Source organism: Phaethon aethereus (assembly GCF_964289735.1).
Source record: "Phaethon aethereus genome assembly, chromosome: 11".
NCBI classification, from domain to species: domain Eukaryota; kingdom Metazoa; phylum Chordata; class Aves; order Phaethontiformes; family Phaethontidae; genus Phaethon; species Phaethon aethereus.
Window position 1 is genome coordinate 14,505,487 of NC_138587.1, and position 258,891 is coordinate 14,764,377.

Sequence of the window (258,891 nt, forward strand, 5' to 3'; positions counted from 1 at the left end):
TCCCACCTCCCTTCCATAAACAACACTGACCAAAATTCTGACCAGTGCAACATGGAAGCAAGGCAAGGTTTAGGGAAGGGCGATGAGGGATAATGATTAGCGTCCTCTCTCAAAGCGCACAGATCAGGAGCTGGAAGGTAAATTCGAAGCCCTTGCTCCACAACAGGGATCTAGTCGCTTCACATGGCAATCTGCATTTCACCATCTTCATATACTAAACCAAAGCAGAATAGGTGGTCCTCGATTTAGGATGGGGTATGAGAGCTACGCTGTTTTCCTCCCCTACACCAGATAAAGCCGAACCGGTCTACAGTTTCGGGCAGCCACTCGGATAAGGAACTTGATAAGGCATGGCGAGGGCTTCAAACTCTCCTCTCGGGGACAAACTACCGCGTGGGAAGGGTCCTTCAGGGACGGCCTAGGAGGTGCACTGACAGGTTGCTCCCAGGCGGTGCCCGCGATGGCTCTGGCTGGCAGCAGCGGGCAAGCGTCCCTCCCCGGCGGGTCTGCTGGCGGCGGGCGGGCGGGGGCGCGGGGCCGGCGGAGGAGGGAGGCGAGCAGGGGGCTGCTCCAGGAAGTCTCCGCCAGAAGCCCCCGGCGCGGGGAGCGGCGGGCCGGGAGAGGCGGCGTCCGCTCCGCTCCGCTCAGCCCCTCCGCAGGTGGCTGCGCATGAGGAGGGCCCGCTCCTCAGCCCCCCGCGCTCTCCGCCCGCCGAGCGCGGCTCCGCTGGCCCGACAGCGGCCGGCCCTGCGGCGGCGGGAGAGGCCTGGCGGCCGGGCCCGGACGCCTCCCGCTCAGTAGCTCTGCCTCTCAGGCAGCCGCCGACCACGAAAACTTTCCTCCGACCTGCAGAGCCGAAAACAAACCGGGTCAGACGCGTCCCCCGCCCGGCGCGAGCCCGCTCCACCCCCCCGGCCTAGCGCTGCCCGGCCCCGAGGAAGGCACGGGGCGCACCAGGGCTCCGCTCCCTCCCTTACCTTCAGCGCAGCGGCCGCCATAGTGACTGGAAACCTACCCGGTGTAGCAGCCGCGGCGCTGCCGGGGAGGGGCGGGGGTCGGAGGGGGGAGGGCAGGCGGTGGCGGGGGGAGGAGCCGTCCTCAGCGGGGCCTGACCAAAGGGAAGACGCGGCGGCCACCTCCAGCCTCCGCGCGGGCGGCTGCGCAGGCGCGGGATGGGGCTCTGCGCCGGCGCGTTGCGCCCAGTGAAGCTGCGGCAGCGGTCGAGGCCGCGCCCCGTTGCTGCTACCGCCCGCTTCCGGGTGCGCGGTGGAGGGGGGAGGCGGTGCTGGGGGAATGCGTGCTTGTGAGGGGAGGTGGGCGGCGGGCTGGGCCGTGAGGGGCGGGTGGTCGGGTGGCGTCCTGTGAAGCGGGAAAAGGGGTGGAGGGTTGCTGCTGCGAAAGGGCACAGCTAGGACGTTTTAGCAGGTGGGAGCGGGGCAGGTCTCTGAGGTGAGTAAGCGCCCGGGGCCGGGTGCCGTCTCTCCCTCCCCGCTCCCCTCAGCTCTGCGCTGGGGGGGTAAGGAGCGATCGGGGCTCGTCTGCGTTATCAATAGAGCTCTCACGAGAGAGCGCAGGAGTCTCCCCGACATCCTTCTGCTCTCCCCGTGCTCTTCTTGTCGTTTTATGATGCTAGGTTGAAAATGTTGGAAGCCGCAGCGTCATTTGACATGTCTTAGGGAGGGAGAAATGCTGGCCGTGTTTTCCGTCTCTCGTTACAGGTTGGCAGCTGGAGCGGGGGAACCCTTGAAGTGGTAACTGCAGGCAGAAGGCAGAGTGACAGGGAAGGGTCAGGGCAGGACAGAGGTGGGGTCACTGGCGCGGCCTTTCCCCTCGGTAGGTCTTGGAGCATCATCCAAGGTCATATTTATCCCCGTTTGCTAGAATCCAAGAAAAGTGGTTCCTTTTTCAAGGTCATACGGTAGCCTAGTGCCCAACAGGTCTCTCAGGTCCGAATTAATTTTTAAGTCTGTCATTCCCTATAAAGCAAACAAGCGGAGATTGTTTGATACAAGATAGATGTTGGAGTCGTACCAGCACTATAATTACCCTGTGACAAGGTGTTAGGATTAGGGATATGGGAGGGTTCTCTGATGCCAGAAAGGCCAGGCAGCCGCAGAGGAGAGAGGTGGAGCTAGGCCCGGCAGTTTAGCCAGCAACATATGAGGGAAATAAGCAACAATTGCAGTAAGGCAGTGCAGTGTATGAGAGAAAGTATGATTGCAGTGCCGTTACTTAGAGCACAGTAAAATCTCAGGGTTGTCTTCATGTTTTTTCCTTTCTTTTTGACTGCACTGTAATTTTGGGGTGGGGTGGGGTACGATTCATTGCAGCCTAGTTTTCTTCTGTTTTCTTTCAATGATCCAATGAGAAAAAGACGGCAAAACCAGGCTGTAACATCTGTGTTTGAGGCAAAGAAATTAAATTCAAGATGAGAGACAAGTCTGACTTTTGAACACAAGAAAAGAAAGACTAATAGGTGGAAGCTTTAGGACTGGATGTCCGTAGTTTTTGTTTCTCCTGACAGGAGAAAACCAAAAAATGTCTGGCATACCATTTCATGGCTTGAATTAGCTTGTTTATGAGATTATACTATTGTGATAAATATAATTGTAATTTACTCATTTTTTAAATAAATGGAAATTCAGTACGGCTATGGCTTTGGCACCCTGTGTGCTATTAAGTAATCAAAAGCGGGGAGGAAAGGAGTGTAAAAAGAAGATGGGCAAAATGGGCAACAAATTTAAGTCCATGAGGAGTTAGATTGGAGGGAAAGAGTTGTGAAAGTAGAAATAATTGAGAACATTTTGGAATTGCAAAGGCATAAAAAGTGATACTACAAGTGTTGGAATGAAAAGAATGTTTATGAGAGCATTTCTTATATTTTTGTATGCATGTTTCATGGAGAAAGGAGTCTGAAGGTAAAATAAAAGATGAATAACCACCATTACCATCTATAGAGCTTAAGAGAGTCAAGTAAAAAAGATGAGTAGTGGATATCTTTTTCTGATGTTCTCTGTAAGTATTTATAATTTTTAGATATTGTTACTGAGATTCAGACAAATTTCATACTATATGGTTTGTACAGTATCTTTCTCAAGTCTTCCTGCGACCCTCAGAACGAACTAATACCCTAAGTATCTGTGTCCTTTAAACTATAAGCCACTGCCATGTTACAGTATCCTGAACTCTTCTCTGTCCCCTGGAGGAATCCCATTTTGACAGTCCCATGGGGGAAGCCATGGTATGTGCCAGCTGCCTTTCTAATACTTTTCGGCGCTGCCAGGTGGCTAATGTAATAACAGAGTTCTTTTCAGCAAGGACATTAAGTTGAGCCTTCCTTTTCTTCATGAGTGCCAGCTTTCAGAGAAGTTGCATGGGTTTAGTTAGTGCTCAGACTTTTTTACTCCTATTTCAAATTGCTAATGACTTAAAAACTTATCCAGGGCAGACTCATAAACTCAGTTAAAAATACAGGAAGTGGTTGCATTTTGAAATGAGGATACAATTATTGTATGGGTATTTTATGAGGTATTTGATGCTTACCAGAAAGGGTCCATCTTAGAACTGTGGAAAGCAACAGGTAGATGAAAAGAGTTCAGGATAAAATGCTCAGCTGCAGTACTATGCTTAGCAGGAGTAAGGAAGACATGTAAGCTTATGCTTCATTTCTGCAAACCACTGTTTGCCACACAACCAAAAGAGGCAGTGAGCTTTGTCAGCCATCTTGGGTAAGGGCAGTGAGATGCCACTTAGGTGGCCATCCTTTTTCTGGGCAGGAAGTCCATGCAAATTTTATGATAGCCATCATAGCTGAGGGCAGAAACAGCCCGCTGTATAGCCATCTTGGATAAGGGAAAAGGAAGGGAGGTGACTGTCACATTTGTGCCCTAAAGAGCTGGGGTCTGTTTCAGGATGAAGAAATACAGCAGAGGTAGAGTTTATTGGATTTTGGCTTGAGTGTGTCAAAGTGCAGGAGAGAGATTCTGTGGTCTTAATGACTTCATGAAAAATAAGATCTTTTGCTGAAGGAAGCGTGTCTAAGTTAACTGTAACTGGAGAAGAAAAACATTGAGCATCATTATAGGCAACTCAGTGCCAGATTTCTGAGTATTGGGCAATGATGATCTAAAAGACTACCAAAACATTAATATACATCAGATTAAGATTGTTGGGGGGGGGGGGGCGTATTGTGAACCAGTTGCTTAGTAGGAGATCCTGACTCAAGAGAGATTGTTACATTTGGAACAAATGAGGCATACTGTCATTTTCTAGTTTCAAAATTAAGATGCAAACTGATTATGAAAACAATAAAGAGGTAAGGAGAAAGTTGGAGATGCACTTTTCTACTGAGTTCTCATCCCTCAAACCCCATTCAGTTTTCTACTGAATTCTGAAATTCATTCATCAGCAATTTACTAAATCAATTTATCATTGACTTTCAGTCAATGATAGACAATAGACAACAAATTCTATGTATAATTGCACTCCTTTAAGTGATACCAAATTTTAAAGTATGACAGTCTTTAAAGGCATTTACTGCTACATAGAGCAGTGTGGAAATGTATAGCAAAGTTTGAACTGTTATTTACATCCTAATGTTGTATCTTTTGGAAAACAAACTTGCCTCAGAAGTAGTTTCCAAGACATTCAGAATCAAGCTGAACTGCCAAAAAGTAAGGAATTGTTTCAGAGCAGTACGTTCATTTTCCTGGAGCTATAGGTGTGTCCATTTGAATGTTAACACTACAGAAATGTAGTTCACAGCAATCGCTTCATGTCCACTAGAGGACTGGGGGGAGGACTAGCTGCATCGCATGTCAGACTAACTAGCTCAGACCAATATTTGCTGATTGATAGTTGCTTGAGATGCAGTGACTGAAAATGTAATCACTTTTTTCTTAAATAGGAAAAGTGGTCTCCCCAAGTAAGTTAAACAAGGAGTGGCAAGATTATTGTGACATTGTGGTGGTTCTACAACTTGTTAAAATACTCAGGTTGCAATTCTTGATAAAATTCCCAATATTCTCTGCATGCATGATAGTGCATATCGTTGGACAGTCACAGGCGTAAATGGTGTAGTTGCAGTGCATGTCAAGACAGCAAGAAGCCAATTTGAACTTTTGGATACCTTTGTGTTTTAGGAGCTGCTGAATACTTATACATTCTACAACTGTGTCCTCTAGCCATGTGTTTCTGTCCATGCATATATATCATGAGAAGTAAATGGATCATGTCCTCAGAATGATGTTCATTACTGAAAAAGAACAACAAGTATTTGCTAATAGGTTATTTGCTGGTTTCATGGTTGCATTGAAAAAGAGCCACATTATCCTAGATTAACAAAGATCATAGATAACACGAAGCCTGTAATACATCTAAGAGCTGATTGACAACTTGGTTTTAACTATGAACTTTGCTGCACAGTGTTTCAACCGCTGTATGTAAACCACTTTGTAAAAGATTCTGTGCAGATACAGATATTGGTATGTATGTGTCTGACCACTGAGTCCCTCTGCTTCCAGTGGCAGTGAACACACAAAATCTTTTTTTTATAAGTTCACCACGCTCCTCAAAACTTAGAAGGACTTTACTTCCCATGACTCTTGTTGGAAAACTTCATTCAAAACCTTATTTCTCCAGTGATTAGAAAATTTACCCGAATTATCAGTCTGGATTTATTCAAAGGTGGTTACACTTTTTTTTATCGCAGCACTATCATTATTACTTAGTTTCAGACTTATTTTCTGTTCTTGATCTTTTAAGTCTCTGTCTGAATATATAAAGAACAGTTGCATTATCTTTCAGTGTTAATTTTGAAAGAATAAGCAACTCAGCTGGTTTAATCCCCTCTTGTCAGGTAGATTCTCCATTTATCTGATTTCCGTTCAGACCCTTCCCCACTCCTATTTCTAGTGTGCATTAAGCTTATTAAAAGATACTCGTACCCAGTATACAAATTAGTATCTTGTTAATGTGACAGCCAATTATATTAATTTAATATACATAGTAAGCATACATAGACTATTTAATTTCTATTATATATTAATATGTTATATCTATGTAGTTACATAAAATATATTATTTATAAATACACTCTATTTATCCTATATATTTATATATACAAAATACATTGTATAGTGTGTTGATAATATATGTATATGGTATATATAAATAAGAATAAAAAGAATAAAACATGCATACTATTAATATGGTATTATGCAAATATATAACTAATTTTACATACAATAGTTCTTAATTTCTAATTAAATTAGGTAAGTTGGTATATCTGACATTTTCACTGCTTTATCATTTAAGTAGAACAGTCATGTAAGCAGCTCTTAGTTGCTTTTCTGTTAATGAGGTTGACATTTGAAATGTTTGATGTTTTCTGTGTCTGTCTGAAAAATAAGAAAACGTGTTTTAAAAATAACTGTGACATTTCTGTTCTTTGGTTGGTTTAAATAAATGTATTTATTAGACCAGCTCTTAATTTCAGGTACAAATAAAGTATTGCTTTAAATTGGAATCTCAAGGCAGGGGGTGAAAGGGGGAAAGTGAGATGAGCAGAAGATGTTGATCCAGTTCTTTGGTGCTATTCAGTGGGTATGAACAGTCTGCACAGTCATGCCCTACCAAAGCTGATGGAAGTTGGCCAGCCAGCAGCCAGCACAACATTTGCTGCTACCTGATAGAAAGCATCCAGCTGAGAGAGGCGGGATAGAACGGTAGAGATAGCAGCTGTAGGAGACAGATAGAGGGTGGAAGAAAGCAAGATAGGCTCAAATGTGGAACAGTTTTGGCTCTTCAGAATCCAGCTGTCCCACATAGGCCTATGCTCATTTTCATTCCAGCAACTGATGTCACAGGGGATGCTTTTTCTAGAAGATACTCTTGGCCAAACTCTGCCGAATATTTACATGAACAGATCGCTGCCTTCCTGCAAAATAAGGCAGAGTTCATGGAGCTTTTTAAGGGTTTGAAAAGCCCTAGTGTTCCATGAGGCTGTATTGCAATTTGTAGCAATGCATCCTCAGTTAATAGGTTCCCAACTCTGAAGTCCGTATTTTGTCCTGCACTGATATGCTTCTTGAAGGAGAATGCAGTCTCAGTTGTTCTAAATGTACCAATAGTTAAAATACATGCAGAAATATTTTTATTCTTTTTCTTAAACAACTGACATCCTTTCCGCACCAAGGAAGATCATCATATTTTACCAAAACTAAAAATGTGTTTGAAATGGCTAGGTGACAATCTTCCTGAACTAATGTTTCCCTAGTAATTAGGAATATCTCCAGTAGGTGAGAATCCTCTCTTTTTCAGTGACTTCTTTCTCAAAGACTCGGTCTCTATTCGCTAAACTTTCTCCTGCCAAAAGATTATTTCTGTTAAGCATCAAGTGGAATTAAGTTATTGGTTATTGCTTGTTTAACAAAATGAGCGGAGAATATTAGTCTTACTAAGTACTTCATTATTCTTATTTTATTTGTATGTATTTGTACTTTTTATTCGCGTGAAAACTTACAAATGGAGGCCAGCAAAAACTAGAAGGGAGTGCAAGATAATAATAGTTAAAATTTGTTCTGCCCATGATAGCAAGAATGTAAACAAGGGGAAGTATAAAAACATAAACAAGGGAGGGCTTGTAAGAAGCGGTGAGATTATACCTTTTCTTAAACCAAGTGATAAAAGCTTTTGACCAGGCCCTGTTTCAGCTTTTACATGGAAGCAGCAAATGAAGCACCACTTCAGAATCATTGCTCTGAGTTTAACCTGATGAAGCTAAGTCGTAGTTATATCTTATTTTGGATAGTAATCTTTTACAGCACTCAGGAGTTAACTGTTGGAAAAGTTTGTGAGTCTTTCATGGCATCATGTTAAAACACCTGAAGCAAGTAGAGACGGCAGGAGCCCTCCTGTACAGCCACTCCCGTGGCATGCTACGTAACTCCCTTCGTATCTTAGTTTGTATCTACAATTCACTTTGCCACTAATGGTTTATGATAACTGAAGGCTGCTATATCTTAAATTATTACAATGATAATTTTGTGTATTATAATTTTGTCTGAGTTACATGTTTGTTCCTCCTTTGTCTAGTAAATTGCTATAATGATCAAAGCATACTTTAATTTCTAGCAGGTTGGTTTTGATAGATAAACAAATGTTATTAATGGGTCTTAAGGAAACAGTGCACCTGAAGAGTTGTAAATTTTCTATGAAGTGTGTATAGATGTGGTATCTTGGTTTCAATATTTGCAACTTCTGCTGGGCAAAGCTGGCATGTAGTAGTTCAGGCAACCAGCCGGTCTGCATCTGCTGTGGTCGAAGCTGTTCTGGTAGCAGTCTACTGAAAGTCTGGTGTGAGTAACTAAGTAGTAAGAGTTACAGATTTGGGGGGGGTGGGGTGTGTGATTTTTTTTTTTTTTCTTGTTTAATAATGTGACTGTTTAGCACTTTCAACTCCACAAAATGTTTCCTACTGAAATGTAAATGGGGCATGTGCTAAAAGAATATTTGAAAGCTCTTATATTGTTAAATAAAGGACTTGGCTTTGGGCTAAGGCACTAAAATAGGTTTTGGGAGATTAGGATGCTTTCACTTACATTATTCCACTTTCCCGTGCAGGTGAAGTCGTCCAGCCACCAGCCTGTGGATATTTCCATCGGGCTCTGGGTTGTGTAGGACATGATGTAGGACACCTGTTAATTGCTTAGCGAGAACCTTGGCCAGATGCTGTTCGCTGACGTGCCAAGCAGGTGGCGAGAATTGTGATTATTTGCCTACGGTCAGTTGCCCGCGGCAGCTCCCCGGGCGGGCGGCCCGCTGGAGCAGCGGAAGGCGGGCGATGCGCCCGCCGGGCCGAGGCGGCGCCGCCTCCAGCCGCCGCTGAAGGGCCGTACCGCTCTTCCTGCAGGCGAGCCGCACGAGCCAGCCCCTTGCTGGTTTGCAGCTCGAAGCGATGCGTTGCGGGCTGTGCTTGCGCAGAGCGCGCAGTGCGTGGGCGAGGCAGAAGGAATGAAAGGCGGTTTTCCGCGAGTGGGCGTTCCACGGCCGGCGGGTCCGCCCGTCCTTTCCCCTGCGGGCCGCGGGGGGGAGCTCCGCGCCCACCTCTCCCCCGCGGGAACGGTTGGGGCTCTCCCACTTCAGGCGGCTCCAGTCGCCGCGGGAGCGGGAGGAGGCGGTGCGCCGGCGGTCACGTGGCTCGCCGGGGCCGGGGCCGGGGCCGGCGCGGGGCCGGCAGCGCCATGTCGTTGGGGGAGCGGAGTCCGGGCGGCGCCGTCGAGGCCGGGGAGGACGCGGCGGCGGCGCTGGCGGAGCCAGAGGGCCCGGAACGGTGCCTGTCGCTGCTGCCCTGGGACCGTTTCTCGGCCTGGCTGCATTGCGTGTGTGTGGTGGGCTTCGACCTGGAGCTGGGCCAGGCCGTGGAGGTACGTGAGGCGGCGGGAGCGCGGTGGCCACCTGGCTTCGGCGGTGTGCCGGTGGGCTCGCGGGCGCCGTGCCCCCCGGGGCGGGCGGCTCTGCGGCAGGGCCCCGCCGGAATCGGGAACTTCCTCTGGTGCCGGTGTTGCACAGCAGCGGGGGAAGCCCGGCGGTGTTCTGAGAGAAACGTGATTGTGCAAAATCCCGAAAGGCGACGGAGGGGAGGGAGCGTGCTTCGGCGAGGTCTGACACAGCGTGCGGAGGAGCGGGGGGGAGTGCTTTGTGGGGAAGCCTTTGCCGGCGACAGCTGCCACGGAGCGTGAGGTGAGTTTAATTATTTTCAAGCAACTGTTTTCGTTATGCTGGTTGTCACGTCGGCGTGCTGTCGCGGATGGTTTTCATCTCGGGCCAAGATTTCTACTAAATACATCATCAGCTTGCTTTGTATACGGGTAGCACTGATTTCCATGGCATCTAGATGTTAAAGATTAAAAAATCTGTGAGTATAATAGAGTATTAAAGCAGTATAATAATAGCGTGAATGCAAGTCGTCTTCATAAGCAACAGTTTTCGCCAGATCGCTAAGGTATGCAAATAAATTATCTAAATGTTTGAAGCATTTTTCTTGCACCGGTAAATTAATGTCAAACTGTGACGATGCGTTTAGTGACGCTGCCGCGAACTGCAGGGGTTTTTTAATTCCCTGCTGCTCTTTGCCGTGGTGTGCGACAGGCAGACATCTGTGGAATTGCATTTGGAACTGCAGTAGGGAACTGACTGGGCTGAAAAATAAATTAGAATACTTCTCATTTCGATCAGCTGCACATCCTGTTTCACCATACTCACCATACGACTGTGTAACAGGCACAGTTGGTGTGCAGGGAAAAATGTCTTTTTCTTTTTTTTAAAGTGGTGCTAGCATAAATGTATGGCAGACTGCCCTAAGAGTCAACCAAGCTAGCTATTATAATATTAAAAATGCATAATTGATATGCATTGTTGGCTGCAGGAGAAGTGTAAATAAGAAACCAGCGTACTGTGCTAGTTTTCTAAGCTATATTCACTTCATGTTTTAAGGTCTTGATAGCAACAAAGACAAGCATTTCTTTATAACCTGTGACTTAAGTAGATAATGTGCTCGGTGGCTGAGAGGAGCACAGAGTAGCCTCTGTCCTGTCTGCAAACAGTCCCACTAATTTTAGTTGAATGGGTGAATAAAATGAAACTGAAAATGTCTACATAACTGAGGCCTGAGTTTTTTCAGTTATGTTGCTGCAGGAAGAATAATTAGCTTTTAGTTTCAATTGGAATCCTTAACAATTAGGTTACTTATCAGTACAGAATAGTAAAAGACAGGGAAATGCAAACCGAGCATTTCTGTTGTTGCACACCCACACACACGATGGTTTATCCTCAGAAAGAAGCAGCTCCTTGCCCAAATCTGCAATTCTAGAAGTAAATTCCTATGACTGTATTTGAGGGGAGTAGTTCCCAAGGTGGTATTTCCTCTAATAATCAGACTTCTCAAGTTACTTTTCTGTCACTTACAAATTTAAGCATGTGTTCTCATAAGAAAATAGGTATTTGTGACACACGGTTTGTTGTAACACTGGAATCCATTTTTCAGAATGAGGTTTGTCCTCTTTGCTGTATGTTCTTTTCTCTTTCTTGCATAATCACTGATTTTGTACATCCAGATTTTTTTAAATGACGCTTCCATATCTTACAGTTTGTTGCACCATTTTTTTTATTTCTGCGTTGTAAAAACATATTAAATTTATTTTCTGTGAGTACAAAAGTCTTGGCTTTTTGAGTGTATTCCTTGAGCTTTCACAGTTCCCAACTCTCATTTGGGGCCAGTGTTCACCCTCCAAGAGTTAGTATTAATATAGAGGGTGTTTTGTGATTGAACTTTGATTATTCCCACCTAACTATCCATTGCAACAGTTTTCAGACAGTAACGTGGTTTTGGCTTTCTATGGAATCATCTGCATTTTGTATGTACAAGTTAAAGGGTGTAATCCTGCTCTCCTTTGAGGCCTGTTGTACCAAAACCCTCAAGTTACTCTTGATATTTTAATGTATCTGTGTGTTCTCCAACTGGCATCCAAAATACCTTGTAAAGAAGGCTGATCAGGTTGGCTTAAAAACATATGAAAAATAAGACCAGAGACATAATATTAATAGCTTACCATTGAAAATAGCCTGTGGCTAGGCAAATATTTGAGTTGTATCATAAAAATATTTAATAGAAGCTTACTGCTTATACCCACTTTATTTTCAAATAAAATAATACTTTTTTCCTGTAGGTAATATATCCTCCACATTCAAGACTCACAGATAAAGAGGTAAGTCATGGTTGCTGTATAACTATATCATTTGTTTTTAGTTTAGTAATTTCAGGAAATATAACTGCTTTCATTTTTCTTTTCCCCACCCTTTAGAAAACCAATATTTGCTATTTGTCTTTTCCAGATTCAAATTCAGGTAAGTGGTTCCTTCACTCTGCAGTCACCTGTTGTTGGACTAAGCTATGTTAAAAAAAGGTAGAGTTTGACAGTATAAATTAATGGTTTTAGACTAAATACTTATATGAATATTGTATTTGAAACTTTTCTGTGTTTTAATATTAAGATTAAGTATAAAACTGTAGTTGTCTGTATTGCAATGAGGTCAGAGAACTCTTTTCAAAATTACTATTTTATGTAAATGAAATATCAGGAATGTGACTGTATAAGACCTTCCAGATGACATACATGCAGATGTTTCGGAATACTTTGCAAGTAAAGAATTAACACCTTAATCTTGCTTTTAAAAAAAAATAATAATATTGTCATTGTGGAGAGAAGTGTAGGCACAGAATTTGAATGGTTCAGTAGAGCAAATCGACGGGAAATGGAACCATCCTGACATAAAGGAGTAAATGTATATTTCCTAAATTCATAACAGTGAAACTGACTTAAAAGCATTTAGAAAGAAGAGTCGTGAAGGAAAAACCTAGGCTTATAGGTTGATGCTTCTGTTGCTGTGTGTGGTCCTGCTTGCTAAATTCTTCTTTCATCTAAACTTCTACTGTTCTGCTGCCAAAGAGAAATTGGAGGCATGTGGCTGATGACTTGGACCACCTGCAAAAAGATATGGCAGAAGTACAGACGCTTCTTTTATGAAAATCAAAACCTGTAGTAACAGACTTGTCCCTATAACTGCTCTTACTCTGTGCTTTTCGTTGCTCTGCAGCGTAACAACTTTGATACGGGGTGAGGTGTGCTTTTAATATGTGTGTGAGCTCTCTCTTACACAATTTTACAAAATATCTTGGCAAATCTTCCCCCTTTGTCTTAATGTCATTAAATTAAGATATTTTCTCTGTTCTTGATATCCTGTATGTAAATGAAGGAAGAGCTTCTTTCTATTACTGATAGAGAAGATGAGTTAATTGTATCTTCTTATTATTTTTGTTAATATTTATAAATCTGTCCAACAATCAAAGGGCATATTGAAGATAAAAAATAATGTGTTAGTTACAAAAACTGATTTTTTAAAAAAAAATCTTTTTTTTTTTCCCAGTAAGACTGGTATTTTAGGCAGAATTTTAGTTATTTTAGGCAGAATAAGTATTAAGAGGGTTTATCTTCAGCAGGAAAAAACACCCCACCTTTTTGCTTTTTATAATGTCCTTGTTAAGAACCTGTAGGTTCTTGATCGTTCCTGGTAGGCTGAAGTTTCCAATGATGTAGAGGAATTACCTACATAAAACCTGCATTCTAGAAACTAGCTGTTGAGTGTATGCTGGCTGTTATGATTTATTTTTATATTGTAGGCCGTAATATAAAAAGAAAAACTTTGTGTAACACATCAGTGAAGAAACTTATTAGCTTGCCACTACATTTGAGGTCAGTCTTTCCTAGGTTTTCATTTTAATTCAACTTTTTTTCTTTTTTCTTTTTTCTTTTTTTTTTTTTTTTTACAACTACAAATAGATACCATTCTAGGACTTGTAGTGGCTATGAATTTGGGGGGGGGGATGGATTTAATCAGGTACTAGGTCATGACACTTTTTGTGTTTTTAAGCTAAGTTTCCTAGTACAGTTACCTGTAAAATAATGCTTTTGCCTTTTCTGCATGAACAGTTGAAGAAAGACTAGACATTTACCAATCTTTTCAAATTCTACGTACTGGAATAGCTTCTTACGTAAGAAGCTATCATATTCTGAATGATATTTTGACATAATAATGATTAAGGGTAATTTACTTTCAGGTCTTCTGTGTATAGCTTTTTATAATAGCTTTTTTGGGGTTGTTTTTTTTGCTTTGGATGAAGGGAATTAGCTATGAAAACTTGGAGCAACTATTTAGTGCTTTATTATTGGCATGTGCTGTGTTTTTCTTGTTATGATTGGATCCATATTGCTAAGTTGCTTTAGTTACCTGTTTGAATGGGATGGTTATCCCATCATACAATGTTTTGCTACTTTTGGTTTTGTCTTGGTGCATTGTGGGTTTCCTGCTGCATCTTCAAGGGCTTCTAAGACTTGGACCTGAATGCTCTGAACATGCCAGTATTGATCTACACAGCCAGTCACCCAGCCAGTGAATTTGACTGTTTGGGCTGTCTGTGGTTGCTGCAGCAGTAGGTATGTGGCTGAAAGAGAAGATGAAATTGAGCTTTTTAAGTCTGAAGAATAGTTACCTGTAGAATGGAGCTCTGCCTTACTCTTTAGTTAACTAGCACTGTCTTGTCCTGTGAGACAGGACAGCTGTGAAGAATTCAGACGAACAGTAGTTCATGATTTTTTTTCTTCATGATTTCTTTTTCTTGGAGATCTTTGGAAGTTACATCCAAAAGCTATAAAAGCAAAGCACTAATGGAGAAGCGAGCTGGAAACCTACTACTATAACAGTAGCTATAAATTTAATAGTAGATTGGTTTTTACAGTCACGTACATGAACGTTTACATTGTTACAGTGAGGACAGTCTTGTTCAAGTTGGCAATGCTCAGGAGGTTGTCTTTCAATTGATTGTGTTCATGTTAATAGCACTGCATTCCAAAGGGACTATTTTAAAGGTTTGCTAGAATGAGTAATGTACCTGCATGTTCTTAAGATTCCAGCAGTCCCCCTTATCACTGTTCCCATGAACAGCACGTTCTGTTCAGCACATATAGCTTCTGCTTGAACTAACGGTTTTTTGGAACTGCTTCTCTTTTAACAGCAGACAAAATTTGTAATGACGAGAACAGCCATGAGAGTATGAGTAACACAAGTTCTGAGACTTTAGTTCTCATGTTCCACCTGGAGAAAGTTTCTTTGGTATCTGATACAAAATTAGCCCAAATTTATTTTCAGACTGCAAGAAGTCAATATACTTACTTACATTTTTCTTTCGGAAATTAATTTTGATGGAAATGAAGGGAAACTTCACTCCTTGGGAGTATTACTGGGAAGTAATACTGAGTTTCACTCAGTTTTCTGCAGTTAGTTTTGCAACTTTCAAAAATACTGAGTCCTAAGCCTGCACATGGAGTTCTAAGAGATCAGCATAATACACTGGTATGGTGGGACTTAGGTAGGAACTGTCTTGTGTCAAAAAAAGGCTAAGTGCAGTCATTCAATGGAGAAGTGACACCTGGTTAAGATAATCAGAGCTATACAGGCAGACCAATAAAATGTGTAATAACAGTAGGAGGACAGCCATTAGTAGAGCTGTTTAAGGACATGACAGTTTAATAAACGCACTGTGAGGAAGAGTGACTTTTTTTTTTTTTCCTTGTTGAAGGTAGGCTATTTATTGTTGCCAAAGATGCTTTTTTATAAAAATATAAATGGTTGCAATAGCAGGGCACAATAGCAGTGCAAGATAAATGAACCAAAACCATTTTACCTCTGGCTGTAGACAAGTCCTCATGTTAAACAAGATTCAAACTCAGAACACTGTCTATTTGTCGTTTATCTCTTCCCCCTATGTAGGTTGTCTTGGGGACACACAGTTTTGTTTTAGATTTCGGCGGTCATCTGGAAGGAAAGTCTCATTGTGTTGTTTTCTGGACCAATTGGATAGAGATCTACCGGTTTACTTAAAGGTTGGAAATAAGAAAAAATGAAGTTAATTTCTGCTGGGTAATGTTAATTTATGGGTCTTCATGCTTAAATTTAATGCTTGAAAAACAGAATCTCTGAACTGGATGTCCTGAAAGACAAAGCTCAGTAAATGTTTTTTTGTAGCATGTAATTATCATAATAATTAACTAATAATTAGTTCCATTAACTATTCTTTAAGTTTTCTTGCTATGGGTTTTGGACTGTAAGGAAGTAAATCCATGAGCAGACCTATTTTGTTACTGACTAGAAACCTGTAGATCAAATTGTGAAACCTGTTACCTTACGGGAAATCTGAAGTGCTTTATAACTCTAAAAAAAAAAAAAAGTTGATGTCTGTCTCTCTTTCCACCCTTCATTTTTTGAAGATGGAACAGTTATCTAAAAGAGAGAGTGGCCAAAAAGTTGTTCTCAGAATGTCCTTATGGAATATTGAGGTCTTTAACTATGCTAGTGGGAGTCTGATTCTTAAACTCAATTTAGATTTGTTTATGTGGCAAATACCTGAGTTCCTGTTTGTAGGAAGGATGAAGCTGATGTTTTATCTTTGAAATGTGAGAGCATGTTTCCTTAATAGTCCAAGCATCTTCTATAAAACTAATACATTGAAAAACTAGTTTTTAGCTTTTCAAGTCAGGGCTTTAAGGTTTCTAACTGCTAAAATCTTTTTAGTGCTACTTTGGAAAATTGTGACTGTTGATTTATTCCTCAGGGAATTAATTCTGTTTTTGCTTTCATGGTGTGTCAGGAGAATGTACATACAAAAATAGTGAAGCTAGAAAGCACAGCTGTTTCCACACACTGGTGGTTTCTCTTTGAACTACTTAGTAAAAAAAATAATGCCAATAAACAGAGTAGTCCTTAAAGTTTATTTTAATCAACTTTGGAGCTTGCAGGGAAATAAGCTTTTAAAATGCATATTGAATGCTTCGGAAAGAAGGGCATTTATCAGATTTTTGTCTTGAATTCTTTCCTTTCTTTTGCAGAAAGATCCAGCATATTACTATGGCTATGTATATTTCAGACAAGTTCGAGACAAATCATTAAAAAGAGGCTACTTCCAGAAGGTGATTTCAGTTCTTTTAGGAAAATATTAATTGGGAAATTAATTATTTTTCAGTGACCTCAGAGGAGCAGGAAGAGTATCTTGCTCTCTTAACTGAATTCATTGTTGATCTATAGTAAGTTGGTCTAATTTTACATCATCTATGGTATGTTACAGCTGCACGGTCAGAACAAAATTTTTTTTTGTGTTAAAAATGAAAAGATGGGAACTTCTGGGAGTTGTTTGTTTGCAGTTGCCTGTAGTCAAATGTGTGATTGGCTTGCATGTGTGAGAAGAATCACACTTGACATACTCTGATGATAACCAGTAGAACTGCAGTAGAACTGAGGGAAAGGGTTAACTTTAAAGTATATTTTTGTTTTGTTACTCTTTATTCCAGTCACTGGTCCTCATCAGCAAACTACCATATGTCCATCTCTTCCGCACCATGCTTAAGCAAATAGCACCAGAATACTTTGAAAAAAGTGAAGCTTTCCTGGAAGCAGGTAGTGGTACTATTATGTTGTTCTGGAAGAGCACCTATATTATGACTTATTTCTTTTGGAGAAATAACAAACAGCACTGTCACATTCTAGTTTGCATTTCTGTCTTTTTGCAGGGTGGAGGATTGAACTTGAGCGAACTGGCTTGAGTTCTAAATCACTGAACAGAACTAATCTACGGTTGGACTCGATGATCTTAAAGGTCTTCTCCAACCTAAATGATTCTATGATTCTAATTTTGCATCCTCCCTGGGAGAGTTGTAGCTCTCCCCTAAAACATCTAGGATTTTGTTGTATGTTACAGGACCAGTTGTTCTGCACAGGTAGCTGATGGCAATTCTTAATTCGCACTCTTCACAAATCAAGTCCTTTTGGACATTCTGACAACTTCTGTTAAGCAACTGTACAAATGTCATCTTGAGTGCGGGGTATTTTGTGTGGGGTTTTTTTTACCAAAGAGAAAAGGCAACAGAGCAGCACTGATGACAGATGCTTCAGCCTTACTGTAGAACTTTTAAGAGCCAGAAGGTCAAATGGGAAAATTATTTGCTCTTTGCCTGGAAGTGCTGTGTTCTTTTGTACTGTCTCTGCCCTGTACAGCATCCGTGTCTTTGTACTTACGCTGGGCAGCAATTTGTGGAAACCATTCTTGATGAAAGAATTGTATTTTTTAATCACTTGTAGATAAACTTTTGTTTTTTAACAGGCTGTATTATGAACAAAGTAAGGTCTGCAGAAACCACTAGGATTAGTAGTCATATAATTGTTTACAACAAAATGCTGAAAATCTTTGCTGTGCTCTTTTCAAAGTTTCTTGATACATGCTTTCATGGTTTCTCACATAATGATTCACCAACTAATGCGAGCCTAAATTGATACAAGAAATGGAAGACAAGAGGGTGCTGTTTTCTTGAAATGAAAACCCTTATAGTTCTAACAAAGTAATACATCAAGAATGTCAAAAAGGCTGTAAAACTTTAGAGTATAGAGTGATCATGAGATAAGTAACACTGTTGTGGGCTATCAGCACTAACTTAAAATTGCAATGTGTACAAAGGTGACTACAATATCATGGGTTATAGCATATATACACTAGTTCTAAATTAATACTTTTTTTTTTCTTCTTTAAGTTTGTAGTGATGTTGATCGTTGGCCACCACCAATTCCAGGGAAAATACTGCATTTGCCTATTATGGGTATTATAATGAAGGTAAATACTCCTGCACTTACTTTGCTCTGAGGGTTTTTTTCCCTCTGCTTACTGTATAGATACTCACTTTATTATGCCTTGTTTTCAGTGTCTCGTACTTCAGGACAGGAATAGATGTATGCTCCACTCAGAGTGAAGGTCTAGGAGATCTTGATTAGGTTACTTGATTGGGGGAAGGAGGGAAGGATTTTTTATGGGGCATAGGTTAATATGTAATTTTTTTAGATATTAAAAAGAAGTGTTTCAGTACAACTACTAATTGCAATGTCTGTGTTATCATTCTGGAATATGCATTCTAGGAGACTTTAATGCTAATTGTATTTGTCAAATCAAACATTAAGTAACACTTCAAAATACTAAGAGATAAGTTCCAGTCAAGCAAATTAAATATAGTGATGAAAATCATTCTTGTTCCTCAAGTTTGGTAAGTAAAAATCTTTTTTGGCCCACAGACCAGAGATTAATTTCTTGATCTGTTGATAATTTTCAAAGAAAGTGAAATACGTTTGAAGAAAGCTATTAGAGAAGTTACATTTAGTGCATGGGGAGGAACTGTAGAGGTTAAATGGTGGCTAAGAACTGGACCTCTGGGAGCCATAACATCTTCATATGAAATTCAATTAAATGGATTTGATGGATCCAGATATTACAGTTGGAAGTATATTCGTAGCAGATACTCTCAAATTTATGGCTAGGTGCATGTGCTTCACCAGGGAGAGGAAGGAGAAGTTTCTGAAGGTGTTCTGAAAGCACAAATTTAATAAAGCAGTGTTTTGGATGCTGGATGGTGATGACAAGTGTCAGATAGATCTTGTTTGGGTATTGTCTGCATTTATCTCATGGGTAATTCTTAGCCATGAGAGTTGAAATTGCGTTCCTAAGCTGAATGCAGCCATAACTACCATCTTCAGTGGTATTGTCCCTGTTCTTTTCCACTGTTTGGGCAGTCAGTTTTAATTGTTGTGTATATATTACATCCATTTGTGCACACCAGCTTCCAATATGGTTAACTTTGTAGTACTGAAGACTTACAGATGCAGACTGTGAGGTCAGAAAAAGATATTTATGTTGTGCAGTATATTTGGATTGTGCCTCATACCCACAGGATGTTTTAGGAGAGTATTTTTCCTAAAAGTAAGGTTATGGGTTTTTAAGGTGGTGCAGAATTATTTCAGATCATTCTCTCCAACATATAAACATGTTTTAATTGAAATTATTGTAATAGTTGTGGGTAATGTTATCAATAGTCTTTAACTGGAGTATAGTTTTCATACTCTTAACATTCAGTTTGCAATGCAGTACTACATAGTATTGCATATTGATTCTTGTAGCAATCACCTGTAGTCTTCAGCTATGTATTCACTGTTATGTGGATGTTATGTAGAGTAAGTTAAGCATCATACTGTAGTATATCCTCTTTAAATGTTACATCTTGTCTGTAAGTCAGCATTGGAAGTCTCTGTTGAATTCGATACAAGGTGAAAAAATTTGTCTCTTTCTTCCAAAGTTGCGGATTCCAACATATCGTGACAAGGCTGGAACAACACCAATAGTACAGAATATGCACCAGGTAGAGATTAGATACTTCTCTTGTATATAACCCCAAGATAAAGCTAAGTACCTGCCTTCATTCTTTTACTTTAAGCTTGTTCATGAAAGATTCGTAGCAAATCCTCGTACACTTCAATAATCATGAAATCCCCAGTCTTTGAAACTTGGAATGGAGGAGTCTAGCATTGGATTCTTCACAGAAAAGGTATTCTAACCTAGTTACCCCAGGTACTTTAGGAGCGGATTGTCCAGCTCCTGGAAGAGGGTAGTTGGCTGACAGAATTACTGGACTTGAACCTTTAATGGGTGAAACTATACTAAACTAGTTTTTTATGAGGATGAAAACCAAATTAAAAACCTTTAGCCACAGAAGATGGATATAAAGCAAATCTCTCTGTGCCTTCATGTGCTGCGTGGCCATTGTTTAAAACAGCTTCAGTATTTTGTTTCTTTTCTGAACTGAAAGTCGCATGCCTCTAAGTGGTGTGTGTGTGTGTGTGTGTTGGGGGAAATCTTGCGTTTAGCATGCAAAAATAGTTACTTGTGGAGATAATGTGGTACATACTGCAGTAGTATAATAGTGGTAAATAATTAGGATATATTCCATCTACTGTCTGTAAGCATTTAAGGGAAACTATTTCATTTAATGCCTACGTATTCTGATGACTAAAAAACAAGCATTGCGATGTCTTTTAGGCAGATGCCCAGATCTCCATGGCTTTACCGACTGTTCATGAAGTAGATCTTTTCAGGTAGGACTTTGGACTGATTGATACCTTGTTGTGAATTCCCAAAAGTCAAAAGGTTTAGGACAGTTCTATAACACATACCTCATAGCTTGCAAGCTAACATTTATCAGTATTGTTTTTAATATTCTTTTTCTGTAAAGCTGCCTAAAAAACAATTCAGACAATATGCAGGCTGAAACTGCAATAAGCAAGCAAGTTTATTAAATGCTCCACTTTACAAGATTTTTATATTATGTATTTTATATTTTTCAAACTACGGTTAAGTACTACCACAAAACTCCTTTTTATCCAGTTCTTAATCAAATATGTATTTTTTTCTGGTTATGTTAAGTGTATTAAAATATCTCAATCTGTTTTTAGGTGTTTCTGTCCAGTCTTCTTTCACATCCAGATGCTTTGGGAACTAGTACTGCTAGGAGAACCACTTGTCGTGATGGCACCATCCCCATCAGAATCTTCAGAAACAGTGTTGGCACTTGTTAGGTAAATGTAGTGGAACTTCCTAACTAATGACCAAGTGAGTCATTGTAGATTGCAGCTGAGTGCAACTTAATCCTTTTTTGCGTTCAGATAGAATTACAAATTCTAGATTTGCTTGTTTCTTCAATGAAATTTTGCTCTGTATACATACAACAAGCTTATCCTCTTTCTACCTTGTAGTTGTATTTCACCGTTAAAGTACTGCAGTGATTTCAGGCCATACTTTACCATCCACGACAGTGAATTCAAAGAATATACAACTCGCACACAAGCCCCGTGAGTAAATCAAACTTTGTTGTTGAAGATCTTGCTCACAGCCACTCGTAACCATAGATCTGATTTAAGACACTGCTTAACTACTCTGAATTTCTATCATTGGAGAATATATTTAGGCTCCTTATTTAGAAGATTTGAAGTTTTTCACTCCAGTTTGATAGGATAAAGAAGTTACAAAACAATGTCATAATAAAACTACATTTGAGCTTCATAGGATACTTGCGTACAAAGTAAAACTGCAAATATGAAAGTGGGAGAAAGTTTTGCTTTTCAGTAAGGGTTTGTCTGTGCAATACCAGTTCCATAGTAGCTCCTTGGAAAGTTGTTCTGTAATTGTTTTTATTTTTAAACAATTACTAAACAAAGTGACTTCTAGAATTCAACATCCATACAGCTGTTTTGTAAAGTTAATCCAGTCAGTGTCCTAGCTGAGACAATAATTGAAAATATCTCTTCGCTAAATCTGTTAGAAAAATGTTGTAAATAAATGTTGTAAAGAAATTAAGATTCATTTTTTAAGAGCGTGAGTCTACAAAAACAATTCTGTGTGAAACTGCTTTAAGGACACACTTTTCACCTTCCTTTTTTTTTAATCCTACTCTTATTTTGAGACCATACACCTCCACTGTTTTTTATTATATGTTATTTAAATGCAGCTTGATTTGGGAGGGGAGTGCATGTGTTAGGTTCACTGATCTTTTTATAAACAATTTTTTTATAATGTCTGAACAGGCGGTGGTGGTTGTGGTGAGGTTTTTTGGGGGGTTTTTTTGTTGTTTTTTTTACTCAGCGGAAGTATTGCCAGAGATACAGCAGTGGAAAAACATACAAACGCAGGCATTATGTTTCAGATTGTATTCCATGGGAATAGTCATGCAGTATGTAATTTAGTTTCTAAAAATGATTCCATGAAGAATTTGGTTAAACTTTAGTAACCCATGTTTAAAAATTGCATCTGCTCCTCTGTAGCAAAATAGAAAGGTTGTTCAGTACATCCTTGACTCTGTGTAAGCAGTACTCCACAGTGACAATAACAAAAACAACCCCGTATTATCAACACTGTTTTCAGCACAAATCCAAAACATAGCCCCATAGTAGCTTCCATAAAGAAAATTAACTCTATCCCAACCAAAACCAACACAGTATTTGAAAAGGAGGTAGAATTGCTCTGGCTTTCTTAGAGAAAACAAAAAAATTGGAAAGAATGGAAGTAGGCTTTTAAAGAAGTGGCTCTAAGAAGGGGAAGAATCCAGATTATGCAGATTCTGTGTATTTTATTACCTTTAGCAAGAGGGGAGAAAGGAGTATTTCTTACCTTGATGTTTTGATTTATCATGCCTTTTCATAAAATACTTCAGTGTCTTAAAATCGACTTTGGTTCTGGTAAGTATGATAGATCACAGCTCCTAAAAGTGACCAAGTAGCTTACCAAGTCTTGCTGTTATATCACCAGTAGCAATGAAACAAGTTTCCTCATGATTTGCTACCGGTTTACCTTGACCTGGAGAATTTTTTTTTTGGGGGGTGGGGGGGGGGGTGGGTGTGTAAATGAAAGCCTTACTTGACTTTAACCCTTGGTCTTTAACCCTTCAGTTGGTGAAAGAATGTCAATTTGTGTATACTGGTCCAAACCAATTGCATATGAAACTTGCCTTTTGCTTTACACAAAATAGTCATGGTAAGATTTAATAGTTGTGTTAAGTTAGGCTGGGCTTGAGCCGTTCCTAGGGAGAAGGAGAGAGCCTATTGTTTGGGTTCTTTTGAGCTCAGTTTGTTTCTTATGTTGATTATTCCGACATGACCATGAAAAGAATGTAAGATAAAACATCATAAATTGATTTTTCAGAGTACAACAAAGGAATCTGTTGAGACTTTTTTACGGACACTGGCCTTTATAATTATTTTGGAAGAGAGACTGTAAATCATATATGGTAATGCTGAAAAATACACAACATCTGCAAATCCCAATGAATGTGAATCAGTAATGCAAATGATTTTAACAGGATTATAGAAACAGCAAAAAATGATGTAACTGAATTCAAATGAGTGGTAATATCTGGAATAAAATGTTTTCAGGTAAAAACAAGGTAAAAAAAAAAGTTTTCCTACTTGAACAGCAGTAGGACTCGGAAGGAGTGATTTTTCTGGTGAAGGTTGAGTCAGTGACAAGAAAGAAAAGACTTCTGAGAAACTGATACAATTTTGTGCTGTTCATTCTAAGATGGAATGGAGAGCTGAAAATTGCTATTTCCATAGCCCAGGCATTATACTAAGCTACGGAACTGCGATCAGATTTTTGTCCTACCTGTAAATACCTAATGGGTTTATTTTTAGATGTGTGTGTGTGTGTGTGTATATAGTTATAATTAGCAAGGGGAGAGAGGAATGAAAGTCAGAAATGTTTGTAGGTTAACATAGAAATTGATGCCATGATATAGCTGGAAGAATTGAATAAAAATTTGAAGAAAGTATGTAGTATTTTTCTCCCCATCTTGCCTTGAGAAGCAGGAAACATGAGGATAGTGTACAGAAACTGTTAAAATTTGGGATTTTTAAAACCAATCTGAAGAAATGATGATGACGTATTCTTAATATGGTAGTTCCAATGAGGCTTGCAGTTATACTCTCTTCTTAGCTAATGTTTGCCTGTAAAGTGGATGGCAGCCAGTATTCTGAAACATGTTGATATTTCATCATATTAGTGCTGTAACTCCCAAATTCTGCAGCCTGTGCTGTAGCAGCAGCTTTTGCTCTTACTGCCTCTTGTGCTCTGCGTACCCCTGTGCATCCTCTTAGCCAGATGCTAAGCACAGAGTAGACAAAAACCTGACAGGTTGTGAGCTTGGGCACAATGCTATTAATGTGCTTGTACTTCATCAGTTGATAACTGTTTTTAACAAAGTGTTGGAAAGGAAATAGGATATTAAGTGTCTCTCTTAATCATGTCACCTGAGCAGTAGCTCTACTGAAAAGTCTCGTAAAAACGGCAGTCGTGTTGACATGCACATTGAAATACTGAGAGTTTGTTATAGTCAAACCTTGAAAAGTAGCAATTTGTCTTTCAAATATGAGTTAGATTCTTGCTCATTTAAAAAAAAAAATCAGGTAATACCCTGTTCTCATCATTGTAAAGGGACAGAATTTAGCCAAGAGCCTAAGCAGATGTCACTTTTATTCTCCACTACCATTTGGACTTCAAGATGCATCTGTCTTGCTATTTTCTAAAACTTAAAAACTTTGATAAATATACTGTGCTCTTACGTGGAACTTAAAATGTAATTCGTAAATACAAAAGGAATATAATTTCAAGTTAAGAATTAAAGTTGACCTTTTCTATTCATTAGGACAGAAGCTCTTACTGTCGTATTTTAAACATTGTCATTATTTTTCTAGACCATCTGTCATCCTAGGGGTGACGAATCCTTTTTTTGCGAAAACACTTCAGCACTGGCCTCACATTATCCGAATTGGAGATATTAAACTTCCAGGTAAAGTACAAATATCTTCTACAATTCTGTGCAACAAGATCTAACTGTGCGTTTGTTTATTTACAAACGTATGGAACTTAGTTCTGTTAATTTAGTTTAATACTAACCAAATCCTTACGGATGTAAATCTGTCAAGTGAAATTAGGCTCTTGAGTACTGTATGTCTTGTATTGCCAAATGTAGTATAGTAAATGCAAAATGTGGCAATACTCATTAGTAATAATGTTTAACTTTTGCGCAGTCCCATTTTTGTATCTCTACCAGTAAGGTATTAAAATGAGAAGCATCATGTATTACTGATGTTAATTTTAGGATGAGTAGAATGTACTAAATCAGTCACAGCAAGTGCACAGAAAGTAAAACCCATGTGAAAGCTAAGCTTGAGTGTTACAATAATATAAAAAGTTGTTTGTTGACAGTACTTCGATAATGTATTTCTAACCTGGCAATATTCCAGTGATTATTAATTGTTCAAGTTGGATGATTTCCTTACATGATTGAGTAGAATTTTAATGTAATCTTTGGATAACATGCCAATTGCTAGCCTGTAATTAAATACTGCAGAACTCTATTATGTGACATTCCTGAATGCAGCTGTTTGCTGTGACAGGTTCACTGTTCTGTTCTGAAAGTGGGAATGCATAAATATCCATTTAGGATATTACACCATGAAATTCATTTTTGTAGAAAAAGTTACATTCAATTTCTGAATACACCAAATTTAATTAAGGATTATGCACAGTGTTCAGTATAATTAGGCAAGGTTTTGCTTTACTTTAAATTAGCACGGCTGTCCGTGCTTCAGATTACGTGTGGGCGTTTGAGGTTGTGTGAGGAGGAGTTAGCTAGCTGCTGTGTAGTTAAGATTTGGAAAATAGAATCTTAAACTATTAAACCTCTGCAAAGGCGTATAGACAGATTGCCTTCAAATTTGATACACAGTTTCAAGTATGAAATTCTAAAGTTTTGGTGCAGCTATGTGAAATGCTTAGTCAGGAAGTTCTAGAGATATATCTGTCTGACCTGCCTTTAAAGATTTAAATGTTAGTTTTTTAGGGACAAAGAGAGATCTTGTGATTTTGTTGTTGTTTGTTTGTTGTCTTCTTTTTATTTTCCTTTTCTCCCCACTCTGCAGTTTCAGTAGCAATTTATACTATTATCTTTTCTGAAGTCAAACAGTCAACTAGATCTAAGAGGAAGGTTATGCTGAGGCTGCAAGATTGTTAACAGGGTTTAGGGTCTTCTGGCTGGAGGAGTATATATTTGCAAAAAAAAAAAAACCTCACGACTTAGTTTGGCCTACGGAAGAGAAGTCATTTTCTTACAATACTTAATCCATGGGTACTTTTTTAATTTCTTATATACAGTTTTTATTTTGGCCAAGGTACTTAAAGATTTCTTCCTGAAAGTATTTACCCTAAAGGGAATAAAGGAAGATGGAATAAAATTTGAAAGTAATGAAACAGTACTTCACTGCTCTGTAGTCAGTATTTTTCTTTGGCTGCTTTGATTCAGAAGGTTGTCCTTTTGGTTTTTTGGTTTGTTTTGTCCCCCCTTCCTCTTTTCTCTTTTCAACAGGGAACCCTAATACAAAGTGAAAAGCCTGTAGGCTGTTATTTATATGTTTACTGGATGTTTCTGGGTGCTTAGATGCTTGTTGGTGTTTCTAATGCTTCTTACAGTATTAGATAGTCTTGTAAATGGAAGTATCCATTTCTAAAATTCAGTGCAATGTATAGCACATTAATTGTAGTATCTAGTAATAGGGATGGAGATTTCAAGTAAGGTGGCTTTAAATGTTTTGGCAGGTGAAGTTCCAAAGCAGGTGAAAGTGAAAAAGCTGAAGAACCTAAAAACTCTGGACTCCAAACCTGGTAATAAGTTGCTTCAGAGTTAAATTACCAGTATTTTAATTTTAAAAAGCATACCCCATTTTTCCTTTGTGCTGCTTTTTTCCTTTAGGTGTTTATACCTCTTACAAGCCATACTTGAACAAAGATGAAGAAATCATTAAACAGTTACAAAAGGTAATATTGCAAGTCTCTTAGGGGAAATTGTTTTGTGTACTGTTGTATGGTGTTTTCATTTAAGGCCGAGCTCTGTCTAACTGAAATGAAACTGGATTCTGATTCCTTTGCTCCAGTTCAGAACTGAATAGATAGGTAAACACCTTCATTGTAGAAGAAGGGCTGCTGCCTTGTTAGCAGTTTCTATAACAACGTGACTGGTAGAACTCAAGAAGTTAGCTTAACAATTTAGAGAGTTGTAGTGATTGATCAGTTCATCTGGTTTGGATTTTCCACCCTGTGTCATGCCCCTCTAGTCTCTTTGGTCTAGAAATCTTACACATGAGGTGTTTAAGAATCGGAGCTTCCAAACTTTAACTGATTTGCACAAGTTTGTTTATAGAAATTTTTCTTTCCTTGAATTTCTTTACATGAAAATAAAAAAAAATCAGCAATTGAAGGGATGAATATCTGTGCAAAAGGACTTGATGCTATTGCTTTCCTTTCATGGTTCAGGTTAGGGGGTGCTAAGTGTGAGCTTAGGGCAAATGAATACAGAAACACTGGAATAAATAATCTTAAAAAAACCCACAACTACTGACATATTTTGGGATAACAGACTTATTGTGATATTTATATCTTTTTTTTTTTTAAGGGTGTACAACAGAAACGTCCTACAGAAGCACAGAGTGTGATTCTTCGGCGGTATTTTTTGGAATTGACAGAAAGTTTCATTATTCCATTAGTGAGTTCCTAGATGAATGGGTTTTTTACATATGTAATATAGAGTAGCTTTTCTGGTGTTAGCTTGACTAAGTCTAGTAACTATCCAGTATCTAGCAGTGTGCCCCTGGGGTGAACACTGGGTCTAATCCTGTTCAACATCTCTGTTAGTGAACTGGATGATGGGGCAGTGTGTACCCTCAGCAAGTTTGCTGAGGGTCCAAAAACTGGGAGGGGTGGCTGGTTGGAGGGACCTTTAACAGGCTGGAGAAATGGGCTGACGGGAACCTCATGCAGTTCAGCGAAGAGAAGTGCGAAGTCCTGCACCTGAGGAGGAATAAACCTATGCAGTGGTACGTACTGAGGGCTCCCAGGCTGGAAGGCAGCTTTGCAGGAAAGGATCTGGGGGTCCTAATGGACATGAAGCTGAACATCAGCCAGCAATATGCCCTCGAAGCAAAGAAGGCGAGTTGCTTCCTGGGCTGCATTAGGAGGGCTGTTGCCAGCAGGTTGAGGGAGGTGATCCCCTAAGGTGAGGCCATACCTAGAGTATTGTGTCCTGTTCTGTGCTCCCCAGTACCAGAGAGGGATGGAGCTACTGGACAGAGTCCAGTGAGGGCCACTAAATTTAATGATTGAGGGGCTGGGGTGTCTTTCATATGAGGAAAGGCTGAGAGAGTTGGGACTGTTTAGCCTAGGGAAGAGAAGGTTCTGGGGGGGATCTCATCAATGTATATAAATATCTGAAAGGAGGATGTAAAGAAGATGCATCCAGGTTCCTTTCAGTGGTGCTCAGTGACAGGATAAGAGGCAATGGGCACAAACTGAAACACAGGAAGGCCTGTCAGCCATCAGGAAACACTTTTTTACTGTGAGGGTGACTGAGCACTGGAACAGGTTAGGTTGTCCAGAGAGGTTGTAGAGTCACTGTCCTTGGAGATACTAAAAAAAAAACCTCTGGGCATAGTCCTGGGCAGCCTCCAGGTGTGCTTGAGCGGTGTGTGGGGGGGAAGACCCAGGTGACCACCAGATGTCCCTTCCAACCTGAACCATTTTGTGATTCTGTGAATAATATTTGAGCTACAGAAATTTACCATTAAGCTATGTCTTGACTTTTTAAAATACTGTAGTCTTACATTTCTTTAACTACCATACTTAGCATAAAAATGAAGGCCATAGTTTGATGTCAAAAATGAAACATTTATTTACCTAGACAAAAGGTTCAGATCTCAAAAAGGAATGCTTCTTTGTACATGTTGCTAGATAGCATTTTCAGATGTTTGCTGCATGTGTATTTTAACATGGAGTAAGAAGTAAATTTCTTTAACCCTTCCTCAACACTTGGAACCTCTGTCCACTGTTAATTTTTTTTTTTTTTAAGTGTAAGGGTGTTTCCCCTGACCTTGAGAAATGTCAATATTGGAAAGGCAGAGTTGGAAAGTACGGTGTAATGAGAAGAGCTCTGTAAGTGTAATCTCATGTAGTAATTTGCTATGATAGCTGAGGGGATACTACAAAGTAATCTTTCTACCAATATGTGAAAGATCAACCAATTCAATTGGTAAATTAGAGTGGCTTACATTTTTTGCCTTAAGTATTTATTCTGTCTTCTAGTGGTAGTGCTCTTGCATGCAGATCATTAAAGTTCAGAGAATTTTTTCTGTTTCCAGTCACATTTGCGCACTCACTGCTGTTATGCTTGGCATGAGAAACTGTATCTAGCACATCTCAGTTCCTGTCATCTGCCTTGTCCAAACAGAGTATTTTATTACTTGTCCTCCAGGCAATTAATTTACTTCTCTTAATTCTTTGCAGCCTTACTTATCTTTGCAACTCCATTTTTACCTATGTTCTATCTGACTTTCAAAGAACAACGTCTGTCTCTGAAGGTAGAGAGATTTTTTGTTTTGTCTTGTTTTCTTTTTTTGTCCATTGATTTTTGGAGTGTTTTTGCCATTGGATTACCTGCAGTAGGTAATTTCAGCAGTCAGACCTCCTTGGGCGGTTGTTTTATGGCCTCAAGGCAGCCACTTGTTCAGATTACCGCAGTATTAGCAGGATTTTCAAATCTTGCACCTACGTCAAGCATAAACAAAAGCTGCAAGAGACTTTTGAGAAAAAGGCAATGTTTCCACTTAGATTCAGAGCACCTAGAACTGGCAAAAGGATTATTATGAAACTCAGCTTTATCTCCATCTCATGTCCTGTCAGGATATCTTAATGGCCAACACAATGTAGCAGGGGCTGCAGAATTTGCTTTCTCTTACCTGGTCTCCTGATTTCCTCACGATTACTGCTGTTTCAGAAAAAAAAAAAAAAAAAAGGTAAATGAAACTTAGCATGGATGGCTATTTCAAACACTTAAATACCATTGGGGAAAAATTGCATATACAGAGCTCTTCACTAGATCATGAAATCAAAGATAAGTGTAGGTTAACTGGGACACCTGATCAAACCCCACTGCTCAGAACAAGGCCAATTTGAATATATAGATAAATATCAAACCTTGCATTAAAAGTATAGGCATAAAATTTTGGACAAATTCAGCACACTTATGTCCCCTGGTTCTGGCGAAGGCTTTGATCATTATCCTCATGCTTTGTCTTCCACAGAGGCAGTAAATACTTCTACATCACTGGTGACTGCAATGATCACGCACAGTACTGGTCTTTCCCCAAGCCTTGAATTTTAGAGTAGAAGACATTTTTCATGATGATCTGCCATTTCTCAGTCGTGCTTTACTTGGCCATAAACCTGATACAGTTTTACATCCGGGGGGAAAACAACATCAAAAGCTTTTAGAGTTTTCTGTTTTCCATTTTCTTTCTCTCTCTCTTTTTTTTTTTTTTTTTATTTTTTGAGTCAACCTCAGCTGAGAGCCTCCAGTTTTTGTTCTAAACTGTAGTAGAGGTGAGTCCAGCAATCTGAAGGTTCATAATGAGACTAATGGAATCTAGTTCCTTCAACCATAACTTCTGTTCAGGAATTTTCCTTCTGATGTGATAAGCTGGTTTGGTTTTCCTCAGAGTTCCATAAGAATGGTTTCTAGACAGTAAACCTCCCAACAGTTTCTATGTGCTGTTCTTGTAAAATAATGATTCTTGCAAGAGATTGCTTTATCGGGTGATCCTTTCTTCTGGTTTTGGGTGTGATAAAACAGATTCTGAGGAAACGCTGCAAATTCAGGTGACTCGGAAAATGTTATTACAATTATAGAAAGGAGAGACTATCACTGAATGTTGAGATATATCTACTTTATATCAAGGCATCACCCAGAGAATAGTTTTTCAGTGGATCAGAATATTTTATTGTACAGCATCGCTGTATTCTGGAAATAGCAGATATCTGGTGTTTTGCTCTCTAAACATGGTACTTCACCTGTTCAAATCTCTAATACAAAGTTGGGGGGAACTTTTGTCTCATTACTAACCAGTCAGCAGAGTTTGGAGTGCTTAATGTTCACAGATTTATGTTTGGATTTTTTTTCTTCTGGACAGAGATCTCAATTTGCTGAGACAAACTTTAAACCAGGAATTTGTATCTAATGTCATAGTAAAAAAATTACCTGTCCTCTAAATTGAAATCCTGCTGTAGTGGTTGCAGACTCCTGATATACCTTTATGCTGACAAATGAATATTGTATTTAGGTTGCAGAACCCATGCAGATTTGTAGGCTTTGAATTGCACTGAAATGGAAATTTGTCATCTGTTTTCCAATTTGTGCATTATAGCAATGATGAATATGTTTTAGTATGCTCTTACCTAGCATTTGGAGGTATGAAGTCCGAGTAATGATGGACTTTACCAACCCAAAAAGTTCTCTGTGAAGTTAAGTCAGTTCTCTGGGCAAGTGGTTAAAATTGGGAAGTGACATCTCAGGCATTGTGTGTTTATGTATCAGCTGCCCCATCCTGAGCTCCCTGAACACTTTGTGGATGACCTGAACTTTTCATCATTTTAGAGCATGCATGATCAAGTCCAGTTTCTGTCTGCAAGAATTGGGACATCCCTATACACTTGTTTGTTCTTGGGTGTTAGTGATTAGAGGAGTTTTTCCTTAAAATTTGTCTTTCTCTCCTGTTCTTTTGAGACAGAGTGGACATGTAGGGTGAATCTAAAACCTTTCGCTGGCATCCCCCCCATCTTGCTCAGACTTCCACTTCAAGCGAGAAAATATGTTTTCTGTCATAAATCTTAATTTATGGGGTGAGATCACCCTTTACATTCTCTCACACAAGAAAAGTGTATGAGGGCATCCTTTCTTTTTTCAAATGATAGAATTCGACTTTTCATAACGTTATTAAAGCTGATTATGTTCACAGATCAAAATGTATGGCCATTTGCATACAAACACTTTCAAAATGTGTAGCAGCTTATACTAATCCGCATGTGTGAGCTGGCAAGGCGGAGCTGCCTTCTGTCATCAGACCTTAAGCTTCAGCAGTGGCCTTGCTGAGAATTGTCTCCACTACTCATACATTAAATAGCTAGTTGGGGCTCTAGCCTTGCCTTTGCCAAGCACTGCTACTGCAGAGATGCCCACAACTGGTACAGCGTTTTGTAGGTTAGCTTTATTTTTAATGTTTGTGTGAGAGACTCTAAAAATCGCTTCTAAATACTTGATACAAAGTGGGATTACTGTTTGGAATCACCCATGATATGAAGGTACATGTGAACTGTCACCAAAGAAAAGAGAGATTGTTTACTAGTGGCTGGAGTTCAGGATACATACGTTCCATGTGTATGTTTGCTTCCTGTCCTCCTTTCTCTCATGTCGTTCTTGAATCTTGCTGATGTACAGTTCAGTTGGGAAATACAAATGGTATTAGATAAGCTCCTTGTGCTCTCATGTGGTAAATATGCATGACCCCACCCTGTACCAGTACTTAGCAGAGAAAATGCCATGGTCACAAGTGATAAGTAAACATACACGTGGACTGTTTGTCTTTTAATACTAGTTATGCAAACAACCTTTCCTTTCCCTAGGAACGTTATGTGGCAAGCCTAATGCCTTTGCAAAAATGCATATCACCATGGAAGGTAAGGAAATATAATTTGAATGAGCTGGTAATTAGAGAAAACAGTTATGGTATGCTAATGATTTCTTTTTTCTTTTCATAGAGTCCACCACAGCTGAGGCAGTTTAGCCAAGATGACTTCATGAAGACACTGGAAAAAGCAGGACCACAGCTCACATCAGGTTTAAAAGGAGACTGGATAGGACTTTACAGGTCACTTCTTTCATCATCATAAAAAAATAAACTATATCAGTGAAGACAAATGAATAAAATGTGTGCTATTTTTCTGAGCAAACTTATTATCAGTATTAATTTGAGTAATACTTGCTTTTAGAATATATGCTTTAATAGGACTTGATAGTGCCTAGTATACTTTACTCACTTAAATCTGTTTCTCTGTAACCTGTTAATGGTTTTCATGAGATGCTGCTAACACTACAGGTCTCTGTATACTGGTATTATTTGTGGTTTTATTTCTGGTTCTAACTTGATTCCTCCTTACAATCAAACACAAAGATAAAAATGAGGCTATTTCAAACTGAGCCTCTGATCCTGATCTTTATTGTCTTTCATACCCCTTTACGTTGTTTTCTCAATCCTTGTCTTGATTAGTAGAAGCACCTGTTATATTCTGCTTCAGAATATTACATTTTTTGGAAGTAAACAGAGGAAGGGTTCTCAACCTCAAACATAATTACTTTACAGTTGATGACGTAGAAGACAGTGTGTTATCAAAATTGTAATTAAAATATAAAATGTATTTTGCTTTGGTGTTTTACCAGGCATTTTTTGAAATCGCCCAACTTCGATGGTTGGTTTAGGAGCCGGCAGAAAGAAATGACACACAAGTTGGAGGCCCTTCATTTAGAAGCACTCTGTAATGAGGTTAGAAAAACGCGTGCTTGCGATTATATTTATTATCTTGTAATAAAAAAAAAATATTCTCCCTCAAATCAGTTTTACTCCTGCTATTTTCATTGGTTGAACATAAAAATATTGACAATTTTGTCAAGTGTGATCTAGCAAAACATGAATTTGGTAACCAAGTACAAGCTAGAATTAACGTAGGAAAAGAGAACAATATGAAATACAGATCACTCTTTTTATAACAACTGTCATCATTTGTAAAATGTATCTGTAGTGCTTTTTTGTTTCATTGTGTGTTTTGAAATTGAATCCCCACCCCCAAGTTTTTTCCTCTTACTTGACAATGTTAGTTCATTCAGCTTCCTTCCTTGGTGTTCCAACACATTTTTACTTGTGATATAGTCTATAGCTTTGAAAGTATAAACTCAGTGAGTACCATAGAAAATTGACAACTAATCAGATATAGATAGTAATTAAGCCTACAACTGTTCCATAGTAATTGAAAGCTCAGAACCGAAATCTGTTTATTGATATATAACAAAATGTCACATAAATGGTCTTATGTTGTCAGATCCATTCTTAAGAAGCTGATGTGGGTATCAGTACAATTTGAGTAGGAACAACAGATAAAGAAAGGTGTCATAAGAGGAAAAGAGACTGTACAGCTAAAAAGGGAATAGGCAGAACAAAATAATAAGTCAACCCCACAGCTTTGAAACAAACAAAAAAATTGTGCTGGTTATTTTAAAAGCGCCATTGATTTTTATCCCTTGCCTTGTCAATTCCCAAACAGTACATTGTAGCAACCCAAATAGGTTGTTCAAATAGAGCAGCCCAGATAATTTGCAGGGCAACAGCTAAGTCAATTATATCACCTAGAATCTATCCAGCTATATTGGACATAAACTTATTGCAGAGAAAAGGGAATGTGTCACAAATTAATTGCTGACTCTGCTCCTTATTGGCTTTTTCTTTTGATCCAAGCATTAACATCTTTCTGTATGTGAGGAAATACCTTTAACAGGTGAATAATAAAGGGGTAGGGGAAGAGAAACTTCCATGAGAAGATTCACTTAATGAATATATTTTACTAGTTATTGACTAGGTGATCTCCTTTAATGCTCTAGAAACAAGAACTGCTGCCTGGCACTATTTTAATATTTCATTGTGCTGGCAGATCTGATGTGGTAAACATTCATTGCCATTTTGCATTATAGATGCTATTTTTGAAACTAAGCCTGTTTGGCATGGTTATTTTTTTTATTTGTTTGTATTGTGTTTGTGTCCTAGTCTCCTGTTTTGCTAAGTCCTGGGCAAACAAGCAAATAAAGCAGATTTTGCAATTCACAGTAGAGACAGTACATGAGTAAAATGAGTTTAGTAAATGGCATGAGAATAAAGAAAAGGAGAAGACCCATTCTGAACAGTAGGTGTAAATTAATGCTACTTTTGAAAAATTATATATGCTGCCATAAATATTTCAATGCTTAATTTTTATTCTTTTAGAACTTGGTTTTCTGGACTCAGAAGCATACTGAAGTAGAAACGGTGGATCTTGTCTTAAAGTTAAAGAATAAACTGGTAAGTAACTGAATTGAACATGGCTCAAATTTACCTGACTTAACTAGATAAAAGTATTACATAGCTGTGTTTACAAGTACTTAAATGAAAATATTCTTTAAGGTTTAGGTAGCTCAAGGAATCAGTCATTCAGGTTTTTTTTTAAAAAAAAAAAACAGTTCATTTCAGCCATGACTGAAGTCAGCTAGCTTCAAACATTGTCCAGCTATGTTGGAAGCATTCCGCTGATCTTGTTTTTTTTAAAACTAGTTGGAACTCTGTGACTGATCTGAGTGGGAGCAAGGCTGAATCCTCAGGGAAGTGGAAAACCAAACTTTCTTGTGATACTGAAAGCCCAAATCAGTGTTAGCTCATGCTGTTGTGTGGTCGTTGAGGAAACCTGCTACTCTCCAAATTCCTACTCAGTTGGCAAATGAGGAACTAATTTTACAGATTCGCTGATATGTCACTTTGGTGTGTCTTGAGGGAAACTTGCACTTTTAGTAGAAACTGTGTTTTATTGTACCTTTGCAGTTGCAGGCTGACAGAGAACAGCTTCCTGTGAAAACTGACACATTGAAAAAGCTGCAGACACACATCAATGATATTATACTAGCACTTCCAGATGACTTACAGGACATCTTGCTCAAAACTGGCACAACATAATTTCTACTGGGCTTTTTTTGTGCAGAAAACAAAAGGCAAATGTAATTTCACAGAAGACAGTGGCTTACCAACTTCAGAACACAGCTCTAAATAGCCTATTAACACTACAAATGGACCGTACTAATAGTGTAACCCACTATACTATTTTTACAGTTTTTTCCACTTAATACCAATGCAACGAAAGGAATTCCTGTGTCTAATAACGTTTGAAATAAGTGCTCTTAAAGAAAAATCTGTGGGCTTATGAAACTATACCACAGTATAGGACCACAGTGCAGTGCTGGCATTGCAGAATGTTTTCTAATTGGTGCTGCTGTACCCAGTCCTGTTCACTCAGGGGTAAGCAATATTAATCCTGTACTGCCCTGTTGGGGTAGTATCTGATTGCCTCTCGCTCTCTCTCTGAGTTTTCATCTAGTGATAAGCCTAACTGGCATATTATGTGACTTGGTCAGAATACGTTATAGTTGACGTATTTTACTGGTAAATCATGGCTTTCAAAACTGTTTCAGGGACAGCTGAAATAATCATATCGGTTCTTAACTTTCTTCCTTTCTCCTTCTTACCATCTTTCCAAAACCACATTAATTTAGCATCTTTAAAGAAGAGAGGGCAGCTGACAAAAATTTCCTGAAGAGAAGACTCCTCCATTCAATGTCAGTTGATTAGGGTGCTCTTACTCACATGCCTTAAATACAAAGTAATTGTATACTAATGGGTGGTTTTAAACTGCTGACATTCAAGATTTAAAGTGGATCACTAGTGTAAATGTAAGTATGCAGTGTTCATCACGGGAAATAAACACAGTGGTGTTCTAACATGGGTTTTAAAATCAGTGATTTCAGTAGAGTTAGCTGATATACAGCCTGTTTCAGTTGGAGATCATAGCAGTCAGCTCCTGTTACAAATTTTTTATTTTTTTATTTTATTTTTTTTACTTAAACTAGTAGGGTGTTTCAGGAGGTAGTGGGGCTGGAGGGAGAAGATGCTGGCTTCAGCTGAAAAAAACCTATGGAAAAGTCAAACTGTGGCAAGAAAAGATTGTAGCATGAAATTATTCTCAGTATATGCATATAGCAGACATGCATAAAGAGTAGTTTCCTCTTGCATATTAAGCAACAGGAATGTGATGTTTATCTTCTTGAACAAGTTTCAGTGGTATATAAGAACACAGCTGCTCCACATGCAGCGTTGTATTTTTGACCAGCACACCAGTTTCAAGTAGAATAAACTTAATGCCATAGTGTACACAGAGCGTACACTTTTATGTCAAGTGGATCACAGTTCAAAAAAAAAAAAAACAACCCAAAAAACAAAACTGCTTTTAAGTGCTTTGATAGAATTTTTAAAAACTTGCAACATAATTCTGCTATAACAATATTCTTTTGTATGATAAATATTTCATGCCATCTTTCTAAAAATGTCTTATTTAGATATAAGGTGTCACAATGGTATTTTTATGAAAATACGTATTTTAATACTGTTATGGTTTGTATACAGTTACTCACGACCAAAAGTGTAATGTATCTATTACGTTACTTAAACTACACCACTTCAGCATTAATTTCTAACTTGCAGGTTTTTTGCACACCCTGATGAATAGCATTTCTAATCCAGAAATTAATAAGTGGCCATTCTTATACTAAATTTATCTTAAATATTTAACCTGGTGCACTGTGTAGTTTCTTGGAACCATGTAAACTCGTAACAACTATGATAACTATCACATGACTGCAAATATGTATTTTTGTAAAAGAAAATAAAGGGGTTGATTTTTATTTATTTCTTTGGAAGTTACATCATTTAGATGGTGGGTGTGATTTGTTTTTTGTTTTTCCCCTCTCCTGTGTAAGCAAAGCTGTTCAGCAGCTTGTAGAGACTGCTGCTTAGTCTGACTTTATGAAGCTGTACCCCTTAGGTGACCAGAAATACCTGATGAGGTGGTATAGTGTGATCATGCATCATGACTGTAATGTGACAGAGCTGCAGGATCTTCAAGAAATCAAATGGCAGGGACTGGCTTCCCAAGAAATTTTATCCAATCTTCAGTCTATTTGCTGTACACATCTGAGAGGCCCTTGAGAAACATGATAGTGGGAAGTAGACTGCAAGCAAAGCGCAATTCAGGTTTCTTTAATGGAGTTGGTATTAGTTTAAATCCTGAAAAACTAGATGCTTAAACAGAATTCGGATCTTGTTCAAAAGAAAGGCAAAAAGAAAAGTTATACTAGGTGGTTTGCTGTCTTTGTCAGTGACTTGTAATGCTTTTTAGAAATGGTGGTTCAAAAGGACCTTAACCCTTAGCTACACGTCTAGGCAAAATGTAGTCACTGAAACAGGAATGGTCTTTCCTCATTGCAGGTTCCTGATCTTGTCATGTCTCCCTGCAGTCCTTTTACACTGAGCATGCATATTTTGACTAGGGATGCTTCAGCCGTTCATCGTGTTACAGCAGAGGAATTGCATCAGCTGCATAAAGTAGTTGCCAGCTTGGTGAGCTGGAATTTTCCCACCCCTCGTTTTTGTTTTGTGTTTTTTTTAAACTTAATGTGCTTAAAATATAGGCAAGGAGCTTGTACTAACCCTCATTCATCTGAGGCTTGATGGCTAGAGGACAGTGCAGAAAACCTACTAGTTTCAGTAACTTTGCTTCAGTCTTCATCTGCCTTTAAAAAAAAATATATGTATGTATGTATACACACACAGGCATATTGTTTGGACCAGAATGTGAAGAAGTCCCGAAGTGAAGGAGAGAATACCTGGATAATTAGAAAGGGTCCTAGAAAAGAGGTGGTAGCAGCTGTTTAGTAAAGAAATGCTAATGATAAAGGGCCCCAAATAGGTAATCAGAAGAAGTTAAGACAGCCTCAGTTAGTGTAACAGGAGAGTAAACTGGACATGCGTAAGTGCTGGGAATTCTCAAGTTTCTTTTAAACAATTTAAAAATAATGCCCAGAACAAAAACACGAGCTGAAGTGTAGTCAAATACGGTAAAGGTGCAGCTAATAGTGTTAACATCCATGATTTGAATACAGGAGAATTAAGTCAAAAGTATAATAGTTATGTATGATTATACAGAGCAACCACTTAGTTAATGTTGAAAGCAAATGTTTGTTAGATTGTACTCAAACAACTGAAATAATGAAAGGCATCTATTAATGACCTAGCTATAATAAGAATATGCTGGCTTGGAAGTCTAGAAAGTAACTTATTTCAAAAAAAGAGTCCTTCAAATATCTTCTCCTCAGCTAAGTCCAGGGAAGCTTAACTTTCCTGGCCAAAAAAAGGCGTAAATACCAAGAGCTCTGAAGAGAAAATGGGTAAGTATTGCAAGCCTAGAACTAGACTCCTCAAAACTATCAGGAAATTGAAATGTAATAGTTGATCAGCATCATATTAACATCTTGGGCACTAACTGGATTAAGTTAAGGTATGACTTATTTTAAAGTTAAATTTTATAAAAAATATAACTTCCAACCTTAATTTAAAACCAGACTTTTGGTTCAAAAGAAAGTAATTAAAACTTGAGTAGGATCTCAACATGACACATAACAAAAGAACAGCCTAAGTTGAGTCCTGCTCACAGTAGCCTACTGTTAGGATCTGATTCAGGACTGTCTCTTGATCAAGACCATTAAATGGTCAAAAGAGAATAAGTAAATAGCTGCTGTTTGAAAAATGCTAGCTATTGTGTACTGATATAGTTTCTAATTAGCACAGGTAGGCTATAACTGCCTTTTTAGGGCTTTTGATTGAACGAATGCTTCCTTGGGCTAGAGAGCTCAGTCACTTCACTATTAAATGCAGCTCATCTTACGTTGCCTGAAATTTAATTATTACCATACTACAGCATTTTTACAGTAGCTGTGAAAGAAGCTGTTACAGCTGGTTGTGAAATCAAACACCCCTCTCAGAAAAATGGCATACTTCTGATAAACCATGGCTGTTTCAGTTTTATTCCCATATTACTTCCCTCTCTCTCTCTCGCTGCTGCTGCTTCCTGGCCAAGACACCGTATGCTGTTCTGGTGCCAAGATCGTGCTGCTTCGTCTTGACTGCAGCCTCTGGGACTCTGCAGAGGGTCCAGGCCATAGAAACAAGGGGGGGAGGGGGGGGGGGGCGCGGAAATCCTGCGGTCGTCAGTGTTCCTGTGATAGAGTTTGGGTTGTTTTTAATTATCTGGCTCTGCTGCTACTAGGGTGCATTTGTGGGCTCCCTGAAGCCCCTACTCTCTCTTGCTCTCAGCTGTCCTTTGGCCCTTCAGGAGAAGAGCCTGCCGGCTGTCCCGCCTCAGCTTAAGCACAGCGAGCGCATGAGCTGCAGTGAGGTGGAGCACGGGGCGTTGGGCGTGAGCCAGGGGCGCGCGGGGAGGGGCCCTCCGGCCCCGGCCGGCCGGTGTTGCAGGTGTGGGCCTTGGCCTCCGCCTCGTGAGCCGCTCGGCGCGCGGCGGACTACATTTCCCGGCATGCCGCGCTCTGCCTTGCCCGGGGCGGCCGGAAGCTGCGGCGAGGTGGGATGGAAACCTGCAACTCCATCCCCCGTCATGCGTTAGCAGCAGTGGTTAGAGCGCGCGGGGCGCGGGGCGGGCGCAGCGCTTTCTGGGAGTAGTAGTCCCCGCTGCCATTGGACGCTCGGGCCGTGTGGCGGAGGGTGGTGCCGTGGTCGGGGGATGTGGCGAGTGTGACGTGATTTTGTCCGCGTTGGAACCGGGGCGGCCGTGGCGAGCGTGACGTGGCAGAGAACGAGTGAGCGAGCGAGGTTCCCCAGTTACAGAGCAGCAGCTGCCGCTGTCGTTGCTGCCGCCTGCGCCTTATAAGTCGGCGCTGCCGGGCGACCACCCCCCCCCCCCCTCCCGGCACCTGGGCATCCTGCCTCCTCGCCCGCGGAGGGATCCGTGAGCGCAGACCGGCGCTGGGCCGCGCTCCCCCTCCCGCCCTCCTCGCCGCGCGCCTCCCGCTGCCTGCGCCGCCGCCCAGCCCCGCGCCGGAGCCGCCATGGGCCTCACCATCTCCTCACTCTTCTCACGCCTCTTCGGCAAGAAGCAGATGCGCATCCTCATGGGTAAGGGACGACAGCGGCACAGCCTTGCCGCCGCAGCCGTTGCGCCCTACGCGGCCGCCGCCGGGCCCAGCCGCCCGCCCGCTCCTTCACGGACGCGTCCCGCTGGCGGTGGGGGAGGGGAGGCTGGCGAGAGGGGACCGCGGGCGCGGGGGAGGGAGGGGTGAGGGACGGGCCGTGGGGGGTCAAGACAGGTCTCTGTCCCCTTTCCTCAGGGCTTGCGGGGTCGTTGGGAAGTGAATGCGCGGAGGGGAAAGAAGGGGCGGTGGGGGAAGGGGGTGGGGATCGGGATATGTCTGCCCTTCCTTTTCCTCCGCCGTGTTCTCGTTTTCTTCTCTTCTGTGCTTTCCCCCGCCCCAGTCCCGCAGTCCGGGGTGGCGGCAGCGCTGGACGGCGAGGTGCCGCGCCCCGCTTTCTCCGGGGCTTGCGGCGGGCGAGGCTTCGGCCCCGGCTCCTTGCACCTGCCTTCCCACTTGCGCTGAGCCGGAGCAAAACGTAGAACAAAGATCAAATTGCAGTAGGTGACGCCGGCGCCCGCCTGCTGGGGAAGACGCGGAGGGCCGGGAGGGTGTCCCTTCTCCGCGGCGGCGAGCGAGGTCTGCGCCTTGCTTTCCCCCGCGCTGCCGGCGCGGCTCTCGGCCCGGGGACGCCGCTGCCGCCCGGGCCGTGGGGCTTTTCGAACAGGATGTGGCACAGCCCGATGCGTTTAACACCCAGAGCTTAAGAAATTGCCCTATAATGGCCGATTTTCGCTAACTAAGGCATCTGTATCTCTGACGCTTGTGAAAGGAGATTTTGGTATAGCATCTGTGCACTTGAATTCTCCTGAACCCCGTGCACAAAATCATAAAACCCCGTAGGTTGCTTTTTCAGTGCGTGCTTACTTTTACTGTCAGCCCATAATTATTTATTTGGAATTAGGCTGCGTTTCGCTTGAAACAGACTGTGTAAGAGTTGAAGCCACCAGCTCTTGAAGATTCTCACGTTAAGATTATGGTTCAAAAGGTCAAAGCAAGCACATACTGCGTTTGGTATTTCCTCCTCTGCTTCAGCTCTTCCCTGCCTTCTTCCACCCCCGTTACACACCCCCACAAGATTTATGTACAAACAAATCTTAACTGCCAAATATTTCTCAAAGGCTATTACTAAAGTGAATGGAACTAGATTCATGGCCACAGACTGAAGGAGCTTGTCCTAAGGAGTTACATGAAGTGCTTGTTTCAATATAGCCAGCAATGGGACCAGGTCCTAACTGTGAAACTTCTTGGCACACCACTCATCATACCTAGTGCCTGGGTATGCACAGCAGATGCAAAATGCAGCTTTTTTTTTTTTTAATTATAATTTTCCATGTTCTCCATACATTTTGTGATGACAGAGTTGTTTATTACATCACAGTAATTTTTATTGTATCTTTGTTGCTTGAAATTAGAGACTCTCATCCATTTCAAAATAACCCAAGTAATTTTTGTCTTTGAGACAACTTAATATATCTGTTGGTTTCAAGGAAGTGATTTGACTGTCTTCCTAGCAGCCAGACTCTTCATATGACACTAAATGAACGAAGTGAAATCTTCAGATGAGCTTGCTGTAGGATGAGATAGTATCTGTGGTCTTTGTAGTTCTGTTGCATTCTGCAAAATAATGAAAACAGGAAAGCAATGTTATACAGATCAAAATACCTTGCAAGGCTTTAGTTTCTTCATTGGTAGGTAGCTAGTTGAAGTTTAGGTTAGGAATGAGTTAGGGAGCTGCACTTTCAAGCAATTCAACTGCTTTTTTTTTTTTAATTTTATTTTAAGGCATGGATTAGATTCAACTACAGGATGGGATCAGAGCATGAGACTGCACCGTATTTGTCATGTTAGTATAAGAGGGTAAAACTTTTGCTATGTTGTCATGAGAGTGTATCATAGAACCTAAATTGGATGTTTAAAAGCAGAATATGTTAAATTGGAGATCACATAATTAGTTTATACCTGTAACATGGAAAAGAAGCTCATCATAGCATTCTACGTTGTGTATTGGCACTTGAGGAGAGATGTCTGAATGAATACTGGGACTGAATTAAACTTTTCCTTAGGGTGGTGACTTAAAAATGGGCTGGACAAGGCTAAGCATTTAAGTAGTATAACAGTGAAGTTATTTTATGGGGTAAGGTGTTTATAGAGAAATACTTAGGGGAAAATATTATATGGGTGACTTGATCATGAACAGATGATTAATTTATAATTCAAACTTCCCTTTGACAGCTTTCTTCTGTTTCTGTAGAATTCAAGATGAAGTAGAACTAATTTAGCTCTTAAGGGAGACTTTGTGTTATTGAATTCTGCAGAATTTGAATATTTCTCATCAGGTAGCATTACCGACAGCAAACATGACATGCTATCTTTTATATTCTCAAACTACATTTATGGTAAAAGGTGGATATTTCATGGCATGCTGTTACTGAACTTTATTTTTTTTAAACTGCACTTGTACAATTATTTTTCAGAAATACTAAGTTAACGTGATTCTGAGGAAGTCAATGTAAAATAATTCCTGCATTGCCTTATAGAGGCAAGTAACGCAAGGGAAAAGAAATAACTGTAGGATAGGATTGAATGACTTTAAAGTTAGACTAGGCAACCAGGGCATTAGAGTGGAAAAACTGAGTCCTAACCCTACATGTACCTGTCTCTAAAGCTCTTCGCTCATAGTTTCTTGTGCTTAAAAAAGAGAAGTTATTGATTCATTGTGTACCTTTCAGTATCATAATTTAGTGTTCTGTGTCTTGGTGTAGTTGTGCAAGTGTTAACTGAGATAATAGCTACTCAGGACCTTCGACTACAAAGGTAATTATTAAATACATTGGGGAAAAAAATATCAGATTCTTTGGGAATTGTATCACCATACAGCGCAAAACCATTTAGTTGTTTTTTGTTTGGGGTTTTTTTGACCACTGTTGGTTTCCATGCTGTTGGGGTTTTTTGTGTGTTTGTTTTCTTGAGAAGCTGTGTTGAGAATGACCACTTCATATCCCCCAAAGACTTACCTGAAACTAAACCTGAAAGAGGAATAGTATGTAAAGGATAAATAGGACAAGTTTTGAGAGAACTGGTATAATGGTAAAAGAAAAGGGAAGGTATAAAAACCCTTAGTAAATTGGTTTTGTTAATTTAAGTTTATTAAGCTGGCTTTTGTTTGTAACGTGAATGTCATGAATCAGTTAAATACAGCAGAAGCTTTTTTTTCTTTCTCTGATTATGGGGAATGTTCATGTTGGAAGCAGCAACATGCTGTATCCTGTAGTAAACTATGGAAACCTCAATCTGACAACCAATATCTATTGGTCTTAATGGGGATTCCATTTAAAAAGTCAATTCTCAGTTTTTCTGCGTCTGTAGTTTATATGAAGTTCTGTGCTGTGCTAGCTGAGGCAACTTGATATTCAGCCACCAATGATCAAAGTAGAAAGTTGGTAAATGAGGAATGTAATGTGGTCACAGGGGTTCTGTTCCTAGGAGGCAAGCTTGAGATTTAGAAACACAACTGACAGACTGTGAATAAAACACTCTTAAGAGGAGTAAAGAGGTTAGAACCACAGTGGTTTTAACAGCAACAGAAAGCATTGTAGATAATTTTTCTCCAGCTAGAGGAGGCAGGTGTTTGACTTGGTTTAAAGATAAATGGTTGCAAGTGCAAGTTTGTGCGTCCCATTTGTACTTTATTGTAATCTTAGTGCTTTGTGGTACAACTGCTGACCATCATACCCTACATCGAGATTCTTATACCTTGGTCTTGTCAGTGGTCAGTCACACAGTGGAATCAGAATGAAAATGTAGAACTGGACATCTACTTGACATTATTTGGGGATTTAAGACTTAGGTTTTAATTTTGATAGTTAAACCAACTTAAACTTTGACAAAATAGCTGATAGATTTACATTTAGTGTCCAGTGCAAATGTAAACATGTGTTTATTCTTGGACTACTAAAAGCAGTATTTACACTTTGTCCTGGATTTGGCTGGGATAGAATTATTTTCTTCAGAGCAGCTAGTATGGGGCTGTGTTTTGGATTTGTGCTGAAAACAACGGTGATAACACAGGAATGTTTTTGTACTGCTGAGCAGTGCTTATACACAGTCAAGGCCTTTTCTGCTTCTCGCCCCACCTCACCGGTGAGTAGGCTGGGGGTGCACAAAATGTTGGGAGGAGACACAGCTGGATCAAATGACCCCAACTGACCAAAGGGACATTCCATACCATATGACGTCATGTTCAGCATATAAAGCTGAGGGAAGGAGGAGGAAGGGGTGGACATTTGGAGTGATGGTATTTGTCTTCCCAAGTAACCGTTATGTGTGATGCAGCCCTGCTTCCCTGGAGATGAACACCTGCCTGCTGATGGGAAGTGGTGAATGAATTCCTTCTTTTGCTTTGCTTGCGTGCATGGCTTTTGCTTTCCCTATTAAACAGTCTTTATCTCAATGCACGAGTTCTCTCACTTTACTCTTCTGATTCTCTTTCTCATCCCACTGTGGGGGGAGTGAGTGAGTGGCTGCGTGGTGCTTAGTTGCCATCTGGGGCTAAACCATGACACATTTCCTGGCTGCTCAAAAGACTAAATGTGATTTGGTGCTCTGAAGTTTCTTCTTCTAAAAAAGGTGGTAAACGGCAAATTGGAGTAAGAAGTATGAATGGAGGCTGTGCTCTTGATGAGTTTTGCTTGTTTAGACTTGATAATGTTCAGAATTTGGCTAAAAGAGGCAGTTTTTGCAAACAGGGTCATGGTGATTTGCAGAAGTTGCCTTCCCTCAGTTAAAAGCTGCTGTCTCAAGTGTGGAGTCAGAAGAAGAAAATACATATCCATAATTCAGCCTGCCTCAGTGCAAAGTCCAACAGCTTAATTAGAATTGTGGATAAGAGTGGATTTAAGCAAAGTCTCTGGGATTTGCACTTATATAGCTGATGTAGCCTTCTGCCAATGCCATTGAGGTGGTGGTGGGTCTTGGCAGAAAAGCAGAGTGGATAACTGGGACAATAATTTCTTAAATTTAGGAAATAGTTTATAATTCTTGACTAGTTTCTAACTTCTTAACTCTGAGTCGTATTTTCAAATGGTTCTCAATACCCTGTGTATGTTCTTTGAAATGAGGTTAGCTTTTTTCTTTGTCTTTATCTGTATCTTTAGTACAACCCCTAAACACACTAAAACCACTTGTGTAGATAATGCCATTTTCCTTTTGTTGCTGATTTTTAACAAATCTTTTCAGTATTTGTTCTACTGATAACTGGGTTTTTTTGGGGGAGGTGGGAGAAGAGCTTGTGAGTATGTGTAGCTTTAATTAGTGGTTCACTAAACAATCTTAATCTTAATGGAAAACTATCACATATGTGTCACGTACGTACATTATGCTTTCTTATAAAGACCTAGGCATCCTACAAATGCTCACTTGAAGCTGAGCTGTGTGAGAATAGTGTTGGGCTTCAAGCACTGTGCTATTAAAAATCTTGGGTTTCGGCATCGATGGAGTATTTGAGGGTTTCAGAGTTCGCTTAAAGGGTTTTCTAAGGCTACCTGACGCTTTATTGGTGTAGAGAAAATGCTAACATTTACAAGTTTCATGACTTGCAAGCTCTTGTGAGACTTCTGCTGCACCATGTCTTTTTTTTTGTTGTTCATGCTTGTGTATGGTTCTAAAAAAGACCAACACTTACACAATAGCAAACTTAAAACTGTTAAATTTTAACTTGAGCCTTTTGGGAGTTTATTACTCCTCAAGGAGCTTTGGTTTTGATGGTATGGTTTCCTCCCCTCCCACCCCCCCAACCCCCCTTTGTTTCATGATACTAATAATGAGAACAGCTTTTTTTTAACATGCAATGACAATGCCAAAGAAACTGCACTGGCATGTATAAACCTGTTCACAGTATCAGAATATAGGACAATTATGGATAGGTTTTTTAATTAGTTTGCTGTAACAGCAGTTTGTGTCTTGAGAAGGAGGAGGCTTTTCAAGAGCCTGGTTTCATTCTGAATAAGTAGGTAATGTCAAATGCCATTTTACTGCAATGCTAAGGAAACAGTTGTATTATTAATAGTCAAGTCATCAAACCACTTAAAGCTTAGTCTATCACAGTCACTAAGTAGAAAATTAACTCAGAACACTTAAGAATGTTATCAAACAAGGATAACATTTGGTTTCTTGTGCAAGTATTATTTAATTAATTCTTTGATGGGGGTTTTATTTTTGTTGGGACAAAATTTTATTGACTATTTTAAGTTTCACAAATAGACATTCAAACTGTTGCTGTGGTAAGTATTTAGTACCTACTGTTTATTTAAGTGCTTATGTGCTAGGCATTGGATTCTAACCTAAAGAATTGTATTTTGAGTTGCTCCTATGTCTTCTGAAATGCCTAACAATGAGCAGTTGCACAGAAAACTATAGAGTATGCCTGCGGTGTTGGTGATGCTTGTCAAAAAATGTCTTTGAGGCTTCAGTTTGGGGTTTATTGTTATTATTTGTTTTTGTAGGTTTTTTTTAAGGATCACACATTTACCATATAAGCTTGCTGTTTTTCAGTGTAAGCTAAGTTTTATTCTAGAAACAGAAGAGCAAATTTCAGTACAGAGGGCCTTCTATAAAGATCAAAAGTTGAGACTCCTACAGAAAGCATCTTAGTGGATCTCAGTGAATAGAAGTGATAACCTGAAGAAGAGTTACAGCCCTTAGGGGTAACCTAAGGGGGGACCTAGGACCTCCTAGGGACGTGGGAGGTGGTGGTGGGACGTGGGAGAAACATACTGTAGTATATCAGCAATTACTTAAGAGTGTTTAAAAAGTTTTTTCTTCTCAGGAAAAAAAAACCCCTAATACTCTGCATGTAAAATGGCACATTTTTAAATTAGCAGGTTGTGGTTCATATTGTGAACTAAATAAAATTTTCTGTTTATTCTAGTTGGTTTGGATGCTGCTGGTAAGACAACTATTCTTTATAAACTGAAACTAGGAGAAATTGTCACCACAATTCCCACTATTGGTAAGACAGCCAGTTCTCATGTCTTCATTCTTGTTACTCTAAAGTTGTGTTGTACAGGCGGGCTTCTGAAGGGTGTAGGGATTTGCTATCTTTTGCTGTTAGTATGAGAATCAAGACAAACATGTCTTTCAGGTACTGCTGTAACAGAACTGTGTCAGACCAAAGATACATCTAGACCAGAATCCTGTGTCTGACAGTGGCCAGTAGCAGATGCTCAGGCGTATAGCAAGCAATTAAGTAGTGGTACTTCCCCCAAACACCATGAACCTCTAGCAGTTTGTGGCTGAAAGACTTGCTGAACCAAAGGCAGTGTACTTGGATTTTATTGATTGATTCCCCCCCCGCTTCACATAATTTTCTGCTTGCTCTAGCAATTCAATTCTGATAAGCCATTTTATATACATTTGGGAGAAATATAACTTAGGAAGTAAATAACTTGAACATGATTAGAATTACATTTTAACAGTAGCATTAACTATTTCTAACTGTTTGACTCTTATTTTAGGTTTTAATGTGGAAACAGTAGAATATAAAAACATTTGTTTCACAGTTTGGGATGTTGGTGGTCAAGATAAAATTAGACCTCTTTGGAGGCATTATTTCCAAAACACACAGGTAAGAGTTCTGAGATGGCAATTGTTAAAGATCTGTTTTGTAAAGTCTCATTATACATGGAAAGTTGTCTTCTGTCCATTCCTTTCAGAAAGGCTCCTCACTACTTCCTGCAAATTCTAAGGGATACCCAGAGTTTATTCTAGTTGAAGCTCGTTTCTTACCCTGAAGGCTTCAAGTCTAGTCATGAGGGCCTGGCAAGGATGAAGTCCTTTAGGATCTACCAGTGTTCTGTAATGTGCCAGAGCAGCTGGTTTGTTTTTGAGGAACTCTTCAGCTTTGCTGTATCTGTGCTTTGATCTGTTTGAACTGGTGTTGGCTTATGTTGTCTAAACACCCTTCTATGTATGCTTTTTTCCAGTCAGACTTAAAATAATATGGTTTTTACTGTACTATATCAGTGTATTTAGTATGCTGAATATCTAAAAATACCGTAAAAGATCTTGTTACCAGTTGATTAGAAATTGTCTGCTTCATGTTGATGTGTCATTTCTGGTGACATAAATGTGATTCTTTTGGTTCACAGGTAGTAAGGTAAGTTGCTTATTAGTATTAGGGAACTTTAGGAGTGTTTTGGTTTTTTATTGGGGTTTTTTTTTCCCCTGTTTTGAATATAGATTTTTTTCCAAGAAACTTCTGTGCAGCATAATGCATGTGATTGGTCAAAAAAATGGAGAAGTCTGGATTGACGAAAAGGAGCTAGCAAAGCACTGTTGTGAATAGAGTAATATTTAATTTCAGTTCCTTATTCAACCCTGTTACTAAATACCTTTAAAAGATGCTTCTGTTTTCTTAGAGAGTGATAAAAACATGATGTTTTCGGACTGAAATTTTAAGAGTAAATAGTGTGTGTAAGGAGGACACTTGAATAACAGAGATACTGTTGGAAATACTGTTTGGTAAAAACTTTTTTTTAAACAAATTCAGACCTTTCAGGGCGTGGGGTGTTTAGTGAAACATGAAATGGTGAAGCACTTGTGACTCTCTTGCTGCAATGAGAAAAGGAATGGGGGGAAGAGTTAGCTTTGAAAACTTCGCTGGTGTCTTCCCCCTCCAAACTAATGAATCCCACACTAATCTATAAACTGACATTTACGGTGTTTAACTTGTTTTATTTAGAAGGCCTAGCTTTATTTTGCAGTTGAAACTTACTACGTACTTGTTCAGACAGACATGTTGAGTTTTTTTAAACAGTTTTCTGTCATATTTGCTTACCTAAGAGAGGGGACAGTCACAATATTCAATATGGGGGTTTTGTGTTTTTAAAATAGTACTGCATATTTACACTGGCTTTTCAAAAGTACTTAATTTCTTACAGGGCCTCATTTTCGTGGTAGACAGCAATGACAGAGAGAGAATCCAGGAAGCAGCAGAAGAGCTGCAGAAAATGGTAAATATTGATGACCTTCTGAAATATGGTTGTTATAGTTTGTCGTATTTTTAGATGTGTGTCAGCTTCCCTAAGAGATTTAGGATTTTAAAATTTTAGGGAGTTTGTACAGTGCATATTGTATTCATCTGGTAATTCTGGGTCACATAGTGTACTGAGTTGTAACTACAATACTAAAAAGTAGGAACCTTTCTTTCCTTCGTAAAACCTCAGTAGAAATGCAGTAAATGAAGAAAGAATTTTGGCAAAACAGATTGGTGCTAAGAATTTTAGCAGCAAGTTGCTGGTAAATTTAAACTGCCTAGTGAAAGAATATTTCCGTACTGTTGGGTACTACTTAAATTTCACTTGGTACCTGCTAGTGACTTCAGGAGCAAGAATGAAAATGTTTATAATCCTTAAATCAGTATTTAGGTTTCTTTAGTGCTAGTTGAAGTAATTTAAGTACTTAACTGAGCTAATTTAATAACATGACCATTTTTTCTGCTAGCTTCAGGAGGATGAGCTGCGAGATGCAGTGCTGCTTCTGTTTGCGAACAAACAAGATCTGCCAAATGCCATGGCAATCAGTGAAATGACAGATAAACTAGGTCTTCAGTCTCTGCGTAACAGAACTGTAAGTGCTAAACTTCTTGGTTGCTGATCTCCTGTCTGCCTTTATTATGTATCATAAACATAATCTCCATTTAAAGGAAGAGGAAGTTTTCACCTCTTTCTGTAGAAAGATGCACATACCTGCTATTAAGCTCTGTAGTGCATAGTTTAAGGTCCTTGTTCAAAATCAGTGATTTAGAAGTGTAATCCCAGAAGTGTACAGCTGTTGCAGGTGTTTCATCTCTCACCTTTTCCTAGAAAAATAGAAACATTCCAGTCTGTCCGTGGAATATAGTTGTCAAACATGTTTGGCAACGTATGTGGTGGGCTTTCCTGTTTTCCCAATACTTGCTATTCTAGGGGAGAAAATGCATTCTGCATTCTCACCACTACAAAAATGTGAGGCAATTAAGTATCTCCTGAATGGTTAGATTCCATCTGCACAAGCCTTTGAGACATAGGGTTGCCTTATATAAACCATCTATCCTTCTGTAATACTCGCTTAATGTCTGTATGTTGATACACTAAGATAGTATCCATAGAAGATGTTTTAGAGTTCTGTTAATTTAGATAATTCCATGTCCATTTCCTGAAGAATGGTCTTTCAAAAACAAGAAGGTAGTTTTCAGCATATAAACCAAATGCGAGTTCTGTATTTGTTTCTTGATGCACTAAATGGTGTTCTAGTATTTGGTAGTCCAAATACTGAATTTTTGGATAACATCTGAATCCCATCCACTTTAGATAAGCTTTTCAAAACTTAGAAAAATACCATCTCTTCAATATTATGAACATAACTTTCTACTTATGGCACAAAACAGTGTTTAAAGAACACTATTTGAGTGTGTATCTGAGTGTCACATGTTGTGGTAACTTAACTAGCATTTTGTCAGTGTTTAAATTTAATCTTTGTGTTCTGCATTAACAGTGGTATGTCCAGGCTACCTGTGCTACGCAAGGAACTGGTCTGTATGAGGGACTTGACTGGCTGTCAAATGAACTGTCAAAACGCTAACTCAAACTGGATGACTCTTTCACCAGGGACATGTTTGATATAAGTGGTCTAGGCTTGTTACAACAAAATTAGTTTGCATCTTGGTTATTACAGTATCTGGAACTGATATTTGGGCAGGATATTACAGCGTTTCAACTTACTTTGTTGCCAATTACTGTTTACCGAGCTACATGTTGCAAAGGTAGCAATATGCTTGGGTAAAAATTTCCTTAACTTGGAAAAAGTGTATCTTCTGATTTTACTCCCCTTGTTAGCCTAAATGCCTGAATATAGTTATTGTGACATCTTTAAGATCTGTTTTGAATACTCTTTTGAGCCCAAATAAATTAATGTTTTTTTAAATTTTTTTTCCTCCCTGCTACTTTTAGTTTACTGATGCCCTGTTTCATTCCTCAGACAGTCTGCTGATTTAAAAATGTAGCATTCCGTATGTATTTATTTCTCTCCCTTGCCAAAAAGAATTCCTAATACTGCTTGTTCCAGCCGAGGAAATGCTCTAAAACACTATACAAATCTACTGCACTGAGGAACATTTTATTAATCCTTGGGTTCTGTCAGCCCAACTTGCCTTTGTGTGAATTGGATTTGATGGGTAGAATAGTTCTGTGCTGGTTGCGAAGAGCTCATGTTGAGGTTGTTTTTAATATTCAGCAGATTGTCTTCCTTTATATTGTATCTTTTTGGGTTTTTATGTTGCATGTTGCTTTTTGGTATCAGCCTGACTATTTTTGCCCAGTGTATAATAGTTCTGCTGAAGTTTTACTGTTTGTTGGTGAACATATCTTCATAAAGAAATTTTGGAAAATTCATCAAACTCAATGGATTAGTTTCTTCATAACCCACTTGGAATTATTCCTAATAAAATGATAAAATGTATAGTTCTGTGTATGCTCTTCTTGATTTCTGAAATAGTTGAACTGCAAGTTACCGTTTACTGTTTTTTCCATATACTGAGCTTTCCTGCAACTTGAATGTGAACGTCAGTCTTGGTTTTCAATTCGTTTGAAGCTATGTAGAGCGGGACACAGAAGGTGGGCAACAAAGTTGATTACAGTGCAGTAGATGTAGCTGTCATCAAGACTTATATAATTCTGTGTCTTTTGAAGTTGTAAATCTAAAATTCCTTTTAAGATGTCCAGATATGAAAATACTAACAGTTACAAAAATTGTAATAAAACAAATACTAACTGCCTGAAAAGCATGCATGTCTGTTTCATAGTTGTATCTACCTCTAAAAACCAACATGGGTTCTAGCAGGTGAATCACAAATTCTGTTGCGATGTTACGTTAATGGTGATAGTCACCCCAAAAAATCAGCTCTGTGCAACGGCCACTGTCTGCTTTCATATTTCTGCCCCCTTATACCTCTGTAGTTCAAAAGGCTTAAATTAATATGCTTTTTGAGGCTGCTGCTAATGGGTATTTTAAAATTTATTTTTCTGTTGCCTGTCTGCTGTATGGATGGAAATACGGCTCAATCCTCCAACTGAAATATTCTGTTTTATTAATTGTATGTCTGTAGGAACCCAAAGCATGATTTCATTGCAGTTTTAGGCTAAGCTCCTCTCTTATTTTTAGCCCAGGTCTTGTTACCCTTGCTACAAGAAACCCCAGTGACAAGATCTGGTAAACTCAAGCTAGTTTAGGTTAAGAGCAACTTCCAAGGCGGTTTCTGTTGTAACTGGGGTTTAAGTTTCTAGGAAGTAGCATTACTGTCAGCACAACTAACCAGAGTAAATTCCAGAGCTTTTGAGTACAGTCATTAACTGTTTTCAATATGTAACAGAAACCCAGGAGACAGTGTGAGTAGGGTTTTGCTTGCACCTTTTGATGAATTGCTGATTACGTATTAACCAAAGTTGATATACCCATGCATTGGATCAGTAGCTGTTAATATGCATATTTCTAGCAGTGCCATTCCTTGAAATAATCCTTAAAAGGGGCACCTTGTTCTGAAGAGGTGGCTGGTCTGTAATGTGGATTGTATTGGTAGTCCCGATAGGTTAAAATGAAACACTGCTTGTGACAAATTAAATGCCATCTCCTCTTCTAAGGAGGAAGTTACAGTTGGACTTTAAATAAAAAAGCAGGTACTTAAAAACAAATTAGGCCTATTACCTTCAAGGAAAGGTTCTGTTTGGTAGAGGTGAAGATTTCATTGGTTAAACTCTTTCAGATGTTTTTAAATAATTAAATACTCAGGCTTAGGTGAGCTCTGCTTAGCCACTACATTTTTGAGTTACAGCATGTGTATGTGTCATATTTCAAATTCTGCCATAAAATGAGTAGTATCAGTGAAGTCAGAAAGTAGTAAAGATCTTGAGCCCCATTTAAGAGCAATGGGATCTGAATGAGAGGTTAAGGTTGCAGCTTACTCTGAAGTGTAGTAAGACAAAGTCAATAAAATTCTTGGGTGTAATTGAGCAGTCATTGTAGTGTTAATCAGAGCATAGAGAGGAACTGAAGCAAGTCCTTCAATCTTCCTGTAAATAGGTTAAGATCACACTTGATGTCTGTTACTAAAATGATACTTGCCTCTGAGTACTCTTAAGGTTGTAATCTTAGAAGCAAGTTCTCTGTTACGCAGTTTATTCATTGTAATACTGAGCTGTGGAAGGGACAAGATACTTGATGGGCTGTGGAAGAATGTCACAATTGACAGAAGTAAATAAACTTTCCCTCAGGTTGTTATATTCTCACCAACTGTTCTCAATTCTCTAAATATTTTCAAGGTATGCTCTAGATTTTGTGTTCTTAATTCTAAGCAGCAGTCCCTGGGGTTGGTGCATGTGCTTAGAAAGCTGCCTTGTCTTCAGATAACACAATATGAAGTAGGTTGTTATGCATATTCTTACTGGCTATTGCTATGAGCTGAAATCCAGGTGGCTTGCTTTTTGCTTTGGAGTTAATGCTATGTTTGTAGCTACTGCTTGCCATTAGTGCCAGAGGAAACTTAGTCCTGATGAGGTGTTTTTTTTACTATGTTGCTAAAGATAAGATATCTCTTAGTACCAGCATGACATAGTATTGAAATCTGTATCATATTCCATTAATATGGCTATGTGTCAGTAAATTCGTTAGCTGTGGTGGTGACCCTTTCTTAGACTAAAAGGAGATGAAACACTTCACCACTGGCTCTTCTCCCTTTTTGGATTACAGAAAATCAGAGGATAAATTCTACATCCTCTTCATTAGTTAGTGATAATTTGTATGCTAGTCTTAAACACAGTACAACTCTTTGATAAAGTCACTGACTGTCACTTAAGACACTGTGGGTAGGTAAAAATACTTCTGTTGCTTTTTGGCATTCTTTAAAATAGTTATTTTCTGGCTAAAGCAATTATAATAGCGACCTATGTATGTTGTATATTAGTAACAATGTATAACAGAGCCCTGCTCTCCAGAGAGAGATTAAATTCCCATGAAGATACAATTTTGTCATGTCTGTTAAGAGTTTAGATATACTAACTTTGTGATTTCCCTGTCAGAAGTCAAAGACCTGAACTGAGCTCTTGTTCCAGAAGTTCAAAATCTTGGACAGGCACAAGACTCCTAAAAATTTGTTCCTCATTCTACTGTAATGACAGGAAATCCTGAGTACCAGTAGCTGAAATTTTTCATTGTGTAGCATCAACTTCTATATTCAAATAATGGGTAAGTTCTACTGCACTGGGGAGTCAGTCTAGTAATATTTGTATACAAGAGTTTTTATTTCAGTGTATCAGATGGCCAGCTTAACTACAGAGAGCAAAACACTGAAGAATGAGTGGTTTTTTTCTTTTATTTGCTTATGCTGACACAATTTGTTCCTTGTATTTTTCAGTACATGCATGACTGGCTTTTGTTTTTTTTCTAATGCTAGGAGTATAGTTCTGTGTGAATATTCAGATTACATACAGACTTGAGCAAAAGGCTTGTTTTGTTTCTCAACTGTAACTAACCTGATCACTCAATCCTACAGTGTAGATAGTAGTGAACATTTGTTGTTTGTGTTTGGTTTTGTTTGGTTTGTTTTTTTTTTTAAAGGCTTCATGAACAACATAATCTAGAAGTTGTTCTGCAGCTATTCTGTAAATAATCTGTAGACTTTGGTTCATCTGTTTGCAAGCAGAACAAAAATTGGTTCTAAATGCATCAGGAATTAGCAACAAATGCTGTTAAGGGTTGTACTTGCTTGGTTTATTCTCAGTGTTTTCAACATACACCAGTAAAACTATGTACTGGAGGCAATGGAATGCTACAAGGGCAATGGCCTGGCTTGTGTAAAAGGTGGGTTAGGGTTTTGCCAGTAATAACAATTCAGAGTCCATTGCTCATCTGAGTAATCTTTACATTAAAGTCTGGGCAAAGACAATCTGAGTCCAATATAATGAAACTTTGCACATCACCTTGTCCCAATCTATCTTTCCCACCCTTGTCAAGAGTGGTATTTTCAGGGGGCTTGAGTAAGAAATTACATTCGATATGCTGCTCTTGGACCCATGAATAAAGCTTGGCTACCGAATGTGGTGTGCATTGGGCAGAAAAATTTTTTAAAGCATCAGGTTCTATTAAGGGGTCTGATGCAAATTCTAGGAAAACTGAAATGTTTCAGGCCCTTCCTCTTACTGAGTGGGAGTTGAAAGTCTTGGAACTTTTTTTTTGGATGCTAGGAATATGAGAAATGAGGCAACTACACAATTAATTTGAGGTGTTGAAACATCTGACTCTTTAGCATGTTGGATATTTTTCCCCTTCTTTTGCACCAGTTTTTCCTTCCTTTTCTTCCTCCTCTCAATCATACTTTTCATTATTGTTTGCTTTATCATGGTACATAAATGCATTTTACTGAAGGCTTGAATTAGTCCCTTCAAAATAGCAGTGATACAAGAAATACTGATGTCTAACAAAGTACTAACTGTCACAGATGGCTAAGGCCCCTTTGTCTGGTATGGACAAGGTCAGGGAAAAAAAAAATACAGATTCCAAGTTGTCAAACCAGTCTGAAGGGTCTGGCAGAACCTGATTGTTTTTTGTACATATCAAATACGCAGGTAAACTGCATCTCACAATAACCAGAACAACCCAAAAACTAGCCAAGTGTCATTACCTCCAGAAGGCCAGTCTTTCAGTGCTCTTAGTTCTAATATTGTTCTTGTGAGTGGTAATTTTGTCCACAGCAGGAGCCAGTGTGGAAGAAGAAACTCTTCCCTCCTGAGACAAGAGCTAGTCAGAGCAGCTGCTGGAGCAATGCTGTCTCTCCAGTGTGCTGTGTCAGACATGGCAAAGTTGATTAGAAAGCAAAGTGAGATGTTGCTTTTACCCTTTTTTTCCTTAATGGCTGGTTGGGGAAAGGAAGGTAGCAAAAAAAACCCAAACACGCCCCAACCCCAAAAAACCCAACCCCCAAACACATTTGAAAAGATGCGAAGATAATCTTGCCCAGTTTTTTGATGTGAAGGATATGGAGCATTCCAGTTGCTGGCAGAGGAACACAGGTGAGTTTAAGTTTATGAAATAAAATGGAGATAACAGGGCTTCTACAAATCTGGGTTCTAGAGTTGATTTAGACAGGAAGAATTAATTGCTGGGCAAGGTGCACATGTGTAGGGGGAGCTAAAATGGGAGCTAAATCACCTTATGAGGAGTAGGAAGCGCCATGTATTACCTCACACAGTTGTATGTGTAGCTTGGGAGCATGGGGATATGGGCCAAAAGCATACCTGAGGGTTGCTTTCACCAAAAAAAAAAATCACAATTCTTTTGAATTGTGACTTTTTCCTAACCTACACCCTAGTGCTGCACTCTGGCTCCCGACGGGGCTGCCTGGTTCCTGCCACGTTGCTGCCATTGGCAGGCGCCTGTACTGCTGCCTTTTACTAATTAAACCAGGGATACGTGGACTGGAGAAACTCCAGCACTGGCTGATGGGGCTGAATTTCCTCCCGAGGAATCGCAAAGGATTGTCGGCCGTGTGCAAGGGCCGTCTGATGTTACTGGGCCGGTTCCAGGGCCGTGCGTTTCCCTTGCCGTTGCTCCCTGCAGGTGCCAGCTCTCCCGTGCCTGCCGCGCCGGGGCCTGCGAGGAGGCGGAGGCGGCAGCCCGAGTACCGGCCCCGGGAGCGGGGGCACCTGCCGTTGCTCAGAAGGGAGAGGGAATGACAGGCAAGTCTGTGCTCTGAGCAGCTCCATCTTCTGGTACTGTGGAGAAGTTACACATTTTTAATGTTTTGGGTTTTGAAAATAAGATGAAGTAACCCAGCTGTAATGGATAGGTACTAAAAAGGAGAAAAAGAATGTTTTTTAAAGTTATAAGGGGAGCTCAGCGAGCCTATGTAAGTAATGTGATTTCACTTCCAAACTTAACAACTGCAATCTTAGTACTCTTAAGTGGTGCAGCCTGAGACATTTCTCTTGCCAGCCTACAAGCTTGCATTACTCAGTGGAGTTTGGTTTTTTGGAGTGGTTTTCCCTCAGATTTTTCGGGGCTGGCAAATTGCAGAAGGCCTCTGACTTGGCTGTAATATAGTCATTTTCAGTGGTTTTCCAAAGCATCAGATTTTCTTCTTGAACAGACCTTCCAATTAATTTTTCTGCCCTTTAAGATGCCATATACTTGCAAATATTAAATCTTCAGGTGCAACTTTTCCCTCACTTACTAAATTAGTAAATATTCTTTGTCCAGATACGAGGTTTACAGCTTCCATTCTGTTTGCAAGATTTTCTCATCTTGAGAAAATATTCTTGAGGAGATATACTTGAAGTTTAGCTATGAATCACTGATACTTTTACTATCAACTTTGTGAGAGTACAGATATCACCTTCAATTCATACAAGATTGAATTACACTTTTTAATTAGACTTGTCAGAGAACAGTAACTAGTCAAGCACTCACTCAAAGTATTTAGGGTCCAATTTTACAGGGTGAGTGCTGTCCATCACTGTTGCAACGTTCTAACACCCTTCATTGCCCCATTCCCTGTTTTGCTAGCATTTTTTTATCTGAAGGCCCTCAGCTACCCTTTGGCTTAGCTAAAATGCTAACTTAGCAAAGATTGAAAACTAAAGGTTTACATACAAGCCTGCCGAAGCCCATTACAATAAATCAGCGCTCTTTCCATGAGGATATGTGTTATATTTTATGGCAGATACGCTTAAGCAGGGAAATGCCTTGTTCCAGGCCTTGATCACACCTCCAAGCCTGTATCTTGCTCTTTGGGCATAGGAGGCTTTATAGTGAAGCAGCTCAGGATATTAATGGCCCACTAAAATGATAATACAGTCAAGAAAAGGCCCTGTATTTTTAGCTGGATCCCTTCCCTATTTTAGCTTTGTGTGGCATAGGCAGGAACATGTAGCCAGAATTCAGAGGTAATAGAGCAGGGTAAGAGGAAGATGGAAGGATAACTGCTCATGTTGCTGAAAAAAGCAACTTGCAAAGGACATTTGCATGAGATCTTTAGTAATATAGGTGTCTACAACCCTGCGTCTTAGTGCAATAGTTCTTTTGTCAATTCCCCTTTACTTGTGTTTTTATATGCAACATTGGTGACAAAATTCTGGACAGTTCATGAGATTTGTCTTCTCACATCATGTTCAGCCATGTTTTGAGGTTTAGGGGCCTGCATCTTTTTAGGCTTGTATGACCTCCAAGGCTAAACCTGCCGCTTGGCTTTACTAGTGCAGTTGTTTACCAGCATCAACTTGTTAGATGCTTAGACACTACAGTAACAAAAACCAGTAGTAATTTTATTGGAAACAGCATCGAAAAGGATGAAGAATTGAGGTTTACAAGCTTCTGCAAAGCACCACCTTCACAGTTTAGCAGGCACTACAGCCAGACATGACCCAAGATCCTCAGCAATATGCTACTTGAAAGTGACTGCCTATTTTTAGTAGTATATAAACAGTTCAGTGAATCCCAGCTATAACCTACAGTCCACCAGCATGCAGTGGAGGTGAGTAGTTGTGCAAGCATAGGGTACACAGATTGTATCAACTTGGGCAGACTTGTTTTGCCACAAAAGACACCAGTAACTAGAGGAAAAAAAAACCACTGACAACAGTGACAGACAATTGAAAAGGTAACTTTACTAGGTGAAAGAGGGAGATCTAGTGAAGTGGTTTTGAAATGCTGTTTGTTTCATATGGACTAATGATGCAGGGAAAGAAGTTTGTTAAATGATTCAAACCCCTCCAACACATTCAGTGAAGGTACAGACAAAATAAGTTTCCCCACATCCAAATTATCTCCTACAAAATGGGGAAGACTAAACTATTGCTAGAAGGAAAAAATGCAGGTAAAAACACTATTAAAAATTTGGGTCTCCTCTGTATGCAGTAGAGGAACAAAACAGAACAATTGTGATAGAAGTTTGCAAGTCACTTGTGTTTCTTTTTAGAGATTTAGGCACAGATACCTAATACACCACACTAACTATTCTTTATCTCCCCCTACGTGAAAACAGATTATATTGTTTAAAAGCTCCCTCCCATCCAGAGTTGGCTGTCCTAAACTTTGGTACTTCTTTTATTGCCAACAACTATAAACAAAAGGAACAGATGTTCAAAGTAGGTGCTACCTATATATGTTGTCCAATTTTACCAGGTGCTAAAGTTACCCTCATTACCCTTATTAAGTGGGCAAGCAAAACGCTTCCAAATCAATGATAACCTTGAATTTAACATGGTTGATTGTTGACAGAAAGTCTATTCACTGATAATTTGCAGAAGGTAGTAGGTACAAGTACTTTGTTCACTCCACTTACCAAAAAATTGTGACACAGTAATGGTAAATGAACAAGACAATTTCTGAACTTAGTTTTAAAAAATTATCTTGTCATGACAGTAATTACAATGAGGTTAAATCAACTAAATCCATTTGTTTTCAGGTTCTGTGTTTGGTCCTGAATTAAGCAGGGTTCAGTCTGTACACTGCCTTACAAATCAGATTAAATTCGTATTTTTTTAACAAAATAGTTCTTAATCCTTTAAAAAGACCAATAAAAAGGTATGTGATAATCCAATTTTCAAAATGCCCTGTCTTAAATATGTTTTTCGTATTGGGAAATAAAAAGGGAAGGGAAAAGTTGTCCTGCATATATTCTGAACAGTGTGATAATATTCAGTAGAACTATTAAACACATGAACTTTTCAGTAATTGTTCTGACTTTCCTTCTAGTAGCATACAAGCCAGGATGTAACCTCAGTAACCAGCAGTAAATTAAATTTCTTGTTTGAAAACCCCCAAAAACACCACGCAAGAGCTGATCTATTTCCACTTTACGTCACATATTAGTGCTATATGATCAGAAGGATGTGAAACACTTGGCAAAGCCTGGTGGGTTGTTATTTCTTCATGACTTGGCAATGGAATGACCTGTTCAACCTCCAGAGCATTTTTGTCAATGAAAATGTAGTCCAGACATCCATGAAACCCACCAACATAGTTTGTATAAGCAGGTTCTCCGCAAGCACTTAGCAGTTTGAAAGGGTGGTTTAGAGGCATGTTGCACCTTTCTTCTTCACCATTTGAGACCCAGTCTTCATGATCTTCAGCAATGCCACCACTGCTAATAAAACTGTAAGTTCCAGACGATGGTGTACTATTAAAATCCCCACAGAATATGATTGGTATGCTAGGATACAAATCACACGCTATGTGCTTGATGTGAGACAAGGCTACAGCGATTTGGATGAGACGGATGTTCCCACCTAAGAATATAAAAAACACATTACTTCAAATACTTCACCATAGCACAGGAAGAATTTTCCAAGTTGCTCACGCAAGCGTATAGCTCTGAAACAGTAGTCTCACTTTGTTTTCTGTGCACTACATTTTTCATAAGTTTTCATAAATAAAGAAGACTTTAAAGTTTGTAACTATGAAAGTTTTACAGAGGCAAGAGGCAGACAATGTTTAAATTAAAACTTGCACATAGAAGAACTCTGAACCTTAAACACCCATATTACAGCAGCTTTCCATTTCATGGCAAGCATCCTAATAATGTTCCTGAAAGGTACAGAAGAATCTCTTTTAAAAGCTTCTGTAGCCCAATTTGTTTGCCCTTCTGCCAATACCCCAATAGAACTCCTTCAGGTACAATAGGAGTGGGAAGCCATAAGCACAAAGCTATCTGTATTTTATGGTCTACTCTTGTGGATGAATTGTGTGTAACATCACTTGCCTTGCTTTCAGCTGTATTCTGCTGACTCCCAGGCAGACTAGAACAATCTTACTCTAAGGAAAATAAACAAACAGACCGACCTAGAAGCCTGGCTCGATTCATCTGGATAAGCAGCAAGGCAGGAAACCCTCAGTTACAGAAGAAAAGGCTATAGTTGGCAAAGAATGGGGGGAAAATCTATTCTCCCTAGGAAGGACAAAACCTTAACAGAACCAGTTATCTTACATACAGGAACACGACAAAATTACCTTTTGGGTGCCAGTATAGGTGGGTATTAGCTACACAAATCTTCCTGGAAGGATCAGCTGTAGACTGAAGAACTGCAACCTTCAAGAGGAAAAGCACTCTTTGGTAAGTCTTGATTAGAGAGGTTATGTATTTTTAAAAATGCAATAGTTAGCTTATGCCTTTATGGTCCAGTTCAAAGAATGTGATGCTTATAACTAATGAACAGTCCAGCTCCTAACTTCAGACTGCCCATCTTCTATGTAAGGTCTGGGTATCAGCCAATATATTACCACTACATCCAGGTATTTGACAAACGTTCTTTTGTCTGTGTCTGGTCTGGACATATTTTTTCCTTCAATCCATTCCATATTTTTTCATAAGATGTTGCTAATGCTGTACCATTCTTAACTACTTGTATTTTCTGTTCTCCCACCTCAGCAACAGAATTGGAGATCTATCTCTGGTTTTAGCAAGCAAACTGTAGCATTGCATAGCTGTTAAACTGAACATAAATTTAGAGGCGATTTCAGTTTTATCAAGGAACATTTGTTAGTCCCACTCAGTCCATGAGTAGGAAACTTTTACCAATGAGTGTTTCTGAAATTCCTCACACAGACCTAGGTCTTACACGTTTGTACTTACATGATAGCTCTGCTGGCAGACCCACTGGCATCAACAAGCCCACAAACCTGTCCAACCTTACTTCTCTCCCTAATGTCACTTCGTAAAGTGGCATTATTAAAGGGAGACAAATTAACTTAATCACATACTTACAAGATTTCAGATACATATTCTGGCATATGAGAGTAATAGTGAAAAACTTGGCAGACAATACCACCATCAATACCTTGCCCAGAATCTCAACAGCTGTCTTCATCTTAAAACAACAATAATTTTGCCTTTTTTACCAAATTTTGGTAATTCCATAGATCAGTTCAGTAAAGTCAGAATATGTTGTTCTTGTTCCTAAGTTGCTCTTCTGCTCTATTCATTACCCAGGCTAACGAAGAATATACCACTGTTCTGTTTCAGACTGTTAACCCCTCACCTCCCTCTCCTGTGGTTTGATGCTCAACACACCTAGCTTGGCTGCACCTGCCTGGAGACAGTGGGAGGAGGAGAGGGGAAAGAGGAAGAATGCATGTAAAAGCTGGTACCTGCAGCACAGATGACCTCTGCAGCACCTTCTCCTGCACCACGGGGTATTGGGCCAGTTTGTCGCACAACTCCTTGTGCAGTGGGTCTGAGAGCAGGGCCTCGCTGAAAGCTATGTCGTGCTGGCTGAGAAGGCTGAACTTGTCCCTGCGGTAGAAAGTGGCCAGGCCTTCGTGCTGCTTCTCCTTGATCTTGAAGAGCCCTTCAAGTCCAAAAGCATCTAGGGCTGGAGCCAAGCTGTCCACGAAGACTGACTTATCCACTTCTTGCAAGCAGATGAGGTCGGCACTGTAGCCCGCCAGCTCCTTCTTGAGCAGGTTCTGCCGGTAGTCGAGCTCCAGGGCATACGGGGCGCAGTAGGGGTAGAGCACGGTGCGGGAGAACTCCGTCTGGGCGTAGGTGTCGGCCAAGATGTTGTAAGAGACGGCGCGAACGGCGCCCTGGCCGCAGACCTTCTTGGTGTAGAGGTGCCGAGCGTCGAACGTGCAGGCGCCGGGGCCGGCCTCGACGGGGCCGCTGCTCTCCACCTCGCGGGGCGGCCCGAAGCGCTGCGCCCCGTCGCCAGGCGTGCACCGCAGCTTCAGCCGCAGCCCCACCAGCGCGTTGGAGGGCGTGAAGACGCGCTCAGTGGCCGCCGCCTCCACCCAGGCCGGGCCGCCGTCGCCGGCCGCCGCCGCGGGCCGCTGCTCGCGGTACCAGCGGAAGAGGCAGTGCTGCGGGGCGGCGAACTCGGCGCTCACCTTGGGGCACACGGGGAAGCCGGCCAGCAGCGAGCGCGGCAGCCGGAGCTCGGTGAGCGCCGGCGGATTGCGCTCCACGCGGTACTGCGCCTCGCCGATCTGCAGCACGGCGCCGTCCTGCCAGGCCGCGGCGTTGGGCACCTCCTCGGCCACTGCCTCCCCGTCGCGGGAGAAAAGCCGCACCGCCGGCGCCGCCGCCACTTCCTCCGCCGGGCCGTCCTCCGCCCGCGCCTTCTTGCTCTTCTTCGCCGCCTTAGCGTGGCCCTTGGCGGCGTTGGTGGCGATGCGGGCCAGCGCCCGGCCCAGCGGCTCCGCCTGGTCCCGCTGCATGTGCTTGGCGCTGCCGTCGGGGAGCACGAACCGCAGGCTCAGCTTGGGCTCGGATGGCACGCACCGCACCACGGCCCGCTCCATGGCGCCGCGGCCGGCGGGCAGGCGGTCGCCGCCGGCGAGGAAGGCGGCGGGCGAGGCGCGGAGCCTCCCGAGGGCGGAGCGCAGCTTGCGCCACATGGAGCCGGCGCCGCCGCTCACCCGCTTCCGAGAGGCGCGCCCGGAAACGGCAAGCCGCGCGCGGGCTCGTCAGCGGGGCTGGGCGGAGCGGCGCTCCCAACCGTCGCTGCTCGCGCCCGGGGGAGGGGAGGGGCGCGCGCTGCGTCGCCGTGGGCGGTGCGCGGGAGCGTTAGCGCCTCAGCTCCTCAGCGTGAGTAGAGCGCCCTGCCCGCGGCCCCTTCCTCAGCCGTTAACCCGCCCGTGCGGCGTAAGTGGGGCTGCCTGGAGCGCAGAGGGGTTTGCTCCCTCTACAGCGACATCACGTCTCCTCAGGAAACCTTTCGCGTCCACTTGGAAAACGGCTGGCTGAAGAGAAGGCTGGTTTCTCGCATAATGTGCAGACGGGTGCTAAACCGCTTATGGATAAATCTCTTGATATCAAGGGTTTGGGTTTGTTTTCTCTTTGTGAGAAACAATTTCATGTCTGGATTGAAGCTTCGAACTGAATTGTCTTGGGCTGTGAAAACGTATCAGGAAGGTCCCCGTGACTTTCAAAAACGGATCTAAAATTCTCCCCAGCTGCTCTTGCAGTCTCTGCTCATGGAGCTGTGCCCGCATAGATACTAAAAAATTAGGATTTTAAAACCTCTGTTAAATGCGGGCAAGTGCGTATTAAATCTCTGGAATTTCTTAAAATTTCCATTTATAGTTTCAAGAAATGTAGAAGCTTAGCAACAGCTATCTGATGCGTGGGGGTATTACAATTTTTTAAGCATTCTTGCTGTGATTTGGAACAAGAAGTTTTTCATCATCTTTGTGCTGGAGCAAAGAGACTTACTGGCCTGCTTAGGCTGTATTCAGCCCTGCTTTTTTTGTTAAATCACAAGAGTATATTAGTAGTCTAGTATTGTACAAAGTGCAACAAACACCCTTTCTGTGGATGAAGAGGCGTTGAATGAGCATTCTGTTTTGGGCAGGTGAACCTTGTGAACAGTGCGGATCTAGGCAGGCACTGCTCCCTCTCCCCTCGGGGCAGGCACAGCGTGCCCCGATTTGCGGAGGGACGCGGTTAAAGGTCTGGCCGTGAAGTTAAGGGGGCTGTAGGCAAGCCACCCGGGAGCTGGGCAGGGCTGTGGTCGCACCCAGGGGCGCGAGGGGCCCTCTTTCACTCTGCGCGTGGCTGAGGCGGCCTTGAAACCGCAGCGTATCTCTGGCGTTTGAAATGGCGCCGGGGAAGGAGGACGGCGGTGGGGCTGTGGGTGGGCAAGCGCGTCCCGCCGCAGCCACCGAGAAGACGCGCAGGGCGCCGGGCCGCGCTGGCCGCGCCTCGCCCCTTCCGCCGCCCGCCCTCGGCTCCGTGGCAACCGCCCTGTTGCCCTGAGCCGCCCCCGCGCCGCCGCTCTGACCGGCGCCCCCTGGGAGCGCGGCACCGGGAGAGGTGAGGGCAGCGTGGGCGGCGGGTGGCCCTCCGTGGGGCGAGGGCGGTCGCGCGGGTTCGTGCCGCTCTTCCCTCCATGCCGACGGGGCAGTGTCCCCGGGTACTGCTGGGCTGAGGGAGAGCCAGGAAAGCGTAATACCGTCTCGGCTCTCTTTAGCTGAGCTTGCTTTCTTTTGATGTCTCTACCCATTTTAATTAATTTCTAGGACATGCCACTAATTTAGGAGGTGGCTTTGGCTTTCTGCTCCCCAGTGAGAGGCTGTTGAAATGCAGTTGTGGTTTTGTGCGTCGTGTTTCCCGGGGAACCCTGCCGTCAGTCTTTTGGGATAGCCATACTCAGCCACAAGCAAGACTTAAGCCGCTGTAGAAGTCTTTTAGTGAACCTGAGCCCAGTCACAGAACAGATTTTTTTCTTTATTTTCCTTTTTTTTTTTCTATCTTTCTGTCTTTATATGAGGTGATTATCAAACTTTGGTTGCCAAGTATCTTTAACCATGGTTACCCAACTATCTGCTCCACATCTTCATCCCACCCCCAGACTGGGATTCTTATTTCAAACCCATACCTGTCTCCACTTTCCTGTTGCACAGCCCACCTATCCACAACTGCGGTCATAACCAAAACTCCCATCTGCTTAGCTTGAATCCCATATCCACCCCAGCAAATTACAAGCCTTCTTTTCATTATGGCTCTGTATCCACAAGCCAGATTTTTAGCTAGGTACCCTCCAGCCTCATTAACACCTTGCTTGCCTCTTTCATTTTAGTAACTTCAGTTTAGTCTTTGCTTAATGTAGCCTTGCTTCTGAAGATGGCATACTGTAAGTGAATATTATCTACAGAGCCCAGAGATGCTGCAGCTTAAAAGAGTAAAGTACTGTCAAGCACCTGCTTCGTATTTACAGAGGCACTTGTTCTGGTAGCTCAGGTAAACGTTTCCAGACAGGCAGTTGAAATGAAATTGTGCCCTGCTGTGCCTTGGGTAAATACATAAAACACTGTCACTGGGGTCTATTGGTGGAATATATGTTTATATACAAGATAGAGTTCTCAAGCAGCCTGCTAAGTTCACTGCAAGACTGAGCATCACAAAATTATTTCTGAATAGTCTCCAGTATTACACTGTTTTTTACAAGATGGTCATGCAGTTTCTTAACCTTTCCATGTATGGAATAGAACTTTTAATGATTACTGTGCAGATAGAAAATAAGCTGAATTCTCTTTTTCCTTGAGAAACGTGAAGAATAGGGAGCTGTTTTTATATCAATGCTGTCTTGATAATTTCCTGTACTTTGTCTCCCTTTCCCACTGACATAATGTCTAAAGAATAACTTTCTGATAATGTTGCTCCCATTTGTTTGACAGTGTGGTGAAGCTAAGTCTATGTTGATGTCATTATGATTTTGTTTCTTTTCCTTTAAAGACTGCCACTCACTTTAGTAGAGTTCTATGATCTCATATTTGAAAATTTGCTGCAGCTTTAACTTTGCAGTAATACCAAACTTCAAGGATGTTTTTGAGCGTTTTTTTTCCTCAGAACTTTAGAAGCTACCCTTGTCTGAATTTGTTCCACATTATCTAGCGTGGGTGGGCTTCATGAGGCAGTAACTTTTTTTCAGTGACCAGACGAGGAGGGAGTAGGTAGTCACCTGCTGAAGCCACAGGAATAGCAAGGGTGTCCCAGGCCCCAGCGCAACAGGAAGCGTGCCTATGTCAGGCCAGCCTGGTGCAGTCTGCCAGGGGTTTAATGTGCTGCTTTTCTGCTGGCTTATGTGCTGTGTACAGCTGGTAGATTAGCACTTAGAGATTTGTAATAGAACTTTCCTTTTATGCAATCTGCTAATCTTGTGTTAATAGAACTGTACCATTGGTTTTTACAATTGCAGACGTTGTATGTATGCACTTTGCACGGAACTTTGCCATTTTACCATATCCAATATTTTCCTGTTTTCTGAAAGCTAAACTTTCATACCTAAATTGTGGAAATCTCTGAGGCTACCTCATTGTACGTCTTACGTACATTCAACTTAATACATGCACCTATTAAACAGTTCTCTGGACGGGATTAATTGTATTCTAGAATCTTGTTTTTGTTATGGTTTTAGATGCCACACTCAGATGGAGCACCTTCCAAAAAAAGGACTTTGAGAACTTTGTTTCTTCCCACTGTTTTACCTTCATCAGTCACATCTGATATGTCACCATTACAGAATAAACTACTGACGTACCGAAGATGCAACGAACAGCAAAAGATGCTTAATCAGTTACTGTGAGTTTCATGTAATTTAAGGAATGTTGAAATTCAAATAAAAGAAACATAGCACATTTGACATCTGAGAAATAATAATGGTGTTTTTTAATTTTAGAGGTTTTTGATGTCACTATTGCAGTGCTGAACGCTTTCCATCTAAAATCGTAATAGAAGAACATTTGATAGAATCTCTGATGTTTTTTCTTTCACAGCAGCCAAAATCTGCTTGAGATGTGTTTGCTGGGGTGAGTTGTGAGGAGAACATGGCCTTCACGTTTTGAATGTTGTTTATGGTAGATTGAAAAAAAATCCTTTCTCTCTGAAAAACTTTTTCAAAAGGAATCAAAGTCTGGATTACTTGCTTTTGTATGAATGATCCAGACATGGGTCTACTTCTAACAGGCTGCTTTGTCACTATCTTAATGCATTTGCTGCTGAGCTTAGTGATCTGTGTCGCTGCCAGAGGAGCACAGCTACCAGGATGTCTTTCAAGATTTTAATTTGCAAAGGAAGAAAGACAATAGGAAACGGCTGCTTTCATGTAGTTGTTGTAGGTCTAATAGAAAATTATGGGTTTTTTTTTATTTTATTATTTTGTTAGGAATTTATTCCTGAAATAGCTACATTATTTGCAGGAACTTACTGAAGAACCCCTAGGCATGCCAACATTAAGCATGATTATATTGGCATAAATATGGGAGCATTATGTGGGCTGAGGTTGCATTATTTATAGTAGTATTATGAAATATATAGCAATTTGCATTTTCATGTAGAAGATTAAAAAGGTAATGAAATCTAATGGTATTTGATAGAAAAAAAAAAAAAAGGTTTTGCCTTCAGAGGAAGAAATGGAAATCAAAGACCTACATACAGTCTTAATTTAACCTGTTTTAAATGTTGTCACTGATATCAATAATTCTATTTTTGTTGGCATGGGTTTTTAGTGATTCCATTTGCTGTGAATAGATTTGGTGATGGTAACCACTTACCTGACTAATTCCTATGCAACTGATGTTCCACTTCAGTGGCTAAATTTTTAAGTGGCCAAGTGTTACAGGTTGATTTTTCTCAAAAGATACCGAAGTGTTGTCTTCATTGGAGCTAGGTAGTGGTATAAAACTAAGTTGCATGATCGAAGTCTCAGAAGAATTAATCAGAGATGGGAACCTGATTTGTGCCAAAGATAAGTGGGGGAGGGCTGCTTTTTTTTTTTTTCTTTAAATACTGGTAGCAACAATCAGTTGTAGAAGGCAGTTAATCTGTAGAGGAAGATGTTTCCTTTCTTTTAATACTTTAAAGGCTGTTATAATACAAATCTAACATGTAAGAAGTCTTTTAATTTTAGCTCTTGGAAAGTAAATCCTGACCTTTCAATGATACCTGCAGTAGCAGAGTGCAGTTTTTAGAATGCAGGTGTTCAGTATGCTGAAAATGTCAACTATGCTGTAGGGATAACTTACTGTGCAGTAAGATGCCTGCTGTCCAGCCACCTGACAGACAGTGAATATTCTGCTGGAACATTGGTTCAGTTACATTTTTGTACAAAGTGAACTGTCTTTTAAATAAGGTCCCATAACATAATGATTTGAATAGATACTTAAATTGGCAGTCTAACTTCCGCTTGGGAGTTTTTAGCTGAGGTACATTGAGATAAGGCTGAAATACTCTTTGCAAGATATGTACAGAGTGTATCCCAGAAGCATGGACTGAAATGTTTTAATGTGTAAGGTCAGCAGGACATGCCAACATTAACCATTTAACGTTTTCTGATAGTTATTCAGCAATTTATAACCCCAGGCAGTAAAAAAGAGCTGGTCTTAAACAGCTTTAGGAGTTTCGTTCCGCACTTTTTTTTTTTTTTCCTTCCCACCCTACCTCGTAATACAGTTGGACAAGATCTGTTGAGAAGTAAGATATAATCCTAATAGGAGCACCTGGCAATGGGATGATGTGAATCAAGGCATGTATATGTTGTGATTGTGGTCAAGATAAATGTGGCTCGTTATTTAAGAGAAGACAGAGCATGCAAAGGCAGCCTTACCTTTTAATGATCAAAGAATTGGTAAACATGAAAAAACAGGTTGCATCAATTAAAATGATAGCATTATTTTTAACATATTATTTGTAGTTTTTCTGCACTTCTGACTCTATGTTTTACTTTAGAATTGATCGAGCTTTAAAAGTCTACAACATATCCATGGAAGAAGAATGCCACAGAGATCCTGTGCCTCCTATCCCAGAACTGCCTTCCTCTGTGAGAAAGTATTTCTTTACTATTTTAACTGTTTACTGTTTTGTTCTTTGTTATTGGGGCATTTATGCCTCTTACTTCTTAGTATTTACTTAAAGATACTTCTCTCAATCCTTAGTAATTCATAAATGTGTTTATATGCTCAAGTAGTCCCACTGAAATTGATACCTGTATGTCTACAGAATAAAGTATTTATTTAGGAATAATATTTATTAAATTTTATATTTCTGATTTTTTGTTTGTTTATATTTTTTATACATTATGATTTTCTGTTCCTTTTTATACAGATGAACAGTGAGCAAAGACGACGAAGAGTGAGTTAAATTCTTCCTTCTGCTTTTTTAGGGTGGAAGAGTGAATGGTCTCTATTCAGAGGGGTTGAGTATGTTGCATGGAGTTAATGGTGGTTAGACAGGAAAAGCTTTTCCGGTAGTCTTGTTAGGGAAAAATGGAATAGGAAGCAAAATAAGAATCTTTTATTGTGGTCTAATAGAAGGAAAGTATTTTTCTCATACAGAAAGCATGTCCATCAGTAACTTAAGTTTTGATCTAAACCTTAAAGATCATTACTTAGAAAAAATTCTGACAGGCTTCAGGATTTCTTCAGTTGAGGTCATCAGTCGTACTTCAGCCTGTACAAAAAATAGTCTGACACCGTTAACCTGATTTGAAGAATGTGTTCAAATCCTGGAATTTGTGTATAGCTTTTAAAATAAGACTTTATCTCTAAGAGCTACTTAAAACTCAAATTAGCATTGCAATATTTATGTTAAGTAGCTTAAAGGAACATCTGTTTTTCCCAGACAGTGTTAGGTAAACTGATTCTAAAGACTATAGAGATTCACATCCTTTTTTGTTTTATAACAAAGCTATCACTCAAAAGCATAAATACCTATTTCTTTGGCCAACATCCCCTGCCATTTCTGCATACTTTTTGCCAATAAATGTTTGTCCAAAGAACAATACAGGAACCTTGAGCTGTTTTACTGTCAGTCGTAAACTTCATCAGAGAACCAAGGAAAATGCCATACTAAAACCCACAATATTTTGTATTTAAGCATTGAGACAGGGAGACCGTTTTACCAATCGTAGAGTAGCTTTTAGTTTACTAGTCATTGAATCCTGAAAAGATTAGATTATGTCACCTGCCCTTAAGTATAAGAAATGGTGAATAAAAAGAGACTTCATTGTCAAGCCTAATGCAAAAATATTTACACAGCAAATTATTAGACCTCTGACAATATTGTCCTTTCAGGCAAATTATCTTTTTATGAAGAAGTGTGTGCAAAGTAATCCGGTGGTTCCTATTCAGCAACAGTGGCTAATGTCCATGCTCACATTGGTGCCCCAGTCACTTATGGAAGGCAAAGATAGAGAGCTGCTAACTGAAAAGCTTTTAGGGGAGATAATAAGGGATTATGAAATGAGCATGAGAAGATGTGCGGGTAAGTACCAGAAACTACACAGTCCTAATATGACAATATTAATGTGTATATGTATAATAAACTGTTCCATGTTCTCCCACTGAAAATAATTTTTCTAGATTGTTTTTTCAGCCATGCTGATCTTTGTAATTATCCACTGATTTCTCTTTTTCTGCCTCATCAAATATGTATTGGACATAATGTTTAAGGCAAAACTTGCTGATTTTATTTGGACTAGTAAAAAGTTAACCACCAAAAGATATAGTTCAAGCAAAGGCAGCTGTGGACTCCATGAGAAAAAGATTGCTTGCTGATGACCTTATTTCATTAAGTTTTTAACCTTAGTTAATTTGATGCAAGAATGTATTGCTGTTTTCTGCTGAAGAAGGTAGAAACTTTTTATGGACTAGTCATTCTTTTTTTTTGCCTCATCAGGAACAGCAGTGCTTTTTAAACTGTGCATCCAGAAGCACATCCATAAGTTTTCTGATGCTGCATGAGGAAGCTTGCAATAAAAATATGCAAAGATAATTAGCTATTTTCAGATATCACTTATACAACTCGCTTCGATTTTTAAACTTTTTAAAAAGAGTTATGAACTGGAATTTTGAAATTGTATTCCCTTGAAATCATGTATTAATGTCTTTTTTATTTACATTTATAGTATCTGAAGTCTGAAATTAAGCCAAGTTTTATCAGTATTTTGGTGGATGCCTGATCTATTTAAAAATGCAGATTAAAAAATACAGAATTTAACATGGAATGAAGTTCTTCGTAAGGTCATCAATGGGATAATTATCACTAATAATATCCCACTATAATTATATTAAACAAAATTGCCATAAATACTTAGAATCATATAATATCTCAAGTTGGAAGGGACCCATAAGGATCATCGAGTCCAACTCCCTGCTCCTCACAGGGCTACCTAGAAATAAGCCATATGACTAAGAGCATTGTCTAGATGCTCCTTGAACTCTGACGAAGTTGGTGCTGTGACCACTTCCCTGGGGACCCTGTTCCAGTGACTGACCATCCTCTCAATGAAGAAATTACTTAGCAAAGTACCTAATTATTTAAACACTAGGCTATCTGAAAACCTTCATGTATAGGGGACAGAACTGGAATTAAGCCACCTGAATCTGTATAGATATTTAGCAGGGCTGCGATTTTGAGGTACCTTTGTGAGAATGTGTTTTGAAAACTTGGATGATAGAGTTACCTTTCCATCCTACTATGTGCTTGGTTCAACTCGGAGAAAGACTGCAGAAGTACAGTGCCTATTGAATATGGCTTAATTTTCTTCTAATGTTTGGTGGGGTTTTTTTGCTTAGTGCGAAATGTTCTTATTAAACCAGACGTAAAAGGACTTGAAGATGAAGAGGAGGCGCCTTTACCTTTATCACCTCTGTGAGTTGATTAAGTTAGCAAATAACCCGCTGGCAAAACACATGCAATTGTATGAGTGAAATTGTTGTTGAGCTGCTTGAACAGAGTCAGGGCACAATATTAATTTTGGAGTCCCTTAATGAGACATTTATTTCTGTCTGTAGAGGATCTTGCATTTGAATATCTTATATCTGAATGCTTTACAAAATTTTAGCACTGAGTGTTTTATTACTGTTGTTAATAGTTGCATAGAGTAGCACTAATGGCTGCAAATGAGAATTCTGTCTCTGAGTGCCCAGACACTAAAGTTGTATTGCAGCCACCTCTGGAATGAAGTAAGTGTGTGTGTATGGGCAGTTTACTAGCAGACAGCAGCATTGTACAGTACTTTAACGTGGTAAAACAGCACCTAATGCCAAGGTTTCGTATGAATTTGGTGTTATGAGGTGAAACCTTGAGACCAAAGGAAAGGCTCTTATGCTCTGACAAAATAGAAGAGGAATTCAGGTAGACAGAATTTAATTATCTGAATTGCACAATTTACTGAAGCATCAGAATGTGTGCCATCTAAATATTGATGATAAATACTTCCTGTTAGCAGTGGGTGAAGTTAGAAGTTTACATTGAAAGAGCTTCAGGAAGAGCAGGTGATCTGAAAACACTCTGGAGTGTAAAACATGGTTGATCAGGCACAGTATCTTTATGGCTTCCACTGCGTCAGATTGAGGATATGTGTATGGCACTTAAATAACTATTTATGTTAGGGAATAAGCTTTTTAATACTACTTTTTATATTTAAGAATGTTTTATTCAAGTATTGCTTGAGTTCTTAAATTTTGTTTGTTTGTTTTGGTTGGTTTGGTTTTGTTTTCAGAGGCCTGAATTTTTCTAGACCATGGCATAACAGTTTTATCCAAGCGAAAAATCAAATCCTTTCCCACTTGCACATTCTCCACCCCACAATGAAAACTCTATTGGATTTGGGTTACACAGCATTCTCTAACTTTCTTATAGTGGATTTCTCAAGTTTCAGGTAAAGTTTGTTTTGGTGAATTATTAACCTGTATAGTTTTTTGAAGCTGGTAAAGAAGAGTTTGTTCAATTCTATTATATATCGTAGGGGTTTTTAATGTAATAAATTTCTCCAATGTGTCATTTAATGTTCTTTGAGTAGGTTAATTTATGTTATGACACTTAATTTTTCTTCTCTCTGTTATGTATAAATATTTTATTGGTGCTTAAATTGATGATAGTATCAGCCCTTTTGATTATGTTTTGCTTTTAATTCTGTAAAGCTATCCTCATTATTTATTTAATCTTAATGCCGTGATCTCCATAGAAATCTGGTTGAAGTAGCATTTGAAAAATTGACCTCTAGTAGTATTAGTATCTGTAGGGAGTGCTACTCTAACCCTGAAGAACATACTTCTTGCTGGTTTTCATCCATTGAATTTTATTTTTCGTCTTGGAACTTTTAATTTCATAATTTTCAAAAAGATAATTTTCAATATCTTTTTACTCATTATGTTGTCTGGTAACTATTCTTTATTTCTTGGGATTTGGGGTGTTTTTTTCCTCATTTAAGTCTACAGAAGTGATGCTTAGATTCCCGCTGTGCTTTCTGCTAAAAAAGAATGGGTTTGTAATACAGTACAGATTACTATTACTTTACTCCACGGGTTATAAAATTCTGCTTGTAAAGTTGATTGTAACTTTTTTTTCTAGATTGAAAGGGCCAGTTGACTGTGAATCTTTAAAGACTGATGTCTCTCTAAGCTGTTCTAAAGCAGAAGAGAAGATATTGAATACATGGTATCAAAGAGTTATCGGTCTTTTTACTAAGAAGGAGGCATTGAATGGTGTAAAGTTGGGTCAGATTGACTCTTTTTATAACTGTGTGACTATGCTTATGTCTAATCAGGTAAAAAACTTTTCTCTCCATGATAAACTTAATGGGAAATTTAGGTAATTTTAATAAGTCAGCACATTATATGATATGGGGCCTGTTTAATTAATTATTATTAGCCATCTGTTGCATATAATCTGGTAAAGTATTCAAAGTGTTAAATGTTTTTAACTTCCCTCATTTAAAATAAATACATGGTCTTGTCTACTTCATCTAGTTTTTTAGATGCAGAAAATTTATTCATTCTGCCAGCAAGAATGTAATTAGCTTAAAGAAGGGAATATCTCAGTGTTCCCAGGACCCCTCCTATCATGGGTCTTGGCACTTCAATTACATGTCATATATTAGCAAAATGAACAAAACCTGTTCTCACTTCCTTGAAAGCAAACATCCTTACACACACAGACTGAAAGTCCAGCTCTGCCAACGTGTATGCAAGTGGCTACAGTTCTGCAAAATTTCCAAACACAACTTTTTTCTGTGGAAAATGATACCACAGTGCTTTGTGAGTTCATTTTTTTCCCCCCCTCATTATTTGTATCAGGATGGAAGCTATATGAAGTGTTTCTCAGTTAATTTTTTTTTTTTTAAGGAATTTCCAATTGGTTTATTTCCTAATAATAATACAACAACATTCAAATGACATCACTGATTTCAGACTGAGGCAATTGTTTTTCAAAATTCTTAGTTGACTGAAAGTTAAAAATCCTTTAACTTCCAATTATCTTAAAGCATCTGTTGTTTACATTATTTCATTTAAGAATATAATAATCAGTGGGAATATATATATTCAGCAGTTCAAGAAGGCAGTAATTTTTAGGATTAAATCTTTATTTACTTTGTAGAAAAATAATGGAACAATAGTCTAATCAATCATCTATTTAAAAAAAAAATTCAGAGGAAAATTTATTCCAGATATTTCATTTACACTTAAAGCATGTATTGGAAATAAACTTACTTTTGTAGCAAAAAATAAATGCATGGGCTTTACTGAAATGTTCATTAGTTTACATCCTTTAAGAGTTGGGACTAATAGCCACTGAAGTCTTTAGAAAAATTCACACTACTTCAGTTATCCATGAATCAGGCCAAAAGTACTAAAATGAATGGAAATCCTGTCTTACTGAATGAAGGGAAGGTGGTATGGGGCTTTCTGGTTTTTCGACTAATAGGAGATGTATGTTATTACCTAGGTGAAAGAATTATTGAGAAGAACGGTTGAAGCTTTTGTGAAACTTTTTGATCCTGAAGACAGAAATTGTCTACCTTTATTTAAGATGGAATTGACTCTTGATGAAAAGAAAATGGAGTTTTATCCAAGCTTCCAAGACCTAGAGGAAGCAATTCTGTTTATAGTAAATCGTATAGGACAGACTCTCCAGGTGTGCTTTTATCTTTATTTAAATATCTAACTGCTAAGTTGCTCAGTATGTGAAAATATTTGTAACTTAGGACTCTGACTACCTTGGCAATAGGACACAGAATGCAACTGGAGGTATTTATTTTCCATGAGCATTCCTCAGGTCACATCATGAATCTTGATGCCCAGCAGAACTCCAAGCTCTAAACGCATTTTGTTATTCCATGTTCATAAAAAAATTGGTACACTTGGTACAATTGGTACTGCTTGTTTTAGTCATCTGTTTTAATCTGCAGATCTGTGTCTATGTCTACAAATTACTTGTCTGCTTGTTCATTAAATAGAAGTCAGGCTGAAAACTTACCCAGGAAAGAAAACTAGCTAGAAGATAACATTTTTGTTTTCTTCTTTGGTATGTTTAGAAAACCTGAGAGTGCTTTAAGTATAACTAACTACATATTCTAATTTATTTATATATTTATTTTTAACATTGAAAATCAAGTAGTTTTACAGTGTATACTTCCTGTGAACTAACATTTTGCATGGAAATATAATTAGGATCTTAGTTATATGCATGGTGATTTACGATAAACTTGCACTAATTAAGATTATGATTAAGATCGCCAGAGAAAGACAAGGAAAATTAGAGCTGATATTCCTTTTCTTTCTTTCGAAGAAGAAAAAACTCAATCTCTAATATATACAATATCTAAAGGTTTTTGTTGTGGGAACCAATCTGTGACTCCAGGGAAGACAACCTTTCTGGGGACTTTGGATGTATCCCTGTGGACTGAATATTGGCCTTTAATCATAGATGATGGTACTTTCAGAGAAGTGTTTTGTGTTTAGGTGTGTTTGCACATAGGATAGAATTTAATTTTATGTAATATTGGATAATTATTTTTTGTCTGTTTTACATGTTTCCTGTTAAACTTTTTGAACCAGGAAGAGTCGTTCTAGGTGTGTGTGAAGCATCTGGCAATTAGGATCTCATACTTTTCTAATACAGCATCTTCTGCAGATTACAACTTACTTAAAAATATAGGTATCCTTGTATTGCTTTTTAAAATTTAAATAATCAGAACTTGCACTTCTATTAGAACATCCAAACGGTACATTCTTGGCTAATGGGAGGCACTACAACCCTGGACACTGCGATTCCTAATCACATCATAGCATGGGCCACATCTACGCTGAAAAAATCTATCAGAGAGAACTTAGAAGGTCCAAAGGAATATTTTGAAAACTACGGTGAGTTATAGAAGAGTATTTAAATAACTGTGTTACTTCTTTGTAATAAGTAGCTTACCGTACAGCATATGCATTATAATAATATTAATACAATATATTTGAATTATAGTTGAAAGATATGGCTGGCTTGTAGATGGAACTGCACTGGCACGGATAGAAAGTTTTGAAGCAGAAGAACACACTTTCGATGAATATACTGCTGTAAGTTTTAATTCTATATCTTATATAGAATTTTTACTATGCATATAGCAGTAATAAAAAGGGAACAGAGGATAACGGGTGCTTAGCCTTTAGCTAAAAATTATGTTGACTCCTTACAAATCTACGATGTAAGTATTTTTTCCCCTAAAAGTCTGTGGTAAATACAAAAAAATATTGTTTCTTTTCTTCAATATGTGGTACTTATTCATGTAGCCAAGTATTTAAATAACAGTTCTGAAGTGTAAAATCTAATGTTTTTCTGAAGTTCATAGATGAATTCTTCACCCACAAGAAGGAAATCTTGAGTTTACCAGAGGTGGCTCATTTTCCTATGATCTGTTTGAATTGTGAGGATTTAAAGCAAGGTTTGGCTAGTAATGCAAACACCTTTGCAAAAATGCTGATGGACAGAATAGTTGCAAATCACAGAGAGGAAAATGAAAAGTAAGTAGAATTTTCTGCTTGTGAATGCTATATATGTTAAATGCATAGTAGAAACATGTAGAAGAAATGTAAATATACCATACTCAGTTTAATGAGAACTCTTGGCTAACTAGTGATCTCATGCAAGTTGCACCAGGTGATGTATTTTTTCCTCTGTTTTAGACTCAGAAACTAGTAGGGGAACTTACTAATGGACTTGGATAGCCCCTTGGAGGGGCTAAAAGATCAAAGGGCTTCATTACCGTTCCTTCTTATTAAGTGTGAAATACAGTACCACTGCACTGTCAAAGGAAAGACTAGCTAGATTCTCTTATTACATGATAGATACCTAGGTTTTCATAGATAATGGCAGATAATAGCACCGATCAATTAGAATAGAATAGAATAGTTCTGTTGGAAGGGACCTACAGCAATTGTCTAGTCCAACTGCCTGACCACCAATTCAGGGCTGACCAATAGTTAAAGCATGTTATTAAGACCATTGTCCAAATGCCTCTTAAACACTGACAGGCATGGGGCACTGACCACCTCTCTAGGAAGCCTGTTCAAGGGTTTGACCCGCCTCTTGGTAAAGAAATGCTTCCTAATGTCTAGTCTAAACCTCCCCTGGCAGCTTTGAACCATTCCCATGCATCCTATCACTGGATGCCAGGGAGAAGAGATCAGCACCTCCCTCCCCGCTTTGCCCCCTCAGGAAGCTGTAGAGAGCAATGAGGTGGCCCCTCAGCCTCCCTGTCACCAAACTAGACAGGCCTAAAGCCCTTAGCTGCTGCTCACAGGACACTCCTTCCAGGCCTTCCACCAGCTTTGTTGCCCTCCTCTGGATGTGTTTGAGTACCTGAACATCCTTCTTAAATGGTGGGGCCCAGAACTGCACACAGGACTCAAGGTGAGGCCGCAGCAACGCTGAATACAGCGGGATAATCACCTCTGTTGACAAGCTGGTTATGCTGTGTTTGATGCGCCCCAGGATGTGGTTTGCCCTCTTGGCTGCCAGGGCACACTCCTGACTCGTATTGAGCCTGCTGCCGACCAGCACCCCCAGATCCCTTCCTGCGGGGCTGCTCTGCAGCCACTCCTCTCCCAATCTATACTTGTGCCCAGCATTACTCCATCCTAGGTGCAGAATCTGGCATTTCAACTTGTTAAATTTCATCCCGTTAGTCATAGCCCAATGCTACAATCTGTTTAGATCCGTCTGCAACGCATCGCATCCCTCAAGGGAGTCAACAGCAGCTCCCAATTTGGTATTGTCTGCAGACTTGCTAATGGTGCATTTAACTCCTGCATCCACATTGTTGATAAATATATTGAATAGAACTGGCCCTAGAATTGAGCCTTGAGGAACACCGCTGGTGACCAATCTCCAACCAGATGTGACCCCATTCACTGCAATCCTTTGAGCTCTGCACTTCAGCCAGTTCTTCACTCAGCTCACCCCATAGTTGGACATCTTGTCCAGAAGGATGCTGTGAGTGGCAGTATCGAAAGCCTTACTAAAATCCAGAAAAACTACATCCACCATCTTCCCTTCATCCACTGGGCAGGTGACCTTATCATAGAAGGATATCAAATTAGTCAAACAGGAGTTTAATTTGCAGGTATGGATTAAATGATCAGTGAAGTCATACTACATTTTTTAATTAAAATTAACAATTACAGTCAAGTTTTACAGTGATTCAACATTACCAAAATGACAAAATATTTACTAGGGAAGTGTTTGTGTGTATGCTAATGATACTGTACTTAAATTTATGTACTTACCAAAAGTAACTGAAACATTTATTGCAAAAGAATACCCCAAAATCCAAACAAATAAATTATTGCAAGTTAATAAACAGTATTTTTCTAGATTGATTTGGTCATATTCCCTATTTAGTTTCATAAACTAATGGAGTTTGTGCAGGGGTAATGCTTAAAGAAGTAATTTGAACTTTTAATTCCACTAAGGTTAAGCTTAGCTCGAAGCCAGTCAAACTAAGATCTTAAAATTTTGATATTTTATGTAAAATAAATTTATAGGATATGCAAGGAATTTGAAGTTATTAAGGAACGTGCATTAAAAGTTCCTGAGACAACAGAAGAAATGGTGGAAACTAGAACTTACATAAAGAAGGTCAAAACCAAAGGTATTCAGGACCTGCTGTTAAGGATCAAGGTAAAAGACTATCCTTTAATTCTTTATCTTTTAGAAAACATGCTGGCCTCTACAAATACGGAATTCATTCTAGAGTGCAGAGACTTTTTTCTGATCATGCTGCATGTATGAATAAACTGCACCCTCAGTGTTACTTCAGGCAGAAGTGGGAAGTCCAGTTCATGTTCTGTCATGTACCTTTCCTTATTCCCCATTCCCATGTGTTCTGCATGACATTGAGGAAATGCAGCTTCTAATAAAAAGATTTAAGACACTCAGTTTATTGTTTTACCTGGAGACTTACTTCAGAGCTGCTTAAAAAGCTATTTGTGAAAAGTAACACACAAGTGTGAAGAGAATTTTATATGTAAAAACAGTCATGACTTTGAACACTCTTGACTCTTTGAGCAGAATATAGATGATGTTACATTAGCAGTAGTATTTTGTGTGTGCTCAGAGAACAAAACTGAAAAATTGTGTAAGGAGTGGGTCAGCCAAAAACATTACTGGGTAAGAAGCTCTTTGCTGTATGTTATGATGATATGTATCAGATTTTCTGTCATATGGTAATAGGTCTGTAACTACAACACATGTTTATTCTGCAGAATTTATTTTGCATGTAGATTTACAGGCCACAGGAATCATATTTAGAGAAATAAACTCACGAATGGGGCAGGGATTGGAATAACTTTTTATATGTGTTTTGAATATTCAGTTGGCTGAAGTAGCTCTGAACTCCTAAAAGTCCGTGAAACATAGACTTCTATTTTATCTTTGTAGATAATATTGTCCTAGTCTATATGTTACACAGACTTATGATACCTAAAGTTTTGTGAAATCTCTTCATAGGAGTGCTGTCGGCAAATTAATTACTTCTTAGATGTTTTTTTATTTCCTCCTGAAGACATTGCACTGAATGCAACACTTCTATTATGGCCAAAGAAGATTAACCCAATTTTTGATGAGCATGATGATGTAAGAGCATTTTCTTAGTTTATGGTATATTTTGGCTTGTTAGACTTTTCACTTTACTTGAGCCATTTATTTCCTCAAGCAGGCTAAATGTATCTATACATATAATGTGAACCATACTAATTTAGACATGCATAAATAACATGTTTCCAGATTTTTATATCAACAGAGGGGTTTCTGTGGACTAATTTAAAAAATTTCATTGTAACTCAAAACCTTCAGCAAGCCTTATTATCTTAATTTTTTTGTGGTCAGTACTAGCTAATTCATAGGAAGGTGAAAATTCACTACACTGCAGTTTACTAGTACTGAAAGTGTAACTGCCAGGCCCTTAATGAGAGTTAGTGCTCTGGACAGGAAGTCATTTAGTTAAAATGATATTTTGTTCTGTCAATAAAAGAACAGTGGGAATTGTGGGGTTTAGGTAGCAGTCATTAATAGAAAGTATACAACATCTCATTTTCTCTCTGTGGCTTTCTTTTCTTCCACTTGTCTGTATTCATCTTACTAGCATTCTTTCTCTCTGGCTATGATACAGTAAGTAAACACTTTTGTATCTTTTGTCTGGTTGCTGAAGGAGGCCTTTAAGGCAATCCTAACTTCTATGACTATGGAGATAAGGGTTCCATGCTAACATATAGAGGTTGCACACACTTAAATGGGAGATACAGAAAGCAACTCCTGAAGAAATTTCAATTATTGTGAGGATAATGATTTATCTGTGTTGTTTATTTTCTGTTTGTGCTAAATGTTTAATTTAGATGGTACTATGTATGTTAATCATTGAAAGGACTGACAACTACTTTTGTGTTGCTTTTTTACCATTTAAAAAACATTGTTTTACAGCTGATTGAACAGTCTCAACGTAAAGGAGAGCAAGAACTAATACATAAATGTGAGAAACTGATGGTGGAATTAGACAAGCTGACACGTTCTGTGGCAGAGTTTGAAGAGTACTCAGAACTGGATTGCATGCAACAGGTCTGATTAACATTTAGTATAAAATGGGTAAAAATTATTTGTATGTTTAATACACAGGGGTCCTGGAAGGAACTTAGAATTAGAAGTAATCAGTAATTATTTTAACAAATGTGAACTTAAACATTTATTATTCTCTTGGCACAATGAACAAAGTCATAAAATGACCCCTGCTCCCCCGCCAACTTTTTTTATTACGTTATGCTTAAATTAGCTGACAGATAATCCCAGCAAGGACTGAGATATTACAGATACATGAAGTGAATTTTTTCTTTACTCTGGTTAACATAAAGCATGAAATTTTGGCCCCAGTGACCAAAAAATTTTTTATTTGCAAAAACCTTCAGTGGGATCAGAATTTCCTTCCCTGTTGATATATCGAGGAACTGAAGGAAAAAATAGCAGGTTAGAAAGAGCGATTGGTAGCGATTTGAGGTTTTTTTTCTGTGAACCTCAAAACTTCATTTTTCTGCTAATGAAGAGCAGACCACTGGCTCCAAAACTTTGCAAATTTCTAGAAGTATTTTATAATTGTCAGAGCATGTCTTGCTAATTGGAGGATATCATAATTGTGCTTAGTAATTTTGGTTTTTAAAAACAAAACACTTCAAAGCACAAAACAAGTCCTAAGCTAATAAATCCCGGTTGCCCTTATGATATGTCATCATATCATAACTGTGTATGATGATATGTGATGATACACACATAAAAACATGTATACCTGCCTTCTGGAAGAGTAAATTTTAAGGCTCAAACATTTTGAAAATGGTTTTATACTCTTAAATTCAGTAATGATAAAACCAACTTTATTTTTCTTAGTGTTAATCTGGGTTCTTCACAGTTTATCTGCTCCAGAATAAGAGGACAAGTTTTTAACTCATGTTTTCTAAAATTTTAATAAATATGAAGGCTTATTGTATTTTGATATCTTATTTTGATAGCTGTTCAGAGCATAACTTAGTTATCTCTCAAGATATACCGTAATTTGATTTCAGTATGTGACTGACCTGAGGGCATTACAGAAGTGCATACAGGAGGCTGATGAAACAGTAGCTCTGATTAATAAAGAAGAGACTCTGCTCGAATGGAAACTGAGTGACTTCCCACTCCTCAACAACTTAAAAGTTGAGATTGAACCATATCAGAAACTCTTTCATCTTATACTGAAATGGCAACGAACAGAAAAAAGGTAATTCACCTCTTGAAGCCAAACAAGGGAGAGCGGGAAAAATGCTCGTGCTGGTTTTGTTCATGTCAGATGCAGAAGATTAATTTGTTCTCTTACAAACGTTTATTTGTTATTAGCAATCCAAGTATAATAGTAATAGAAGTTACATATAGGGTTGTTTTTTTTAATTCAGCTACAAAAAATGTCAGTTTATTTTTTTGTAACGTTATGCAAAGGAGTATATTGCATACTGGGTTCTATCTGTGCTGGTCATGCTGGTGAAGCCTGCAGTAAGACTGTGAAAGAAATGTATTGGGAAGTAAAAATTCGGTTAGTTATGAGCCATTCTGCATACCAGAGAGGGAGGAAGTTCCGTTAGAAGGCTTATGGTCTGTGTGTAATGAAAACCATTTTTAACCTAACGGCTGTCCAAAATGCCATGTAGCCATGCTCAAATTATGACATTGCATCTGGTGGCTAGATCCTACCCCAAGAACTGTAGTATGTCTGAGTCTAAATTAGGTGAGATTGTTTACCAGTTCCTGTACTGCTTGGAAGTTATAATGTGATATAGCTAGAAAGTATGGATTTTTCTGAAAATACAAAGGCCTGGTCATATGTTGATCTCTATCCAAAGCCTAACTTAAATACTCCTCAGTCCATGCAGTTACTTGGTTTCAGTATGTGACTGACTCAAGAGAATTACACAAATACACAGAAGAGTGTGATCAAGCCACCTTTAGCTGCGCATTAGAATTTTGTGTAGGATTACAATAATTGGAAATGACCTTTGCTCTAATTTAAATAACTGTTAATCTATGTCTCGTTTCTGTTGCAAACCAAAGTTTTAATTATTTGTGGACTACATTTGTTATTCTCCTTTCTAACTTTGTGGTTTTTCTCAGATGGATGGATGGTACCTTTTTGGAACTAAATGGGGAAATCATGGAAGCTGAGGTTGATGAGTTTTCTAGAGAAATATACAAAGTGTCGAGACTCTTCCAACAAAAGCAGAAGAAAATTCAACAGGAGTGGAAAAAGGCATCACAACGCAGAACTGTAGAAGAGAAGAAAGAAGAAGAAACAAAGGCAAATCCAACTCTTACAATGTGTTCTGCAGTTCTGGACCAGATTAAAGACTTCAAGGTAAGAAAAGGTGAGGGGCATTAATATTTGATGGTGAGTGACAAATGCTAAATTCAGCACTCAGTATAGGCACATGCAGTGTCAGAGACTCCTGTTATTACAGAGAGAGTCTGAGCTCTGTATCACCATTTCCAGATTGTACTGTCGCCTTGATTTTAATAAAATTGGATTTTACATTTCTTTGTAAGTTTTAGGAATGTGAATTGTTAAAGAGTGGACACAAAAAGGAGAAAATTAATTTCTGGATGCAGAGAATCATTTAAAGATGTAGTTGGGAATTTTGAAATGGGACTATATGTTATATTAATGGCAGCCCAATTTAACATAACATAGCTGAAAAATTGTTCCTTTTCTTTTTTCTGCTAAAAGTGTGCTTAATAGTTTTATACTACTTCTTCAGTAATTTACTACAATTATTTAGAAATTGAATGGATAACTGAATAGATCCATCTGCACTTTTCAGAAAAGATTTTCATGTCATCAGCTACTGTAGCAGAATTTTAAATGCACATCAAAGGTGAATAAAAAGTTAAGAAATAATGCCCATCACAATTTTTACCTTATAAATGTTTTTTCTCAATTAGGAGAATATTCCCACTGTGACTATCTTTTGTAACCCTGGTATGAGAACTCGTCATTGGCAGCAGATGTCAAATATAGTAGGATATGATTTAACACCAGACTCTGGAACTACCCTGAGAAAAGTTTTAAAGCAGAATCTAGCCCCTTATTTGGAAGAGTTTGAAGCTATAAGTGTGGGTGCAGGCAAGGTAAGCATAGAGATTTGATAGTGACAAATATGACATCAGGTCTTTAGTGCTGGTTTTTTTGGCTTACTAGAATTTTTTGTCTTTGCCCTGATGCAACCAAAGAGATTTGGTGAGACTTTGGCCCGTTAGATGATAGCAGTGAGTGTGTAAACGTATATATCTCATGTAACATCATTAGTATTTCCTGAGTGTACTGCTTTTCTGTGCACTAGAAAATCATATACTAAAAAAAAAAATAACAAAAAATAATTTATGCTGTTAAAGAAAAATAGCTTATTCAGCTATTTTTTGAGCTATATTTCAGCTATTCAGGCTTACATATTGAATTAGTGAGCTGGAAAAAAAAATGCAGTGACTAAAATAAACTGTTTTCTTTTTAAACCTTAGGAATTTTCCTTAGAGAAAGCAATGCATGCCATGATGGAAACCTGGGGTTCAATTAACTTCAATACAAGTGTGTATCGTGACACTGGTGTTCATATTCTGTCTGCGGTGGATGAGATTCAAGCTGTTCTCGATGATCAGATTATGAAAACTCAGACAATGAGAGGATCACCTTTCATTAAACCATTTGACAAAGAAATTAGGGTACAATGAGTACTTTTTTTTTTTAAACATTTTTATTTGCAAGATAACTGTAATGCAAGAGTATGCTAATTGTATTACCGCTTTATTGTTTGCCTTGTTAATGAAATGCTTTCATTGATTTTTTTCAGCAAGATTCTTTTGAGTTCCTGTAAGTTCTACTTACATTATTTCCATATTAGAATTTCCTCTTCCGTTCAGATTCAAGTGCAACCAAGAGAACATGATTATTTTTTCACATATTTTGCAAAATCACTATTTCCATTTGTGTCTTTTAACCTTGCTTCTTCATAACGGGAAATTATATTTTTATTATTGTTAATAAGAATGTTTAGTGATTTAATCCTTAAGTTTTGGACTCAAATTTTGAACTATAGTGTTTTTGTCTGGGCAAGGAAACTTCTTGAGAGCTAGGAGAAGGTTTTTTAATCAGGCCTCAGAACAACGATGGGACTGATTTACACCTGTTTGTGGATTTTCAGGGCTAGAGTAGTCTTTGTGGTGCGCACACCACGGCTATTGACAGGACAGAAGCTGGTGAAATTGCTTGCAGTTACCCTCCCTAGTTCTTTGTTGCTTTATGTAGGAAATCTTCAGGTTCAAGCAGGCTCAGTGAACACAGGTAGAATTTAGCCTTTACAGGCAGCCTCTCCAGCCTCTTCCAGAGGTATCTGCAATTGTCCACTTTAGGGACAAGATACTGGCCTGGCTGCATCTCGCCTGTGATCTAGTGTGGCCTTTCAGGTATTCCTGTGTCCCAGCTGTAATTCATCTGCAAACCAAGACCTTCTTGGTGTGGGGAGATGAAACAGAATTTGTCACTGGTAGCCTCCTGGTTATTACTTAACCATTAAGTTGTTAAAAGATCATAGCACTAAAGTGATAACTGCATTTTGGAAAATTCATTTCCAGGTAAGTTAAACTTTCTGAACTCCTTTGGCCATCTGTATATGTGAAACAAACTACAATCCTAAATATTTTTATTTTGTTTACTGCTAGACATTTTTATTTTCTCCCTGGGAACTAGAGACCACAGTGTGTACCTTTACTGTATTTATTCTCTCTAACATTATTTGTTTGAAAATATTAAGGCAACATTCTTTAAATATTTATTAAGGAATGGGAAAATCGCTTAATTCAAATTCAGGAGATTATTGATGAATGGCTGAAAGTGCAAGCACAGTGGCTTTATTTGGAACCCATTTTTTCTTCTGAGGATATTATGCAACAGATGCCAGAAGAGGGGCATCTCTTTCAGACTGTGGATAGATACTGGAGAGATATTATGAAGTATTGTGCCAAAGACCCAAAGGTAAGGAAAATATACAGTACTAATCTCTCTCTCTCTTTTTTGTGTGTGTGTGTGTGTGTCAGTGCTTTTGTTTTCAGAATATATACAGTGAACTACTACATCACTTGCCTAGGCTTTCTAGGAACAAAGCCATGTTGTACATTATCTGAAGAACTTCTACTGTTTTAAGTATCTTTTTTTATAACTTACAGTTTGCATGTGTTTGTTGCTACAGGTTCTTGTCGCTACTTCCTTGATAGGGTTATTGGAGAAACTTCAGAACTGTAATGAGCTTCTTGACAAAATCATGAAAGGGCTTAATGCTTATCTTGAGAAAAAACGTCTCTTCTTTCCTCGGTATGATGAGTTTTGGTTATTTAAAAAACAAAGATTCTGAATGTTTATTTTGTTGTCAATAAGGTCAGCCTTTAAAATGGCTTGATAATACAGTTGGCTTTTTGCTTTTTTCTGAATTTTTTTTAGCTTCTTTTTCTTGTCTAATGATGAAATGTTGGAGATCCTGTCAGAGACTAAGGATCCTCTCAGAGTTCAGCCTCACTTGAAGAAGTGTTTTGAAGGCATTGCTAAGCTGCATTTCCTCCCCAATTTGGATATTAAAGCAATGTATAGTTCTGAAGGCGAGTGTGTAGAATTGATTTCAACCATTTCTACTTCTGAAGCTCGAGGTGCAGTGGAGAAGTGGTTAATTCAAGTAGAAGATATTATGCTGAAGAGTATACATGATGTTATTGCTAGATCAAGAATGGTATGGGGTTTGCAATAATTTAATAACTGTTGCACAGGTTTCTTTCTTTATTTTAAAGCTGTCTCTTGGCTTCCTAAAATTCTTCCTGAACATAAGAATTGATGAAGTTACGGGGCCAGGACCAAGTTACAATTGTATTTATAGGTCGGTGAGATAAGTAAGAGTCTACTTTTAATAAGAATCAAGTAGTTTTCCTGTAACACTGGATATAAATTCTTTTAAAAGTTTGGCAGCAATACTGTGTTTATAGGGTATATCACGTGATGTAAACTAATTACTGAGGTTTTTTTATTTAATTACAAGTTAGAAATACAACACTTGTAATATGTTTGTTCCTTGCTAAAAGAAAATCATTAGTCAGAAAATGTTTCTTTGTATGAAGTTAGCAAGTTGTGAATATTTACATAATGGGGAAAGATAATTGCAAGAATCTTTAAAATTATTTGATTGCAAATCTAAGAGGAAAAGAACATCTTACATGTTTGTTTGGACTTTGAAAATGGGAAAATAATATTTTTTTACCAAAAAATATTAATAGGATCACATTATATGCTTCTGTATTACATCATGGTATAAATGCACTGACACTATATTTGTATACTCTATTTAACTCTTTCAGGCATATCTAGAAACTGAGAGAAAAAGATGGGTTCTGGAGTGGCCTGGACAAGTAGTATTGTGTGTGTCTCAAATGTTCTGGACAAGTGAGGTACACGAAGTTCTTTGCAGTGGACCAGAGGTACTTTGTAATGCATAACCTTTTTTAAAAATCGTTAATTTTTCATTTCAGCTAATGTATTTCACTTAATCAAATATTTTTCTACAATCAAAATAAAAATTAAAAAAGGATCATCATATGAGTTTGATATACATTAATTTATGTGCAGTGATTTATACCTTTGATTTAGGTACTTGAATATTCTTGTTTAGAGCAAGCATAGATGTAGCTTTGCAACATAAATGCATAAACGCGAATGAGACAGAAGTTGATGCAAAAACATGACAATGTAAAAGAATGGCTTAATAAGCAATCTCCGTTAAGATGTTTAGTCAACATGAAATCAAGTCTGGAACACTTGAAACTGTCATATAATCAGTTTCATAATTACCTTTTTCTCCTAGGGTTTGAAGGATTATTATGATACACTTCAGCTTCAACTTAATGATATTGTAGAGCTGGTAAGAGGAAAACTGTCGAAGCAAACAAGGACTACGCTGGGTGCCTTGGTTACTATTGATGTTCATGCTAGAGATGTCCTCATGGAAATGATTGAAAGTGGTAATTATCTTTTAAAACATTTTTCTTCACATGTGTCCTAATACAAAGTTAAGTAAAAATAGTTAACCAATCTGATTTTGCTGCCTAAAACGTAACAGTATGAAGATATGTATGTGAGTATTTGGATGTGAGCATCAACATTAATAATTTCAAAGCTGTTTTAAATTTAAACCTAATGGAAAATCCCGTTATATAAAATATCTTTTATGATTGCTTTCAATTCTGTGTTTATCAGGTGTGCAGAGTGAAATGGACTTTCAGTGGCTTGCACAACTACGATATTATTGGGAATTTGAGAATGTTCGTGTCTGCATCATTAATTGCAATGTAAAATATGCCTATGAATACCTTGGAAACTCACCACGCCTTGTCATTACTCCTCTTACAGACAGGTGTTACCGCACCTTGGTATGATCTTCCACCAGTGCTACTAAACAGGGCGTTTACTGTAGTATAGTATTTCTTACACTGTTTATTATAGCCATGGTTTTAGGGCTTGCAGTTGCTATCAGACTCTGGTATTTCTGTTAAAATGCAGTTTTCAAAGATTGCAATTTCTATAGAATATTGAACATGAAACTGACTTACAACAACAAATCTGGATAGCCCATCAATGTGACTGAAACATTAGTGGATTGTTCTGTTGTGTTTTTTAAAATACAAACAGAGAAAATGCCCAATATTTTTATTGCTGTCTAGAATACACAAACACAAAATCCTTTTTTGATGTTCTGTGGCTGCCTAATAAAGTGGAGAAGGATCCGTTTGTGATGATATTGTTCCTAAGACTAGTACAACAGTTTGGCAACTTTTTAGTATAGCTGCTCTTGTTAGAGGTATTTATTATTGTACTCGTCTATCATCAACTAACCTGACAACTGAAAATCACCAAAGTCATCTCAGATGTGGCTTTTCTGACTATCATTTACTGCATTTTATTTGGTTGGAGTTATGGTTTCAAGTTTTACTAGGCACCCATCCTCCTGTTGTTGTAAGATAGTAGTTTTTATACTTTGGAGACCAAATCACAAACTCTGTAGGGTTTAAGAAAGAAAAGATCTGAAAATACCTGACTGATGCATCTGAAGATACTTTTTTTCTCTCTTTGTAGCTTCAATTTTTATGGTACGGTTGTAGCTGATGCTGGGTACCTATTTGTCAAAACGTCAAGGTACATTGATGTGAGAGGGCGATGCAGCTGGTAGTCTGTTTCTTTTTTAGGCTCACAGACCTTGAATCTTGGAGCAAAGCAGCTGGAAGCCTGGCACTGTGGCAAATGGAAGTCTCGTCCTTTGCCCACCAAGGTCTTAATACAGTATTCCCAGTGCTTGTCGATACAGATATGGCCCTGTAATTGTGGATTGGAAGCCAAATACGTCTGAATTTTTGTTTACAGTCTGCAACTTCATGTTTTTCTGTCAGATTTTCCTCCTGCTTCAATGGAATATAGGCGAGAATATGGAATACACGTGCAACAATGGGGAACAGTGTGTGAAAGAAAAAGAAAAGAGGAAAAATTTGCATTAAAGGAAAAACAGATCAAAAAATGTAGCAACAAAGTAATTGCATCAAATTTAATTTGAAAGATGCATCTAAGCAAGAACTGAAATATTGGGTCCAATGAAGTTTGAGGGTCATGATGACAATAAAACTAAACTCTCTGTTAGGGTCAAAATTCAGTTCTCTTGTATGTATTCCAAGCTGTAAGTAAATTTCAGCTGATTTTTTAATTAATATAACCATGCTTTTAATGTTAGATACAATGACTGCATGAGACTAGTGCAATTTAATTGAACATTTTCATTCAGAATAATTTCATATGAATGAAGTACTAACGATTTCCATAAACTATTTCTGTTTCTTAGATTGGAGCCTTTTATTTAAACCTTGGTGGTGCCCCAGAGGGTCCAGCAGGGACAGGTAAAACAGAGACCACCAAAGATTTGGCTAAAGCTCTTGCTGTTCAGTGTGTTGTCTTCAACTGCTCTGATGGCCTTGACTACCTGGCAATGGGAAAGGTAAACAGAAAATAAATGTATTTTGTATTTTATTTTTTAGGATGAAAATTGTAGTGTCCCTACTTTAGAGAGGCACTCGTGGTCTGCTATCCTTGGACACTATATACTGATCTTTACATATGTTCAATTTTCTGTGTTTTGTGAAATCCTATGAAGTTGCTAATGAAAATGTGAAAGAAACAAGAGTTCACAGAGTCAGGACCTTCTGATTTACATTTCATTAGAATGAAGAAATTTTGTTCTTCAGTACATCACTGATCTTTGCTCTAAACATGCTTAGATATCATTATCATAATTGTATCTTTCATGTAATTAAACTTCCAACATGATGCTCTTAGTTTCTTGTTGAATCTTCTAAGACTCTGTTAGCAATATTATTTTTTCATTTGCAGTTTTTCAAGGGTTTGGCTTCATCAGGTGCATGGGCTTGTTTTGATGAATTCAATCGCATTGAACTGGAAGTACTATCTGTTGTGGCACAGCAGATCCTTTGCATCCAGAGAGCTATACAGACAAAGCTAGAAACATTTATTTTTGAAGGAACTGAACTGAAGCTTAACCCCAACTGTTTTGTAGCTATTACTATGAATCCAGGTTACGCAGGACGTTCTGAACTTCCAGATAATCTGAAGGTAAAATAATAAAATACATGCTTCTGCTTAAGAATGAATTTTTCAAAAAAATTGAGGGGCACATGTATTGCTGGTGTTAATTCAGACTCTACTACCTGCAATATAAACAGATACTTGTTATAGGATTTACACATACTAACACACCCTCCCCTCTTGCCCAGTACTTTGTTCTTTTTGAAGGAATTTGAAATATTTTTTTATTTTCTTGTGTCTATTAGTGCTTTTCATTATTATTTTTCCAGGCCAAAGGCTGTAATACTGGAGCAAGTAAACTGGCAAGTGTCAGGCTGTGGGTAGCTTATAAGATTTGGATGGTAACTTTTTTTAAGATTGTGGGGTATGTTGGCAAAAATGCTTTAAGAAAGTATGTTTACATTACATTTATCGTAGTCTTATTTAAAAGAGGTGTTAGTGAACTACACTTAATACATGTGATGAATTTGCTTAGATTACCTGATTAAATAAAATCTTTGATATGATTGTTTTGACTAGATTAGCTGTTTCATCGAAGAGGCTTGGCTTTAGAAAAGTAATCTGGAGCATTTTGGAACAGCATCCATTCCTTAAGACTCAGTGTGGCACAGAACTACTGGGCTAGAGCAGTTTGCTTCAGGGGGAACTATACTGTGAATGCTAACTTAAAGCAGAGCTAATGCAGCATGAGAGTATACCAACTGCAGATTACTTAAAGAAAGGAAGTGCATTCCCTCACCTGCCATGCACACCACCTTCCTTCGCTTACTGCTGTGTTGGATGTATCAGTGTAACAGGCAAGCTGTTTTCTTGAGACAGTGATGAGAGAAAGGAACTGGGGGAGACAGTGTCCTTTCTGCACTGGACAGTACATTGAGATAGATCTTGATGGCAGCTTGCTTACAGCTAGTAAGTCATAAGCTGCAAATACTGGTAATACTTCTGTTTCATTGGTTCCCAAATGTTCTGCAGGCCACTGCTTTCCAGTGTAACTGTTTTAAATGATCCAGAGCTTACCTAATCATTTGAAGCAGTACTTAATTTAAAATGCTGTTACTGTTTTCAGTTATAAATGCTATGATGGAAAGAATACTGATCCATCAGCTGCCAAAGTTCTGACTTAATTTCCATTCCTCAATTAATTGTTTAAAGATATTTCTTTGGGTATGTATTTCAGGTTCTTTTCCGAACAGTAGCCATGATGGTTCCTAACTATGCTCTGATAGCAGAAATTTCGCTCTATTCCTATGGATTTTTGAATGCTAAGTCATTGTCAGTGAAGATAGTAATGACCTACAGGCTTTGTTCAGAACAGCTTTCCTCTCAGTATCACTATGACTATGGTATGCGAGCAGTTAAAGCTGTGTTGGTGGCTGCTGGGAATCTAAAATTGAAATTTCCCACGGAAGATGAAGATATATTGGTAAGTTCCTGAGGGAGTAATTTTTAAGGAATTTTACAGATGCATGCAGTTCTGAGTTCTGAAGGCAGTTCCACCATGTCTTGTCACATCGCTGATCCACGTTTCTTATTTTGTGAAATGAAGAAAATAAAATACATGCTGCGCTTTCCAGTGCTATGCTGATGATCGCACAGTTGTGCTTAACTGCTTATTAAAGGCACCATTTAATTAATTAACCTTTATTACCTATTAGATTATTTTAATTGCTGAACAGTTTATTCTGTGTTTTTAATAAGAACAGTAAAATGTATATTTGTTTCCTCTAGCTTCTTAGATCAATTAAGGATGTGAACAAGCCCAAATTTTTGTCACATGATATACCTCTGTTCATGGGTATAACTAGTGATTTATTTCCTGGAATCAAGCTTCCCAATGCAGACTACAATGTAAGTACACTCGTAATTTTTCCTTGGTCATAATCACTGTGGGTTGTTTTGTGGTGTTTTGTTTTTAACCAAGTGTAATTAATACAGTAATTTGTGAGTTATTGCAAGATAAGGAAAATTGCTGAATGTTTGCAATGAAACTTAGTACCAAAGAATATTCTGGTATCTGTTCTGAGTATAATCCACATCTGAGTTCCCTTACATCTGGAAGGGTTGTGTAAAGCATCCTACAGATTGGAAGTTGACCTGCAGATTTGCCAAATTTTAGAGTCTTTTGCTGATTTCTTTCTTAATTTTTGGATATAATTAAGTGAGCTTAAGCTTTGTGTTTGTATTTTCTTTTGTTTATAGCAACAATTATAGCAACAGCATCCTTTGTAGGAGGATGGTTGGGAAGATGAGCATGTTGGAAAAGACAAAATGGATTAACTTTTTAAAAATTTGTAGTAATACTAGAGTTTTGTTAAAAGGATATTGTTCCAGAGCAAATGTTGTTTTCCTGATGGTGATATGCCTTCTCCTCAAGATAAAAATTGTAGTTAACTTCTGTTCTAGCATGTGAAGTACAGACGTGATTTATTTTCTTTTCAAGGGACATTTGCTATATTCTGATTAATAGTACTTCAGTTATTAATTAATTTGAAGCCCTTAGTGATGAGCATAAACTGTTCTACTGTAGTACAAGACAGTAATTTAAATTATAGCAATGATAAGATTATGATCTGTTTTGATTTTAGGATTTTCTGGAATGTGCTAGCGAATGTTGCATTCGACATAATGTCCAACCTGTAAAAGCTTTTATAGAGAAAATGATACAGACATATGAAATGATGATTGTTAGACATGGGTAAGATTCTCATTACTGTTTCACAAGCAGTATTTGTTGCAATTTTGGCTTATACTGTAGTCGTTATTTATATCAAGTATAAAAGGTCTTAAGGGTGGCAAAAAGATTCTATTTGTGTTGGAACAGTTTGTCACCAATACTGCTTTTACATGTACCAAAATTCTTGCAAGTGTGTGTCTGGGGAATTGTACTACTCTTGATATCCAAAGTAGCCTCACCTGTATAAAGATTTTAGATGCAGGTATCAGTATGGTGAAGACTTCCAACTGTAAAAGTTTGTTTATATTAAAACATTAGTTATCAGATCTCTGCCATTTTATTCCTAGATTTTATTACTGAATAGCAACCTTGTGGAGAAAATACATACAATATGACATTATCCATATGATTGTTAATATTCAGCTCATTAATTAATCTTTTCAGTGTGACACAGTTATAGTTGCATCCCTCTGCTGGGTGACTAAAAAAGTTATTTTGAAATGTTGGCAAAGATAGTTTGATTATTTTATTGTTGTTGTTGTTTTTGTGTGTGCAGTACATGTTCCTACTGTTTGTATTCTTCCAGAACTTTGCTATAAACTCTGTCTAGACTGAAAAGTAAATAGGAGGTAATCTTTGATTCAGCAAATAAATGAAATAGTGTGGCGGTAAATCTATGTTTTAGAGGACAACTTGTATACAGTGGCTGTGCAATCAGATTTGCATGTGCAAATAAACTGTTTTTGCCTAAATGATGTTTTGTATATAGAAACCAGATTTACTTGCTCTGCTTTTTGAAAATTAGGTGGAAATTAGCTTTAAGCATATGAATGATGCTCTTTGCTTTCATGTGGTCTGTAAAAGTCTAAATTGCAAGACATAATTTATTAATAGCTTTTTTTTTCCATCTAACAGCTTTATGCTGGTAGGGGAGTCTTTTTCTGGGAAGACCAAAGTTCTACATGTGTTGGCAGATACACTGTCTCTTATGAAAGAGCGTGGTTATGGTGAAGAAGAAAAAGTAATTTTTAGAACTGTGAATCCAAAATCAATCACTATGGGTCAGCTTTTTGGGCAGTTTGATCTGGTATCCCATGAGGTAATGTGTGTTTTAAAAATAGTGCAGAGTAATTGCCCACCTTTATCTGTTTCTTCCTCTCTCACGTGCTGTGGCTTTCATGGGGTTTGTATGAGTGCACTCGTGTGTGTGCCTTGGCAGGGGGGTTGGACGAGATCATCTTCAGAGGTGCCTTCCAACCCCAACCATTCTGTGATTCTGTGTAAGTATGTTCTAACTTCAGGTTAACTCATGCCGTCATTCACAGTTGTTTTCAGGGGACAGGAAAGGCAGTTTACAAAGCGCCTGTCTCTGGTTTTTAAGACCCAGTTCCAGACACCATTTCTTCGTCGGTTCCCTGGTCTCCAGACAATGTTTATAGGGCTGTGCTATAAATTAAATTACTGGTTTGGTTTTAAGAAAAAAGAAGCAAACATACCCGTATGGGTTCAAGACTAGGAGCTAATACTCCTGTCTGGTTTTTCTGCTTTTTAGTATTTCTAGTGCTTTCTTTTTTCTCCCTTTTCCTGTATATGTCAGACCTCCATTATTCTGGATAGTAAACTGTTTGAATTCATAATTTTTTTATTTTAAACACAGATGAGAACACAATTGTAAATTTCATTTTAACTAATACTTTTATGGTTTGTTTTAAATTATTGTATAAAAAAATGCAGTACCAAGTGTGTATGCAGTTATGTAGGTTTAAATATGCAAAAAAAGCAATACCATTCTGAGGTTCATTGTCCTAATATAACTGCATCCGTGCTAGGAAATCATACCAAACTTAACTATATTCATTTCTCTGTCTATTCCTAACCAGTATAATCAAAGTACTGCAAAAACGATCTGTTTTTTCTGTTGCTTGCAGTTTAAATTGAACTATGAATACTATGTCTTACTTTTAATTCCTGCGTTCTCCCCCTCTAGTGGACAGATGGTATAATTGCTAATACTTTCAGAGAATTTGCATTATCTGAGACTCCTGAACGCAAATGGGTTATCTTTGATGGCCCAATTGATACTCTGTGGATAGAAAGCATGAACACAGTTCTGGATGACAACAAGAAGGTATCAGTCAGTGGAAATAAGTGCCTAAATAAAACGACATTTTGAAAATATTCTTCTACATATAAAACCACAAATGCAAACAGCAGTGCCTGGCATTTGAAAAGAGCAAGTGCAAGGTGGCTTTGGTAACAAGGTGTAAGCTTGTTTTCGTTGGGATTTTTTTGGGGTTTGTTTTTTTTTCTTTACTTTACTTTATTGAAATAATAATCACAGAAGCAACTCAGTGCTGTACAACATTGAATGTATAGTATTTCCTTAATGTCATATTATAAGTTTGTAACATAAATAATTGAAATTTAAATTTTAAAAATTACATTTAATTATATTTCATATATCTTACAGTACTTTTGAAAATGGGCCTTAGGAATCTCAAAATGAATATAAAAATTAGAGACAATATTTTAAGTTCTGGATGTTAGTGTGTCAAAATGCTCAAACTGGCATTCTAATAAGTAGGAATGGTAGGTCTGCAGCTGGAATGCTTCAGTATTAGCAACAATAGCAGCAGATATCCTTTCTTCTTTCCGCTTGCTGTTTTGTCTTTATCTTGTCATACACAAGATTGATAGTTATCTGTATCCTACTGGTAGGATAATAAATACTACAGTTTAAGTGACAAACTGAATAAAAAAAAATTATTGCTCCAAGTGATTAAACATTTTATGTGCCTGACCTTGCCTTTGGCTAATATTTGGTTTTGCTGATTTTCATATATAATTCTCCTGTGATAGGAAGTGTCATTTACAACTAATTTTTTTTTCTAATCTTGTGATTAGCTTTGCTTGATGAGTGGGGAAATCATCCAAATGTCCCTTCAGATGAATCTTATTTTTGAAACAATGGATCTTTCCCAGGCATCAGTAAGTTTTGTATTTAATGAAAATATAAAACAAAGTTAAATATGTTAAATGTATAATAAAATGAGTTTACAATTTTTTTTCCTTAGCCTGCTACAGTCAGTCGTTGTGGCATGATTTATTTGGAACCTTCTCAACTGGGCTGGAGGCCACTTGTTACCTCTTGGTTGAGTAAACTGCCTGAACCCCTTAACTTAAAGGAACATCAAGATCTTCTGCAGGGGCTTTTTGACTGGTTAATACCACCAGCACTAAGACTCTGTCAGAAGCAGTGCAAGGTATTTTTGCCATTTTTGTCCTGCAGTAGCTAGGTGCCCATTTCCATTCTATTATCCTTGGTAGGGAGGGATTATTTTCTCATGACAAGCAGAATTAGAATGAATATGCAGCAGCCTCCTGTTGTTTTGAGAAGGGCGACTCTTGGGTCCAGTTTGGAAAGTTTAAAAGAGAATGTTAGGTAAGACTTGCATTGTTAGCTGATCATAGTTTTCACCTCGTTCTTTTCAAAAGTAAAGTGTTTGAAGCACTGAGTAAAAAGTCTTCCCAAGAGAATTTTGTACATGTATTTTTTTCTTTAAAGATGTCATGTTGAATAGGGAAGTACTTTTTTAAGTGTTAGGAGAAAAATACATGTAGTTCCTTGCGAACTCTGTGTGATATAGTGCTTAGGCTTTTGCTCATGTATTGCTCTAGTTACTTCTGTGAGGTTTTTTGTTTTAAGATGTATGATTGTAGTGGTCACCTGGTAGCCATGAACATGGTTAACAGAGTAAATGTCTTGATGTTTCAAGGATAGAGGAGGGCAAATGATCTTTTGAACAAAAGGAAGTGTAAACCTTGCCTTCAAATACTTGTTCAGAATTATCTAATGATCTAATTATTTTAGTATTTTAGCTCTAAAATGTAAACTAACTGAACACATAAAGTACAATAGCCATCCTTTTGTTATCTCTTAGGAACTGGTACCTACAAGCAATACCAATGTTGTAGTAGCTCTTACACGGCTTTTTGAAATGTTGATTTGTCAAACTGCACAAGAAGATCCCACCAACAGAAACATCCGTGCATGGATTATGGTTGGTTTTTTAATCTGTAGAAAAATGTGTATCTGTTTCTGCATATGCTGGTCTTCAAAAATAATTTGACTAATCAAAGCAACTTCAATTTGGGAATAAGAGATGTGAAACAATTTCACTACCTCCTTGGACCTTTCCTCCAGACTTTGGAAGTGCCCCGATGAGACACAAGTCTTATATTTAATCGTATTTGTTACTTGTGTTACTATTTTCCCAATTAATTTTGGGAAATGTGCTTTTTAACTAACCAACTAGCTAAAGCAAAGTGTTTCCCTTAAAGGAAGTAAGTGTTCATGTAATACTGATTGGCTTGCTTTTTAAGCAAGATTTCCTTGGGAAGAGTGTTTTCTAACAGTTATATTAGTTGGACGCTCAGTCTGACCTTATAGGACTGTTCTTATGAAAAACTGAAGGAAACAGAATGTAAAAGTACTTATTTAAAATTGAATTAGAAAATTCCTGGATCCTGGTTTGCAATTAGAAAATCCCTGAGACCACATGATTGAACTCTTCTCAGGCTTTGTCATGTGACATAATGCTTTAGTCACTGGCATTTATTTTTTCTCATCTGTATCTATATCTATATAAACTGTCTTTAATCAGATTTCTAGATCTCTTTAGACCAGGGCTATTCAAAGGCAACTTGTAACACCTATCTGTTTAACAGTATTTTTCAGAATTGTGTTTGTTAATCAGACCATACAAGGTTCCTGTAATATGTCAACTTTTTAGACAGTTGCTCGTCTGTTTGCCTTTGCAGGGTTGCTTTGCTTTTGCCACAGTCTGGTCCATTGGTGGAACTTGTGATGCTGACAGCAGGATAATTTTTGATAATTTCTTGAGGGAAACTTTGGATGGGAAATCTGGCATAAATCCTGTACCAACGAGTGTGGGAAAATGGGAATGTCCCTTTGAAGAGAAAGGCTTGGTCTATGACTATGTGTATGAGGTATGATTGATTGCTTCTGCATTGACTGAAGTAGACTCTTATTAGTCTGAATGGAAGGAAAATATAGCTCAATGGCTATTTTAACTTTACAAAGCTAGTTGGATGTTGTGAAGTATTGGTGTTGGATTAAATCCACTGTGCATTTTTCATTTATTTTTCTTTTTTGAACACTAATGTGCTGAAAAATTTTTTTTAGAAAATACCAAGATGTACTCATCAGTTACATTTATAATGTTGCCACATTATAGTTATTCTGTAGCTAAACAGAAGTTGGTGGACTCAAATCTGGTTTCATGTAGAAGGAAAGATGTCGACTGTCTAGAAGGAAAGCAGGATATAGAGCCCACAGGCAGTTTGCCTAAGTTAAAATTTTCTTTACAGTATCCATCAGAAATATTGGATTATAATTACACCTTTTAATTTTTGCATATGTTTTCTGTTGATTTTTTGTACATTTGTTTGTTTTGGCTGAACAAAAAGTTTAAGAAAAGAAAGGAGTCTTAAGTTTAGGTATGTGCTTTAACACTTTATTAGTGAGGTAAAGCAAACTAAATATATGAACTTCTGAAACATTTAATATTCATTAATTTATTAAAAAGCATTATTTTCATTTTTCAGAAGTGAAGTAGTAGAGAAAACCTGTCATAGAAGTAACACCATTCTATTTTACATCTGTGTTTCTTCCTAGCTGAAAGGCAGAGGGTGTTGGGTTCATTGGAATGGATTTATTAAAAATATTACTTACAGTGATAAAAATGTGAAGATTCAAGATATTATAGTCCCAACTATGGATACAGTCCGATATACCTATTTGATAGAGCTATTTGTTACCCATGGAAAGTAAGTAACTTCACTGCAGTGCAAATTCCTGAAATACTGGTCATAGGTAGAAATAGCTCTTATTCTTTCCCTTGACTTCATTGTTTTTATCAAGCCCTCAAAGTTTATTTGGTCTGTTAAAAATAGACATTTACTACAAACAATATAATTTGTTGCCTTAAAATCTGATTTTGTCTTTATGAAACCTTATTATAATCCAGTTTTAGTATGCTCATTCTGATGATGGTTTTATGACAGCCCAAAGAGTTTTTGTACTCTCTTTCTTCTTTGGTAATGAGTTGGGTTTTTTTTCTTTGATTAGTCATATAAAAATCAGTTATATGAGCTATGGTCCAATCATATAACAGAATGAAGTACAGAAAAGCTTCAGGTTAAATTTCAAAGCTGAAAGTTTTATGAAGTTTAAACTACTGCAAGACCTATCAGGAGAAACTTAACTCCCATGTATGTTCATACATACTCCAAAGCTAGTAGAATGAGGGAATGAGAAATGTCTCTTTCTCTTTGTCCCCCTTGTCTTGTTGGTGAGAGCAAACTAAAATTATGAGAGGGTTATATGATATGTTAAAACATCTTAGTTTCTTCTTAAGCCATTAATGTTTTTAGCGGTAGAGCAAGCTGGGCAGGTTAGTAAAACCTTTGACTTCTAATTGGAATTAGTTTGTAGTTCACTAGATTTCTGCAGTCTGTATGCTTTCTTTCTTTGTGAAGACCGCTGCTTTTAGTGGGACCAACAGGTACTGGGAAATCTGTGTACGTCAAGGACAAGTTAATGAACAACCTGGAAAAGGAGCGCTACTTTCCCTTCTTCATTAATTTTTCAGCTCGCACCAGTGCCAATCAGACCCAGGTTAGTAGGATAGATCATTTATGTTTCAAAAAGATAACATATATGAATATTTAATCTATGTTTTGAATATTCCTGTCTGCATTATAGAACATTATTATGGCCAGGCTGGACAAGAGACGCAAAGGAGTCTTTGGCCCTCCAGTGGGAAAAAAGTGCATTATTTTTGTAGATGATATGAATATGCCTGCTTTGGAGAAGTATGGTGCACAGCCTCCTATAGAACTTCTAAGACAGTTCTTTGACCATGGATTTTGGTAATTATTTAAAATACAATTGAAACTTTTTTCTTGTTGCATTTGCTGTTATGTGCTTTGTAAATGTTAAGATAGCTTTGGTTTATATACAAATATATTATTTAAAGTTGAAGCAACTTCTATGTTGTTCTTTAAGTGACTTTTCAATTTAGGAAATTGATCATCAGATTTGTTTTGGGTTTTTTGGAAGGTTTTATTGCTGATCTTGAGCACTATTTGTATATATATAAATAAAATCATTGCTTTACAGCTGGATTTTTTTATGTTTGCGTTTTCCATTGGTTCTATTTTTTCCAGTGCAGGTCTTGTTCCTTTCCTTTCTCTTCCTCCTCAAAATGAATTGGAAGTTTTAGGTGTGTGTGTATGTGTATATATATGTATGCAATTATATAAAACTTTAGATTTTACTTGTTGCATTGGTTACTGTCATCCAAGATTCTATTAGTCATCACAATTTTTTTTTTAACAATATTTCAAGAATATTTTTTAAAAATAACAGTGAAATCAGATCTGGTAATAGGCATGAAGAAAAATAAGCTAAAGGTCTTCCCTGCTTTTGAGGTTTTTGGCTCTCCTTAGGTTGGAAGATAAGAACAAGTGGTCTCCTGAGGTCCTTTCCAGCCTGAATTGTTCTGTGACTCCAGGCACTGCTCAAATATCTGTTGCTCTTGAATAGAGATAATATATCTTGACACACGACAGTTTTAAATACTCATCTCAAAATGTCATATCAGGTTTTATGTAATCTAGTTTAAACAAATAATCTTTCAGGCCAGCAGATGATATGTTGAGATTAACTGGTGTGTAGTTATAAGACTGTTCTTGGTTATAAGTTGTTCTTGGTTTCTTGGGATGTTTTTTTGTTTGTTTTAAAAAGTATAAAATATATATAATATTACATAATACATACTATATTTTTCTATTTTTAAGTACATATGTATGCAGAGAGTACTCTTTAATATAGAAGCATCTAAGCTGTAACAAATGTGTTATATCTGTAACTATCTAAATGTCACATTACAATTTATTTTGAAGGTATGATTTAAAGGACACATCTAAAATTACACTTGTTGATGTACAGTTACTTGCTGCTATGGGACCTCCAGGCGGTGGGAGGAATCCTGTCACTCCTCGATTTTTGCGACACTTCAACATTTGCACTATTAATTCTTTTAGCGATGAAACAATGGTGCGCATCTTCTCTACCGTAGTCTCTTTCTACCTACGGACGAGTGAATTTTCTCCTGAGTTCTTCACAATTGGAAATCAAATTGTCACTGCCACTTTAGAGGTAACAGGCAAATACCTTAGCGAAAGTTTCCTTTAATTTGTTCAGTACAGTTCTACTGGCTCTATAATAATTTAATTAGTGAGTATCCAGAGACAGAGTAAAAGTTTCCTCTCTCCGTATTCAGTTCACCATGTTATTTATGGTCAATGTAATGAGAAATGACATTGTTTCTGTCATAACAGCATGAGCTAATGACAGCTGATGCATTCCAGACTAGAGCAAAAGACACTTGTACTTGTACTACATGTATGTTCCAGAACTGCATGAGGTGCATCTGATATATTCGGAGGACTTCAAGATCTTTAGATGTTATTAGGATTTGTTAAGTGTGAAATGTTCTTGTTGGAGAAATAAAATTCTAGAAGACATTTAAGATTTATTATAATAGTCCGTGTTACTCTTCTGTTGATTTTGTTCTTTTTATTGTTGCTATTATTTTAAGGTGTATAAGAAAGCCATCAAAAATCTTTTGCCCACACCAGCCAAATCTCATTATACATTCAACCTGCGTGACTTTTCACGTGTTATCCATGGCTGCTTGCTCATTAAGAGAAATTCAGTTGAAAGCAAACATGTAATGATTCGGCTGTTTGTACATGAAGTATTTCGTGTCTTCTATGACCGTCTAGTGGAAGACAATGATAGAGCCTGGTTGTTCAATTTAATGAAAGATATTGTGAAAGAACATTTCAAAGAAGCATTTGATTCAGTCTTTGCACACCTGAAGCAAGGAAACACACCTGTGAGTATCATGCTTAACCTGTTGCAAAATAATTGTTTTCATTATAAACTTAAGACTAGGAAGTTTCTCAATCACAGGTGAAATTTTGGATCAAATGTGCTTGGAAATTTGAGTTAAATTTGGCAAAATGGCTTCTTCAGGGGCAAAAAAAAAAGAGTAAAAACATTTTGTATGTAAACATCCTTTCAAAAAAATATTTCATTTAAAATGTGGGTAAATTTACTACTTCTCCATAAAAGAATTTTGTGTATCTGGTGGTGAATCAAAAACTTGTTTCTCATTCAATCTAAAAAAAAGTGCAACATTTTTTCAGGTTTACCCAAGAACCCCTGAGTTAGTTATATCTTACGAAATTTAATTTACCAAGCATAGTGTTTTATTAAGCTCCTACATGTCTGCACATAGAAATAAAGCATCCAATTAATCAGTAGGTGAGCAGAGCAACTTTTCAAAAAAATTCTGTCACTTTTTTTCTTGGACATGTAGCAGCATGTACTGAATCTTTGGGCAATGGGAGGTAACATAACAGAAAAAACAGAGTAATTTATAAATCACTACCACAAAAGTAGCTGGGACCTGCGCATAGTACACTACCTGCAAGGAGAAATACAAGTATGAATACTCTTAAATGGACTTCCAGAGCCCTGTTTTTACAGGATAATGAGACATTCCCTTTTTTAATTTAGCCTGTGACTGAGTTACTGTGTGGTAAACAGTATTCTGTAATTGCTATGAAATTTTAGTATTTAAAATATAGTATAGTCATGTTATACTGTATGCCTTGTCTTCCTTTTCTCTGTTCTTCTTTTTTTCCTTCCCCTATCGTTTCCTTGTGTAGAAGAAATAATTTTGTGGTCTTAGTTGTCCATTTCATAACATCGAAAATTGCTAAACATACATGTGTATAAATTTGGTGTAATCTGAAGGTCACAATTATAAGACTGTTGGCTATTTGAGCCAATTGTGTTCCAAGAACAAATTAAGAATAAGTATATTGTTTAATATGGAAAATAGAGAATTTTGAGGTGAGTGGTGTCTGTGACTCAAAATATTTCGGAGTTCTTGTGTCCTGAATATTTGTCTAAATTCTCCTTTGTTTTCTAAAATTCCAATGAGGAATATGTTTATTAAATATTAAACTGGACTTCATAATTTGTTGAATATTTACCATAGGTAACAGAAGAAAACATGAGAAGTTTGGTTTTTGGTGACTACATGATTCCAGAACTTGAGGGAGATGAAAGACTTTATGTTGAAATTCCAAGCATTCAGCTGTTCAGTGATGTTGTGGAGCAGTGTCTGGATGAATATAATCAAACCCATAAAACAAGAATGAACCTTGTAGTTTTCAGGTGTGTACAATCTGTATTATTAAGAGCTTTAAGCAATAGTTGATAATTCAGTATATCCAATTTTGTGGCCTGTGTTTTTTGTACGTCACCTCCCTTTTATGCATCCACAAAAGTGTTTGTGGTGTTACACCTTTTTGGATGGAAGTGAAATGTTTTTTCTCTTATGCCTCTACTTCTTCTATCTGAAAGTAAATAATCAGAAGTTTGTCTCCTAAGGGGCTTTGAATGTATTCTTTGGTTATTATAGAAACACTGTGCACCAAATCAGGTGGGTGCTCTACTTCTGCTAGGCCTCTGTTACCAGTGAGGATGGACGTCAATTTTCCCTGCAGCCACTGGACTTTATTTCACCAAGGACAAGGATTCTAAGGTTGTGAGGTGCAGAGTGAGATATAGCACAATCGTAACCCTGTGTGCTCTGTTGTGCAGCACAGCCATGTGCCACTTTGGGGCACGTACCCAGCCTGGTGCTGCAGGTAATCCTGTGAAATCTTAGACTCTGCTGTTGTTACTTTAACTTGTGGTCAGACAGAGCTATAACTGAGACAGATTAGGAGGTCACAACTCCTTCCTCCTCCCTATTGCTAGAGATTACTGCCTCTTCATATTTGCCGGTGTAACTTGACATGCAGATGCTTCGTGAACATGATTAGGGTTAGTTTAAACACTTCTAATAGCAGCTTATTTTAGTCTAGGTCATTTTGACAAGCTGGATTTGTGAGTACCTGTATATACAGATGTGCTGGGAGCTTGAAGAGCTTGCAGCCTCTGATCAGAGGTCACTTCCTGAGTGTAGAAAAAATATCCCAGTTACCTCACTGAACAGCAGCCAGGAGAGCATGTCTAACTGTAGCCTTAGGGTCCAATCTCATGGATAACACCTGGATTTGACTCCTTTGTTTTTCTAACCAATCAAAATAAACAATTTATCTCTCTTGAAACGCTTTAACCTCTTTTGAGCCCACTTTTAACTACTGTTAACTACCCCATGCCCTGTGCTTAAGCAGGCGATGTCCTGTAGACATTGCTGCATATTCCAAGATAAACTATGCTTGTGTTTTCACAATAGTTATGACTTTCAGTAATGTGCAGATCCTGCTTTCTGAAGATGTTGTTCCAACCTCTATTTCACATACAAGTTATAAAACACTGTCAGAGGCAGAGGGAAGGGAGAGGTTTGTTGATGTAACCCATTTTGCCCAAGTTGTTCCTTTAAAAATTGTTTAAACTGTTATACCTCAAAAAAGTTAAAACTGATAATACTGCTATGATTTAGAAGTAGAGAATTAATGTTGGGTTTTTTTGACCCGGTTATCCATACAGTGCTCCTATTCTCACCACTGCCAATTCCTTTTGGCAATTTGTGGTCATTTGTAATTTATCTGAATAAAGAGAGTTGTGAATTTTATTTTATTTTGTGCTGCTTACCCACTCCCTTTCTTCGTCTTCTCCCCCACCCACACCACCTCACCCCCCACCCCACTTTCAGCAATTTGTTTTGGAGATGCTCCTTCTATATTTATTTCACAGATTTATAGGTGCACAAATTGTATATGTATTTCTGCCATTCTGGTAATCAGCACATTTCAAATATAGGTATGTGTTGGAACATTTGTCTCGTATAAGCCGTATTCTGAAGCAGCCAGGGGGTAATGCTTTGTTGGTTGGAATGGGAGGAAGTGGACGTCAGTCTTTGACTCGTCTAGCAGCATTCATGGCAAAAATGTGTGTTTTTCAACCAGAGATTTCTAAGACCTATGGTACAGCTGATTGGAGAGGAGATCTGAAAGTGAGTATTAATAACCTATCTGCATTTTTACTTAATTTTGAGGCAGGACATTTTGGAATGTACAATGTTTTAACTGTTTTGCATTTTTAGAGTCTTCTGAAGAATGCAGGTGTAAAAGGCTTGAAAACAGTATTTTTGATCACAGATGCACAAATTAAAGAAGAAAGCTTTTTAGAAGATATTGACAGTGTCCTCAGCACTGGGGAGGTACCCAATCTTTTTGCAGCAGATGAAAAACAAGAAATTACAGAGGTATCTGTAGAAATTCTCTTTAATGTTGTGTCCCTTTTAGTCTGTTTTGTCAGTTTAATGTGAAGTGTGGCTTTTGGATATATGCACTTAATTCTGTGACTTTTTTTGAGACCTTAGATAAATCAGCCAGTTATTAGTAAACTTAGGGAGTAGTTTATGCCTACTACTAGCTTTAATTCTGACCTGGCATTCTGTTCATGAACACATTAAGTTGTGCACGTAGGGAACTTTCTTCACAAAAACGCTGTGGCCATAGTTATTTTTTGTAGTGTGTTGTGCAGAAGAAGAATGTACATCGTAATGTTTTCATTGATCAGTTAAGGACAAAGACACTGTTTGATAAAACACAACCTGCCTTGTCAATATACTCTTGCTGTCTAGGGCACTAGGGCATTGTTAGAATTTCATAGTCTTGACATTTCTACTCAGTGAGAAGTTGGTGCTCCATGAATTCAGGCTCAGAAGTAAAGATGCAATGCACTCGGCCAGTTTTTTTTAAATTTCTACCTAAAATCAGGCTTGGATTTTCAAAATATCAGTCACCAGTTGGGAGGGAGAGGTGTCAATCTTTCACAGAATCACAGGATCATTAAGGCTGGAAAAGACCTTTAAGATCACCAAGTCCAACCATCACCCCAACACCACCATGCCCCCTAAACCATGTCCTGAAGCGCCACATCCACACGTTTTTTGAACACTGCCAGAGATGGTGACTCCACCACGTCCCTGGGCAGCCTGTTCCAATGCTTGATCACTCTCTCCGTAAAGAAATTTTTCCTAATATCCAATCTGAACCTTCCCTGGCGCAACTTGAGACCATTTCCTCTTGTCCTATCGCTAGTTACTTGGGAGAAGAGACCAGCGCCCTCGTCGCCACAACCCCCTTTCAGGTAGTTGTAGAGAGCGATAAGGTCTCCCCTCAGCCTCCTCTTCTCCAGACTAAACAACCCCAGTTCCCTCAGCCGCTCCTCATCAGATTTGTGCTCCAGCCCCCTCACCAGCTTCGTTGCCCTTCTCTGGACATGCTCGAGCACCTCAATGTCTTTCTTGTAGTGAGGGGCCCAAAACTGAACACAGTATTCGAGGTGTGGCCCCACCAGTGCATATCTTTGTATACATCAAGTCGGAAATTTAATGTTGGCTAATAATATTTGGAAATGTATGCTGTGTTGTCTTCATATCTTGGTGGTATGTTTACTAATAAATTAGCTAGGTATGCTTCTAGTTGATGTTGAAAGTGTTTCTTAGTACATACACAAATGTTCTTTATTGAAATAGCTATATCACTTGATAGATATTACTGTATTGTTTGTTCTTGCACTTAAGTTATGGAGCATGTTGATACCTGCATTCCATGTATTTTGCAAAGAAGTTAGATTATAATTCTAATAATCTTTCTCTATTACTGTTTCATTCTTAACAGGTATATGATAACAATATTAAGATAATGTGGCTCTTTTACAATTTTACACTTTGTATGAATATATTCACTTGGTGTATACTAGAACTTGGTAGCTACCCATAATATGCCAACTGGAGCGAAGTTGTTTTTTACTCATTTAAATCTGCTCCATCAAAATATTTCCACTTTTACTCTATTGCTACTAAACTAATGATTGTCATATATTTTAATTGCGGCATTATACAAGGTATACATGCTTTTGTGGAAAACAATTTGAATTTTAAGGTTTTATGGTCAGTGTTACATGGATTGTTAATTAATTGAGGGTAATACTACTTTCATGAAGTAGTCTTTAATTTCAACTCTGGAGGTTTCTTCTTGGTTTTGGTAAATGCCTGAATGGAATATGTTTTGATGTTTGAAACGTAAATCTTCCTCTCCAATTAGGTAAATACAGCATATTTTACTATAATATTAAAGCTTTAAAAATTCTTAGTAAGTTAATGTATTGAAATGTTGCTTAGGGGACTTATATGGCACTTAAAGCGTACATGATGAGAAAAAGATTTGCTTTTGTGGTAGTGACTTTTGTGTAATGAGAGTATAATTTGCCTCATCTGTTTGTATCTCCGAAATCTTTGAGTGACTGAAGATTGATTGTAATTAAGCCTGATATTTGTATTTATCATTAGAAGGCTTTCGTTCTTTATTTCCTGAGGGAGCTAATTAGGAATTTTTATTTTTCATAATGTGTCTTATCCACCTGGAACTCATGTTGGGATGAATTTTTAGTTTGTGTTTTGATGTATTCTCAGTTGCTCAAAGCAGCAGATGATAATTTCTAGAATGAGTTGTCAGGGTCATGGATAAATATTGTAATCCTGTTCTCAAATAGTATTCACTACTTGTTCTGTTTTTCTAGTTATTCTACCTGTTTCATGTATCAATTAAAAAAAATGTATTTCATGATGATGCTATTGTTAACAGGATTGCTATAGGACTTCAGAAGTGCTTAATGAGAAATTATGTAACAGTTTTTACCCTATGTATTCTTCCTAAGGGTGTTCGTGCAATAGTTCAAGCTGGCAATAAACATGAAGAACTTAGTTCGTTGGCCTTGTTTGCATCTTTTGTGAACTGCTGCAAAGAAAACATCCATATTGTGGTAGCATTCAGCCCAATTGGAGATGCTTTCCGCAATCGTTTGAGACAGTTTCCATCACTCATCAACTGCTGTACTATTGATTGGTTCCAGGTATGTGAAAATATTTATGTTGTTTCCTCAATAGACTACTTCTGTTTTCTAACAATCTATATTTTCATGTCCCATTAGATTTTCTCTTGTCTTCTTTATAGAATTACTCCATGTTTTTGAAAATTTTAAAATAGCATAGGCATTTTTGGTCATATTTTGGGAGCTCTTCGGTGTATGATCTCAGTATTTTTACAACTAAACAAACTTAAATTTTGTTGCCACAGATTTTACATTTCTGCAGTAATGAATACTCTCAGTTTGGTGATGGTAATTTGTCATTTTATCGCATAACATGTATGTTTTAAAGGACTAGAGAAAACATTTCCATGTGATTGTAAAATGATAATAGTTTCTGCTGCCTGTTAAGCAGATCATGCATCATAGGAATGACTAGCAAATACAAGTCCTATCACTTATCAGCAGATCTTTTATAGCAGAATAAAACTTGGAAAATTACTGTAGTTAACGATCCTTGATGTAAGCAGGGTTACTCTCAGTACAGTGCAGTTAGCTCTATAGCTTGGCCTGATGCTGACGTCAATTTTTTCTGCCAAAGAATGACATAGACACAGAAATGTTTGGATAGAATGGCAATATGTAACTTTCAACTAGAAGATCAGTCAGGAGTTGCCAGAAAAGATGGCATGGGTAGTGGCCTTGCTTGCCTGATCTAACCCCTATATCAGTTCATTTGTCTTGAGACATAGTTGGGACTAGTCTGTCTCATTCTGGTGTTTTGAATGGTAAAAATTGTTTCTAAAGTACCAAGACTGCTAACAGCTGAATTTTAGAAATGCTTCTCTCCTCACTTCTCCCTCAGCCGTGGCCTGAAGATGCCCTCGAACGTGTGGCTAATAAGTTCTTGGAAACACTTCAGCTCACAGACAGTGAGCGTCAGGAAGTTGTGCCCATCTGTAAATACTTTCATACTTCAGTTTTGTCACTCTCTGTAAGGTCAGTCTTTTTCTTTTGAAAACAACTTGTTAATTTTTAGACATGCTAAGAGGGAAAAGATTATGCTGTTGAAAGTAGTAAACTGAGCAACAGAGAACTCAAAAGTTGACTTTTTAGAAGTAAGAAATAACAAAATAGTAGGTGATTGGGTTTCTTTACTACTCATTTCTGTATTAAAAGTTAAATTATGCTATCTGCCTGCATAAAAATATTACATAAAATTGTTGAAATTGTTTACTCCTATTATTTGTCAAACAGGTACATAACTTTGCTAACAATAGTTAAACTAAAAGAGGAAAATAAAACTTAAGGGTACTTTTTTTTTTAATAGGTTCTTTCAAAATCTGGGGCGCCATAATTACGTTACTCCTACTTCTTATCTTGAGCTTATTGCTGCGTTTCGGAAACTTCTTACTCAGAAACGAGACACTGTAATGAAAGCTAGGAAGAAATATGTGAATGGACTAGATAAACTAGCCTTTGCTGAATCACAGGTAAGTTAGGACAAAGTGGAGCTGAAAAAACAAAATGTTTGGCAAAAGCAGATCTGTTCCTGGAGAAGTCAGTCAAACGTGTTACTTTAGGGTTTGTTTAGCTCTATCTTCAAAAGTAAAACTATGAGAAAAGTATTTTGGCTTTTCTTTCCTACCATCATAGCAGTTGTGCTAGAGGCCACAGACCTGTAAGCTATTGCTATGCAATATATGAACAGAGGACTATATGTGAATGTAGCTCATAAAATTAGAGATTGTACATACAGGACAAAAATAAGTCTGGAGTGTTTTGATTTGAAACTGAATGTTATTTCCTTCTATCAATAAATTAGTCATTAGGTAAAATCTAGGTCCTACAGAAATTGTTGGAAATTGTACTTGGCAATTCTGAATCCTACCCAATTCTTTTGCATATGTATAGGTTGGTGAGATGAAGAAAGAACTAGTTCAGCTACAGCCCAAACTGGAAGAGGCTAAATTGGATAACGCAAACATGATGAAGGTAGAGTTACACAAATGTAACTTGGTGATTTTTTATGTAAGCATGTGTGTACTTGGGATCCATAATTTCCCCTTTGGAACAATTATCTTTGAATTAAGAGTCTTAATCGTACAATGTACTTCTACTTCAGTATCTCAGCTGATTGTAGATAGGTTCTAAAGAATATGCCTGCGTGAGATTGCTGATATGTGACTTTCAGAAAATAAAAGTTGAGTTCAGGTTTTTGAGCTTGCTTCTTTTTTACTGGCATTTGCAGTATTGTGAAACTTGCCACTATTTATGCTTATATCCTTAGAACTGGAAGAAAATTGTATTCTTTATGCAAGATGGACTCTGGTTATACAGTCCTTGCCTAAGCTCCATGCTGGAGGATGTTATAGGAACCTTTGTGCTAATAGTGGTTAGACTGAATTTCCAAGGATCATTCACAAACATTGCAAAACCCACAAATAGTTCTTCAGCATACAAAATAAACAAGAACAGTTCTGCACAGTCTGTCTTTGCATGCACAGTGATTATATACTTGATTTTAAAAGGAGCCTGAAAAAGATTAACTTAAAAATTTACTGGGATTTAGGAACTAATCTCTTAGGTGTTTTTGAAAAATCTGGCTTGAGAAAATACATTAGCTAGTATGTTAATGTTGCATCACAAAAAAGCAAGATTTGATTGACTTTTTTTATGCACTTGCTTCTAATTTGTAAATGTTTTTACAGATAAAGTGATATCTCTTCTACCTACTCTTACAAAACTCTTAAGAAAACTAGATGTCACTTCTGGAGAACTGAGAAGGGAGTACTTGGAGGAAGGCTTGACTCATCACTGAAAAGAAAATACATTTCAGTAGTCAGTATTTTAGACTATGAAGCCATGAAAACTCACTGTAAAAGCTAGTCCTTTTTTAATTACAGCCTGATGCACAAATGTGAAGAGTTTCTTGTCTCCTGAACTTCAAACGTATTTTAAATAGCTTTTATTGACAGTAATCTGATTTCAGTCAGTTTACCTACTGTTGAAGCTTCATGATGATGTCGCATTATGCTAAGAAACAAATTATTCCCTTAACATATATTGAAAATCTATGAAAATATTGAAATACTTCAATTTTCTCTTTATATTTTACAGTATTCCGTAAGTGCTATACTAGGTAATTTCAGTTTATTTGATCATTCACTGCTCAACAGGAAGCTCACCGGTGTGTTTTTCTTTAGACTATAGAAATAGAATCTGCAGAAGTAGAACAAAAAAGAAAAACTGTAAAAGTAGATGAAGAAGTTGCTTCAGAAAAAGCTGAAGAAGCTCAGACATTGAAAAATGAATGTGAGAGTGACCTGGCAGAGGCAATCCCAGCCCTGGAGGCTGCACTTGATGCTCTTGACACTTTGAAGGTAAGCTGATCTAAACTTCAGCATTTGAAAGAGTTATTTAATATGATGAAATTCTTCCATTTAGTTGGGAAAGAACACACTAAGATGAAAAGAATTTGAAAAGTGTTAAATTGCCTCAGTTTTGGCAAAGGAGAGGACCTGTACAGTCATTGTTCACTATATTTCCTCTTCATGTACTCAGAATACAAGGAGTTGGGGGTGCATTTAAAAAATTGTTTATTTGCAAGAAAGCCCACTCATGGGAAAAGTAACCAAAACCTGAGGTTACCAGCAGTGGGATCAGCTGCATTTCCTCTTTCAGCTAAGTTAATGTTGACTGCCAGTGTGTAACAGCCACAAACAAATGCCATAAGAATTATCCGGATCTTTGGTTTAAAGGTTTTGTCCTTGTCATGACTTACACATGATCTGAAAGCAGTATTGTTGAGAAAGTCCTGCAGGAATTTAATATAGTAGGAGGAAGTTTAGTAGGGGTTATTGCGCATATGAGGTGTCTTAGATGATGCTTATGGAGGTGTATCAAAAATATTCTCACCTGGACTTTTTAAAACATAATTTTAATTCATCATTAGTTTACAGTTACTAGCATTTATTTAATTCTTATTTCCCCTGGATAGGATATGTTGATGGATATTGTTAATTGTCTTGCTAACATTGTATCATCCCTTCTCAAAGTCGTCTGTAATTATGTTCATTGGTAATGGTGTTATAATTTACCCTTTTTTGTGTTAGTTCATTTATCTTAGTGGTGAGAAAGGCATAACATTTGTCATAATTTTTTTTAATGTGGTTTTTATTTTAGCCTTCTGATATATCAATTGTAAAATCAATGAAAAATCCTCCATCTGGTGTCAAACTTGTCATGGCTGCTGTCTGTGTCATGAAAGACATAAAACCTGAAAAAATTGCAGATCCTTCAGGGACTGGAGGCAAGGTAAAATGGCAGACAGTAGTTTCAAATAAAAGTATAATTCATGTTCTTCTCAACAGAGAGCACTTGTTCAATAAACAAGGTCACCCAAGGTCCACTAAAGTAGGCAAGTACTTAAAGCCTCCATCCATTATTTTACTGAAAACTTGCAAAATTCCAAATTATCTAAGTTTTTTAATGTGCAAAGAGAACACATGTAATTTGCTTGACTCGCATATTAATACCAGATAACATGTAACTCTTCCCTGAGACACTGTTCAGTTTTTGTCTTTTAAGTATGGTTTGGGGGAAATGTTTGATCTGATAGACTTTCTCTTTTATTGACATCTCAAGGAGATACAAGGTCATCAATATTAAGTATGCATGAGTTTTAATTAAAAGAAATTTGTCAGGTTTTGTTTGTGTGTGTGTTTTAAATCTTGAAAAGATATTTCCAACTGTATGTTGTAGATTTTGGATTACTGGGCTCCAAGCAAGAAACTACTTGGTGACATGAATTTCTTAAAAGATTTGAAAGAGTATGACAAGGACAATATTCCAGTAAGGCTTCTATTTAATTTTTTCAGTGATTTTTACCATGTAGAAACTTTCTTGCAGGGAAAAAAATAAAATTAGAAAATACTATCTCAGAGGCCCCATTTATCCCAAGTTAGTCAGCTTCTGTTGTGACCAAGGATCTTTACAAGATGATAGGATATCTCTGTAGGATGAGTATGGTCATAGCAAGTGAGTCAAACTTCCTCAGGGTGAGCCTTGTAAGTGGCATTTCAGAAGGTTTTAGAATTCCCTTTCAGAATTTCTAAGGCTTCTATACAGCCCGTCTTCTATTTGAGTGAAATGTCCTTCTGTGCACAAATGCTTCTACCTTGGCAATTTGTAGGTAGTATCTCATCAAAAGATAAAAATAACACATAAAAAATGGTATCAGGGTAAATAATCTGTCCTGTCCATTATCCTGTGTCCAAAAATGGCCATCAGCAGGTGCCTTGGAAGGAGTAGGAGCAGTATATATGATAATTTCTCCAAATATTCTTCCAGCCTCTGGCACTTTAAATGAAGGACTTCCAAAGCTAGGTGTAGTTTCTGTGTGTTTAGTAGCTTTCAGTGAGCGTCTCTCCTGTAATTTCTGTAGTCCTCTTAAGCCCATGTCAGCTCTCCGTATCTACAAGATTTTTTTACAGAGCATTCCAGAAGTCTACTTTAAGTGGAACAAAGAGTTATCTCCTTCTGTTTCTTCTGAACCTGGATCCTTTTAGCCTCTGTTTCGGGTTTTTGGTTGGGCTTTTTTTGTGGAACCAGTGAACACTTGACCCCTGTCCAACTTTTCTATGCTCTTTTTTTTTTTTTCTAGTTTTTCTAAATCAATTACTCAGCATTATAAACTTTTTTTTTCTATTTTTAAATAACTGCCACATTAGTGCTCTTCTTAATGTCTGTTTCTAATTGTATTATTTTGATTGAATGAATGCTGACAAAATCGGTAATATTTTGTTAAGTATACTAGAAGATACACAATAAATGTAGAAATGTGGTAGCTATATAACTTTAAAATATGACCATCTCCCCCAAAGATCTTACAATCTGAGAGTGTGATTCTTGCTGTTTGCCCAGTTCAGTGGAAACGGAATATGCTTTGCCCTTTACAAAACTGGTCCCCACAAGTAGGCACAAGCAATGTAATTCACTTAGATTTTGTCTTATATTAGTAGAAATACTTTTTTATAATGATCCCTGACAGCTATGTCTTGAGAAAAGGTAGCAAATAATGAAATTAGCATGCTTTGCACAAGGGGCAGTGTAAATTAAGGCTTCTATGTGACTGTAATGCTCTTAGCACTTAGGTAGCTGCCACATGGAAGTCATACCAAATGCATTATTATAAAGGATAAGGATAGGATTAGCGTGAAAACAGGAAAAAAACACAAAGCATGATAGGAAAATCAAAATAAAAAATGAGCCGTGGTTTCTACCACAATTAATACTGAGTAGTTCTTTCCTATTTCATTGTGTAGAGAAATGGCAATCAGTCAGTGTAATTTTGAAGTGTCAGCCACAAGACTTTGAGCTATAATGCTTTTATTATCCAGGCAGCTGTGATGCAGAAGATTCGGACTGAGTACTTGACTAATCCTGAGTTTGATCCACAAAAGGTGGCTAAAGCTTCCTCGGCAGCAGAGGGTTTATGCAAATGGATTATGGCAATGGAGGTGTATGACAGGGTTGCAAAGGTGCGTTTTTGATGCTAGTCTCTCAGTGCTATGAAATCTTTCCTTTGCTTGGTATATTCACCCTAAGCATTGTATTAAATAATAAAGTTACACAAACGCTTAAAGCACATTTTTGTATTGGTTGTAATTGAATAGGTGGTTGCACCCAAGAAAGATCGTTTACGAGAGGCACAGCAGTCCTTAGCAGAGACACTGACACTCTTGAATCAGAAGAGAGAAGAACTTGCAGCAGTTGAAAATCATTTGGCTGCTTTGGAACAAACCTTCACTGAGAAAACTGAAGAAAAGGCTCGTTTAGAATTCCAGGTTGATCTGTGTGCTAAAAAAATAGAACGAGCAGAGAAGCTGATTGGAGGCCTTGGTGGAGAGAAATCAAGGTCAGGTTAAAGTTCAAATGTCAGATATAACAGAGATTGTAGAAACAGAATCTGAACTTCAGTTCTCCGAGCCTTTAATGCTGTATCTCTGTCTGAGGGCTGTACTGCTTAAGAGTGTTCGGGCCCTTGAAAGTTTCCTAATTGTTTGTTATGTAAAAAATATGGGCAGCAGCATTGGGAGAATTGTAGAGAAAATCTCCAAACGAGAATAAAATACATAAGCACAGTGTCCTTATTCTCCACCTGAAGTTAACATAAACAACAATTAAAAAGGTTTATTTTTATCATTATTGATATAATTTTTATCATTAATGTGGAGGTTTCAGCAACATTTTTTTCTGTATCTTCTGCTTGTTGAAGATGGAATAATGCTGCAAATGATCTTCAAGACACATACAATAATTTAACAGGAGATGTTCTGGTATCAGCTGGTGTGATAGCATATCTGGGAGCTTTTACTGCTGGATTTCGACAAGAATGTACTAAAGATTGGAGCAAACTCTGCAAGGTTGGAAGGTTATCTTAGATTTAAATAATTGTTTGCTTTTTTTTAGACTACTGCAAAAGACTTCAAAAGTCCCTTGTTTATTTAATATTAGCCTAGTAAAACCCATTAGGATCAGTGGGATACATTCTGCTGATCCAATATTCTGTAAATTTGAACTTCATTAAATCAGTGAATTTACTTTAAAGTAGCATATCAGAAACGAGAGCACATCATTGATTTCGTAAGGCTTGATTATTACTTAAATAAAATCTCATAATTTTCTCTATTTTGCCTTTAAATGAAAGAATTAACTTTAAAATGCCGTTATGTATAATGTAAACAATTTCTATAATACCTTACACTGCCACATATTTATATGTTAATTAAATGGTTGATTATGCTGTTTGCAAAGGGACAGTTCCAACATACTTACGCTAATGTCATAATTCATAAATCAAGTGATTTGAAGTCACTGATGGTGACTGTGACATTAAACAGTAACATTGGATTACTGTATTAATTTAATGAAAGATACAGTCATTAGATGGTTTCCAACTGTGTGTGAGTTTCTTAATGTAATGCTTTGCAATAACTTTATGTAACAAAACTCCCCACATTTAGAATGTACAAAAAAACTGGACAAATCCTACAAAATTTGCAAAAAGAGTAAATGTTCAGTGGGAAAATGTAGTTTGCTATTGAAACTACGATTTTATTTTTCCCAGAATTTTTACTTATACTTGACCTATTTCAAACTCTTAAAAGGTAAAGCACATTGTCACTTTAGATTGAAGTGGCATTTAATAGAAGAAAAGGAACATGGAATAAAGATAAATGGGTTTTTCTTTTCTTTTTTTTTTTTCAGGAGAAAAATATTCCTTGTTCTGAGAATTTCTCTCTGAGTAAGACTCTTGGTGACCCAATAAAAATAAGAGCCTGGAATATTGCTGGTTTGCCAACTGACGTATTTTCTGTAGACAATGGGGTCATTGTTGACAATTCGAGACGTTGGTAGGTGACAAAAAGGTTTAGTTTTCAAATCCAAACAGGTTTTCACTTTTTACAAAAACGCAAACTAAATATTCGGAGACAGTGTAGCTTCTGTAGAGACAATGTAATTGAAGGCAGGAGTGGAATCTTTATGTCTAACTCCTGTGAAATTTAAGAGGTGTAATACTTCAGAGATTTGTGTGTGCAGTTACTTCAAAGCTTTCCTTTCAGGAGATGCAGTGCTTTTGGATAAAGAGCACTTTTTTTTTTTTTTTTAAATATTTTACCTTGTTGTCCTATTACTGGCTGATGAAACATTTGTAAGAATCAGTTTTAGAACTGCACAGAAATCTTCATTCTTTACATGTTTAATGATAGGATTCAGGTTATGTAAATTGCACGGTCCAGATAGCACAGTCCACTTCATTTTCTTGCAGTCATAAGTCTATCAGATGACATTTTAATGTTTTATAGATATTTATTGTGCATGAAACTCACATTTGTATAAAGCATTCTGTTAGGATCTTTAACAACTTCTTTTTTTATTCCAACTGAAATTTTATTTCAAAGATGATATTTATTACATTTTATGAAAACTCGTGATAGCTGTCTGCAAATAATCTGCACTCAGTAGAAATATAAGATTATAAAACTTTCTAGTGATGTTCTTGTGATCTGTGTTCTCTTAAGAATTAGTCTTCGTGATAGATTCAGATTGCATTCAGATGACTGTAATTCCATTTTTAGAATGTTGCTTAGTTCTCTGAGGGTGCAACTAGAGTAGGAGTTTTATATCATTCGTGCCTGATTTATTAAAATACATACATACAGATGACATCAGCAAGTGGAAAGGGGGACAAATCTGTTGAACAAAATTAAAATATTGTCACCTCTCCCTGTCCCACTTACATTTCCAGTCTTATACTAGCTGATATACCAATGTCTCAGATTTAAATTGCAACTAGTTGTTGATTTTTATTATTTTAAGTGAAAAAATATATGAGAAAGAACTAAAAATTTGTAAAAATAAATACATTTTAAATACTGAGAATTCCAGGGGAGAGGCGGAATAGGATTTTACAAGAATTCTGCATTCTGGTGTATTTTATGAAAAATGCTATGAACATTTTTTGCAACTCTTAAAACTATTTTTGGTTTTACTTTCCAAATTATGATAAAACACCTATACATCCATTTTTCACTGATCTCTTAAAATAATAAGATCAAACTTGTATCACTTTTTCATTGACAGCTTGATACAGAAACATTTTAAAATAGTTTAAAATTTTTAAAAACTCCTGCAAGCACTGAGAAAACTGTCTTGTATGTTCTAGGCCATTGATGATTGATCCTCAAGGTCAAGCAAATAAATGGATCAAGAATTTTGAGAAGGAAAACCGCCTGAATGTTATCAAGGTCAGTGACACAGACTATATGAGAACAGTGGAGAACTGCATTCAGTTTGGAACTCCACTTCTGCTAGAAAATGTTGGAGAAGAACTAGACCCATCACTTGAACCTCTGCTACTTAAACAGACTTTTAAACAAGGTACAGCAAAATAAATTTTGAACCCTGAATTAGATTACATTAATGTTCATCTTACAGTCTATGGTACTGTCTGATGTTTTTCTTACTACTCTCTGGTTTACTGCTGCCTGTGGTAAAAGGAGGCCTAAAGTTTTATTTTATTTTTTAATAAATATCATTCATGTATCACATGATAGTGGTTTTATGGGAAAACCTTCACCATGTCACTATAGGAGACTAAAGAAAGACACTTGACTCTGCAAAGGGAACATTGTCAATTAAATGTTTTGCTTGTTCATTTTCATATGTTCTAGTCTAATACTAATGTTTACTAAATTTTGCACAAATCAAGAAAGGCTGTCAAGCATTTTGCTTAAGGCACAATTTTCCTGTGTTTCTGTGAAACTTGCTAAGTAGCTATGAATTTGTTTTTCAACTTTTCTTTCTTTTCCTCCTGGAAAAAGACAGAAAGATGCAGATAAACACAAATACATTTTTCTTCCTTCTTACATAGTTTATCTTTACTGGTTTTCACGCTCATACAAAAAAAAAAAAAGCAAAGGTCACTTTTTTCTTTTTTTTTTTTTTTTTTTTTAGTTTCCTATTTCAGACAGGTAATTCAAGAAAAGAGTATTCTGTAAGAATATCATATTTGAGAATGATTCCACAGCTCTGTTACCATCTCCAGTATTGTATATGCACATTGAAAGTGCAGTAGTAATGGGATTGAATTGACTTCATCTGTTAAGATTAAAATGTGGCCTCACTGAAGTCTGTGAAAATTTTTCAGGGTATCAGATTTATGTGTGTATGTACTTATTTTTACTTTTCAGTAAATTTGTCATTGACAAGAAATTTGCTTTCATTTATTCACAAAGGTGATTTTTTTTTCTTTAAGTTATTGAAGTAGATAATGGTTTTCTTAACATTTCTCATCTTAACTTTAGGAGGCATGGAGTATATCAGGCTTGGTGAGACCGTTATTGAGTATTCCAGTGATTTCAAGTTTTTTATTACCACAAAACTAAGAAATCCACATTATATGCCTGAGCTTGCTACAAAAGTTTCTTTACTGAACTTTATGATAACACCAGAGGGACTTGAAGACCAATTGCTAGGTATTGTCGTGGCAAAAGAGAGGTAAGTCTCTATGGCAAATAGCCATTAAAATATTTTATGGCATAATTCTAAGAAAATGAGATTAATGTATTGTAAAGCAAAATGAATGTTAAATGGTGTAGATGTTGCTCAGTAACAGCTTTAAAAAAAATAAATTGGTTTTCTAGTTTTCATATGTAAAAAGATTGTTAGGGAAACAGATTGTCATGTTTACTGTGGGGTAAGTGTCCACAAGTTAATTAAAATAGCAGATGTAAAATAATTGTTTTTTCATGGCAATTTTCTCCTGAAATATTCCTTGAACGTTAGAAAACTGTGTAAATATTTGAAGTTTAAATCATTATTGTGATTTTTGCAATGTGACTGACCTGCCAGACAAGGATGCAGAATTATGAGAATTTAATTTCATATAAAATAAATGCACAGTATCTCTGAAACTGATTATGGGTCTTTTCTGAAGCCCCACAGAGATCCAGGGAAATAGTGTCTGGGTTGTATGGAAATGTTTATGCAATTGGGCTAAACTCTGTTTGCTAAAAAAGTGTTTCCAGCAGTAAACTTATTCTGCATATCACATGGTGTTTTTTCAGGCAGCGGGGATATAACAAAGGAAAACTAGGATGCGCTGACATTTGCAAAACGCTAAGATGTTAAAGTTTAGACCTTCATTTCCAAATACTAAACGGAAGTTATGCAAAGAAGTCTATACTCAGAATTCTAATTATATGCTGAACAGTAACAACCTATTTAAACTGAAGAGAATATTCAAAAGTATTTATTGTAGGAAGAGGGAGTCATCTCCGTGGGCTTCCTTTACAGTCAGTGGAAGATGAGCATTGACTGGTTTTGTTTTACGTGTTTTTCTTCCATTAGACCAGAATTAGAAGAGGAAAGAAATGCTCTCATCCTCCAGTCTGCAGCCAATAAAAAGCATCTAAAAGAAATTGAGAAGAAAATTTTAGAAACCTTACATTCATCTGAAGGGAATATTCTGGAAGATGAGACTGCTATTGAGGTCTTGGATTCTGCTAAAATAACGGCTAATGAGATCACAAAAAAACAGCAGGTAAAGAATTTGTACGTGTGCTTTTCTTAACAATACACAGATATTAAATGTTAAAATTTGTAGCTAGCAGCAGGGCTGTGACTTAGATGCAAAGCATAAGGAGGAAGTTCTGTGCTTGTGAAATGTGAAGAGAAATAAAATTGGATCTGTTCTAGAATCTTCACTGATAGTTCATTCAGTCTTTAAGACGTTTTAAAGAATGTGTATCTATCTATAAGAACTGAGTGAAAAGTAATAAATTCTGAAGTTAAGATAACATGTTAAGGTAAAGGAAAGAACTCATTTTTTAAAACAAAAATTTTCAGGGGGACTGATAACCTGGGTGACTAATATAGGTACAGAAGTGCAGATTCTTTTGTTATACTTAAGGCATAAAATACCAGCTGAAGTCAATGAGAGCTAAATAACATTGGTAAGAGAATAAAGATTAATTTACTTTTTTCTAAGTTACTATAGACTTAGTAGAAATCAAATATTAGTGTTTTCTTTAAGCTGATGTTGACCTTACTACTATTTGTTAATGACTATCAAGTGTAATCTCAGAATTTGTCTGATGGTCAAATTTTGAAAAATCTTTTTATATTCTAAGTATTGTTTTGTATAAAACTGATTTACAGTAGAATAAGTAGAGCTTAGATACATAACCAGTCTGAAATTAGTCATATTTTTGAACATTGCAGAGACAGAGGGATACTTTTGATGTTAGATGATGCATCGAAACTGTTGTGCCTCCTTTGTCCTTTGTTTTGACTATTGCATCCTGTAGTATAGGTAAACAGATCGGGCAGTACTATGTTAGGGGCAATCATAGTGTAGTCATTGCCTGCTGTGATTGTGCCTTCTGGAACATAAAAGTTGTCTTACTCTGGCATTATAAAGTGCTGTATAGAACTATTTTAATAATGTTATTAAGTAGTAGTATTTTTGTAGAAAGAATATTGAAAGCTTTTCATTATCCACTGCTATTGATATTTAGGTTGCAGAGAAAACGGAACTTAAAATAGCTGAATCTCGAGAAGTCTATCGACCTATTGCAAAGCATTCATCGGTGCTGTTCTTTAGTATTGCAGACTTGGCAAACATTGATCCTATGTACCAGTACTCCCTTAGTTGGTTTGTTAACCTCTTCATCAACTCTATTCATGATAGGTAAATGCAGTCTTTCTGGTCTAAAATAAGGTGTTCTTATTCTCTTATGAAGAATTCTCTCCATTTTGAAACCATTTACCTCTTATCCCTCCCTAAATGCAGACTTGTGAAACAAAATGATTTGTTAATCAAGTAAATGCTCCTTTTAGTTACTCTTTGAGCAAAGCATGAACTGTAAGCAGGTGCTTTATTTAAGTATTTTTAAGACTATGACTTACGGAAAGGGTGAAGTCTGGTTCTGAACTAGGCTCCGTTATGAACACTGAGTTGCCAGCCACCTAACTGTGGCACATTGATTTCAACTCATTATTTTGCTTGGGACTTTTAAAAGAGCTGTAAAACATTGACTGTAATTGTACTTTTGGGTAATGGGCATCCAAGTCCCTTGTGAAGTATGTGGGTCTAATGTAATTCCTCCGCAATCCTAAGTAGATTTAGATTTCTTAACAGATTGCCTAAATTATTCTATTTGAAGTCTGAGTTTCTCACTTCTTTTCTTTTTAGTAACAAATCCAAAATTTTGGAGAAGCGACTTCGATATCTAAATGACCACTTCACATACAATTTGTATTGCAATGTGTGTCGTTCACTGTTTGAAAAGGACAAACTGCTCTTCTCGTTTTTGCTATGTTGTAATCTTCTCATGTAAGCTCATTTTTGTGAAGTCTCTTAATAACAGAAACTAATGATTTTTCTTATCATGGAAAAAGATATTGGTGAGATAGCATGTTCTTGGTAATAATTGGTAATAATGCCTTTGGAGTAAGGTCACGAATGTTTTGGGTTTTCTAATACTGATAATATTTACAAGTGAAGGAGTATGTGAGTGCATGTACCACTACTGCTGGACACAATATGAAAAGAAGGTTCCTATGCTCATCTAAATCAATGGTTTTGTCAATAATACATCTTTCACTCCCTTTAAAGGACATGGATAGTGCTGCATAACATCCTTATGTGAAGAACAATTGATATTATTTAAAAAAATGTTTTAGAAATCTAAGACAGTAATGTGCCATCCCAACAACTTTTAGGCTTTTGTCTTTGTTTTTCATTTTCTCTCTTCTTTCTGTTTTATCCTTTTGGATACATCATGAGATCTCAGTTGCATTCTTCTCCCACCAGCTTTTTAGTTTCGTCTTCCTGTTTTTTGTAATTTTGTGTTAATACAAAATTTGAAAGGAAATACACAAATGTGAAAAGAAGGATAAGTTCAAAATTGCACAGTGATGACCATAATGTGCATATGTACTTAATTACAATGTGTATACATCTGTATATGGACCATTCTTCCTGGGCCAATCTGTAAGGCTACTGTATTCCCAGAACCCATTGTTTTCTATAAAGCCTTTAAAATTCAGGAATAATTGCACTTTTTAAAAACAAATAAGCAGATACATATCATTTACCTGTGGAAACCCTTACTATAGTCTTAATCATTTTTACCATACAGTTTTTTAACTATATAGAACACTGAGATCTGATCTCAACTGTTACTGCAGTAGATGTCTTACTAAATGGCAGTGTAATTAATTTTAAACAACTCTTTATATTATGTAAAGTTGTATCTCAATAACTGATTTTTTTTTTTTTTAATATAGGGCTAAAAATGAAATAGAACATCAAGAGTTTATCTTTTTACTAACTGGGGGTGTGGGTCTCAAGAATAAGTACAGGAATCCAGATCCATCTTGGCTACCAGATAAGAGCTGGGATGAATTCTGTCGTGCAAGTGAAATCCCAACTTTTAAAGGACTGAGGTATAGTAAAGTGTTAATGTGAATTAGCCTTAATTCTTTTTGACCAAAGCATGTGTAACATGCTAAAAGAAATGTTTCCGACACATTTTCCAAACCAGTGCCAGAATGCCAACATGGTAAAACCAGCCCCTGTTGAATTTCCTAGTAATTTTCTTCAGTTAAAGAGTGGAGTTTTCCTGAAATATGAGAGGCAGAAAATTCACCTGGACCTATGAAGGTCCAGCCGGTGCTGGCTGGAGGAACAGGCAGAACTTACTGTCAACTCAGAACCTTTCAAGTGGAGTCTTGCATGTCTGCAACAGTATGGTGGGAAAAGTTTTTTCACTTTTCAACATGGAGGAGCTCAGTTGTAGGATTATTTGCTGATGTAGATGTGGAGTGGCTTGTATGACAATACAATGTAATTGGCTTTTGATAAACATTCAAAAACAGATTCCAGGTATTTTACAGTAATTTTAAGTGCTTTTTTTCTCTAGGAGTCACATCTCTGAAAATATAGGTGAATGGCAAAAAATTTATGACAGCAAAGAGCCACAAAGCTTTCCATTACCAAAACAATTGAATAACACATTAAATGAATTCCAAAAGATTATAATTCTTCGGTGCTTAAGACCAGACAAGGTAAAATGATCAGTTATTAAGTGTTTATAGATTGTTCCATGTCTTGCAGCATAGTTTGCAATGGCTGTTAAAATAACTAATTGGTTCTTCTTCATATTTTATTAAGAAAATAAATGCTATTCTTATTTTTCGGTTGAGCAATGCAAACACCACAAGCATCTGCTGAGATTTTATCTGACATGATTTAATGCATCTTTCAGAGTATACTCATCGTTCTAGTTTTCTTCAAGTGCTTGTTCGTGTTTAGTCTGTTTGCTGGTACACCCAATATACCGGAGAGCAGGATATATTAGCCTGAACAAATACACTGAGTATCTAGTACCACGTGCTTTCATACAAAGGATTTCAAGGCAAAAAGAGATCAAATGTGTCGATTTGAACAGCCACTACAAACTTTTAACACATTCTGCCTTTGGCACACTTAGCAAGTTGTATTGCATGTACTTCAGGAGCAATCAATGTTTGGTTTTACAGTACATATTGCAATTGCTCCTTAGAATTAATTAAAACTAATTACATTAATATTTACTAAGGGCGAATGTGCTGGCCTTCCACATCAGATAAAGCCTGAGTTCAAGTCTTAACATAATTTAATATTGTTTATATGAGGTCTGCTGGTTTTTATTTTCTAAAAACAATATTATTCCTCTTGTAAGGAAAAAAAGGGGGGGCTGTCAACAAGAAGTGAAATGTTTGCTTCTGAAGCATTCTGCAAGACGAGTCTCAAATCCGTGCAAATCAGAGAGGTGTCTGTAGGCTCAGGAATTTAACTAATCTATGGTACATAAAAGATGCTGTCAAATATGCAGGTATGTTTACTTTATGTTAATGGTTTGTGTTTACTTTTTTTACCAGATTGGTCCAGCTATAACAACATTTGTAACTGAGAAACTGGGGAAGAAATTTGTAGAGCCACCACCTTTTGATCTAACAAAAAGTTACTTAGATTCAAATTCTACAACTCCTTTAATATTTGTGCTATCTCCAGGAGCAGATCCCATGTCTAGTAAGTACACAGAAAGAGAAAACAAAAGCATCGTCCAGCTTTTCAGATTAGGGAGCTGAAATTCCCCTTCACAATTAGGATTATTTTGCACTTTATGCAAGTAGATCTGAGTGTATCATGTCACACTGGTAAAATTCTGTGCTCCCTAAAAATGGGGATGGTATTTTAAATTGAACAAACTTTACACTCTACACCAAAACTATACCATCTTATTGTACGTACATTTTAGCAAAATAGTAATAAACATTTTAAAATACTTTTTTTCCTGACACAGCTTCTTTTTAATGAGGACATGCTATAATCTTATGCTTTTTGTTTAAGGTCTCCTGAAATTAGCAAATGACAGAGAGATGGTTGGAAATAAGTTTGAGTCCATCTCATTAGGACAAGGACAAGGACCTATAGCTACAAAAATGATTCAAAAAGGAATGCAAGAAGGAACCTGGGTTTGTTTACAGAATTGTCATTTAGCTGTCTCCTGGATGCCGATGCTGGAGAAAATATGTGAAGAGTTCAACAGTGAAAAATGTCATCCAGTCTTCAGACTTTGGCTTACTAGTTACCCTTCACCAAAGGTACATGCATTGCCAAACCTTCTGTATTTGGGGAAAGGAAAAGTTGATGACATTTTTAGGAAATATTCATATCCCTGAATGATCTGATAGTACAGAACTTCTCTGAAATACGACGAGGCTGTTGAAGAGATAATTTAATCAAGAAAAGACATTTAAAAAATAATTATAAACCTAGTCATATCAAGCTTCCTCTGTAATATTTTGAGGTTGTGTGCGTTATAGTTTGTGTACTACTGAATGGAACTGCATTTTGCCAGCATATATAATGAAGAAGTTTTTTTGCTGTCAATGAGGTTTTGTTTCACATTAAAGTAAAAGATCTGATTTTGCATTTTATTTGTAAGGTGTTGAATAACAAGAAAACATTTTAAATTATAGGCTTGCTCTTTACAGCAAGGTCTTACTTTCTTGATGCCTTTGAGGATTTTTTTTTTAAAAGCTGTTGATGTTTAAAATATTACTTCTTACAGATTATTGTTTATGTAACAAACACAGAGTAATAGTATATTGTTATAACAATATAGCATCTATTTCACACTTTCTGAATGCAGTTTTGCTGGGTTTTATTTCTAGTTTCCAGTAACCATTCTGCAGAATGGAGTGAAGATGACAAATGAACCTCCTACTGGTCTCCGGTTAAACCTACTTCAGTCCTTTCTTTCTGATCCTATTTCTGATCCTGCATTCTTCTCTGGATGCCCTGAAAAGGAGCTGGTAATGTGCCTATCTCTAGACAGTTTTATTCTTTCTTTTTTATCCATAGATATACTGATTTTTGTCCAGTGAATATTATAAGCTAAAATTTTGACTATGGTTGCAAGTTTAGGTTTTGCAATGATGAAGATGATTAGTGGAGAATTACTTTGCCAGGTAGTTCCACGTGGCTGTATTTAAAATGATTTCTTAGGCTTATTAAATTACATACATATTACACACACATATTACCCAATGTACATAAACTCTGAACATTCATTAGTAGGGCATACTTACCATTATTGCAATGGTACGCGGTGAGATCTTTTCTTGCTACCAGGGACTGCAGTGTCCGTATGTCTTACTGGTAAGTGATGAACCACTTAGCTAATCGTTGCCTGTCAAGGAAGTGAAAAAACAGTGGGATTACTCAGAGATAGGAGTATGGTAATCAATATACATAGGTATAAGTGGGTGCACCTAAGGATTTATATTAATCTGTATTTTAAGTTTGTCTAATGAGCCGTAAAAATAAGTATCTGGTGCTATTTGAATTTTTATGAAGTCAGCTGCCCTTTATATGGGAGAAGAGAAGAACCTTGTGTAATGGTCCTTGAGGAACTAGCTAAATGTGCTTGCATATGTGGAAACTATGTGCATATTTGTTCCCAAGTCAGATAACCACAGCATCCTTAATAGTTGCCAATATTTGTACCTTAGACGGAGAGTGGTAATCAAATGGTGTGTTCTCTATACAAGTTACAGACTAGCATGAGCATATAGGCTAGTTAATAATACTTTGTTTTGTTTTGTTTTTCTCAAAGGTATGGGAGAAACTGCTCTTTGGAGTTTGTTTTTTCCATGCTCTTGTTCAGGAGAGAAGAAAATTTGGGCCTCTTGGTTGGAATATACCCTATGGATTTAATGAATCAGACTTGCGAATCAGTATCAGACAGCTGCAGGTAAAATCATCTATTGCTACCTTTAAGACTGGTCTTGCAAAGCATAGCAGGTAGTCAGAAGGACCAATACACTTGAGTTACATCAAATATTCATAGATTTTCATTACTTCAGTTCAGCTACAAAGGCAAAGAATGTCAATCATATTATAAATAATTTCAAAATTACAAATAAAATAGAATTAAAAATTGTGCTGCATAAGATTTAGATTCATACAGACCTATGGAAGATAGTGAGTATATATGAGTATAATAAGTGTTAAAATTGTCATATGTAAGAGCTTACTGTGCTTTAGGTAACACCATGTCAGTGACAGTCACCTATTATGGTGTTTTTTTCTGGTTAGTAGGAATTATTTTTTTTACGTGTATACTGATAGTTAAACAGAGCCTTAGACTATTCTCCTTCCTTAAAATGAAATGCTGAACACTACTTGACCTTGAGTCTTCTTCAGGCCCTGTGTAGAAAAGGCAGGAGACCTAAAACTGTGAATTACAGAAGCTGAGGCTGAACAGCTGGAAAAGTTACCAAGAAGTTAATGAAAGAGATCAGAGGGTTCTGAATATTGGAAGAAAAATTATGTGAATTGCACATTTCTTTATGACACAGAAAAGTGTCCATCTAGAAAGTTGAGACTGGAGAAATTATCCACTTGTAAATAATTCAAGAATTACTTAGATGACTTACTAATATGGATATTCATAAGAGGTTTTTACTACTAACTCCTCTTTATTTTAAACAGTAATTTTTACTTGAAAAAAGATTCCAGAATTTGAATTTCCAACACCTAGGGAGAAAACTCCGTAAACAGCTGTATTTCATGTACTATTAGTTTCCAACCTTTTAGTCTGTAGGTCACACTGCTATTCTGCAAATATTTCAAATCTCTGGAATTACTCATGTCCTCTGTTTCAGTTATTCATAAATGAATATAGCCATGTTCCTTTTGAAGCTGTATCTTACCTAACTGGTGAGTGCAACTATGGCGGTCGAGTGACGGATGACTGGGACAGACGTTTACTGCTGACAATGCTGGATGACTTCTATAATCCAGATATAATTGAAAATCCTCGTTACACTTTTTCTCCCAGTGGCAACTATTATGCTCCACCAAAAGGCACATATGAGGACTACATTGAGTTTATTAAGGTAAAAAGTAGCAACAAGATTTTGAACTGTTTTAATGATGATGCACTAAAAATCAATCCTTAAAGGCTTCTGTGTGTTAAAAAGGTAGTTTTGCAGCACATTAAACTCTGTGCTTGGCTTTTTGCCTAACATCTTTGCATGATCCTTGCCATGATACAGAATGTTTCTGAGAGGGAGAGGGAATCAGTAAGTAGATAGGAGGACCTAGCATAGATAATCGAGATATCCTTGGAAATGGCTTTCTGTAAGCGAGGTTATGGCTCTATCACCAGTAACACTGTCTGCAAATACCTACTACTAAAGTCCTTATCCACCTTCAGTTGAAGTCAGTGGTAGTTTTTCACTCAGCTTCTTAAAGAAGCATTGGATCTGATTCCTAGCATGCTGCTTTATCTCATGCAGATTTATTGTTTATTTTGTCCTAGAGTCTTCCCTTTAGTCAGCAACCAGAGGTATTTGGTTTGCATGAAAATGTGGATATTTCAAAAGATCTTCAGCAAACTAAGATCCTCTTTGAATCTCTGCTTTTAATACAAGGAGGAAGCACTCAGGGAACTTCCGGAGGTAGTGACAGCACTCTTTATGAAATTGCAGATGATATTCTCAACAAGGTATTGTATTATACCAGTGGCTCCAATTTATCTTTTTACAAAGCAGAAATTATTTAAGTAGAATCTCCAGTGTCAAATTGATTTCGTGTTGAGGGAAAAGCCTCCTGGGAGGAATTTAGTGCAAAATGAAAGTATGAACTTGTGTGGCTGTTACAGACCACAGCTATATTTTGTTTGAAAGACAGAGAGAAAACTGAGCAAACACAAATTCAAAGAACAGTTGATTCATTCATGTGAACAAGTTTAAAATTAGTAAAACTAAAACATATTCATACCTTTTCTTGGTGTGAAAAAATCTTGGTCGTTTTTAAAAGATAAACATTACTTTAAAAAACCCATAATCTTTGTTTTAATTAAACTACTAAATACAGTATTGATAAGATACTCATCATAAAGTTTAATGGTATCTATTACTCTGCAGATGCGAAAAATTGCATACTTTTAATGTAATACCGTTGCATAGTGATATATGGAATGATTTCCAAATATGTTGTCATTTACAGCTCCCAAATGATTTTGACATTGAAATTTGCCTAAGTAAATATCCTGTGAGATATGAAGAAAGTATGAACACTGTATTGGTGCAAGAAATGGAAAGATTTAACAAGTAAGTGTGTTACGTTTTATTAAATGTAATAAATCATGCCACTTGCATGAAAAGGTTTTCCTGCGAATCGTACACTGTAAACCCTATGTTGTGTGAAGTATTTTATTTATTTTGTTCCCTTCTAATTGTCTGCAGTGATATCTGCAGTCCAAGCACCATTAGTCCTTCTGGAAAGTCAGAATATAAGATAGATGTCAGGAAAAATGATCTAGTGGCAAAATGAACTGAAAGAGAAAGATACATGACAGAATGAGGGAGTCAGAGGAGGCACTTGGAAAAGAGAATGTGAACAATATTTTTATGTTCCTTTTTTTTAACTTAACTTTCTTTTTCACTGTCTTTATCTTTGATTATATTTTATTTTCTTCATATTTATGACCTGTAGGTAAATGGGTTAGAAACTGTAACATATGCATGATTATAGTTTATGAAGCCTTTTCTTTAATAGTTGGAAATATTTCTGTTTATTTCTTTATTGTCTCATATGCTTCTATTTTAAATTTTTCCTTTTTTCCTATACCTTATTTTCACAGTTATTCTCCTAGAATAAGAAACCTATAATCATTTTTATTTTTCTCTTCGGATCTCCAGTCTCTCTTTTGACTAATTTTCTTTCTTATCTTTGCCTGTTCCTCCATTCTTTCTTCCCTGTTTTTCTCTGTCCTTTTTTTCTATTTATTTCTTCATGTGTCCCACTTCATTTTCTCCTTAACTTTCAATAATGCTTTCTGGCCTTCAGTCTCCCAAGTTTTCCTTTATTGCAGACCCTACCAACCTCTTCTTTTGTAATCTAAACCTTTTTCCTTCATCTAGTATATGGTGTATACATTTGGAGTTCTAAACTTATCCTCTTACAAAACAATATAGATTATATCAGAGATAACAACATAATTTATTAGACTGTTCCTAGTCTTAAATAAATTGGCACAAATTTACCAGTCCATTACTTTACTGATGTAGCTAATTACACAGACATATAGCAGTTATTTAAGTTCTATAGATGATTCCATAATTCAGTTTTTCCTGGATTTCAGGATGTCGTGTTTTACAAATCATGCAAAACATGAAAATTTGTGGGGTTTTTTTTTAATTCTAGTTTAATCCGAACTATTCGTATTACGCTGATTAATTTGAAGAAAGCCATTAAAGGACTGGTTGTTATGGATGCTGAACTGGAGGCTCTGTGTGGCAGTCTACTTACTGGAAAAGTTCCTGAGAATTGGGCAAAACGTTCATACCCAAGTCTAAAACCATTAGGGAGCTACATTCTAGATTTTCTAGAAAGGCTGAAATTTTTACAGGTAATGTACAAGAGGCAATACTACCAATTATTTAATCTACTTTTTCATATGTGTTCTTTACATTAAAGGAGTATTGAGAAAGGAGTGATAGACATTGCTTAGATTTTCTGAGTACAGTTATGTAGAAAATGGTCAAGCAATATGGGAATTGTTTCTTTCTGATTATTGAATGTGTCATTTCCCTCTTTCCAGGATTGGTATGAATTAGGGAAGCCCACGGTTTTTTGGCTATCGGGATTCTATTTTACTCAAGCTTTCTTAACTGGAGCTATGCAGAACTATGCTAGGAAGCACAGGATCCCTATTGACCTTCTGGGATATGAATTTCAGGTAGAGATAAATTATAAATGCATATTTTATTAATCTGAGTCCTGATGTTGTGGTGAGATGTAGTAAGTAAATCCTGACTGGAAGGTTCATTTTGCAACTAACTCACTGCAATTTGAAGACATACATTTAATTCTTTGGTGAGGTTGGCATGTTAAATAACATCCGTAAAAGAGGTATATTAAAAGTAGTTCTATCATTGGACCTGGACCTCCACTCAACAGCCTATAGAGTACATATTTGTCTGTGTGATTAAAGCCTTATTTTATAGCCTACAATAAAGGTAATTAACAAACCCACAGAAACCTTCTGTCTTTATAGTTTTGTATAAAAGTAGTACTGAAAGGAAGGTATTACTATGTTATTCTGATTTTGGATCGATCTTCTGAAAATTGGCTATTGGCATTGGCATAATATCTTCAAAACCCAAACACCTATGAAAGTTTAATAACATGGAACGCATATTTCTTGTAGGTTATTCCTCAGGATACTGCTGATACTGCACCAGAAGATGGTGTTTATATCCATGGATTATTTTTAGATGGAGCTCGCTGGGACAGGACAAAGTCAGTAACAAAGTGTTTTACTATGGTTCTGGAAAGCTTTCTTAACTGTTCAAACAAGATTTGTTTAAATATTTTAAGTGATAACTTTCATATTATTGAAATAACACACCAAATTACATACTCTTTAACGCATGGAAGATGAGGGAAAAAACCCAACAAAACACAAGCAAGCAACAACCAAAAACCACACGCCAAACCCCTCTTTGGTTTAACACCAAACCACACGTAATTACTTTGTTGTTTTCTCTCACCAGGGGAATGTTAGCTGAGCAGTATCCCAAATCGCTCTTTGATATGATGCCCATCATTTGGATAAAGCCAAGTGAGTATAATTTCTCTGAAGTGTGAGCTATTCAGCAAGAAATTGCAACAGTTAATTCTTTTTTTACAGAAGATCAGTGCTCCTACCCTCACCAAAGTACCCAAATGTTCACAGAATTCATCTGACCTATGACTTTTACATTAAAACCTGAGCTTGCTAGCTTAGTCACATCTCATCTGAGCAATAGGCCTGTCCCTCTCCCCACAGATGTTTATAATTATGGATTAGGCAAAAGGACTAGTGAAATGAATTTTTTAATAAATACATGTAAGTGCTGGCTAATCTATTTTTTAACCAAAAGTTAATTTGGGTAGGAAAGCACATGGTGCTTGAATTCCTGTCTCTACTGAAGTTGAGGAGAACTTTTAATTGACTTACAGAAACTCAGTGTTTTATGTCATGTGATTTAGCAGGGTTTGCTCAGGTTATTTTTAGCTGCTATGCTAGTTGTCTGTCATACTAGTAAGATATTTTCCAAAACTCTTGTTTTCTTTGATCAGGAGCAGTAAATCCCCATTTTTATTTATTCACTTAAGCAGGAGTTTCTATTGCAACTGTTGCAACTTAGATGTTATTAGCTCATAGGCAGTCTTACAAAGTTTCCAATTTTTCTGCCTGTGCTTTCACTTGAGGCTGGATGAATCTGTTCAGACATGCCTGATTTTAGACTTGGCGGTAAGCAGTCTAGGCATACAAAGAATTCCTGCAGTGTTGTGACCTTGGATCTCAGGTGACTTGAATTGCAGTTGGGTTTGTGGCTGCTTGGAATGGAATTCTAGTGGAGCTGTTAAAAGCTTGTGTATAAACTATGCTTTTAACTATGTAACTATTCAGATTTTAATGTGTCTTTGAATTACAAAGCTGATAGAATCACAGAAAGTCATCGAGTCCTGAAAACAAATTGTAGTTAAATTAGTTGGGTTTAAAAACAAAACAAACCACACTAGGAAACACAAAAAAGCCAGATAATTTTATTATATTACTCACAAAACAATTTTGCGTTTTTATTTAGCTTTAAGTATGTTACTGTAAATACTTAATATTTGTATGTAGATTATGTTTCTATCAGTGGACCTGCTGAATGTAATATGTTATTTTGGGGGTTTTTTTTGAAGCTGCAAAATCGGACATAAAGAAATCTACCGCCTATGTTTGCCCACTCTACAAGACAAGCGAACGTAAAGGAATCTTATCTACTACTGGGCATTCTACTAACTTCGTCATTGCTTTGATGCTTAACACGGATAAACCAGTCCAACACTGGATCAAGCGCGGTGTTGCGTTGCTCTGCCAGCTGGATGACTAACTTTGGACAGTTCAGATACAGACTTCATAAGATCCCATTCTTTTTGTTGGCTTACAGAGGAAGTGGAGCATACTGTGTAAAAGAAACATCTGGACATTTTTATATTAAAAGAGGGCATGCAAATATTTTCTGAACCTCAATATTTTGTCTTAAATATATTATTATTGGCATTTTTACAATTTATAAAAGATACAGCTAGGATTTTAGCCTTTGGTAATATTATTAATGTGTAAACACAAATTTTAGGCATTACTTGAATATCACAAAATATAACTTAAAGGAAAGATAGTCTGCACTTTCTGAGAGAAACAATACAGTTAATAAACTTGAAGCATTAAGAGTGCTGATTCATGTGTGTGGAAAGGTAGTAGGTAGTAAGTTTGGGGATTTCAATCTGGATTTATATATAGCCTATGTTCTGTCATAGCAACAGCAAAGATTGCAGTACGAGAAATTGTTTAACGATCTATAGTAGGTACTTCGGATGCCTGCCTTCCTCAGTAAATTCATCTTTCCAGGACTTAATTCAGATATTCTGAATCTCCCTTATGACCACCTGCCATAAAATGTTGCCTGTTTCCCTGTTGCTCCAGCGAGGCAGTCCAGTTTCAATTCCTTCACTGATTTCTGCACTTTTGTTTTCTTAAAAAAAAAAAATATATTACTGAAACGTTCTTCCTAGATCTCCTCTAGCAAAGAACTGTTTCCGCCTTGCATTCAGACACAGCCATCATAATTTTTTTTTTTAAAGATCCCGCTGTAAAATACAGCAGGAGTAAATTAAGCACATGAAAGTCTCACTCCATCCTACCATCACTATTATAACCAGACATCTATGTCATGTCCTTCATTTCCATGCTTATTCTGTGTTACAGTAGAATAAGTTTTCAGCATAGGTCTGTCTTTCTGAAACTGTGCTTTTCCCTTTAAAGACTCTATGTGTTTATCTTTTGTTTGCTTTTCTATTTATGTTAGTATGTGAATTGTGGTTAAGCAATCAGAAACACATAGTAATTTTTAATAGACTTCTTGCTTGATTTTATTTGCTTATTTATATTTACATTTATTGTTCTTAGTTTTTCTTTTTACGCTGTCTTACTCTTTCAAGTAAACTCCTAACAATATCTTCGCTTCACTCTCTTGGGAAAGCACTAAAGAATTTTTTCCCATAATGTAATAGTTACTACTTACAGTTCTCAAATTCTCATTCCAAAAATTTTTAACAAGAGCATTTTTACAAACAAACTGGACTTTAATTCTTTCTTTTGCTGACACCATTTGTCAGGTCAGATTATTAAACATAACTAACCTATATGAAAGAAACATGGAGAAAGTCCCAGAGTATCTTATGATCGGGTATTTATAGTGAGCTATTAATGGACATAGGCTCTACTGAGATCATTTTCAATCCTGAAAATATCACTTTCAACTTAATAATCACTTCTTCAAAGTGTGAGGTCTTCCCTCTTTCAGAAGGTGAGGAAAAACAATATGTTTTCTGAATTCATAGGAGAATTAGTAGTCTTTTTACAAAAAAAGAAATAGTCTAGATTTAAAATGTTTATATAGTCATTGTACTATAGGTAGAATTGAATACTAACAGTTACTTGTCTGTATATTTTGTTAATATATTTCTCTTTTTTGCTACATGTGCAATTACAGAGCAAGGCCTTGCAATCACACATTAGGTGGATCAGGTAACAAATTAAATGATGCAGCTTTGCTATGAATTACTGATGCTCAACTTCAAGATGTTTCTAGAATTATTCGAAACTAAGTGGCATGTTGACAACTTCCTTCATTTTGCTGTGCTTATTTATTTTGCAAATTTATTTATTTGCTTTCAGTTTTACCTATTCATTTTATTTTACTTTGCCCTGCGTTTTTCGGGGTTTTTTTTTTTCAGGTCAACTCTCTTGAAAGACAGAAATGGAAGTTTTGATAAGGTAAAACAGATGAGAGGTTTGAGCCTAACAGAACATCTGTGATTTTAACCTAGAATAGCATGTAGCTGAATATATAAAAGAACAATGCGACTGCTTACGCATAGAATAGTGTACTTCTACACACATTATAGTATTTAATGATTTATTTGGTTGTTAATAGGTTTTTATGATTTCTTCTTAAATTGTAACATTTAGACTTAACAGATAGTATCAATGGGATGTATTTCTGTGCTCCAATGTTTGTATTACAATCTTAAAAAGGTAAAAATATTTTTATTTAAACCCTTTTGATTTGGTAAAGATATTTTATTAAATAATGCTATTCTTAAGCAGTTTTTTTTAATTAACTCCACTGTGGTTACACCAGTGTGTTTTACTTCTGCCTGTATTTGGATATATATTGCTGCAGTATTTTATATATATCCCTTACAAGTATTAGAAAAAACCAGGCATGCGGTGATGAAGAATGCAGAATTGTAAGTCCCTCTGTTCTAAATGACTGTAGATTATGTACATAAGATGGTAAAGCTGGTCTTTTTTCAGTCACAGAGTTTGATGTTGTTTCAGTTGGAAGGCTGATGCACAATAATACCATAAATCCTGGCTACAAGATATGGCCCTGACGATATCTTTGTTGAAACAGTTTAAACAAAAGCTATCATTAAAAAATTTCATGTCCTTCACTTGCCCTTCACTTCCAGGCCCTCTGTGAACAAACTGAAAAAACATCACAAGTCTTATTGCACATCTGTTTTCCTACTAAGGAAACATCAGTGCACAATTATTTGAGTGTCTAAAAGACTGAAGAGGGAACTACTATTTATCTGAAAACTAAGTTTTACTTATTTTTGTTGCTTTCTAATAAGTAATGCCAGAACAAGTAGGTATTCTGTATATTCAGTCTGTGGAACAGAGAAAAAAGCTGGCACATGCTATTAGAATAGATAAACCTTTATTCTGTTCTAAATAGAATAACTCTTTGTAGCACAAACTTAAATACTTGGGAGAAGGCTTTATTCTTAAATAAGAATAAAAACCTTTATTCTGTTCTAAATAGAATAACTCTTTGTAGCACAAACTTAAATACTTGGGAGAAGGCTGGAGCTTGAGATGGAGAAGTTCCAATTAATTCATTTTAAACTATGTTTCATTTTTCTTGATACTTAAACAGTGATTGCTATTTCTGTTACTCCAGATTTAACCTGAAGATTTAACACCGGCTTTGAATTAAAAATCAGTCTTTGCCTACAAAAAGTGATCCAGGTTGTGCTGATTTGCCATGTATAATTCTACATACATGTTCGATGATGATTCTGATGATGAAATCCCTACCCAACAAGCCATTCAGGAAAGCTTACAAGATATGCATAAAATTGAAAAAAGTGGCAGTGCAACAGAGGATGAAAGGTAGTAAGTTATTGTTTCTATTTTGAGTGTTTTCTTGGCATTATTATAAGCATGTAGTAACCTTATTTTCCTTTGTGACTCCATATGTTATATTGCTCTCACCTTGATTCATGGATACAGGAAAACACTGGTAGCTCACTTGTTCTGAGTTATCCCTGAAAAAGTATACCCATTTCCTCAAAAATAAGGAATATATGAAACTTTCAGGTGACCTTTTACATCAATATCTAAATGAGTACAAGTCTTTATTAAGAAGATAAGTATATGATGTAAAAATAGATTGGTATGGTAGCTTTCCCTCATTTTAATATTTAATTGTTGGCCTTCATGTGAAAAATCCAGTATTTACAGTGGCAGGGGAAAACCAACAAAAAGAGTGTTTTAATGTATTAAACCCAGACAAAACCTACATAACTTATGGAAATCTAACACGTAGTCCAGACTTAAGTGTTTAAATTAAGGTATAATTATATCCTCAACTTCACATTAATTTTTACTTCTAACTTTATTTTTGTTCTGTTTATGCAGTTTCCAGTATATTGCAAGTAAAGAACGTGGAGAGATAATTGCAGCAATTCGGACAGTTAAGTACAAATGCACTGCACTAAGCCTATGCCCCTAGGAATCACTTGGGTATTGCATTGTTGAGCAGTGCCTACATTTTAGGTGTTTGACCCGTGCAGTTTTTCTTTATGTAGTCCTGGGAGGAGTAAGGCAACTGAAAATGAGATGCCCAAAAGCTAACTTAGTAAAAAGGAACATGGTAATGGGATGGGTTCAAATGTCACTCCTCTAAGAGATTGCAGTGCTTCATCTCCTGGAATTATAGAATCACTAGGTTGGAAAGGACCTTCAAGATCATCAAGTCCAACCATTAATCCAGCGCCACCATGTTCCCTAAACCATGTCCTGAAGTGCCACATCCACACGTTTTTTGAACACTTCCAGAGATGGCGACTCCACCACCTCCCTGGGAAGCCTGACCACCCTCTCAGTGAAGAAATTTTTCCTAATATCCAATCTAAACCTCCCCTTGAGGCCATTTCCTCTTGTCCTATCACTAGTTACTTGGGAGAAGAGGCCAACACCCTTGTCGCCACAATCCCCTTTCAGGTAGTTGTAGAGAGCGATAAGGTCTCCCCTCAGCCTCCTCTTCTCCAGACTAAACAACCCCAGTTCCCTCAGCCGCTCCTCATAAGACTTGTGCTCCAGCCCCCTCACCAGCTTCGTTGCCCTTCTCTGGACACGCTCCAGCACGTCAATGTCCTTCTTGTAGTGAGGGGCCCAGAACTGAACACAGGATTTGAGGTGCAGCCTCAAAGTGCCAGGCCTTTCTCGTAAAACAAGCAACAGGATAGCAAGGCCCCTAGTCAGTTAATACTTGATAAAAGCATTTTCCACTTTGTGAGATACTCAGATTAAAATCCCTTCTCTACCTAAAGAGTATTCCAGAATTGTTCCTTAACTGCCAAATTTTAGTGTATTCTAATATGAGATGCTTTTAGTCTGCTTCTCTGAAACTTCCACTCTTGTGGTATAATCAATTTATATACTGAGTCACAGAAACAACTAAACAGTAAGCATAAGTGGTACAGTTGTTTGGACAGTTGTCTGGCAGTGGGGAACCTTCAGCCAGTCCTTCTACGCGTTATAGTAGTTATAGAGATATTTAGTGGAGTAGGAATCAAGAAACGAAGTCTTTTCTGGAAAAACAAATGCTATAAATGTTCCATACATGATGGAGAATGTGTCTAAACTCTGCTTACACTTGCTCTCTGGCCTTATGGATTTATAATTCTTCCATACGTAGGAGAACTTCAGCAGCAGAGATTGAGAGCAGTCTGTCCCCTCACATGACAGTTGTAACTAACAGAACGGCAGACTGCCTTCTCCCAGGAATGACAGCATAAAAAACAAGAGCAGAAACCAGGCCTCTACTTAGACAGGCTTTCCAGCTGAGAAAGTTTTGCTGTTTCTTGATGAGATAGAAAATTGAAAACATAATCACTTGTGTTGATTAAAGATCCAATAAGATTGTTAGTAAAAGCAGGAATGACAAGATAGGTCTCATTCCTGTTAAATCAGCTTTATTTTACTTTTGCCAACCTAAATATTTTTTCCCTACAGTTTCACTAGGACACCTGTTTATACATTAAACTTTCATGCACTATTGCTCACGAGAGAATTGTATTTGAAATATTTTAGTCATACTATTATGAGTAAGTTTTTTCAATGTATAATTCAAAATGCTTTGAGAGTCAATGTCAATCATTGATTGTTCTGTTCATGTAAACCACCCTCTGAGAAAAAAATTGCTTTGACAAAGCAAGTTGTTCATTTTAGATACACTGATGGGGTAAATGGCACTCAATATATTATTTACCTGATTTTTGTTTTATGATGAGTAATGGGATATGTGTCTGTCTTAAAATATCACAGGCCAAGAAGAGGCCTTGGTGAAGTTGGTGAGGCACAGTTCTGCTTTTGAAGAAGCAGATCAGCAAGGCTGGCTTCCTGTACATGAAGCTGCAGCACAGCTAAATAAGAACATCCTTGAAATAACTTTGAAAGGTACAGAGTCCTTATGGTTTTTCACCAAAAAGTTTTACAAAGTCGGGTTTGATGAATCATCCAGCTTCAAATGTGTTCTGCTTTTCTGTATTTCAGCCTCCCATGACGTCACATGGGAACAGACTACTCTAAAAGGGGAAACACCTCTCTTGGTGGCAGTAAGAAATTGCTTTGTAGACAACGTCCGCTTTCTCCTGCTCAATGGCTGCAATCCCAATGTTAAGAATGAAGAGGGAGATTCTCCTTTAGTTATAGGTGAATACCTTATTTAGGGGTGGAGAGGTGGGGGAATGAGGTGAGATTAGTTACACATTTTAGGTATCAATTTGACATACTGGACTTCAAATCAATATCTAAAATATTTTGCTATAAGGAGCAAAAAATGTTAATCGCAGTATTGAATGCTTCTGTCCTTGTCTGGTTTTCTTAGACGATATCAAGGCTTTAAATGAGCTAACAATTCCAAGTTAGGGACTGTCACCAAAGTTCTTAGCATTACTTATTAATTGAAGTATTATCCTTATTGGTCTACTGAAATATGGGAAACAGAGAACTAAAAGAAGCTAAAAATCTTTCCCCAAAGTCTGATCCAAGGCAGGGAGCTCCAGGTGCCTACCATCTTCCATCCCTCAGTTGCAAAGAGTTTGAGGTTCAGGCTAAAGATATATCAATAGCTTTTTCCATGAAGTGCAGACTGTCTTCCTCTACTTTCCCTGGCATCATTTATGCAGTGGTGACAGATAACCAAGTCCTCCTGCTTCATCATGCTATTACTGTTCTTTCTGTCTGCAGGCATAAAACATTCATATTCTCTGCTTACATGGTGTCTCTTTCATTGCATCAGCTTCTTTTTCTCCAAAAACCATTGTAACTGATTTTGATTTTCAAAAATTATAGCAAACCTGATGTATCTGCATTACATAGAGTGTAAAACAGTGTTTATCCCTCTTCAGACATTGTTAGAATTAATCCAAGTATTGACAAGTGAAGAAGTTAGCCAGGCCTAAATTCTTGGTTCACTTCCCTTTTAATTTTTTTAATTGAAGAAGAAGGTCCCTTACCTAGTATCGCTCTTAGAGTGAATGCGATTTTAACTTGATCATGCACAAGTACTGTAATTCTTGATTAGTAAAGAACCATATTTTGCCGAGATGCTTTTAAAAAATGTTCTGTGTTCATTTCATTTGCTTCACTCAGTTTGGGCTATGATGCTATTATTCTTGGTCCTAGCCGAAAAAAGGAAAGCGTGTTCTCATTATCTGAGTTCTAAAGGAGCACTGTAAGTTTCTTGGATGAACCTGTAAGTTTTATTTAGAAGGGTGTTGTTTTCAAAACCGTTGTTAAAGGAAGAGGAAAAAGCCCACCTGCCATCCTTTTGAAATTACTAATGCTTCTTGTCAGGGCCACCTGCTTAGAAAAGATGTAGAGAATTCCTGGATACTTTTGAAGTGCACTATATTAAAATGCACCGTCCCCCACGAAGGGGAAGTATGGGATTTACCTAAGAGTAAGGTTACAGATGTATGTAGGTTACAGATAATGGGACATCACAGGTTATAGCACGCTGTCAGTGGTGTTTCAAGCAGCTGTGGCACATGAAGCTTCCCTGCCTAATCTGTCTCCCTGAAGGGCTCTCGCTGTTCTATCTGGCACAGCCTGGAAGATCAAAGAGGGGAGGAGGGAAATGTGTTGCCTATTCATTCCATCCACTGGAGCCAATGTAAATTACTCTTTTAAGACCCTTACTGACTTAACAGATCAGGCTTATTAAGCTAAGGCGGCATATGACACAGTCATTTTAAACTTCGTTTCATGTTACGGTAACTGCTTATGAAGATGAATGGAGCTCTCTGAGCAGGCCTGCTCCTGACTGCAACAAGTTCCTGTACATGATCTCCATCTAGTGGCAAGGAAAGTTGCATTCTGCTGCATTACCAAACGCAACAGACGATTAGAGAGAGAAAAAGAGATTACCATAAGATTATTCATTTGTATAGTTAATGTTACCCTGGAAACAAAGAACAGACTGTTGATAAGTTAAGCCTTTCAGTGTAGTGTGGCATTTCTCAGTGTATAAATAGCACTGTCAGGACAGCTGGAGCTTTCCTGGGCTGCCACATAACAGAAGCCATAGTGCATAGAATAGTGTTAAATAACATTCTGGCTGATACTTCGCTTATTGTCTTACAGCAATTAAACGTGATTCGTATGAGATTGCCTCCTTGCTGATAAGTTCTGGTGCGAAAGTGAATTCGCAGGGTGTCCACAAGAGGACTGCTTTACATGAAGCAGCCAGACTAGGCAGGAAGGACCTGGTGAAGCTCCTCCTTCGTTCTGGAGCAGATCCTGACCCTCGCAGTGGATATGGGCTCACACCTCTAGCACTGGCTGCACAGATCGGACATACAGAAATTATGGAGCTCTTACTGCAAAAAGGTGAGACTTTATTATGTAGGATGTTATAGGAAGAGAAGGCTCGGGGTGGGATAGACTTGCCAGTGTTATAAATACCTGATGGGATGGCGTAAAGAAGACAGAGACAGATTCTTGTCAGTGGTGCCCAATAACAGCACAAGAAGCAATGGGCACCAATTGAAACCTAGCAAATTCTGTCTGAACAGAAGAAAATACTTTTTTTCTGTGAGAGTGGCTGAACGTTGCAACGGGTCACTCGGAGAAGTTGTGGAGTCTCCATCCTTGGAGATACTAAAATCCTGACTGGATGCTGTCCTGAGCAACCTGCTGTAGCTGACCCTGCTTGAGCACAGTGTTGGAATGGATGATCTCCAGAGGTCCTTTCCAACTTCAACTATTCTGTAGTTCTGCTTTACAACTCAGTAGATTGATTTAGTGACATGTAGGTTCAGTGGTAGAGTTCTTCAAGTGAGTAGAAACTGTAAGCCCCATGTGTTAGTACTGAAATGTCTAAAGCTCAAACAGGACGAAGTGAATCCTCTTTCCAACAGAGAAAACTATTCCTAAATGCAGAGGGAAAAAATTGTTCTTAGCTCAGTAGCCAGTAAAAATTTGCATTACTGAAGTAAAAAGAAATGAACTGTTACCATGTTAGTGAGTATACAGCCTGTAGTGTTAATAGATCCAAACATATACAAAAAATATTTTTAGCTATTACTTATTTGTAGCAAAGTGTAGTAGTCATCAGTGAATACTTTGCAAAACTGCAAGCAAATCTGAGACATTGCAGGAGATATTTTGTTTGAATTTTTGGATGGCATCTTCATTTATTTCAAGAATTCGACTCCCAAATCACGTGAGTTGAGGTCCATCTAAAGAATTCCTAGTATCTAAAGTTCATGTTATAAGAGAGAGATATATGTATATATACACCTATATATATACATCTATATTCCTTCTAAAGTAGTTAGCCTATTTACACACATTTTTACTAGTCTCCTGAAAGTTCCGTGATTGGATTAAAGCTGCTTGTTGTAAGATACGCGTTCAGAAATAGCAACAGAAGTAACTTTCCTTACTAAGGAAAATTAAATGCCATCTGCACCAAGAGGATTGTTGTGATATAGTTAAGTAAAGGCCTAATAAAGACTACATTTGCATAATATTCAAGTGATGTATTAATATTTTAGTGAGTAGTTGTAATTGGTTTTAAATGCAATAATGTTTTCTCATGTAGACAGGTCACCTTAGGGAAGGCCTGACAAGACATTTATGGTGGGGGATTTTATATGATGGCAGTGCTGGGACTGGATTGTATGAACTGTTTCGATCCTGGGTTCTCTCATGTTTACAGTTTTATCTCTCTGGTCTTTGTAAGGTAGAAGGATTGAAATGCATGGTATGTAAGCCAAAAAACAATTGTGTGTATGAATAAGCGTAGCAGCAAGTCTTACTGTGTAATTGTGTTCAAAGCAATTTGGACTTTCTTCTTCCTAGGATTATCCAACATGAAGGTTTATGCCCATAGTTGTTTTATTTGGTGAAGAATAGAATTCGCAATACTGTTTCACTGGAGGGTTAGCGATATTAATTACTGCTGGATATTTACATCCTTGATGCTTCTTTCCAGGTGCGGATGTTCTTTCACAGGCAATGGATTGTGCATCTGTATTATTTGAAGCAGCAGGAGGAGGAAATCCAGATTCTCTCAGTCTTTTACTAGAATATGGGGCTGATGCCAACGTACCAAAGCACTCAGGTCATTTGCCAATCCACAGAGCTGCCTATAGAGGACACTTTCTGTGAGTTAATATACTTAAAAATAAATCATGTTGACACCAGAAATACTAATTTTGCTAATTCTACCTTATTCAAAGCAGGCGGCAAATCTGTGGTTTTGTAGAAGGAATTCTTTTTGACTGTGTAAATATGAGTTTTCTGTGTCTGAGTGTAAGACAACAGTCAGGATAAAATCTTCCTAATTTTAGGATGAATATACTAATTCCTATAGTATTTCCCCACTTGTCACAAATAGTAACACTGTCCAGTCTGATGTTGAGGTTCTTGGACATACTCATTCTCTTTGGGTACACCTCATCTCCACCCACCACTGGAAGGTGAACGTGCTAAATAAACAAATAGACTTAGGGGATAGGGCCTATGCCTATTTTAAAGACAAGAAGGTTACTGGAAGATTTTTGTGCTAAAATCACAACCAATAAGTGAGAAACGTCTTCAATACTCGGAATGCTGCACTGTGGTTAAGAATCTGAAGATTCTTAATTCCTATGTTAATATTTAGTTAAATTATATTTGAACTTAAACATATTGTATATATTACATTATATGTATTCATGTTATAATACATTCTATTCTATTAATTCCCGAATTCCTATAGATTAAACAATAACAACACTATGCTCTTGACATTCAGGAAAAGCTTCTATTGAGAAGGAATCATTATTCCTCTAGCAAGGAATGGAACTGTTCATGAAAAATAGTATAGTAGAATCTTATGTGTAGTAGGTGTAAAGTCAGTATCCACTGCTGGCTAACAACTTAATTGTTAGCACTTAAAGTCAATGCAGAGGTACAGCACGCTGTGATACTGATCCGGTAGATTAAGACAGTTGGGTACAATCATGATGAATTCTGAAGCCCAGGAACACAGAGAATTTCAAGGATTGAGCTAGGTGAACCAGTATATTTAAGATTCTGACATTCTTCCTTTTTTCATTCTTCAGAGCCCTAAAAAATTTAGTTCCAGTTACTACTTTGGATGCCATTAAAGAAAGTGGGATAAGTCCAGTCCACTCAGCCGCAGCAGGAGCACATCCTCAGTGCCTTGAGTTCCTTCTCAAATCTGGGTTTGATGCCAATTTTATGCTGGATCAAAGAGTATGCAAAGGCTACGACGACCACCGGAAATCAGCACTCTACTTTGCTGTTTCCAACGGGGATATCTGTTCAACACAGTTGCTGTTGAATGCTGGAGCCCTGCCAAACCAAGATCCCATCAATTGCCTCCAAATAGCCTTAAGAATGGGCAACTATGAGTTAATTAATCTCCTGCTCCGACATGGAGCTAATGTCAATTACTTCTGCAGAGTGAACACTACACATTTTCCATCAGCTCTACAGTATGCTCTGAAAGATGAAGTCACGTTAAGAATGCTGATGAACTATGGGTACGACGTGCACCGCTGCTTTGATTGCCCTCGGGGAAACAGTTCGCATTCCCAGTATGTGACTGATGGATGGACTTCTACTGTTATCAAAGATACAATGGTAAGTGTATCGGATGGCTTCCTATGTTGTTTTACGAGTATCCTTTCTAAAACTAAATGAAAATGTACTTAATGCAGTGTTAGAAAAAGAAGTTTTGAAACTGTAAGTTTACACACAAAGACAGGAATAGACAAGGCTTTAAAATTAAATACATGTTGCCATGACTGCAAATAATCATAGACAATATTTTTGAATTGTGAAAATATAGCTAACGACATCCTAATGATCAGTACAGAATTGGCTCTCCAGGGCAGTCTTGTCCATGCTGTGAAAGCAGGGACTTGCAGGCTGGCTCATGGCGTTGTCTTGTATCATTACACCAATACTGGAAGGCTATCGTAAGGAGCCCCTGGAGCTGGCATGATAAGCACTGAGCAGAAAGTAACAAACCTGGACGAGTCTAAAGAGGTTCCTAGAGACACCCATCAGCGTCATTGCTTTGCAGTTCGTGAAGTCCATTTGAACCTGCTAAACCCTTCTTTAACCTGAAGGGGGTGTGGCATGCACTGGGCTGGTGGGTGCCCCTGTTCAGCATGCTGGGACACAAGTCTAGATTTCACTTACGGAGTGGTAGCACTTCTTTTAAGCACTTACTTACCAACCGTATGGTTGCTTAAGTTCATTTTGGGATCTAGTACAAAACGTCTCTCAGATTTTCCCATTCTACTACTGAGGCTTAATGCAAGCTGACGACCTCTAAAGCTGCCCTGACTGACAGAACGCTCCTTCCTAGCATTCTGCTGAAGTTTTGTAATTGCTTTTGTCCTGCAGAGGCAGAAGTCATTTACAGTATTGAATATTATTATCCTATTAAACATCTTGCTTTTATCAGTTCTGTGAAGTGATATCCTTGTCATGGTTGAGGCATCTATCTGGGAAAGTAGTGCGAGTAATGTTAGATTACGTCGATCATGTTAATATCTGCTGGAAGCTAGAAGCAGTTCTCAAAGAGCAGGAACTCTGGCCAGACATCCATTTGATTTTAAGTAAGTATCTGATGTTTACATTTGAAATTACAAACAAGCTGTTTTGGGATTGGGGCCTTTTTTATCGGTAGTATTTTAGTTTTCATTTTCTTTACATCAGACTGGTGCTTTTCTTGACCCTTGTTAGGCCTAAAGTTATGTTTTGACAGTAAGAGACCTCTTAGTTTAAATCCTACATAGACTGATTTTTAAGTCTCTCTCAGAAGTCTGGTGGACAGTAACTGCACATTTTACATAAAGCACTTGAGAACTTCAGTTACAACGTAGACAATACAATGCTTTTCAAGGGGAGAAAAGCTTTTCCCCCTGCCTCAAGTTGATGGTACAAATCTAATAAATCACTATTTTTGAGTGATTTAATTCTAGTCTAGATTAATTCTATGCTACACAGATTAAGAAGTAGTGATTCAAAATTCTACTTTTAGTAGCTTCTTCAGGTTAACAGAAAACTGGCACCAATTATTTGAGGTTGAAGTACATTCCCCAAACTTTACTACATAAATTTGCATTAACCTCCATTTAGCAAACTTGACAGAAACAAAATCTGTTGATTTAGCTGCCAATGATTGTAAATATAGCCGGGAGAGGTATGGGCTGAGATAAAAGGGTTAGATCCCAACAGATCTTGTTGTCTAGGGACAGCCACACCCATTTTATCTGTCTATTCACAGACTGAATATGCAGCAAAATCAGGAACAAAGCTTTTGAAAGGTAGCAGAGTATTGAATAAATACATTTCAGTGAATCTAATAATGTAATCAATCATGCCTCCTCATTTCTAGCAAATCCTCGCTCGCTGAAGCATCTTTGTCGTCTGAAGATACGGGAATGCATGGGCCGGTTGCGTCTCCGTTGTCCTGTCTTTATGACCTTCCTTCCACTGCCCAACTGCTTGAAAGACTACATACTATACAAGGAATATGATCTTTATGGACAGGAAAACTTTACAGGAACCTACAACCTGAACTGTACATAATTATTAGTTCTCTATTTCCAAGAGAATGTTGACGTGGATAACAACCTGTCTTGGGCAGCTGCTTTTGTCTTTTGGAATTTTTCTCTCCTATGTATATTAAGGAATACCAGCATTTCCCTCTCTCCCCCTGAAGAAAATGGGGAAAACCCAAAACGTAAGTATTGGTGATCCCATTCTACATATCTACTGGAATATAAACTGACAGTTATGGCAATAGTATTTTAAATGCTTAGTGTGAAAGGTTAAGGAACTGTAAAAATGTAAGACTGCAAACTTTGTGTTATGGCCAAGTTAAAGCCTGTCATTAACAGATAACAGTACCCCCACGGCAGGGTTCAAAGTCAGGCTTTAGTTAAATCCCTGACCTTTAACTAAAACGAGGCAGGGACATAGTTCTTTTTTCTCTTGGACTTCCCTTTCTCTTGCCAAGACGTAGTTTTTGTCAAGTTCTGAAGAGCAGCTTAAGTAGATTTACTTTTCTTTCACCCAATTAAGCAATCCCACATTCTAAGCAGTGAAATGGGATTAACAACTATAGAAACCTGTTGATCACAGCAGCTACTGTGAAATACCTTTTTCTGACAGATATATTAGTTCTGCATCTCATTCTCAGCTAATGATAGGTCTCATCCACCATGTATTTTCATTACTCTCTCTAGGACTAGGTGTTCCTGGTACAGTGCTGTCCAAAGGTATGCTTGCAGTTTTTGGAGCACTATCTGTCAGCAGTCACCGTTGTTAGGAAGTCTTACATCCTACACACAGGCCCACAGCATGCCTGCTCTTTCTAGAAATACTGCAGCTGTCAGTCTGTATTTTAAGGAAAAAAAAAAAAGTCCATCAACACCATTGACATTAGTAGTATTTATTCCTTCATTATCAAGTAAGCATAGATTTTTTCCTAGTTATACATGCATCTTTATCACAGAAGTTACATAATTCAAAAGTCTGCTTTTCCCCAGAAAAATCTACAAACCTTATAAAATACAAATTTAACCATAATGTAGTTTGACCCGTTGCTTTTTACATGGTGTTTCTCATATAATAAACTAACGAAGCCCGTGCAGATCTGTATCAGTTCAGTACCCATGTGAACGGTTGTGCTGGGATAGCCTCTGTACACGTGGATTCTGATCACTATCATAACCACAGCTCTGCAGAGTGCTACACGTTGCCATGTGACTACAACACGTGCACTAAACAGCCAGCTACCATGGTAAGGATTTTCTTCTAATGGTCAGTCTTTGCTTGTTGCAAAAATAAGTTATCATCATCAGCATTACCAAGTACAAGAACTCCCTCTGAGGTTATCTGGCTAATAGGATTAAAATTAAGAGAAACGATATACAGTTTGACAAAAGAGGGCTGTAAATGCATATTCAAAGTTTATTTAATGGAAGGGAACGCATCCTGTTGCCAATGGTGGTACTTCTGGAAGCCAGAATTATGTAAAAACAGGAGGTTTTTGCATCAGTACAAGTCTCACCCAGAAAGCTACTACAGTTAAGCTCTTAATCTACAAAATGCTGACTGAAGCCCTGGCATAATATGTTTACTCTCCATGCTTCCAAGATTAAGACACAACAATTAAAGCTGGCATAAGTAAGTATGCCATTGGAGGCTTGTAATACAGCTGTTCAGGGAAAATGTGCAACGCAGTCTCAAACATTGCAAAAATCACTTACACTGCACTAGAACAGGACCAATCCAGAACATCATTGTAAGAACTTGATCATTCCATTCTATTATAAAAATGACCTGAAAGATTGTACAAAATCCTTGGCTTGCAATATAAACTTCATTAGGAATACAAGTGCATTCACAATGACAGACTGACTTATTCTTGTCATGACAACTTGAGATACCACTGTGGCAGCAGGGGGGTGGGAAATCGACTTACTGCTTGGTTAAAAAGAAGAGCCTTAAAGACTAATTGACTTGCAAGAAATTTTGTAAAATGGAGCAACAGAAAGAATATATAATATCAGCTCTTGCTGTTAGACTAGACAGTATATCTCTGCTAAATTCACTAAGTAGAGGCAGGTTTTCTTTCTCTGTATGAATTATTTCCAAAATAACAAGAGACTGTATCATAACACAGTTTTCTCCATTGGCTTCTCCTAAATTCTGTGCCACTAAATAATCAGAATTTACCTTAAAGATACACACAGTCAAATTTGCTTCTTTATATGAATGCACGTAAGTTTTTATCTTCATAAATCCTGTTTCAGGGTTTTCAGCTCTGGGCTTACTTCCATACAAAGATGAAATCTGACAGCATCGTAGAGGGGGAACGTTCCTCAACTCTTAAAAGATTTACTTTACTGTTAGATAGTAAATAGTCTTGATACAAACCCAAACAGATTAAGGAAGTAATAGACTATAAAATTCAAATTATTTTACACTACCCGCTCATAACCAGCTATATATGGCAGAGTTGTATGTAACTCTTAACTTGTCCTCCAACTTAAACTTGGAGAAATCTATTAGGGGCCACAGAGGGATGCTAGGTATTATCTATAATGCAATAAAATGCATACCCATAAAGCACGCTTTATATATTCTAATATTCATGCCATTACATACATAAAGAATGTATGTAGCTTGAAACAACTGACAGCAAGGCTTGCTCAGTCTGCAGCGTGTAAAACTTCGTAGTGTAACCTTACCTAAGGGAAAAAACATGTCAGTAACTATGAGGCTGCAATTAGCAATGTAAAAAGTCAGTGCTAAACACCACTGCTCATTTGCTCATTTTACACCAGTGAAACTGTCCTAAATAAGCAACCCCCTCCCTGCCACTTCTCATTTCATTCATGCATATCCATCTGTTTTCTGTAACCACTCCCTTCAATCATTTCCCCTTTTTTAGTGGTTAAGCTGAGAATCATCCAACACAACTGAAATGCACTTCACTCCTATGCTGTCTGTTTTAGAAAACTACCTTTAATGGCATAGATCAAAAGCCTGAAAAGCAAATGGTATAATTCCAATCCTGTATTGCTCAATCTGAAAAATCCCCTATGACAGCAAATGCATCTGCCAACTTTATTCTCGTGCTTTCTTCCTCACCTTTGCAGTTTTAGGTCTAAAACAGTCATGGTAGGTTTCAAGAAAAAATAGAGTAATTGAAGAAATGTCAGAAAATTGAATAAGGCTAATGCAAAACAGGCTACATACCAGAAATGCTCTTTGATGAGACTGCTGACCTATTAACTGTCTTCCATACAGAGCCAGGGCTCTTGCAGCTAAACCAGTTAACACAGTCAGTCCTACTCTGCCAGGCTGGGGGACTATATTCTAGGAACTGGAGCCCACTGACTTCATACTCTTCCTGTGCTGTTTCAAAACCACTTCATCTTCAGCAGGTACTTGAGGAAGGTACAGTAAGACACAGTAACCTTGAGCTATGCTGTCCTATTATTTGATAGGAAACAGAAATATCAGTAAGTAAAACCAAACAAACATAAAAAAAGAGAAGACACGAACCGGAACGATTAGCAGAGACAAACTGGCTGCTGTGCAACTATCTTTAAGCCTATATTTAGGCATAAAAAGGGAAAAAACTGGATTTGCTGCCTCTCTGTACATTTTTGTTGGCAAGAATAAAAGCAGTCTCTTAAGGATGAGAGCTGAGAATAGAAGACTATATATGAAAAAGATGCCACTCTTTTTAGAAAAAAGCCTCAGATTTGTGTGGTCCATGTGACAGTGCGCTAGCCAAATCCGGCCACAGGGCAATGCCATTTGGCCCGACTGGGCAACAGCAAAAGCAGGTATTCCTGCAAGTGACTGGCTACTGTGAGGATGAAAAATGTACTGGAACAGGAGCTGCTAACTAACTCGGGGAGGGAACCTGGAGACTCTGCTGCTCAGCCTCCCCCTCCTCTTTGAAGGCAGGGGTACTGTGCCCCATCCGAGGCTGCTGCAGCCCCTCCATAGCTGTGGTGCCAGTAACATCTGCTCCGAGAGCTGTCATTAGGCCTGCCCGGATGCCGCAGGGGCAGGCACCGCTCCCCTTTCTCTCCTGTGACAGGAGCCAGATGCGGTGAACTTCTGCACAGAGATTCGCATCTCCAGTGTAAGGGGCAGGAGGAGACTGCCTTCTCAGCCAACACAGGGCCACGGCCGTGCCTGAGGAGAGTTAGAGCTGACTGCTCCCTCCGGGCACCTACAGCCATCCAGCAGAGAGGGCTGGGGATTCCTCACTCACTTGATCAGCACACGATGAAGGCCTGGCCCATCATCAGCTGATGGGGAGATATTCTGGAAATTGCTTCCATTCCTGAACACCAGAACTGCCCTGCAATGAACTGTGACACACTCATAACTGTTGTCTTAAAACTTGGAGGATAAGTATATTCTTCTCTTTCTACATTTCCTGTTATTTTCATGCCACTATTAGAGAGATACCTTCTGTTCCACTGTATTTCAGTATTTATAGTAATTAGTGCAAAAATAAATATTTCTCTTCAAACAAGTTTTCCCTTCTGGATCAAAAGGTGAATGCACATTTAGTACTATACAAAATAAATACTACACAGGGTAGGGAACACGCAGTTCAGGCCTACAAGCTGTAAACAGACACTGCTTTGAAAAACGCTTTATGGGATTGACTCTAGGAAGTAGGATTAGCATAGTCTTACTTCAGAGCTAGTAAATTCTGTTTGCAAAGTCAATTTTCATAAAAAGACTTAAAGAGCTTCCACTCATTTTCAGTAAATGTGGTGTACTGGTGGCAAGGCATTTACATATTCAGAAGATTTTTTCAAATGATGGAACTCAAGCTGTTCCTACAACTCTAAGTACGTTTTTTAAAAGTGAACTCAAAGGCTTACAGCTTCTTATTACGTATGCTGGGGAAAAAACAAGAACATGGCACTTGTGCACAAGAATATGAACATTATTCTTATCATTCAATAAGGAATGCTTTATCCATTCCTCCTGCAGCAAAGTGCAACTGCATCTCACCAGCTCTTATCTAGGTCTGACAGTATTATTTTCTCCTGTTGAAATAAATCTTTCAGCATTATATTCACCAAAAAGATCAGGACAGTATCATACAGTGCAATACAAAACAAAAAATAAGATATTTCTGTCTACAGCTATTGCACATCTCACTGTGGTGGTATGGATTTTTTTTTCTAAATCTAAGAACAGTTATGTGTAACAAATTAGGTAAAGCTTAGCACTGTCTTATTTGGACATCCACTTTTGCTTCCAGCAAGGTGTTCTCCGTACTGCAGTGCAAAGAACAAATCTCAGCGTACTGCTGAAGTCCAATGAGTTTTAAAGTTTTGCTTCAAGAAAAGTCAATTGCACAGAGACCTAAGTGGGGAGAACCATCCCCCCAGTTTTTTCCATACTGCAGAGAAGCCTTGAGAAAACCTAATTTTATAATAAACATGGTAGCGGCACCATGCTTCATCCGGCATACAGAAGAGAAATTATACTGACATGAAAATAGAAATCACTTAGTTGAGAAAGAAAAATCAAGGCATAACAGGGTCTACATATCGTGAAGTCTTTTCTATAATACAACAGACCCTCCACCTACATTTCCCTTCTTGTAGAACTCGTGCCATTTCACCAGATATATCCATGATTCCAATTTTAATGAAGTAGGCAACCTTAGGCTTCAGATTCTCTCTTCTTCTTTCCATCTTCTCCTAAATCACTGTCTTCCGACTGGCTGCTGCTAAGGACTACAAATTGTCCTTCCCCACTGCTCTGGTTTGACCTGCTGGAAGCAGCTATCAACCGGCTTTGCTCCTCTAAGTCCTAATTTGAGAAGAGGAGGTTGGGAAATCAGAAAAAGAGTAGTAACTTTAAAGACATCTACAATTGAAACAGGATACCATTATTATAATTTCTAAACTACCTTTCAATACTATCAACGGACAGCCTTCTGTACAGAGGGAATTGAAAGATTGAATAGGAAACCAAAACATTTACATTTCAGTAGCTGTCACTATTACAACAGCTAACACATTAACACGTCTGTACCTATAATCTATAAAGCACAGCGGGTCAGAGCATGGATCTTCACCTCCAGCCCACTCCCTGCAGCCCCTCCCCGCTGCGTAACTGAACTCTCCTCGGCAAATGAAATGATTTGGGGCCTCTGATAGCTGTTCCTTCAAGCACTGCTCCTCAGTACTCCTAATAAAGACGTTTTGCGGTTTATCTCCTTGGAAGAGCTCTTTTTAAACACTACTGTACAAAATTATAAAAATGCACAGGAAATACTTCTAATAATTAACTTAATTCCATAACATGCCATGAGCTTGTACTAAAGAATGTGATAGTAGAGCTTGGGGTTAAAAACTGCAAAAGAAAGTAAGGGGGTGGGGGGAAGGGCAGGGGGAAGAGTATTAAGAAATTATGAAATGTACCTTTTCAATTTGTTTTTGTTTGTTCAGTTCTTTTTGTTGTTTCTCTTTGACTCTATCTATTTCTTTTTGCTTTTCTGATGCTTTTCGATCCTAAAGGGCAAAAATATAAATAAAGTAAGTAACAACAGCCTGAGATGTTTGATACAGTACCGATTTATGAGTTTGCTCAAAACTATAGCACCACTGTTTTGATTTATTTGTCTCTTAAAGGACTGGTATGTCTGTTAAAGGTAGCAAGCTGAATCCTATCTTGAATATTGTTCCACAGTTGACTTTGGTCAAAGTCTTTGTATCTCAGGTTTAAATTCTAGAAAACAAATCCCTTTAAATACACCACCACTGTGTTACTGCATCAATAAGTATCTTGTAGAATACATTCCATTACACATCTTAAATATACTCTCTCCCTTCCATTCACAAATATCCCTTGCCCCAAAAAGATTCTTACCAGTTCTGCATGAAAAGCTATCTGTTTTGCCAGTCCAACAGAGTCACAAATCTAAACACAAACCAGATTTGAAATAATCAGAAAGATTCAAATAAAAATGCCTTTAAAATTAAGACAGATTCCCAAATTAGGTATGATAGCATCTTAAAGCACTTGCAGGTACTTAGACTGTCAGGTTTAACTGTTTTTCAGTATATAAACAAAATACTCTCCCATAGAAACCCCCTACACGGCTTGAATTGACCTAATGTCTTGGAATCCATGTCAGGTTCAAAACGGATACAAGTATAACCATCACCAGTACCTTTTCCCCTTCATTATTTGATTCAAATATATAGCAGACAGAAGTTTGGCGGCTCTCAACTCTCCCTCCTGAAGTTCTAAGCACAAATCCAAAAAGGCGCTTATTCTCCTGGTGTGTCGCGTACAAGACTACGTTGGGCAAAGGAAACTGCCAAAAAGCATCAAATATGGAGATATTAAAAGTTGTTCCAACAATATACTGCACGTTGGTTACTTCAGCATCATAAATGCACCACCAGACCAGAAGAATGTTACAGCCTGACCAAACATGTATTACGAAACACAAACAGTAGATTAGAAGGCAAGGATTATGCAAGAGAGGAAAACTTCCGAAAACACACCCCGTGTAAGAAAAGGGGACCACATCTGCAGTGCAATTCAGCCGTCTTTCTAAATGTGAATACACTTTTTTCTTTACAGAGACATCATTCATAGAAATTACATTTGGGACTAAGCTTTCAGTATTTGGTCCCAGGTAAAGGCAAGACTTCTCCAAAGCCTTTACTGCAATTAATTCAGCTCTCCTGAATTCTGTAAGCAAGAAAAAAAAAGAAAAAACCAAAACCTAAAAAGCCCCCCACATATCCTCATCATTTTGTTACAAGAAAACTATTTTGCATTCTCATTCCTAAAAGAGGGTAGACTTAGAAATTTCAAATGTATCTTTTTCAGACTTAACAAAAGGTAAGTGTTTTAATTCTGAAGGCCCCTACTAGAACTGTTAGGAACTGATAGGATGAGTTTTTCCCAACCTTAAACATACACATTTAGAATACTGGACATGCTCTCAGTTGAGGTCTCTCACCTATAGAGCTTCCAGCTTTGGGGCAGTTTGGAACTAAATGCCACAAAGGTGAAGAAAGAAAAAAGGCACTATGTGAAACATCAAGACATTTTCACATCTAAGGGTTTCCTTTTGTGGAAATGAAAGTAATTCAGTGTCCCAAAAAACCTGAATGTTTTTAAAAGAGGACCCAAAGAAATTAAATGACAGAGCCTAAACTGTGTATAAGGGAAAATGGGGGACGGACCAGATTTGAAACATAAAAATTAAAGACTGCTATTACTGAAGAATTAAGCTGGCCATATTTGATATCCTATGAAGAATTCAACTTATTTCTTTCAAGTGCATTTTTTATAAAGAATTAGAAAAAAAAACCCAACAAAAAAACACCAAAAGCCCCAGAAACTGTACAACACTCACAATGCAATTATGCATTAAAAAAACAAAAACAAAACCAAACAACCCAAACACCAAGCAAATCCTTTTGGACTTCAGAATTAATGTGACTCCAACCTTAACGTTACCTCTCCACTAACAATATAAATGTTTATAACCAAGCACATTGTTAAAATGCAATATGCTGTGTACCTAAGATTTTACCCTACCAAATCAGGGAGGGGAGTTTCAAAAGCCTGTTTGACCTATTGAAATCACCTCCCTTAAACCTGATTTGCTAATGGCTTTCTGTCTATTTTTAAATGTATGCATTCAGTCTCGTAATTTCGGTGGAAATTTGCCTGGAAATCTCATGCTGTCAGTGATTTCTGCTAACATAATATTATTTCTAAAGTGGAAGAACTACATCGGTGGGTATTTATCTTAAAATGTAAAGTTACTTACTTGTAGTCTTGTAACTTGTGTCTGTGGATCAATTAACCTAAAAATTTGTTTTTAAAAACAAACCAGAAAGTAAGTTTTACCAAAGTGCAAGAAGATGATTCTGTAAAAAAACATGAGTAGAAGTCAAGAAGCAAACTTACTTTAAACAGTCACAAGTGACTAGTAAATGTGATTCTGTCATCCTGAAAATGTTATGGATGGCGCGAGCTGCTAGTATTTGACGCATTGTTTCATAAACAACGTCTGGACTTTCATCACACTTCACCTCCATAGAGCCAAGAAATCTTACAATAAATAACTGATGAAGAATTGAATCTAAGACAAGGAAAAGTATTGAAAACAGTGAACTCCATTTTGGGTTTTCCATTCAAAACCAAAGGTGGACTGCAGTCAGGAAAACTCCTAACAACTTGGAAAGAGATTGCTCACACTTAGGAATTAGAGGTACAATTACTAAACAGCGAGTCACATAGCTTTTCATTTGGTTTAATAAATACAAAAGATGCATGGAATTATTTTTAAAACAGACTTTCAGACAGTTGCCTGATTTAACTCAGCTTGTCTAATACAATGCCAATGTAACTAAGCATTCTAAAACTGGTGTTAAAATAGAAGAGAGAAACTACAGATGAAAATAGAAAAATATTTTTCAAATTCTATTTTTTATTTTGCATTGAAATAAAATTTTTGCTTTACCTTCTGTTTCAGATTTTGAGCCTCCAGATTCACCAAAAGGATTTGTGCGTCTATTAAAAAATGAAAATATTAAACCAGGAGTCAGATTACAAGAACCACTAATGAATAATGTAGTAGTCTCATGCTGCATCAAGTAAGAACATATAATGATTTCACAGACTTGTAATCCGGAGGAATAATGTATGATAAATTGTAGGGACAAGCAATTTAATCAGGAGTTAGACATAAATTGCTGTATGTGAGGGCTCAAATTATGGGAGAAATACCAGATATTATTGTCCTATTGCTGCCATATAAAGTTCTGCTCACATTTATTTATCTATTCTAATATCTGAATTAAGCCCAAGTCAAGACCTTGTTAATATTTGAAAAGGTACAGTTTAGGGAATGAAATTTCACAGAACAGCTTCAGGAAATACAGCCAAAAGCTAGTCCTTTCATAGGAGCACCACACTTCTCATCACTGTCTCAAGTTGTTGAATTACTTACTGAAGAGAAGTCACTGGTTTTGTTGCAAATGCAGCTTTCTGAAAACATCACTGGGGTTTTACTCCTAGAGGGTCAAGAGAAATGTGGCTATTTCTGGCCTCAAAGACAGAATTGCTATCAGTTACAATGAAAAGTGAAAATACTCTAGGCTTCCAAGTCTACATTTTTCAAAAGCAGTAAAGCAAGGCTGAAAAGAGTATGGGGAATGGGGAAATTTTATTTAAAACTTCTAAACAAGAAAAAGCTCTTCCTCTTTGGCTAATTGGTAGTTTAAAAACTATTGTCAAGGGTTCATAAACTTCAAATTACATTTTACAGAAGAGTAACGAAGGTGTCACCTCTCCATAGTTAGTGTTCTAAAAGCAAATTTCAGAATTAAGGAAAAAAAAAAAAAAAAAAAAATCGATCTCTTGTCCAGTTACATGTCATACTACCAGTTTTATCAGCAAATTCTTTTAACTGATGCCTAGTTTAAAGTAATAAAATTGTTCTAGATTGAGCTCTAAAGTCAAGATTGCATTGCTACAATATTATATAACATGGACTCAATCAAAATCATCCCATTAAATGTTGACCTGTGTAAGTACTAAAGGAAAATGCTTTCTATTAGCATCTCTTATTGCTCAGACTTTCCTTGTCATCTAAGATTAGACTGGAACAGTAAATGAAAAATGTCACAGGATCTCTCAAAAGGCAAAAATAAAATTGAAATGTATGTCATCAGTATCAGAAATTAAGGGGGTTTTTGTTTTTTTTGTTTTTTTAAATAATTAATACTTCTGAAGTAGCATGTTGCTTACAAACACTGCAGTTCTTTATTGACAGGGATGGTAAATTGAAAATACTGAGCAGAACTCTATCATTTCTGCTATGAAAAATAATATTCTCTAGAATGGAATTACAACTGATGACATTAATTTAGCTGAAGTATTAACCTTTACACTTTCTGGAATACAGTTCAAGTCTATTTTTAATCAGTATGTTCTTAAGGATCTAGTTAGCCAACTGATTCTCCTGCTATACCAAACAACAACAACAAAAAAACCCCTGTCAAAAAAAAAAAAAGCTGAGTATGTATAATTTTAATTCTTACGTATCTGTGAGGTGCAACTGAAAATTCAAATATTTTTCTAGAGGGCTGGGGGATCCAACACATTATTGTGACTAGAGTCACATAAATTGTTTTTCAGCTTTTTGTTGTTGTTGTTAAGAGCAGCTGGATCTGCACATATGTTTTCTTAATATCTGAAGGTTGTACATATAGTTCCAGAAATGCAGTGCAGATTTAGAGGTTTTAATCAATATTTTTGAATAGGAAGTTTACAAAAAACAAGTAGGAGAAAATGCTTTTATATTTTGGGAAAAGCTCTTAGGCAATTTCCACTTGTCTATATATGAGATCACTCTAGAAGCCTAGATCATTTTCACTCACCTTTCAGGTTAAGAGGAGTGTCATCGTATGCCATCATCACCTGGAGGCAGGGCTACCAAATTTCTCTTGAGTTTCCAAGAGGAAATAACCCAAGCTGCTGGGTGAGCAAGCAATAGGAAAGGAAAATACTTTGTGAAACCAAAAGATTAAAGTAAATCAATAAATAAAAGCATTAGCTGTTAAAGCAAGAAAAGCTGCTGCTAAATAGAAAACTAAACCTTGAATCTAGTGCATGTAATGAAGTCTGGTTTTTTTGGTTTTTTTTTTTTTTTGTTTTTTTTTGTTTTTTTTTTTTACAACTCCATTTAACAATTAAAAAAATTGTTTTGCTCGGCTGGCCACTGCAAATTCTGTGACATGAGTCAGGGCAAAGGCAATGTGTGTTATGGAGCTGCAGCCTAAACGTGGTCTTCTTGTTTGTTTGTTTTTGTTTGCTTTTAAATTAATAACATGAACTTCAGGAATTTTTTTCCTTCTCTCTATATTTCCTACCTTCCCGACTGCCCTGAAGATTTTCCTTGACCAGGCAGATCTTCACTAACTGGAGAGATTATGTCAAATTGTATAGGAGTGTCAGGGGCAACAAGTGAATCCAAGGAAAGTGCTGATAAAGCTGCTGATTCAGATCCCAATGACCCTGTGCTGCTAGTACGAGCTGCAGGACGAGATTGTCTAAAACAAAACAAAAAAATTAAAATTAAGGTATCTTAGTTTAAGGTTGGTTGACAATAAATTAAACCATGTGGGAGACCAATACAACATTCCAAAACTTGGATATAAAATAAAACAAAAACTAAAAACCTGAAGAAGATCAGGGTACAGTGAACAAAAATGGAGTGTACGTTCCTAAGTCAAATTTAAGTAAGTTAAAGTTACTACCGGCATTAATACTTGCATCAGATTGTATTATATTTCACATGTAATTATATACTGATGTTAAAACAATCTGAGGTCTGCTTCCAGGAGTTGGACACATTAAGAAAAATGTCATTATGATTTCATACAACAAAACAGATACATCATGCAACCAACAAACCAGTCTAGCCAGCTGGAAACCTGGGTTACTTGTACCAATGGATGCTAAACAATGCGAAAAAGGTGAGTTCAAGAAATTTTCCTCTAGCCTCTCCAAGATTTAGTTCTGAACACAGGAAGTGGTGATGTTTGTTGTTTTTTTTCCTGGAGTTTTATCCAAGACTCTCTTTATAGATGTGCTCTTTGAATGACCTGTAGTTCATTAACTTACACCGTTGGCCGCATGCTCTCATGCCTCTGCTGAAAGGAAGGAGATGGTGTAACAGCCTCCAGAGCTGACTGATTTACACGTGCAGCAATTTCCTGCAATAGAGAGGTGGGAAAAAAACCCTGAAAACATTTTCCTCAAAATAAGCTTTAAGATTTTAGTTTTATTTGTATGCAATTGACAGAAGTTATAAACTCAACCCTTTGTGAGAATCTTACATTCCTTAATTTTCACTAACATAGCTGTTGGGCCAATTCCCCTAATTTAGCAAGTAAAAATCATGATGTAAGTTTGTATCAGTAAGAATTTACTATAAAAATACATACCATATAAATGACATTAATTTACTTACCCAAATTCTCCACATGAAACAAATAATCAATTTCTAACTCTTCAAAAGGTAAATATCTCTTTCATGAAGTGAAAGTATGTCTTTCCTAAAAAATTGCTACGCTCTTCTAAATCCTAAGATTGTCAGGTCCCTCTAGCAGAAATTAAATGTATCCATCTGAATATCTGTCATGTTAATTTGTATCATATATAAAATACAAATGCAGGATACTGAAGATGTCAAAAGGTTATACCAAATATAAAAGTCACATATTTTTAATGCTTTCTATATAAGCATTTAGATGAAGGAGACAATGGACTGTATTCATACCATGAAAAGCTTAGAATTAGACATGTAGGAAATACACAGCCTAATTCTATGCTATCCAATTAGCTCCAGTTGATCTCTTTTCAATTTTGAGCAGATCTACATCTTAACGCGTTACTGACACTATACATTTTAGTAAAGTTACCTCAGGATTTTCACTTAGATATATCTGTTTTGATATGTTGTTTATGGTGCATATCCACTGAAAAAGAGAAAAAAGAAAAAAAATTAATTTTTCATAGTTTTTTTAATAAACTTGATTAAATAACTGAGTTGGCTAGTTTCAGCACTTTTTCCACTTCCTCTGTACCTTCAGGGAGCCAAACCAGTATTCTGCACACCCAGATTGTCATTAAATTCACTACTATCTGCATACTGCACCTTTACAATATCAGGTTTTACTTGAAAAATTTATTTTAGTCACACCGAAGATCAAAACTAAAACAAGCTTAAAATCACAACTGTAAGGAATTAAAAAAAAAAAAAAAAAAATCAGGATTTTCTGTACTCCAGTACTCTGTGACTGCAGGTGATGTTTTTGCTCAAAACATTATAAAGATTCCATCTCCCTTTTATGGAATTTGCCCATTTCTTGCATCTGTAAGCTAGAATCTATTTTCTCTCTGTGCTATGGCAAACCATCTGCTCCTGCTCCTTGCTTTTCTACTTTTCTCCAACTAACTGGATTATACACACACTACTGGTGCTGTTCCACTGAACCCCAGCTTGTTGTTAAGGGTTGTCACCTGAGCTATCTAAAAGACAGCACAGCAGCTGCACCCCAGGAAACCACAAATTTGAGCTGCTAAAGCTGACTATTAATTCCCTTCCTCCAGTGAAGCACTGGGGGCAAATGTTTCAGCGTTAGGCTATTGGACAACCTCAGCAGAGCAAATGAACCAGGGCCAACCTGACACAGCCCAGCTAAAAACCTTAGAAATAGCATAAAAGGTCATTTGATATCCATGTAACATTGAAGATTGCAGAGGAATTTAAAACCAGGCTGAAAGTACCATATTTTCTATATTTCCTTATCCAGCTGCTTGCCCAAACATACTTTAAATCAACAGTGCTTTTAAAACATTTTCTTTCCCATCCTGTCCCTTATTGAAAAGTCTGTATGGAATAATAATGCAATTAAATTAGCAAATGCTTTATATCACTTAGTACATCTGCTCCTTTGTTTCTGGACTAATCTCACTGTATTCATAGACTATGAATGTAATGAATCTATCAGTTTGGTCCATCTGTGCAAGCCTTTGGAAAGCTGTAAAAAGCTGTCCAAATAAAACAAAGTCTAATAACTAGAACTTTCTTTGTTAGACCAGTACAAGCCTATAACATTAGGCTATTATTTGCAAGAAGTCTAGAAAAACTTTTTATTTTCACCTCTAGAGAAAGCTAAAAAAAGTAGGGAAAAGATACTGCTGCTTGTTGGGTGGGGGTTTTTTCCATTTTTTTTCCCCATCAGTATTTGCTATGAACATCTACGTTTGCTGACCTACTATTTGACTACTGACATTTTTCAGCTGGTATCCAGCCACTGCATGGGCAAGTAAATCTGCATCACCAGATTTAGCAGCCATTTGGAAATAGTGATCACAAGCAGCTTGGAAAGCAGTCCAAAAGCAAATTATTTCGCGGGTCTTGAGTCAACTAGTTCATTAAAGAGAAACATGTTTCCCATCATGCATCAGGGGCAGAAGCATAGTTTTGCCTCATTTCTCAAACGCCTGTATCATTATCTATGTCCTAACCTAAGATTTCCTTTATTTTCCATTCCTGACAAGCAGGTAGGAAGGTTGGGAAAGCACTAACAGGAAGAAGGAGAAACAGCATTTGTCAACATTCCATTACTGCTAGCTATTTGCCATGGCCTTTTTTCCCCCTGCTTTCTTTCTTCCATAATACTCAAAAGGACTTGGTGGCAATCGTAACTGCATTTTTTTTCCTCTAGGATTTAATCACAGTAATATTCTGTCAGACTTTCCAAAACCTTTCATTATGTATAGAATGAGATAAAAGTTCACTGCTTACCATCTAAAGAACATAAAATAAGCATTCCAACTACTGCTAAGAATGTATTCCTTCTGCACAACAGAAAATCACTGGACTCCATGCAAACCTCCGATAAGCTTACCTCTTCATAATCTTTTTTACTCTCTGCCTGTAGGATTGAAGACCTGGAAGAGGAGAATGGAAAAGACAATACTGTCTATTTAAAATGCCTCACAAGTACATTCAGACAGGAAACTCCATTTTCATCTCTGTACATTGCACAGCAAATTAAGAAAGGCTGAAGATTCGGTGTACGTGCTGAGTGCACTCAACATTTAATTGAGGTAAAAAAAAAATAAATCTATGTTTTTATTTCAATTCAAAATAGAAAAAGAATAAAACTCTAATTGTGCCCGTGTAATACTTAAGCATTCACAAAATGTAATAACACACCATTGTAAACTGATTGTGGTACTTTTATTCTGAAATACCACTCAGCTACATTATAGAGCTGATAAATTAAAAAACCCCAGACGCTACCAAGTTAAAAAGACATTCCAAATTTTGCTTCTAAGTCCCCCCAAAATCTATCACGCTATAATCTGGCCAAAGGTAGACCATCTTTCTTTTCTTAATTAGTGAGTCCAGTATTACTTATAAGTAACAGTAACGTAAGCATACTTACTTTTTACCATCAAAAGATGTTATCTGAAAACAGTACCGTCTGTCTTCGCAGTCCACAGCCATTACAGAACAATTGTCTATATCCATGACAAGTCCACCAGCTACATCACCTCTTGCCTGGCTCATCAAATTTCCACCTTGAGTGAAGTAAAACTGTCTCTCCCAGCTGGAAGATACTAGCCCTGTCTTACTAACAGATAAAAAGAGGTTCTTAGTTTGTAGATTAGGAGTTCAGCTGAGCTGCAAATCACTTGGAACAAACTATCTGGGCAGTTAAGAAAACTTTTTTCCCTGTTTAAGTGTTTTAGGTTAGCTTTACAGCTCAAGCAGTCTCTTTCCATCTGTTGTGTTTTTCATGCTACACCTGTTGCTGGGCAAAAAATATATAAAATAATTGCTTTCTTAAATTATGAGAAACTTAATTTACAATAAAAAAGCACAAGTTCTTCAGTTTTGATGATCAGCTTTTACAGTATTGCTTTACAAAATATGCATATTCAAATTATATGCATTATCAATATTGTTGATAAGACCTCTAAATTTGCACTTATATTGTTAAGACTAAGTTTTTTAAAGCTTTTTGTTAAGCATTAGCTTAGTCCTGTAAGATACCTCAATTTTCCAAGTAATTTGTACCATTCAACAAGACTTCCAAAATTTTGCTTAGAGCATGTGGGTTTTTGGGGTTTGGTGATTGGGGTTTTCTTCTCCCCCTCAAAATAACAGAAGAGGAACAATCTGAAACCAAAAATCAATAACACTTGAAGTTTAGCCTCCCTTTTTGTTCATATACTCTCTTCAATGTTAATTGCTTGCAATTGTGTTCTACTGCAGAAATTCATGCCTCATTCAGTGAGTACGTTACTCTAACTGTTGTTGTAGAATTATTCTACCTACTCTTTTTTTTTTAATTCCTTGGAGCTTATTACATAAATTACAGAAAAAAAATCTGTGTGTTACAACTTACTTTTAACAACTATAAAAATCAGCTGCTAGACTTCAATAATGAGAGTAACAGCTACCCGCAGTGGACAAAAGACTACCTCGTGAAATTGAGAAGGCCGCTCAAAGTGTATTTCAGTTAACAGAAAACGTTTTGCCTTGTAGATCTCAAGCTTGTCATATTTAATTAGTAACATGAATCCCAAAGCTTAACAGATTCTTATACAACAATCCTGATAGCTGCGATCTTGTTGTTTTCCAATTACAATCCAGTGAAATTACAGTCTCATAAAATCTAATTTTTCTTTTTGATGTGAAAATTCAGGCAAAATTAGAGATTAGACTAAAATCAGGATAACTATGCTTTGCACCTGAATGATACTACGTCAGTATAAAAATGAAATTAATAGTAACAAAGTGAAGGAGTCCAAAGAAAGAAACTGAATAGCTGCTATGTGACTGACTTACTCAACTAAGTATGTAAAATCAGCATAGCTAACTTCAAGAAAAAAATGCATACTTTTTTAGCTTTCCTTTCCTAAAATTAAATATTCTGGAATTTTTAGGTTACAAGTTAGTCTTACTTTCTTGCATTGAGATAGCCAGCTTTCCGTGTTAGATTTCGATGAACGGGAAATTTTGTAGGATCAGGGTCTGGCAAATACAGTGGATCACTAGCTACTTCCAAGTCCTCTATAGTTTGTTGCATGTTTTCTACTTCGCACTCCATTTCCCTGCGAACACTAAAGTAAATAATGTATTATTAACAAAGATAATTTATTAATATGTAGAAACAGAAAAAATAATTGTCTTTGTAATAGTTCAAAATTCAACAAAAACAACTTACTTCTGTACACTTGTGCCAATATTGGTCAAAAATTCTTCCAATTGCTCAGTCAGATTTTCTGAACCCATTTTAAAAAAACTTATCTTTAAAAAAATAAGAGGAGGAAAAGGGAGAATTTAGTCAATATATTAACAATTAACAGATGAAACCAGATTAGGTTAAAGTTTCTCAGAGAAATCTGTTTTCATCCCTCCTTCCCACCAAAGCCTCTCAATAAAAGGAGCAGAATGCATGTTTTTGTCTGCAAGTGAAGGCTGATGCTGACATTGCAGTGGGATCTCATTCTGTCAAGAGAATGTCCACAGAGCCACCCGGACTAAATACAGAAATATGCAGAAAGTGCCCTAGAAAACAAACAAGCTTTGATCTTTTGGTGATCCCAAGGTCTCTCTATACCTCTTCAAGCCCCTCAAGTCTGCTAACTATTGTGTTACGGGTGGGGTTATTTGGGGGGGCATAGGAGAGAGGACTCATGTGGGGCCATCCTCTAACTGTGGACCCTGCTAAGGGGAACTGACAATACGTTATCTTAAAAACAGCGTACTCCATATTGGTCCAAAAAACCCACCACATCTAAACTGAGTTTAGCCATATGAAATCTCAGAACAGGATGCTACAGGGCATGGCCCTGCCCTTCCCATTCTTAGATGCAGCAAAAACCTGCACCTGAACAACAGGTTGCGCTATCTACTTTGGTACAGAAAACATTTAGAGCTTAGTTCTTAAATACAAGCTGCAAAGTTTCAAAAAGCAGCAAGAGTTTTTCTTGGACTTGGAAAGCTTTCAGACAGTATGTAGAAGTTAATTTCTACTTGAGACACTGTGGCAGTGCCAGATGCTGGAACTGTTTTTCTTTTTAAAAAAAATACTGACAACATAATTCTGAAAATACAAATTAAGTTTCTCCAAAGAACTTTTTCATAGTTGTTACTTTCTATTGCACCCATCGTCAAACAAACCAATCATGAACTTATTTATATTAAACAAAAACAAACCAGAATAATTTTTAGCATTACAGTTCTTCCACACCCTTGACTGAAAACAGTAGTGATATGACTTTGATGATTAGATCATCTTAGAATAGCTGCCACAAGAAAGAGTTTAACTCTCTCCACATTACTTTCTAAGAAGGTATGCTTCCATGTTGACTTGCAAGCATGAAAGTTTTAATCAGCTATTCCCGTTAGGGATCCAGTGGAAAAAAGTACCCAGCAATGAAAATTTAGGCAACGCATTAAATTTAGCCATCTGGGGCTTGGGGTAGAATTAGACCTTTGTATTTGTCACCTAGACTTTCCTAAAAGATTCTCTGATGGGAGTGGGGGCATGTCATGATGAAATTCATATACGGAGTGGGAAATGACTAGTGCTAGCTAATGACAGCGTTCATGGCAGGCAGCAGCTCTGACAGCTAGAGGGATGAGGACGGGGTATGTCTTTTTCTCCATTTGCTTCCCTGGATTGCAAAAGAAGTCTTGCAATGGACTTCAGTACATCAACCTTCATGAAGCACTTTTACATCTTCTTTCAGACCTAGAGCTTTCAGAATCTGAAATTACCTGAGCTTGCATATATCCTAGCAAGGGTTCCAGCATAGCAGTTTTCTTTTTGTACTGAAGAGTATTTAATGCACAGAAATAATGCATCATAGTCTGATGCTGTTTTTTCCTGGAAGTATATACATCTTCTGTAACTTCAGCCTTGATCTAAAGAGACACAGATGGTGGGAGGGAAAAAAGGAATGTTTGAGAGTTGGTATTCATCACATGCCTTCTGGACAGCTTTATAGCCAGCATGGAAAAAACAACACAGTGATGCTCTACCCTTTATCACCAGCAATTGCGTACTTCACCCTACAATTCCGCTTCTCTAAATTACACAAGAGAGACATGAAAAACAAATACAGCGTTCTTATCTCCCTGGAAAGCATCATTATTTCTTTACAAGAATAAACTGAATATAGCATCACAACCTTTATCTTAGTGCATTTTCAGTGTTACAAGACAGGCATTTATTGGGGAAACTTGCTTTTCTGTTCTGAAGCAAACTGTTGAGACTGCTAAAACATAAACTATCAACCTTCGAGTGGACTATGCCATACATTGTCTTCCATCATAAACATATATATATATATATATGATGAAAATTATTTCTTATCTCTTCTAAAAATCTTTATATTAAGTATTTTATTTTACCAACCTTTTCATTTTCTCTTCTTTTTGACAACCGACCGTATCTGGTAATGGCAGCATCATGATCTAACCAATCAAGAGAGAATTTATGATCATTTTGATAAATTAATTACTTACAAAACAGAGCAGAAGACCTTTTATATCACTGTGTCTTCAGCCAGCTGAAGGCACAGTTCTGTCACATGAAAACCTTTAAGAATTGTTGTTGCCCGTTTATAATTACTTCACTGCCACAAATACTTGGGCTGAAGAAGAATTCTAACCAGATGCAAACATGGCCAAGTTGTTACAAATTTCCTTAAACATCTAATAATCTTCAAAGGCAGAAACTTTCTAGCAGTAGAGACAACTTTCCATTATGAAAACCTGTATCTAATCTTTCTTGCTTCTAAAGCAGTGAAGCAATTTACATTAAGAGAAGCAGAATCCTTACTTAATCAGTATGTTCTCTACGAGGAAATAGCAGAGCTAGCTAAAAAAATAGCTTCCAACAATAAGGAAGAGAACTATCAAACTAATTTTAGTGAGGTAAAATTTGTTTACTAATCCAGTCCTGACTTTTAAGAAGTGAGCTAGTACCTTACTATTTTTAGCAATTTTGGTTGCATAATCCTAAATTATTTAATAATTACATATACACATTTAAAGTACTGTCAATTTGCTTTAACACTTTAGTACACAAAGCAGAAATTTACAAGTGAACCAAGGAAAACTGGGTGCCTAAGTATGACTGAAAAAAATTACACCTTAATTAGTCACTTTAAGCCGTGCAAATATCTTCACTAGTTTTCTGAGTAAATAATCTACAATAATACTGTCATCTTGTAATATCTGTAACATTAAGTATTTTACACTTACCATTGCTTGAAATTTGGAAAACTTCTTTTAGAGTTAGTATCTCTACAAAACAACATATTACAATTTAAAGAAGTTGCTGTTAACATAACATTTATATATTACAGTTTCTCCTGCAATGTTTCGCTACTGAACAGTTGTAGTTCACACCTTATACCATACTGAATTACCAGGACAGGTAAAATTTATTAGGAAAATTTAGTAGGAAAATTTAATTTGCAATTATTGCCTCAGGGATGCTTCTTCAGTAAATAGGAACAGGAGATTTTTGCAGGTTCTGAGGATTAATATTAGCCTTGAGATACTCATGTTCCCTTGCTCAAAAAGCATAATCAATTTAATACATAATTTTGCAACGAACTGTTGCCAGAGAAGTATTTTCCAAGATTCATAAAGAGCTAGAAGACTTATGGAAGAGTTGTAATTTTCATTTCAATTTCGACTTAAAACATTCATATGTTAGGTATACCCATTCTAGGATGTTCACATTAGGGATTTAAGTTATTTTGATTTTAACTCTTATCAATTATATTTCAAGCCCATTTGCTGCACCAGTCTATTCACTTTAGCCACTCGAGTAAAATCTATCATCATCAGACACATTATATATTATTTTAGACTAGGCAGAACAAGATACAACTGTTATAAAAATAAGACGTTAGAAGCATCTTATGTCTCCATGTAAGAAATCACCTGTATTACCAGCAGGGTTGAAGAACCACCTTACTAAATCATAATAATATATTAAGTACTACAATTTTGGCACTTTGCCTTTTGAGTTTAGTCCAGCCATTACATTGATGTCATGGTATTAAAACAGATACAAATACTTCCCAAACATGCAAACTATCTGAAAATTATTCTTTCCTAATGTTTATAGTAACTGCAATGTTTTCATCTGGAATAGAAGATAAATGCTTCCATAATGTAAGTAATATTTTTGTTGACACAGTAATAGTGTTAAGTTCCTTGACTGTAATACTCTCATGAATAGAAATAACTTACATTTTTTTAAAAATTGGGAGATGCATACTTTTGAGAGCTGAAAAACAAGTGGCATATTCTATTTAGTGAAACAAGAGCTACAGAGATTAAATGCTATGTTTTTCTTATTGCTGCTGTTGCTAAAACCAGTATTTGTTCAAGCACCCTACCTTTTAGATCCCTCTCTTTAAACTGGGTAATAGGAAACATCATTGCATCTGCAAGTTGAGTTGAAAGTACTGCATGGCAAGAGCTGAGCTGTAAAAGGCAAGAGAAAGAAGGAAATTTTAGGAAAACAGTGCTGAGACCAAATCAAGATAGGTTGACATCAATTTCACTCAAAGATGACATGTACAGCTCAAAAAATAATTTTGCACATTCATTTTTTGCAGATATTCTTTTCTTGGTTCTTGATCTCATCACTAGCTTTTTATACAAGACCTTTACAGTTTAGTATTTGTCCCTACTTTTCCAACTTTATTCCAAGTTACTGGATCACATCAGAAGATGGCCTCATCCATTCTGATGACTAGTCAATTTATTTCTCCAGTTTCCCTCCAGCTACATCACAGCCCATCTTTCACAGGCTACAGAGGTAGAACAAATACATCCTTCCTTCCAAAATGTTAGGTACTGTTGAAAGCGAGGAGAGGGATCACAATAAAAATCCTGATTCAGATCTTAACGGTGCTAAGTCGTCTTTCGGAAGAGTCAGTCTCTGTCTCTAATACAGACAGCAGGAGGTTCCTTTGTCAGTCAAGTATCTGAAATCAGGCAATACAAATACCATGATGAAAAATGGTTTCTAACTGCCATTCTGTAATGGTTTTTGGCTCTAGCTACAGCAAGTTAAACCACATTCATTCTCAACAACGTATCCTCATTTTGCTGAATTGATTCTTTGTCTTCAGGTTATATAACTTTAAATATATGCTGCAATATACAATTACATGTTACCTTATTGACAAATGAAAGCCATTTCTGTACCTCCTATCTTAAAAAAAGCTGGAATAATTAAGCAGATTAAAGTCTACACATGACAACATCAGCAAAGTACGTGAAACAAATGCAAGTACTTGCCTCATCTATCACTTTTGCAAATTGCTGTAAAGTGGAAGTCATAACTTCATCATCTCCCCCTAGTGGAAAACGCTAAAAGAAAATAAAAGGAAGCATGTTGTTTACAGCTTTCTGCCATTCACAAAACTCTATTAATCATGTCTATGAATGTATTAGGTATTCCATTATTTTAAAATATTATACAGTTAAGATACACTACAGCACTCCTATCCTGTGAAGAAGGAATATTTGTGGGGCAGGGGTGTGTTGTAATAAACAATTCTAATTTTTGAAAAAAACTTCTGTTTTTAAAGTAGATTAATTAATCTAATTAATTTTATAAATTAATTAATATATCTTAATTTTTAAAATCATGAAAGATGCAGACTTGACATGTATGAAGATTTTTATCCAGCTTTGCAAATTATTTTATAATTATCAAAAATTGAGCAACATTTGGTGTTCATCTTAAACTTCTAGCTCTCAAGTTATGTGATTATGTAAAATTTTTAAACCATCTACAAGAGTTTACTTCTATAATGCCTTGATGGAAGCAAAAGTATGACCAAAATAGTCACAACTGAAAAGAGAAATAATTCAGTTAAAACATTATTTGTGTATTTTTAAGATAATCTCCTGACTGGGAAAAAAGCAGTCCAGAGGAGACAAACCAGAAAACTAAGTTAAAAGGTCCAATGCTAATTTAATTCTTCTTTTAATTCACAGCAGTTATATGTAAAACACTTGAAAATATAAAAACACCCAAGATAGCTATGAAAAATTTTGAGCACTCCTTCCAGCTCGTTAGGTTTCCCCCTCCTTCTTCTCAATAAATGTAACAAACTGTAATTGAAATAAGGGTATTTGGTGTATGTTTTGATATATGTAACTGCTAACGAATAAGAATATCTTGCCCTAATTGGTTCTTCTAAGCTGAAGCTAGTTATTTTCATGTTGATTTTGCAAATACTGTATTTTTGGTAGAAAATAGCAGAAACAGTGCAAATCATTGAACAGCTGGGTCATTAAAGTCAATTTGGTATTGTATCAACAACACTAGAACAATTCAAATGACAGTACTGCAACTACTTCAAAATTTAAAAAAAGCAGAAATCATTTAATTCCTGATATAATTCGGAGTATGCACAGACATCTTAAGCAGCATTTCCAATCTGTCATTAGGAATGTAAGACTTAAAAAAACACAACAAAAAATCCACCCTAAATCTCTCTGTTTCTCCATCTCTTCCTAATGGGACTACTGGAGGTATGAATGCTCGTTATTCTCTTGGATCAGCACCATTGTGTTTTTGATCCTATCTGCATTACACCTATTCGTTAATAACAATTAGCAAAGGAAAAATAAAGTGCCACCTCCCCCCTCTAGAAAGGCTCACCAAACCAAAATAATTAATAAATAGTACTTTTTCCCATTCACCTCATTAGGTGGAGAATGAGGATAGGGAGCCCCAGCCTCCTTAAAAGGAGTGACTTTTTTTTTTTAACATGCATCTCACAAAAGGGGTCCCAGCAGCATAGCTACAAATAGGAAACTCTTCATTGTACAGGCTACCAGTAGAAAAAGTTACGGATTCCACAATCTGTGCTTTCACAGATGGAATTATTCTCAAAATAACAGTAAATTATGGTTGTTAAATGGGGACTGCTATGCAATCTCTTCTCTTTAATAGTAAAATTAAAGCACTTAACAGTAAATGAGTTTATAAAAGAAAAACCCACCACCACCCTAAGCAAATCCCAAAACACTGATCCAAAAGTAAAATACTGCAGAACTTACTAATATTCATCATGGTGAGAGGAACTTCATTCTGGTTTAGTTGGAAGAACTAATATGAAGACAGTAGATTCTTTTGGCAAAGATTCGAGCCACCAACTACAGCAGTTCATTTTATCTGGACCAAACCTAAATACATTCTATATTGTATTCCAGGAAAAGACTACAAAAATATGTAGTCCTGACCACACAAAGACAATGATGATTTACACAGTACCTGTTTCTCATATTCCTTCAGAAGCTTTGAAGTCAGATGAGTTGCTGCACTTAATTCGTTCTGATTAAAAAAAAAAACCACACACAAAAACCCAAGCTTGTTACTTTTTGATTTAAATTAATACCAAAAAATCACATATTTGAAGAGGAAAGTATTACAGACATAGAACTTAAAATCTGACTACAAATTTTCAGAAAACCTAATCATCCTGCCCTTCCATTTCTCTAACCTTACTGAGAGTTGCAGGTAATCGGTGTTTTCAAATACAAGTTCACAGCCTGTACTATGGTGCACCGATCTCTGTACTTTTCATGTTATGCAGTGCATATCTGCATTTAATTATTTCAAATTAGCTGTCCTAGTTACTGAATATTAGGAGTTTCTTATTGGTAAAGGAAAGGAAAGATTAAATGACTCTCAGTACTACCTGGTTCCAAACTGCTTTGTACTTACAGACAGGGCCTAATTAGCAGATTCATGGAACAGAACAACTTCAACTTTCATGATGAAATTGAAGTAGAAAATACAGAAATTAAAAGCTAAGTAGAAAATCAGTAAAATAAAACCACATAGCAGAAAACCTACAGTAAACACGTTAGTCATTAAAGTAAAAACAGCATTAAAATAAAAATACGGAAAGTAAGAGCAACAAATCAGTAAAAAAGTGAAACAGTTCAAGTAGATACAAATTAAAAATACAGCAAAACTCAATTATTCAGAAAAACACACAAAATAGATTCTGCCTTTGGTATAAAAGTTCAGTTACTTATAAATGATCAGTGAAACGTGAATATATTGTGGGTAAGAAAATAATCTCCCACATAGTACATACTATTATACACACTAAGATCATGAAGGGAAACATTTTAGGAATGCTTAGGAAATACAATAACACTACTAAAAAACAAGAAATTTTTTTTATTTGTCATAAGAAATTCTGTTGCAAAAGAAATCACAATAATTTAGTCTTTACCACTCCCTAACATACAGAAAAACAATAATTTAATTCTTATTTTATTCACTTCCATATTTAAAAAATGTGGAACTTTAAATAAAGATATTGCTTATAATAATTTCAAAAAAAAGCAAGACACGTGAAACATGGTCCAAAAGCTTTGTCATTCATTCAGGAATTTCATTAATACTACCTGTGCATCGTATATTCTGTGCATGGCTTGAAATAACTGATTGATGTAATTAGAAATGGCAGCAGCATCTTCTTCAAATACTCCCAGCAAAGACCGGGTCTGCAAAAACGAAACAGGCAAAACACTAACTACTTTGCTAACGTGACATATATTTAAATGTAACAGAATTTCAAACTTAGACAGCATTGTTTCAGGTTTCATTACTGAAAAGTTCATAAAGCCTCCAACACTGTTTATAGGAATGATACATGTTGCATGCCAGAGAACCCCAAAGATATGCAAGCTCAGTCTCACTCCTGCTGCCAGTCCGCTCCAGGTTAATACATTTTCAGAAAGGAAAAGACCAAGGAAGATGGGTAAGCATATAAAAAGTTGGAACTGTGGGCAACTACTGGACCCACTACAGTACATCCAGAAGGAAAAGGGTGAAGGTGACTGGTATTAAATAGCACGCCAGGTATACTCATTTCTTCTGCAGTGAGATCAGAACAGCTGCAGCCTTCTGATACTATCCATCCCGCACAAAGACAGTTGCTGGCTTTGCTTGGACCTGTAATTCACCTGTGCAGTAACAGTCTGCCTGCATCCCTGATGAAGGTGCTTAACAGTATCCACCTCAAAATCAACCTCTTTATCACTGTCCACCTAGTAGACTTTAAAACACTGATCATTACTCTTTAAGCCCAACTATCCAGCCAGTTTTTCCACCCAGGTCACAGTTCGTACCTCTCCATTTTGGCCAGAGGGACATTACCAGAGAATGTGTCAGAATCCTTGCTTAAGTCAAGGTGAATGAGATCCACTGCTCTTCCCTATGATGAAATGACTGACTCGGGATGAGAAGGCAATCAGGTTGCTCACGCATAATTTGCCCTCAAGCTTAAATGAGATGCTGACACAGTGTTCTTGCATCCTTTTTGCACTTGGAAGCAATATTACTCCTCACAAGGATATTGAATAGCTTGCTTCCACCAAGACAAAAACTCAAAAGAGGGAAGAGCAGAGAATGTACCTATAACTTTGCACAGGCTACATTTGCTTTTGCTAATCTAAAATAATGGTTGGGATGACTGGATGTTGAAATGGGAGTATCACTTGCAAGACCCACAAAATAAACCCTTTAACTCTAATAACGTTCTAGCAAGAGGACTGTGCTTTGGTTTTAGGTTTACATTAAAATTAATGTCCAGACAGAAAACTGAAAGAATCCTAAGTACATAACTGGTTTTTTCCTCCAAAAAATATATGATTGTTAAACACTTCAAATTGGAAATTCTCTTTCTTAGTCTTCCCTAGGCTACATAACTGTAGTTTTCACCAAGAGGAAGGGAAGGAACTTACAGGACCTGGGAAAAGAATGACAGACTGACCCAAGTCTGGACATAAAGAAAACCTCTCTGATGAGATTAGGGAAAAGCATGGAATTGCACTGCATGCACTGCATGTGAGTTGTGGAGAGTTTATTCTTAGAAGTCTTGCTATGTTGAAGCCTTGTCTTGAAATAACATAGCCTTTAGTCAATCTCCCCTTGAAGCATGGAGGTCTTTTTCACGTACTTTTCTGATTTTCTGCTTTTAATGATAATCAAGGAGTACATATTAAATCTGCATAAAGTATGTTATTTGACCATTCTTTTGGCACAGAAGTCTTTCATTGAACTTGAATTAGATGCCTCGTTGTCTCACAAATATGATCATACCATATAACGCCTACAAGATACTTCAATTAAAAAATATAATCAAACAGCAGCATCAACACAATAAATCACTTTAATGGTGGTTCTAGTTTATAAAACAAGTGGAAAAGGGGGGTGGAGGAGGAAAGAGGTGGAGGAGAACTCAAATGTTTGCCAGGTGTGGCAACATGTGTCATCCTAATAGCTGTGAGTCTCCCATTAAAGAGGACATACATGAAAAAATACAGAAGAAAAAAATTATATAGTACCATAACTGCTGAATTACATACTCATGACCTTTAAACCTGAACTTGTAATTTTAAAGAAATAACATGTAACGTTTCTGGACTATGCTTACTCTTTAAATCCGAACACTGTAGAATAAAAGCATTTCTATGTTGTATTGTAAAAATATCAGTTACTGATGTCCAGACTTCAAACTGACATTGTATGATATTGATGGAAAGAAAATAACCTGGAACTGTAAACAAGTTATGGCAGACGATTGCTTACCAAAAATTAGAGGAACTGTTTACTCATGTTTTCTCTTTGCATCATTTTGTGTGTTCTTTAAGATACTTTCACCCCATATGTATGAACAGGTACACTAGAAACTACCAGTGAGAAGCTGCACAAAGAAACCACCTAGTTAGAAGTCAATGAATTGTTTAAGCATTCTATGTCATCATATGTATGATAAGTAGACATGAGATAGAGCCTGTAGTATCAAGTCTCTTGGCTCTTCCATTGTGCAATGCTTTGGGAATGCAAGTAAGTCTGAGCAGAAACTCTCTCCAAATATATATACATAAACACTGAGTATGTGTGTAATATGTCCTAAGTTAATATTTAAACTGCACTGCTTTGCATAGCAAAAGACAATGTAAACTTGGCATTTTGTTTATGTCTAAAAACACAGTGGTTACATTTTTATCCTGAGACAAGGAAGAAACAATGGGTTTTGCCATTTTAGAAAAGCCTTTCCTTCCCTCAGTTGCAGAATAAGTTTAATATGATGCCTGTTTACCTACAGTTAGTGTCTGAAACACGTCTAAAGGTGCAAAACACCAGTCCATAGTTCAGCACTAAACAACTTAGGTTGATGATCTTTTTCAATATTACAGCATGAATACATCAGAAAGTCATGGCAACTCCTAATGAAAGCAAGGTTTCTTCTTTCTTAAAGCAACATTTGTTGCCATTTTCATAGCACTGATTTCAAAATAACAGAAATTAACTAATGTCACAGAAAATTATAGAGTCCTTGTTATGTTCTCCTAAGAGGTGGTTGGGCAGAATTCACCTGAAATATTAGGTTAACTGAAAGACATAAAGTTTTGTACCTAAAATAGAAGATATCAGCAAATTAATAGTTTTTAGCACATAAAACTCATTGGGCTGAGTTAGGCTTTACTAGTCTGTATCACAAATAACCTCAAATCAAAGATTCTAGAATTTATAATTATGTTCCAATATGTAACACATGCTTTTTTGCATGTGCTTTTGCATGATGTTCCAGTTGCAAGCGCTTGGAAAAACAACCCTACATACCCCTTTTTAGGGATCCTAAGTTTATCTAACATTTGATATTTCCCATAAATATGAACAGTTGTGACTTCCGTATACTGAGAACAGGCCTTCAAAAGATAATTTTGTTAAATTACTATCATTATAACACTTTCAAGAATGTTTCCTCTTCATAAAGTTTAGTCTCTGGGCCAGAGATCATACTACAGGCTAGATCTCATCTAACATTTAGTATTTGAGCTATATGGGGCACTGTCCTTTGGAAAGCAATGACAGCCTTCCTGCATGACCACCTTCTGTTGCCTTTTCTAAGCTGCCCCTCCGCTTGATGTAGATTTGTTAAAATGGTTGTAATTTTAGGGGTTAAAATTCCCTATTAAGCAAGTGATTCCTCTTCCTATGGTTGAGGAATGAAAACTACCAATGCATATGCTATTACAATATAGTAAGTCTTGCTCATCTACATAAACAATGCAGCAAAACAAGAATCTTAATTCAAAAGGCTGCAACAAAATACATTGTAAACTTTTTTTTCGCATCTTGGAAGCACAGTACAAAATACTTGCTGTTGTTGCTGCCAGCAAGAGAAGCCAGTGCAACTGAATAAAGCATTTCCTGCTTAATAGTAGGATGAAAGAAATGCCAATACAATATATGGCATCACTGACAAAGGTCAAGCAGCAGAAATGGAAGTGAAGATACAACAGCAATTAAAGGCCTCTCGGCACCATGCGTTTCCCACGTACTCACAGCATTAACAACGGCCAATAACTGCTTTTCAGACGTTATCTATTAAACCTTAACGTGTTAGTAGTAAAAGAGAAAGAAAAATCGTCTTGACAAGTGAAGACGGGTTTTGCCAACACGAGGTCTCCAAAATAAGTCATGATATAAACGCGAGGGTGGGGAAGGGAGTCAATGCAAGCTACGACCCGACGCCCGACGCTAAAGCACAGTCCCTCTGGAAAATGGTTACCGAGCTCGCTGCTTTACGAACCACTCACCAGCCCGCAGGACACCTGAGAGGAAGCGGTGATGCAAACGGGAAGAAGGCGCCGCGGAGGCTGGGGGGGACTCCTCGTAGGGCACCGCCGAAGCCGACAGCCCCAGAGCCGCGACTCCTGGCCCTACGCGCCCGCCACGCCACAGGAGCGAGGAAGGTAGGAGGGCAGCTCGCCGTGCACGCAGCGTCCCTGCCCCGCTGCCGGGGAGGGTGCTGCCTCCTTCCCGGCCGCCGCCGAGGCTCTCCGACGTCTCCCCGAAGGAATACGAGGGGAGGGAGCGAGAGGAGAGCAGCGCTAGGCCCGGCGCCCACGGGCTGGGCCCGATCCGGCCTCCACCCATCAGGCTGCATCTTGCCTCTCTTACCTGGGGGCTGTCTTCCAGCGTCTCCTCGATGGGGAGCTTGTCGATGCCGGGCATGGCGGCCGCCGGGGTTGACTCTGCGCCGCCGCTGCTTGCTGCTCCCGCACCGCACAGCTCACCCAGCTGACTGGACCCCTCCCCCTCCCTCCAGTCACAACACAGGCGCCCCCGCCCCGCTTCGCGCCGGATGTCCCGCCCCCCCCCCCCCCCCCCCCGCTGCCCGCTTGGCCTTTCTAGTGGTTCTTCCACCCAGCCTGCCCAGCTTGTTATTGGTGAGCGGGCCCATCTGTTTGCTTGTACGCGCGTGCGGGGCTGTTGGCGCCGTAAGGTGCGTCGCGCCTTTGCGTGGGCGCGTGGCTCTGCTCCCCCCCCCGCCCCGCCCCGCGCCTTGGCGGCCGCCCGGCAGGCGGGGCGCGTGCTGCGTCTCGGTGTCCTCAGCGCCCCCGCCGCACGCCCCCCCCCCCCCCGTCATGGGAGGGAGCAAAGTGCGTCCCTCCGAGACAGCCGCGCCCTCTTGCTCCCTGTCCGTAAAATGAGGACGGGGGAAGAGGGGCCTTTTGGCGGTCAGATCGGCTCCCGCTTCTCGGGAGAGCGCCCGGTCACCCGCTGCGTTCGGCCGCCCCTGGTGCGGGGAGGTGAGTGGGGAGCGGAACCAGCAAGGGACGTTTCCGCGCTGAGGTGTCTGTCAGCGGCGCCGCGGACAGCTGGTGGTTGTCAGGCGAGGTTGTTGGGGGAAAAAAGCAAGCAAACTTTTTTTTTTTGCGTTCGCAGTTACGTGCTCTGTGTGACAGCTCAGTATGTCCTCTGTCCCTGTTTGTCCTTGTTCTGGATGTCAGTGTCCTCTCAGGACAGTTACCTCGGGGTCAAAACCACTGTGGGGCTAGTGTGTCCCTCTCATGATGGAAGCATGTCTTGCACTCTCTTGATGTTACCTGGAGCGTCCCTTTCAAGAAGTCTCCTTTTATCCCTGTCATGTCTTTCTCCACCATCCACCAGGGCATTTTTCAAGAACGTGTTTCTACCCCTAACTACTGCCTATTTTTGGTTACCAAGTGATAGCTACAGCTGAGGACCTGGTGTTCCTGCTTATGTCTTAAAACACCAAAACCATTGCTGAACACAATTTTTCCCCTTCAGAAGCAAGAGTATAATCAGTTCTAATGGACTCCCTACTTTCTTAGACTGGATAAACTTGGTGCTGTAGGTCGGTGGACAATTTTAAATGCTTAAAATTAGTGAGGACTTGCTGGAATTGAACCAGATCGTTGTGCACTGTTTAAAGAAGAGCATATTCTTGAATTGCTCTCTGTGGTTAGTATGTTTTGACCAAAGTTATAGTATTCTAAATTATTCCTGCAGGTTAAACAATTCATATTTTAAGAGTAGGCCTCTTTGGAGGGGTTGTGTAGGTGTAAATTGCTGATCAAGAATATCCACCTGAATTTCTATGTAAAAACAGATTAAAATATACTGTGTATCAAACAAGAGACTGCATAAAATTCTTGCTCTTAAAACTAATAAAAGCAAAACCAAATTGTATATCGTATTTGAATTTGCAAACTTGTTCAACTCTGAAATTGCTTGATGGTATTTAATTTTTGTGTTTTAATAGATGATCTGTAACTTTTAGTTAAAAAAAGAAGAGAAAGAGAGGCTGTTTCCTTGCCGGTTTTGCCTTTTTGGGGTCAGGTGAACTTAGTATAAAACCAGATTAGAAAGTTCACAAAGTCATTCAACAGAGCAAATGATTAACTACTGTGCAGTGTTGCTATGGAGACCTTTCTTTAAGTAGTATCACATCATGTTTTACTTTTAGAATCATGAAGTAGTTTGGGTTGGAAGGGACCTTTAAAGGTCATCTAGTCTAACACCCATGCAATGAGCAGGGACATCTTTAACTAGAACCCTGTCCAACCTGACCCTGAATGTTTTCAGGGATGGGGCATCTACCACCTCTCTGGGCAACCTGGGCCAGTGTTTCACCACCCTCATGGTGAAAAATTTCTTCCTTTCATCTAGTCTAAATCTACCCTATTTTACTTGAAAACCACTGTCCTCTGTCCTATCGCAACAGGCCCTGCTAAAATGTTTGTCCCCATTTTACTGGCACGCTGCAATAAGGTCTCCCTTGCAGCCTTCTCTTCTCCAGGCCGAACAACCCCAACTCTCTCAGCCTGTTCCCGCAGCAGAGCTGTTCCATCCCTCTGAGCATTTTTGTGGCCTCCTCTGGACCCGCTCCAACAGGTCCATGTCTTTCCTGTGCTGAGGGCTCCCGAGCTGGATGCAGCACTGCAGGGGGGGTCTCACCAGAGCGGAGTAGAGGGACAGAATCCCCTCTCTTGACCTGCTGGCCACGCTGCTTTGGATGCAACCCAGGATACGTTCGGCCTTCTGGGTTGCGAGCGCACATCCCGTTTTTCATCCACCAGGTCCCTCAAATTCTTCTAAGCAGGGCTGCTCTCCATCCCTTCATCGCCGAGCCTATACTGGTACCGGGGATTGCCGCAACCCAGGTGCAGGATCCTGCAGTTCAGGATCTTGGCCCTGTTGAACCTCATGAGGTTGACAAGGGCCCATTCCTCGAGCTTGTCCAGAACCCTCTGGATGGCATCTTGTCCCTCAGGCATGCTTTAAAAGCAGATAAAGGAAAAGGCTGGTATTAAATAAAAAATGCTTAAAGATTTTTGAGGTGTGTGAGGAGGTTGGGGGTTTTTTGGGTGGGTTTTTTTTTTGGGGGGGGGGGGTGGTTGGTTTGTTTGTTTGTAGGAAGTGGTGAGGAAATGTCAAAGTTACAGCTTGTTTCAGTCAGTTCACTTACCAGCTCAGCTGGTGACTCGCCTGACTGAAGCAAGTCACACCACTTCTCTCTTTTCCTGCCATATAAGGTTAATAATATAGAGTTATCTTACAAGGTATTTTAAAGACTAAGTCTTGTATCTGTAATTATTATGTGACAGAACACTAGCATTGGTTCATGACCTATATATATGTGCATAGCTTTCTAGTTTTGAGACCAGTTAACCTGTGACTAAGTTTTATAGTGTTCTTCTGTAAGAAATGCTCTTTGTTTTGTACTACAAGATGCATTTACCTAGCAGAATTCAGGAAGATAGTAACTTTAAACAGAATTGGTTTTACTTAGCTTTGTATATTTACAGCTATAAGTGGCAGAGGAAAAAACCCAAACATTTCTTTAGCTGCTATGAATAGAGAACAGCTCTTTGAGAATTCAATGTTTCGTAGAACAAAAAACACTAACATATTTTTAATATGTAGAAATGTGCTTTGGTATCTCAGCTGGCATGGGGCATAAAAATGTGTCTTGTTTCTGTTGATCTTAGGGATTCAGTTTAATGATACAGTTGGGTTTAGTAGCAAGAGGGGTGCCTTTCTAATAATGTTGTAGTGTACCAGGGCTTCTTAGTAGTAGTCAGCCTTTTTTTAATAGATCACTCATGTTGGAACATTCTGTAAGATATTACTAGTCTTGTTCTTACCTTCTGTGTACATTTTTTACAAATGTTACAAGGCATCCATAAGTTTTATTTGAAATACAAATTTGACAGCAACAGATGAGAGCCGATAGTAATGAACTGAAGAGTTCCTCTGAACCCTCTACGAAGTGTGTTTTTAGTGTTACACTTTTTTCCAGCACTGTAGGCTTTTTTGGTTTTGTGTGATTTATTTGGGGGGGAGGGGGGTGGAGGGTGGATTTGTGGGGGCTGCAAAATACTTACTAAGAGGCCTTAAAAATGTGGGGAACTAACACTTGGCACTATACAAACAGGGAGAAGAGCAGCCAATAGCTCTTCAGATGATTCCAGATGTCCCCCCTAATGGAGAGAACACTATGCCTCTGCTGGAGGGTAAAAGGAGGGTAAAAGTAGCTGTCTGGATAAGGTAGGCTTTATTTGCATGTTATGAACTGTTTATCACACCGTTTGTCAGACTTTTGCTAGTGCCACCCTTGGATTTACCTTGCGTTTATCTGTGTTCACTTAATCTCCCTGAGTTAAAATAGCTTTTACTTCAGCCAAGAAATAGCTTACTGCTTTTAGTCATGTTTTGTGAAAATTGGTGTCAACAGTTTTGAGGTATACTTGCCTAAAAAAACCTCTGAGTGTTGAAGTTGGCTTTGAATATATTTATTGTTATTATTATAGTTCAAAACATATTTGAAAGGGAGCTATATGCAGCAGATTATCTGAGGTGGTAAAATACTGGTGCAGTGTGGTAAAGAAGCTGTGGGAAAGGTGAGATGAAAGGCAATTTTTTTGAGTGTGATAAGTAATCAAGAAAGATTATATATCCCATTTATACCTTTTCAAAAGGCTGAAAATATTTCACAGGCTATTGTGAAAGGTGACCTGGCAGTGGAGTAGCAATGGGTGAGAAGAGCAAGAAATAGCAATAGTGATCATTGGGGTTTCAGACCAAGCCACCAAGAACTCTTGGTGTGGTCTCTTCAGCTGATATAAACAGAGTCGTTAGAGGCTTCTCATCTTTAAAGAACAGGAGCTTCATTTACTAAACAGATGAACTCTACTGGCCCTGGGCAAAACACTTTGGTGCAAAGTCTGAATGGGAAGTTAGTTTGCTGCCTTATCAAGTATGTGATGCTGTAAGAGGATTGAATTTGCATATCCAAGGAGCAGTGATTTCTCCTATTATTGATTACTTAGGATTTTCAACTTAATGTTTGTTGCATGGCTCTAATTGCCCCTACAACAGTATTTAGCTAAAACTCTATAGGTAGTTTCATATGGGTTGCAAGGGTAGTATTGATCATTTCTAATGGGCCAAAATAATGAAACGTAGTTTCTGAGTGAAGGCTAAAGGCCTATTTACACTTTCAGTGGAAATTCCTAGAAATTTAATCTGGTTCTTTACTACCAGGTATTCTTGAATCTAAAACTTTGTTTTCCACACTGTGGAAAATATATTTTTGTCCTCATTTCTTATGGAAAGTTTTGTTGACTGTCTATCTTGATAACAAATAGCTTTCTTCTACAACAAAGCAAGCTTCTCTTAAAAAAAAAAAATCTAGCAACATTAGAATGCTAGACTTTCAGCCAGACTTTCTAGTAGATTTATCTCTACATATATATTGTTTTAGAATCATAGAATTATAGAATGGTTTGGTTTGGAAGGGCCCTTTGAAGATCATTTAGTTCCAGCCCCCCTTTGGGACATTTTTCACTGGATGAAGTTGCTCAAAGCCCCATCCAACCTGGCCTTGAACACTTACAGGTATATAATGGAATTTTGGTACAATGCAGAATTCTTCTCTTTAGAATATTATCTCTTTCTTGTGAAAATTTTCTAAACAGTTACGTGGAGCTGCATTAGCATTGCAAAGATCTCTTAGATCTATGGTGTTTCAATTTCACTGAATTTCTCAGAAATTAGAGAGCATAGTGTAAGCATCTACCTTGTGACCTTCTGAATTGGTACTTCCTGTTCCTATAAGCAGTTGCAGCTGTGAATTCTGTTTAAAAATAAGTGTTGATATGTTTCTGTGACTGCGTTGCAGTCTCCAGGTCTGATCCAATTCAACATGGTGCAAATGAATGTAATGTGGTTATTTTAATAATAGCACAGTTTCTTACTCAGCATCACTGAACGAACTGAACAGCTGGGCAAGCCCCAGCACCAGGTGGCAGTATTTGATGAGCTTCTGACCTATGCCTAGTACATGAGTTAACTGGGTTTGGCCTCTTATGAAAATTCTTTTTGATAGCTAGCAAGATCTCTTTTCCCTGAAGAGTCATTAAAAAACTCTGAAAGAATGAGTGTTTCCAGCTGGGCGTTAAAAGCAGATTACCCTGAAGAAGTTTTTTTCCCATCTTCCACAATCTCAGAGAGACCAAAAATAAGTTATAATTACTTGGTTAACTTAATAGTTAGCTTTGGGAAGATACATGCCTCTCATAAATGTCTCTTACCACTACATATGCCTGTCTATTGATAGTGCTTGATAGCTTCTTGAAGTGAACCCCTATGAAGGTATTTACCACTTCAGGACTTGAAGTATGTGGTAATCTGAGTCTCAGTTGTGTGGCTCAGGTTAATTTCATTCATATTCATCCAGGAGAAATAAATATTTTCTGAAATGTGTTTTGTATCAGTGCTTGTGGTGTTTTTGTTCAGTTGTTTTAAGTTCTTTAAAAAAAAAAAGTGGGGTGTATTTCAAACTAGCTGTTTATATTATAATCAATAAGAGGTTTTTTGCATTATTAAATTAGTTTTAATAATAGTTTCTGGATTCAAGAGGGTGTCTCTCTATCAGTGATGATGCTTTTCACCTCTTTGGGATAGCAAAATTGGTAAGCAGCTCTAAGTTCAGTACAGAAGGAGATGTATCTTTTTCTTTTTGACTTAATGTGTTTTGGAAGAATTTTTTTTAATACTGGTGTTCCATGTAGAGATTGTAGAGGCAGAAAACTGATCTACCAATCACTGCTATATAAGAAGCTTTGCATTATCTCTTTAGTAAACTCTGGACCAGGCGTGCAGTCTGAATAGTCAAAATAACTTCCTGCAGTCAAGAAAAGGATTCCAGTTGCTCTGTCAAGGTCATAGGTTGCCTTGTTGGGAACAGCTGTACTGAAACATAAAGGGCTGTAAGGCCCTTGCTTAACACTGCTTCAAACTGACCTCTAGTTCACCAAATATTCCAACAAGCAGTTGTTTCACACATGGGTCCTTAATGGCTTTTTTGTATGTCTACACTTTGTGGTTGCTGAGGCTGTTAAATGATGGTTGGAGCTTAGTTTGCAGGTGGTCATTGCAGTTATATTGATGCCACTTCACGATCCATTGATAACGTGCTAATAAGGTGTCTTCGGTGAGATCACTTCTTGAATTGTCTCTTTTTGATAGTTTGGTTTGACAACACTCTCATGGCACAGCACAAAGTCAGTCCAGTAAGTCAACATTCTTCAGCTGAATATCTTTCTGATATAAAGCCACATATGGATTACATTTTTCTCTGTATCATCTCCCTCAGCACAGTATTGTCAATTCTAGACTGTGCCATTTCCTTAGCAATTTTCCTATTTCTGTCTATTCCTAAAGATTAGTTTTTAGTTATTTACAAATGCACGGAAAAATCCAAGTGGAGGTACAGTTTATTTCCTTAACACTAGTTGTTAGCCATGAGAATGTGACTATTACACAGAATAAATTACTCTGAGAAAACGGTAAAACAAGAAGAAATAGAGGGCCACATTTTTTCCTCTAAAAGCATACAGTCTTATGTCTCCGGCATCATATGCTCCAAATTAAAAAGTTTTATTTAAGAGGAGTAACTTTGCATCCCGAAATGAAAATACTGTTTTCATTTTTGCATGTTATAAAATAAAGCTTTGTCCAAAATAAGAAAAGGAGGAATCTCTGTAGAGAGGTTATCTTGAACCAAAAACTGGTTTTGAACATGTGACATGTAAACTGCTGTGTGGCTAACAGATGAGCTTGAATATAAAAATGTTATAGTCTGTAGTTTCTTTATAATGAATTAAATCAGAATTCTGTTTTCAAACTTTGAACCTCATTACAAAACCTTTACCACTTTTCTCCTCATTACTCATGTTTTTTGGTCATTTTGAGTGTTCGCTTTGCCAGATTTAAATAAATTTCTATTGGTTATAAACCTCAAGAGGGGAGGAATATCTAGCAGTAAAAGGATGTTTTTAAACCAGTAAATTGGAGTGTACTGCTTCTATTACTTTAAGATTTGGTTTTATGTTGTAAAGGATGATCCGGAAAATTCACATATGGTATGTTTCAAAAAAGCTGCAAAAAAGTTATTTTAATAAAAAAATGAATGCATGAATTATTTAAAATAGTTGGTGCAACTGTTCCTGTTAACTAATCCAGGCACTTGGAAGGCAATTACACTGAGCTTTGACAACACTGCCAACCCACTGCACAGTGCCTTATGCCAAAAGCTATTGTTGTTTTATTGACCACGTTCACCATTACATATGCATATGAAAAAACAGAGGCATTTTCATCGGGATTATCCTAATAGCATTAAGAGATTATTTTTTAAATTTCCTTGGAAGGAAATTCACTTAAATGAGATTACTTATTACTTGACTGGTTTCCTATCATGCTGCTATGTTTAGGTAAGTGAAGTCCATTAGAGTATAAAGTTTTTAAAAAAAAACTGATTTTATACATTAATGATTTCAAATAAAAGAGAAGTATTGTATTTGTGCACAGCTGCATTTGAGAAAGTTAAGTCGATGTTCTGGTTAGGAGAGATAACACTTTTTGTCCCTCCTGATGGCCCCCCTCGTGTCACCATTAGTTGCTAATTACTTGCAAACAAATAAACAATTAACTCCTCGTGCCTCTTGGTGGGAGAGTTTTCATTGACATGCTAAAACTTTCTAATAAAAGATTTTAATTAATGACGTTGCAAATCCAACCCCCTTGTCAACATAGCTATAAGGAGGACTTGTGGAGAAATGCAGGTACAGTACACATGCTATGCTGGCTGAAGGTGAAAGCATGGCAAGTACGTCGCTATGTGCTGCTCATACATCAGCGTCTCAGAGTCTTCGGAAAGTGTCTGGTTTTGTAGAAAATAAAACCACACAGTGCTCGTTTTCCATTGAAAGTATTTTGGGACTGGAGCAGAAAAAAGATGGCATTCCAGCGGTGAAACCTCACAGACCATGGATGGATGCATGCACCAACTTGGGTAAGTTGCAGTCTGTTTTGTAACCTCTCAAGCTTTTACTCCTTTAAAAATGTATGTATTTTCACATTTCTTCTGAAAACCAGTAAACTGAGCGTCTTGTTTGTTTGCTTTTTCTAGTTTTAGGTGATGACAGTAACCCCCATCTGCAAATCCCTGTTGTTTGCTATGAAAATCCACTATTTCACGCTAACAGTAACCCAGTGCAAGAGGAAAAGGTTGTGAAATGTGAAAGATATTTTTCAGTCACTGAAAGGCTCTCTTTCAAACGAGAATTGAGCTGGTACAGGGGTAGAAGACCAAGAACTGCATTCACTAGAAACCAGGTAGGGATTTTCTCAGTATTTAATAAATGAGTAACAATTGTAGCTTAGTAAGATGTTGGTAGAAGCCTACAACAGCTGACAAATTCAGTGTGATGTACTTCTGCATAGAGAAATGTAATCAGGAACTTAAATTAACGTAAATTAACAGTAATGTTGCTAATTTCAGCAGGCCTGTGTTTATGCATGGAATCAGAATTGTGCAAACACTGCTCGGAAATCTGTTGAACAAACTAAACTGGTTTTTGTATTTATTTTCTTTACTACTCCTATCAAGGTAGTGATAACTGTTCAACAAGTGTGTTCTAATCTCCTCAGATTGAAGTCTTGGAAAATGTTTTTAAAATTAACTCCTACCCTGGTATTGATATTAGAGAAGAGCTGGCTCGCAAATTAGATTTAGATGAAGACAGGATCCAGGTAATAAAAAATGTATTTGAACTTTTCTGTAATTCCATCTGTATGTACTCTCTGGTTATGTAAATAAGTAGTTGGACAGCACTAGCAATAATTTTAATAAATCTCAATTTAAAACAATGTACACTGATATGTGGTATGTCCTTAATGATTTGTGAAATGGAAGCCATTGAATTCCTTCTGAAACCTTAAACCTTCTTCCATAGTGTTGATGAGATCTCTATCACAATAATATTTCCACAATATCTGCTCTTTTAATCTTTAGTTATCATTTGCAGAACTTGATAATTTGCTTTCACATTTTAAAAACATGTTTATATTATGCTTGTCACCGTATCTGAAAAACAAATTTGAAACAAATACTGAAATAATTTGTATGAATGTCTAAGCATTTTGTGAGACTCGCAGAGAGCGTACATGTGTTAAACCAATGTTTGAGCCTATGTCTTCATCAGGCCCAAAGCAAAATCTACATAAGGACTTTAACTATTGATTTCCAAGTAGTCCAGTGTGATAGGAAGTATACCATGAACATTAGAATTTGGGCCTCACCTTGATGTTTATTAAGCTTTTGATGCAAGTATTATATTGGCGTTGATGAGAAGCTTGATGCTGCAATTGATTAAGCAGCTAAAAAGAAACACCACCACAAGACTTGCGTGTGAATTCCAGATGCTCAGGATCTTCCAGGATCTGATTCAGTGTCACTGAAATGAATATTAGTTTTTATATTAATTACAGTGAAGCTGGTCCTTACTTTCCAGTTAAGCTGGGGGTATTATTTTCTTTGTCTGTGGTGTTAAAAATATTGCAGGTATCTACATGCCATCATCTGTAGGTTTTAAACTTGTATTGAGCTTCCAAACTTGTGTCATTACATAAAATACTGTACAGTTGTGTGAATATTTTTAAATTGTGACGCTTATTCTGCTTATAGTGTTGTATTTCTGAAAAGCATGCCTTTTCTTTCAATTTTAGATCTGGTTCCAGAACCGTCGTGCAAAGCTGAAAAGATCACATCGAGAATCTCAGTTTATAATGGTGAAAAATACTTTCACCTCCAGCCTGCTAGAGTAGAAAGAAGGATGGTTTGCTGTTACAGTACTACAATAGAACACGAAGAATTATCGGAATTTTTATAACTTGTATTAAGTAATGATGATATATTAATTATGAGTTTATCCCCAGACTTGAAAGTTTATTATAATTTTAATCCAAATAAACTGTAAATACTTGAAGAATTATTATAATCTACTTTTTGTGGAGAAAGTGAACTTTTCCTATATATTTTAATAAGTAATTTCAGAAAAGTTTAGATACTTCTGCAGTTTAAAAAAATCCAAACCCTAAGTTGTGCAAGATTTTCAGCTAGTGTGAATTACTGCAGCTTAACTGAAGACAACTTAACAAAGCTTCATGGTTTTAGAAAAAGTCTATTTAAAGTCTGAAATACACAATATGCAAAATAGGTTTTGCTACCTGAAACAGATTGTGTGTTACACTGGAGTTTAAATAGCTTATTTATAAAGATATGATCGTTTTCATAACGTAATTTTTAGAGAAAGGTATCTCAAATGGAAGGGCTAGTATTCAACTGACTGCTCAATTTGAACAATTGTTTGGTTAAAAGAAGATGAAAATTATAAACTTTTTTAATATCATATTTTAATTAATTTAGGATATTTGCCTATTTAATACTTCAACTTGGGTATCTCTTGTCAGTGTAAGTGTTCTAGTTATGGAAGTTGCCCTGTTATCATTTAATGACAGAATACATCATTTCATAGGATCAAATCAGTTGGGAGCAGACCCAATATCCAGATCATTGCCATTAATTTTAGGGTGTTGAATTAATTTTTATTAAATCGCACGTGAAAATTAATTATCCTCATATTTAATATTCAGCCTGAAGCCAATATGCATAGGGAGAGCCTTATACAAAAAACCCCCAACTCTTTATGGCCGTGATGTAGGAAAAACATTGTAAGTATGCATTTACACTGTTCCTTGTTCAGCAGAGCTTTCAGCACTTGCTTGAAGTGCTGGTGTCCTTCGGTGAGACTTCAGCCTGTGTTACTTTAACTAGAGATACATTCTACATGGGCCCAGCTGTATATACAAAACATTTTGTGTTAGGCTGGTGGTTCAGCAGAAGCACTGACTCTAAATGATATTTCAATCTGTAAATCTGAAAGAAACGGTAAATCCCAAAGAATTTAGACACAGAGCTTTGTTAACTGGGTTTTCCCACTGGACTGACTTGAAAAGTAAGTTTTATTTTGAACCAAAACTACATTTACAGTAGTCAAAAAACTGAAATTAATCATTTAATATGATTTTAAAAAAAGAACATAGGGAAAAATTCTGAAAACTAGGGAGAATAAATTATGTGAGTGCTTATGACATTCAAATTGCTTTTGTCTAATTCAGATCTTGGACTAACTATCCCACATTGGAGGAGTGCCTAGCCAACTGATGTTGGTTTCCAGATTTGTTGTGGAAGCAGTTTTGCTTTATAAAAAGTACTTTGATATTCACTGAAGGAAGAATTTGAGCAAAAGTCTTCAATCTACATACCTTAGCCACTGGGCTCATTCATCGTCTGACACTCAGCTTCTATGAAGTCAGTTAGGACACCAAGGTCATAAAAGTCAACGTGTCATGGTTAATATAGGCTAAATGTAAATAGCAAAAAAGGGGAAAAAAATCCATAGATTCTTGTAGCATTTTAGTAGTGCAAATACAGTTAGATTGTTCTTCGCTTGCACTTTCTTGTTTAATAATAATAAAATGACAACAGATTTTTTTTTCTGGCATGTTACTTCCAATTTATTATAGTCTCTAGAAGAGGTAGGTGTTAAAATTTTAAAGACCTGTCTACTGCTTCAAGACAGTTTTTGGTTCCTGTATTTCTTCTAACATGCTCTGCTTTTCCTTCACTTTGTGTTCTTTCTTAGGACAACTCTATACATTTCAGTTGTTACAATGGATGATTTAATGTAGCTTTGCGGAATGTTTGCAAGTATTGCAAAATGCAGTTGGTTCAGGATTTTGAGATAACATCGTACCTGTTATATCATGAACAAACCTTGCTCTTCCTTTCTCAATGCTTGTATCCATGTTATCTGCTGTCCTATAGAATGAAAGGTAAGCTTGAGAAAAGGGGTGATAGAAAAGATTTAATTTTATGTAGTCTCATATTAGGAGAAGCTAAAGGGAATGATGATCTGACTTCAGTCCTTAGTTGATATTTTGGACAATAGGTTGAGATACAAGAGTTTAAATAAGAACAGTTTCTATATTTTCTGAAAAATACTACTGAAAAGATGCATTACTTTAGAACCAGACTACAGGTATTTGCCATTTTGTGTCTTTAACTTCATGGGCTCGTTGCCTTCATTTTTATAGGATCCCTAAAATCTTTAATTGTTTGACTTTGCTCATGGAAATACTATTTTAGTGTGAAAATAGCAAACTTTTATCTAATATTGAAATATTATTCATGCTTTGATGGATTCAGGAAATAACATTACTGAACTCTGTTGTATCCTGCATTCAAAAATACTTAAGAGAACATTCACAAATAAAACAATTTAAATGGGGCCAAATCCATTAGGAATACATTTTTAGAGAAATTGGAATATCAATTCAGATAGCTACCTGATCTGGTAAAGGTAAAGACAATATTGGGAGTTGTATTTTGTTTTTCTTCTCACCTCAAAACATATATTGCCCATAGCTTAACCTTATTGCAGGTAATTTGAAACTATTGTCTACTTTACTGCTGGAAACAGGGTTTTCAGCAGCAACAGATTAGACTAATCTGTACAGATTGATGCCTAAGAACCTTAGTCTATTATCTGGCAAATACCTAAATACACCTAATGTCTGTTATAATGGAACTTGTCTCAAGTGACGGAAGTCTGAATAAGTAATTTAAGAGAAGGAGTAGAATAATAGCAGAATAATAATAGCACCAGCCCTTGTATCCAGCACTCAATTAGCGAATGTTACCAGAAGGATGATTGGTGTAAGGTACTAAGTGTCCCACATAGTGCTGAGGAGCAAAAAGTTTAATAGCGTAATTGTATTATTTGCTTCATCTTGGATTAACTTGTTCTTCCCAAAGTAAATGCATCAACAAGTTAAAGGAGAACCTCTAACTTTACATTTATACCTACTTTGACTGGCACATGTTTAAATTGTGGCCATCGCTTTCTCAAATACAGCTGAATTTTTTTCCATCTTAAAAAATACTACGTCTGGACTTCAAAGGATTTTTCTGATCTTGTAATTCCTGATAATATGCAGCTTTCTAGGCTACCTTAGTAATACATGTAAAACACTATGTTATCTGTCTAGGCACAGCCAGTCCAAATAACAGCAGTGGATGAGACTGTCATAAAAGGCCAGCATGCATGCTGAAATCTGGTCCTGTTCCAGTTTTGCGTACTTCGCCTTGCAGTGTTTCTGTGTATCTACCCTTCAGAATTGTGATCAGAAAAGTCTTAATCTTCTTGGTTTCTATTCTGCCTTAAGCTTTGTGAAGCCACAGCTTCCTTTACTTCCAACCATGGTGCCTTGCATTGGCTCCAGTGGTCATCTGACCCTGTGATAAGCTGATAAATTTACTAGGATGGTGAAAAACTTTTCTAGCAAAAAACCTGGCTAGCTGTAAGACTTCTCTTAATATTGGCAAGCTGTTATGTCAACATGCAACAATTTAGGCTAGGGTCAGGTTGATAATGGGCTTCTGTCATTGACTGTAATGGCACTTAAACATTCTAGCAGTGCTTTCCTGAAAGAGGTCCAGCGCCTGTGACCCTAACTGGGAAGCTGGGCTGCATAATTATTTGTTTTAAATTGATGTTCTTCTCTTAATTGGTGTGTCTATTATAAATCTTTTTTTTAGACAAAAATATCCACAAACTTCAGCAATGCCCAGTGCTGTCCAAAACTACGCTCATGTTCTAAAAGCAGATTAAATAATTTAAACGAAAGAACCAATGCTTCCATTGTAATATTACTACTTGCAGCATACATAAAAGCATAGTTTGAAACTTAGTCTTTAAATGACCAATGTTAGCATTGAAAACCCAGATTTAGAACACCATTCATTAAACTGTAATTTAAAACTTTGAATTTGCAGTTATTTAGTTTATCAAGTCTGCGCTTACAAATAGCAAGCCAGCACACCAGTAAACTGTATGTTACAATTTTACTGGTGTGTGTGGATACATCTACATTTTTCCAGTTGTTCGAAGTTTTTGCACTGAAAATATTTGTAAAGCAACGAAACAGAGGACTTTTTATAGTTGTATGTAAGAAGATTAACGCTGTGTTCATAATGTTATTAAAAGGGAATGTGGCTTCAAAAATCATCCAGAGTGGATTTTACAGAAGACTTGCACAAAAGTAGCATAAAATCATTTGCAATCGCCTTCAGTTTACCTACCATGAAATTAAGCTAATTTTAAACAGTTGAGATTAACTCTCATGGTTAACGAGTAATCACAAAATCAAAGCTTTTTAGAAATTGGTTGTAAAATAACTTTTGTTTTAATTCTTTGGATTGATTTAGTTTTCTTATCAGTTGTTAGGTTGATGCTCTTTGTTCCTTCATTTTAAAGGAATTAATATTACGTAATTGGATGGGAAATATAAGGTATTTTATTTTCAAAAATACTTTTGAACAGTGATGATTGATCTAAGTTATTATTTCCTGTCCTGCTATTCGTGTCATAGTTTCATCTTGACTCAAAGTCATATTCTGTTACTTTGATTAGAACTATTTAGAGTATCTCATACTTATTTGATAATGGAAGGTAAGAAGACAAAGTAGTAATGATCACTATGTGGGGGGGAGCTGGGGCTGTTCAGCATCTTGCGGGGGGGGGGGCAACGATCCCATCTGATTGCATTACAAAGGAAGCGCATGCGGTCATATGGGCAAACAGGATTGCTAGTGGGGGAGAGGAATCTAAGGGCTGTTGAAGAGCCATCGGTTCTAGATTCCTTTGTGGGGGAATAGTCCCTTTACTTGCATGACACGAGGGGGAAGGGGTTAGACAGAAAATGTGGAAGGACAGTCTTTCTGTTTTGGGCACCCAAAGCTGATACTGGTGCCAGCAATATTTTCTTAGACCAAATCAGGAGAATCTCAGAAAGTATGAACTACTGTGTTAGCATGGCACAGCATTAGCATTGCAGTTTTGCATTTTTTTGATTGACTAGCAAAATAGAAAACTAAACATATATTTATTGAGTTTAGAAGCAGCAATAAATTTAATTTCTTCTAATACCTGTTTTTGCAGGATGCCGTTTATTAGCAATGAGTAAGAACATGATAAATGCTTCGGGATATACAGGGTTTGGTGTAGTTGTGGTATAATTGTCGATGACTTTGATATTGTCATGTATGTTTCATGTTTGAGCATATGAATGTGGTATGGTGCTGGTACTGGAGAGATAGAACAAGTGGTGCATTGCCTGTGCCTGAATTAAAAAAAATAAAAAAGCGAATGCCAAGAACAACAACCCCCCCCAATGAAATAATACGGTTTTCAAGTGTGTTTGATCCATGTTGCAAATCAGTTGATGTAAGGTCTAGTGCCTTCAGCAGAGTATCTGCTTGTTGATTCAAACAGTGCAAGTAATGCTTTTGATACCAATTTTCAAGCATGGTCATCTGGCTTGGGATGTTATAAGGATCTGTATGTATGGCCTATAAATACGATACTATACCTGGATTGGGAGGGAAATGCATTATTCCTTCTTTTTGGATTTCCAGTCCAAAATTAAAATTGCAAATTTAAATTGCATATGTAAGCATGTGTTTCAAACTCATCTCATTGTGACCTTTTAAAAAACAAAATCATCTGTAACCTTGCACCAACTTAATTACTGTACTTTCTTTTTCTCTAATCCTTTCTTGCTCTTTGAACACCAGATTTTTATTTTATCAGTCCATGTCATTTTACTACTACTGGGGTGGGAAGTGCCTGTCCACAATTTCTAGATTCTGGGGCAGTCTTTTATCTATGTATATATAAACTATGTTTTATATACTAAATGAAAATTAATATATATGTTTTAATGATAGATTTCACACTCTTAATATTTAGAATTGTATTGCATTAATCATTGTAATACTCCAAAACACCTTGGCATTAGTTTCTATGAATGATGCCATAGTAAGGAAATTAAGAAGATAGCAGGTCAAATATTCTGCATTAAAGAATGTTGGCCGTAGAGTAGCTGCATCTTAAACACTTTGCTTTTTCATAGTAAATCAGATTTTAAATTCATAAATCTTGAAACAGTGATGACTGTATTTGAAATGTCTATAAAAATGCTGGGCTGCTTTTGCCCTCTTGTGGCTAGGTTTTATAATTACAGTCCTACATGTTCTTAAATTAATTTTGAGTAAAAACTGCAGTCATGAGTTAGGCTGTGGTTAGACAGAATGCCAGCAGGTGACTACCTCTCTTAATCATTGTACAAACCTTGTGACCAAATTTATATTGTACGTGCATACAAATGCTTGACGTTGGGCCAGATTTTCAAAAGTTCTGAATGGTCAGTATTGAACTGAACCTAGTGAAAATTGGTGGATCTTTAGAATTTTTGATAGTCTGAACATTTATTACTAATTAGCTATTACCTTAAGAATTCAGTTTTGGACAGGCAACCTTTAAAATCTTGCCTCTAAATTAATTTAGACTGCTTTCATGAGCAAGACTGCCCAACATAGCCAATTTATAGTAGCAGAATTTTTTTACTTTCTAGAAAGCTTTTGTTAAAATGGCCAGTAAAAAACCTTATAGTGTAAAACTTAGAATAACTTCTGATCAGTATCTACTAATATAATTCTTCTGTGATAATAAATACAATGTTGACAATGCAAAGGTTTGCCGTGCAGAAACACTTAATACCACCAGGCTTTTCATTTATCATTGTTTTATCACATTAGAGGGATAATAAATTACTTTGTGCCGTTTAAATACAGTGCGTTTCTTAACAGTTTGTCTTGCATGTCACAGTGTTCAGTCAGGGTAAAATATTTAGAAAAATGTGGTAGTATCAACTTTTAACATCTTTCTTGATTCAAATATTTGTAAGTTACCAGATATGTATATGAGGCATGTAGTGAAATGCAATTCTATCACTTCAGAGCTGGAACAGCATCTTATTCTATGCTACAGGATGTGGCTATATAATTGCAAATTGCTCTAACTCGTTTTGACAGAGAAAGGAAGTCATGGGGAAGCATTCTAATGAGGCATCAGCATTGCCCTTAAATGCAGTTGGCTGTGGCTAGGTATTTTTGTGAAAATGTTATGTGGAAAACTCTTTCTTGTAGTCATTCTTGTTTAAATGAGAAAACGTATCCAATCTTTCCTTTCTTTCTTCTGTAAACATACGGTCCTGGGCAGTAAGTTTTATCACAAACTACAGCTCAGTAGGAGTGGTGTTTTCAGTGATTGTTACTATTATCATCTAATTAGAAAAAAATTATAATTATCTATTGTAATTTATATTAACATGCATTAACTTTCTATGTAAGTATTAACAAATCATGTTCATTGTGTTTGACCAGTCTATTATTATTTGCGTATTTATCTTACTCTTTCCAAAAATAAGCAGCTAACACAATCCTGATACCTGACTGCTTCAAATTTTTGTTTTAAAAGAACGTGCCAGACTGTAGATAAAAAGAACCTTGAGTTTGTTTGAGAGCCAGGGCTGCCAGCAACAGTTGTCATTCCTAACAGGGTTCTTCCTCTTTTTTAGCCCAGTTTTGTAGAATTGCTGCGCATTCTTTTGTAAATGTCCTATAAAATGTTTAAAAAGTCTTCTCTGAAATACTGTTATGTATCTAGCATATAAACAAAGATTGCAATTCCCATATGCTTCCAGCCTTCGTATTTTCTCTTGTTTGTGTATTCCCTTAGTGGGAGTAGAAGGAGGTGCTATTGACAAAGTGCTTTCCAGTCTTCTTCCATAATGGTAACACAATAGTAAGCTTTTGGGTTTTTTTTATTTTTCCAGCCGTGTTCTTGTTGTTCAGTAACAGTATCTGTTACTAGTGTGTCTATGCATGTTAATTACAAAAATCTTCAAAACTTTTTCTTTAGCCTTAATTACCCTTAGCTTTTGGCCTCAAATAACAAATGATGTCATCCTGAAGTGCTTGAGCAAATAGCGCACTGTCAGTTAAATGGGAAAGGGTTTAAGGCAGGTTACGCTCAGTGAGGGGTCCCTTAGTGTGCTAGGATTAATTTTGCAGACATTGCCACAGGATGCTGTTGAATTTCGGAACAGACTGTTAAATCAGGTTAGGGTTGTTCCCCCCCACTTCACCCCCCTCCGCCACATTTCCCTGCAGAAGGAAAATGACAAGCTGTCTGGATGGAAAGTACTGTGCTGTAAAAAGAAAGGGTTGAGATTAGAAGTAAAACAAACTTTTTGTAAAAACGTTACTTATTAATATTTCTTGCATTTATTCAAACTGCGTTGTGGGGATTTTGATTGGCATTTTAATAGGTGATTGAGATGAAATGCCTATATTGTAGAAAAATATTATTTTAAAATCGAACACCAATAATTATTCAATTATTCCTAAAGAAAAAAACATACATAACGTTGGGGATACAGTTGTTGGTTTGGAATACTTCTAGTTCAACAGAATTTTTATTGGAAAGTGATTCTTCCATGCAATTTTTCATTTTCTTTGTATCACAAATCTACTTTTCTCTAAAAGTGCAGTTTCATATTACACCTAATCCAGTGTAACAGAAGACTACTGCTGAAAGATGTAGTCCTGCCCTGCTCCCTCTTTTCTCAGCAATGACATGTGGCCCCAGAGTGAGTCAATTCAGCATGCTTTTGGAGCAGGGAGGAGTGTATTTGGTGGCACATCAGTAAGTTGAATCATCTCAGAACTGAGCTGTGTGTTCCTTTATTACATTCATATGAATAAACAGATGCAAAACTAAACAAATACAGAGAGTTGACTTTTGACTGCAAACATTCTCTGCCAGCAGAACAAGTTGGTCTGTATAAAACACAGAGAACTGTGAGGTCTGGGGAATGATAATAATATATGAAGATTTGCATCCATGGATCACTGATGAATTGTTATTTTGATGGTGATCAGAGGTAACTTTCCTGTAATCACTATTTGGTTTATTTCAGTCAGTTCCTTTTCACCATGACTTACTCTTACATCTGATGTTAACTTGAGCCTTTAGGAATATAGGACTCAAATGTCCTTGGCCATTAAGTGCAATTTCCTATAGAAGACATTAAGTCACCCAGAAAGGTCACAAGACCCATTTACTCCCTACTCTCTGAACTCTACAAGCCTCAAAACATCCCCAAACACCTGAAGATAGTCTTGAGATTTTTAAGAAAAAAGCTTAAACATGATGGTGTGACACAAAAAGTGAACAGGAGAGAAATATATACTGTCTGTACACTACAAAGGATTCTATAAGGTCTAGTTTATTCAGTATTAGGGACTGGATGCACAATTTCAAGGACTTGTTGCAAAGCATCTGGATGTAGAAGTGGTGGCTGCCAGTGTCAAAGCAGAATTCATGCATCTAATTCCACTTTCATGTCCCATCTGGACACAGCAGCAGCTAATCTAGAAGTGCCAATAAATGTTTGGACACAGCAGGAGGCAGCTGGCTGCCAGGACACATGCTGTGCTCTTTGCCACTCGCAAGGTACAAGCAGCCAGTTGGATTAAATTCTTCTGGAGGCTGGATCTGGGCTCCATGGCCCACACTATTTTAAGCACCCACTGGTAATGTCTGGATGACCTTAGGAACTAGAGTGTGTGTCTATAGAAAGAAGCAAATTACAACAAAAAACACTACACCCAGGGGTCTTTTCCTGTCTTATTAGGGGGCAGAGTCTTTCCTGAATCCAAATCTAATTATTGGTTTAGCCTTGAGCATATGTGCAAGACATAAAAGCAGGCATCTTTATGACTCTGTGCTTAAGTTTCCCCATCAATAAAATGGGAATAGTAATACAGATTTTCGTTTCAGAACTTAGTGTTTTTCATGAGTTCTTGGCACATTTCTCAAGGCCTAGTGATTTAAAAGTTGCCTTGAACAAAATAAGTATTCAAAACAATGATAGATTTGATTCAAATTTCAATTCAATTTTATGGCCTGAGGTCACTGTCTTATCAGTTGATAATCTTTCACTTAAGAAGAGCTTAGGCAGATCTTCTGAAATTATGGCATGTTATAATATGGAAAATGAGATTTTTGGGACCCTTGACACTTGTGGGCATGTTCATGCCCTTGATGAAAGTGTCCGCATTGATTTCACACTTCCTTTCTAATTTTGTTCTTAAGGTTTGATACTGGAAGATCTTTCTTCCTCCTTTTTATGCTAGATGCTCATTCCATAGGTAAACCATTCCCATGTAAGTGGGACAATTCATTATAAGTGCTTATTTTCAAAAGATCTGGGTTTCTGCATTCCAGTATGACAGATGAAGTTCCAGAAGATCCTTGCATTGCGGGTTTTCTGATCTGGCATTTTATTTGGGCTTCTATGGAGAGTGAGATGATACTTTGTGATTCCAGACCTGTAAGAGGTTTCTGAGATGCTGCTGATGTTTTAGCATGCTGTCTGCTTGGTTCACTGTAGCTCATCCCCATTTCCTAACAGCAAGTGGCGTTTATCTGTAACAGAAGTGTGATATTGCAAGTCGTGATTGTCTAACTCAGCTGAGTACTTCTACAAGCATGATGCATGCTTGCTGGCCCAAAAGTGAGCCGTTTTCATAACTCCTTTTGCAGTCAAGCTCAATCTCTCCTGAGAGAGATTTCAGTGCTAGAAATATGAAGTATAGATGGAGCATACAACTTCCAACTCTAAGAAGGAATTTTTGCTGAGCAGTAGAAAAATTCGGTAGGAAATTTTTAACCACATTATCAGAACTTTTTATTACATGAGTTTTCATGTTTTGATAGGAACAGCTGAGTTCTCACTGTCCCCTCCATCTGGGAACAGCTGCTCAGAAAAGGGAAGAAAAAAACCCAGTTCTTTAGCTTTAAGCAAGAAGGTAGGGTGGCAACCAAAACCAGCTGTAGAATACATGATATTGATACCCATGACTTTTGGATATTATGCATTCTATACTATTTCGAAATAAGAGACTGTTGTAAAAAGTACAAAAGAGCCTACAGAAAAGCAGAGCCCTCACAATCATTTTTGCCCTTATATTAGCTAGCAGCATTTTGAAGAATCTAGCTAAAAATATTAACCGCTGTCATTTGATTCCCACCTCTCCCCTATTCTTTTCCACAAAACATTTCAGTGGAAAGTGCTCTAAATGCATACAAAGGGAAGAATACTTATGTATTTAGTCAGTTCATTCATGTTAGTAAGTTGGACATGGTGACAGTATGGAGATAATTTGTTTTTTAGATAAGTCATTTTGTTCTTAGCTTAAGCTGAACTATTGGGAAGGGGGCATCAATGCTGGTTTTGTCAGATGGCATCTTTGCTTTGTGCTAATAAGTTTGAGGTCTTAGTAAATAAGACTGACCATTTTTCTGCTTTCTGGGTACTGCCAGCGTAATCAGTAGTTCTTCAGTTATTCAGCCACCTAGGAAATGTCACTATTCTTTCTATTATCTTTGTTTATATTAAAATAATTGTAGACTAATGCATCAGTAGCACAGCTCTTAGTTCTCACTTAAAAATTTCAGCTTCTCCAGCAGTCTAGATCTCTGATAACAGAAAATGCCAAACAGATTTCCCCATGGCTTACAAAGAGAGCTGTTTGCAGAGCAATGGAGATGTGTTCAACAGGGAGTCATTGCTCATCATAGGTGGTTATGGGCAGCAGAGGCATTATTGTCATGTAAATAAAATGTACATGTGTCTGTCTTTAGCCATGATACTGTGTTGCTTTATGTCCTTTGTAATGCATTAAAACATAAAAGGAGTAGTTATTTACAGTTTTTATACAGCTTGACTTGATTAAAAAAAAAAAAAGTCTTCTAGTTTTCAAGCCTGTTCGGTCACTTCTAAGTAATGCAAGGAGAAACTAAAGCAAGAACATCCAGACAGGAGTCTATGGTGTACAGTGAAAAAACATGTGCTAAACCTTAATTCTGGTCTGGCATATACTTGACCTTAGAAAACATCTCCTCATCTAATCAGTGAAATGCCACCTCTAGAATGAGTAGTCTTAATATTCCCTTTTCCAAAATTTCAGCCTGCAGGGGAAATGAAGATCAAAAGTAAGCATCATTTGTTCCCAGAACCTTAAAAGGACTATGGCCTAATCTCCAATTCGTGCTAAAAGATGTTTAATGGCAAAAATTTCATTACTGTTCGTGTCACAACAAAGGGCCATGACCATCCTGGTCACACACCTGTTTTCAAAGGTAACTGTTGGTGCAAGAACTGTGTTTCATCAACTTAAACAAGCAGTTTAAAAGAGTTTTATTGTATTATTTTTGCCAATACTCACAAAGGATGGAAAACCCTATGATAGGTATAAAAACAGTACTAGCTTAAAAATTACTGACTGGTCATGTTTCCTTTCAACTGATTGGCTTAGTGGTGCTTTTGCATACTATTTTAATCCAACCCGTAATGTCATTTATAATACTGATGTGTTTGTCTATTCCATTAGGATTATGTTTTTGTCCAGTATTAATCATAGCAACAGAATGTACTAGAATAAAAATTTTCAGAAATAATTTGAGTGATGGATGATGAGGCCCTGAGCTACCTGTTCTAAAAGTGACGTTAGGACTACTCTGAGCAGGCGGTTAGACCCAGTGGCCCCCTGAGGTCCCTTCTAAGCTAAACTATACTGTGAGTCCGTGCTTCAGAGGAGCCTTGGCCTTCTGTCTCTCTTACATGACTTTGAGAATTTCAGGCAAAGGGTTTGTAATTGATATGATTCACCAATACGTCAGAAGCGCTTGCATTTGAAACTTAGTGTAATACCGAAATAAACTGTAGAGACTCCACTTGAAAAAGCTGAAATGTTTATTGCTGCACACAACTTCCATTGCATTTTCTGCAACTGAAGTTCTATGATAGTATGACACTGATAGACTCCAGCTTGTCTTTCTTAATACTCCATGCACTAGCTCTTTATTTCTTCAGGATCTGTGGTTGGTGTTTGGCCTGTGGCCCTGACCTGGCACAGCACTTGGGCTACACCGCTGCGGTGTCACGAAGATCTGTCCTGTTGGCGAAGCGGCTCCTTTCCCTTCGTGCTTGCGGGGAAAAACGAAGCCGGAAGCCGTAGGTCGCTGGGAACCGTCCCAGCTCTACGGTGCAGCACCTGGATCGGCAACGCGGTATCGCACCGTGTAAAGAAGGCCGGGAAAGGCGATGGGGTACTAGCTGAACCGCGCTGTTTTTCGTGAAAGCAGCACAAACCCGCAGTTGTCACTGCGGAGCAGGGAGGCCCCGCGTATCGAGCGCTCCGTGGGGGCACCCGCGGAGAGCGCCCCCTGCCCGTTGCCCGCCGTGCTACTGCCCAGCCCCGCCGGCGCAGGCTGCGGGGGCAGAGCGGCCCCCCCGCCCGGCGGGGGGCGGCGGGGCCGGGCCCTGCGCCCGGGCAGAGGCCGGACCCGGCCGAGGAGGAGCCCCCCGCCCCCGCCCCGACCCGGCGGCGCGCATGCACACGGCGGCGGCAGCCCTCCGCCCCCGGTGCCGCTGGGCTACCTCCGCGCTGCTGGGCCGGCTGCAGAGCATGGCACCCGGGCTGAAGCTCGGTTCCTTCCTCTTCGCGCTCGCCGCCTGTCTCGGGGGCGAGCAGCTGGCTGGAGGAGCCAGCGGCAGGAGGGGGCCCGCGGCCGATGCTTGCGGGGGGCGGGTGAGTAAGAGCGAGGTGTCGCTGCGCGGTTCCCCTGGCAGGCAGGCGCGCTGGCGGAGTGGGGCTCTATGGAGCCTGCAGCGCTGCGGGGAGATGCTCAGAGTTTTCCAGTCTGGGGTGTCGGGCGCTGCCCGTGGGCCAGGGGTCGTGTGGGCAGCGCAGGTGGGACGGGCGCTTCCCGCGGGTGCGAGGAGAGAGCGGGCTGCCGTTGGGGCGGGGGGGTGGGAAACTTCTGCTACTAATAAAGCTGCTCCAGGGCTCTGCATCTGGCAGTTAATTTGCGACTGGGAGCGAGGGTGGCATTTCCCGGGAAGGGAGGATATTTATGGGTTTCTCGCCCGGGGGAGGGATGCGCCTTGTCAGCAGCGGGTGTGAAGGAGCCGCTCAACAGGTCCTACCCCAGCAGCGCTCTGCCCTCCCGGAGCCGACCTGCGCGGCCAGAGGGATGAAAGCCGTCGCTTGGGCTTTGTTATTTTAATGATCCGAGGCCGGCTTGGGGTCTTAGCTTCGGGCCTGATCGTTATACGGAGGATGTAGGGAACTTACGGGAGGGGGAAGGGGGGGAGGAAGGTGATAAACATTTTGTTACTGCTCTTTGCCTGCTGTTCCTCTTTCTCGTGTGTTTTGCTGTCAGGCTTTTCTTGATTGCTTTTCCTTTTTGGATTTTTTTAAAATAACTTTTGAGCTGTGTTTTGGTTTTTTCCTTTCTCCTGATGTCTAGTTCAAATTTAGTTGAAGCGCGGTCATCCAGGAGCACTGGAGGGAACACAACTGACTTTCATTGCTTTTCCTTTTTGTTAGACTGTCACTAAGGATTTTCTTGGGCTCAGATCAGATCCTTTGAGAGCGTTACTGCAACACAGTTCAGAAGTTTGTAGCTTAGAAAGGCGAAAGCATCGGAAAACGTGTAAAAGAAGAGTGTGGAAAAACAAACTTCAAACCCTGATAAAGCTTAAGACCTAAATCTTTGTGTTGGCTGGAACTGTTGAAGGTTTAGGCTCCCCTGTTAGGTCTTTTTAACTGAGAATTTGGAATAAAATGTTTTGGCTCAGTATGTCTGTTGTATGTTCACCAGGCGTAGGCAGGATACTGCGCAGGCTTGTAACCACCGCTGTCTCTCTCTCTGTCAAGTTTTGCATCAGCTATTAAGTAAATTGTCACTATTGAAAGTTGTAACACTTGATTAGTGTATCTTGACGTTTACAGAAATATGCAAATGCAGTTTGTATTAGATTTATTTTTACTTGCATAATTAATGTCATTGTGTGTATTAAACCTGAATGTAGCACAATATAATTCTTTTAATAGAATTAACTGGCTTTTAGACCAGTAAAAATGACACTCTTTCCAATTAGCATAACCCCCCTTTGTCTTTATTGCTCACAACAAATGTAACATATTAGCTTATTAAATATTTGTACTAGTTTATTTTTTTTATATTTTCAGCTTCAAGTTCAGACTTCCCTAGCCAATTTATTAGATCTCTTGTCTGATTGATTAGTTACAATTTCGTAGTCTGATTTTTGTAATACCAGTCTTGCTTACAATTGCCTACATAATCCAGGCAGGGCAGCATTTATTAGAGTAATGACTGCAGGATGGTACCCATTGTCTCAGTTATGGGGTATTTATCTTGGTCTGCATGTAAGTTTTGAGTAGAGTTGACATACGATTAAATGACTGATGGCCCCTCTAACACATTGTCTGCTCTGGAGCAGGGTTGCCTTTGAAGTAGTACCCTGTAGGAAGTAAAGAGACTATTTGCTCTATTAAAATTCTTTGGTATTTCCTCTGTTTAACCACAGGCCACTTCCCCTCTGCCACTCTAAACACTGCAGGGACACTGACTGATTGAAAAGACACAAGCCCTGAAGTAATTGTATCCTCTTCCAATAGATATTCTTATTGCACGTTATTTATAAGTAGTGTCTAATTAGTGTACGTTAAGGGCATGAATAAATCTTAACATTGTATATAAAGTAAAAATGTCTAGATGCCTTTAAATGAAGCAGTTGAAATAATTCGCAATGGCATAACTGATATTTTTTCAGATTGTTTATTTAACGTTTAATAGTAGTTTAAGGAGAAATAAAATGTAGATACCTAGGTGTTTGTATGTACATTTAGATACACGCACATGTTGCATATTTTCCTCTGCTAAATCTGTGTGGTGCACATCCCACCGCTGAAGAATCTTTTTTTATTGTTTGAATGTTGTTTTTGAAAATCTGCATTCCATCTTGGTACATTTATACAAGTAATGCTCATTTTCCTTTCACTCTACAAAACACAGTTTTAAGTTTCCTCAATATTTTGTGTCAGTAGAAGCTTGACTTGATGAGAGCATATTACTGGACTATGGTTAAAAGAATGTGATGAGGAAGTATTTGATGTTTTGATTCATAGCTCCTGAAATGATTCTTAATAGCTAATGTTTTCAAAACTGAAGTCTTTTGCTGTGATTTTTAATTTTTTTTTTTTTTTTTACAAATTCCGTCGCAAAATACATGCCTTTATTAATCATCTTCTCTAGTAATACTTTGGCATTTGTCTTGCAAGCCTAACATATGTCTACAGCAGGAAAGCAATTAATATTGGGACGAGTAACTTAAGATTACTGTTGCTAAGAATTATCAGTGATTTCAGTGGTTTCAGTCCAAGATTTTAGAGTTTGGATTGACTTTGCTAAGTGTAGGGTTTCTTTCATTGATGTTTAACAGAAATTTTAATGTATTCCTATACTTGATGTTATTCCAGATTAAGGTAGAGTGTTTGCTTAAAGTAGAATAGTGTTGCAAAGTAGCTTTCCATATGGATGGTCTTACTACATCATATGCATACCTTTATCCAGAAAAAATAAATCAGGGAAGGGCCTCTTTTAATCTAGAATAAGTATGTCCACATGGGGAGCTATTCTGGAGAAGTAGTCTGAGGTTTTTTCATCCTATAAACAAGCCATGAGGTGTACAGAGAAGACAGACGTGGGCTCTGATGATGATTTGAATATATTTCAGATTCATTTATTCAGTGTTAAACACATGAGCAACTTTACTCTCAAGTTGTTTTTTAGATTCTAATGGGACTACACACATGAGTAATTTTTTTCATATGTTTAATTCCTCTGAAGTTCCTGGCAGTGAACCGTATTCAGTATAAAGCTTAACTTTAATGAGACTGTATGATGAGACAGAATAACTAATACAGCATCTTAGCAAACCTCTTCCCCGCCTTGTTACCAGAGAGTTTTACTTTCCTTTGCTCTGCTAAGCAAAGCTTATCAGACATACTGGCGTCTCTGTTCCCGTGCATTCTCCCCTGAAACTCTCCCTGTGTCATCTTCTGTGGAACTCTTGTATTTCCTTTTCTCTTTCACAGCAGAGACTCTGAAGATCCCCGTTTCCTACCGTTCCACTATCAGGAGCTCTGCCTGTCTTATTGTTCTTTAGGCTCATGCTGCTATGTCCCTACCTTTATCTCTTCAAGCATCCCTCCCAGCACACACTCTTCTCTACAGCTAGGATTTTTTGAAGCACAGAGCTAAGTCATACTGAAATAATTTTCCCAGCTAAATATATGTTTTGGGAACTTTACTTGGGAGGAAAAGTACCCTGTAAAATGGTAAGAAATAATTTACCAGAATTTAAATTCTTCCCTTTATTTCTTACTATTTTCCAACAGTTAAAAAAAAAAAATCAGATTTTCTCTTGCAGAGTATTTAAAAATTTTAAAGGGTATGGAACAGAAGACAGACCTAAGATGAAGCATGGGGGAAGGTGTTAATACTTGCCATCAGGGGGGTTCTTTAATCTATACGCAGTTACAGAGTTGGTTGAAAGCTCTGCAGACCAGATGCTAGCAGTTATGTATCCTCCATTTTTTCTGAATTTTTAGAATCAATAGATTTCTCTCCACTGGTGTAGAGAACAGTGTGCTGGCATTTTAGAATTGATTAGATGTGTCATTTAAAGCTTAGTGCGTTTCTTTGATTAGATATAATGCAACATGTTGAGTGCAAGGCTTTGCAAACATGGTCAGTCATGCAGGTAGGCATCTGTATTACTTTTGTTTAGCTTAGAATTTGGCTTCAAGATCGCTCCAGGGTTTGTTTTTTTTTTTATTTTGAGTTTCATTTATCGAGTAATGTAGCAGAGAATGTGACCCCTCTTTTACTCCACGGTCAAAAGGTGTTGATGACCATCTGCCTATTTAAGTCAATTTAAAAATGCACAAAGTAGCCTAAGTATGTTAATGTTTAAATAAGCAGATGAATGTTTCCCCAGGAGCTATGAGGCAGTACAGTTCAAATGCTGTGTTTTCACAATGAGCATTCCAGCACACAGCCTAGACAACAAAATTGTGGAAACATAAGCCTGCTTATGTAATTGAAACTAACTCTCAGTTTTAACAACAAATATGTATATTTCCTTGTATGTTGTCTGACATTGGGAAATTTTAATATAATGCTAATTCATAAATTGTTGGCTTAACAAGGTTTCTGCAGTTGAAGTCTCTTAGGACTGTTACAGATTTGATTAATTTCCTCTCTAGATCATGTCCCTTAGTTTAGATGTTGAACTCCACTCCCTGCCTTACTTCCTCCCAAAATCTGCTTTTGAGTAAGTACAAATGTCGTAACTACTGTATCAGACCTGTTAATTTGAAATCTTGAGACACTTATTCAAAGCAGAACTTACTCTTAATAGATTAATACTTTATAGTCCATTGGTGGAAAGATGTTAAGCAGTCATGATTAGACGATACTAGCTTTTCTTTAGATAATTATTTGGTAATGTTAATATAATATGGATGTTACTTAATTAAAACTGCAGCATTTAAAGGGTGTTTAATGAGGACCATCTGTCTTTTCCACCAGAGCAGTCTAAAGATGATGAAACAAAGCTTTGATGTGAACTTGCCTGCTTAATTCTGCTCAAAGGCTGAATTTTACCCATAAATTTAGTATGTTTTTTAGAAGCAAACAAGATAAGAAGTGTGAAGTGTTACCAGAGAACTGTTAAGTTTGAATACCATTTTTAATTTTTAAAAGTAAAAATATTTATTTTTGAAGTATATTGCTTTGTTTTTATATATACTGCTACCAGTATAATGAAGTGTATTTGAAATACATTTTTTCCTGAAACTTTAGGTTAATGCTGATGTTTCTACGCCATGTATTGTTTTTACATTTAAAAGTGAACGTCATGAATACATCACACACAGAAAAACACATGAAAGTTCTATCACATACATGGATATTTATTTGCTATATCTTTCTCCCTATATTAATTATGAAAAATTTATTTTATGGAAGTGCAAGTTACAGTAACTTAAAATAAGGAGCTATGCCTAGCTCAGTACATACTAAATACTTGATTTTAGGTTATGGTAATGTGAGGCTTTATTTAAGGATCAAAATTTAAGTGCAAACTTGAAAAAGGATTTTATCCTTTCATGCATATAGTATTTTATGATTGTTACATTGTCCACCTAGTTGTCTTTTCTAGCTCTATTCAATAAGTCACCCATCTTGACAGCCAAAACTTCTACATGATTTTCTCATAAAGACTTAAACCAGATATATACTTACTAAAATAGAGAATACAGGTTTATGCCAGTAATGGATAGACTAATTTTTGTAGTTTTACTGCAGTATTTGAGAAACCTGTATATTATCACTTCGATTGTCCAAAATTCTGCCAGCCAAGCCAGGGTATAAATGTGTATTTTAACATGTTTGAACCTATTTTACATAATAAGTTGAACTTTCATCATCCTATCTAAGACATAATTTCTGTATTGAAAAAAAATATTGGTGACCTCTGTGGATTGGAGAAGACGCCCCGTATCAAATGGGTGTACTGGTATAAAACAAGCAGATGTAATTTTTGGACATGAGTCAAACTGTATAGACAATAAATATTAAGGAACAGCAGAAAGTACAGCTAAGAAATACTTCTTAATAAACTTCATTGTCTGTCCAGTTTTCTGTGTCTAAATTACTTCTCGTTTGCCACCAAAACTCAGAAAACTATCAGTTAACCTATTTCTGACAAATATGTAAATTCTTAATGCTCTATTTTCTAAATTTCATAAATACTTTATACCTGCGGGTTCTTAACTGTTTGTGGTTTTAGCCTGTCAGCAGCGTTTCTACATCCGGCTTAAAAACAGTTGGAACACAGACTTTCTTGGTTGGCCATGTGTGTAGTTAAGGGCCTGAGTTTTGTTTTTGAAAAGGGCTTGGAGTACCTGACTTTGCAGTGGAGATGGATCTGATGACTCTGTGTCAGTGTGTGAGTTTTTGCTGAGTCTTCTAGTAACACCAGCTTTCAGTGGCTCTCTGCTTGCCGAGTTTTCTGTCTTACAGATTGCTTCGTTTGCCACCGACACCCAGAAGGCAAGCGGATACCTGGCGTGTTAAACCCTCTGGTCATGGGGCTTGTTCCGTTTGGTAGTATTGGTCAAATACCCCTTGGAGATACTGTCCAAATGTGCTGTTTCTTGACTGAAGCATAGCACTGGGCTTCTGTTAATTTATGGTGTGACTGCAATGAAGAACGTGATTCTGAGGAAACAAGCTCGCAGTGATTTAGCAGTACCTCAGAGAAACTGTTGGAAGTCAGTTCAGCTAGAGCCCGTTTAGTAGGAAAAGCACTAAAAAGTGAAACACTTACGACAAGGTGAGTTAGAGCAGCTGCCAGTCCAGCAGTAACTGTAGTCAAACTCCGCACAGGTATGACCGAAATTCTCACCCCTGCCCAAAGTACAGTCTTTAGTTTTCCAAACAGCAGAGTTGGAGGCAGAAGAGGTGCAGAGAGCACCAGAGGAGCCTGTCATGGTAAAAACAGAACAAGATGAGGCACGGCTGATGGTTCTGCAGTAAATTCTAGAACAGTTCACCTGGACAGGTCAACTAGAGGATGTTCCAAGAAAAGAATTAATCGATTTTTTTTTTTTTCCCCTCCTGAATTTTGAAAAAAAACCCCAAAGAAAACCAAAACTTCAGGAACCCACTGAGAAAGTTCACAGAAGCAGATTCCAGACCAAGATAAGGAAAACTGCAGATTAGCAAGAAGTTTTTTATGTTAATAACAATGTTTGAAAAGGTAATACAAACAATAGTACATGAAGCCACCTGTACAAGTCGCATCATTGTTTTAGTCCTCCTGTCATCTCTTACCACTGTATGGATAGACTCCAAGAGCATGAGGGAAATATATTTTGCAGGTAGGGATTTGTTCTCTCAAAGTTTGACTCTATTATTAAAAATAATTAAAGCTTGGGTTAGAGGTTTAGCAAGCATCAGCACATGTTTCAGGAGATACTGTATTCTTTGGAGTTCTGTCTCACTTGAAGGCTGTCACAGTGTTATACCACTGTTGGCTTTGAAGAATTCTTCCAGATATCCTGTTTTATTAGTCCTTGTGGTGATAATGGTGCAGAAATCCCATGGGTATGCCAGAACATTGCCTCTTGGTACTCTGTTCCTGATGCATTGTTCAGGTGGATAACGGGATAGCAAAAGGAAGCTAATTCTGTGGTTAGGAAGTGTCTTCATCCTAACTTGCTATCCTGTTCAGTGGTCACCCACATTTATCGTCACATTTTGTCTGTTGATGAGGATTTTCCACATTTGAAACTCAAAATGCTGTGTTAGATGCTGGTAAAGGACGCAAACTAAGTGACAGTTTCTGTGCTTTTTAAGCCCCCTCCATTCCTTGGTAGGCTCTTTAGGCAGTAGGTGATGAATATATTCAAACAGGTGGATGAATTCCTTCTATTGGCTTAGAAAAGTAGTTGTCTGTTCCTGCCAGAGCTATCCAGTACATTTTAACTCAAAGGAGGAACAGAGGAGTTTAAAGTCCATTACTGACCCTACATGAGTTCCTTAATCTATAATGACCAGTTAAAACAGTTAAGTATGAAATCCTTTTCCCAGTATGTTATCAATAATTGGGGCTGGAATAGTGGCTAGCAAAACCCTTTGAATAGGTTTATGTAGGGTGAAGTGAGGAGTACAAGACTAATTTTAGTATTAACCTGCAGGTATGCACGATGCAGAACCTAAGTGGTAGGGATTACTTTCTTTTAGATGACCAAAGAATCCTTGTTCTTTCATTTCACTGGTAGGACACTGTACCTCTGAGTAGCCATCAAGATCTTTTGGGAGAGGGCTCTGCACTTCTAGGGCAGGTAGGAAGAAAAAGACCGATAGCTCACCTATTGCATGAAAAACACATTGATACTGGCTACAAGGCAAGTGAGCAACATTTTCAATTAAGTGCCAAATCTATCGGTAGTACATAAATGGATATTGAACATGGAATATATGTCATAGCAATCTGATAAATGCATGTTATAACCTCTCTTCATGTTGCCTCAAGTTTAAAGCTGTAGGCGCATGAGCACCTTTTATATTTCTATTTATTTTCACCCTTTATTTATTTCTTACAGATCTGGTCTTGGGCTGTTATTAAGCGAGACAGTAAGTCTGGTTTTGGGGCACATCACTCATGCTGCTTATTCTCACGTATTTAACTAAATGTGGGAGTTGACTTCATCCTAGGGGATTTCATGGTAGATTGGGTATCGTATCTCTTCTTGCAGGCCTGAAAGCATAAACAAAATGTATGTGCTGGTTAATTCAGCAGAATTAGAGTTGTATGTCCATGACTGATCTGAATCAAATTTGTACCACTTGGTGATCTGACCGCGTACAGAGGTGGCTGTGAAATGGTCACCTCTGTGTTGGCAGATGCACCTTCTTGTTGGCAGCATAGAGTCTGCAAACAGGCAGTCTTTGAGTCTGTACCTGGCCTTTTCCTTTACAGATGTTGTACAGCGTGTAACGTGTCACAGTAATGCAGAGGTCGTTGTAACATCTCCAAGGGAAGTGCTGTTGGAACGTGTTCAGTTTTGCATAACCTTTGTGTTCTGATGACCTAACATGAAAGTACAAGCTCCTTCTGTGCTGGAACCGTAGGTTGACAGAAACTGTAAGGGACAAATGAGGAGCATGCGGAGTTCAAAGGGCTCCGACTAAATACGTGTATCAGGTCATAAGTTGCTACGAGTTGTGGGTATTACGCTAACAACTAGACAACATCTAAGTCTTGAGGCTGCTATGTGGCGGAGCTGATAGGCACGCAGCTCTGCTTGGAACTGCGTGTTCCATGCTTGAAGGTTTCTAAACAATGGATTTCTGTCTTATCTATCTGCTTCTCCTACCTCACAAAATTGTGTGTAAAAAACATTTCGATACTCACTGTAATATGGCAATACTGGTTTCTCCTCATGGTTGGTGGGCAGATTTGGATTTTAATTTCTGACCTTCCCTGTGTTCTTCACTCATATCAGTGGGAGGGACTGGATATTTCTGATCTTACTTCTGACTACATTCAAATCCAACCAAGCAATCAGTGACTTCTCCGACTTTTTTTGTATACGGCTGTGGGAAAATTCCTGGTTGGCTGGCTATGAATTAATGAAAATCCTTAGAATGCTTCACTAATGATAGCTCCTGTGGCTTTAAAAATGCTATTCCCTTTTTTAATTTGAGGGAGGTCACAGAGGTTTACAGAAACTAAGAAAAGAAAACTTAACATCTGGTTGTGCTCTGCTGATGACTGCTTTTGTGTGAAGAAAAGTTATGGCGTCTCCTCAGCATCAAACGCATTCAAGGTGATCCTTTCTAAGAACTCTTTGCAAGAATATTTTTCACTCAAACTGTGTTTTCTAATTAATTTTGCTTTGTATTTTCAAATAGAGGATTTTAGTCCTCCGTGGGAATCCCAAACTCATAATACTGTCACTTAAAATACACCCTACCTTTATAAAATAAATACAAAACTCAAGAAAATAAGTTTATAATGTAAAAAAATACTGATGTATATTTCTGATAGTTTCCTTTAAAGTTGTAGAACTCCAAGATTAAGCAAGCTATTGGGTTAGATTCTGGGATTCATAAAAGGAAATTTTTTTTTTTGTTTGCATACCCACAGTGAAGTTCAGTTTTGTTTATTTGCATATAAAGTTCCAAAGATTAATCAGATTTGTACAAGTCCCCTTTTTATAATTTTAATTTTACAGGCTGAGAGGGAATTTTTTTTTTAATAATGCATGTTAAAATTATGTGTGTATTTAGTTTAGCTAGTAGGAACGTATAATATGAGAATGTTAGGTCCAAACAGTAAATCTTCTAAATTGTTAAAATTAGAAGCTATCAGCTGCTCAGTTAAACATATGTATTCCAGGTGTGACTGGCCTGGAATCAGAAAGCATAAAAAAATACAACTTTAGAGACTTTTAATAGTCACATTATCTTTTTACTTTACACAATGATTTAAACAGACTGTATGCAGGCCTTTGTTTGTCAGCTACTTGTGAAAACAACACTCCAATCTGTTTTCCTTTTAAACATAAAGACTAAGGGTTTTGTGAGTAGTTTTGTTTCTGTGTTTTGTTTTTTTTCAAGAGCTAAAATCCCATTAAAATCAATGGCAAAACTTTGACTTCTGTTTTGATGGGATTTTGTCTTTTATACCTCAGGTGTCTTGATGCTTTATGATGACCCAGCACTAGCCAGCTGTGACTGACTTCAGTGCAAAAGCTGGGTGCTTTGCACACTGGAAAGACAAGCCTCTTACTTGGTAACTTCTTCGTGTACATGGGAATACTACTGCTCACTAAACCAGGACACAAGTTCAGAATGCAATTCACTTCCACAATAACTTCCTACGTGGAGAGTTTTTGGGTGCATCTTCTCAGCACACTTGGGTTCACGGCTGACCAAAAGCAGAGCAGTTTGCCGGCATGGCAATTTCTGATCCTTAGGTTTTCTTAATAATAGCTATTGTCAATCTCAGTGTTGTGTAGGTGTGTCCTGCAACAACCCATATAGTGTGTTCTCATAGAGTAGGTAGTGTACTGAAAATTTACATCTTAGTTTATCACATAGTAATAACTTCCTGTACGATCAGGCCCTTAGGGATAGATTCTTTTTTTTTTTAAATGTACCAGAGTAACTTTGGGTACAGCTGCCTAGACGATGAAGAATTCCATCCCTTTCCCCTTCTCTAAGCTACTTGGGTGCCAGTCAGTGTCTTGTCCCAAAGCTCTTGTAAAGCCTGTGTTGCACTGCTTCGTATTCTTCCACTTTTTATGGGGATCAGCGTTATACCTCTGTCTGGGCTTGTCTCTAATTATAGGCAGTAGTAGCAAAACGAGGATGGAAGTTGGAACCAGTAAGTTGTGCAGTTTACTATGAGCATAAAGACTACTCTGCCTGGATGAGCTTTAAAAACACGGTGTGGGAAGGGGGCATTGCTGAATCGCAAACTATTTTAGCAAAGTTTTCAAGCTTCTGCTGGGCTTGCCCTCGAAGTTGTAGAGATGTGGGGTATAAATGGGTGACTTAAGCTTCACCCTGTAAATGGGAGCAGATCCTTGGAGCGGGATTCTGAAAGAAGAATGGAGTGCCCTATACTCCGATTAACTTTCAATGGAATTTGTTCTATTTGGTGCCTAGAGTGTAGTTACATTTTATATTGGCTGAGCAGTGAAGCTGACTAGTGGAATTTTCACTCCCATCTGCTTCCTCCCACTTTTCTTGTTGCTGTTTGCCCCTCCCTCCCCACCTGTTTTAATGTGTCTGTTTGTGAGCTGCGTTGTAAATCACGTTATTCAAACAGTTGGAATTGAAAGTATCCCCCCCAGCTGGGGTCATTTCAATGACATGGATAAAATGAGGTCTCCCGGCAGTTGTGTGAAGTGTATAAGATTGTAGAACCTGTATGGGTCGGAAGGGACCTTTAAAGGCCATCTAGTCCAACCCCCCTGCGGTGAGCAGGGACGTCTTCAACCAGAGCAGGGTGCTCAGAGCCCCGTCCAGCCTGACCTGGGATGTTTCCAGGGACGGGGCATCGACCACCTCTCTGGGCACCTGGGCCAGTGTCTCACCACCGTCATTGCAAAAAATTTCTTCCTTTTATCTAGTCTAAATCTAGACTAATCTCTTTTAAGTTTAAAACCATTGCCCCATGTCCTGTCAGAACAGGCCCTGCTAAAAAGTCTGTCCCCATCTTTCGTACAAGCCCCAGTTAAGCCCTGGCAGCTGCAATAAGGTCTCCCTGCAGCCTTCTCTTCTCCAGGCCCAACAACCCCAACTCTCCCAGCCTGTCCTCACAGCAGAGCTGTTCCAGCCCTCGGATCATTTTTGTGGCCGCCTCTGGACCCGCTCCAACAGGTCCATGTCTTTCCTGTGCTGAGGGCTCCCGAGCTGGATGCTGCACTGCAGGGGGGTCTCACCAGAGCGGAGCAGAGGGACAGAATCACCTCTCTTGACCTGCTGGACCCACAGCATGAAGGAAGTACCAAGGACTGGACAGAGGAGTCAGGAAATCCCTAAGCTAATTTTGTGATTAAGTCAGTGTTTCATGTAACTAATCAGATTCTTTTGAACTCCCCACCCTTGAGGGGTGTTAATTTAGATACCTTTAAAAAAGTATCTCATTGAAAGAGTTTGAGGTTAGTATACTGAGCACATACAAAACTTTAAAGTCTAAATTATACAAGATTTTTCATGTGAACATTTTTTTTTTTTTTAACAGTGAATTTTTCACAGGCAAGAAGATGATAATGTTTCAGAAATCACTTCAGCATCTGTTGAAATGCAGCCAACTCTGTGGTGGAATACAGCAGTGTCTTAAGAGTGCACAGTAATGCTATACAGCCCTTCCTGCCAGGAAATGAAGAGTAGTGTATTCATTTGTAACCTAAGGGGGGGACTTCACTAGACAGCCTATAATTTGTGAGTGGAATTTGGGCAGATAACCACTAAAATTACAGAGTGGCCCACCTAGGTCTTGTATAACTCTCATTTCTTACCTTGCTCTGAAGGCAGCATCTCCTATTAGTGCAGTATCTATGGGCAAATTTGTGTAGTTATAGGGCACATTATAAAGAGATTTCATTTTATTTACTGCATCAGGATTTTATCTGAGGCCTTCTGGTACCCCTTCAAAAGGCAAGTATTAACAGCCCCAGAAGAAGAAAGGGCTAGGTGTGTAGCCTGATGCTTTTGTCATAAATAGGTATCTTATGTTTTCTGTTGTATAGCACAAAATATTTAGCTAAGATACTTTTCAAAGAATCAGTAACATAATCTATTCCAAAATAGTTACAGCTTTGCTTTGTTTACTTTTTTCAACAATGTTGGTGATGTTTAAGAATTACCTTTACCTTAATTTACCTTCTGACAGGAGTAATAGGTTAACCACAAAAAGTGTTAAAATAAGAATCAAAAAGACAAAACAAACATCTAACTCAGTCTGACCCATAACAGGTGAAAAGTTATTATTCCATGCTTCTTCAGAACATAATGGAAACAAAACCTTTATCTTTTATTCATTAGTTAGGAATAATGCAAGTTGGGATAGCTTAGGTTTCTCCATATAGTTGCATTTGTAAGAGTAATTCACTAATCATGCCATTCACTTTTGGGGTCCTTTTTCAATAAGGACCATTAGCCGTGAAATGTCATGCAGAGGTTTGAAAATGGGACGTTCAGCTCACTAAAGAATGAGCAGCAAGGACAGAACTTTCTTTTTATTACATTCTGGTAGTCACTGTAGGAATCAAAGCTGCAAAATAAGCGATAGAAGAACGCCCGGTATCATCTAACAGTGCTGATAGATACGGATGACTGGTGTTCACTGTAGCCACGTTACATTTGGTATATATGTTTTAGTTATTATTTATTATATTCCATTCAACCACAGAAGTTAGCAATACGTAAACTCCAGTAGCTTATTTGCATGCTTGTATGTGGAAAGTTGACTTGTAATTATAGGTATGATTCTCCCACCCCGCAATGTGCTTAGGTATTGTTGCAATAGAGAAAATAATTGTTTCCATGTTTGTATTTTACAGTCAAATCCAAGTAGTATTCCTGTTGTAAGTTACCATTTATATTGGAAGTAAAACTTGCTGTCTTTGGATCAACTTCTCAATTTACTACAATAATAACGTAATTTTATTTTAATAGAGATGAAAGTTTAAATGGAAAGGGGTTTACATTCTATATTTTATTTATCTTCCTGTTCAATGTTTTAGGATTAGCTATTTGTATATTCAGTTTAACTTTGATAAAAGGAAGTCAAGTAAAAGTTTGAGAGAAATTGTGTTTCTCTCAATTTAACTTTTTAATCTGTGTATTTAAATTTGTAAGCTCTTAAAACTTATGTTGCAGTTCTTCTTAAGTAAAATGGCTGCTAGAAGGAAACTTGTTCATGGTATTGACTTTCTGTATAGAGACTTTTTTGTTAGAAGTGATTGTTTCCTACAGAAAAAGGATCAGTGAGTATGCATGGCTTTTTTAAAAATAAGAGGTTAAAAAAATATTTTCAATGCTTTTTCTCAAGTATTTTTAAATTCAAAAGAGTTTTTTCATAATTTGATCAAAGTCGTATAACCTGTGGCTCTGTTTTTGTTACACATGCTGATGGTCTGTGGATAACATTACATTTTTTCAGCATGAAACTGAACACTTCAAATCCCTAAAGCAGTCTCAAATTTATGGTTAATAAAAGAATTTATTGTACTGGATGTCATCTGTTATAGCACTCTGGGAACAGAAACTGGCAGTGAGTGGACAGGAAATATTTCCATTTCAAATTGCTTCAATCTTATAGTCTAGGGTGAAAGTGTCTGATTTCAGAAAAATCGCCGTGAGTATTGATACATAATAGAAGTATCTTATGTAAGAAGAGTATAATCTTTTTCAAATATTTCTTTTTGCTTTATACTACTTTTATGTAAAGGTATTATTAAAGTCTCATACTTCCTGTATTTCAGTATTGATCCCTTAACCTTTTCAAGGCAGAAGCAATAGCAGTAATGTATTTTCAGGTAAATATCTATATATGCCAAGTGAACAGCAATTTGATGAGTTACTGTATGGTGGCCAAACTGTTTCAAAGGCTCAGACCTTTGTATTAGTAATTGGTTGGGTTTTTTAAGAGTGTGATCTGCTATGTGATGATTAGGTTCTTCTGGCTTAATGAATTTCTTCAAGTTGTCTAATTTTCAAATGTATTATAAAGTGTGAGATCTATGGATTGTAACTTAATGGAAACTTCAAACAGTTAGCTTGAAGCTTCTATATATTTTTCAGGTGTTAAGTAGTATTTGAATGGCTCTATATTTTAAAGTTTTTAAAACATTTAAAATAATTATATGTTTTAAGTGGGTAGGTCTGTCTAGGGGAAATTATAACCAGGGGGGAAAAGTTCTCCATTTTGATCTTCAGCACGTATTAACGTCCTGAAACACTTCATTTTTCGTTTTCATACTGTTGTGCATTAATATGTGGTTATAAAAGTTAAGAACCAATTCTGTATTTCCTTCTTTAGAAATTTTGTAGCAGAGGCAGAAGTGTTAATTGTTTTTTACAGATACTGTATGAGACTGATTAAAATTCATTTATTGAAAGATGGATGTCAGTTTAACTTTATCGATGCAAACCAGCTTATCTAGTGTTATTTTGAGGAAAAGTCTGTGAGAAGAGCATATGAGAAGAAAACATGACCATGTAGTGACCATGTGAACGCTGAATCTGATGGAGAATTTTCATCTGAATCCTTTCTCTTCTAACTAATTAATTATATTTTGTTTTATTTTGCTTTAACTAAGAGGTGGAAGCAAAAAGGAATTCCATGGTAGGGTTCAAAGGGAATAATAAAAGTCTAGTGTGGTTTCATATTACTTATTTGTGAGTTCTGTAAATTTATCATTTAAAAGAAAGCTGCTTTGACAGAAAAACTAGATGTCATCATCAAGATGTAGATTTTCTTCACTTCTTTTTTTTAATTGGATAATCCAATTTTAACCAATAATATAAGAACAGAAAGTCCTCCAAGGTTCTAGGAACTGGGTAAGAGCAATCCTTTATAAAAAAGATGTAGAATGAAAATATTGCAAGAGTTTAAACAGTAGTTAAGCAAATGGCACCAATGAAGTAATTTAAAGGCCAAGCAGGCTGTGACACGGGTTGCGTCAGCGTTTTAGCAGATAGCACATTTCATGTCAAGTAGTGCATTAATTAGTATGAAAATGGCAGTTATGAACTAGCCAGGTAGCGTGTGGATGGAATGTGTAACCTTTGCTTTGGCCTACTATCAAAAGCACTTGACATGAAATACGTAGGAAAAATGTATCTCCTAAACTGTCTTACTTGTTCAAGTGTATTATAAAGTGTGATATCCATAGGGTGTGACTTCTGTTAGTGGAAATTGAATGCAGTGAGACTGGAGTTTTCAATACTATTTCAAGCATTAAATCTCTATTTAAAAAATTGTAGTTAGGCTCCCTTTTTTAATAGTTAAAAACCTCGCGGGACTTGATACTGCGTAATGCTTAAAGAGTTTGCCAGTACAGATACACTTAAAACACGCACGTTTCCTTGTGGGTTTTTTTTTCCCAACAGTAAGCAATAACATAATGCTTTTCAAATCCAAGTACTGGAGAGGGATGAGCACACAGGAATATTTGCATGTGTTCTGTCTTCATATTTTTTTTCATTGTGAAAAGCCTTGACAATCTTGATGGCGGAAGCTATTCCGTGTAAAGAAACAGTTGAGTGGCAGAATTAGGGACAAAATACATTGATCTGCAGAATGTGAAAATCAAACCTGTAGGAGGAGAAAGTCAACCTTCATGATCAGGTGAATTCTGAGGTAAACTATATTCAAGACAGGTGGCTCGTCTTGAGGATGTCTCCTCAGAAAGCTGTGTTTTGTATGGTTTTATTGTTTTGTGTTCAACATCCTGGTGTTGATCATAATTTGGCGGAGCTTTTCCTACTTAAATGGCTGTAAGTGGGAAGCTCCAGTTTGCTTATAGAGAGGGGCTGCTCTAGTTGGAATATTTGATTACTATTTCTTCCAAGTATCCTTCAGGTGGACCAGAAGTGTTTGTGCAGCTTTATGTATATTTCTGACACATTCCAAACAGAGTTTTTTTGGCTGCATATGATGGCTGTACTCTGTAGAGGGTAACCAAGAGTGTGTAAATTCCCTGGCAGCTGAAGCTTTAAATCTGCAGCCACCAAATGCATCTGCCTGTGTCTCTGAAGTTCAACCATGTGGATCATCAGTACATAGTAAGCACTGGACCTTCTAATCCTCACTGCTGGTTGTATTGCTGCTTAAGCTGTGGGAGTAAATTTTCATCTTCTCTGTGGACCAGGACTAGATGGAGGCTCTAAAAGGAAATTTATTTGCTAAAAACGCATAGTTCAGCAGTAAGGATCTTGTGTTTGCATGGTTGTCTCAGGAAGGTGGGAGTGAAGGAACCAAAGCCCGTACCCCTAACATGGTTAGAAGGAAGGGCAGCATAGCTGCGACTTGTTTCTAACTCCGCAGGAAGCTGGCTTATGCAGCTTGTCCATTAACTTTGTGAATGGAAGAAAGGGAGGAATTCTTGATTGCTTCCTAGGGGAAGATGTATAGGGAAAGGTCACTTATTAGCATAGTTGATGTATAGAACTTTTAAGCAAGAAGTATTTTTAGTCCTTGTGTTTGACATAATGGTCCCTCCATTTCTGCTGGCTTTGTGGTTTTTTTTTACCTTCCAGATTAAAAAAGTCTCATATGGTCATTATGCCAGTTTGTTCTGAAACTATAGTAATCAGCCCCTCAGTTTTGATGAGGGGATTGTATAACATGTCTGTATATGGAATAAATGTGGCCTTTCTTGGTATGTTATGCTTCTGATGTCATTCATGATATTGAACTTAATGCCAAAGGTACCTTTGCATTGCTACTGAGTAGATGCTTATCCCATTTAAAGTCCTAGCTTCTTATTGCCTGAGCCTTTTTATTAAGTTATATAGCTCTCAAGGATGGTAACTTTGGGAAGGAATGCCTGTATCATTTTAAAGAAAGTTGGTTTTTTACTTCACCTCCTGCAAAAACAAGTTTCCTGTGAGGTATGAAAAATAGTGTTCGGGGAATGGTGAAAGATTCTTTAAAGCTGGAATACGGGATTTTGGCAAGCGAATAATTGATTGTTCCTGGAATTGAACCATACTGCTTACAAATTCTTAGTTTTAAAATCTTATGGATGAATACAGTTGTGTGTTTCTAAATCCCCAAGAACAGGTTTTTACGTCCAAAATAATTGCATTACTTCAAAGGGAGGGATTAAGATGGAACAATCCCAAATCCTATCTACTTTAAATTTTTATGAGTCCTGTGGCACTCTAATCAGTAAAGTGAAGTTAGTGCTAAATTACCTTGCCTCCATATCCTCTAGAACCAAAACTTTGGTCTGTTTCTATGTTGGTCCTACAAAACCAATGCGCATTAGTTTTCTTTAGTTGTGAGCGCCTGTGAATATGTAATACTTTCCTTAGGTGTGCCTGTATGTTTCATTCATGTGAGTAAGAATTAAAATTAAGTTTCTAAGAATATGCATTTCATATTTTCCGACTGCAAAGCTCTTAAAGAATTTTAGTGACTTTCAAATAATATGGGAGAAAGATTAGGACTGGGGAAAGACATTGTGTGCACACACGCAAAACAAAATAGGTGTCCTATGTAAAATTTTTTCACATTCCAGCCTTTACATGATGTTCTGCTTTAAAGATTTCCTTGCAAGCAGCTGGTCTTCTAATTTTTAAAAGTTACAAATCTGATAAACTTGCTCTGTTCTACAAACGGAGTATGTCCACTCTTGCTTGCTCTAAGTTTGATTTGCGATGAAGTAAATATCAGATTTGAGGTTTTTAGGTAGAACGGTTACGAATAAAGCAGCTAATCCACGTTTGATGGCAGTTTTCCTCAGAGTTAGAGGGTTTTTTGTGTGCACACTGGCATTAGATTGAGGAGCAAAGAAACCCACCCTGAGTTAGTCATAATTGTGAATAGTGTTCTGGCTGAAGCTTAAAACTGAACCTACAGAGTCAATCCTAGTTACTTCTACAGTTTTTCTGTTTCTTTGCATGAAGCCTGGGAGCAAACAAAGAGCTTGTGCTAGAAGTTTCCGATTTGAAAAGTTGGAGTCTGGCAGCAGAATGTTATTAGTGAACCATTTACGATTTTGGAAATAAGTTCCTTTAGTTGTTCTCCAGGTGCCACTACATATGCTCAGCTTTAAAGGAAAAAACCTTCTTTTTGGATTTGGCTGGCTTAAAAATACTGATTTAGGAGAAACAGCAAACCTTTATGTACATAAAATCTTGAAAGATACAATTAATCCACTTGCTTTGTAGATCTGAAGTATTGTTCTACTTTGCTTTCCTTTTGTCCTTGATGTTCTCTCCTCTGAAAGCCACATTATTTCTTAATGTGGTAAGAAAAAGAAAGAATGAACGTATCCATGTATTTTATATGCATATTAATATAAACAATATATATCCATTGTTCTCTCATGCTTCTTGGTCACCTCTTGAAAAGTTTCCTTGCTTACATTCTAACTCTCCTTGAACATCTTTGGGAGAGAAAGACTGTGCCCTCTCGGCTTATGGCTCTGCATGTTTGCACATTAAGTGGAGAGTCAATTAAATGAGTGAAAATGTATTGTTTAATTGTTCCCTAGACAGGTTAATTTAAAGTGCTTGGGCATAAACTAAAATTTGGTGCTTATGCAATTGTTCATCCAAGTGTGAGGGACCCTGTAGGCTTATTGGGATTCTGGATAACATCCCACCGTAAGAAGAAATATATTCTCTAATTTGAGTGGAATAATTAGCTAGCCTGTTCATTTTAGGGTATGCTGTGTTGTATGTTATGCATGCACAGCAGGCTTCATGAGTTTCTCCTCCTCCATTACTTCAGGTGTGAGTTATTCTATGTATTTGTTGTTTGTAGCACAAGTCAGTGTTTCTCAAACTAACTTGCCTTGGGTCCCTCCAAAACAGCTTCACCATTTGCAGCCCCCTTCCTGCCCAGTCACATCGACCATCCGTGCACCTGTCTTGGCGCTGCTCTTTCTCCCCCTCCCCTTCCCAAATGCCTCGGCTTTTCTCCCAACTCTCCTGCCAGGGGTCATATCCCACAGTTAAGGGAACACTGGTTTAACTACAGATTTTTGGCTTTTGTCCAAATATCCTTAGACTAGCGCGTTTTAGTAATGTTTGTGGGAAATGGGCATTGTTTGAAAATATTTCTCCTATTGACTTTTGGGGGGCTATTTTGTTTATTTTTTAGAAGGCTTTTAATTTACCAAACATTATTTGCACAACAAAGTTGGAAAAAATTAAGTGTGACAGGGCGAACTATGGAAAACTTTTTAGGAAACCTTGCAAATTGCATGAGAGAAATAAGAGCTGGTAGCCTTTTTCTGCCATGCTTTGCTGCATTGAATTCCTGGGCGTGACTCAGAGATTTAAGATTTTCATGGTGGGCGGCAAACAGTATAGATTAAACTTGCTGCTCTTGTTGTTAAATTGAGGCTTTAAGAACTGTCTGTTAGTTAAAGTAAACCGGTTGACATACATTCGGGGAACAGCTGCATGGAACCATGTTGCATACTGAAGAGTCATGCTGTAAATACTTTTGTAGTATTTCTTCCTTGCAATGATTTCTCAGACTGACTAACGTGTAAGGTAACCTTCCACATTGCCTTTTTAAACAGAAGCGAAAATAGCCCAGAATGAGGCATAATGAAAAGGCATTTCTACTGGTTTGGGGTTTTTAAAATCTTTAATTTTTTTAAAAAAATTATTTTATTTTTTAGCTAGGATACACTGCAATTAGTGATATTCGGTCAGCATGTTTCATCCTAAAAATCTGAAGAGACCCCCATGAAGCTAGTTGGCATATGAGTATACATGCGTAGGTTTAGGGACCAGCTCATCCTCTGACAGGATTTAAGTCAGCAGCTGTTGAATTCCATATCCTTTCATGATAGGAGGAACTTGAGAAAACCGTATCTGGTTGAAATGGCAGAAGAGTTGGTTCAGGCAAGATGTAATTACCTATGTGGGAAGTCAACCATAAAACCGTGGATAATGTCATGATTTTTTAAAAAATGAGATATTTAATGATCACAAAAGGTCAGGACAATTCTTGTCCAAATGAAGTATGAGTTCCTTATGTTTGGTTTAGGAAAATAAGTATTAAGTGTTACTCTTCAGGTTTCGTTTCCCAGATTTTTACGTAAAGTAGCTTCCCTCCTCTGGTTGTACCTGGATTATAACTCATAGTGTCTGGGCCATCTATACAGCCTGCTTTTGAATTTTTTACTTCTTAGGTGGTTTTGAGTGTTGGTTAAGTTAGCACATTTTTAAAAAAGGCTAGTATGGATGCTTCATAATGTTTGTTCCACGTCACAGGGCTAAATTGGGATAAAAAGCTGTATTCTGGGAGATGGAGAAGGAATACGCTAAATGTGGACAGTTTTAAACAAAGGAAGGTGTATTGTGCCTGCCTCACGTCACCAGGTATCTGTTCCTTGGAAGGCTGAGCTCTGCTGAGAAAGTCAAAGCATTAACTATGTTCACATGAAAGAAGGGTTTTTCCAGTTCAGAGGAAGGCCTAATTGATCTACCAGACAACCCATATACTCTGTCTGAAAGGAACATTGTGCAAAAGTAATGTGCTAACACCTGGGGATCGACCACTGACTTTTCACAAGTAACATGGAAGAAAAATTTGGATCCTTGAACATGACAAGCTGTTCTTGACAAGGATGTGTTAGGGGAGAACCAGGTAACCAGCTTGTATAACGAGGATGATCAGGGGTTAGATGGATCGTGAAGTGCCTTCATACTCAAAAATGATGTTTTTTTTTCCCCCTCATAGTTTATAATGAAGTAAAATCACTACTTTACCTTTTGTATCACAGGCCAAATTCAAGATGCTATGAAGATACCTTCAGCTCCTCTGTAGCTGAGCCTGCGTGCAGTGGCTCTAAAGGTGAAGCAGTGAAACAGTAAATAACTAACAAAAAAGAACCAACCAAAATCTGCTAACTTCTTGTAAATAAGAAGTTTTGCTTATGTAAGAAGAAACGCAAAAGATGGCAACTTATTAAAAGAAGTTAAAAAAACGTGTTTTGAAGAATCTTGGTCCTGTTTCAAATATGAAATAGGCACCGAGAAGCCTATTGCCCCTTGAATTCATTTTTATTAAAACTTACTTCCTCAGTGCCCCAGAGATGTTTTTTAAAATGTTATTCCCATAACTTGCGCATGCAATGCGGGAACACACACATATATCTAAAGGCAAATCTGAACAAAATTGTTGGTTGGAATTCTCAATTACACCAAGGATATAGTATTAACAGTACAAACCAATCCACCCAAGGTTTAGGATTCATTCTGCAGCCAATGGAGTATACGCAAGTTGTATAGCAAACATTAGCATGGATTATGTATTTTGTTGTATTCTGTTGGAAGCAATCCAAAATGCAGGCATATAAATAGTACAGATAATTCATCTTTTTATTGATGACTGTACAAATAGAAAATATTTTAACTTGGTTGAAAGCATGAAGAAAGCTTTCAAATTAAACGAGCAGATGTCAAATATAAAGTTTACTGAGCAATGAGTATGATAAACATTGATTATTCATCTTGATGTTAGAGTTCAAAACCAATTGTCCCTTCAGTTTGCCTCCTGGGAGCATGAAATCAGGACCATGTGTGCGTTGATTAACAACATATGCAAGATGAATCACTATTACTGTTTTGGTCTGGTGCACAAGGCTATGCTTGAGGGGTGGGGACTTCCTACCTCCTTTACCAGATCTCTGTAATTAGTGCTAGCATCTATCTCTGTTTCCTAGTATTGATATTAAAGTGCCTATTCATGTGCATGAATTGCCTTTATCAAAAGAAAGAGTGTTTGCTCTACAAAAGTTGAATGTTGGAGCGTATTTCAGTATTATTTGTAAAAATGGTTATTTGTAGAACAATTCTGAAATCACCAGTGCCATCTCTGGCAGGAACTGTCAAATAGAAAGAATAGATGTTACTTTTAAATATGAAACACGGTATGTACTAGATTAAATGGGAGAGGGAAAAGTTCAACAATAAAAAGTAAGTGGATTTCTTTATTTCTGTTTTATTTAATTTATACGTCTGATGACAGGCATTAAAATTTAACTTTTCTTGAAGGCACAATTAGTTCCTGTGGTTAAAATTTCATTGAAACTTTATTTCTGGAAACTTAATCCTAACTTTACTCCTCTCTGCCATCGTAATGGGTAGAAAGAGTAGTCGTAAGTGCATTTCATTAATAAGTTGTTACCATAAATGAAGGGTAGGTATTGGAAAAATATAAACAAAAATACAGGTTAATTCATGTAATAGTCTTTGACTTTTCTTCTTAATACTTGTGCTTTTTCATGTTGAAAGATGAATATTTAAATAAAATGAAGTGCCCGCACATGCCTTGAACATCCAAATGAGTTACTAATTCTTCAGGAAACGACGTGTATCAGTGTTGTTCAGAACAGTGCTGCTTTTAAGATACTTCGGGACCTTAACCTTAACTGTCCAAGTTGTTCATGTGGCTTGAGGAACACATCCAACATTGATCTCTGTGATTTGAGGTATGTGGTATGTGATGGGAATTTTCTGGCTTGCTTGCCTGACATAGGTGCAGGATTTGGATCTTAGTTTATCATGTTTTCTGTGGAGGTCTGTGCTTGAGCTCACGTAATGTGAGATTGAACGTTATGGATAACACCCTCCCACCCCTGCTTTTTGACAAACAAGGTTATTTGTAATTTAATCTGTGTGCATTTCAACTTCGATTATCTGTTTAAAGATCAGTGGTCTATAGTTCTCCATAAAAGATGTTTTGGCTGTTTTCTTTCCTACGTATTCCTTCTCAGTGTGTATAGATGTGTGTGGACCAAAGGGATTTTATAGACAAAGCCCCAGGCAACAGAGACTTGCTTTCTAGTGAAGTTCAGAACAAAGGAAAAGCTGCATGTAAATTCAACAAATGTTAGTGGTTAATTAACTAAGAATGTAGAGGCCTAAGGCCACAGCATTATTCTTTATACTTTTAAAGTAAGATGCTCTAAACAAGTTGTCTTAGTTATAAGCCATTTAGCACAATTACTTTATGGCTTATATCAAGGGAATGCTTCCTGGAAGACTTTATTTTTAAACTCACGGAAATAAGTACTTGGAGCATTAATACCAAAGCTCCGCACGATCAAATGGTCTGACTAGCTGGCATGTTTTTACTTATAACTCATACGACAGTTATCTACTTCAGCACTTTAAGGTGACCCTAATTCTCTCCCAAACTACTGCAGCCTTTTTGCACCTTTTAAACACTTGACAGCAAAGTTTTGCCACCATGTGGCATGTGCTACTCAAGTTCATCAGTTTGGCTTATGTTATATTTACTTTTTGCATCTACTTTATTAATGATTGTGGTATATTGATTTATACTTACATATTTTGTGATGTCACCATAATTCCATTAGAAATGCAATTAAAGGTGCAGTAAAAAGCATTGCTATATTATATTTTTTTAAAATATAGGATATAAAAGATCTTATCTAATTAATTAAAATACTTGGGCTAATTTTGTGTGGGCTTCGGTGAAATTTATGTCTCAAAACTTCAGCTCTAGGACACATAAGGAAGATGAGTACCAGTTAATTGATGGTTTATCTGCCTTTATAAATATAAAATGTCAGTAGTTTCTTTGTTGTTTCTTGCATATTTTTTTATCAAACACATAATTTTGTTTTGCTATAGTAGTAAATTAAATGAGATTTTATATAGCTTAAGAGAAACAGAAAATGAATCAGAATAGAACAGGTATTAATAGAAAAGTTAATACTGAAAAAAAACCCGATGCCTTCCTGTGTCAGGAAACCTTTTTGTGTAACAGCTTGTTTAATGCTGAACGAAATCAAAGTTAAACAAATGAAAAGCCACCTAAGAAGAAAGTGAGACTACAAATTTCACTTCTAACAGTACTATCAAGATCTGCTTTGCTTTCATTCTTTATGTAGTATTACAGGGTTTTTTCCAAAGGTAACTTAACTCATACCTTGTTTTTCTTTCTAAACATCTGTGTCTGACAAGTGAGACGCAGTGACTGTTTACACATGATTGTGACAACATCTATTAACTGTTAACTGCACACTAACTTCTGTCCTTTACATTGTAGCTGTAAAACCAGATATAATTCCATGTAAGTGGTTAGCGGTTTTTTTTTAACGGTAGTGGGAGGTATGATGTTATTTGCCTTTCAGGGAATATTACTCCATGAGAATCAGCATTATAGTTTTGAACTTGGTGTCTAGTAAGGGTGATGCTACACTTTGTGTTTCAGAAGCAGTTTCAGTAAGGTATTGCTATCTCTGAAGTCCAAAGTTCTTTTGTATAGGTATAGAAGAGACGCCGGACTCATCAGCTTGCATTGTGTGTCTGGATTCCTCCCTGGGAGAGCAATGGAATAGTTCTCGGGCTGGTTCTCAGCTTCTGTGATACTCCGCAAGGATGGCAGTATCTGTTTTAATAGTATTTGATAATAGAAAAGGGTGTCTGATGTAGCATAATGGATTTCTACAATATGCACTTCTACTGGAAAAATTATGGGATATAATTATCTGAATTATTCTAGTTGGAAATCCACCGTTTCATTTTTCTCCTTTAACTGTTTGTTGATTTTAGCCAATAATCAATGGGAAGATTGAAATTTAGGTTCTCTATCTGTGTTTTTGTCTATTTAAGTTATTTTCAGCAAGAATTTCTTAAAAATATTTACAAAACGCGGTAAAATGATTTGGGCCTCTATATGGGGGCCTCTCACATAAATAAATACAACAGAAAAGTAATCCAGTACATAAACCACATAAGACTCAAAGCACATGGAAATAAAAATTCCACAAGAATGATATCAGGCATAGAAACGTAAATTACATATAAATATATCTGTATAAAATAATTTAATGAAGGATGAATGTGGGCACATATCCAGACGCTGGACATTGATACTCTCTCTGTTGTAAGAGTTTCTTCTATATGCAATTCCGGCACACTGATGAACCAGGCCATAGGTTTTGTGTCCTGGCTTATCCTACCTCAGCTTATGTTAAACTTTGAGTTCTGTGTAGTTCTTGTGAGCATTGAATAATGTTAGACTTATGAAAACAGGATGACTTGATTGTAGGTGAATTCTGAATGTGCTGAAAATTTGGTGGGTTAGTTTGCCCAGCTGACAAATAGATAATAGAGTCCTTCGGGCACCTGTTCTGAGGTAGTTAATGAAATGAGGAGTGTCTGGGAGGTGAAGAGTGCTCTTTGATCAGTTCTTCTACTGTTTTGCTCTTATCTTTAATTTCTTTCCTGAAAATGACCTTCACCAAGAAAATGGAGGTAAAGTGCTATGACCACAGTGCTTAGCAGTGACATTCCTTCTCTCTCTTTGAACTTCTGATGCTCCTTTTCATGACTGTGGAATTGAGATCAGCTTTTTCAGGCTGACATTCTGTCTTCTCTTGCATTATGTTTGCCCTGGAGAACCCAATTTGATTCGTCATTAAACCTTGATTAATGGTACCGTTTTCATATGGGCACGATTAACGTAGATGGTGGAAGTTGAGAACATCTCCTAACTTTATTTCAAAAATAAGCTTCTATGATTTACATCTACTGGGCAAGACATACTATTTAAGTCACAATTTCATGTCTTCGTGCAAATATATTCAGAGTTTCATTTCTCTTTGTTTTCACTTTGAGTATTACATTTGGACAGTTGATGACAGGTGAGTGCATGCAGGTGTATGCAATCTGTTCTGTCATTGCCTGTGCTCAGATTGGTGGATGGTGTGCCCAAACAGAAGGCAAAAAATAATGAGTTCTATCACTCTCCAACAAACTATTTACAAAATAAAAATCTACATAAGTTCAAAATAGCTTACTTTATTTTCTTGATATTTCTCTACAGGGGCTGTCATCAGTCAGCAAGAACAATGGGCTACTCAATGTCACCTTTAAATATGACAGTAAGTTCAAAATTTGCACTATATTCTCAAAAATCAAGGACTCCATCACAGTTTTCAATATATAGCAACATGATTCTTAAAATGGCTCTAGGAATAGCATAAGCTCTTTAGCACTGACATAATTTGAAGATCTAGATTTGTTTCTGCTGGGTCTTGTGGATCTTCTCCTTCCTGTCTTTCACTGATAAAAAATAATCTAATAATTTGTAGTAGTTTCACTTTCGGATTGGCCTACATCATCTGCCCAGTATTTGCCTGGAACATTATAGAGTATGATTTTATTCTGTGAAAGAATGTGGTCTTTGAAAGGTTCACTACACACAACATCATAGGAAAGGATGATTTCAAGCTTTATACATCTTTTCTCTAATGCGTAATTTTGGGGGGAAAGTGGTATAAAGTGTCTTAAGATAGAAAACATGTAGCCTGTATACAGAGAATATATTAAAAATGTGTCTTTGCAAGGATTAATATTGAATATGAATATTGAAGATGAATACCATCTCTTCATCTAATTGAACTAGTTGGAACTTTTCATTAGCTACAGTGCTAAAGGGCCAGATTAGTGGAAGACTGCTGTCTACATTTTCAGTGAAGGCAGATGGTTTTAGTACTGTAGCAGATGTGGTCTGTTTTGCAGCTAAACTAAGAAAGAAGTAATCTCTAGCTTAATAACAGTAATAAGCAGGTTCCAGCAATAATACTTCAGACCTCTTCAAATGTCTGAGAAATGACTGTATCTTACCGTTTTCATTTTTAAAAGGGTTTTGTCATCTATGTTGTCTAGTCGGTGAAGTATGACTATTGACTACATTGTGAATTTATCCTTATTTGGGCAGTTAGTGGCCATCATTAGTGTAAATTTAATGTACAGTCAAGAGAAGGTCCTAATTTACAGCAGTAACGTTTGTATTAATGCCAGCGCAAGTCACAGGTTGGTTTTTTTTGCCTACTCAAAGAAATTACCTCAGACGCTGAATGAGGGTAAAATTTAATCATTGAGAGCATGTGTCGGGAAACCTAACAATATTGCTTTTGTTTCATTCTGATTATCCTTCTGTTCCTCTATTTTTATGTTAATTTTTGAATGTGCAGTCCTTCACTGTGAATTTTTTTTAAATCTAATTTGATGCTAATATTTAAAATGACCAAAATGTAAGTATGTCAGATTGTACAAGAGTTAAGTGGTCGCTACAAGAGAGTTAAGATTTTTTTATCTACATAGAGAAAAACAGGAAATAATATCAGTCAGAACAGAGATCCCCATGTTTAGTTAACACAGTGGAGTCTGTTGGAAGTCCCAGTATCTGTCATGTTTTTTCCATTAATTCTGGCACCAGGAATTGTGTTTAACCAATGACAAGTGTTAATTCAAAATTCTGCTGGCACTGCATGCTTCCTGGACAAAGGAGTTATTTGAGTTGTGCAGTACTAGGAAAATAGTTCCTTGATACCAAAGCTAAAGAGTTCATATAATATGGAAATACATATTTCTTGTGAATAAGCTAGCACGAAAGAAAATTTGGCTTGCTGGCTGTGATTGAAAGGCTTTTATTTTGCCACACGGCAACTCTAGCAGACTGTGTTTTATGTTGTTAAATTAGTTGGTTAGATTATTTATTCAGGTGAAAAACAAATGTTTGTATGTTTTAGTATTTCACTTGTATTCAAGTAAAATAAGTGGTTTCCTGAAAAGTGCAATTTTCCCCTGCTGTTTTCTTCCTAAATCTGTTGTTTAAAAAAGGTAAATCGGTGAATCACAGTCAAACTTCAGATATTTGTGCTATATTCCATTTTGGCAAATTGTCCTTTGACCATAAAATTTTAGTAACCAGGATCCAAAATCTTGGGCTTGCTATTAATTAGATCCAGACCTAGCAAAAAACTGGTACTTCAACCTTTCCATGGAAAGAGATACTCTATTCTCCTACGAGGAAGTTCATGGTGTCACTGAGTTCACTCGTAGCAAGAGAATTCTACAAACAGCAGAGTAAGCGCCAACTGCACAGGTTTTGTAAAAGGCAATGTTGTACAAACTGTTCTATTCTTATTTGCGTGGCAGTTACATAAAAGACCCCGTACCACTGTTATTCATAGTAATAAGCCATTCTCTAAAAAACGCTTTTCAGTTAGTAATTTTATTTTCCTTGCTTGTTAAGATCATACCTCTGAATTAAATTTGATTTCCTGCATTGGCTTATCATAACACTTGATTTTTCATGTTTTGTTTCTACAAATTCTGTATAGACAAATACATAGTATATAGATTATCTCAGTTGTTAGAATTAATCATCAGTCAGTAATATATAGTCTACTCATCAACTTTTTCTGGATTTTGTTGGCTTCACTAGTCAAAAGCAAAGGATTTGTGCGGACATGTCTTCCTGTACATTGTGCTGCAGAACTGTTGAATCCTCTGGCTGCTACTTCTCTTCCTGACACAAAATACGAGCCTAAACATTGTAAAAGCTTTAAAAGTAATAAAATTGGGGTTATTTGTTTTCCGGTTTTGAATGCATAAAGACACAGTCAAGTTCAACAACAAAGTGAAGAATGTTTTTCTTGTATTTTATTTTCTTAATGAAAGCTGAGGTTTTCTATAAACACATGTTTGCAGAGCTGTAACTTCAGGGAATACGCTGGATTGTGTGAGGATAGCAGGACGAAACCGGTTCTGACTGGATGCAGTGGCAGGAAAATGGTCTATCGGGATGTGGCTACTGAATGGATGACAAGAGATGAGACGGGTTTAGGCAGTAGGTTCTTTGTGGTCAGGATCAAGCAGTATCGTGGTTAAAAAGCACTTCTTGAGCACCAGTTCTGAAGCTTCACATTGTTCATTGTTCTCATACGTGTCTGATCGTTGACCAACATTCTCTTGCTCTAAGCACTGTACATGCACAAAATTAATGTCAGTCCTCGTATTCTTTTGAGTCATTACTGAGGGAAAGTTGTTCTCTTTTGGGAGTCCCAGCATGTATCATTTTTACTCTTACTGTGGTACAGGCTACACTGGGATTAGAAACTGGTAATTTCCTTTGGAGTCTTCTGAACTGGGGTTTTGCAACCGGTGAAAGTGGTTGTGCTCAATAATTTGTGAAGTTTTGTGTTTTTCAGTGTCCTGAGACAAAAGTTTGATTTAGATACACTATACAGTATTTACTTTTGTAGAATGAATAGTGCACATGCAGTTCTACTTCGCTCAATCCTGAAGAAATGTTAGGAAATTAACTTAGTTCTTTATTGATGTGGAAAGATGTGGGTCATGTTGGAAACGGGTTGCTTGAATAGATCTTAAAGGTTAGGTGCTGTTGGCAGATTATGATTTACTTGCTCTGGTATGGCACAAGAATGTCAGCTAGAATGTTTTTCTTAAAGCGTTTATTTCTCCCATGTTTTTAGACTGCACGCCTTACCTGAATTCAGTGGGAAAACACGTGATTGGAGATGTGCAGAATATAACTCTCAGTCAGTATGCGTGTTATGAACAGGTTGCAGTGACGATACTTTGGACAGCAAATGCCATCGGTAAGTAGCAGAGGGAAATGGACTAATTCATCATGTCTTCGGTAGTAACTTCTTGCTGATCGGTATTAAGTGAAATAATTAAATTATGCTTGGAATCATTGAAGCAAACTGCTTAAGAAGAAAGAAATTCTTAACAGCTTTGCAAAGCTGCTATTTTTACTAGCTCATTTGAAATACCCTTAAAACAAGGATGGTCCCTGCGGCCATACACTGCTTTTTACTATTGCAGTTTGTTGAATTTTTCCTGCTCTTCAGAACTGTGTAATAGCCCTGATTTCATTCTCTGCCCCAAGGCGTTGGTGCGTTTCAGTGGCGTTGATTGAGTTTAATTGCTAATACACTTAAAGATTCTTTAGGGTGCATATTGTCTTACAAGTGGAAAACATTATTTAGTTGTAACTATACAAATTTTAATGTGTTTCCTTGTCAGGTCTGTCACTAAGAATATATTCCTCAATCACTTAAATGTCACTGGAAGTACCTTGTTGCCCACTAGAGCAGTAGTCTCCAAAGGGGGTGTGTGTGTGCAAGACGATCTGTTGGGGCATCTGAAGAAAATTTTAGAACTTGTATTTATGTATTTTTTTTTAAATCTTGAAAATAAAAACAAAGCTGTACTAATACTTAATACATGGATTGACACTGGCACTCTTACTCGGTCTCTGTCAGGTGTGCATGTTTCACCTGTGGTCCCTGAGGTATCCTGAAGGAAGAGTGGGTGTTCTACAACGTGGAGGGGTTCACAGTGGCACCCTCACTTTTTCATTTGCTTTCAGCTAGGCTCCCAGTCAGTCACATTAGAGGGTGAAAACAATGACTAATCAGTTCTGATAAAAAGTTGACCAAAATTATCAAAACTATCAAGACAATTTGAAATACAGATTTACACCTGCCATTGTTATTGATGAACTTTGCCATAAATGTGTAGTGTGCTTTGAGATCTCAGCTAATACTGGGAAGCCATCACAACTAGCAAGACATTTGAACATGAACATCCAGAACATGAAGACAAACCTCTACAGTTTTTTTTCAGTGCTGTTTGAAGCCCTGCGATACTCCATACAATTTCACTAAACTTAAGGATAAATCTTTAGAAGCCTCTTTTTGTGAAATCTCTTTTGAGATTTCTTACTCAATAGTGAAAGACAAAAAGCCACATACCGCTGGGGAAACACTTATTCTTCCTGCTACAGTAAAACTGTCTGAAATAGTACAGGGAAATACTGGAATGAAAAACAGAATTCTGGCGTAAGGTTTCAGAAAATTGCGTCAGGAAAACAACAAAAAAACCGCACAACACAAACCAAAATTACACTTAGTGTGTCTCTTCAAGGTAAAGGTGACATTTTAACAATGAGTGAGAAAGTAACTGCTTTTCGAAAGAAACTCAGGCTATGGAAAGAGCTTTCTGAAAACGGATGTTTGGAAATGTTTGCTTTGTTACGTGATTTTCTTGCTGAAAACAATGTCAGCTTCTCACCTATAAAAACTCTCATACTTTTACACTTAAAAAATCAGGAAACAGAATTGCCTAGCCTGTTTAGAAATCTTTGGAATGCAGAGTTTCAGGGGGTTTTGAACCAGCTTGTTAAAAATAAGAAAATGCAGCACATTCTGATTAGTTTGCAAGAACAACTGACATCAGGGCAGACAGACATTTACTAGCCACATTTCAAGAAAAACCTTTGCATAAATTAGAGGATGGAACCACATTTCGAGAAAAACCTTTGCATAAATTAGAGGATGGAAGTGAAAAATGAGTCTCATGATTTAGTGAATGCAGCGGATGACGCACTTCCTCCATTTGGATCCATATGTCTTTGTGAGGTTATTTTTTCAGCTATGACAGCTGTTAAAACCAAGTAATGAAATAAAACAAACTTAGAACCAGACCTTCGAATTGCCGTATCACAAAGTGTTAAACCAAGATTTAAAAAAATAACAAATTGTATTCGGTCACATAGCTTTCATTCAAAAATATTATTATTAGTATTTTCAAGTGGGAACAAAAAAGGTTTTCTGTATCATTAATAAAATAAAAACTATTTTAAAAATTGTTTTTAGTCTTTATCTCATATTTCTTAAGAAATGTGAGAAATATTTGGTTTTCGTGTATATTTTATAATGTACATAATATATTAGCACAGTAATACGTATGTGTATTTTATAAATATACTGGGGGTTTGTGCTCAAACTTGTTTTGTTGATAGGAGTGCATGATCAACAAAATTTGGAGACCACTGCACTATAGTGCCCTCTCTGTACCTACACCTGCTCATCATTTGTTTTTCTTCACACTAATTAAGGTTCTAAACGAAGTAACTTAATATAAACTCATTTTCTTAGTCACCAGTGTTTAGCAAATTAAAGAGGCGGAGTTTCCTTCTTGAATGTTTTTAATACTTCATTAAAGAATTTTAACTGCAAAGGTGCTGTTCCATATCAATGAAACAATTATAGTTAGAGTTAAGCTCAATACCGTTTTCAAAATTAAAACAGAAATTTGGTTTTCTGTGTTCTTTTACTTGTACAGCAGAGTCTCAACTTGATATTTCATGGTTCATACTCCCTCAAAAAGATTTTAAATTGGAAGTTTTTGTATTATTTAGTGAGAGCTGGAAGTTCCCATGTATGTGGTAGGATTGCATCCTAAATGATGAGATACGGCTAATAAAGCAAATGTGTATTTATTAAACTTGATAGAAATTTTTTAGCCTAGACCTGCATTTATTAAACATTTTAGATAAAAAAAGTCATTTTTTGGTGGTGTCCAAGTATTAAGTCATGCTTTCATAATTTTTTTTGATAAAAAGTAATGATTAATTTCTGGAGTTTAAAAGAGTATATGAAAATTACACTTATTCTGCAAAATTGTGCAGTTGAAAGCATTTGGTAATCTTCAGCTGCAGACTGGATGAATCAAATCTCTATGGGAAACAAAGCTTGGTGTTCTTTCTTGTAATGATCAGAGGTTAATCCTTTGGAAAGCGTGCGGACAGAACTGCCGTTGAAACATCTTGGGTTACATGGAGACTGGACACTTTCTCTTTCATGGCCTTCATCTAAGCACAAATAATGCTTTTGTTCCATGGACTATTAAGAACACATTGGGCAACTCATGGTCTTTATCTTCTATGAGATTATAAAACATTAACACACACACACCCCCACACCCCCCCCCCCCCCCACACCCCCCCCCAATGAAAACTGGCGAAGCAGAGGAGGTCTGTGGAAAATCATATATTTGGGATTTTTTTTTTTTAATTTGACAAGCATAGCATAAACTCAAATTAATCCATTTTGATTCATGTAGCATTTATCTTACAAAGGCTGTGGCTGAGTCTTTGACAAATACATGTCCTGTCATAGGTAATGCTGTTGAAAAGATGTAATTAGATGGAGTGCTGGTAGTTAGTCTTGAACAATGTGCAGTGTCTTTGATACTTGAGCCACAGAACTATCACAGGGCAACGCTCTGGTGTTGTCCTGTGACGCTCGCATCACCCTGACTCAGTTTAGTCATGTAATGAAAGTAATTCCATGATGAGAACATTGCAAAGAAATGTAAAGACACTGCTGAGAGTTAGTTGTGTTAAAGGAACTTGAAAAAAATGGGTGTAGTTCTGGCATCAGTTTTAAATAACTGGAAGTATTCATGCACTGGAATAAATTCCATTCCATTTAAGTCAAGTTTTCTGTTATCCTGTACTATACTAGAACTGAAGAAGTTGTAACAACTGCTATCACTTTAATCCGGTAGCCCTAGAAATGATAGGAAGATGTTATAAACTAATATTTCTACAATTTGCTAGCAAAATGTTGTATTTCCTTGCTAATGATGGACATGTGAAATTACTATAAAGTATTCCTGAGGGTGATGAAGGTAACGATAACTTACATTGCAGTGATAATTTGGAAGCCCCAGCCGAGATGTGGGCCCCACTGTTCTAAGCATTACACAAGTATGTAGTAATTGCAGCCTTTGCCAAAGATTGAATTCTCAGTAGGCAAGATAGAAACTGGGGGAAGAACTGACATAGAGCAACACGTATTATAACACAAACATATTTCATATGAATGCTAATTTTTATTTTTAATGGCAAATGAAATATATTCAAATTACATAAAATACCACACTATGCATTTTGAGATATTAGTCTTCTATTTAAATGCCCTGCTGTTTGCAGGGATTGAATACCTGAAAGGATTTCGAGTAATACTTGAGGAGTTAAAATCAGAGGGAAGACAATGCCAGCAGATGGTTTTAAAAGATCCAAAGCAGCTCAGCCCCAGTTTTAAACGAACAGTAAGTGCTTTGTTTCAAGAAAAATTTCATTCATTGTTGCTTGATTGTGTGAGTAGTCTTGAAAGTCTTTAATATAAAAATCTAAGTATCTCTCTGTCTAAATGTATACACAGTGTGCTGTTTACTAGGATGCAGATTGCTTCCTAGAAAATTATTCTTTAATGATAGTTGAACTAGAGACAGATCTAGTCCCTTTCTATAGAAGCTTTTCTGAAGCTGGAAGCTGTTACTTGGAAGACTGGAGTACAGGTGCACATCTATAGTAGTCCACATCCAAGTATTGAGATTCTTTATGTCAATGTGTAGTGGAGTGGTAGATAAAGGATTCTAATGGATTAATTTCTGCTTATGTTTACAAAACTGCGGGCTTGTTTTGAAAGATACTTTCAGTTATAATACTGATTTTAAAATAAGTGGCAATTTTGTCTTTTTGTAGGGAATGGAATCCCAGCCCTTTGTAAATCTGAAGTTTGAAACAGATTACTTTGTAAAGATTGTTCCTTTTCCTTCCATTAAAAATGAAAGTAATTATCACCCATTTTTCTTCCGAACTAGACGTAAGTATTGCATGCAATATAGTATTGCATATCACTCTTCCCCAATGGTTGCCCCCCCGCTTTTTTTTTTTTTTTTTTTGGTTAGTTTTCCCAACAAAGCAATGTAGATGATGATGATGTTAGATGACTCTGGGTTAAAATAGTTACTGACGCAGTCTTTGAAGTAAGATCTGGGTATTAAGTGGGAAGAATTCGGATGCCACCGGTAAGTCTGTGCTGTATGATAATATATGTTAGGCAACAATCAGAACAAAAATCTCAGGTAGGCCTGAGATTATCTCAGGTTTGCCTCCAACAGGATTACTCCCATGGTTCTCGGGAACATTTGACACATGAAGATGGCTTGTTCCTTCTCCTCTCTGGATATTGTGAAGAAGCTCAGGTTGTTTTTGAGATCACAGTTTCAAGAACAGATATGTAGAGCTAGATGTAGATGAGTACATATAAAATTAGATAGCAACACAACAAATAAAGTTGAGTTTCTCATTTATTTAGCAATTTTCATTGGGGTTAGAGAGAAGAAACTTGAATAAGCTCCTCAGTGCTTAAATAGTATTATGATGTGAAACTGCAAGTACCCTTTGGGGTGAAATGCTCATATCTGTCCTACTTGTGTTTTTTTTGCCCTATAAAACTTCCTTGAAATATTTTCAAGTCTGTCAGTTGATGCAGACCACACTAACATTTGTCTTAGTAATAGTGCTCAGCATACTTACTTACTCAGAGTAAATGTATTTAAGGTTAGTCTCAACTTCATCTCTTGCTGTGCTGTGCCCGGTGCTAAGTGCTATTCTCACTAAGGAATGCAATTTTCAAATTAACGAACCCGTGTTTCTCATACAAAGATGAGAAGGGACTTGAAATCGTAACAAAGCAGTTAAGTTTGCAAAATACATTTACTCGAGGCATATTAGAGACTGGGATAGAAATGGGGTTATTGTCTTCAAAATGATGAATTCCCTTCTTTTGCCCTTGTTCTTTTTCTATTTAAATAGCATAGCATTTTGATACTGTATCATTAATATTTTTTGTGTGTATTTGTAGCATGTGAATTGTTGCTACAGCCCGAAAACCTTATCTGCAAACCTTGTAAGTAAAATGCAATACTTTCTGTATATTCATCTCAAAAGAGTTACTGTACTTGAAGAGTCACTTTTTTCCAATTCGTGAATATCTCCTCTGACAGACTGGAAGCCAAGGAATCTGAATGTTACCCAGCAGGGTTTTAACATGCAAGTGTCCTTTGATCATGCACCTCACAACTTTGGGTTTAGATACTACTTTCTTCACTACAAACTTAAGCATGAAGGTCCGTTTAAGCAAAAGACCTGCAAACAGGTATGTCGCTGAGTTTTGCAACTCTTAAAAGCACAAAACCTATTAACCTTAGGTGTTCTGAGGTTTTATAGAAACTTTGAAAACTTAATGTAATATAAAATACTATCCGTTTAAAACTTTTTAAACTATTTGGTACTGTTAATGTAAATTATGATTGTATTGTGGTAGCACTCGGTCAAAACCAGGCTTGAGGGCTCCATTGGAGATGAATAGTATAGGCAAATGGGAAGAGACTGTTCCCTCTTGAAGACCCCACAACTAATTCGTACTTCAAACTGCGGTTTTACTATGTTTGTTATACATGTTATTTCCTACTTTTTTAAATTTCATCTTTGCACTATATCTGACCACATTTGTAGATTACCCATCTGAGATGGTATCACAAGATAGCTCATATTTTAGTATGTGCATGGAATTAGACTCTCTGTGATTTTGTACAGCTGTGTGCCTAAGTCTTATTATGGGAGCTGCAATTTGCTGTATTATTTTGCTTTACTTTGGTTAGTATTCAATAGCAAGTTTGTTCTCACTGGTCAACCTTTCATCCTAAGTCTGAAAGCTAGGGAGCTTTAGGGCATAATGTAGACTTTCTGTATCAGACCAAACTTTTAAGGGGTTTTTGCATAATTAATTATAGTTTACTTCTGCAGGCAGAGGATTGTAGTTCTTGCATATAGGAATGGAAAGACAGTTTTGCTGGTTTAAGGTGTCCTAATAGAGGAAGGCACTGTATATTTCTAAATCAATGTGAATGTATTTTTAATTAGGTATTAAAAGTATGTGAATGGCTTGCAAAGTATTCTCTTTCTTTGATGTAGGAGCAAAACACAGATACTACAAGTTGTATTCTTCAGAATGTGTCTCCAGGGGATTATATAATTGAGGTAATATTCATAAATTTGCACAACAGCTAAATGAATATGTTAATGGAGGAATTAACGGAAATTAAAGTATTTCAAGTCACTTTTTGGGTAAAATTTGACTTCAGGCATCCCTACTGAAGTACGTTGGGGAAGTAAAAGTTTTTAGACATAGTTTTTGACCTTTCCATAGCTTTGCTTCCTTGAGGTCAGCAGTTTCATCTGTGCCTTCAAGTAAAGTTCTGGGCCTGCATAATGCTTGGACTTTGATTTTTTTAATTGGAATTCTGTAGTTTGGTCAGTTTTTACTATACTTAAAAGGTGGCTATTTCTCTTGATGATGACAGTATGTGAACTCTGAAAGTTAATATTACAACATAAAACTATGTACCACCAAAGACAAATTATTTCACTAATTACTAGTTTGTGGTGCTCTTTCATTTTAACTTTTAGAACAGTAAGTTTCTTCACATTGGGTCATGAAAGCTATTACAATTGTTTACATATTGCAGAAAATAAATAAAATTAAATTTCCACAAAATAAAATTCAACTTTTACTTTTCAAAGCTGGTTGATGACACTAACACAACAAGGAAAACAATGCACTATGCGCTAAAACCAGGTATGAAGTTTTTTTAAGACGGTATGCAGTATTTGCCATATTAATTTAAATTCAGTTTTAATTATGTTGGAAATAAATCTTGATTTGACGTGTGTCTGTTTGCCATAATCAAGACTACTGAGGCAGTTGTGCAATTTTGACCTAATGAAAAAAGAGTAGGCATGCACACATTTACATACACATCTGCATCTCTCTACATTTATATTTAATACAGTTTAGATCAATATATCTTTGGCAGTCTTTGTGGGAAAGTCACTTTTCTTTTATATGTGGATACAAAGAATTATAGCCTATATCTTAATTGCATGCAACTGATGCATGCAGTAGTGTGGGAATAATGTAATGAAACTGTGAGAGCAGCCTGAGTGCGTTACCTGCCTGTGAAGTTCGTCCCTGAAACGAAATTAAGCAGTCTGGAAAACCTGTCAGGCGAATGCTTACCGTAGCTCTGTATCAGAGCAGGGATTGAGAAGCTAAATGGGGATTTTAGAATGCAACTGCAGACACAAAACACAGCTGCAGATTAAGGCAGTGGGCAAAATGGACTGAATCCTCATGCACGTTGCTAAAGGTGATCTGTGCAGGAAGACGGTTCTTTCTAAGTGGCTAGCTCAGCACCCTGGAACAAAAATCTGACGGGTCCAAATTAGTGTTGTGTAACTTATCAAAACTGCACTTCGTGTAAAGTTCTGATGGGGGGAGGTACGAGTTGGCATACAGCGCTTGCTACTTACGTTAGTCGGTCTAATGCTATGGTGATGGGGGCAATCAGCACAAAACCTATTTAAAATGGAGTAGAACATGATGTTGGATTTACTGTATATTTGAGAATTACCCGATAATAATGTACTGCAGCAGTTTACATTCCCAGTGTGAAGATTTGATTAGATAATTATAACATAGCTTATTTGCATATGGCTAATTCTGTTTTATTTTTCAAAGTACATTCTCCGTGGGCCGGACCAATAAGAGCTATTGCCATTACAGTCCCTTTAGTTGTCATTTCAGCGTTCGCAACGCTTTTCACAGTGATGTGCCGCAAGAAACAGCAAGGTAAGAGGGTTTTATTCAATACAGAGTTCATATAAAGATGCACTCTGCAACCAAAAAAAGTCCTAACCGGTAGCTTTATTCCAGAAATACCTTTATCTCAAGAGCTTTCTTTTCTTCTCTCTCCGTCTCTCCTTCCTCCCCACAGCTTTTTTGTGTATTGAAACTTGTAGCAAATTCTGAATCCGTGCTTGGTGGTAATTTGTTGCCATGGAAAGTGTGTATCACAAATCAAGACTTCACTGTAGAAAGGAGAGGACAAAATTGCTGTTGGGAAACATTTTTGGTTTCGGGTTTCTTTTTATTTGTGAAAGTACTACATGACGATGTAGAATACGAAGAGATCTGTAAACGGATATATTTTAAACATTCCTTTATTTCTTTCAGAAATACCTAATTCATATTTATTTTACACCACAAGGAAAGTAAAGTCATGTGATAGCAATACAGTTCTCAGCATTGTCTGGAATACGACCTGTATCTGTTATTTCAGATTTGCTGGCTTTCCTGGAAGTTGCCTTTACACTCCATCCTAAGCCATCTTCCTAAATTTACTTTTTCTAAGACTTATTTGCAGATGTTTCTCTAAATTGGATTCCATCGCTCTTTGCTGACTTCTCTCTCCTTTGTGTCCAGGAGGTGGCAAGCCACATTTGTTACATTGAGATGTTAGAAATCAATTGGCATTTTTTGTAGAATTTAGGGAATCACGCAGTTTCATGAATATGGAAAAAGAGATTACTTCCCCAAACGTCACATATCTGTGTTATCCATCTGAATTTTGGCACTGAGGTATACTGCAAGTGCTATATGCCATCTGGGTTAAAATCCTTTTACCTTCTGGTCTTCTGTAACTATCCCTTTGCTCACAGCTAGCACAGTTCCAACAAAAAACCCAGACAAATCACTACAGAGAGTTGTTCCTGAATAGTTATTACTGATGAATTGTTCTAAATTAAACCCCTAGGTGGATATTTGTGTTTTGAAATACTCACGTGTTATTCCAAATAAGCTCAATCAACTGTAGGACTAGATTGAATTAGTCTGGTGTAAGACGAGATTTCTATGTTCCAGCATAAAAGCATCTATACAAGGAAAGAAACACTAACAGCTATTTTGATTTGAATTTATCATATCTTAATTCAAATTAATGTCAAATTAATATCCAAACGTGTGTGTGTATATATACCAGAAAGATACTGCATGATATTCTGAAGGGATCTGTGGTTTTGGGGTTTAATATTCTTACCTGGCTTGTGTTGTGTTTTTTTAAAAACAAGAGATTTTGTTATACAGGAAACTCTTGATGATGATACATCTTTAAGGCTTATAATATTTGAACAGAGAGTTGAAGATTGTTGAAGCTGGAGAGAGGTGAAATGACCTCATTCTATTTATAATATAAACCTTTCTTGACTTTTCCGAGTTGTATAGTAATAACTGCACATGTCAAAGTGTGTTCCACATATGTAGCAACTCAGAAACTGGATAAATAGAGCATGTGCAACTTTTTCAGGCTGGAAAGGAGATATCTCTTGAAAAAAGTCATTACTGTATGCTTTAGTAATGAGCCTACAAAAGTTTTTTTAAAAAAAACCAAAAAACCACAAGCTTTATAGTGTGAACTGTCTTTCTCTCTTCCGATTTAGAAAATATATATTCCCATCTAGATGAGGAGAGCTCAGAATCTTCAGCATATGCTGCAGGTCTCCATGTGGAAAGACTTCATCCCCGGCCAAAAGTGTTCATCTGCTATTCCAGTAAAGATTGCCAGAAACACGTTAACGTCATCCAGTGCTTTGCCTATTTTCTTCAGGACTTTTGTGGCTGTGAGGTAAACTCAGCATTTCTTCTGTAAACAGTTTCCTTAATTGAAACCGCACCCCCAAAACTCTTAATAATATGTCCTTGAAATGAGGTCTCTCCTTTCACAGAGATAACTTCTGTTGTTTTTCTAAATACTGTCTATATAAATTTTATTTATTTAGGGAATGGAACAGATCAGAGCCTGTGTTTAAAAAAAAAACCAAAAAACCCAAAACAACAACAAAAAAACCACCACCAAAAACCCAAACCAAAACAGAATAGTGGAAAATGTGTACTGCATAGATTCCAGGACTTTCATTCATCAGTGTTTAGCTTGTTTTGTATTTACTGCTTTTTCTGTTTAGTAAGTTTTGCATCTTTACAGTCAGCAGCCACAAAGAAGTATTGGTGTCTCCCTGATATGCTTCAGTATTCCTAAAATATGTTTTATACTGTAATTTTAAAGTAGTTGAATCTATCAAAACTCCTACTCGTGGAGCAAAATCTGTGTAATTAGGATTAATTGTTGACATTATGTATTGATTTTAATTCATGTTTAATTTTTTTACTTCCCTTCTGTTCCATTAATGCTGCAAAATCAGCATGTCTTTTTCTTGGTTTTGATTTAAAGCTATGAGAAAGACATTCAAATTGTTACTTTGAACATCTAGGCTTAGAATCTCAGATAGCTTTCTAAAACATAATCAATATTTGGCCAGTCTTTCACTTTTCAACTGTAAAAAGGCAAGACAATTGTTAGTCTATTTTTGCTGCATTTTAATCCTGCCACTGTGATTTTTGATGTATGAATGGCAACTGTTTTTTCACCTGTACAGCAAGTCTGGCCTCTAGTGGCCACATAACACAGTCACATAATCGATGCCTCACATGCTTGGGGATGTTCACAATTTATTCACGTTTTAAATAGCTCAGGTAGGGTGTTTTATAAGTAACTTACTTGAATCCCTTTTTTAGAGATGTACTTTAGTCCTGCTACACCACACCTGTTTAGAATAGTGTTAAGGTGAACTGTTAACCGCTATAACTATGTACTGTGGGACATAACTTATCAGGCATCATTTAAGATTTATATAACAAAATATTGATAGCATTTACATACAGAAATAGTATGTGTTGTTATTAGAGCTGTGGAGTTCAATACAAGAAGTGATGCTCAATGCATAATGGAACAGTTGATTCCATATTCCATATTCCATGAAAAAAATCCATATTTTTCCCATGGAATTGGAATGCTTTCTCATAAGTGACAAAACCAGTGGCATTTAATAGCCATTTAAAATAATAACTTGACCATACTAAAAATCCTTTCTCACAGATAGGTCATCAGACAGTATTGTGAAGAACAGAAACAAAAACAGGCACAAAAGAACTACCTGCATTGTACCTTTTTCAGAGCATCTCCCAAGCAGCAGTACAATGACTTCTCTTCCCCATGCATAGAATAGAATAGTTGAGTTGGAAGGGACCTACTGTGATCATCCAGTCCAACTGCCTGCCCAATTCAGGCATCATCACTTTCTTCCTGTAGCTCACTGTGCGGTAACAGTTCTCATGAGTCCTTCTGTTCTACGCATCCACCTACTCTCTTGTCTTCTGACATGGCGAAGTTTACCACTCTGTTATGGGTGATATACCAGAGCAAAAATACTTTGTTCTCTGGAAAAATGCTTGAGAAAAGACTTTATAAATGGTTTTGATGTATGTCTATTATGAAAGTGGTTTGCATCTATTTTTTTCTGTTGTTCTACTGCTCATTCTTTCTTTCATGAGATGAAGCATTGTGTCCTTCATCTTGGTGTGCACAGACATTTTGGACCATGTAGAATGTTCAGAAAATTTGACAAAGTACAAAATAAAACAACTGTTATGATAAAATTTTCAGAGAGGAGCTGCTGCTGTTTTGCATCCTAACTGAAAGGACTCGATGTTACAGGCACTAATTATGTTTGTATCTAGATATGAAAATTCTTGGCACCAGACTTCATTAATAGGCAAAAGTTCATAAATGAATATGGATTTCCATTACATTCAGCACATTAAGGACCCAAATATACAACAGTTAAGTTGTTTGAGGCAGGCACAATACATTGTTTATTGTGGATTGTTGATATCTAATTTGATCAGATAAGTAAATAGTAATTTACTTGATCCAGCCATATTTTCTATGTTCTTTTCATTCCCTGAGAAATACTGCTATTTACCAAATCCCTAGTGGTTTTATTTTTTAAGGAGCTACCCAGTTTACATTCAGCTACTTGGCTTTGCACTGTTACTTATTGATTCCATAAATTTATATGTAACACAGGTTGAAGTAATAAATAAACAGCAAAATGGGTTCATATAGTAACTAGCATTCTTGTTTAAAAAAAAAAAAGTCTGGAAGGTTTTCTTTTTTACCTTAGCAATTTGCCCACCTTCTTAGCCCAGTGAAATATTCAGCCCGCAACCAAAGTGAGGCCTTGGTTATTTTGGTGAATAACTACTGAGAGAGTTATTATCACTGATTCCAGTTTGTCCACTATCAACATTAATTATTACTTATTTCTCTTTTAAAACAGCTTGTATTTGCATCAGGGACAAGGTATAGTTAAACTCATGATTAATTCTCAATTGTCAGATAAATACAAGCAGATACACTGATTGTAACTGCTTTAAACTTTATAGCAAATATATCTAATAATGAATATCAGCCAGAATGTTCTGTTCTTCTTCTAGGTGGCTCTAGATTTGTGGGAAGATCTAAAAATCTGTAAAGAAGATCAGAAAGAGTGGCTTATTAGAAAAATAAATGACTCCCAGTTTGTCATCATTGTGTGTTCCAAGGGAATGAAATACTTCGTTGAAAAAAAGAACTGGAAACACAGAGGGGTAACCAGAGACGCAGGAAAAGGAGAACTCTTTCTGTTTGCTGTGTTGACTGTTGCAGAGAAGCTTCGTCAAGCAAAGCAGAATTCAGATGACCTCTGCAAGTTCATTGCAGTCTACTTTGATTACTCCTGTGAAGGAGATATCCCTGGTATTCTGGATCTAAGCACAAAATACAAACTCATGGACAATCTCCCTCAGCTGTATTCACACTTACACTCCAGAAATCTTAGTGTACAAGATTCAGAGGTGTTTCCTGTTAACATTAGTAAAAGAAATTATTTCAGGAGCAAATCTGGGAGGTCCCTTTATGTTGCCATTTGCAATATGCATCAGTTCATTGATCAGGAACCAGATTGGTTTGAGAAACAATTTATTCCCTTCCCTCCACCTTCTTTACATTACTCGGAGCCTGTCATGGAAAAATTTGATTCGGGCTTGGTTTTAAATGATTTGGTGAATAAACAGGTGATGGATGGCGATTTTTACCTGAAAACAGATGTAAATATTATTTCAGCAGGGAATTCAGACTCTCACGGTATAATTCAGCAGTTAAACCTTGGAGAAGATATAGAAACTCGGGACATTCAGGGTGGTGGCAGCTCTGCTCTTCAGCCACTGTTACATGTTGTTAAAGCTTCAAATCTTAAAGATATGCCTCGAGATTCTGGAATCTATGATTCGTCTGTTCCTTCATCTGAATTATCTTTACCTTTAATGGAAGGACTATTGACAGACCAAATTGAAACATCTTCCATTACAGGAAGTGTTTCTTCATCATCAGGTTTAGGTAAGATACAGCAGTGTTTCAAAAACTATACTCAGTTATTGTGAGCATATTTCTACCATCTCAAAATACTTGAGATAATATGTGAGGACCCTGCAGAGAAAGGTAAGCATTGTACAAAGGTGGTAAAAAAGATATGTTTCAGTAAGTTTAGAAAAATGAATCTTTTCCTTAACTTATTGGGGGTGGATTCTTAGCTAAGTACGATTTCACTAAAACCCTATTAATAATTGCTTTCTCATTAATTGACCTATTATTGGAGAGAAGGCTTCTTTCTTCCAGGGACTCCCTGGCAGCTGGGATATTCAGCTGACAGCTGCGTGGTTTAATCAAGCGGGTGATAGGGTGAAGCATTCTTACAGAATCTAAACCTGACATCCTATTTTGCTCCAGCACATACTAGAACCTTTAGGAATATAGTCTGTACTGTGGTTAACTCAAGTTTCAGAATGACATTAGGCATCTCCTCGGATGTGGGGCTGGGGGGAAGGAAGAAATGAGTTTCAGTGGAGGAATTTCAGTGCTTGGAAGACACTCTCCAAAATAGATACCCAGCTTAGATGCCTACAGCTAGAAGGTGTAAATATTGCCTCAGGCTATATAAAAAGCTGATCTGACCTTACTAGTTACAGTACATTGAACTGGCATCACAACTACATCAGAATGGAATGTTCCAGCTATTGTATTCATAGGATAAAACTGCTGTTTGCTGAGGTTTTCCTTAAGCAGCTACAACAGGTGAATATTGCATTTTGATGGTTGTATGCTTTCTGCTTTCTTGAATGAGTGTTGACAGTGAGCTAATTTGTTGGACTTTTCTCTTGGCTAAATGGATTTTTAAAAAATTACTAATTTTTAATTTTTTTTTTAATTTACAAATTTTAAAAATTTGTAACTCATGTTTGACAACAGAATTATTTTGGGGAGAGAGACTATAGATGTTCATTTACAGGTATAGCATCTATATCTATAGGCTAGATAGTCTATAGGACAAAATAACTAAAACCTAAAAACTTTTCAGGTGGGAAAAAAATACAGATTTACTGATTTAGTTACATAAGCCACAAATACTCTCTTACTCTTCCAAAATTAATATTACATTCTTTAATTTCCTGCTTGTAACATAGCCTTTTCTCACATGCTTGGGAAAAATTACAGATGACATCTGTAAAGGTTCTAGTATTGGATGAAAGTAGGATGCTGGTTTAAAATTTATGGCATCTCTGTAAGAATGCTTTACCAGTGTTCTCCTCCTGATTCAATCACAGAGCTGTCAGCTGGGTATCCCAGCTGCCAAGGAGTCACTGGAAGAAAGAGGCAGTCTTTCTAGTAATTAATTCTCAAGTCACATACCTACTTGTTAATATGTTTCAGCTGTAGAGGTTAAGCATTGTAGCACTAGCTGGTAGGGTTGGATCTTAACGCTGGTGTTCCAACATCTTAAGAAACTGCAGTTGTGCCATTTTCCCATTCACTGTGCCTGTCCGAGAGCACCACCCTGACCGACTCTCGCTCAAACCTCCCCTCGCCCGACCCACAGCCCTAATTAGGTGCGTGGTACAAAGGAGACAGTAGCAAGCACATCATCTGCCTATTAGAGTGCAACCCATTACATTTTTTTACTGTCCCAGATGTACAAAATATTTATAGATCTAATATTTATATGCCTAATAATAAGAGGAGTAGATAGAATTTTTTAGCTTTTACTCTTGTTCTAAGATTTGGACGGGCCATTTCTGTTCTGGCTGCCTGGTTTTTATCCATTACTTGGTCAGAACAGAAGTGAATAGCTCTGCCATTTAGATCAAGGTAGATCTTTCTTTCTTCTTTACAGGACACTGATTAAATCTTTTGAATTGAAATCATAAGTCACGTAATTTGTAATCCTTTCTATCCTTCAGTGCAGTTCATATGCAGGCTACTGATCTGCAAAGAAAAGATTCTCAGAGGTCATCATATTGGGCATTATCAACAGAAGTTCAAACCAGTTTAATTGTGAGGAAGTACCAACAACCAAACCTTCACTAGGTCCGTTCACTAATAAGAAGCCCTGCCTGGGGAGAAAATTTGTGTTAATTCTTTAGACAAGGAGTTACTGAGCATGATGGTTCAGCCTCATGAATGTATGGCAGCATGATCCAGAGGGTTTTCATAAGTTTTCTTTGCATTGTTTCTAAAACGTTGACCAAATATAAAATCAATGTTTCTGTTAATGAACCTCTCTTTTCTTCCTTTTTTAGGGGAAGAAGAACCTCCTGTAATCACTGCTACAAAATTCTTAGTGCCTGGAATATGTAAAGCAGAACTGCATTGCCACATCCATACTGATGAACTGCAGGCAATCGCTCCTTTATAATACACTGCAACATTGTTATGCATTGCCACTTTATCAACAGTCCCTGTTTGTGCTTTAACTACCACACTGTCTCAGCACTAAATTCACTTGAAGGAACAAATACTTCCTGAAGAAGATATGTTATTCCAAAGGGAGTTTTTTATGGCCAGTAAACTCAAATCTGTTGGTCCTATATAGAAAAATATATGAGAATATATGTCAAAATTACTCCTATTACTATTTTAAATGTCATGGTATTACGCTGTTTACAGATGCCATAATCAAAATATACTTTTTTCCCTAGAAATAATCTTGCAACTGGACATAAAAAAGCTTGAATCATTAAGTCTTAGTAAATTTTGTAGTCCAGCCTCTAGTTTTAAGTGCTGACGTACTTGGTGGCAGGAGTGTTGTAGTGAATGAGAGGATTTTTTCAGAAGCAAGATAAAATGCCAAAGGTGAGATCAAGAAATTCGCCATCAGAAACGTGCTTTTAGAAACGTTTGAGCTCCTTTCCTCAGTCTCCTCTCTTTCCCAAATGTTACTGTGTCTCTCTGTTTAATTTCAGATAAGGGCATATCTCCCTATTCTGTATGATTCTCCTATCTCTTCCCCACAGTCTGGCTATGATGACTCTCAAATAGCACCATACTGAGCCTGAAGTATCATTTTTATAATAGACAAAAATATAGATCCTGAATATGCTGAGTGATACCATGGAAACAAAGTTTCCTGTTTTCTTCCTGGAAGGGCTAATATAAAGAATATTTTAAAGAGATGGGGTAAGGAAAACAAGATTTTTTATTTAAGACATCATTCTGCATTTGTTCAGCCACGAGCTGCGTATGCTTTATGGGGGATTTCATATTGTCGTTCAAGGACATGCTGCTGCAAAATCACCTAGGGTGAAACAAGAGCAGCAGTTAACAGGCATTAATACCTTGCTTTGTTTTGAGCCAACCAGTAAACAGAAGCCTCTGAGTTATTTTGCAGTTGTTTTTCACACTACTTACCATTATTTAGTGATTATTATTAGTATTACTGGACATGTTTATCTAAAGACACAGAGCATGCATGTCTGTCCTTTTGCAGTGACCAGGTAGGTGTACCATCATCCAAAATATCCCTGCTGTTTCTAAAGAGCAGCTTCTCACAAGTAAAACCCATCTGTGAAACTGTAGTTCTAGGCACAACTATGATAAGCATAATAACAGCAAATAGTTAAGGATACCTTATCAATGTGCCTTTTCTAATTTTGCTCTCAATTAACTAACAGGAGGCTACTGTAGGAATAAATCAAGGCAGAACGCAAACACCTCAAATATTCACTCAGTTTTGATAGATGAGAATTAGACATTGCTAACTGTTACGTTGTATTATGCATTTTAATAGCATGAGATAGAACTATTAAACCATGATGATTTGGCTGAGTAGCTTCAAAGCTCCTGTGGGGTTTTTTTGTTTTGTTTTGTTTTTTTTCCTTCAGTATATATTCAACTATTTGAATTTCCAAACAAAAGATTCTTAAAATTGTTGTCACAGATGGAGTAAGAATACCTAAATAAGTTTTAGGTAGCTTTAAGTACATAGTGAATCATCTGCACCTTCAGTGATGGGTTGGGTTTTTTTAATGCTGTGCCCTGGCCTGTACCGAAAGCAAAATTCTACATTTTTTTTGGTATTCTTTGAAGTTGAAAAATACCTGGGTCAAACTAAGCAGAATAATCTAGAGGTAAATGCTCCTCCACTAAATCCAGCTGTGAAGGATCTTGATTCAGTGCGATTCTTGCCATTTTACTAGGGAAGGAGTTTGGATTGATAAGACAGAGGCAGAAAGGTTAGAAAACTGGTGTGCTGAAGAGCTGCTGTGTATAGAAATGCCAAAGCTGCAGAACATGATGAGGTGGCAGTTTCTTAGCAGTTAGCTGGTGAAGGCAATGCTGCTTTCCTACATGGAAAGTCGCAGCTCACATACTGTTATTTTATGCTAGACTAAAGATTGGGACGATTTCCTCGTTCTGTTAAATTCAGTAGCAGAATTGGTATTACTTAATGAAATTAGTTTGAGCCCTAAGAAAGCTCAGTTTCAAAAACAGACAAAGGCAGTTGGGTGAAGAATCACTTGTCATTAATGTTTTTATTTTAATTTCTTCAAAATTTGCTGTACAATCCTGCAAATCTTATTTTTTTAATCACAAAAGGTCAATGGAGCTGCCAGTCAGTCTGTTGGGGGGGTGGGAGAGAAAAGAATTCCTTCATTGCTGCTTAGCATAAGGTAGAAACAGCGTATTATATGTCCTCAGAAGAAATAATATAATTAATTGAAAATATAGGTTAAGACAAGCCCACACTTAAAATATACATAATTGAGAAAAGTAATACTGAATCTCATTTAGCATTTTTTTTACAAAGCCACAGTACTTTAAAAAATTAGAAAAATATTGTGTATATTGAGATGCTGGAAGGACATAGTACTGAACTTGCAAGAATTCTGTATTTTCCCTCCAACAAGAATAACAGCAAAAATCCTTGTAAAAAATATTTAAAACACAAACATGTTAATACACATATTAGAGGTTAGCCTACTACTATTTTCAAGCATTAGTAAACTCTACACAGAATTTTAACATAAAAAGTTCCCTTTAATTTCTACTAGACTCAAGTGTGTGGATATTGTTTGGATGTTTTAAAATGTATTTTCTGGGAGGGTGGGGAAAAAACTTTGGAAAGCTGAAGGTTCAAGATATTCAAGGTTCAAGCTGAAGGATAAGATGTTGTGTGTTCAACATTTTGAATGATAAGTATAGTTATTGCCATAATTTGTACCTGTACCTAAACACATCGACTGTTGAAAATAGAATGCAGCTGACATTTGCAGAAATCAAATTTTATAATAGTATAAGTTAGAAACTACGTATCAAAATAAAACAAGTTTGTTCAGTTTCTTTCACTGGGCTTTTTCTTAGTAGTATAAGAAGACTTGGCTGAAGAGTCCACTTATTATCCAAAACACTTTTAATGCAGTTACACACAACACGCATAACCAGACTCTCTAACTGCTATTCATACTACATCTGGAAGTGAAGAGGATATTTTGATGGGTGTTTAACATAGTCAAGCAACTGTAAGAAACTCTTAATTTTCTAAAACTACTGTATTGGACAGAGACTGAGTCTGATTTTTTTTTTTTTTTTAAATAAAACTGCCTTAGTATGATTTTATGTAATTATTTTTCCTATATCCTCCTTGAAGGTCTCCTAGCAGTACATGGTTCTGCATGTCAAGTGAAACCTATCCACACCAACTACAAAACTATAATAATCTGGATTGGATTAATTTTGTCAAAGAAGATGCGATAATAACATAAGATTTATATGCTTTTTGTTTTCATCCAAGTGGATTTCAAAGCACTGTTCCAGTCAATGAGCCCTGCAAACTGTAATGTCAGGGATAAGCACTGAAAGCACTAGTATTCCTTACGTTGCTCAGGTAAATGAAGGTTTTTATAATGGGCTTTTGGTCTGGCACAATCAAACTTGGAATGCTATGGAAAAATCTGTAATGAGTCTGTAAAACTTATTGAAGTTGGACTGCGTACTTGATATCAGATGGTTTACATACACATTAGCTACGTTGAATTTACAGGGGGGCCTCTATCCCACAATTCTTACGGTAAATCAGAGATACTCTGAAGGGTCACTAAGCATGTGAATAGTTGCATTAGTAATTCAGAAGGGAATTTTAAAAGTTACTTCTCTGTATCTGAACTGGAATTCTTTGAGATGTGTTATCCACATGTTTATTCTGCAGTCCTAATCTCTGTATCCTCTGCCTTGGAGCCCTGTACAGGAGAGACACTGTGGCTGAAATAAAATAGAACGAAGGTGTTATTCTATCTTTTCATACCTTCAGTTTAAAGCATGAGAACCCTCAGGATGCTTTTCTGATGTTTGGGAACTGTTGGCCAGAATTCTTCCACCTTCAGGATGTGGAAAGACATGAGGATAAGACATTTAATATGAGGATGTGTATGTGGATAATACATTACAAAAAACTTAATGAAGTAAGCTCTCATTTTTCTTTTTTTATCTCGCATTTAAAAACTGTGGTAACTTGATACTGAAATTCCCCCCCACCCCAACACTTTTTGAGTTATAGTGAAAAACGTGCACTGCACACAATATGTGCATTCAAGCTATAACTGGTCAGACCTGAATTATTTCTAAAAGGTCAGAAGTTAAAAGCTATACATTATTTTCTTTTACTTGCTATCATCTGTTGCTGTTTCTGACTCATAAAAAACAAAACAATGGTCAATTTATATCTTTCATAATGGGATACAATTTCATTCTTTATTCTCTTAAAACTGATTTAATAAAGTCTGATTTACCTATGATGTTCGTTTTTATGGGCAGCTGCGCTGTTGATAATGATTTCATATTTCTAGCAGTCCATGGGGACAGTAGAGACTGGTCATATTGTCCTGTTCACAAAAAGCAGAGGAAAAGGAAATGTTCTTCCCTTGGTGCCAGATGTCACCTAGATGACCAGAAATTGAGCTTCAATACCTACCTCAATGCTAAAAGCTCAGTTCTTAGTAATTTTGGTATCTTACGCTGATGCAGATCCTTTGGGAAGCCTGGGAGTTTGAAAACATTAATGTGAAAATCTGAAGGATGCTGGGGGTCGGTTTTAGTTATGTATAGCTAGATACAATAGTTTATAATAAACTCTTAATAATAAACATAATAGTTATAATAGTAAACATCAGTGCAAGAAGAAATAAACATTTGGAGAATTTTTCCTCATCAATTAATAAAAAGACTTAATTTTTAATGGATAGGTAGCTGTAACATTCAAGGCTGACTTACCACAGAAATCAAACTTGCCTTTTTTTTAGACCCTGCTGGCAGGTTCACAGGTCTTGACAATAGATGAAAGATTGAAGTAGCATGAGTGAGTGTATGGAATGCCGTCCTGTTGGGCTGCTGATTTAGCTGGAATTCTAACTATTTAGTTGCTACTGGTGTGCAAAAAGATCTACTTGGAGAGAGGCAGTCTTTTTTGATTATATCAGTCAGGTAACTATTTCATAATAGTCTCTAGAATTGGTACGGTTTCACATAATTGTAGATGCTGTAACACATGTATGCTCCCTGTGCAAATTCTGTATTAACCCTTTGACTGTAAATTAACATCAAATTGTTCACGTAACTTGCTCTGAATTTCTGTAACAGCCAACCACGTTTATGATGAGATTTTACTCAACCAAAAGTATTTGGCTATCGATAATATAATTTCCTAGGGAATATAACATTTCTTGCTGATAGACACAGAACCCAAGATTATACAAAGGGCCTGGGAGACTGATAGTATTTTTCCCATATCAGAACAAAGCAACCTTTGGAGACTGCACTCTGCCTTTTACTGGAATATTGACTATTGCTAGCAACTGCAGACCAAGAGTTCTTTATTACCTTTTACAGTACACTAAAAATCCAGATCAAAACTAAAAATAGAAGTCACCTCTTCCATGGCTGAGAAAATTTTATTTCTAGTCCAGTTACAGAGAAATTAAACTTGTCAAAAGACTGGATGCCTAGCATAGCAAAAGGGAAGATTAAACACTTAGGGAATGGACTTGTTTTATTTATTTTTTACATAGTTACCAAACTTAAACTATGTTTCAAAGAAAAAAAAGTTCCCAGAAGGATTTTACATCGCGGAAACGAGTGCCAAGAATATTTTCACTTGCAGCTAGCTACTGCATGGTGAATGTAATCTACAGTGCAAGTTGCAGAACAATAATCATGATATAAAAGTATTTTTCAGTAGCATTTTCTAAGCCTTTTATGAATGCTGTGGCTACACCCTTTTTAGTAATGCTTTATTTCTCAGATGATTCAACAAATTTCAGTGGGTCTGATTATGAAATCAGATACTAACAATGTGAGTGGGACATCAGAGGAGTTGTTCGATGTGTCACAAGTCAGATTTGTTTCCTCACAAGTGCACAACTGGGGATATAAAGGCTGTAAGCAAGTGTTATTATCCTCATTTTGCATGAGAAATGGATAGGAACTAGATAGAAACTAGATCCACTTCAGAGACGAGGCTGGTGGCAGCTGAAGACAGAATGCAGGGATTCGTGTCTTGGTCGTGAGCCATGATGGTGTTGCTTTCAACAGCCTGTAACCAGTCAGTGTATTTGGCTAGAGATACCATTATTGCAGCCTTTGCCATTTTGCAATAACCTGCATGATAGAACAATCAACAGGGCACCGTTTTATGCACCAAACAAGTTCTGTGGCACCTCTGCAACAAGTCATCTATGGATGGAGCATGGTGGGAAACAGAGGGCTGCACAGCAAGAACTGCAAGAAAAGGAAGAGGTAGATTTGGGGCAGATGTTAAGCAATGTGTTTTATTTCCTCCACAACATCCCAGAGAGACCTCTGAAGTGTGAGTTAGCTCAGGGCAGCCTTCTGATGGACTTTCCCATAGCAGTTCGTGGTACTACTGCTCCTCTAGAAGTACACTGCTTGATGTGAACCTGGTTTGCAAGAATGATTCCTTTATAATTTCGATGAAAATCAGGAATGATTTCATTGTTAGTTGCATCATACTTACTTCAAAATAATTAAAAGTGAGAATAGACCTACTTGTTTTTAGCAACATCTAATATAGGGGATGTACCCATTAAAGTCATTAGTCATCAACAGAAAGGAAACTCTACTCTTTATTGTATCTTTTGCAAACATGCCAAGGTGTGATTTAGGTGTTAGGAAGGAAACCACCATCTGTTTGCAGAATAGTTGGGCAATGCTCAGCTACTGAGGGTGGAGTGAGAGTAATAGTTACAGTGAATCAGGAGAGCAGGGTGGGATTCTTATTTCTAAACTTTACCCTTTTTGCTTAGACTGCCTTCAGTCCTGAGAAATACAGGTACATTTATTTGAGTATTCTTGCTCTTAAATTGGCTTATTAGAAACAAACTTTTTTTTTAAAGTATAACTCTCAAATATCCCTGTATTTTAAGATAATGTTTTGGACTGAAGTAATAATACATTTAACACTGGCATTCTATATTTTGCATACTGAAGAAAATTTCATGCTTGTTAAGATTTAAAAATGCTGAACAAACAACAATTGCAAGTTGTGTTATATAGTTTATCATCTTAAAAACTAGGAATTACAAATTAGTAATTACAAAAAAGTGTTACATGTTCCTGGACAACATTTTCAGTTGATGTGGTTGAGCAGATTCCAGCATGTTAGATAATTATAGAATTTACATCAACTAATCCTTTACTCCCTGTGTATATAAGTAAGTGGAAATTTTGAGGACACATAAAACAGACTAAAAGTTAAAGGTCTCTAAACAGAGCGTCTCTTCCCATTTCCGGGTAATGAATACTAAATTAAGTTTTAAAACAGGGGTCTAAAACTGTCACTTTTCCTTTACGGGCATGGTAAGTCCTGAATGAAAACAGACAGGCACTTGCTGCCTGTTGCAGCTCTGCTTTTGTATTAGGCACCACTTCAGCGGCACTACCAAAACGGGGTGGAATTTGTGTTTTCTAGTTTTTTTGGCAGCAGCCATGAAGAAGGCTGAATGTTTCAGGCATCCATCAGAAATAATCAGACCTGAGCAGCCTCAAAGATTTCTCCATTCTGCTAATTATATTGATACTGCTGGGAGCCCAGGTTTTGCCCATGACTTACTGTTGATTAAAACATGAATCCCTGTGTAGCTGACTTTGCCATAGTCAAAGTGCCAGGTCCCCATATACCTGTCTAATTCATATGAATTGCTGCTTTAGGAGCAGAAAAAAAGTAGTTGTAAAACTACTATGGCATCTTGATGGCTATTTTCCAGTTGAGTTGTCCCTAGTTTAGAACGAATAATGACCAGCCTCTTTAAAAGTGACTTTGATTCCAGAGTGTTTTCATACTGTGTAAAGTGGAGTTCAGAGATTACTTTAGTATCTCAAACTGAAGAAATTAAATGGAATTCAAGACATTTATTGAAAAAGAAACAAGGTCGGATATCCATACGTCTAGGTCTATATTGCATTTCTAGCCTCCGCAATTTGAAACAACTGAAAGATTAAATCTCGCCGCAAGGTGTTAGGTTTGAAATGGAAAGCCTAATAACAGTTGAGAAATACAATTAATTTTTCTATTTTAAAATATTTCTGGTGTCTGTGCTACAAAATGTGGTGAGCTACATTTTGTCTTCTACTGTTTTTCCATCAGCCGTTTTATGTTGGCAGTACTACTGCTGAAAAAGACCTACCACCTACATTCCGTTTGAATTTGCATTTGTGTTAAGGGCTGCAATTGGTAGTATTTATTACTGTACTGAACTAGTGCCTGTAGACTGTGGTCAGAGAAAATAAGATTATCTTTACCAGGCACATACAAACGCATACCAGAAAGATAGTCCCTCATCTAAAGAGCTCATGATCTACTTGCTTCCATCTTCGCAGCCCTATTTTTTTCTGATCAATAGGGCTTCCTAGTATACTTCCATGCTGATTTCCTCCAAAGCAGACATGGCTGCTACCATCTTTAAATTACTTGTCAGTACTTTGCTCAGGTTGTTGGCCTAACGGGATCTACTCCTGGTCACTTGCTCGTTTGGCGTTCTCGGCGTGGAACTGGTGCCATTTGCCTTTTTTTGGTCGGTCTTCCTTAGCGGTTTTGCACACCAACGTGGCGGTGGGCGCTGAGCTTCCAGGGAGGCATAGGCCCCGCAAAGCCCGCGCCCGGTCCCCAGGCCGCGCCCCTTCGCACCGCCGGCCTTTCGCAGGAGGCGGGCGGCTGAGGGGGAGGCCGGGGAAGAGGCAGCGGCCCCGGGC

The 258,891-nt window shown here is 37.4% G+C and overlaps 8 protein-coding genes across 8 annotated transcripts; 6 read left to right on the forward strand and 2 right to left on the reverse strand.

The window, feature by feature from the left end:
* Positions 1-8,878: 8,878 nt before the first annotated feature.
* Positions 8,879-35,655, forward strand: DENND6A (DENN domain containing 6A; the record flags this gene model as incomplete). The annotated part of the gene is made up of 20 exons (XM_082004610.1): positions 8,879-9,425; positions 11,727-11,765; positions 11,862-11,904; positions 15,385-15,497; positions 16,500-16,580; positions 16,959-17,064; positions 18,192-18,271; positions 19,779-19,841; positions 20,519-20,574; positions 20,932-21,054; positions 21,232-21,327; positions 24,721-24,815; positions 26,624-26,689; positions 26,778-26,842; positions 27,477-27,566; positions 32,531-32,584; positions 32,666-32,775; positions 33,345-33,447; positions 34,936-35,010; positions 35,524-35,655. Exons 1-20 carry the CDS (start codon positions 9,243-9,245, stop codon positions 35,653-35,655), a joined length of 1,773 nt encoding a protein of 590 aa, XP_081860736.1. The 5' UTR covers positions 8,879-9,242.
* A 4,898-nt stretch (positions 35,656-40,553) lies between these two features.
* Positions 40,554-51,350, forward strand: ARF4 (ARF GTPase 4; the record flags this gene model as incomplete). Its single annotated transcript, XM_082004411.1, has 6 exons — positions 40,554-40,716; positions 47,659-47,739; positions 48,245-48,354; positions 49,670-49,741; positions 50,232-50,357; positions 51,264-51,350. The coding sequence occupies exons 1-6, from the start codon at positions 40,650-40,652 to the stop codon at positions 51,348-51,350; spliced, it is 543 nt and encodes a 180-aa protein (XP_081860537.1). The 5' UTR covers positions 40,554-40,649.
* A 9,249-nt stretch (positions 51,351-60,599) lies between these two features.
* On the reverse strand, positions 60,600-64,148 carry PDE12 (phosphodiesterase 12; the record flags this gene model as incomplete). Its single annotated transcript, XM_082004525.1, has 3 exons — positions 60,600-61,042; positions 61,764-61,842; positions 62,901-64,148. 3 exons carry the CDS (start codon positions 64,146-64,148, stop codon positions 60,600-60,602), a joined length of 1,770 nt encoding a protein of 589 aa, XP_081860651.1.
* Positions 64,149-67,669: 3,521 nt separating this feature from the next.
* DNAH12 (dynein axonemal heavy chain 12) lies at positions 67,670-134,484 on the forward strand (the record flags this gene model as incomplete). Its single annotated transcript, XM_082004799.1, has 73 exons — positions 67,670-67,833; positions 69,979-70,069; positions 70,354-70,380; positions 71,322-71,511; positions 72,825-72,900; positions 73,754-73,912; positions 74,605-74,800; positions 75,979-76,167; positions 77,246-77,396; positions 77,506-77,597; positions 77,863-78,041; positions 80,064-80,199; positions 81,028-81,153; positions 81,997-82,131; positions 83,124-83,317; positions 84,202-84,442; positions 85,027-85,212; positions 85,600-85,800; positions 86,915-87,109; positions 87,324-87,445; positions 87,572-87,854; positions 88,474-88,593; positions 88,977-89,133; positions 89,369-89,541; positions 90,999-91,151; positions 91,544-91,783; positions 92,934-93,179; positions 93,485-93,604; positions 94,342-94,451; positions 95,346-95,529; positions 96,418-96,558; positions 97,335-97,418; positions 97,505-97,693; positions 98,372-98,491; positions 99,252-99,440; positions 100,129-100,280; positions 100,992-101,130; positions 101,218-101,384; positions 102,420-102,675; positions 103,118-103,417; positions 104,591-104,769; positions 106,366-106,558; positions 106,649-106,810; positions 109,273-109,467; positions 110,288-110,421; positions 110,753-110,915; positions 111,337-111,417; positions 112,629-112,805; positions 113,608-113,739; positions 114,187-114,276; positions 115,824-115,964; positions 116,100-116,341; positions 116,702-116,849; positions 117,694-117,839; positions 119,153-119,367; positions 120,294-120,486; positions 121,339-121,531; positions 122,508-122,680; positions 123,185-123,325; positions 124,282-124,440; positions 124,917-125,061; positions 125,917-126,067; positions 126,389-126,642; positions 127,216-127,356; positions 128,160-128,297; positions 129,211-129,444; positions 129,870-130,055; positions 130,559-130,662; positions 131,759-131,963; positions 132,156-132,293; positions 132,765-132,856; positions 133,111-133,178; positions 134,294-134,484. The coding sequence occupies 73 exons, from the start codon at positions 67,670-67,672 to the stop codon at positions 134,482-134,484; spliced, it is 11,877 nt and encodes a 3,958-aa protein (XP_081860925.1).
* Positions 134,485-137,709: 3,225 nt separating this feature from the next.
* ASB14 (ankyrin repeat and SOCS box containing 14) lies at positions 137,710-148,073 on the forward strand (the record flags this gene model as incomplete). The annotated part of the gene is made up of 9 exons (XM_082004602.1): positions 137,710-137,837; positions 138,366-138,421; positions 140,277-140,408; positions 140,505-140,663; positions 142,599-142,844; positions 144,454-144,625; positions 145,568-146,111; positions 146,944-147,097; positions 147,880-148,073. The coding sequence occupies 9 exons, from the start codon at positions 137,710-137,712 to the stop codon at positions 148,071-148,073; spliced, it is 1,785 nt and encodes a 594-aa protein (XP_081860728.1).
* Positions 148,074-153,704: 5,631 nt separating this feature from the next.
* APPL1 (adaptor protein, phosphotyrosine interacting with PH domain and leucine zipper 1) lies at positions 153,705-178,705 on the reverse strand (the record flags this gene model as incomplete). The annotated part of the gene is made up of 22 exons (XM_082004526.1): positions 153,705-153,854; positions 154,469-154,558; positions 154,917-154,967; positions 155,221-155,367; positions 156,844-156,880; positions 156,984-157,158; positions 157,540-157,589; positions 159,953-160,132; positions 160,707-160,798; positions 161,507-161,563; positions 163,502-163,544; positions 164,045-164,233; positions 165,570-165,728; positions 165,833-165,915; positions 167,392-167,538; positions 168,032-168,090; positions 168,883-168,924; positions 170,034-170,121; positions 170,944-171,015; positions 172,934-172,993; positions 174,082-174,180; positions 178,652-178,705. The coding sequence occupies 22 exons, from the start codon at positions 178,703-178,705 to the stop codon at positions 153,705-153,707; spliced, it is 2,124 nt and encodes a 707-aa protein (XP_081860652.1).
* An 8,439-nt stretch (positions 178,706-187,144) lies between these two features.
* On the forward strand, positions 187,145-189,172 carry HESX1 (HESX homeobox 1; the record flags this gene model as incomplete). The annotated part of the gene is made up of 4 exons (XM_082004743.1): positions 187,145-187,358; positions 187,476-187,681; positions 187,997-188,098; positions 189,074-189,172. 4 exons carry the CDS (start codon positions 187,145-187,147, stop codon positions 189,170-189,172), a joined length of 621 nt encoding a protein of 206 aa, XP_081860869.1.
* Positions 189,173-238,222: 49,050 nt separating this feature from the next.
* IL17RD (interleukin 17 receptor D) lies at positions 238,223-250,048 on the forward strand (the record flags this gene model as incomplete). The annotated part of the gene is made up of 9 exons (XM_082004508.1): positions 238,223-238,343; positions 239,388-239,432; positions 239,530-239,681; positions 240,500-240,565; positions 241,109-241,163; positions 242,106-242,216; positions 243,863-244,047; positions 246,756-247,695; positions 249,933-250,048. Exons 1-9 carry the CDS (start codon positions 238,226-238,228, stop codon positions 250,046-250,048), a joined length of 1,788 nt encoding a protein of 595 aa, XP_081860634.1. The 5' UTR covers positions 238,223-238,225.
* Positions 250,049-258,891: the final 8,843 nt, after the last annotated feature.